Source organism: Physella acuta, unplaced genomic scaffold (genome assembly GCF_028476545.2).
Source record: "Physella acuta isolate Inbredline_101_S28 unplaced genomic scaffold, ASM2847654v3 ptg001057l, whole genome shotgun sequence".
NCBI lineage: Eukaryota > Metazoa > Mollusca > Gastropoda > Physidae > Physella > Physella acuta.
In genome coordinates, this window is record NW_026732574.1 from 294,042 (window position 1) to 547,500 (window position 253,459).

The window sequence follows — 253,459 nt, forward strand, 5'->3', positions numbered from 1 at the left end:
TTAGCAAGACACCCACGCATGCATGCGCGTTAACATAAACATGCACTCATACACACACTTGTCAATAAAGGTGAAGAACCTAGGCAGTGATCAAGTCTAAGTGAGGAAGATGTACCCCACAAATCATATCTCTTCTCTCCACACAGCCCCTGGGCCCACGGGAGGTTTACATTTACTGTCTGGCTTTAGCTGTATCGCCATTCCTACCATACTACCTGACTGATACAGTTTAACGTTTCTCATAGGGCATTTCAAAATGTTGAGATAATATCGCTGAACACAATTGTTGGTACTCTATCGTTATTAAGGACTAGGCAGTTGTACAATTTACGTTCACAAGAGAGTTGCGATTCAAACATTATCCACAAGCAACTCGTAACTTACTACTTCATTCTTGAAAACGTACCTTTATCAACTGACGGTTGTGTAAAGCCCGGTGTTACGTTCCTTACTTGTAGCGTCCCCTGATTGTGAGTTGTGTGCTCGAATCACAGGTACCTACTTTTTGTATAGAGTTGTAGCCCATGGTTAAGTGTGCTGACATGGAGCGAGAGGTGTTAACGTGAGGATAGACAGTTGACGGGTGTCAGAACGTGTGCTATGGAGTGTGGTTGTTGAGTGGATTGTGTCAATGACAGATGGCATGGACAAGTGTTTCAAGTACTGTGTATCGTAAATTGTATCCTACATTTTAATTCATTATACATTATATATATATATATATATATATATATATATATATATATATATATATATATATATATATATATATATATATATATATAACTCTTTTAGTATCATCATTCGTGTTAGCAAGTCAGTTTTATCGTGCAGTACACGTATGTTGTATGCATACCCTAGACAGAAGAACACAACACACTAAACAGTTACAACTATACAAACAAGAGTTAATGTTCTCTCCATGTCTGTACTTAGGTTTTAATTTTACGAGCCAGTGTTGCTAGCCCAGCAGCAAACCTCTCCTTTTTTCAAAAGGCCTTGCACCATAACCAATGAAATCTTATAACAGATATGACAAGTCATCATCTAAAGCACCTTAAAAAATTTTAATAGAGCTTATCTGTTTTGTTAACATTTGAAGGGATAGACGTCTTTAACTTTCCTTACACCAATAATCTACACATCACATCTTTAAGGAATACGAACCGGTCTTGGATTAGTGTTATGTTCAAGAATATATGTTCGATTATGTCTAGGGCAGGGGTCTCCAAACTACGGCCCGCGAGCCGGATGCGGCCCTCGAAGTCCCCTCATCCGGCCCGCGGAGATCTTTTTGTCCAAGGAAACAACGTTTGTTGGTGATGGCTGAGGAACTTTGCCCAGAATAATCAAAGACATGCCTGGAAGAAACTGGCCCCCGAACTGAAATGTAATAGTTAATGCGGCCCTCGGACTGAAAAGTTTGGAGACCCCTGGTCTAGGGTAATGATTAAAGCTTTGTGAGTTCGGATCTCGGTTTGGACTTGTGACTGTAGGACGTCCGTGAGTCCGACCTGATTTACATTGAGAAAGTAAAGGCGGCTGGGCATAGTGCCTTCATATGCCTAGGTTAAGAAACATGAACTTTTCTTCATCTGTCTAATGGATCGTCTAAAGAAGAACGTGACTGTCAATGGTCTAATTTATAGCTTTGGATAAGCCAATGTCTGAAGATAAAACTAGGGTTAGTTCAATCATTTGGTTTGTATGTTTATTCAACCATTGATAAAATAGCCAGGCTATATGTGAACCCTTTGAAATGATGTCTCTTTCACGTTTTAAATCTACTATGCGTTTGTGCGTTTTGTGTCGAACAGAAGCATATCGGTAGTTGTGTGAGTGGGGAGGGGAAGCGTAGGTTAGGGTATGGGGGATGGGAGAATGTGTGTAGATTTGCTCTACAAACACATCAAAATGTAGAGTGTGTGGGGGTAGGAGGGTGTAGGGTGAGATAATAGTGTTATTATTTTTGGTACACCAGCCAACTCTTTGTATGATACAACAAGTGATGGGTTGACACCATAGGCCACGAGGAAGGTCTTCTGAATTTCTTCTGCCATTTTAGAGTTTAATGGTTATGGGAGTATTGATTTGCAAAAAAACAGACGTAAGATGTTATTGTGGTGTAATCCTTTTGTATCAAGTCCAATCCCTGATGTCATCCAGCTATTCTCCTCTGATACCCCCGCCCCTACTTCTAACAATGTGTCTTGTAAGATTGTCTTAGATAAACCTCTGGATCATGTCATGTGTCCATTCCATTTTATTGTTTTTGGCCTGACAATGCAATTTTTAAAAATAGGCTTCTAGGTGCTTAGGCGTACGGTAGCAGAGATAAATATTAAATGATGTCTGTAAAAGAAAAGTTGCATTAAATTTGATGTTAAATAGAGGTGCGTATATAGTGAGAAATTAATACAAAACGTTTAATTAAAAGAGACTTGGTTTAATTTGGTAGAGATGAGTATTTAGCGGTCATCCTATAGATCATCAATTTAGACGTCTGTTATTTTCCCTTGCGTGCTGTTTTACCATTTTATATTATCAGAGTGCAATATCTGTTTGTGGTCTTCATGGTTGTAGAATTTTTTAATTTTTTGAAATTTTTTTCTTGAAGTTCTTGTCGGCCTGTGTTGTTGTTTTATAGCTGGATACTAACTTCCTAGGTGTGTGGCTAATCCATTACCATTTTCTCTGGAGGATCTCTTCTTTAGCTAGCAGCTGAATTATCCGTTGCCATGGTATCTTTTTGTGATGGTGTTAGGCCAGCGTAATCACACGGATCTTTCTGAGGCATGAGTTTATAAATAATATTATATTTTCTTTTTATTTGTGGCAGTTATTCTCCATGTCTCCGCTCCAAAGAGTAAAACAGGTTTTACTAGTATTTTGAAAACTCAGATTTTTATTCCAAAAGTTAAATCTACAGAACCCCAAACATTTTTAGTTGGTTGTAGGCTGCTTTTACCTTACCCGTCCTTATTCTTATGTCAGTTTCTGAAACTATCCACTTTTTTACTTTTAAGGTTTCTTCTGCTAATTTTATAAGGGTGCTGCTTGATGCATTGAGAATTTTACTTTTCCCTTTATATTTCAAGTAGAAGTTCTAAAACAATCACCCGACTGATCATAGAAATAATTAACAATGGATTTTTAAAGATTATCTTTAATGTATAAACACAATTAGATGTATTTGTATAAGTATATGTTGTAAAATACTAGAAACCTATGTCAGGTGTATTTAGGCAAACATATTATGTATTTGTCATTCATATAATTTAGAAAAATATACGAAACACAGTGTATTTATTCAAATATAGTAAGTATATATAGTAATTATTTACGAGGCAGACTATATTTAGTCAGATTCAAGGAACATATTTCCATAGGATGTAGCGAAACATCGCAAAACGCACTACGTTTCTAAGGTTTTCTGGATAAGAAATTATTTAATTAACAGTTTGCCTGATTTATAGCCTTCTCACAAATAATTCTTCACAATCCTTTTTTACACACATACCCATACACACAAATACACGCCGTGAAAGTGATTACTCAAAAAATATTCTTAAATTCATCAAAGAAAATTATAGGATCATAAATTATGTCCCTTTGACCGATTACATGTGTGTAGGCGCTTTAAACAGATATTTGTAACGACTATGTGTGTGGTTGTGTGTGATTGTGTGTATGCATGTGTGTATGTGTGCTTGTGTGTGCATGTAATAAAAAGAAATATATTTAAAACATGGGTTTGTGTATAGAAAGATGGTTTAAACTAGCAACAAAATAGAAAAAAATATTATCATTTCATTTTACCTAGAAATATTTCAAATTATCAGTCATAGTGAATTCATTACATTACACACCAATTAAAGCGCTCTTTATTATAGTTATGGGAACAAAACTGGAACAGCAAGCGTCGTTTCCCCAGTGGGATATTCTCGTAAAGTGCTCAGGCAGCTGGCTAATTGTTTTCTGGTTGGGCGGATCATTGTTGGGGTCGTTTCCAAAAATTATCACCTTACTTTGAATCGTTAACGCACCATACAGTTTTTTTGTGAAGTTCCAAAGTTTGGTAAGAAATTTAAATTCAATGTTTCCAGTTTCAGATGAACAAAGCACCAGTCGCAAACTCCCATTGGTCTGTAGAATGTAGCTGTGTTTGTCGTTCCTGAAACTAATCAGCTGTTCAGCTGGTCCATCAAGATTGTCTAGTCTGGTCCAAACGTTGGACAAAATGCCAAATGTATGAACCGCTGTCTTTTCTATACCGTTAAGCGATTCAGAGCTAAATAATAAAAGGAAGTTTCCCAAAGTCATTGCATGTTTAACTTCAACATTTGCTGGTAATTCTTTAATTTTTCCTAAATGGGGGTATCTCTTTTTTGGATTAATGTTATAAATAACTTTATCGTCTTGGTTTATGATGTATATAAAGTCTCCGTGTGACACTAATAACGAATTGTGACTTGGCATTTCCATAATTTCCTTCCAATCATTGTCACAGAACACAAACATTCGACAAGGTCCGTTTGGTTGGTTCTGTTGTTTTCCTGTTGCAAATAGTTCACCGTCAAAAGTGACAAGCTGAATACTCTCTTTTAAATATTTACATACTCTAATGTTAAACCTTTTCTCTAAGCATGCGGAGATTATTCCATAAGATCCACCTTTTCTAGCAGATATTCCAGCATTTATGTATTCACTACAATGTCTGTGTATAGCCGCTGATGGCCACTGGCCGTGTTTAAAATCTTGGGCTTGGTATGACAATGCATCGATCATTATTTGTCTTGAATCTTTGTTTTCTAAAACAAAATTTATCTTTAGAATTCTCGATAAAACTTCAGGACTTACAAGACATGTTCTAACTTGAATTAACAGTTCTGTAAGTTTGTCTTTCCGACATGACTTTACAAGTGAAACTGAATCAATTGATCGAACGTTATTTGCTTCATTTATAGCTATACTTTCATTTTTAAATGTTAGTATGTCATTATGAAGAGGAGGATTATCCTCTTTTTCTTCAAATGTTTTTTCATGTTCAATGGGTAAAGTAATTTCAGTTTTCAAATCGCTACTACATACTGTAAATTTATGCTTACGAATTGAAGACTCGTTTAGATCTTTTTCCGTATCCCATTCAACCCATTTGATTACAGATTCAAGAACAGCATCTTCTTTGCTGACAACAAGATCTTGGTTTTTTATCAAGTCCTGAACTTCCCGAAAGGACATCTGAAGGTACGTTGTGGACTGTCTAATATTTTCAAAGTTCTTTAACATAAATCTATTAAGGTGATCGAGTAGGCCTACACTGTCTGAGCCTAAAAGCTTTGCGTGTAGATAAATGTTTTCCCATGTGTCCAATGAACATGATCTTATAGCAAACTCCTCACAAACATTAACCATAACTTTAACCTGTAGCATATGTGCTGCTCGCCACACTTCAATAAAATTGTCTAAAGTCAACAGACTTGTTCCTGTATAAATAGTATTGATGATTAAGCGGAAAACTTCACATGAAACATCTTTTAGGACTAGACAGTTTTCTGTCACCTCTCTCATCCCAGAACGAAAACATGCCTTAAAAAATTCTGAACACGCCGCTAGGATGAGTCGATGACATTGGATGGTTTCATCCTGAACTTTCACAGCGAAGTCAAATAACATGTTTTCATTCCACACATTTTCCAGACTCTGTATGATCTGAGTACAAAAATTTTGTTTGTCCATCGTGTTTGCAAAGTTCAGATGTTGACAATGAAAGGTTTCTTCTAACTATAAAAAATAGTGCTTCATTGGTGCGACCAAAAACACAAAAAATCCAAATTCAGTGCGCAAATAATTTTTTTAAAATAACATTGGTGTAGGATAACAGTTTTGTAGTGTAATAATGATGAAGATAGCATCGATATAGGATAAAAGCAGTGTAGGGCAACAGTGATGTAGGATACAAGTAATGTAGTGTATGGTAACTGTTGTGTTGGATAACTGTGGTGTTGGATAACTGTATTTTTGAATAGCTATGTTAATAGATAACTGTGGTGTTTGATAACTAATGTGTGGATAATTGTGGTGTTGGATAACTGTGGTGTTGGATAGCTGTAGTGTTGGATAACTGTGATGTTGGATAACTGTGGTGTTTGATAACTGTGGTGTTGGATAACTGTAGTGTTGAGTAACTGTGGTGGTCGATAACTGTGGTGGTCGATAACTGTGGTGTTGGATAACTGTGGTGTTGTGTAACAATGTTGTTGGATAACTGGTGTGCATGACGTGGTGAAGAATCCGATTTTGATGTTTGTTGAGGCAGTAGTCTCATCTGATTTCCACTGAGCACAACGTGATCCCCTCGCCCCGTATATTGTCTAAACATCCTCTACTCTGCGGCTGGCCCTTAAGTAATATGGCGTTTAGGTAAGACAGAGTTAACTCCCTGTCGAGTCCAAATGTTTATGACTGTTTGCCTTTTTATTGAGTCTAACCAAATGCTTTTTGCTGACGTCTACTCTAAGGTTATTTATCTTTGTGAGGATACTAACACTTCATGATGTTTATCTTGAACCATTATGTTGCAAGAAATGTGATTTAATTTAAATAGAGTTCAATGTTCTCTTTCAAATAATCACATTTTATAATATTAAATTGCTTTTCTTTGTCAGCGGTTATTTTTGCATAACTTCCCTTTTGTTTTGAAGAAACTCCACCATTTGTCAACTGAATACAAGATCTGTATATAGCCGCTGTTGGCTACTGACGTGTATAGATTCGTGGACGCAATAAAACAACGAATTGAGAATTATATTATTGGAATCCTCGTTTGTCGAAAAAAGTTTTGTCTTTAGAACTCGAAAACAAAAGAGCAGGATTAAATATACATGTCCTGTCTTGCATTATCAGTTCTATTATTTTAACTTTACTAGACGACTACACAATTTCTTCAGAAACCATTGACTTGGCACTATCTACTTTGTGTAGTTTTGTACATTCAGTTTTAATTAAATGGTTATCATTATCGATTATATACTGGTCTCACGAGAACACATTTAACCCACCTAATCACTGAACTTCAAACTAAATCTTCATTGCTGACAAGATCTTGGCTTTTAATCACATCGTAAACTTCCTTAAAAGATAGCTGTAGAAATGTTGTTGATTGTCTAATTTCTTCAAACATTTTCAACATGAATGTGTGGAGCTTATCGAGAACATTTCCTGAACCCAAAACCTTTGCATGTAGATAAATGTTTTCCCAGGTGTCAAATGAACATGATCTGATAGCAAACTCCTCACAAACATTAACCATAACTTTAACCTGTAGCACATGCGCTCCTCGTCACACTTCAATAAAAAAAATGGTCCAAAGTCAACAGACTTGTTCCTGTGTATATATATTTTAAAAACTTCACATGAAACATCTTTCAGCACAACACAGTTTCCTGTGACTTCCTTTATACCAGAACTAAATCATGGGTTGACAAATTCTGAAAATTTGTATTTTTTACTATAGCCCTTAGGTCTTAGGTGTATTACGAATCTATTTGTCATGTGAAGTAACCGTTAATCAGCACAATTATAACATAAAATTTGACATAAAATTAAACACAAGGCTAACTGAGATAGACGTGTATAATATTAATAATAATAATTTTGTTTGGTTGTAGGATTTAAAAAATTAAACCCTTGTATACAAAGCAGGTATTTAAACAATGTGTTCTATCGTACAATGTATCGTGTATACAGACATGACACTAATGTGATTTTTTGTGCGATTAAAATAAACGGACATTACCAAGATGTCGAGAATCCTTCTACATTATTGTTGTCATGGACAAAAATCGTGTGGGTTTTTATTTTTATTTTTTTTAATTTTTAGATTTTGCAATAACAAAAATAATTCAGAAATGTATTAGGTTTATAATTAATCTTATTAAAGTTGCAAACAGAGAAATTTAAAATATTTTTTTGGGGTTAAGGCAACGTTTCTATTTATTTTCATCTAACCTAAGTTATAACCATTTTCGTAAGACAAACGTTTATTGGCTGTAGAGGAACTACGTGATCGATTTTTTGACAGTTAAATGTCATAGTTTTTTGTTTACACAAATTTGCATACAAATTTGTTAAATGAATATTTTTTTAAAACACTTATATAGTTAAACCATTTTTGTTTTAATTTTCTGTGATAAAAACTAATTGTTTTTTGGTGATTTTTCACATTTTTTTAAGTTACTAAAACTAAAATTCGACAGATTTTTATAAACCTTGTTAAGTTTGATAACATCGTGAATAAATTTTTAAATATTCGATGGATCTTTCGAATGATTTCGAAACAATTCATGATTGTGTCTATTGAAATACAAATACAATGTGCGAAAACTTAAGAAAAAATTACAAATACAAATTGTTTATCTAAGGACTAAAAAGAATAATAAGGTTGGAGCAAAATTAAACAGGAAATAGGAGAAATGGTATAGGATAACAGTGTGATAGGATACTAGTTATGTAGGATAACTGGTGTAGGATAACTGGTGTTGGATAAATGTTGTAGGATACTAGTGGTTAAGGATAACTGGTGTAGGATAACTCTGGAGTAGGATAACTGTGGTGAAGGATAACTAATGTAGGATAAGTAGCGTAGGATAACTGTTGTGTAGAATAACTGTGGTGTATAATAACTGTGGTGTAGGATAACTATTTTGTAGGATACTAGTGCTGTAGGATACAAGTAGTGTATGATATTAGTGGTGAAGGAAACCAGTCGTGTAGGATACTCGTGGTATAGGATAACTATGGTGTAGGATACTAGTGCTGTAGGATACTAGTGGTATAGGATACTAGTGGTGTAAGATACCAGTGGTGTAGGATACTAGTGTGTAGGATACCAGTGGTGTAGGAAACCAGTGGTGTAGTATAACTGTAATGTAGGATGACTGTAGTGTAGGATACCAGTGGTGTGTGATAACTGTGGTGTATAATAACTGTTGTGTAGGATTACTGTGAAGTAGGATGACTGTGGTGTAGGTTACTAGTGGTGTAGGATAACTGTGGTGTAAGATAACTGGAGTAGAATACTAGTGGTGTAGGATACCAGTGGTGTAGGATACTAGATGTGTAGCTTACTAGTAGTATAGGATACTAGTGATGTATGATATTAGTGGTGTAGGATACTAGTGGTGTATGATATTAGTGGTGTAGGATACTAGTGGTGTAGGATACTAGTGGTATTGGATACTTGTTATGTAGGATACTAGTGCTGTAGGATAATAGTGGTGTAGGATACTAGTGGTGTATGATATTAGTGGTGTAGGATACTAGTGGTGTAGGATACTAGTGGTATTGGATACTTGTTATGTAGGATACTAGTGCTGTAGGATAATAGTGGTGTAGGATACTAGTGGTTTATGATATTAGTGGAGTAGGATGCTAAAGGTGTAGGATACTAGTGGTATAGGATATTTGTGATGTAGGATACTAGTGCTGTAGGAAACTAGTGGTGTAGGATACTAGTGGTGTAACTTACCAGTGGTGTAGGATACTGGTGGTGTCGGATACCAGTGCTGTAGAATACCAGTTGTGTAGGATACCAGTGGTGTAGGAAACCAGTGGCGTAGTATAACTGTAGTGTAGGATGATTGTGGTGTAGGATAATTATGGTGTAGGATAACTGTGGTCTATACTAACTGTCGTGTAGAATTCTAGTGGTGTTGGATAACTGTGGTGTAGGTTACTATTGGTGTAGGATCCTAGTGGTGTAGGTTACTATTGGTGTAGGATACTAGAGGTGTAGGATACTAGTGGTGTAGGATACTTGTGGTGTAGGATACAAGTGATGTTTGATATTAGTGGTGTAGGATACTAGTGGTGTAGGATACTAGTGGCATAGTATACATGTCGTGTAGGATACTATTGCTGTAGGATACTTGTAATGAAGGATAACTGAATGCGTTGATAAAGACGCGAGTCTTGTGTGACTGTTATCTTCTCGTAGATGGTGGAGTTGTTCAATTGGGGTAGAGCTTGAAGAAGATAGGTAAGATGGCGTTATCCTGTTGATACATCGTTTTGCATAGGTTGATTTTTTTTATTGTTTATTATGTGTGTAACTTGAGAGAGGGAGATTCAGGCGGAATCGTAGTGTATTCTTGCGTGGTCGAGTAGGTGAAGTCGGCAAAATGGATGCTGTTGAGTTGAGTTGAGCAATGTTTCGAGAGTTGAGTAATGGTGGTGTTGATAACGAGTTGATCGTGTAACGTGGATGAGAAGAATTTAGGCCTGGTCGAGTAGTCGAATTTATAGCTTAGTAGAGTTTTTATATTCTTGCGTATTCTAGTAAATGAAACGGGTGAAATAGTGATTTTGATTAAAGTTTACTTTACGAGAGTTTAGTAATAATGAAGTTGTTGGTATCAAGTTTATTGTGTAGCGTAGATGAGTAAAGTTTTTAGTAGTTAATCTCTGAAAGATGTCGAGTAGTCGAATAGATTTGATGGTATCGTGACCGCTTAAACATACATATACCCATGAAAGCGCCACGGGTCTGTCCAATGTCCGTAACATACAGAGCAACAGAATCCATGCGAGATCCACCATCACGCTTTTATATAACATACAAAAGTTGAGGCAAAACCTCTGTCACAATTTTTTTTAAAGTTTGGATCCCGTGCCCGGAATGTTGCCCGCAATTGATTTTATGTGTATATGAAATATGTTAGGGAACATGATGCATTCTCAGCATCTAAAACGTTGACCCAACCAACCTTCTAGACTAATATCAAATTTATCTCCAACCATCCTCTATTATCCGTGACGTTTTATGAAATTTTCTAACACTTTCACACAAAATCTACACTCACTAGACAAAACATTTTAAAATATTCCTTTTTTTAATCCGGTAACTTTGATTTCTAGTTCGATTATTCAAACCAAATGTTATTGAAAATAAATAAACTAAATAAACTAAATCGGCCATTTCAGAAAGAAAAATACGTTACTCAAAATGTGACTGAATTTTATCAAAACGTTTACGTAATTCGTAAATTGTGTCAGTGGTATATAAGTGTATTTAGAGTTAGCACCAATGGCATGTAGGCAAATTAACCAGATTTTTTTAGTGACATTTACAAAATGCGTAAATTGTGTTAGTCTTGGTGTCTGTGGACATTATATTTCTGTAATAAAAATAGTTATTAAATAACTTTCTGCATAGCTGTTTTGTAATGACGCAATTTTTCTTTATGTAACTTAACGAGTTCTAAATCATTACCGTACTTCTCTAATCCACCGTGTATAGTCTACCTTACCTTCTATTTTACATAGACAACTAATTTAAACACACAAAAACAGTTTAAGTGATTTACAAACAGTAAAACCATTAATAAGCTTTGCTTTATTTATTCACTTATTTTCAGGCGGACACTGTAAATGCGTATAGGATATTCAAAATAAAATTCATAATATAGCTTTGTCTTTGCGTGTGTGTGCCGATGGAATAAAAGTGATAGAATAAACTCTTAAAGTGATGTATACAAAGATGATCCAGAAGTATGTAGACATTGAAACCTATACAAACATGTTGAACTGTGGGTCGTAGCACTAGATCTTCGTTATGGGAACTAAATCGTTCTTTGTTATAGTGATGGGAACAAAACGTGAACTGCAAGAGTCATGTCCCCAGTGGGATATTCTCTTAAAGTACTCAGGCAACTCAGTGAGTCTTTTTTCATTTCGTGGGTCATTATTGGGATTGTTTCCCAAAATTATTAGTTTATTTTGAAAGGTTAACGCACCATGCAGCTTTTTCCTAAAATTCCAAAGTTTGGCAAGAAATTTAAATCCAATACTACCGGTGCCAGAGGAGTAATCTACCTGCCACAAACTGCCATTTGTCTGTAACATGTAGTTGAGTTTGTCATTTTTAAAACTAATCAGCTGTTCAGCTGGTCCATCGAGATTGTCTAATCTGGTCCAAAATTTGGACAAGATCTCAAATTTATGAATGGCTATCTGCTCCACGCCATTCACAGATTCAGAGCAAAATAATAGAAGGAAGTTTTCCAGAACCATTACATGTTTTACTTCAACATCATTTGAAGGAAAATCTGTAATTTTTTCTAAATTTGGTTCCCTCTTTTTAGGATTCATGCTATATAAAACTTTATCGTCTTTGTTTATGAAGTAGATAAAGTCTCCGTGTGCAACCAATAACAAATTGGGACTCGGCAATTCCATTACTTCCTTCCAGCTTTTTCCGCAGAAGAGAAACATTTGATATGGAGAGTTTCCCACTTCTTTACCTGTAGCATAAAGTTCACCATCAAAAAATACGAGTTGAATGTTCTCTTTCAAATATTTACATTGTGTAATATTAAACTGTTGCTCTTTGTCAGCGGTTATTATTTCAAAAATCCCATTACTACCATAAGCATAAATTCCAGCATTTGTGTACTCACTACAAGATCTGTGTATAGCCGCTGACGACCACTGACCGTGTCTAAACTCTTGGACATGATATGACATGGCGTCCAGAATCAATTCTCTCGAATGTTCAATTTCAGAAAACAGTCTCAACTTAAGAACTCGATAGAAGGCAGCATGACTAACAAGGCAGGTTCTGACTTCCAATAACAGTTCTCTAAATTTATCTTTTCTAGAAGACTTTACAGGACCAATTGAATGAGCAGTGTGTACTTCATGCATTGCTCTATCTATTGTCTTATTAGAATTTTGTAAGCAATTATCACGATGAAGTTCATCCTCACTTTCTTTAATTTCCTTTGCTTCATCACTGGATAAGCTGATATTAGTCTTTACGTTGTTACCGCTGATTGTATGGTCCTCATTTGAATTCTGATTTAGCTGATTTCCGTCACCATATTCAACCCATTGTATCACAGATTCAAGAACTAAATCTTCTTTGCTGACAACGAGATCTTGGCTTTTAATCAAATCCTGAGTTTCCTTGAAAGAAAGTTGTAGAAATGTTGTTGAATGACTAATTTTTTCAAAGTTTTTCAACATGAATGTATGTAGCTTATCTAGTACTTTTACTGAACCCAAAACCTTTGCATGTAGATAAATGTTTTCCCAGGTGTCCAATGAACATGATCTGATAGCAAACTCCTCACAAACATTAACCATAACTTTAACCTGTAGCATATGTGCCGCTTGCCACACTTCAATAAAATTGTCTAAGGTTAACAGACTTGTTCCTGTGTACATAGTATTGATGATTAAGCGGAAAACTTCACATGAAACATCTTTTAGCACAACACAGTTTTCTGTGACTTCTTTCATACCAGATCTGAACAGCGCCTTGAAAAATTCCGAACACGCCGCTAGGATGAGACGATGACATTGGATGGTTTCATCTTGAACTTTCACAGCGAAGTCAAATAAAGTTTTCTCACTCCACACATTCTCCAGACTCTGGACGATCTGGACACAAACCTCTTGTTTGTCCATCGTGTTTACAAAGTTCAGATGTTGACAATGCAAAGTTTATTCTTACTTCCGCAAAAAAAAAGTAGTGCTTTGTTGGTGCGTCAGAAATAAATACAAATCCGATTAATTTCAGTGTGCAAAATTAAACAAACATACCAACCGCAATTCTTTTGCCCACATGTTTAAAAAGAAGCCAGGCTCCCGATTAAAGCAATCATTCCAGGAGATTTCTTTGATTTTGTGTACAGGCACCACAGAGTTAACGAAAATTCTTCCATCATATTGCTGACATGGATACAATTATTTTTTATTTTTATTTTTTGACTACGTAACGGTAGTAAAAATAATACAAAAATATAAACTTAAGCCTAAAAATGATTTAGAACTTTAATATTTTTAGAATTAATGTTATAAATGTTGCAAATCCAGAGAAATTGAAAATAATTTCGTGACATTAAGTCTACATATCTATTTATTTTCATGAAACGTATGTTATAACCGGTTGTTCCACGTTCGTAAGACAAACATTGATTAGATGTACGGGAACTCTTTAATCGCTAGTTATTTGTTTACAGTTTATTTATTTAAATAACATAACGCTATTTTAAACTACAAGACCCAGTGGCGTAGCAAGGATTTTCGGGTCCCTATGCAAAATTTATCAGTGGGCCCCTTTGTCAGATATTTATACTATGTTATTGTATAGGTTTTCAACCCCGCAGTTTTGTGAAATTGTTACAGGCTTACAGTTAATTTCTCTGTGTTTTTCAAGTAACAAAACACAGTAGGGTCACACAACGGGGACAAAGGTGCGGTCTGCATTGGCCTACGACATTTAGACGTTACACCATGACGAAACATTTTAAAATTTACTGTCAAAATTATGTATCCAGCTAAAATAATAATAGATTTAACTCACTTACTTTGACTTTCTGTCAACAGTCTAGATCGAAACAGCCGAGCGAAGTTACTGGCACTGCTAACCGACAAATACGGTTCGTAGTTGGTACGTAGGTCAAGACATGAACACAATGCAACATGACATTAAATTTGACTTAATTGGTTGCCTAATAATTTTTTTATGAATTAATTAAAATTTTGACCAAATTAGTAGCTAGTCTTACCCAACTATTTCGCACATTTATACACGCGTCATCAGGTTCATTGGGTGTGAAATGGGTTTTCATTCATGCAACTCTATTGTAATTTTTTAAAATTTAAAGTACTGAAAAAAATTTAATAAAAAACGCTTTAGTGTATTTATTTAAATATAGTAAGTATCAACCAAAGCTATATTTAGTCAGATACAAGGAATATGTGTCCGAAGCATGTGATCAAATATCGCAAAAGGCATTGCGTTCCTAAGTTTTTGGAACTCACAAACACACGTGTTAGTGATTACTCAAAAAATATTGCATAGCTCGTCCTTGTTTTTATGGCTGCCTCTGTCTCGCCCTGCTTGTCAACGATACTAAGTTTGGTGAATCTTTCCACTTCTTCTAGGGCTTCTTCTGTCAATGTTTTAGGGATTCTCCTTGATGCATTGTTTTTGATAATTTTACTTTTCCCTCAACATTTCAAGTACATGTTCCAAAAACAATTACACGACTAATTGTAAAAATCATTTTAAAAAATAGTTTTTTTTTAAAATTACCTTTAATCTTTAAACAGAATCAAATGTATTTATACAAGTATATGTTGCAAAATACTAGAAACATTTTAACAAGTATTTAACAAGAAGGCTATATTTAGTCAGATACAAAGTACATGTGTTCAAAGCATGTAGTCAAATATCACAAAAGGCACTACGCTTGTGTCTAAGGTTCTCTAGATAAGAAATTATGAGATTAACAGTTTACCTGATTTATAGCCGTACCCAAACAATGCTTCCCAATCCCCTTTTATACACAAACACACACATAAACACACACACACACACATAAACGCCGTGTCAGTGATTACTCAAAAATATTGTTGAATTCATCACAGAAAAATACAGGATCATAAATGTAACCTTATTTATTTTATTGTTTGTTTTGACCGATTACGAGTAGGCGATTCAAAAAGATATTTGTAACAGCTATGTATAAATATACGTGTGTTAGACTATGTGTGTGGTTGTGTGCATTTGTGTGTATTCATGTGTATGTGTGTGTGCATGTTTGTTTGTGTGTTGTGCATGTTATAAAAAGCAATATATTAATAACATGGAGTTGTGTATAGCAAGTTGGTTTAAACTCAAAATATAATCTTGTCATTTCACTAAGAAATAAGTGAGATTGTCAGGCCTAGCGGATTCCGTACATTACACACTACAGCATTCTATCAAAATTTACAGCACTATTCATTATGGTGATGGGAACAAAATTGGAACAGCAAGTGTCGTTTCCCCAGTGGGATATTCTCGTAAAGTGCTCTGGCAGCTCGCTAATTCTTTTCTGGTTAGGTGGGTCATTGCCAGGGTCGTTTCCAAAAATTATCAGCTGACTTTGAACCGTTAAAGCACCATACAGTTGTTTTGTAAAGTTCCAAAGTTTGGTAAGAAATTTAAATTCGATGTTTTCAGTTTCAGATGAACAAAGCACCAGACACAAACTCCCATTGGTCTGTAGAATGTAGTTGTGTTTGTCGTTTCTGAAACTAATCAGCTGTTCAGCTGGTCCATCAAGATTGTCTAATCTGGTCCAAACGTTGGACAAAATACCAAATGTATGAACCGCTGTCTTTTCTATACCGTTAAGCGATTCAGAGCTAAATAATACAAGGAAGTTTTCCAGAGTCATTGCATGTTTTACTTCAACATTTGCTGGTAATTTCTTGATTTTTTTAAAATGAGGGTATCTCCCTTTTGGATTAATGTTATAAATAAATTGATCATCTTTGTTGATGATGTAAATAAATTCTCCATGTGACACTAATAACAAATTGAGACTTGGCATTTTCATAATTTCCTTCCAATCATGGTGACAGTAAACAAACATTCGACAAGGTCCGTTTGGTTGGTTGCTTTGTTTTCCTGTTGCAAATAATTCACCGTCGAAATTGACCAGCTGAATAGTCTCTTCTAAATATTCGCATTTTATAATTTTAAATTTTCTTCCTAAGTATGCAGAGATTACTCCATAAGATCCATCTCTTCTACCATATATTCCAGCATTTATGTACTTGCTACCAGATCTGTGTATAGCCGCTGATGGCCACTGACCATGTTTGAAATCCTGGGCTTTGTATGACAATGCATCGATCATTATTTGTCTTGAATCTTTGTTTTCTAAAACATAATTTAGTTTTAGAATTCTTGATAAAACAGCAGAACTTACGAGACATGTTCTAACTTGCATTAATAGTTCCGTAAGTTTGTCTTTTCGACACGACTCTCGTTCTTTAAATGTTTTTTTATCTTCAGTTGGTAAAGCAAGTCCAGTCATCAAATCCTTACTGCCTACTGAAAATGTATGCTTTTCCGTATCCCATTCGACCCATTTCATAACAGATTCAAGAACAACATCTTCTTTGCCGACTTCAAGATATTGGACTTTTATCACATTTTTAATTTCCAGAAAGGACATCTGAAGGAACGTCGATGAATATATAATATGTTCAAAGTTTCTTGTCATAAATCTGTTAAGGTTGTCAAGTACACGGTCTGAACACAAAAGCTTTGCATGGAGATAAATATTTTCCCATGTGTCCAATGAACATGATGTGATAGCAAATTCCTCACAAACATTGATCATAACTTTTACTTGTAGCATATGTGCTGCGTGCCAAACGTCAATAAAATTGTCTAAAGTCAACAGACTTGTTCCTGTGTATATAGATTTTAATATTAAGCGGAAAACTTCACATGAAACATTTTTTATCTCAACACAGTTTTCAGTTGCCTCCTTCATACCAGACCTGAACAGCGCCTTAAAAAAATCTGAACATGCCGCTAGGATGAGACGATGACATTGGATGATTTCATCATGAACTCTCACTGCAAAGTCAAATAAAATGTTTTCAGCCCACACATTCTCCAGACTTTGGACAATCTGAGTACAAAAATCTGGTTTCCCCATTGTGTTTACAAAGTTCAGATGTTGACATTTAAGGTTTCTGCTAACGTCAATAAATAGTGCTTCGTTGGTGCGACCAAAAATTCAAGAAACTAAAATTCAGTGCGCAAATTAAAATTTTAAAATAACATTGATGTAGTATAACAGTTTTTTAGAATAACTGTGGTGAAGATAGCATTGATATAGGATAAAAGTAGTGTATGGCAACAGTGACGTAGGATACAAGTCAAGTAGTGTATGGTAACTGTGGTGAACGATACCTGTGGTGTGGATAACTATGGTGTTAGATAACTTTGGTGTTGCATAACTGTGGTGTTGGATAACTGTGGTTTTGGATAACTGTGGTGTTGGATAACTTTGATGTTGCATAACTGTGGTGTTGGATAACTGTAGTGTTGGGTAACTGTGGTGTGAGATAAATGTGGTGTTGGCTAAATGTAATGTTGGATAACTGTATTGTTGGATAACTGTGGTGTTGGATAAATGTGGTGTTGGATAACTGTAGTTTTGGATAACTGTGGTGTTGGATAACTGTGGTGTTGGATAACTGTGGTGTTGGATAACTGTGGTGTTGGATAACTGTGGTGTTGGATAACTGTGGTGTTGGGTAACTGTGGTGTAAGATAACTGGTGTTGCATAACTGTGGTGTTGGATAACTGTGGTGTTGGATAAATGTGGTGTTGGATAAATGTGGTGTTGGATAACTGTAGTTTTGGATAACTGTGGTGTTGGATAACTGTGGTGTTGGATAACTGTGGTGTTGGATAACTGTGGTGTTGGATAACTTTGATGTTGCATAACTGTGGTGTTGGATAACTGTAGTGTTGGGTAACTGTGGTGTGAGATAAATGTGGTGTTGGCTAAATGTAATGTTGGATAACTGTATTGTTGGATAACTGTGGTGTTGGATAAATGTGGTGTTGGATAACTGTAGTTTTGGATAACTGTGGTGTTGGATAACTGTGGTGTTGGATAACTGTGGTGTTGGATAACTGTGGTGTTGGATAACTGTGGTGTTGGATAACTGTGGTGTTGGGTAACTGTGGTGTAAGATAACTGGTGTTGCATAACTGTGGTGTTGGATAACTGTGGTGTTGGATAAATGTGGTGTTGGATAACTGTAGTTTTGGATAACTGTGGTGTTGGATAACTGTGTGTTGGATAACTGGTGTGCATGACGTGGTTAAGAATCCCATTTTGATGTTTGTGCAGGCAGTAGCATCATCTGATTTCCACCGAACACCACGCCCTCCAGTCACCCCCCGTATATTGTCTAAGCATCAACTACTCTGCGACTGGCCCTTTAATGTCGAGGCGTTTAGACAAAACACAGTAAACTCTATGACGAGTCCTCATGTTTTATGACTATTTGTTCATTGTGTCTAACAAAGTTCTTGTCTCCTAACGAAGACCTAGGGTCGAAACGTCTAATCCTAGTTTATTTATCTTTATGAGGATACTAACACTTCATAATTTTATTCTTGAATCATTATTTTGCAAGAAATGTGATTTAATTTAAATTGAGTTATCTTCCAAATATTCACATTTCTTAATATTAAACTGCTTTTCTTTGTCAGCGGTAATTGTTTCATAACTTTCCCATTTCGTCTTTGGAACAAAAAAAAAGCAGGATTTAGTATACATGTCTTGGCTTGCATTATCAGTTCTATTATTTTAACTTTACTAGACGACTACACCATTTCTTCAGAAGCCATTGACTTGGCAGTATCTACTTTGTGTAATTTTGTACATTCAGTTTTAATTAAATGGTTATCATTAACAATAATATTCTGGTCTCCGAAGAACACATTTAACCCACCAAATCACTGAACTTCAAACTAAATCTTCATTGCTGACAAGATCTTGGCTTTTAATCACATCCTAAACTTCCTTGAAATGATAGCCGTAGAAATGTTGTTGAATGTCTTATTACTTCAAACATTTTCAACATGAATGTGTGGAGCTTATCGAGAACATTTTCTGAGCCCAAACGTTTTGCTTGTTGATAAATGTTTTCCCAGGTGTCCAATGAACATGATCTGATAGCAAACTCCTCACAAACATTAACCATAACTTTAACCTGTAGCATATGTGCTGCTCGCCACACTTCAATAAAATTGTCTAAAGTCAAGATATTTGCTCCTGTGTATAATATAGATTTTAAAATTAAGCGGAAAAAAATCACATGAAACTTTTTCCAGCACAACACAGTTTTCTGTGACTTCGTTTATACCAGATTCCTAGATCAAAATAATGGCTTGAACAATTCAGAAAATGTGTCTGAATTTTTTACTATAGCCCTTAGTACTTAAGTGTATTACGAATCTATTTGTCATGTGTAGTAACCGTTAATTAGCATTATTATGACATAAAATTAAACACAAGGCTAACTTACAATAGAGTTGTATAATATTAATAAATGATAATTTTGTTTGGTTCTAGGATTTAAAAATTTAAACCGTGTGCACAAAACACGGATTTATACAATGTGGTGTATTCTACAATGTTTCGTGTATACAGACATGAAACATGAGCTTTTTAGGTGCGATAAAATAAACGGACATTACAGAGTTGAAAAAAATTCTTTCTGCATTATCGTTCGCATGGATACAAATCGTGTGGGTGTTGTTGTTTTTAATATTTCAATAAAAAAAAATAACTTGAAAATATTTTTGGAGTTTAAGGCTACATTTTTTTATATTTATTTTGATCAAGTCTAAGTTATAACCTGCAGTTTCATTTTCGTAAGACAAACGTAGATTGGCTGTACAGGAACTCCGTGGTCGATTTCTGACAGCCCTACGTCATAGTTTTTTTGTTTACACAAATTAGCAGATAAAAAAAAATTTAAATGAATAATTTTTTCTAAAAACCACATGACATACTTATGCGATACTAGTGGTGTAGGATAGTAGTGGTGTAGGATACTAGTGGTGTAGGATAGTAGTGGTGTAGGATACTAGTGGTGTAGAATACTAGTGGTGTAGAATACTAGAGGTATAAGATACTAGTGGTTTAGGATACTAGTTGTGTAGGATAGTAGTGGTGTAGGATACTAGTTGTGTAGGATAGTAGTGGTGTAGGATACTAGTGGTGTAGGATACTAGTGGTGTAGGATACCAATTGTGTAGGATAACAATTGTGTAGGATACTAATGTTGTTGTTAACCACTAGTGTAGGATATCACTGGCGTAGGATAAATGGTGTAGGATACCATTGGTGTGGGATAACGTTAGACTGGTATAAGATTACAGTTTTGTAGAGTAACATGTAAAATGACTGTATAACAATTAATAACAAAGAGTGAAAAATGTCCTCATTGCCTTGTGTTTCCGTGAAGTAGGGTTATATGCAGTTCAAATTTTTTTGCATGCGGATACAAAGAGTTTTATAAATAAAACATATGGTGTTAATTACTTCATAACATACTGCATGCATTACCTAATTACTTCATAACATACTGCAAACATTACCTAATTACTTCATAACACACTGCAAACATTATCTAATTACTTCATAACATACTGCAAACATTACCTAATTACTTCATAACATACTGCAAACATTGCCTAATTACTTCATAACATACTGCAAACATTGCCTAATTACTTCATAACATACTGCAAACATTGCCTAATTACTTCATAACATACTGCAAACATTGCCTAATTACTTCATAACATACTGCAAACATTACCTAATTATTTCATAACCTTTAGCAAATTACTATCCTATAATTAATTTTACCTCCAGATCTCAAGCAGGCCTTTCAACTTCTTTGATAGGTATCATAAAGCTAAGTATATACTTTATATATATATTTATATATATATATACTAGCATACCCGTCCCCGCGCGTTGCTGTGTGAATACAAGTAAGTCCGACTAAATATATAAGAAGGGTTTCATCCATGCGTTACCAATCCTATGTTCTAAGACGTCTAAGATGCGTAACCTTGTTTTCTAAAACATAGTTATTTAAATGTAAACAATGCCTACGCTTGGATCATAAATATATGGACACGGGTTTACCTACACTACCAACACTACCGCATGAAAACCTTACGTCAATCACTCACCAAAATAATAAGATAGAACACACTTCGGTGACCGCCCATGTGTGAGGGACGTAGAGTGGTGCTCTCGGGAGCCCCTGATTACACAGAGGCGTCGCATACGGCCCCTGGCTACAACTAACATAGGCACCATAGTGCTCACAGAATAACACAGAGCGCCAAATAGCATCCGAAAAACAATGAAGCAGATTGCGTCGATTAAGTGACACAAATCAACAGGATTTTTAACACGTAGAAAAAAAGAAAATTTGACTTGTTATAAACATCAGTATGGCTGATGCAATTTTTTAGCGTTACTAATGGTGTATTATTAGAAGCTCGATATCAATTTATGATTGGATCGTTTAAAAATAGATGCTAATTGCATCAATCGCAAAGTGACGAAACTGTACAGAAGGATTTCCTCGCGTAACAAAGTTATTTTTAGAAGTATGACTTTTATTTTTTATTTGATTTGCCCTTCTAAACTTAATTTTTTACGGAAATAGTTTCATTATTTTGAGAACTGTAGGTTTTGGAATTGTTTGGATTTTTTACGAAACAACCCAGTGTTAATAATGTAACCTTGGTTAATTTTCCTGATTATTAAAAAAAACCTATTACATGACCCTCAGCAGCGCACATGAGCCTTTGGGGTCCGAAACTGAATTTTTGTTTGCAGCCAGATTGCACCCTACCAGGGCGCCGGCTGACACGCCTGATTCAATTTAGTGAGCGACTGTAACGGCCCATTTTATCCATTGTCTACAGCGCTGTTTAGAATGAACGTAGGTGCAATTGCGCTCACAGGAGAGCCCAGGGCGCCAAACGGATCCCTGCAGAGGTGCCAGAGAAGCGCCTGTTTCGATATAGTCAATGCTTATTCTTGTCCATCGTGTCTTTAGTGTATAGCCTTTTTTTTAATTAACGTAGGCGCCATAGTGTTCGCAGGGGAGCCCGGGGCGCTTCAGATCGTGCAATCTATGGGGCGCCGACTGTTGCGCCTGTTGAAGTTTTAACGCTGGCTTCAATAGTACCCCTTACCCGCTAAGCAGGGCGCACGATTAAAGATGCCACGTGCTAACATAGCCGCTCTGGAACTCTTGGTGCCAAATTGTGTATTGACGAAAATCGCACCCACGCAGGCGCCACCCATATCATATTTTCATTATTTTGTTCACAGAAACCTTCTCGTGAGTATTCTCATCAACTCCCCAAAGTTTTATGATACTCGGATGATATCTGTCGAACAAAATCTGACTTTTCTTTTTATATACCGTACATAGAGAAAAATCGCGCCCTCCCGTGGCGCCGCCCTTGCGAAATTAAAAATTTTTTTTTTACAAAAGCCCTTCCCCAGAATGTTATAGTCAACTCACCAAAGTTTGATGGCGGTCGGATGAAGGGTTAAAACTGCAATCGACTTTTATTTTTTATATACCGTATATAGTGAAAAATCGCTCCCTCCCGTGACTCCGCCCTTGCGAAATTAAAAAAATGTTTTTTGCAGAACCCTTCCAGATAGTGTTCTAATCAACTCTGTGACCTACTTTGGTCTGGTAATGTTTATTTTTACATTTGGCTTTAATACCATATATGGTCTGTGGTGCAATGACCGGTTTTTTCTGCTGTCTTACTAAGAGAGTCTTAGACTCAGAAATTTTCTATCAAAATATGATTGATTGATTCAGACCAGATGACCACCCCAACCAATGGCCTTATGATTTGAAGGTGACCTTCCATGTTGCCTAAGTCTATAAATAGACTGCGCACAGGCGTCTCGAGGCAGTTCATTGATCAGACGTCGTTGAGAGACATAAGCCCTGTGTGTTGCCGTGTAGTACTAAGTTGTTTGAGTAGCATATTCTTATATTACTTGTGGTTAAGTAATTCTTTATGCTTATAGCAGTGATGTGTATACTGTGGTGATTTTTCTGAAGTGTTAAAAGCTGTGATAGTGTATCATATTATTTTTTCCCACGAATTGTAAGTTGGGTTTTGTTCATTCTGTAAATCTATTTTATTCCTGTATAAATCTAGTGTTCTGCCACGACTTTGTACACTCATTACAAGTTATATGCAGATTAAATGTATTGTTGGCATCAGTAGTTTCTCTAGTGTTTCCCCTAGACATCAATTACGAGTCCTAGCGAACTAGTGTGTTAACTTTCTTTTATTTAGGCTTGTCGCCATCTGTGTATAATCAGTTAAACGAATCCGGGAGCGTTCGCCAACTATCTGGCTGATAGATTGGTGTCCGTTACAACTCCCCAACGTCTCATGGCTATCGGAAGAACGGTGTCAAACCAAAATTGACTTTTATTTGTATATATGGTACATAGAGAAAAATCGCAATCTCCCGTGGCACTGCCCTTGCGAAATTATAAATGATTTTTTTTTACAGAACCCTTTCCTAGAGTGTTCTAATGAACTCACCAAAGTTTGATGGCGATCGGATGAATGGTGTGAAACTGCAATCGACGTTTATTTTTATATACCGTATTTAGAGAAAAATCGCACCCCCCTGTGGCGCCGCCCTTGCGAAATTAAAAATATAATTTTTGCGAGGAAACCTTCTCTTGAATATTTTCAACATCTTCCCAAAGTTTCATTGCGATCGTGTGAACGGTGTCACTGCAATTCACTTTTATTATTTTTATATACCGTATATAGAGGAAAATCGAACCCTCCCGTGGCGCCACCCTTGCGAAATTAAAAATTATTTTTTTACAGAACCCTTTCCTAGAGTGTAATAATGAATTCATAAAAGTCTCATGGCTATCGGATGAACGATGTCAAACCAAAATTGACTTTTATTTTTATAAAGCCGTACATTGAGAAAAAAACAAATTGCGCCCTGCTGGGGCGCCACCCCGGCGAATTTGAAATATTTTTTTTCCGCAGAAACCTCCCCAGGAGTATCCACAACAACTTCCTAAAGTTTCACGGCGATGTGATGAGAGGTGTAGTAATGCACAAAAGACACACACACACACACACATACATTGCTTTATATATATATATATATATATATATATATATATATATATATATATATATATATATATATATATATATATATATATATATATAATATGGTGACAGGTCAAATGATCTCAGGACAAATGATCTCAGACAAATGATTTCAGGACAAATGATCTCAAGGACAAATGATCTCACGGACAAAAGATACCAGGACAAAATATATCAGGACAAATGATATCATGGACAAATAATCTCAGACATAATATCTCAGACAAAATATCTCACAGCTAAATTTTGATAGTGTATTGGATGATTTTAGTTAATCTAAACATTGTTCCAATTGACAGTTATATGTTATTTTTTACTATATTTAATAGTGTTTATAGGCCTATATAATAATTTTAAAGGATGTTTGCCGCATAAATTTGTCAAATTACACCATACATTATAATTATAATTATCTCAGCTATATTAAATCAAACAATATATTTCAAACATGGTCAGTGGCCAACAGCAGGTATATACAGAAAGTTTAATGAGTATGGGAACTATGGAGTTTGCAGTTTGTATGGTAATGGTACATTTGAAGCTATGGACCCTTTGGATGCAAAGTGGTACAAAATGAAGAAATGCGAATCGTTGAGATAGTTAAACGACAGCGGTCATCGCGAAACTACGTTTGTCGTAATGTGCATGCAAACAAAGCAGTATTAGTGGTGATTAATCAATTATGGCCTCTTTCTTTACCTCGCAGAAAGGTTTTAGCACATTTCTTTCTGATGAATTTCTGTTTATAAAAACCATAAGTAGAGTAGCAGGCAAAGAGATTTGGAAATGTGAAGTTGGAACATATCGAGCAAGTGTTCACACAATACATGATCACATAGTATTGGAGAGGTGTGATCATAACGATGTACCTACCAGCAAAGAAACGTAAGCGTTATGATTGTGTTGATGATGCAATAAAAATAATAGTTTTACGTTACGAACCTAAAGACCTGTTCACCTTTTTAAATAATATTTTACTTGTTTTGAACATTAATCTTGTATAGCTACCGTTACAGTATTTGTTTTATATATTATAATTTATTACACTTTTCAGGAGTAAGTTTGTTTTAATTTTTACTTTTTCAAATCAAATGCTGTTAGAAAGATTACGTTTAATACATCTTTTGGTGCTTTGTTAAGTTTAAGAAATTCATTTTAATCACAATTATTATGCGTAAAAAAGTAAACAAAAACCACATTGACAGTCAAATTTAAAAAATGTTCAAATCAACTAAAATCATCTTACGTACTATTAAAATTTTGCTATGAGATATTAAGTCTGAGATATTTTGTCTGAGATATTTTGTCTGAGATAATTTGTCCATGGTATTATTTGTCCTGATAAATTTTGTCCTGGTATCTTTTGTCCGTGAGATCTTTTGTCCTTGAGATAATTTGTCCTGAGATAATTTGTCCGTGAGATATTTTGTCTGAGATATTTTGTCTGTGATCATTTGTCCTGAGATCATTTGTCATGGAACCATATATATATATATATATATATATATATATATATATATATATATATATATATATATATATATATATATATATATATATATATATATATATATATATATATATATATATATATAGATATAGATATAGATATATAGATATATATATATATTCATTCATACGTTCGTTCGTTCGTTCGTTTGTTCGTTCGTTCGTTCGATCATGCATGCATGCATGATGCATTCATTCATTCATTCATTCATTCATTCATTCATTCATTCATTCATTCATTCATTCATTCATTCATTCATTCATTCATTCATTCATTCATTCATTCATTCATTCATTCATTCATTCATTCATTCATTCATTCATTCATTCATTCATTCATTCATTCATTCATTCATTCATTCATTCATTCATTCATTCATTCATTCATTCATTCATTCATTCATTCATTCACTCACTCATTCATTCATTCATTCATTCATTTATTTATTTATCTATTTATATATTTATATATTTATTTATTTATACATTATGCGTATGCATGTAATAAAAAGCAACAGAATAAAAACATAGAATTGTGTATAGAAATGTGGTGTAAAGTGTAAACTCCCAATGGAGTAGAAAATGTGTATTTTGTTATTTTACTAAGAAATATGTGACATTGTCCGTTTTAGCGTCCTCCCTAACACTACACCATACAGCCTTCAATCGTGCGAGATAACGCATTCTTTTTTAGAATGATGGGAACAAAATTTGAAATGCACGAGTCATTTCCCCAGTAAGATATACTCGTGAAGTGCTCAGGAAGTGTTTCTAATCTCGCGTTAGGCGGGTCATTTCCCGGGTTGTTTCCAAATAGTATCAGCTTACTTTGAACCGTTAAAGCACCATACAGTTGCTTTGTAAAGTTCCAAAGTTTGGTTATAATTTTAAATTCAATGTTTCCAGTTTCAGATGAATAAAGCACCAGCCACAAACTCCCATTGGTCTGTAGAATGTAGTTGTGTTTGTCGTTCCTGAAACTAATCAGCTGTTCAGTTGGTCCATCAAGATTGTCTAGTCTGGTCCAAACGTTGGACAAAATCTCAAATTTATGGACGGCTATCTGCTCTACACCGTTTACAGATTCAGAGCAAAATAATAAAAGGAAGTTTTCCAGAGACATTGCATGTTTTACTTCAACATTTGCTGGTAATTCTTTAATTTTTTCTAAATGTGGGCATCTCCTTTTTGGATTCATATTATACATAACTTGATCATCTTTGTTGATGATGTAGATAAAGTCTCCATGTGACACCAATAACAAATTGTCACTTGGCATTTCCATCACTTCCTTCCATCTGTTGTCACAGAACACAAACATTCGACAAGGTCCGTTTGGTTGGTTTTGTCGTCTTCCCGTAGCATAAAGTTCACCGTCAAAAGTGACCAGCTGAATGTTCTCTTCTAAATCTTTACATTTTGTAATAGTAAACCTTCTTTCTTTACATGCGGAGATTATTCCATAAGATCCATTGTTTCTAGCATATATTCCAGCATTTATGTATTCACTACAATGTCTGTGTATAGCCCCTGATGGCCACTGACCGTGTCTAAAATCTTGGGCTTGGTATGACAATGCATCAATCATTATTTGTCTTGAATCTTTGTTTTCTAAAACAAATTTTTTCTTTAGAATTCTCGATAAAACTTCAGGACTTACAAGACATGTTCTAACTTGCATTAACAGTTCTGTCAGTTGGTCTTTTTGACACGAGTTTGCCGTTTTTATAGCATCCATTGGCTGAACGGTATTAACTTCATTTATTTCTCTACTTTGGGTTGGAGTTTTAAGTAACGTTGGTAAGTTCTCAAGTTGAAGTTTATTCTCTTTTTCTTTTAATTCGTTTTGACCCTCACCGGGTGGAGCAGTTCCAATCTTCAGGTCGTTACTGTTTACTGTAAACTCATGAATTAAAGACCCACTTTGCTGCTTTCCATGATCAAATTCGACCCATTTAATCACAGATTCTAGAACTGCATCTTCTGTGCTAATAACAAGGTCCTGGCTTTTTATCAAATCCTGAACTTCTTGAAAGGAAATCTGAAGGAACGTTGTGGAAGATCTAATTTCTTCAAAGTTTTTCAACATGAATGTCTGGAGCTTATCGAGAACTTTTTCTGAACCAAAAAGCTTTGCATATAGATAAATGTTTTCCCAGGTGTCCATTGAACATACTGTAATTGCAAACTCCTCACAAACATTAACCATAAATTTTATCTGCAGCATATGTGCGGCTCGCCACACTTCAATAAAATTTTCTGAAGTTAATAGATTTGTTCCTGTGTATATAGACTTTAATATAACGCAGAAAATTTCGCACTGAACATCTTTCAACACAACACAGTTTTCTGTGACTTCTTTCATACCAGACCTGAACAGCGCCTTGAAAAATTCTGAACATGCCGCTAGGATAAGACGATGACATTGGATGGTTTCATCCTGAACTTTCACTGCGAAGTCAAATAAAATGTTTTCACTCCACACATTCTCCAGACCCTTGACGATCTGGACACAAAACTCTGGTTTAAACATCTTCAACACAAAGTTGGAATGTAAACAAGGTGTGGACTGTGCTGACTTGAACAGGAAGTGCTTCATTGGTGCGGCAAAAATAAATAGAAATCGGTGCGCATAACAAAAAGTGTAGGATAACATTTTTTGTAGAATAAATATAGTGGAGAATACAAGTGGTGTTAGACACCATTTGGTGTATGTTTAAACTGACGTAAGATAACAGGAGTAAATATTGTTCACAACGTCTTTTAGAGCTGGAATTTCTTTTAGTAAGCTCATAAGCTATTTACGTTTTTTTCATCCAGTTTCAATGGACGCGAGCAAGAAAGTATTCGAGAGGGACATAAAATAATTTAAAAATCATGCACGGCGAAGTTACAACGGACACCAGCGAGAAAAGTCTCAAAGGTATTTGAGAGGTGCATAAATTAATTTAAAAATCTTGCACGGCGTAGTTACAATTAAAATGGTTATAAAATCCTGTCTGTCTGGTTTTTTTCGGACTTTACTAAAGATTGGATGTATTTTATGTTTTTAATATTTTCGGTAACTAAATAAAAATTTAAAAAAAAAGCAAAAACAATTTGGTTTTCACGTGTAATGGCGACATAAACAATGGCCGCCTTAAATTTTATTGTACACATCGTAAGCTAAAAATAGAAAAAATAGGTCATGGTGTTTAAATTTGCATAGTTATTTAAAAACTTGATCTGCAAAGTTTTGTAAAAAAATAAATATGAAGTGGGGCTGTCAGAAATCGATCACGGAGTTCCTTTACAGCCAATCAATGTTTGTCTTACGAAAGTGAAACATCGGGTTATAACTTAGGCTTGATGAAAATAAATAGAAATGTAGCCTTAAACTCAACAAATTATTTTCAAGTTCTCTGGATCTGCAACTTGTATAGCATTGATTCTAAAAATATTAAATTTCTGAATTAATTTTAGGCTTAATTTTTTAATAAAATTTTATCATTTATTATTTTTATGGTCCTAAATCTAAAAAAGCACATTTTTATTCCATGTCAACAACATTACGGAAGGGATCAATGTTTGTCTTACGAAAGTGAAACATCGGGTTATAACTTAGGCTTGATGAAAATAAATAGAAATGTAGCCTTAAACTCAACAAATTATTTTCAAGTTCTCTGGATCTGCAACTTGTATAGCATTGATTCTAAAAATATTAAATTTCTGAATTAATTTTAGGCTTAAGTTTTTAATAAAATTTTATCATTTATTATTTTTATGGTCCTAAATCTAAAAAAGGCACATTTTTATTCCATGTCAACAACATTACGGAAGGAATCTCGTCAACTCGCTGGTGTCCATTAACATGATTACAAAATCCTGTCTGTCTGTTTTTTTTCGGACTTTACGAAAGATTGGATGTATTTATTGTTGTTAATATTTTCGGTAACTAAATAAAAACTTTTTTAAAAAAGCAAAAACAATTTGGTTTTCACGTGTAATCGCGACATAAACAATGGCATCCTGCTATTCCATAGGCTGCCATAAATTTTATTGTATGTGGTTTAAATTTGCATTGTTATTTAAAAACTTTATCAGCATAGTTTTGTATACAAATAACAATCGATCACGGAGTTCCTGTACAGCCAATTAATATTTGTTTTACGAAAGTGAAACATCCGCATCGTAGCATCAGTTCTACTATACAAAACACAGTCTCCTGATAGAACCATTTCAACAGCCGACTTGGAACCACAGTATCTATTGTTACTTAACATCACATCAAATAATGTGAGAATGACTGAGTGTCAATCTACATTTCAAATCCATAAACAATAAGTTCAGTATTTTATAAAGACTCAACACAATAACGTTTCCCCCAATCGCCAGTAAATTCTTCCCTAATTGCAAAATTCGTCTGAACATGGTATTATGGCTCACATTTTATTTTGATGCTCAATAATTTTAATAAAACTTGTATTTTTATCAGATCTTAATTCACGCTACCTCCCCGTACGTTGTCCAATCCTCCTTTAACAAGCGTCTGAGTACCGTTTGACCTTTATACTAGACGAGATTTCACTGTAAGCTGTCTGGGTAGGTGAAAATATTTATCATGTTGTTTACAGGGCCGGCGCTACCTATAAGGCGAACTAGGCGGTCGCCTAGGGCGCCATCCCTATGGGTGGGAGGGGCGCAAAATATGTAATCGCTATTATCAAAAAGTACTCAATAATTAATAACATCGATTATCTTTTATAAACTATAGATGATAATATACAAAGTAGTTGCGCATGTCAAACTATCAATCTTTTGCCCCTTCCCCCAAATTAGGCCTATATACGCCAATATTTCTTCGCGAATGTGAATATGCAACCCAACCTCCCTAATTTGGAAAGGTCGGGGCGCTTTTTTGCCTTTTTTTTGCCTTTTTGCCTTTTTATTTGTATAAAACAATTAAATAAGTCCGTAATTTAAATGTCGGACTTTTCAAACGGTTATCTAGTTTTAATGTTGATTTAGTGATTACTCCAGCGCATGGCAAGGCGTTCCAAATCACGTGCAATTTTGTTTTTTAATAGGGCTTGTAATCTGACTTTGAACTAGAAATCTTTTCTGGTGTATAGAGTTTTGTAATGACGGGGTATTCAAAGTATTGTTACTTGTTTGGTAAGTTTTAATGAATCGTTTAGATTTGGGAGTAGGCCTAGCGGGGGAGGAGCTCAATTAATCAAGTTGGTTTCGTCGTTCTCGAGCATCGAGTTTAGTTATGTTAAGGTATCCAAGTTTGATATGTGTTGTGAATGAAGTAGAGTATATCGAGTAGTCGAGTTTATCGTAAGTAAGATTATTTACATTCAGGATGGAACAAGGTGAAAATTTGTGAGTTTTTTAGGAATCTACATTACCACTCCTAAAGTATTAATATATAATATTATATAGGCTAGAATTTATAACTATTAGGTTTTTTTTCAAATTGTTAATATGTAAACAATATGTATAGGACAGGGGTCGGCAACCTGCGGCTCGCGAGCCGCATGCGGCTCTTTTGATATCAAGATGCGGCTCTCCAGCTCCTTGAACAAATACTAATAATCTTAATAAAAATATAACATATTTAAAATAAAAAAAATGTTAGTGGCTCTTTAAAACCAGGGAAATTTTGAAAATTGTAACTTTAGGCTCTTCCGCTACAGAAGGTTGCCGACCCCTGGTATAGCAATATCATAATCAGTTTCCAGCAGGGGTCGGCAACCTTTTGAGACAGAAGAGCCAGAAGTTACAATTTACAAAATGTCCAAGTTTTTAAAGAGCCGCCAACATTTTTATAATATTATTAGTATTTATATTATGATCTTTAATTAGGATACGGTATATATATATATATATATATATATATATATATATATATATATATATATATATATATATATATATATATATGTATATATATATATATGTATATATATATGTATATATATGTATATATATATATATATATATATATATATATATATATATATATATATATATATATATATATATATATATATATATATATATATATATATGTATGTATATATATATATATATGTATATATATATATGTATATATATGTATATATATATATATATATATATATATATATATATATATATATATATATATATATATATATGTATATATATATATATATATATATATATATATATATGTATATATATATATATATATATATAATATATATATATATATATATATATATATATATATATATATATATATATATATATATATATATATATATATATATTAAACAATGTATGTGTGTTTGTGTGTGTGTGTGTCTGTTTTTCTTTTATGCATTACTACACCTTTCATCCGATCGCCATGAAACTTGGGAAAATTGTTAAGAATACTCCTAGGGAGGTTTGTGCATTTTTTTTTATTTCGCAATGGCGGCGCCCCAGGGGGTAGAGGTGCGATTTTTCTCCATATACGATAAAAAAAAGTACATGCGGTTCGACACAGTTTATCCGAGTGCCATGAAACTTTGGAGAGTAGATAAAAATACTCCCGAGAAGATTGTTGCAAAAAAAAATTAAAATTTCTTATGGGCGGCGCCCGGGTGGTGCATTTTTTGTCAATACACGATTTGGCGCCCAGAGTTACAGAGCGGCTATGTTAGTACTTGGCATCCGTTAATCGGGCGTTCTGCATAGCGGGTAAGGGGTACTAATATATTCCGCGGCAAAACTGCAACAGACGCAACCGCCGGCGCCTCGTCCATTGGGCGACCCTGCGAGCAATACAGCGCCTACATTGTTTTTTTAAAGGCTGCGCACTATAGACACGATGGGCAACAATACGTTCATTTTAAACAGCGCGATAGGCTATGGATACAATAGGTTGTTATAAATTGAATTAGGCGCGTCCTTCGGCGTCACTGCACGGTGCGATTTGGCGCCCAGGGCTATCCCGTGAGCACTAAGCGCCTACCTTAGTTTTAAGGAGCACCCTACAATACGACATTCGATAATTAAACCGAGCTAGGGGCTACGCGATCCCCGTCGGTAGTGAAATCGGGTTCACGAGAGCGCCACTTACCGTCGGTGAGTGATTAACGGTGATATTACGGTGAGTGATTAACTTACACTCAAGGCTTTCACGCAGCACGCCATGGTGGTGGGCGCTAGTGCCCCTATAAATATGATCTAAACACAGGCATCTATATATATAATTCTCTTCTTCGAGCCGTTAGAAAACAAGCTGCAAACGCTCTCCCTACCTCCCCACCCCTACATGGTTTTAGTGAGCTGTGTTCACTCTAAATGTTTACAAGCAGAGCCAACGATTTTAAACGTAGGGGGGGAGGAGGGGGGGGGGAGGGAAGGAAGGGGGGGGGGTTATGGTCCTTAACGAGCTACTTATAGTGTTTTAAAGAAATATTTTCAGTGTCAGCGTTGGTACTGTCGAATTCACAAATTATGAATTATTGAAAATTAGAAACAACTAAATAGCGGCGTATGTTATGCCGCGGGCCGGCTCGTTCTTTATATTTAAATAACTCAGTTTTAGGAAGTAGGTCTACATTGAAATATCGAGTCACTAAATATTCTAATAGAATAGCGAGTGTTTACTGTTTATATTTATTATTATATCGTTCATTACTGAGTGTTGCAGACTAATACTTTTATGAGTTTTAAAAATAAAATTTAAAAAATTATTTTTATTTGTTCATCGAGCTGAAGAGCCGCATCTTGACATCAAAAGAGACGCATGCGGCTCGCGAGCCGCAGGTTGCCGACCCCTGGTTTCCAGCATTTTTTTTTTAGCGCAATTTCCATTCTGGAGAATTGCGTTTATTAACTCGTCATTTCTGGGAATGGATGGATGGATGGATGAATGTGTGTCCGGGCTTTAAGTCGTATCTCCTCCTCAACGAAGCAATATCGATGAATAGTTCCAAAAGCAATTATGTTAAGCAAGTTACGAGAATGAGCATAGGCCATAAAAAATCCGGGTTTCTTTCATGTATTTCCCGGAAAAGCCAAAAAACCTCGAAAAAATTCAGTTTTTGGCCCATATCTCGGCAACCAGACCACTTAGCGACTTGAAACATGTACCAATCGATTCCTGTCATAATTTAGAACAATATTGCCGAAGAAAGTTTTCAAAAATATTCTCTCGTTCGGTCACAAATTTTAAAATTACATAAACACCTACAAACCGATTGTTCTTCTAGCTTGAACGCACCCCAACATTATACGTCAGAGCTATTTTTAGATAACATAAGGAAATTGCGCACAAATGTCACTAGACTTTTTTAATTAACTTGTTTGAAAGGTGTCCCTTTATGTTCGGGATCCAAAATTTGTGGTTTTTAGTGTTAGGATGATTCTACAACTATTGCTTATAATCGAATTCGAATATAATATATTATTATAAAGCTACCATATTTATACTTGAAAACAACACCTAAATTTAATTGATAAAATATACTGTTTTGACAAAGTTGCATTAATATAAAAGATTGGTCATAATAATTACGTAATAAAATTTAACACGTTTCATTGTGTTTTTTAAGTATGTCATAATTACACTTGGTTAATTTAGCTATTCTTGTGAAAGCTATTTCCCTTGCATAAAATTATGGCATCTGGATTTCCGAATGGGAGATAATTCGTTGCTTAACTCTACATTCATTTCAAATTCCTCGACCGCTTACTTATAAATACAACTCTAAGTTATTATTTGCTATTGTAAAAAATATAGAGCAGAAGTTATAAACAAAATAGTTTGATAGGTTCTATTTTTGGCTTTATCAAGTTGAAAAACAAATACATCAGTAGCTGTTGTGGATTACTTAATATTAGTAGACATACAGTATAATGCGTCTAAAATCATCTTAGTCGCAAATTAATAATCTAATTAATTTAGTGTCTTTGTCATATTTTCATCCTCATCTAGATCTAGGATTCATATATAACAATTATAGACTGGTATCTATAACATTTAAAGTAAATTTTTCCTTTCAAACCTGACGGTCTATGGGGCAAATGAAGAAGAGTTCACTTGTTTCTGTGACCTCGGCATATGAAGAGATAGTGTGGTCAGCACTATGCCCAGCCGCCTTTACTTTCCCTAACGTGAGTTAGGTACCCATCAGAGTTGGGTGGACTCAGGGACGGTCTACTGACTTGAACCCGGATTCGAACTCGAGACTTACGGGTTAGCAGTCCAGCTCTCTACCGCTAGACCACTTTAACATTTATTAACTTTTAACGAAATAGTCGTTACCTTATCGCACAATATCGACATTTTACATTTATATCTAAAGACAGTCAAGCCTAAAACAGGTAAGTTCCGTTCTGCACAGTAGCGTAGCGAGGGGGGGGGGCGGGGGGGACATATGTCCCCGGGCGCCGACCTTAGGGGGGGCGCCAAATTGAAAGTTTGAGGGGGGGGGGTGCAAATGAAAAGTTCGAGGGGGGGGGTGCAAATCGAAAGTTTGAGGGGGGGGGGGGGGTGCAAATCGAAAATTTGCTCCCAAGGGGGCGCCAAATTGAAAGTATGTCCCCGGGCGCCGGGAAGGGTCGCTACGCCTCTGGTTCTGCAACTCACCTTGGGAGGTCTGCAGAGAGTCCGACACCAAAAAACTGTGTGGGGGGGGGGGTTCAATATTTTTTTAGACTTTTTTCTCCCGGGGTGAGGGGGCAGGGGCTATGTCGTAAAGTAGACTCGCGGACAACAATTTCAATAGAATGTTATTACTTTTCCACACTGGAATTGAAGGAATTAGTACAAGCTTCTGCGACGCAGTAGGCAAGTAAAATTCGATTTTGATGTCTACTTACAACGTGTATGCAATTGATAATAAATTAATATGTCACTTTTAATTAATTGTGTTATTATACATATGTTTTAGTAATTAAAGTGTGTCAAAGGGGGGCGTATTAATAAGTTTTGCATAGAGCTTTGAATAAGCTGGCGCCGGCACTGGTTGTTTAGTCAGTATCTTCCTCACAAGAATTTAAAATGTTACTTTATTATAAAAAATGTCATTGAAAGTCTACTTGTAAGTAATTTAAAAATCAATTTTTGGAGGGTTTGTGTCTATTACCTCATTTCTAAAACAATTACCCAAAATTTAATTTTTATTTTACCAGAAATGCGCTATAATTTAAATTACGTTATATTCAACAAACTTGATGTTATGTCTATAGTTTTTTTTTTCACATTAGATTGAATTTAACTTTACAACATAGCACTTACAGCTTTCTACAGTTTTATTCATAAAAAGCACAACAAAATTAATAGCCAAATTTAATAGCCAAGAATTAAACAAGAACCCGATGACAAAGAGTCTATACCTATCCACACCCACCCTGTGTATTAAACATAATGAACTAAAACACCCAACCTCACTTAAACTATTTTTTAAATCTATCAACATGAAATTTAACCAAAAAAAATCAGTTATACCAGTGGTTATTTTAGGTAAAAAAAAATCAATCGTAAAAAACAAAGGGATGACTGTTTTATTTAGATTGTATTCAAAACCAATGCAAATAAATTTGATAACTATTGAATATCTCCAGACTCATAAGTAAACGATTACGCTTTTGTTAACACCAGTGATAAAATTACAACCTGTGAATGTTTTTATTAACCTGTATTTGAAAAAAACATGTACGTACCTAGATATAAACTAGTAGAATACAGTCTAACACAAAGCGTTCATACCCACAACTGCTGAAATTTGCCTTTGAGTTCAATTTGTATTTTCCCACATGTGTAAAACAAAATGGTTCTAATTTATTCAACACTGGATCAAATATTTAAGAAACAGCTATTTGGTATTACATTGTATGTACATAGAGCTGTCTTGAGCAAATGCGGTGTATTAATTTCATCGAAGTTAAAATACACTTAGAAAAAAGTTCACATAAAATCAGCCTTAGTGATTTTGCTTTCAGATGTTTGCTAAATAATAGTAAGCGAATAATAGAGTTCAGATCAGGCATGTGTGATATTAATATCCTTTTGAATGATTTAAACCGTTTATAAAATTGTGCCTAAATCCACTTCAGTGGAGTAAAAGTTTCTTTAGTATAGTGACAGGAACAACATTTGAACTGTAGCAATCAACTCCACAGTATTTGATGTCTGTAAAGTGTGGTGGAACTTCACACAATGTTTTCTCCTCTGTAGATTCGCTCTCGGATTGATTTTCAAAAATGATCAGTTTACTTTGAAAAGTTAACCCGCCGTACAATCTCTTGGCAAAGTTCCAAAGTTTGGCAAGAAATTTAAATCCAATGTTCCCATTGTCAGATGAATAAAGTATGAGCCACAGACTTCCATTTGTCTGTAAAATGTAGTTGTGCTTGTCGTTTCTGAAGGTAATCAGCTGTTCTGCTGGTCCACCGAGACCGCGTAATCTGGTCCAAATTTTGGACAAAATATCAAATTTGTACACGGATGTTTTGTTTGTACCTTTGTTAGATTCAGAGCAAAATATTAGAAGAAAATGTTCGATAATCGACGCGTGCTTACAATCCACATTTTCTGGGAATTCCGTCATTTTTTCTAGATTTGGGTCAATAGATTTTGGAGTTATCTTATAAATAACTTTATCGTCTTTGTTTAAGATGTAAATAAAGTCTCCATGTGACACCAATAACAAATTGTGACTTGGCATGTCAGCTACTCTCTTCCAGCTGTTGTCAAAGAACACAAACATTCGACAGTCTGGGTTTTGTTCTTCAGTTCCTGTAGCATAAAGTTCACCGTCAAAAGTGACGAGTTGAATGTTCTCTTGTAAATATTCGCATTGTTTCATGTAAAACAGCTCTTCTTTGTCTGCGCTTATTACACTAAAACTCCCGTCAAGTTTAGTATAAACTCCAGTATGTATGTACTCACTACAAGACCTGTGTACAGAAGCTGATGACCACTGACCGTGTTTGAACTTCTGTACATGATAGGACATGGCATCGACGATTATTTCCCTTGACTCTTTATTTTCCGTCATCAAATCCATCTTTAGGACACGAGATAGGACATCAGGACTTACAAGATATGTCCTCACTTCCTTCAACAGCTCAGCTAGTTTATCTTTTCTAGGCGATGTCTCGGTGTTTACAATATCACGTGAGCTACCAGAACGCTCTTGATATTTTTTTCGTTTAGCATTTTCAGAATTTTCCACACTTTCTTTAAGACAAAAATCTTTCACAGTGTCTTTTATTTCGTTTTCATCCACGCTGAAAATAGCTTTTTCATTTTTCAGATCACCATTTTCGAACATGTTTATCTGTCTCTTAGTCGGAGGCTCATACTCTACCCATTTGATGACTGAATCCAGAACTAAATCTTCAACGCTCACAACGAGATCTTGGCTTTTTATCAAATCCTTGACTTCTTTGAAAGACATCAGTAAAAATGTTGGTGAAAGTCGAATTTTCTCGAAGTTTTTCAACATGAACAAATGAAACTGATCAAGACATCTTTTTGAGCTTAATTCTGAAGCTGTTTCATAAATTTTCTCCCAAGTTTCCATGGTGATAGCTTCAATAGCAAACTTTTCGCATAAATCGACTAAAAACATTACTTGCAGCTTATTCGCTGCCCTCCATATGTTGGTGTAGTTCTCTGATGTTAAATCTATCTGACCACTGTACAGCGCGCTGAGAATCTTCTGGAAAACCTCGCTAGAGACATCTTGCAGCACGACACTGTTCTCTGTGGCTTCTCTCAACCCGGAACTAAAAAGTGCCTGGAAAAATTCCGAGCAGGCCGCCAGAACAAGGCGGTGGCATCTGAAGCTTGTCTCACCCACCACAACAGTGAAGTCCAAGAACAGTTTGTCTTCCTGTAAGTTCCCCAGACACTGGACTATGCTGCTGCAGGTTTTCGAATTGCTCATGGTGACAAAGAGCCTTAAAAAAATGAAAAAAAAAATGAGAAACAAAATGAGATACAAAATGAGAAAAAAAAAGAGAAAAAAAAATTATCTCGCATATACCATGTAGCTGTAAGTCCCGGATTCTTTTGAACATAATGTCTCTGATTCAACTCAGCTCTGATGGGTACCTTTACTCACGTTGGGGATTGAAGTGAAGGTGGTTGAGCATAATGCTGAACAAACATATGCAGAAAAGGGGGAAACTCTACTTCACCTGCTCCACGTACTGAAAGGGTACTGTACACAATATCCTAAAAACATTCGACTTCTCAAAATAGATATCAGGATGTATAGATTTGATTTATAGACATAAAACTCCATTTGTTCTTTTTCTTCTTAATTGAAATGTTAGAAGGGATCCCCTCCAACACAATTAAGTATACTTGTTAACTGGTTATGCGCCATTGGCAGTTGACTCCGATTTCAGCCTGCTTTTCTTTCTCGATTTGCTTCCATAGCCTTTGTCCATCCAAGAATACAATACAAGGCAGCAGTTGTTTGATTTTGGAGTTTTCTTTCCCCATCTCCCCGGGACAGAGGCGTAGCGAGGGGGGGGGGGGCGGGAGGAGGACATATGTCCCCTGGCGCCGACCTTAGGATCGCTACGCCTCTGCCCCGGGAAAACCCCATTTGAATGAAAACGAAATTCCAAAGTTGTTCAATATTGTCTATGACTTATCTTAGAACTTCTCAATTTAACAAAAGGAAACGTGTGTTAAATTTGATAAAAGGATAACATTTCAGACATAATTTTTTAACTCATTTTTAAACTCATTTTTCTGCCTGATTATTAGATGCATTTAAAGTGTGTACTATGTACACGCTACTAATTGACTAGTACAATAGATGGTCTTTGACAATATTACAAGTTGAATATGTTTATAAATAGACCTACCTTCCTTTATCTTTAGAATGATTTTTTTTATTTCATTAGAATTATAGATCTAGTAAGATAGGAGGTAGGAAAGATGTGTATATTATGCAAACTTGAATTAAATGTGTTTATTTGGTGCGATGCTAAAACACATTCTTCTAATTACAGTGCGCAAAATTAAATTAATTTTAAACTTTGTAAATGAGAAAAAAAAATGTGGAATTATTTTTAAAGATACGAATAGGTTATTACGGTACGTATGGAAGGTACTGCAGCCCTATAGTGACGAAATAAGGGATAGAGAAAAAAAAACCCGTTTTAAGATCATGATGAATTAATTTATATTGAAAAGTAAATACACAAACACTCATACATAGCCATCGTTACTATTCTTTATTCTATAAACTCCATCTATAACAATAAAAATAACATTGAGGGTATGATGTATAATAGTCAGTGGCGTATGCAGGGGGGGGGGGGGGGTTAGGGGGGTCATAACCCCCCTCCCATAGACCTCTCGGTATATATATAAAGTATGGGGGGGGGGGGTGCAAATCGAAAGTTTGAGGGGGGGGATACACATCGAAAGTTTGTCCCCGGGTAAAAATTGGAACCCCCCCCCCCCCTTGAGACGATCCTGGCTACGCCACTGACAATAGTGTGATATATAGAATGTGGATGAAACATGATTGGAAATAGGAGTATAGTAGAAAATCAACATATTTTAAAACCTGCTACTTGACAAAATAAATAGCAAGTAATTAAACTGTGTTCAATTTATAGAGGAAATAAATAAATACTACTATTTTTAATCTAGTAATGTGTTTACGAATAATAAAACTTAATAAGCCTTCAACAACAAAAAAACAATTGGTCAAAAAGATGTCTTTCATCAATCAATGTAATGATTTTATTATTGAAACCACCTTCACAATCTATTCCCTACTTGTTACAGAGCTTCTGTTCATTTTCCTTAGCTTAAAAGTCACAACATAGACAAAACTTTTTAGTTATACAAATCATGATGTAGTATTCATCATAATTAACAAATACGCCTTGTGATGAAAGGTGAATTATCTTAATTTAACAATCGAGATATTGTCATGTTTTAGTAGCAAAACTTTTTTGAAGTGATATTTAAACCATTCTTACTCCAGCACACATCTCATAACACAAACTTCAACGCTAGAACCATATGCATACATATATACATATATATATATATATATATATATATATATATATATATATATATATATATATATATATATATATATATATATATATATATATATATATTTATTTATTTATTTATTTATTTATATATAATGTAGCTATAAATAAACTACACATCCCATTAGTAAACGAATTATAAACTGGTTATTTTTATCATTTTTTAAAAACTAGTGAGTGCTTTATAAAATCTTTAAATAATGTGTTGTGTTGACCAGCATACGATCTTGTTTTCGAAAAATTCCGGGAACAGATTTACTTGTTGTGATCTAGATGACCTTGACCCCTGCCATGTGATCTAGATGACCTTGACCCCTGCCACGTACACACTGACAATATTTCGATCGTCACCTGATAATAGATCAAACAATTCGAATTAACTTGGGGCTGAAACAAAGAAAAGACTGCACAAACATTAAATAGAAGGTTGATAAAAACATTTGAATTGCACCCACATGTATGATACAAACAGTGGCGTAGCCAGGATAGTCTCAAGGGGGGGGGGGGGGGGTCCAATTTTTACCCGGGGACAAACTTTTGATTTGCACCCCCCCCCCCCTCAAACTTTCGATTTGCACCCCCCCCCCCTCAAACTTTCGATTTGCACACCCCCCCTCAAACTTTCGATTTGCACCCCCCCCCATCAAACTTTCGATTTGCAACCCCCCCCCCCCTCAAACTTTCGATTTGCACCCCCCCTCATACTTTATATATATATATATATATATATATATATATATATATATATATATATATATATATATATATATATATATATATATATATATATATATATATATATACCGAGAGGTCTATGGGGGGGGTGGGGCGGGTTATGACCCCCCCCCCCTAACCCCCCTGCCTACGCCACTGGATACAAAGTTCCACGATTTTGTACATTAGCCTTTTGACTTTTATTGTTTTACTCTCCCTGGCCATTCCGGTAGACTTCAAGGAGAGGTTGAGGGCAGTTTTAAAAAATATATGAATTGATAAAATAATTCTAAACGACTTTTCAACGACTTATATTCGATACAAAAATATAAAAATGCGTGTAATCGATGGTTTCCCCAACGGCTTTAATTTTTACAAATGTAACTATAATTTTATCGCTTGCCATATTTTTTTAAAGCTTTTTTTTTAATTTACTATGATTACATACTTTTCCTACCTATTACCTTTTACATTTAACAAGCTTTATCATCATCATAAAAGTCAACACTCACCTATAAAAATAAATTTCTGTATAATGTCTTCTAGGGAGTCGGTGTTAAAAATGTCGAATGGGGAATTATGAACTTCAGGGTCGATAACTAGAGCATCAAATTCTTTCCCGACTTCAAAGTTCCCTAGCTTGTCATCAAGGCCCATAACTGGAGTAAAATCATAAATCTATTATGTTCGTTTCAACGGTAATAACTCAATAAGAAATAACAATAAAATTAGTCGATTCATAAACGGATGCTGCAGAATTTTTTCTTATATTTGTTATCATTTATGTTTTGAAAAGTTCTGTTATTAACTATTGTAAATATTTGATTTTCAAGACCAATGGTCGTAGCTTTAAAAAAAAAAATTGTATTGACTTGAAAATGATTTAGTAACGTTAACATAAATGCCATCATAATTTGTTTCCCTACATAGAAAATGCTTCACTGTCCCATTGACCCTCTCTGAAAAATTTCCTTTCCTCTCCCCACCCGGACTCCTGACACTTTCATTTGACCTTCACCCCTTTTACTGTCATCCTTTTTAATTTTTTTTTGTTATAATCATATACATGACATCATGTAAATATTCATTATGTACATTTGCTAAAAAAAAAATAAAAAATTAGACGTTTTGTATTATATATAAGAAATCCATCTTAGATAAATGAAAGAACATGTCAGAGAGGAGTATTACTGTATCAGTCCTCACAAGCCGATGATGAAAACTTTAATAACTTCCTCCATTCAACAAAACAATAACTAACAAGATTATAACAACAAAACCTTCACTGCTGCCTAGTGTAGCCATGCGGAACAAATCCTTGTACGTGACGTCATTTGCCTCTCCCCCTGGGTCGTGGGCAGGACCAGTCAGGTTGGCGGCGCCCGTCCCCCGTCTTATGGCGTCTAACATGGAGGTACTGTGACCACCGGCAAAATCTTGGGGGACATTAGTATAGGAATGTTAGGACATTTAGAGGACATTAGTGGAGAAATGTTAGAACATTTAGAGGACATTAGTAGAGGAATGTTAGGACATTAGTAGAGGACATTAATGGAGGAATGTTAGGACATTTAGAGGACATTAGTAGAGGAATGTTAGGACATTTTAGAGGACATTAGTAGAGGAATGTTAGGACATTAGTAGAGGAAATTAATGGAGGAATGTTAGGACATTTAGAGGACATTAGTAGAGGAATGTTAGGACATTTTAGAGGACATTAGTAGAGGAATGTTAGGACATTTAGAGGACATTTGTAGAGGAATGTTAGGACATTTAGAGGACATTAGTAGAGGAATGTTAGGACATTTAGAGGACATTAGTAGAGGAATGTTAGGACATTATAGAGGACATTAGTAGAGGAATGTTAGGACATTTAGAGGACATTAATAGAGGAATGTTAGGACATTTTAGAGGACATTAGTAGAGGAATGTTAGGACATTTGGAGGATAGTATTAGAGAACTATTAGGGCATTTTAGAGGACATTATTAGAGTAATGTCAGGACATTTTAAAGGACATTAATTAAGGAATGTCAGGACATTTTAGAGGATATTAAAAAAGAAACACCAGGACATTTTAGGGACAGTAAGGACATTAATAGAATAAATATCAGGAAATTGTATAAAGAGTAGGGAAATTTATAATAGGACTTTGGACAATTTTGGGGAGAAAACAAGTACACCCTCACACATCTTGTTCAACTGATCTATATCTGCCCAGCTACCGATCTACAAATCAATCCAGTTATTTAAGTCATAACCCTGGATCAAACTGTAGAACGGACAACTTTTACCTGAAGGTTACACTTACCTGTGGAGAGTCCAATCTTGATGCCTCTTTCTGTTACTCTTCTTATGTTGAGCTGACCACTACTTAAACTGACAACATTTAACAAGATCATTGTTAGTTATATCGTTTATAACGAGATAATTGATGTTAATTCGCTAATTTGTACCCTTTCACAACGATTTAAAAAAGTTACCATTATTGCTAACAAAAATATTTTATTAGTTCTACTTCCAACCTTGTACTGCTTAACTATTTTTTTTTAAATCATCAAACTTTTCAGCTATGCCTCTCCCAACCTACATCTAGATTGAGTTATTGTGCAAGTTGCAAGCTTAATATAAATAAGTGTTAATTAAAAGAACTCTTTCTTTGCATTTTTGAAATGTCAAAAATATATATTTTACAATAAACTAGACTCTAGAGAAACAAAATAAGTGTACACCAAGTACATGAGACAGAGTTGTGACAATAGCGGGTACCTGGTGTTAGAGTTGTGACAGTGGCGGGTACCTGGTGTTAGAGTTGTGACAGTGGTGGGTACCTGGTGTTAGAGTTGTGACAGTGGCGGGTACCTGGTGTTAGAGTGGCGGGTACCTGGTGTTAGAGTTGTGACAGTGGCGGGTACCTGGTGTTAGAGTGGCGGGTACCTGGTGTTAGAGTTGAGACAGTGGCGGGTACCTAGTGTTAGAGTGGCGGATACCTGGTGTTAGAGTTGAGACAGTGGCGGGTACCTGGTGTTAGAGTGGCGGATACCTGGTGTTAGAGTTGAGACAGTGGCGGGTACCTGGTGTTAGAGTTGTGACAGTGGCGGGTACCTGGTGTAAGAGTGGCGGGTACCTGGTGTTAGAGTTGGGACAGTGGCGGGTACCTGGTGTTAGAGTTGAGACAGTGGCGGGTACCTGGTGTTAGAGTTGGGACAGTGGTGGGTGCCTGGTGTTAGAGTGGCGGGTACCTGATGTTAGAGTGGCGGGTACCTGGTGTTAGAGTTGGGACAGTGGTGGGTGCCTGGTGTTAGAGTTGTGACAGTGGCGGGTACCTGGTGTTAGAGTTGTGACAGTGGCGAGTACCTGGTGTTAGAGTGGCGGGTACCTGGTGTTAGAGTGGCGGGTACCTGGTGTTAGAGTTGGGACAGTGGCGGGTACCTGGTGTTAGAGTTGAGACAGTGGCGGGTACCTGGTGTTAGAGTTGGGACAGTGGCGGGTACCTGGTGTTAGAGTTGAGACAGTGGCGGGTACCTGGTATTAGAGTTGGGACAGTGGCGGGTACCTAGTGTTAGAGTTGGGACAGTGGCGGGTACCTGGTGTTAGAGTTGGGACAGTGGCGGGTACCTGGTGTTAGAGTTGGGACAGTGGCGGGTACCTGGTGTTACAGTGTCGGGTACCTGGTGTAAGAGTGGCGGGTACCTGGTGTTAGAGTGGCGGATACCTGGTGTTAGAGTTGAGACAGTGGCGGGTACCTGGTGTTAGAGTGGCGGATACCTGGTGTTAGAGTTGAGACAGTGGCGGGTACCTAGTGTTAGAGTTGTTACAGTCGCGGGTACCTGGTGTTAGAGTTGAGACAGTGGCGGGTACCTGGTGTTAAAGTTGGGACAGTGGCGGGTCCCTGGTGTAAGAGTGGCGGGTACCTGGTGTTAGAGTGGCGGGTACCTGGTGTTAGAGTTGGGACAGTGGTGGGTGCCTGGTGTTAGAGTGGCGGGTACCTGGTGTTAGAGTGGCGGGTACCTGGTGTTAGAGTTGGGACAGTGGTGGGTGCCTGGTGTTAGAGTTGTGACAGTGGCGGGTACCTAGTGTTAGAGTTGGGACAGTGGCGGGTACCTGGTGTTAGAGTTGTGACAGTGGCGGGTACCTGGTGTTAGATTTGTGACAGTGGCGGGTACCTGGTGTTAGAGTTGTGACAGTGGCGGGTACCTGGTGTTAGAGTTGTGACAGTGGCGGGTACCTGGTGTTAGAGTGGCGGGTACCTGGTGTTAGAGTTGAGACAGTGGCGGGTACCTGGTGTTAGAGTTGGGACAGTTGCGGGTACCTAGTGTTAGAGTGGCGGATACCTGGTGTTAGAGTTGAGACAGTGGCGGGTACCTGGTGTTAGAGTGGCGGGTACCTGGTGTTAGAGTTGAGACAATGGCGGGTACCTGGTGTTAGAGTTGGGACAGTGGCGGGTACCTAGTGTTAGAGTGGCGGGTACCTGGTGTTAGAGTTGTGACAGTGGCGGGTACCTGGTGTTAGAGTTGTGACAGTGGCGGGTACCTGGTGTTAGAGTTGAGACAGTGGCGGGTACCTAGTGTTAGAGTTGGGACAGTGGCGGGTACCTGGTGTTAGAGTGGCGGGTCCCTGGTGTAAGAGTGGCGGGTACCTGGTGTTAGAGTGGCGGGTACCTGGTGTTAGAGTTGGGACAGTGGCGGGTACCTGGTGTTAGAGTGGCGGGTACCTGATGTTAGAGTTGGGACAGTGGCTGGTACCTGGTGTTAGAGTTGGGACAGTGGCTGGTACCTGGTGTTAGAGTTGAGACAGTGGCGGGTACCTGGTGTTAGAGTTGTGATAGTGGCGGGTACCTGGTGTTAGAGTTAGGACAGTGGCGGGTACCTGGTGTTAGAGTTAGGACAGTGGCGGGTACCTGGTGTTAGAGTTGGGACAGTGGCGGGTACCTGGTGTTAGAGTTGGGAGAGTGGCGGTTACCTGGTGTTAGAGTTGGGACAGTGGCGGGTACCTGGTGTTAGAGTTGGGATAGTGGCGGGTACCTGGTGTTAGAGTTGGGACAGTGGCTGGTACCTGGTGTTAGAGTTGAGACAGTGGCGGGTACCTGGTGTTAGAGTTGTGATAGTGGCGGTTACCTGGTGTTAGAGTTAGGACAGTGGCGGGTACCTGGTGTTAGAGTTAGGACAGTGGCGGGTACCTGGTGTTACAGTGGCGGGTACCTGGTGTTAGAGTGGCGGGTACCTGGTGTTAGAGTGGCGGGTACCTGGTGTTAGAGTGGCGGGTACCTGGTGTTAGAGTGGCGGGTACCTGGTGTTAGAGTGGCGGGTACCTGGTGTTAGAGTGGTGGGTACCTGGTGTTAGAGTGGTGGGTACCTGGTGTTAGAGTGGCGGGTACCTGGTGTTAGAGTGGCGGGTACCTGGTGTTAGAGTGGCGGGTACCTGGTGTTAGAGTGGCGGGTACCTGGTGTTACAGTGGCGGGTACCTGGTGTTAGAGTGGCGGGTACCTGGTGTTAGAGTTGTGACAGTAGTGGGTACCTGGTGTTAGAGTTGGGACAGTGGCGGGTACCTGGTGTTAGAGTTGTGACAGTGGTGGGTACCTGGTGTTAGAGTTGGGACAGTGGTGGGTACCTGGTGTTAGAGTTGTGACAGTGGTGGGTACCTGGTGTTAGAGTTGTGACAGTGGTGGGTACCTGGTGTTAGAGTTGGGACAGTGGTGGGTACCTGGTGTTAGAGTTGGGACAGTGGCGGGTACCTTGTGTTAGAGTTGGGACAGTGGCGGGTACCTGGTGTTAGAGTTGTGACAGTGGCGGGTACCTGGTGTTACAGTGGCGGGTACCTGGTGTTAGAGTTGGGACAGAGGCGGGTACCTGGTGTTACAGTGGCGGGTACCTGGTGTTAGAGTGGCGGGTACCTGGTGTTAGAGTGGCGGGTACCTGGTGTTAGAGTGGCGGGTACCTGGTGTTAGAGTGGCGGGTACCTGGTGTTAGAGTGGTGGGTACCTGGTGTTAGAGTGGTGGGTACCTGGTGTTAGAGTGGCGGGTACCTGGTGTTACAGTGGCGGGTACCTGGTGTTAGAGTGGCGGGTACCTGGTGTTAGAGTTGTGACAGTAGTGGGTACCTGGTGTTAGAGTTGGGACAGTGGCGGGTACCTGGTGTTAGAGTGGTGGGTACCTGATGTTAGAGTGGCGGGAACCTAGTGTTACAGTGGCGGGTACCTGGTGTTAGAGTGGCGGGTACCTGGTGTTAGAGTTGTTACAGTTGCGGGTACCTGGTGTTAGAGTTGGGACAGTGGCAGATCCCAGAACCTGTCTGCTTGATGAGATCCAGTTCAGCGTCAGTCAGATGAATTCCATGTGCCAACAGAGTCTGAAATTATCAGGTCTGTATACAGAACATTCATGAAAGTGTCTAGTTTTGCTTATATCTAGTGTACTCTAAGGATCAATTTCTACAGAACATTTTATAGACTTATTTTAAATACGTGTCAAATTTATCTAATGTTTAATACAGGTCTATTATTTTATACTATTAACTAAAATCTCAAAAACAAATACGTTGACTATTAGTGTTAATCCTTAACTAATAAGCAACGTTCATGGTAATATTTTTTATGTGATTGAGAAAATAAGTCTTAAACCCAGCCAGTGAATACTGTAACAACATTCTAAAGCCATAACGCTCTAATATTGAGACTGTTAGAAATCTATAACTGTACGTTGAGCACTTAGTGCCGGCACATCTAACCACAGCTTCAAGAACAGCGAGTGACCACGCTGAACCCTACATCAAAGTATTCTGACGACCTGTGTCTAGAAAAGAAAATGTAAACACCTTGCGTCCTAGAAGTCCTGCGGCCTGGTACACCTGGGTGTAGGACTGGCAGTGGGGGAAAAGTTTCTTAACGAATCTTACTTCATCCAGGTTCTCGCTCACGTGAGTCTGGAAGAGATTTCAAAGTTTGGAATTATCAGGTTCAAGGTCTTGAATTTATCAGGTTTAAGGTCTGGAATTTGATCTAAAATGATTGGCACCCGATTCTGGAACTATTTAGAATCTTAAGAGTAAATTTAATTAGACGTAGTCTAAAAAAATATTGTATTAAAAAAATTAGAAATAATTATCTTAAAAAATTGAATTAAAAATCTGGAATTACTGTCATGTGTGTAAAAAGTCTCTAGCATTAAGTTTAAAATACTTAAAAGATCAAAAGTTCTAAAGCTAAAAAAAAACATTTTTACCTAAATTGATCTTAGACATTTGACTACAACTGAAATCCATGTTACCGTTCCATACCTGAATGATTGTGTTAAAAACTGTCACTCACCTGTATAGGTAGGTTGTATTGCCTGGCCAGGTGTGCTAGTGACGTCATCAGCTCCATGGAACACGACACGGCAAACCTCGGTGTAACACACGGTGTTATCAAAGGGTTCTGCAACAAAGTAGAGGGTATTTAACAAAGGGTTCTTTAACAAAGCTCAGGGTATTTAACAAAGGGTTCTTTAACATAGAACACGGCATTTACCTGAGTAGAGGACATTTATTGAATGAATCTTCAACATTTGGTTTCTAATTTTTACTACTCGTTTTAGAACCACGAGCTAAATTAGTATAATCAGTTACTATAGTAACGGTTTATTCAAAATGTTACTAGGAATTTCTTAATTTTTTACTTTTCAGTTTCAGGGCTTATGGTTTCTCAATTTGGTTTATATGGGGTGGTCTATGAAATTGTTACAAACGTTATATGGGGTGCGCTATGAAATTGTTACAAACGTTATATGGGGTGCGCTATGACATTGTTACACAGCGTTATATGGGGTGGTGTAGTAGGATAGATATTTGTGTTACACAATGTGTCCACTGAGCATAACCGAGTACAGGGCATAAAAGTACTGTTGTTAGTTGCTGAAACATCACGTGGACAACTTTCATTGTAGGGGTCTATGGGTTGAGTTTCTACCACCCTCCTACCCCCAACCCCTAACGGCCTACGCCATTGGAACTGTAAAAAAATTCAAGTTTCTAACACTTTGCTATAGATTGAACCTTACCTCAAGTGCTAACACATCTTGAATAAATCTGAAAAAATGAAAATATATCAAAACAAATTTACCTTTAAATTGTTTATGTTCGGGATTTTTTTTTCAAGCATATAACCTAACTATTATATTGATGACTTTGTATTTCGTCTTAACACAAAGCACAAAAGATATCTTATTTCTGCCTAGATTTGTAAAAAAAAAATTAGCATATCTTTGTTGAAACAAAGAAGTAAGCCTAGTAAAAATAAAGTAAAAAATAGAAAAAACAAATATTGTTTAAACAAAACAAAAAACTTTTCAACAACAAAAATTGTAATAAACTTTAAAATCGTAACAAACTTTGAAATTGTAACAAAAATTTTAATTGTAACAAATTTGGTATAAAAACAAAAAAAAGAATTTGACGCTATTGAACTCACTTCTCAGTGTCGTTTATTGATGCTTGACGCTCTTCAACATAACCCGCCCCGCCATTCTGATCCATGTTCACCTTCCCGATATAGGCTCTTTGGCCTGTACGGGCTAGAAATATTTTACACTCGTCAATAAACCATACATTTTTCTAACACAACACACTGACCTGTGTTTTTTTATATATATTTATGACGTTTCCTACCCCCCCCCCCCCCCCACCCGATGAAGCTCGAATAAAACTGCTGCAACATGTAGCAGAAAGTGTTAGAACCCCACCATATAACCAAACGTACTCGCAAAGTCAGACTTCCAAACCCTTCCACATTGCAATTTTTCTGTATTAAAAAGTGTTTTTTTTAAATGATCATTTTTAGGTAAAATTCATTTTAATAAAAAATGTAAAAAATAGCTTAAAATTCGCTTTTAAAATGATAGGTCTAATTACATTTAATGATTTTAAAAATAAAACTAAATATTTAAAAAAAAATTAAATATCGTAGCTTAATTTTTTTTTAAATAATTACTTTTTAAAATGCTAAACTGAGACGCCGCCACACTTTCCTAACCACCCCCTCCCCATCTTCACACATCACTTAAAACCACCCCACCCACCCCCGCTCACACCAGGATTATGACGTCATTAATAAACGACCCCCCCACCCCCTCAACACCTATCAGCACACTGCACCATCCACCTACCGACAGCATCAACCAGCAACATGGTAGACTCGCGGTCTATGGTGGCGTAGTAGCAGATGGTGGTGGTGCCATTCTTCAGGGTTCGAGCCTAGTCAGACAGATAGGTTTGGATTCGATTCTTTCCTATGATCATCTACGCACAAATAGAGTTAAGCGACAACGACATTACATACAAACAACACAAACTGAAGCACATAACACGTATATAACACGTATATCATAACTACTTAGCTACGGCTCCACGCACAAATCATATTACACACTCATCGCTTTATAGATTTTCATTTCATACACTGGTCACACAACACTACACTCGCCCATCACACACAAACCACACCACACACCAGCCACAACAACCACACCACACACCAGCCACAACAACCACACCACACACCAGCCACAACAACCACACCACACACCAGCCACAAAAACCACACCACACACTAGTCACACCAGAGACCCACCACATCACACACCAACCACACCACACACCAACCAACCCACACGCCACACACCAACCACACCACACACCAACCACACCACACACCAACCACACCTCACACCAACCACACCACACCACACACCAACCACACCACACACCAACCACACCAGAGACCCACCACATCACACACCAACCACACCACACACCAACCAACCCACACGCCACACACCAACCACACCACAAACCAACCACAACAAACCAAAAAACCACACACCAACCACACCACACACCAACCAACCCACACACCAACCAACACACCAACCAACCCACACACCACACACCAACCACACCACACACCAACCACACTACACACCAACCACACCACACACCAACCACACCGCACACCAACCACATACACACACGAACCACACCACACACTTACCACAACAAACCAAAAAAAACACACACCAACCACACCACACACCAACCAACCCACACACCACACACCAACCACACCACACACCAACCACACCACACACCAACCACACCTCACACCAACCACACCACACCACACACCAACCACACCAGAGACCCACCACATCACACACCAACCACACCACACACCAACCAACCCACACGCCACACACCAACCACACCACAAACCAACCACAACAAACCAAAAAACCACACACCAACCACACCACACACCACACACCAACCACACCACACACCAACCAACCCACACACCACACACCAACCACACCACACACCAACCACACCACACACCAACCACACCGCACACCAACCACATACACACACCAACCACACCACACACTTACCACAACAAACCAAAAAAAACACACACCAACCACATCACACACCAACCAACCCACACACCACACACCAACCACACCACACACTAACCACACCGCACACCAACCACATACACATACCAACCACACCGCACACCAATCACAACAAACCAAAAAAACCACACACCAACCATAATAACCATACACCAACCGTACCACACAACCACACCAACCACACCACCTACCACACAACGACTGTAGACCTGATTGGCAAACCCCTGGTCTCGACTAAAACGAGACTCCGTAGGGAAAGTGTATCTTTTTAGCCACGACATGAGGGGCTGGTCACTCCCCGTCCCCACAAAAGAATACTGGGCAGCGTGGGCGTGGCAATCCACAAACCCAGGCATGAGAAATCTGTAATGACATACTTAGACAAACAGGTAGGTGTTGGCTATAAAGTATGTTAATTATGACGGAGTAATGCAAAATTTTGTAATAGATCCATTCGCATTAACTTTGTTCAACAATGTTTTTATCGAAATTTTCTTTGAAGAAATTTTTAAAATAATCCATTAAAATAAATTTTAAGTATAGAACAATTTTGGGGGAATAGTTACAGGACATTTTATATATTTGCAGACAGATACACAGAGAGAACCACAGACATACCAGAGTTTCTTTCAGGCATCTCTTCATGGGAGCATTGCCGCCACCCCCACACCGAAGCACGTCTACCACCCCCACACCCACCCACAAACTTTTACCAGTGTCCGCCACCTCATCCCCCTCCCACCCCCACAAAAATCTTAAGTGACTCCCCCCCCCCCCCCGGAGAAAAAAAGTCTGAAAGGAACACCTTACTGCCACTTACTTGTTTCCGAGATCAACGACAGCATCACGTGGTATGCCAAACTTCTCTAAACATTCCGTCAGTTTATCTTTGGGCTCCACAAAAACAATCTGGAATGTTCGACTACTTTAATGTACGTCGTTTTCAGACACCTCATACAATTTTTCTTACAGGAAGAATACGGCCATATATGACGTCACGTGGCTAGCTCTTAGATAGTTGTTTAACGTTAATTTAGCTAATGAGCCCGTAAATGTGCTTAAAAAATGGACTAATACGTGATTTTTTTTCGTTTGTAGTTGTCCTTACTTTTTACAAGCTTTTATTTAACTCACTTCCTCGTCAGTCTGTCGTCAGTCGTCAGTCTAGATCGAAACGCAGGAGTGAAAATTCGGACAGTTCTACTTGACCGATACGATTCACAGTTGGCACGTGGGTCAAGACATGAAGACAATGCAATCTGAAACTAAATTTGACTTAATTGGATGCCTAATTAATTTTTTATGAATTAATTAAAATTTGGACCGAATTGGTAGGCATGTCTATCCAACCACACCACACGCGTCATCACGTTCAATAGCTGCGCCATCGGGTTTATAATAGCTGCGCCATCACGTTTAATAGACGCGCAATGGTTTTTAGTCATGTAACACTATTGTAAATAAAACATGTAAAGTACTGAAAAAAAATTTCATAAAAAACGTTTTAATAACAAGCTTTTATGTAATGATGCACTAAAAAGTAGAAAATAAATTATACACTACTATTTAAATTACTATAAAGAAAAGCGTGGGTCTCTTCTCAAATATTAGTAAAGGTATCCAATAGGTACTAAAGTACTAAAGTGACCCACGCTTTTCTTTATAGTAATTTAAATAGTAGTGTATAATTTATTTTCTACTTTTTAGTGCATTAGTAATAAAAGCTTGTTATTAAAACGTTTTTTAATGAATTTTTTTAACGTACTTACAGACAGGCTATTAAAACCTATGTGATATAAAAAAAACTACATGATATAAAAACCTACATGATATAAAAACCTACAGGTTGCTGTAACATCCATGTTGTAAAGACCTACAGCTTAAAGGGTTATAGAGAATTACAGGTCTAAGTGACCTACAGATGACCTACAAATGACCTATAGATGACCTACCTTGTCCTGCTTTACCCCCAGTACATGATCTTTTAATATCACCATGCTCTTCTCTCTAGTCGCATGCACCAAATTCCCATAAAACACTAGATAGGCCATTTTTGTGGGAGGTTTTTTTTACATCTATAATTTACAACACAAAAAGAATAAACTATGCTATCTCAAACCATAAACTTCAACTCAGAAACCAAGCAATAGCAATACTATTTTTCATGAACTATTTCTTACTTGCTAGGTAGGAGAAAAATTATATTATAGTATATAACAGTATAGTGATATACCACGAATAATCAATTACTCACAGAACTTGTGTACGCTCTATATGAGAACTAACCATAACACAGCCAAATGTGAAGCTACCTCGGTTGGTCCAGCTTTGGCTTTATGTCCTGACTTGGCGTTTCGTCACCAACTGATCTGGCAACAAGTGTGTTCTGACACTACTAAAAGGTTCTAAAATTTGTTTAAGTTACTACTCGTGTACAGTGGCGTAGCGAGGTCGGGTGTCACCCGGTGCGGCACTTAATGGTGTCACCCCCCCCCAGAGGCATAGAGACCCTTCCCAGGGACAAACTTTCAAACTTTCGATTTGCACCCCCCCCCCTCAAGTTTTCGATTTGCACCCCCCCCCCCCCCTCAAACTTTCGATTTGCACCCCCCCTCGAGTTTTTCTCTATATATTTTGCTATTTTTTGCCTTGGTGTCACCCCCCTAAATGGTGTCACCCAGTGCGGTCCGCACCCACCGCCCCCCCCCCCTCGCTACGCCCCTGCTCGTGTATGTATTCAAATGATCTCTAGCCTTAGGTAAATGGAATCGATGCTTCTGCTTCTAATTATTTGTTCATGTTTCTATTTTCTCCACCTAGATCTATACACGGTTTGTAATTTTTAAAATGCTTCTACGTCTAGTTAGAAACGCGTTTAGTAATGTTAGCAGGTGTATACTGGCTGTGTCCATGAGCCCCTTGAAATTTTAAAATGGGACCCACAACCCCAGATTAAAATTATAAAAGGTACCCCCAACCCCAGATTTAAATTATAAAAGGTACCCCCAACCCCAGATTTAAATTTAAAAGGTACCCCCAACCCCAGATTTAAATTATAAAAGGTACCCCCAACCCCAGATTTAAATTATAAAAGGTACCCCCAACCCCAGATTTAAATTTAAAAGGTACCCCCAACCCCAGATTTAAATTATAAAAGGTACCCCCAACCCCAGATTAAAAATTTTATTTCGAATTTTTCCCCATGATCATCCTCAGCTGAATGGGAATCCACGCGACATTTTTTAAAACATCCAACCCAAAACAGGCCTAATACAGCACTGTTCCGAGGGGCCCAAAGGGATTTTTTTTACCTAGGGGCCCACCGTGAGATTTCCTGGTACACCGTGGGTCAGTCCACACCAGAATTTTAGAACCGCTGCATGAAGTGGCATAACACCAGTTAAAAGATTACATAAGTCATTTAAAATATCTTGGCGCCTGCTAGTGGTTTTCCCAGTGGATCTTCCTCCACAAGTCTATGTAGATCTACGTAGATCATTTCTGGGAAAGTCACATTTATCTGAACGTGTAAAATGTTTTTATACCACAAGTCAGAAATAAGAATAGATTTATTGATTTGTAGATAAGTAACGGGACAGTCTTAAGTGTACTTGTTCACTGAAAATATGTTGTAACATATTTTTTTTTAAATTGTAGTAACATTTTAGTTGTCACGATGCCCTTTTTCAATATGTATAAACCTGGCTATAAACGATGAAATTTGGAAAAATCTAAATTTTTATTTCGTGAGCAGATACTGGGATCGTTAGCAGATACTGGGATCGTTAGCAGATACTGGGATCGTTAGCAGATACTGGGATCGTTAGCAGATACTGGGATCGTTAGCAGCTCATAGATACTGGGATCGTGAGCAGATACTGGGATCGTTAGCAGATACTGGGATCTTTAGCAGATACTGGGATCGTTAGCAGATACTGGGATCGTTAGCAGATACTAGGATCGTTAGCAGCTCATAGATACTGGGATCTTGAGCAGATACTGGGATCGTAGGCAGATACTGGGATCGTTAGCAGATACTGGGATCGTTAGCAGATACTGGGATCGTTAGCACACACTGGGATTGTGTGCAGATACTGGGATCGTTAGCAGATACTGGGATCGTTAGCAGATACTGGGATCGTTAGCACACACTGGCATCGTTAGCAGATACTGGGATCGTTAGCGGATACTGGGATCGTTAGCAGATACAGGGATCGTTAGCAGATACAGGGATCGTGAGCAGATACTGGGATCGTGTGCAGATTGTGGGATCGTTAGCAGATACTGGGATCGTTAGCAGATACTGGGATCGTGAGCAGATACTGGGATCGTGTGCAGATTGTGGGATCGTTAGCAGATACTTCGATCGTTAGCAGATACTGGGATCGTTAGCAGATACAGGGATCGTGAGCAGATACTGGGATCGTGTGCAGATTGTGGGATCGTTAGCAGATACTGGGATCGTTAGCAGATACTGGGATCGTCAGCACAAATTGGGATCGTGTGCAGATTGTGGGATCGTTAGCAGATACTGGGATCGTTAGCAGATACTGGGATCGTTAGCAGATACAGGGATCGTGAGCAGATACTGGGATCGTGTGCAGATTGTGGGATCGTTAGCAGATACTGGGATCGTTAGCAGATACTGGGATCGTCAGCAGATACAGGGATCGTTAGCAGATACTGGGATCGTGAACAGATACTGGGATCGTGAACAGTTCGTGAGCAGCTCTTCCTCGCTAAAACTTTGACGTTCCTGAATGATAATTTGCATTTCTCATTTAAATTATGTCACCATCAACTGCAAAACACTACTCTAATTACAGTCTACTAAAATTATTAATTAATTACAACCATGGGATTATTTTTATATATTTTAACTTTTACAACGATCGATGTTTTTATATAGACTTGATGCTCAAAGAAATACTGTGATACTGGTTATATAACACTACCTATAGTAGTGAAATTGAAAGTAAAAACATACGTTGAACATTGAATATTTTAATTAGGTTCATTTGCATAATCAATTACACAGTGAAATAAGGCTTTTAAGGTATATAAAACTGGTGTTTTTTTATAGCGCTTACCATGTGCCGTGGATCGCTTATGTCAGCAATCTAATAAGGATTTAATATAAACGATTGTAATGTGTAGGGGGAGGTGGCTTGAATGTCACTCACGTAATGTAGGTGCGTTGGTCGGGGACAAGAATGTCATTTAGTGGACATATGTGACAGTCGATAAACCGATGTGTCAGACACTTAATAGGTATGTCTGTCATTTGATAGGTATGTCCGTCATTTGATAGGTATGTCCGTCATTTGATAGGTATGTCCGTCATTTGATAGGTATGTCTGTCATTTGATAGGTATGTCTGTCATTTGATAGGTATGTCTGTCATTTGATAGGTATGTCTGTCATTTGATAGGTATGTCTGTCATTTGATAGGTATGTCTGTCATTTGATAGGTATGTCTGTCATTTGATAGGCGTGTCCGTCATTTGATAGGCGTGTCAGTCATTTGACACTATGTTAGTCACGCCATCTAATATGTCAGACATACGTCAACCAAATTGAGTTTGGGGTCCTCAAGACAAAAACAAATCCACGTTTGACGTGGTATGTACGAGATTGATGACGTCATCGATGGCTTACATTACTTATTGATCTCACATAGACGGAAGTGATTGGCAATCGAACCAGTACAGCCGACGTAATATAACAAACACACCGCCACACGCACTCATACATTGATCAGAAAACTTAATTACAATATGACTGTCTTATTAAAAAAAGTGCACGATATAATTATTTATCAACTTTACTATCTGATTAATGGGGCTTAAAGATTTTATTACAATAAAATAAAATCAGTTTCAGGTTTCGGTTAATGTATTTTAAAAGGCTAAAGATATTTTTGAAATCGCTCTTATTTTTGCTCATACAATTTCCAAAAGTGTTTTTCTGCTTCGATAGGATATTTTTGTAGCCGCGGATCATTTAGTGCAACCATGTGTGACTGCACTATTTTTGTAGGGCACAGGGATACTCCGATATTTAGATCCACACAGTAGCGTCGTTAGTTCATCACTTTTTTTGATAGACTAAGTTTTAAATTAAAAATTAGCTAACAACAAAAAGCCTTCACTTGTCGGACATCAATAAGAAAGTAAACACACAAAGATTTTAAATCTGAAAATCGTAGTTGGTTTCCCAATTCCCTTGTCACTCGTCTTTGCTTGTCCTATGTTAGATATTTCTTTAGTTATTCGTGTAATTACGTAATTATACCAAGTTACAGACAGACAGACAGACAGACAGATAGACAGACAGACAGACAGACAGATAGACAGCAGACACACAGACACAGACAGAAAGACGAACTTAGCCAATGACTAGAGAGTAATGTCCGACAGAAATGAACAACAAAGAAACTGCAATGAAACAAATTTAAAACACAATTTCATTAATTAGTGTAAATCATTTTTATCACAGAAATTAACAAGGGCGACCTGAAAATCATCAACACATTAAATAATTAATTAGAAACAAATCTAATTGACAACTTCTGGTAATATCTGGTTTACGTGATACAGAGTTAATGAGGCGACAACGGCGTCATAACGACGGCGTCATAACAACGGAGTCATCACAATGGCGTCATAATAACGGCTTCATCGCAGATTCTTGAATAAGAAAATGATTAATGAGAAAAATAAATACGATCGTTAAACTGAGAAAATTACACCAGCAGAGGCGTAGCTACCCTTCCCGGCGCCCGGGGACAAACTTTCAATATGGCGCCCTCGTCGGGAGCAACTTTTCAACTTGCACCCTCCCCCCTCAAACTTTCGATTTGCACCACCCCTCAAACTTTACATTTGCACCAATTTGGCGCCCCCTAAGGTCGGTGCCCGGGGACATATGTAGGCCTACCCCCCTCGCTACGCCTCTGTACACAGCGTCTGCAGATAACCTCTTGGTTATTAAGATAAATGAAATCGCAAAACTTAACCCTTGGCCGATCCATGATAGCCAGGTGGGCATAACAATGTGTATTTGTACATTTGTTATATGTTTCGGGATAAATTACATTGTACACCATAAAAGAATCACAATATTCGTTGTTTATTTAGTACAACATTAGCAGCTATCGATATCTAAAAGTCTCTCAATAATAAGGGGAGCTAAAAACTAGCACTGATTGTGTTCATTCAACATCTGAAGTTTTATAAGGTTTGTCTCCCTTTTATAGTAAACCAATTTTATATTGATTAGTGTATGGCTATGGGAACTGCTCTCATGTGTATATCTTTAACTCTGTTTATTTAACATTTTGCTTTTTTTATATTTTTACCGATATATGCTTCCACCTCTTCCTTGAATATTTGTAAAAACGAAAGTATATACAGATGTACAGTGATTATTTTTGTACAGGGTTAACAATAATCTTTATTTAATCACTCGGTAAGATATTTGTCTTTGGTATTAAATTTGCTACAGGTTTTGGGGCCATTGAATAATTTCGGGTCACAAGCTCATAAATATCACATAGCCTGCCTCGTTTTTTTGGGTCACCATCCCATAATTCCTGTCACACGTTTTAGTCAACATCCCATAATTCCTGGCAAAGTTTTATTCCGTGTGTGCCAGCACCTTCCTCCCAGCAACGTAAACCTCCTCAATGTTCCGATCATCCCCTTAAAGAAACAAAAAAGCACATAGTAAAATAAACTCAATTTCGACATCTTTCAGAAAAACTCTCTACTACATTTCAACAGGCTTGAAAAGTCGATGCAATCATACTATTTTTTTTAATCTTTAAAAGAATATGGCAAGCGATAAAACTATAGCCGTTTGGGAACCATCGTTTATACTCATTTTTATATAATTTTTTTAATATAAGCCGTTGAAAAGCCGTTTAGAATTATTTTATCAATTACTAATATATTAGTAATTATTTGTCTGCATATTTCTAGCCTTAATAAAACCGGATATCATTTCGTACTTAAATGTTATAAAATATTCAATTTTGGTTAAAAAATATGCTTTCTAGCAACAACCATTTGGAACCAGCTTTTCAAATATTTAGCACACACGCACCGAAATGTATACTTTTACTCACCCAAGAAAATAAATTTCTGTATGACGTCATCAATGTTGTCCGTCACAAAGACGTCAAACGGTCCGCCTTTGACGTAAGCGTTGACCACTATGGCGTCAAACTCCTTGCCCACGCTGAAGTTCCCGATGACGTCATCAAGTCCAAGTACTGAGAGGAGGAGGGGGGGGGGAATGACCACTTAAAATCAAGGCCTTATAGAGATATTCAAGTTATTACTGATTCATCATCATCATCATCTTTTCCCGTTCGTGCCCAAGAAGTAGAGTTCATCTGTTTCAGAGACTCCGGTATATAAAGGGAAAGTGTGGTCAGCACTACGTTATTAGTGTTTACTTACCTAAAATCTCGACGGGTTATAGAATAAGAAAGTAATAAGTAAGGAGTTTAAAGCTCGCAATTCTTTCATAAGCCCCGGTCAAATATCCAGACAAACTCTGCTTCATCTGTCCTATGAACAATTCTAAAACTGTACTTCACTATAATAAACTACCCGACATGTAACATATGAAATAAGTTTCACAGATTTCACTGGGGAAAATTTACTAACATAGTTACAAAGGGAGTAACCTCTCGGTATTGTACGCTGTGTTATTCCAATAGACACATTAAGGTGTAAGCCTGCTTCATTTGAATGAAACAATCACGAGCACAAATTGATACTTTGAAGTATGACCAAATCTTACCTTTGTTAATATCAAGAATAGAAAATATTACCTTTGCTTCTATCAAGAATGGCCAACTCTTACCTTTACTAACAACAAAAAATGGCCAACTCTTACCTTCACTAACAACAAAAAATGGCCAACTCTTACCTTCACTAACAACAAAAAATGGCCAAATCTTACCTTCACTAACAACAAAAATGGCCAAATCTTACCTTTACTAACAACAAAAAATGGCCAACTCACCTTTACTAACAACAAAAAAATGGCCAAATCTTACCTTTACTAACAACAAAAATTGCCAAATTATACCTTTACTAACAACAAAAATGACCAAATCTTACCTTTACTAACAACAAAAATGGCCAACTCTTACCTTTACTAACAACAAAAATGGCCAACTCACCTTTACTAACAACAAAAAATGGCCAAATCTTACCTTTACTAACAACAAAAATTGCCAAATTATACCTTTACTAACAACAAAAATGACCAAATCTTACCTTTACTAACAACAAAAATGGCCAAATCTTACCTTTACTAACAACAAAAATGGCCAACTCTTACCTTCACTAACAACAAAAATGGCCAACTCTCACCTTCACTATCAACAAAAATGGCCAACTCACCTTTACTAACAACAAAAATGGCCAAATCTTACCTTTACTCACAACAAAAATGGCCAAATCTTACCTTTACTAACAACAAAAATGGCCAAATCTTACCTTTAATAACAACAAAAACGGCCAACTCTCACCTTCGCTACTCCCCAGTGTGGCCAGACGGAACATGTCCATGTACGTGAGTGGCGTCACTGACTCCTCTTTGAGCAACGTCTGCTGTTTGAGAATGTTTGCTGACTCTGCCCCCCGCCGTATGGCGTCTAGCATGGAGGGGCTGTGGCCGCCAGCAAAGTCTGGGAGTCAGGTAAAACATGTCGACTTTAGTGGGGGGTTGTTTCGAAAGGTGTGGGATTGTTTCAACAAATGTGTGATTCTTTCCCAAAATATGTGATTGTTTAAAAAACGTGTGTGATTGAATAAAATAATGTGTGATTTTTTCAATAAATCTGTGATTGTTTTTTTTTAACATGTTATTGTTTCAAAAAATGTGTGATTGACTCAAATAATGTATGTATGTTTCAAATAATTTGTAATTGTGTTGAAAAATATGTGATTTTTTTCAAAAAAATGTGTAATCGTCTCGAAAAATGTGTGATTGTTTCAAAAATGTGTGATTTTTTTTTCAACAAATCCGTGATTGTTTTTAAAATATGAGATTGGTTTTAAAAATGTGTTATTGTTTCAAATCTAACCAAAAAAGTACGAATCTTATATTTAAAAATGTATGATAATTAGCTTTTTGTATTCGTGTTTTGTTTCGGTATATTTTACGAGCCATTTTGTAACTTTAAAAATTTCAAATTTTTAGACGGTTGGCTTACAGAGATATAATTTAACTCACTAGCTATATGAAGGAGAACATGATCACTTGTATGAAAATAACATGACTCACCCGTGCCAAGTCCGACTTTGACCCCCACGTCTAAAGCTTTCCTGACATCAAGAATTCCACTACAGAGGCTGTCATAGAATACAGATTTAAAGTTACAAGATTTTCATTTAAAGTTACAAGATTGATTTGCATTTAAAGTTACAAGATTTTCATTTAAAGTTATAAAATTTTCATTTAAAGTTACAAGATTTTCATTTAGTTACATTTTCATTTAAAGTTGCAATATTTTTATTTAAAGTTACAAGGTTTTCATATAAAGTTACAAGATTTTCATTTAAAGTTACAAGATTTTCAATTCAGTTACAAGATTTTCAATTAATGTTACAAGATTTTCATTTACGTTACAAGATTTTCATTTAAAGTTACAAGATTTTCATTTAAAGTTACAATATTTTCATTTCAGTTACAAGATATTCATTTAAAGTTACAATATTTTCATTTCAGTTACAAGATATTCATTTAAAGTTACAAGATTTTCATTTAATGTTACAAAATGTCTTATGTTTGATATTGGAGTTTTATTACTTATACCTGATAATGGAGTTGTGTGACTTATACCTGATATTTGAGTTTTATGACTTATACCTGATATTGGAGTTTTATGACTTATACCTGATATTTGAGTTTTATGACTTATACCTGATATTGGAGTTTTATGACTTATACCTGATATTGGGGTTTTATGACTGATACCTGATTTTGGAGTTTTATGACTTATACCTGATATTGGAGTTTTATGACTTATACCTGATATTGGAGTTTTTTATGACTTATACCTGATATTGGGGTTTTATGACTGATACCTGATATTGAAGTTTTATGACTTATACCGGATATTGAAGTTTTATGACTTATACCTGATATTGGAGTTTTATGACTTATACCTGATATTGGAGTTTTATGACTTATACCTGATATTGGAGTTTTATGACTTATACCTGATATTGGAGTTTTATGACTTATACTTGATATTGGAGTTGTATGACTTATACCTGATATTGGAGTTGGGACAATGACTGATGCCACTGTCTCTATCTTTGATCAACCTGAGCTCATCACGTGATAGGTGAACGCCGTGGGCAAGAATGGTCTGAAATATGTGGAGAGATGTATTGTTGTAACATAAGCATAACAAAATTTATCTTTATGTTAAACCTCATGCTATTCTCGGATTAAGAAGTCATTTGTTAACAATAATATAAAATTTCCTATTTGTGACTAACCTTTGATCCAGTCACCCACACCCCCTGATAACACACAGGGACCAAGTAACTTTCGCATCTTTGACCCAGCCAGCCACTCCTATATGACCCAGCCACCCACCCCTATATGACCCACCTATGACCCAGCCACCCCTATATGACCCACCCAGCCACCCCCACCCCTATAAGATCCACCCAGCCACCCCCACCCCTATATGACCCACCTTTGACCCAGCCACCCCTATATGACCCACCCAGCCACCCCCACCCCTATAAGATCCACCCAGCCACCCCACCCCTATATGACCCACATTTGACCCAGCCACCCCTATATGACCCACCATTGACCCAGCCACCCACCCCTATATGACCCACCTATGACCCAGCCACCCTTATATGACCCACCCAGCCACCCCCACCCCTATAAGATCCACCCAGCCACCCCACCCCTATATGACCCACCTTTGACCCAGCCACCCTACCCCTATATGACCCACCCAGCCACCCCCACCCCTATAAGATCCACCCAGCCACCCCACCCCTATATGACCCACCTTTGACCCAGCCACCCCACCCCTATATGACCCACCCAGCCACCCCCACCCCTATAAGATCCACCCAGCCACCCCCACCCCTATGTGACCCACCTTTGACCCAGCCACCCCTATATGACCCACCCAGCCACCCCCACCCCTAAAAGATCCACCCAGCCACCCCACCCCTATATGACCCACATTTGACCCAGCCACCCCTATATGACCCACCATTGACCCAGCCACCCACCCCTATATGACCCACCTATGACCCAGCCACCCTTATATGACCCACCCAGCCACCCCCACCCCTATAAGATCCACCCAGCCACCCCACCCCTATATGACCCACCTTTGACCCAGCCACCCCACCCCTATATGACCCACCCAGCCACCCCCACCCCTATAAGATCCACCCAGCCACCCCACCCCTATATGACCCACCTTTGACCCAGCCACCCCACCCCTATATGACCCACCCAGCCACCCCCACCCCTATAAGATCCACCCAGCCACCCCCACCCCTATGTGACCCACCTTTGACCCAGCCACCCCTATATGACCCACCCAGCCACCCCCACCCCTATAAGATCCACCCAGCCACCCCACCCCTATATGACCCACCTTTGACCCAGCCACCCCACCCCTATATGACCCACCCAGCCACCCCCACCCCTATAAGATCCACCCAGCCACCCCCACCCCTATAAGATCCACCCAGCCACCCCCACCCCTATGTGACCCACCTTTGACCCAGCGACCCCTATGTGACCCACCTTTGACCCAGCGACCCCTATGTGACCCACCTTTGACCCACCACCCCTATGTGACCCACCTTTGACCCACCTTTGACCCACCTACCCCTATGTGACCCACCTTTGACCCACCACCCCTATGTGACCCACCTTTGAGCCCAGAAGACCCGCCCTGTCATAGACCTCTGTGTACGAACGTGTGTCGGGGAAAAGTTGGCTCACCAGCTCAATCTCGCCCACGTTTTCACTGATGTGTGTCTGGGGATACAAACATCTGGCACTGACATATGGCACTGACACATGGCACTGACATCATTCACTGACATGTGTTACTGACATCATTAACTGACATATGTCACAGACATTATTAACTGACATATGTCACTGACACCATTCACTGACATACGTCAAAATAATCCTGCCTTTGACTATTGTAAGAAATTACAAATAGTTAGATTATTGCTCATAGAATAAGCCGACCTCAAAAACAGATAGAAACTATACACATTTCATGAATTTCAAACATTTTTAATAGGTGGGTATCAGTTCTTTTTGTGACCAGCAAGCATATGACAGTAAACGTTGATTATCTAATCGTATAACAGACTACATTAATTTGTTGTTTCTTTGTTACATATATTTTTTGCTTGCTTTTTGTGTGCTTATCTTGTAACTCAATTTCGAGCCACTTCTAATGCACCGATTTTGTTCAAACTTTTCAGATACATTTAGAAGATTAATAAATTCAATAATAAAAGTGTAGATAACAAGATTAAGTACTAAGTGATTGTCCGCAGTAAAGAGAAGACAACGAACTGGGGGTTTATTCGTCCGAACATCGACCGCGGACTAAGCAGCGGCAGATAATTGTCTATTAGAGATTGACAGCGACTGATCGCGTTTTAAAGCAGATGTTTTAGTCGCATGTGGATTCAACTTCATTTAGAAATCTAGAACTATTTACTAAAATTAAACAAATTTAAAAAAAAAAACCTTTATAATTATAAGTTTTAAACGCTCCGAATATAAGAAAATACACCGAATTTGCTTGCATTTTATTAAAGAATGAAAATTAGTTTTATTTTCTTGATTTTCATTGCACGTTAAAGCGTTTTATTTTAAAGGTTTTTTTCATATTTTATTTCTTGACAAGAGCTCACAAAACTTGTCTGCTGTAGTTTGTCCTGTTTACAAACAAATTCGCAACGGATTAAACAAATAATCTAAGAGATATAAGTGAATAATTCGCAAAAAAAAACTAAAACTGTAAATTGTTGAACTAAGGACGAAATTTATAAATAACCAAAAACGAGCCTAAGTCTTTGTCGTCGGACATAATTATTAAACAAGGCGGTCTTTAGACGAATGAAATGAAGAGATACCCTAGTCTTAAGTGATATGTCCTCAGCAAGATATATGCTAGATCCGGGCGGTTACCTGAACCGGAAGTGAAAATTCTGTCGCGAGATGGCCAAGTTGTTTCATGAGCTCCATACTGCACGTGACTGCAAATCTTGGTGTGATGCAAGGTGTGATGAGGGGGTTCTGTGGGGGAATACATGAGTACAGACCGACATAAAACTTCGTCTGATACAAGGTGACTTTTATTTCAGAAAATTAGCTTAAAAATTTCTTTTATTACCGTAATTTTTCAAAAATGGTTTACCTTTTTATCTAAAACGTCTTTGATAAATCTGAAATTGAAAGGCATTTTAAGAGAAACTAAAATCATTTGATAAATCTGACATTGAAAGGCGTTTAAAAAGAAAATAAAAACATTTGATAGATCTGAAATTGAAAGGCACTTTAACTTAAGAGAAAATAAAAACATTTGATAAATCTAAAATTGTACGGCGTTTTAAAAGAAAATAAAAACAAGTTTTCACCTTTGTACATTTTGTTATTTCCTAAAGAAAAACAGTTCAAAGATGAAGAAAAAGGAAACAAAAAAAACTGTTTCTGGCATTGAATAAAACATTTCATTCAACTCACGTTGAGTCAGCCGACTCCATCCCCACCCCTTCTTAAACCCTCCCTCTTTCACCCCACCCCCCCCCCCTCTCCTCTTCCCAGCCGTGCATTAATAAAAATATCCTGGGGCCACCAATTTTAACAGTAAACGTGACCCACATCCTCCCTCATTGTCCCTGTATTCCCGTGTTATACAAAAATGGGTTGCACAAAATTCCTGCAGAAATGACCTGTTTTCTATCACGTGACTCACCGTCTGGTATCCGACACCGACTGGTCACGTGACTCCCTGTAGCTGTCCGGTGAGTTCGTGTCCATGTTGACCTTGCCAATAAACGCCCTTTGACCTTGGCGAGCTGACGACGAAAAGAATAGCGTCTTACGTTTTTACGTGAACTTCTACAGTGTTGTGTCCAATGACTATAGCAACAACAACAACAGTAACAACAACAAAAAACAACAATTCTCAACAATTACAACAACCACAGCAGCAATATCCAAAACAACATCAGCAATAACAACCACATGAATAACCACAACAGTAGCAATAACAACCATATCAACCACAACAGCAACAACAATTGCAACAACAAAAGCCACATGAACCACCACAACAGCAACAACCACAATAGCAACACCGACAACAGCATGAACAACCACAACATTAAATATCCACAACAATAACAACAGGAACAACAACAGCAACAGCCCCAACCACATCAACAACCAACCAACTCACCAACAACCCCAACCACATCAACAACCAACCAACTCACCAACAACCCCAACCACATCAACAACCAACCAACTCACCAACAGCATCAACCACATCAACAACCTACCAACTCACCAACGGCATCAACCAGCGTCATGGTTGACCTGCGGTCTATGGTGGCGAAGTAACAAACTGTGGTCGTTCCGTTTCTCAACGTCCTGTTCTATACAACAGATTATATATTAATAACAAGTAAACTTTGTTTTGAAATAACGAAACTCAACGGGAAAGTTGCAAATAAAAGATGCGCAACAGTAGCTTACGCACATATTAGAAAATTGCACACACAGAAAAATGCGCACACAGAAAATTTAGTTAAATAAACGTTATTTCCTTGTGGAATGACTTATATTAAGTGTAGATTGACTTACAACATAATATACAACATAATATACCCGCTAACAAACTAATGCAGCCCTAAACACTGTAGTCACAAAACGCACAAACACAACACGCACAAACACAACACGCACAAACACAACACGCACAAACACAACACGCACAAACACAACACGCACAAACACAACACGCACAAACACAACACGCACAAACACAACACGCACAAACACAACACGCACAAACACAACACGCACAAACACAACACGCACAAACACAACACGCACAAACACAACACGCACAAACACAACACGCACAAACACAACACAACACGCACAAACACAACACGCACAAACACAACAAGCACAAACACAACACGCACAAATACAACACGCACAAACACGCTGAACTAGCTTTACGTCCTCACCACACATTTGTTGTAGACATCAGACGCGAACTGGTCGTCTGAGAGGAACCGGGTCTCTGTGGGGTAGGTGTACGTCTGTAACCATGGCAACAGCTCCAGGCCGCTTCCGGTGCCGACGAATGAAAACTGCGGCGCATGCGCGTGTGAGTCAACAAATCCGGGCATCAGAAATCTGCAGACAAGAGAAACTGCCTGCTGTAGCATCAGGGGAGGGGCGGAGGGGAAGAATTGTAAAGCATGGTGGGGGAGAAGGGAAGCATAGTAAAGCATGTTATGGGAGAAGGGAAGTATAGCAAAGCATGATGTTGGAGAAAGGAAGTATTGTAAGGCACGATGGAAACCTACAGTGGAGCTGATAGCTCATGCAATGACACCCCCTACACATACACACACACTTTCACACACACATACACACCCTATATCACATAGCAGGATTGGGAGCTGCTGAATTTTTGCAAAAGTAAAAATAGCTCACGACAGTGAGTCGGATCAAATAGTACAACGTCAGCAACCAAACGCCAATCACCCAACAGCTCAACAGCAACGTGTTTAATAAAAATCATAAACATCGGAACTCGTATTACTAAGTGATGGCGTGGTCGGGCGGCAGAGCACATGAATACTATCTCAAGTTCCCCTAGCTCGTACACCCGGGCAGATGAGGCTCGTTAGCTGGGGCCAGCAACCCATCTAGGAGAGAGGATTCACCCACAACCACCACTACCAACAACCATTTCGCCATCCGCAATATTACACTGCTAGTAGATTCTAGATTCCCACTAATAATTGGCGTTAAGAAAAGACAATTTTCCTCACTTTTGTTTTAAATAGATGACGTCATCTTGAGATATTTGATACTTTTCTAGCACGGTGGATAGTTGGTCTTTGCTGGTCACAAAAATTATCTGTAAAAAAATATGTAAAACAAAGCGTTTTTTAAGGTTTACAACAATACTTTGAAAATGCAAACTTGTGTGTCTATGTATGCTAAAACCGTTATGCAAAAAAGGTAAGTGTTAGGACTTTAGTTAGACTTGACATGGAGGTGGGGTTAGGGTAGATCTAACAACGTAAAAGTTTAGTTTTTAAGTCTCTGGTTAGACTTGACATGGAGGTGGGGTTAGGGTAGATCTACCAACGTAAAAGTTTAGTTTTTAAGTCTCTGGTTAGACTTGTCATGGAGGTGGGGTTAGGGTAGATCTACCAACGTAAAAGTTTAGTTTTTAAGTCTCTGGTTAGACTTGACATGGAGGTGGGGTTAGGGTAGATCTACCAACGTAAAAGTTTAGTTTTTAAGTCTCTGGTTAGACTTGTCATGGAGGTGGGGTTAGGGTAGATCTACCAACGTAAAAGTTTAGTTTTTAAGTCTCTGGTTAGACTTGATCTGAAGGTGGGGTTAGGGTAGATCTACCAACGTAAAAGTTTAGTTTTTAAGTCTCTGGTTAGACTTGGCATGGAGGTGGGGTTAGGGTAGATCTACCAACGTAAAAGTTTAGTTTTTAAGTCTCTGGTTAGACTTGTCATGGAGGTGGGGTTAGGGTAGATCTACCAACGTAAAAGTTTAGTTTTTAAGTCTCTGGTTAGACTTGTCATGGAGGTGGGGTTAGGGTAGATCTACCAACGTTGACGTGGTGATCAAGATAAGCAATGTTCGGCGTAGTTTCGCATAATGTAGTAGACAAGTGATAGTGTTTCTTTAAGACATTTTTTTTTGTCTAGGGGCACTTGAAACTTTAGGGGAGTGGAGGGGGGCCGGCGTGTATTTCCAAAAGAGTGGGGGCGGACATGTCACACACCTGTCACTGTCATGTCACACATCTGTCACTGTCATGTTATATATGGCAATGTCATGTCGCAAATGTCACTGTTATGTCACACATGTCACTCTCATGTCACCCCTGTCGCTATCATCTCACACACCTGACACTCTCATGTCACACACATCTGTCATGTCACACATATGTCACTATGATGTTACATCAGGCACTGTCATGTCACATCTGTCAATGTCCCTCACCTGCTGAAGTCATTTAAAACACCTGCATATGTCAAGTCACACATCTGTCACACACGTCTGACCCACACATCAACCACACACATCTGCTACAGTCATACCTCACACAATACGTGTGTGTCATCTTTTAAAAAGCGTGTTAACCCAGCTGTAAAAACTAGCAACTAAACCTCCACCTGAGTGAGTCATGTCGACTCGCATAATTTCAGCCCTTATCATCAAATAATTGAATAATTAAACTGAGGTGACAGCTTCATCTAATGATATTTGGTAGTATAAATATGGTGGTTGTGATGGTACAATTTTTGGTAGTATAATTCGGTGGCTGGGATGGTTACACCTTTTTGGTAATATAATTAGGGTGGTTGGGATGGTACAATACAATTTTTGGTAGCATAATTCGGTGGTTGGGATGTTACAATACAATTTTTGGTAGCATAATTAGGGTGGTTGGGATGGAACAATACAATTTTTGGTAGCATAATTCGGTGGTTGGGATGGTACAATTTTCGGTAGTATAATTAGGGTGGTTGGGATGGTACAATGTTTGGTAGTATAATTAGGTGGTTGGGATGGTTAAAAAAATTTTGTAGTATAATTAGGTGGTTGAGATGGTACAATGTTTGGTAGTATAATTAGGTGATTGGGATGGTTGACTGGCCGTACCTAAACAGACTGGTTGACTTTATTAAATCTATGACAATACCATTTTAGGCTAATCATAATGTGGAATTTAATATTTCCCATCCGAGTCATTAACTGTCATTGTTACTAGTCATCTAAGAGAGAAAACTCCGATTTCAAACAGGAGTTGAGTCCCTTATGCGATATCATCACCAACTTTGAATTCTATCCAGCAACTTCAACAACGCTAGTTGGTACCCAACGCAATAACTTATCAATTCTTTAGACTATACCAGCAAAGTTCCAGAGAGGGGTCACGATGTATGACCATCCCTTGACCTCTTCATCCAATGCCAAGTTACCCCCACCCCACTAGGATGTCACTTCTCTAGGTACCTTAAATGTCGCCTGATGTAAAAATGGAGCCATGTTTTTTTCATAATGATCTCAGCGTGCGAAAAAAAAAAATGGAAGCAGTTTCCGAAATAATGGAAATAAAAAGAAGACGCTGGGTAGGGCACGTCCTAAGAATGAATCCAGATAATATCGCGGTAATGTCACTAAACTGGACGCCTCAAGGAAAAAAGAAAGGGAAGGCAAAGGGAGACGTGGAAGCGCACTGCCAGGAAGAAGCTGGCAGAGGCAGGATTGTCATGGGGGAGTGCCAGGAAAATTGTCGGTGACCGACAAAAGTGGAGGGTGTTACGTCCCTTACTTGTCCCCTGCTTGTGTGTGTGTTGTGTGCTGGAACAACAGGTACCCTCTCTTTGGTGTATAGTTGTAGCCCTTGGTTGAGTGTGTTCAGAGGCGTAGCGAAGGGGGGTCAGGGGGTACATATGTCCCCGGGCGTCGACCTTAGGGGGCGCCAAAATGGGTTGGAAAAACCAATTAAAATTTCATTTTAGCTGCATTTTGCTTTATACATATAAAAAATATATGAGGGGGGAGGGGTGCAAATCGAAAGTTTGATGGGGGGGGGGGGTGCAAATAGAACGTTTGAGGGAAGGGGGGCTAAATTGAAAGTTTGTCCCCGGGTGCCGGGAAGGGTCGCTACGCCTCTGAGTGTGTTTACAATTACATGGAGCGAGAAGTGTTCACGTGAGGTGTGTCAGGTGACGGGTGTCAGAGCGTGTGCCAGTGTGTGAAGCAGTTAGTTGTAGTGTGGCTGTGGACGTGGAACGTGGTGTTGAGTATTGTTATTTAGGTTGTAGACCCCTTTTGATCTTTTATTATTTTATTACTGTATATATATTAAATCTATTATTATTATTATTATAGAGTGTTAGTGTTATCTACTATTGTATAGGTTGTCTTTGTCTGTTGCTATATATATACCCCTAGACATTGAAGAACCCAACAGAGGGAGCTTTCTGTACGCCCCCATGTGTTGGGCACTAAAAAGAAGAGATGATAATGAAACGGCTGGACTTACCTTCCCGTTTCTCACGGCAATGGCGGTGTCGGTGAGCACTTCAAGACTCTTTGTTTTGGTCGAGTGGACCAGGGTACCCACAAACACAAGGTCGTTCGTCTCCGGCATGGTTGTCAGTCAGGCAAGATTTGCTGGACGATGGCAGCCAGGCAAGCTATGCTGGACGATGGTAGTCAGACAAGATTTGCTGGACGATGGCAGTCAGACAAGATTTGCTGGACGATGGTAGTCAGGCAAGATTTGCTGGACGATGGTAGTCAGGCAAGATTTGCTGGACGATGGCAGTCAGGCAAGATTTGCTGGACGATGGTAGTCAGGCAAAATTTGCTGGACGGTGGCAGTCAGGCAAGATTTGCTGGACGATGGTAGTCAGACAAGATTTGCTGGACGATGGTAGTCGACAAGATTTGCTGGACGATGACAGTCAGGCAAGATTTGCAGGACGATGGTAGTCAGACAAGATTTGCTGGACGATGGTAGTCAGACAAGATTTGTTGGACGGTGGCAGTCAAACTATGCTGGACGATGATGTTCAGACAATTATGTATGATGACAGTCAGACAAGCTATGCTGGATGTTCCTTAGTTAGTCAGACAAGCTATGCTTGACGATGATGTTCAGACAAACTATGCTGGATGTGCCTTATAACAAAGTCAGACAAACTATGCTGGTCGGAATATTCCTTGACAGCCAGACACTGAACGCTGATTAGCCTGCAACACAAAGAGTAAACAAACCACTTTAAATTCACAGTGCAAAGAATAACCAAAGAAAAACCAAAATATTCCTGTTAATTTAATGACTGACGGGAACAGGTGGGTAGGGGAGGTAACTGCTGGTGTGAAGTATGTTGTACGCAAAAAATGTATTCTTTCATTATGCATTCAAAACCCTTATCACTAACCTAACAAATGTAATGACATTTGTTTTTAAAATCGATTTCACCTAGCGGGAGATATAAAATATACTGGTTATTAAAAATACGTTATATTTTTTTCTCACCAGTCTGGTATTAAAAACACTAACAAAAGTAAAACACATTTTAAAATAGAGTTCAAATACGTATTCCCATTTCGGTTACATCGAAATTCGCTAGAGTCCAGTGAACTATTTTATCGTTGTTTAAGAAGAAAACAATCCACAAATATCCCACAATTTCACCCCACCATGAAGAGATTCTAAAGATAACATAGACTGTGTTTCTCTCAGTCAGCTTTTGTCACATCGAATCGGTGATTCTCAACAGTTCTATTTTGGTATCAATACACATTTCTACTCAGGGTCTAAGCTCCCAAATATTCTATATATGTTTAAGCTCCCAAATATTCTGCCACTGACTAAGCTCCCAAATATTCTGCCACTGACTAAGCTCCCAAATATTATGCCACTGTCTAAGCTCCCAAATATTATGCCACTGTCTAAGCTCCCAAATATTCTGCCACTGCTTAAGCTCCCAAATATTATGCCACTGTCTAATCTTCCAAATATTATGCGACTGTCTAAGCTCCCAAACATTATGCCACTGTCTAAGCTCCCAAATATTCTGCCACTGTCTAAGCTCCCAAATATGCTGCCACTGTCTAAGCTCCCAAATAATCTGCCACTGTCTAAGCTCCCAAATATTCTGCCACTGTTTAAGCTCCCAAATATTATGCCACTGTCTAATCTTCCAAATATTCTGCCACTGTCTAAGCTCCCAAATATTCTGCCTCTGTCTAAGCTCCCAAATATTATGCCACTGTCTAAGCTCCCAAACATTATGCCACTGTCTAAGCTCCCAAATATTATGCCACTGTCTAATCTTCCAAATATTCTGTCACTGTTTAAGCTCCCAAATATTATGCCACTGTCTAAGCACCCAAATATTCTGCCACTGACTAAGCTCCCAAATATTCTGCCACTGTCTAAGCTCCCAAATAGTATGCCACTGTCTAAGCTCCCAAATATTATGCCACTGTCTAATGTTCCAAATATTCTGCCACTGTCTAAGCTCCCAAATATTATGCCACTGTCTAAGCTCCCAAATATTCTGCCACTGTCTAAGCTCCCAAACATTATGCCACTGTCTAAGCTCCCAAATAGTATGCCACTGTCTAAGCTCCCAAATATTCTGCCACTGTCTAAGCTCCCAAATATTATGCCACTGTTTAAGCTCCCAAACATTATGCCACTGTCTAAGCTCCCAAACATTATGCCACTGTCTAATCATCCAAATATTCTGCCACTGTTTAAGCTCCCAAATATTATGCCACTGTCTAAGCTCCCAAATATTCTGCCTCTGTCTAAGCTCCCAAATATTCTGCCACTGTCTAAGCTCCCAAATATTCTGCCACTGTAAAACTCTGTTTAAAAAACGGACCATTTTGTATTCATTTATTTGGAAATATATATATATATATATATATATATATATATATATATATATATATATATATATATATATATATATATATATATATATATATATATATATATATATATATATCGTATATGGAAATTAATACTTAGCTACATACAGGGGTTATAAAACACAACACGTTCAACTTTAGGCTTGTGAAACCTAAACATTCTGGCTCTAGTCATTTTATCTGTACCTAAATAGTTTCAATATAATTATTATTTCGCGTTAGTATTAGCAGGTCACGTGTGAGAACCGCTGTATCAGATCAATACAAGGCATCGATCGGTAATTAGCAACTGGCTAAAACACTGCTTGAACATAATTAGCCGAGACATGTTTACTGTAATTAGAAAGCTGTTAATTAAAAGAAAATTAATGACTTTAATCACAGTAAAGTCTGATGAAAACGTCCATTAATGACGTCACGGTGAGAACGGGAGGGGTTCGGACTTTGACGACGAGGGAGGGGGGTACGGCGTCAAACTTGCGCATTGTTAAAAGTATTATTCAGGTTGAATAATTCGCATTTTAAAGTATTTTTTGTAAATTATAATCCTTATGCCTTAGTTTACATCGTCCGTCCCAGCTCAATTTACAGCCTAGAAAGAAATCGCGTTCAAAAAACTCAAAACAAAATTACAGATTGGAAGGGCAGGGGTTTAGGCTAAAACTTTTCAAGGACTGTCTGACATTTTGTGACAATGTGTGATAATGTGAAAAGGGGTCATCCATAAATGAAGTCACGCTTATTAAATGATTTTTACCCCCCCCCCCTCCCTCCTTTACACATAGTCACAAAAAGCCAGACCCCCCTCCCTTAAAATGACGTCACACAACCCCCCCCCCTCCCTCAAAATTGCAGTTGACTTTCTTAAAATAGGGTATTTTTCCAAAATCTTGTCTGAACTCTGGAAACAGAGTATTTTAATCAATTCCTATTACAATGTATTAAAAAACGTTTTCTAAAACGCGAAATAACGGCTAAAACTCGTTTTCTATCATTGCTTTTTTTATAAATGCAAAAGTGTGACGTCACACCATCTGAACCCCCCCCCCCCTCCCCCTCATCACAGACCGTCACAAAATTACAGACCCCTCCCCCCTACGAGTGTGACGTCATTTATGGACGACCCTAAAGAGTTAAAATATAAAAATCGTCACAAACCTGGTTTGAACCTGATTTGGGTGCCCTAATGAACTTTTTAAATTAACAAAAACAACACGTTTCACCTTGACCTATGACCCAACTATAAAACCACGAGCTCAATTTCCAGAAGTTTCTAGGCGTGAAGAATGAAAAAGTTGATGAGTTAAGATTCAAGTCAAGAACGGTAACTGGTGTTTATGTACGGTCACGAGTTGTCTGACTTGTGTGTCATGTTAGCCCGACTAGTGTTCACGGTACAAAAAGTTTAGCTCCATAAAACATGGAAGTCACTTCAGTGCTGTGATGCTGCGTTTCTCTAAGTCGTTCTCTCAGAGTAGTGGAGCCCTAGTGTACCATAGAGCCCTTGTATACCAGAGAGCCCTAGAGTACTAAAGAGCCCTAGTGCACCAGAGAGCCCTTGTATACCAGAGAGCCCTAGAGTACCAAAGAGCCCTAGTGTACCATAGAGCCCTAGTGCACCATAGAGCCCTAGTGTACCATAGAGCCCTAGTGTACCATAGAGCCCTTGTTTACCATAGAGCCCTAGTGTACCATAGAGCCCTAGTGTACCATAGAGCCCTTGTTTACCATAGAGCCATAGTGTACCATAGAGCCCTTGTTTACCATAGAGCCATAGTGTACCATAGAGCCCTAGAATACCAGAGAGCCCTAGTGTACCATAGAGCCCTAGTGTACCATAGAGCCCTAGTGTACCATAGAGCCCTAGAGTACCAGAGAGCCATTGTGTACCAGAGAGCCCTATTGTACAAGAGAGCCCTTGTGTACCATAGAACCCTTGTATACCAGAGAGCCCTAGTGCATCAGAGAGCCCTATTTAAGCTAAGAGCCCTTGTATACCAGAGCCCTAATGCACCAAAGAACCTTGGTGTAGCAGATTCAATAATTTATCACAGAGCCCTGTTCTACCAGAGAGCCCGAGTGTACCACAGAGCCCTAGTGTATCAGAGAGCCCGAGTGTACCATAGACAATAGTGTAGCACAGTGCCCAAGTGTATCAGAGAGCCAATGTGAAATCTAACTCGAGCTGAATAACATATACCTACATTACTAACTACTTCACACTAGATATGTTACCACTGATAGTTAACGTAAGAAAACAATAACTCTTCATTGCTTGAAGCACGTTACTTCGATAACACAAATCTTGACTTCTATTGACAAATCTTTACACGAAAACACGGACAGGTACATTGATTGTAGCGGTGGCGTGTTGAGGGACAGGTATATTATGGGGTAGGGGTTCATGTATGCTGCTCTGGGGGGGGGGGGCGTTAGGGGTAACCTGGAATAAAATGATCCCATGTCTCTTGTCTTGTTTACGTTGAATTTATTTTGTTTTGCTTTTTACTTGCCATGGACTATAAATCAATGTCTAAAATAAAACCATATGAAAGCTCCTATGTTAAATAACTGGTATGTCCTTGTGATTTTAAATTAGCTTGTAGCGACGTTGTCTTTTACCACATATCTCATTTAATTAGCGATGAATTTTTTTTTTCTAAATTCGGGGAGTGGAGAGGGGGCACCTTACACCTGTGCATGTACTGCTAACGCCCATGACTCCAGCACGAAAACCTGACAGCAACATGGAGCCTGTAGTGACGTAACATGGAGCCTGTAGTGACGTAACATGGGCGGTCCCCCACGTGACCGTCCATCAAACCGTGACCGGACTAATTAGCCAGGGTCACGTGGGTGACAGACATGGAACCTTGACCTCATCGTGACCCACTGGAACAGTTGGAAGACATAAATATGCAGAGACCATAATACGGACATGACGATAGTCTAATTAGAGTAATTAGCGTCACAGCATGTGTGGTTGTCTCGCCATTTGTTTTGTCAATATTCTTTAGATTACTCAACTCCATTGCTTCAATCAGATATCAGATATTTTTGGACTTCTTAATTGATAATTCATTCACAAAAACGTATTAATGTATCATTCCATCACAAGTATTAATTAGATCAACTTATGACCGTCAGTAATAAATAATAAAAATAAAAACAAAACTCATTTTTTAAAACCTTCAAAGATCACAAACTTAAAGCTGTAATAACTATTTTTGTGGCACTGTGTGGTCGGATATTAGCGCGCACGACTGCTAACCTAGACGTGTCGAGTTCGAATCCCGGGCTTGAGTCCCTGAGCCCACCCAGCTCTTATGGGTACCTGACTCGCATAAGGGAAAGTAAAGGCGGTTTGGCATAATTTTGACCGCGGTATCACTTCTTTATACCGAGGTCACTAAAAATGATGAACTCTACTGCATCTTCCCATTGACTCCCAAGTTCTAAAGTGTAACAATTTTTTTACAATTTCATTCGTCAGCGTGAATCTAGTCTTGTGAACAAACCTTATGTAAATGTATGCACAACCGTGTGCTTTTTCTATAACAATCCATTCGGCTTCACACGTCATTAGCTGCAGTGTTTCTTCCAGACTTTTTTCTCCGGGGGAGGGGGGGGGGGGTCGGGGGGGGGGGGGGGCACTTGAAATTTTCGGGGCGGGGGGGCGGTAGACTTTCTTTCGGGGGGGGGGGGCGGACACTGTTAATATTATATATTTTCTATATAAACTATATAAATTTCATTTCGTTCGGGGGGGGTGTGGGCGGTAGAATTTTTTCGCCCCCCCCCCCCCCCGAAGAGATGCCTGGAAGAAACTCTCATTAGCTGTGGGATACAAAGGTTAAGTTGCTAGACAAGCCCTAAGTGTCGAGATGGATTCACAGAATTAAATGAACGTTTGGGAATCTGAACGGAGTTGGAATCTAGTCAAAGTAAAGATGCTAAAGTAATTGAAACAACGAAATGTATTCATATAGAGAAAAGTTACCTACCTACGTCCAAAGACATAAACAGATTAGTAAATAACTAGATGTATTCATATCAACGAGCCGGCCCGCGGCATAACATACGCCGCTATTTAGTTGTTTCTAATTTTCAGTAATTCATAATTTGTGAATTCGACAGTACCAACGCTGACAATGAAAATATTTCTTTAAAACACTATAAGTAGCTCGTTAAGGACCATAACCCCCCCCCCCCCCGCTTCCTTCCCCCCCCCCCCCCCCCCCCCCTACGTTTAAAATCGTTGGCTCTGCTTGTAAACATTTAGAGTGAACACAGCTCACTAAAACCATGTAGGGGTGGGGAGGTAGGGAGAGCGTTTGCAGCTTGTTTTCTAACGGCTCGAAGAAGAGAATTATATATATAGATTATACAAGAGAGAAAAGTAACATAACTACGTTTAATAAACCGGGAGTGATCTCCCCTAAACTTTCTCGAATATTTCTTATATAACTTGGAATATAGACATGATTTTTAATTACTTAAACTTTTAAAAATAGAATAGAATCTCATAGAACAAAATAGTATTAGTACTTTATAAATTTACATGCGTTTTTTGAGAAATCGGAAATAGCGTAAATTAGTACTTCCAGTCAACGGAAATTACTCAAAATTTGAAAGAAGGTAGAGAATTAGATCTTTTACTTACATGTGAAATTTCATTTATCTATCTGAAATAGTACTCAAGTTATAGGCTTTTGAAAAATTCAAGTAGAAAAAGTACCACTTCCGGTTATCGAAAATCGCTCAAAAGTTGATCAGGATCTACGATTTTGATAAAATACTTATATATGGAATTTCATAAACCTAGCTGTAACGATACTCAAGTTATCGTGTTTACACACACACACACACACACACACACACACACAGACAAACACAGACACACAGACATACGGACAAGATTGCAAAATTATGTTTTTCCGTATCAGTGAGGTGTAAAACGTCGAGATTTGTAAAAAAATCTCTATTTTTTTTATTTATTTTTTTGCACGATTACAAGACTTTCTCTATACTTCGTATATACGAGGAAGTAAAAATATAAGCATACGCATTTTATGATAGAAATAACTAGATGTGTTTATATAGATAAGGGGTTGTCCATAAATGACGTCACACTCGAAGGGGGGAGGGGGTCCGTAATTTTGTGACGGTGTTTGATGAGGGGGGGGGGGAAATCATAAAAAAAAAGCGGGACGTCATGTATGGATGACCCCTAATACAAGAGAGAAAATTAAACTTCCTATGTTCAAAGATTTAAACAAGCGTAGTTAACGTTAGAAATTACGAGAAAAAAATTAACCTACCTACTGTCAAAGGAAGACATACGTAGTTTTTGATAAAGAGATTGCCCTTCCAATTCTCCGTTATGTAATTCTTAAAGCCTTACAAATCTTACCGCAAGCTACCTACACTACAAAGAAAACTTGGCGTACTAGGGTGTATACTTAGACAAAAGATGTAGTATCAAACAGTATCTGACACGCTAGATTTAACTCCAAACACCTAAAATAACACTGGGTAAGTGGAAGCAGTTAAATTTTCATGGCTAGATGATAGACTACATAAAAGAGAGGAGCACCGGAGGTACAATATAGAGGGTAGTTATATTTTATAGCTTTACAGCTACATAAGCCAATGTTTACAGCGCTGTTTTGTTGGAATTAGGCCTAGGTTTGCTGGAAGCGTAAACTACATACAACAAAAGCTTAGGTACTTTACGACGGGGGGAACATTTAGAGGTAACTGACGTGTACAGAACTTTCTCAAGGTCTCAATGGAATGGGGTCAGTAACGTGCCTAGCGGGGGTCGGTGGTGTCAGTGGCGTACCTAGTGGGCGTCAGTATCGAACCTAGCGGGGGTCAGTGGGGAACCTAGCGGGGGTCAGTATCGAACCTAGGGGGGGGGGGTCAGTGGCGTACCTAGCGGGGGTCAGTATCGAACCTAGGGGGGGTCAGTGGCGTACATAGCGGGGGTCAGTATCGAACCTAGGGGGGGTCAGTGGCGTACCTAGCGGGGGTCAGTATCGAACCTAGGGGGGGTCAGTGGCGTACCTAGCGGGGGTCAGTATCGAACCTAGGGGGGTCAGTGGCGTATCTAGCGGGGGTCAGTATCGAACCTAGGGGGGGTCAGTGGCGTACCTAGCGGGGGTCAGTATCGAACCTAGGGGGGGTCAGTGGCGTACCTAGCGGGGGTCAGTATCGAACCTAGGGGGGTCAGTGGCGTATCTAGCGGGGGTCAGTATCGAACCTAGGGGGGGTCAGTGGCGTACCTAGCTGGGGTCATTAGCGTACCTAGCGGGGGTCAGTTGTGTACTAAAGGGTCAGTGGCGAACCTAACGGGGGTCAGTGGCGTACCTAGCGGGGGTCAGTGGTGTACTAAAGGGTCAGTGGCGTACCTAAGGTGGGGTCAGTGGTGTACTAAAGGGTCAGTGGCGTACCTAAGGTGGGGACAGTGTACTAAAGGGTCAGTGGCGTACCTAGGGTGGGGTCAGTAGCGTACTAAGGGTCAGTAGAGTACCTAAGGTGGTGGCCGACTGAGGTCGCACTTGTTTATCTTAGTATATCCTTAAATTAAAACAACAAACCACCCATTATCACGTGAGATCTAAACAATAGCGAGCAACAAACCACACGCTAATAATAACCACTCACGATTATTATTCCGAATTTAAGTCCATAGAACGTCCCTGAGTCCACTCAGCTCTGTTGGGTACCTGACTCACGATCGGTAACGTACAGACGGCTGGACATAGTGCTGACCACACTATTTCCTTATATGCCGAGGTAACAGAAACACTTTCCCCATGATGGACCCTCAAAGAAAACAATAACAAACACCAAAACACATAATATTAAATAAGTTTATCTAAAACAAACACCTAAACAAACATCATATCATACCTAAACAATAGCAATAACAAGAGAGAATGAGTACTTACCTATTCACTGCTGTCAGGTAAATCAAGAAAGAATGTTGCACACACGTTTTTTTTCTACCCTTAACAATAGGTTATCTTTACGATACCCTAAGCTGTTGAATAATTTAACCCTTACGATTAACAACCGACAACTACATTACGCTTTGCTTGTCAAGAAAATTTGCATATGTAAGCTTTTTTAATTCACGATTAAACCCCCGCTGAGCTAGTTTATAGACAAGCGACTAGTATTGTAAGACAGCGGTAAAGCGGTATCAAGGTTATGGCATGACGTCACGACCTGATGTAATGTGAGACAAACGAGGCTACCTACACGAGATCTGCCCGACTTCTGCGAGATGTCTGCTGGGACGTTTTCAGTTTGTCGTGTTGGATGTTTGTCGTGCTGGATGTTTGTCGTGTTGGATATTTGTCGTGCTAGATGTATGTTTGTCGTGCTGGATGTACGTTTGTCGTGTTGCATGTACGTTTGTCGTGTTGGATGTACATTTGTCGTGTTGGATGTTTGTCGTGTCGGATGTACGTTTGTCGTGTTGGATGTTTGTCGTGTTGGATGTTTGTCGTGTTGGATGTTTGTCGTGCTAGATGGACGTTTGTCGTGCTGGATGTTTGTCGTGTTGGATGTACGTTGGTCGTGTTGGATGTTTGTCGTGTTGGATGTTTGTCGTGTTGGATGTACGTTTGTCGTGTTGGATGTACGTTTGTCGTGCTGGACGTACGTTTGTCGTGTTGGATGTTTGTCGTGTTGGATGTACGTTTGTCATGTTGGATGTACGTTTGTCGTGTTGGATGTACGTTTGTCGTGTTGGATGTACGGTTGTCGTGTTGGATGTACGTTTGTCGTGTTGGATGTACGTTTGTCGTGTTGGATGTACGTTTGTCGTGTTGGATGTACGTTTGTCGTGTTGGATGTACGTTTGTCTTGTTGGATGTACGGTTGTCGTGTTGGATGTTTTTCGTGTTGGATGTACGTTTGTCGTGTTGGATGTCTTTCGTGTTGGATGTACATTTGTCGTGTTGGATGTACATTTGTCGTGTTGGATGTACGTTTGTCGTGTTGGATGTAGGTTTGTCCTGTTGGATGTACGTTTGTCCTGTTGGATGTACGTTTGTCGTGCTGGATGTTTGTCGTGTTGGATGTTTGTCGTGCTAGATCTACGTTTGTCGTGCTAGATGTACGTTTGTCGTGCTAGATGGACGTTTGTCGTGCTGGATGTTTGTCGTGTTGGATGTACGTTTGTCGTGCTGGATGTTTGTCGTGCTAGATGTACGTTTGTCCTGTTGGATGTACGTTTGTCGTGCTGGATGTACGTTTGTCGTGCTGGATGTACGTTTGTCGTGCTGGATGTTTGTCGTGTTGGATGTACGTTTGTCGTGCTAGATGTACGTTTGTCGTGCTGGACGTACGTTTGTCGTGCTGGATGTACGTTTGTCGTGTTGGATGTACGTTTGTCGTGTTGGATGTACGTTTGTCGTGTTGGATGTACGTTTGTCGTGTTGGATGTACGTTTGTCGTGCTGGATGTATGTTTGTCGTGCTGATGTATGTCGTGCTGGATGTTTGTCGTGTTGGATGTACGTTTGTCGTGTTGGATGTACGTTTGTCGTGTTGGATGTACGTTTGTCGTGTTGGATGTACGTTTGTCGTGTTGGATGTACGTTTGTCGTGCTGGATGTATGTTTGTCGTGCTGATGTATGTCGTGCTGGATGTTTGTCGTGTTGGATGTACGTTTGTCGTGCTGGATGTTTGTCGTGTTGGATGTACGTTTGTCGTGCTGGATGTATGTTTGTCGTGCTGATGTATGTCGTGCTGGATGTTTGTCGTGTTGGATGTACGTTTGTCGTGCTGGATGTATGTTTGTCGTGCTGATGTATGTCGTGCTGGATGTTTGTCGTGTTGGATGTACGTTTGTCGTGCTGGATGTTTGTCGTGTTGGATGTACGTTTGTCGTGCTGGATGTTTGTCGTGTTGGATGTACGTTTGTCGTGCTGGATGATTGTCGTGTTGGATGTACGTTTGTCGTGCTGGATGTACATTTGTCGTGCTGGACGTTTGTCGTGCTGGATGATTGTCGTGTTGGATGTACGTTTGTCGTGTTGGATGTTTGTCGTGCTAGATGTACGTTTGTCGTGCTGGATGTTTGTCGTGTTGGATGTACGTTTGTCGTGCTGGATGTTTGTCGTGTTGGATGTACGTTTGTCGTGCTGGATGTTTGTCGTGTTGGATGTACGTATGTCGTGTTGGATGTACGTTTGTCGTGTTGGATGTTTGTCGTGCTAGATGTACGTTTGTCGTGCTAGATGTACGTTTGTCGTGTTGGACGTTTGTCGTGTTGGATGTTTGTCGTGCTGGATGTTTGTCGTGTTGGATGTTTGTCGTGTTGGATGTACGTTTGCTGGATGTACGTTTGTCGTGTTGGATGTTTGTCGTGTTGGATGTACGTTTGCTGGATGTTCGTTTGTCGTGCTAGATGTACGTTTGTCGTGCTGGATGTTTGTCGTGCTGGATGATTGTCGTGTTGGATGTACGTTTGTCGTGTTGGATGTTTGTCGTGCTAGATGTACGTTTGTCGTGCTGGATGTTTGTCGTGTTGGATGTACGTTTGTCGTGCTGGATGTTTGTCGTGTTGGATGTACGTTTGTCGTGCTGGATGTTTGTCGTGTTGGATGTACGTATGTCGTGTTGGATGTACGTTTGTCGTGTTGGATGTTTGTCGTGCTAGATTGACGTTTGTCGTGCTAGATGTACGTTTGTCGTGTTGGACGTTTGTCGTGTTGGATGTTTGTCGTGCTGGATGTTTGTCGTGTTGGATGTTTGTCGTGTTGGATGTACGTTTGCTGGATGTACGTTTGTCGTGTTGGATGTTTGTCGTGTTGGATGTACGTTTGCTGGATGTTCGTTTGTCGTGCTAGATGTACGTTTGTCGTGCTGGATGTTTGTCGTGTTGGATGTTTGTCGTGCTGGATGTTTGTCGTGTTGGATGTACGTTTGTCGTGTTGGATGTGTGTCGTGTTGGATGTACGTTTGTCGTGTTGGATGTACGTTTGTCGTGTTGGATGTACATTTGTCGTGTTGGATGTACGTTTGTCGTGTTGGATGTACGTATGTCGTGCTGGATGTACGTTTGTCGTGTTGGATGTACGTTTGTCGTGTTAGATGTACGTTTGTCGTGTTGGATGTACGTTTGTCGTGTTGGATGTACGTTTGTCGTGTTGGATGTACGTTTGTCGTGTTGGATGTACGTTTGTCGTGTTGGATGTACGTTTGTCGTGTTGGATGTACGTTTGTCGTGTTGGATGTACGTTTGTCGTGTTGGATGTACGTTTGTCGTGCTGGATGTACGTTTGTCGTGTTGGATGTACGTTTGTCGTGTTGGATGTACGTTTGTCGTGTTGGATGTACGTTTGTCGTGTTGGATGTACGTTTGTCGTGTTGGATGTACGTTTGTCGTGTTGGATGTACGTTTGTCGTGTTGGATGTACGTTTGTCGTGTTGGATGTACGTTTGTCGTGCTGGATGTACGTTTGTCGTGTTGGATGTACGTTTGTCGTGTTGGATGTACGTTTGTCGTGTTGGATGTACGTTTGTCGTGTTGGATGTACGTTTGTCGTGTTGGATGTACGTTTGTCGTGTTGGATGTACGTTTGTCGTGTTGGATGTACGTTTGTCGTGTTGGATGTACGTTTGTCGTGTTGGATGTACGTTTGTCGTGCTGGATGTACGTTTGTCGTGTTGGATGTACGTTTGTCGTGCTGGACGTTTGTCGTGTTGGATGTTTGTCGTGCTGGATTTTTGTCGTGTTGGATGTACGCTTGTCGTACATAAAGTCATGTTAGTTTTGCGAACGAGTCTTCGATTGTTTCTTTTCATCTTCGTTTCTCTTGTGTGTCTGTCGTACATCAAGTCATGCCAATCTGTTATTTTTTTCTCTTCCCACCTGTAAGATAGATTGGTCAATTACCCTCCCCCCCCCCACAGACACACACATTACCCCCAACCCGGCGTCATTTCCCACCCCCCGTCAATTATCCCCGGGAATCCCCCCCCCCCCCCCACACACACACACATTACCCCACCCGAAGTCATTACCCCCTGTCAATTACCCCCTCTCCCCCTATCCTGAAGATCCCTGAATCTAACCCCAAACCCCAACCAAACACCTACATCTAACCCTAACCTATAGCTAACCATAACTTATAGCTAAACCTAACCTATAGCTAACCCTAACCTATAGCTAACCCTAACCTATAGCTAACCCTAACCTATAGCTAACCCTAACCTATAGCTAACCCGAACCTATAGCTAACCCTAACCCTAACCCTAACCTATAGCTAACCCTAACCTATAGCTAACCCTAACCCTAACCCTAACCTATAGCTAACCCTAACCTATAGCTAACCCTAACCCTAACCTATAGCTAACCCTCACCCCAACATCAATCTGAACACCAACTCTAAACCTACATCTAACCCTAACCTTGACTCGCCCTATCCCTAATTTGACGGGGAAGGGGATTGACAAGGGGGCAAATTTGCTCCCCGGGGGGGGGGGGGGTAATTTCGGGGGAAGCGTCTGCAGGGTGACGGAGGGGGTAATGTCCTGCTCCCAAGACAGACACGACTCGAATCAAGGCCGCTAACTGAAATCTACGTTGTGTACGCTATTTCCCGTTTACTCCACCTGTGTCGTTTCCTAGAGAAAAAAATTCAAAAATTCATCCCGACTAACCTTTCCACAATCACCAACCCCTCCCTACCCTGTTATATCGTTTACTTGTAGATCTTCTATTAAACCTCAGAGCTCAAGCATCTATAATTCTGTATTCTAACGACAGTGATCTTGTGATGTGTATAGTTTTAAAATATAAGGGAAATAACCGAGGTTTTTTTATCGCATTAATACTCACGTTTATCTTTCTTTGTGTAGAGTTGTTTACAAACTTACTTTATTAGGGCCTATCCCCGCTTTTTAAGGCTCGTACGTATAAATATTTTTAACAAATCTTTCTGAGTAACGTCTTGTGTAATTAAAACTAGTGAAAAACTATAATTCGGAACAGCGTGTGCGCGCGTGCGAGTGTATGTGTATATATGTGTGCGTTTATAAATATACTGCTATATGTTTAAAACCAATTACAATTTTGCTGTCAATATGCCGACAATCCGGCTAAATACTCTGTTCCGTGGTGGGGGGGGGGGGGGAGGGGGGGGCACCACGAAGTGCCGGGCCGGGAGACACCCTACCTAGCAACGCCACTAAAACAGTACTAAGTATTTTTTTCCGACCTAGCAACGCCACTAAAACAGTACTAAGTATTTTTTTCCGACCTAGCAACGCCACTAAAACAGTACTAAGTATTTTTTTCCGACCTAGCAACGCCACTAAAACAGTACTAAGTATTTTTTTCCGACCTAGCAACGCCACTAAAACAGTACTAAGTATTTTTTGTCTCCTTCCTGTTCTTTCTCAACTTTATCTGGATTATAAAAACGCTTAGCTGAGCAAATTAATTCTATATACTTGATCTATGCTGGTGAAATTCCTCAAGTGTATCCGATACACACCCATGAGTGTGTAGAATATAATGTCATAGGGGGGTACGCACCGCACCGGTTGACACCCGACCTGGCAACGCCACTGATATGCGCTTTTATTAACCAACAGGTTAATTATGACGCCGATTCTCCGACTGATGTGTCTTCATTAATCAAGAGTTTAGTAATGAAGTTGACCACAACAGAAAGGGGTACATTCTGTTGAAAGTCGGAGAGGCGTCTTAGATAACCAACCATTTAATTTTATTTATTCATTTTACTGTTCTTTTCATATTTTTTTTTCGAAAAAGACACCACTATTCTCAACAACAACAAAAATTCTTTTTGGGGTGCCGACTAGTGCCGATCCCAATAGGTTCGCTAAGACCCTCAACATAAAAAAAAAAAAAAACTTTGAAAACAATTTTGTTTTTCTTTTACAAAATTTCAAATTTCTACCACTCCCACCTCATTGCTGTAGTTGTATTCCCCCATTGAAGAGTGCACATGTTTTTTTAGAACAAGATCAGCGCGTGTTTTTTTTAAACGTCACGTGACCTTAGTGAGAAGCAGCGACCTGGCGTGGGAGTGTCCAAACGATGAAATTAGCAGCTAAACCTACATGTGGAAGGCATTTCATCATGCCATTCCTGCTTTACACACGCTTTAAATCACATTTCAAGGTTTCAAATTCAGTGCTTGTGATATTTCTTATAAAAAAAAAACCACCTTCAGAAAAAAAAAAAAAAACTAAAGAAGATAAACTTTTAACCATTATAATTAAAAGTAGCTTTAAAAAATAAGCCGAAAACTTTTAATTATTATAATTAACAGCTTAATAATTATTTAAAGGGAAAGTACCCATTTAGTACTTGATGACGATGGAAACATGTTGCAAACCAAATGAGTTATCTAACTTGATCTAATCTATATCATCCCTGTCACTCCGCATATAGTTTAACCCTCTTTTTTTTAAATGACCTACATTTTTCGCTCATTCAAATACCAAGCTCCTAATTCAAGCAATTGTCTTTGCGCATGTCAAGGCCAACCGCCGGCACGCTCTCCCAGCCTCGATTTCAACTTTCCCACCGGGCTGATTCAACTGCATGCTAAGTGTCACACTATGGGAGTTTCCGTTCAGCCACTTTTCCGTGCATAGCAGGAAGGCGGGGAGGGGGGGGAGACAGGATGGAGTAGAGCAGGAGTTCCCAACCCCGTGCCCGCGGGCGCCATGGCGCCCGCCGAACGATTCGTATGTGCCCGCCTCTCACTATTCGACAGGGACAGAATTTTTTTCATAAACATTATTGAAAGGTTGAAGGCAGTGGCGGAACTAGAAAAAAAAGGCTCCCCCGCAAAAAAATTTTTTGGGCCCCCCTATATATATATATATATATATATATATATATATATATATATATATATATATATATATATATATATATATATATACATAAGTATAAGTAGCCCGCTTCTCTAGATTTTAAATAGTCTATTACCTGAGTATTTTAATCTATTTCATTGCCATGTATAACCACTCTGAGATAACGAAACAGACAACAATAAGTCCGAACTCATTTCGAGCGCGGCAATACTCGTGTTTTACATTTTTTTTTTTTAAATACTTTTATTTGCAATTAAAGCAAGTACATCAACATCAAATTTTTTTAACATAATTTTGAACACCAAATGAAAACGAAAGGTTTTGCAAATGTACATAATGAATATTTACATGATGTCATGTATTTGATTATAAAAAAAAATTGCAAAGGATGACAGTAAAAGGGGTGAAGGTCAAATGAAAGTGTCAGAAGTCTGGGTGGGGAGAGGAAAGGAAATTTTTCAGAGAGGGTCAATGGGACAGTGAAGCATTTTCTATGTAGGGAAACAACTTAAGTTGACTAGTTAAAAGGGTGTTGTAGTGGTCGAATTGAGTTTTCAAAAGGTTGCAGTGTGAAAGATGAGGGGAAAGAGACAAGATTTAGAACTTTAAATAAGTTCTGGATATTGATGTTGCGGTGGGTGGTGGGGTCGTTGGAACAGTTAAAGGGATTGTGGGGTTATCATGTCTGGGGGTAAAGTGGATAGAGGGGGAGAGAGGAGGGGGTAGATTTTTTTTTATTTTTATTAATTCAATTGTTTTAAACATTTAAATCAGTAATAATAATATATTTAATAGATTTTACATAGCATCAAAGACATGAACAATGAACATCAATTGCACATATAATATTCAAAGGCTCGTGTTTTACAAATATTTGTATTACGTCTTTATGTGTACCGAAAATAGAAAAAAATTGCCGGCTCGTCTAAATTATATAAACACGTAAGCTTGATTTTAAAATGGTTTCTCGCGTTATGTTTATTTTTATGATTTTTTGTATTTATATTATTAGTTTTGAATACATTAATTTTTATAGCTATAGGATTCTTTAATATGCCTCATTTAAATAATAATTAAGAGAATAAATGGCTCTTTAATTTACATAGTACAAAACTATTTAAATGAGCTTTATGGGCACCCGTGTTTTGATGAAGGGCAGTAAGTCATGGAAGTATTGTGAACGTTTGCCTATCTTTCAAAGTAGAGCTCTTGTAGATTTTATATTTTTCTACGCAACAGTGTGTGTTAGTTACTGTAGAACAATCACTGCTATAGTAGACCTGTTTGTTTTTTACAAAACTACTATCAAGGTGCACGAAAAACATTATTTATGAAAGGAAAATTCATTGTTTTTTTGGTCGGAATTGGGCCCCTAAACGTCGTGGGCCCCCCCGCATTGCGGGGTCTGGCGGCACTGTAGTTCCGCCCCTGGTTGAAGGGGATGGAAATCGAAAGTTTGAGGGGGGGGTGCAAATCGAAAGTTTGAGGGGGGGGGTGCAAATAAAAAATTTGAGGGGGGGGGTGGAAATCGAAAATAGGAGGGGTGCAAATCGAAAGTTTGAGGGGGGGTGCAAATCGAAAGTTTTGTTCCCGGGTGGCGGGAAGGGTCGCTACGCCTCTGGAAGGAGTTTGTTGATTTAAAATAGGTGGTGCCCGCCACCCTACCGATATTTTAGAATGTACTCTAGAGTAAAAAAAGGTTGGGAACCCCTGGAGTAGAGAGAGCATGGGATAGTCTATAATCATGGGATAGCATATAATCCCAAATTTGCTTGTTTTAGCTAGTCTTTAGCAATAAATAAAAATACCTTCAAGCAACAAAATAATTATTTTTTTCAGCCAGTTTGTGTCTATATATGTGTGTGGGGGGCTTGAAATCGGGGTGGGGGGGGGGGGCGAACATTGGTAAAAGTATATATATTTTCTATATAAATTCTATTTCCTTTGTAGGGGCGGTAGGAGTTTTTTCAGGGGGGGGGGGGGGGCTCTGCCCCTCCGAAGAGATGCCTGGAAGAAACACTGGGTGTGAAGTGGAAGTGGGTTACTCGTATACCCTAAGGAAAACAATTATTTAAAACAAAACAACTTCAAATCGGGAACAGTTTATGTGTGCGTTGAAACAATCTTCATTGTAAACTAGAACAAATAAAGCAGGAGTGATCTCCCCTAGACTTTCTCTTATATAACGTTTTGGTGCAATCGCGCAATAGAAATGTCTTTTATTAATTTTTACTTTCTCGTATATACGTAGTATAGAGAAAGTATTGTAATCGTGCAAAAAAAAAAAATCGAGATTTTTACAAATCTCGACGTTTTACACCTCACTGATACGGAAAAACATAATTTTGCAATCTTGTACGTATGTCTGTGTGTGTGTGTGTCTGTCTGTGTGTGTGTCTGTCCGTGTGTAAACACGATAACTTGAGTACCGTTACAGCTAGGTTGATGAAATTTCATATATAAGTATTTTATCAAAATCGTAGATCCGTATCAACTTTTGAGCGATTTCCGATAACCGGAAGTGGTACTTTTCCTACTTTGAATTTTTTAAAAGCCTATAACTTGAGTACTATTTTAGATAGATAAATGAAATTTCACATGTAAGTAAAAGATCTAATTCTCTACCTTCTGTTAAATTTTGAGTAATTTCCGTTGACTGGAAGTAGTAATTTACGCTACTTCCGATTTCTCAAAAAACTAATGTAAATTTTAAAAGTACTAATAATATTGCGCACCATTATGAACATCTTTATTCGGCGTCCGGTTGGTGCGCAATACTTTTTTCTATGAGATTCTATTCTATTTTAAAAAGTTTAAGTATTTAAAATGGATTAAAAATCATAACTATATCCCCAGTTACCATCCCCTGTTGTTTTATATAAGAATATTCGAGAAAGTTTAGGGGAGATCACTACCGGTTTATTACTTTCTCGTTTACGAAGTATAGAAGTTTTGTAATCGTGACGTTTTACACGTCCCTGAGTAGGAAAAACTGGGCTTTGCAATTTTATCCGTATGTGTGTGTGTGCGTGTATGTGTGTGGTGTGTGTGTGTGTCTGTCTGTCAACACGATAACTTGAGTACCGTTAACGCTGGGTTGATGAAATTTCATATATAAGTATAATATTTCCGCTATTTCCGATTTCTCAAAAAACGCATAATATGAATTTATAAAGTACTAATAATATTCCGAACTATTATACACATATTATTTGCCGTTTACTTGGTGCGCGACTCTTTTTTTTTCTGCGAGATTCTATTCTATTTTACAAAGTTTAAGTAATTAAAAACGGATTAGAAATCATGTCTATATCCCGAGTTGCCATCCCTCGTGGTGTTAAATAAGAATATTAAAAAATAAATGCGCACCAAATTAATGTAAATAATTGAGTGGAAAATTAGTGCTTGATCAAGGAAACATTGATTAATTCTTACTTTCTCGTATATACGAAGTATAGAGAAAGTCTTGTAATCGTGCAAAAAAAAAAATCGAGATTTTTGCGAATCTCGACGTTTTACACCTCACTGATACGGAAAAACATAATTTTGCAATCTTGTCCGTATGTCTGTGTGTCTGTGTGTGTCTGTCTGTCTGTGTGTCCGTGTGTAAACACGATAACTTGAGTACCGTTACAGCTAGGTTGATGAAATTTCATATATAAGTATTTAATCAAAATCGTAGATCCGTATCAACTTTTGAGCGATTTCCGATAACCGGAAGTGGTACTTTTTCTACTTTGAATTTTTCAAAAGCCTATAACTTGAGTACTATTTCAGATAGATAAATGAAATTTGATATGTAAGTAAAAGATCAAATTATCTACCTTCTTTCAAATTTTGAGTAATTTCCGTTGACCGGAAGTACTTATTTACGCTATTTCCGATTTCTCAAAAAACGCATGTAAATTTATAAAGTACTAATAATATTGCGCACTATTATGCACATCTTTATTTAGCGTTCACTTGGTGTGCAATTCTTTTTTCTACGAGATTAAATTCTATTTTAAAAAGTTTGAGTATTTAAAATAGATTAAAAATCATGTCTAGAAGTCTATATCCCGAGTTGCCATCCCCCGTAGTGTCATATTAGATTATTCGAGAAAGTTTAGGGGAGATCACTTCCGGTTTATTTTGAAAAGTTACTTAAACATCAAATTCAGCTAAATTTTGTATGTCACAATGAATTCTCACCGAGTCTACGTGAAAAGTTTTGAAGAAATGTGTCCAGTAGAAAAGATCTTTTTTCAGAAATCGGAAATAGCGTACAATAATACTTCCGTTCACCGAATCACTCAAAATTTGATCGAATCAAGAAAATAATTTCTCATACCTACTATTAGAATTTCGTCCCCCTAATTGAAAGTGAAACTGTACTCAAGATATCGCTAGTTTAGAAACCAGAAATAGAGTAAATTACCACTTCCGGTTATTGGAGGTCACTCAAAAATTGAGAGAAATTAAAATAGATCTTATACTTATGTCTGAGATTTCGTCTACCTAAGTGAAACAGTGCTCAAGTTATGGTGTTTATATTTAAATAGAGTAAATTATTATTTTTAGAGTAAATTACCACATTCGATTTCTGAAAAGTCGTTCCAATTTTGAAAGAAGCATGCACATACAATATTGTACTTATATGTGAAATTTCGTCCACCTAAGTTGTCGTGTTCATAAGCACACATACACAGACATACATACAAACTTGCAAAACTAAGTTTTTTTTCCGGCTCAGGGAGGTGTAAAACGTCAATATTTGTGAAAATCTCGGTTTCGATTTTTTTGCACGATTACTATAGATCCTCTATACTTCGAATACAAGAAAATAATAGTAATTAAGAGCACAGTATTTAAGACAAAATATTACAAAACGATACTAATTACCCGCACTTGGGTATAAATAGTATCAATGGTGAAGCCAAAAGCACCTTGGATGTAAAGATACTATTTTTAGCACTGATGAGTTTTTTCTATACAGCTATAAGTCTCTGTATAACCTAAGTTGTTGCAAAACGTGTAGTTCTACAAACATTGTTGGGTTGAGCATGACCCCCCCCCCCCCCCACTCGTTAAAATGTTATCAAATTATATTACTATGGGTCTTTTCTGGAGTATAGACTAAAAAGGCCAGGGTATGGCTATTTGTGTGAGAAAAGGCATTTTTCATGAAAAATATTATTTTTTTTCTACTTTTGTCATGTGTAGGCCTATATCCCGACCAATTGGCCACACACCAGCAACATTTTTTTTTTCTTTTGTCACTTTTTAATAAGTACGAACAAGAAAACAGGGAAGGCCAAGGGAGACGTGGAGGCGCACGGCGGGGAAGCAGCTGGCAGAGGCAGAACTGTCATGGGGGACTGACAGGTAGCAGCTGACAGAGGCAGGACTGTTATGGGGGACTGCCAGGTAGCAGCTGACAGAGGCAGGACTGTTATGGGGGACTGCCAGGTAGCAGCTGACAGAGGCAGGACTGTTATGGGGGACTGCCAGGTAGCAGCTGACAGAGGCAGGACTGTCATGGGGGACTGCCAGGAAAATTGCCGGTGACCGACACAAGTAGAGGGAGCTTTTTTTGTGGTGGCCCTCTGTGTCTTGGGCACAAAAAAAGAAAAGATGATGATGAATAAATAAAAAATATTATGAAAAAGAATCCGTCAAAAATTGTTGTGGGGCAAGTTGACACATTTTGTGGGTTTAGAAATTACATTGTGCAGCTAGAGAATATCATGTTTTTTTTATTGACTTTTATCTTTTATTTATATGAAAATTTAAATTAAAATTATGTATATTCACTGATGGCAATAATCTGCTGGCTTTATGTTGATTATTGGTCTGATATATCGATAAATTATATTTTATCCAATTCAGTAATAAATTGGGTGTCACACTGTGCGGTAACTTAAAATATGGTGCTTCCTAATCCAAATGCACAAAGCTTTATTTGCTGTAAAAAATGTTTTTTTTTTTTACTTGGCGTCTACAGGGGCAAGAAGTAACAATCTCGACTAGTGTTTCATCCTGGCGCATCTCTTCGGGGGAAGGGGGAACGGAGCTCCCCCTTTCCCCCCCTCCCCCCCCCCCCCAAGGAAGTCTACCGCACCATCACCTCCCCCGCCCCTTCCGAACGAAATGGAATTTATATAGAAAACCAGAGTTTCTTCCAGGCATCTCTTCGGGGGGGGGGGGGGGGGGGCTTAGCCCCCACGAAAAAAATTTACCGCCCCCCCCCCCCCGAACGAAATGAAATTTGTATAATTTATATAGAAAATATATACTTTTAACAGTGTTCACCCCCTCCCCCCCCCCCCCGAAGAAAGTTTACCGCCCCCCCACCCCCCCCCCCCCGAAAATTTCAAGTGCCCCCCCCCCCCCCCCGGAGAAAAAAGTCTGGAAGAAACACTGTAGAAAACATACACTTTTAACAGTGTCCGCCCCAAAAGACAGACTTTGCAGCTAGTTCAGTAATATCTTTTTTTAAATTGCCTACAAAAAATAACTAAGACGCTCAAGTGCCCTTTTGTTTTAAACATACGATGAAAATTGAAAACTTGGTTCAGGCCTACAAAAAGAGTCACAAATATTGGAGAGAGCGTTGAGCTTATGCTGCCTCTAAATCCCGCCCATGCCGATAGCAACAGGTCAAGTTTTGCATACCCAATTTCACTGTCTGCGGGCTGCTCCGAACACAAATCGAATATTTCCTAAGGCTTCATAATGTAGTGTTTTTTTTTGTGTGTGAATTTGTTTGTTTGTTTTTTTTTTAAATCATAAAGGAATGACAAAATGCTTTCCATACTTAATAATAAGCCTATTCAAGAGGGCATTTATTGTAGGGTTTGGCTTTAAAAACTTTAAAAAAATATTTTTAAAAATCTCTGGAATTTGAAAAACAATGTTGATCTTGATCTAGAATCTAAAAAATAATGTTTTAATTTCAAGAAAATAGCGTTCGTTTATTCCTTAATACCACAGGCGACCTTGGAGCGGGGAAAAAAGAGCCCGCTGTGCAAAAGTGAGGCGATGGCTCCTTCAGCAATGAGAGCTCCCCATCGCACGGAGGTAGTAATTGTGACATAACATAACTAAAATGGCTGCCATTTTCTACCCAGTTGCCCCACATTTACCTAGTAGGAGAGAAAATATAAAATCTTTTGCGTAGCCTAAATTTATTCACATGTAAGTACATTTTTATTAACTGCATGAATTTTGCAACACTTTTCGTTTCATTACAAATGTATGTGTTGCGTAATCAAAGTGTAATCCAAAATAACTAAATGACCTAGATCTCCAGACAAGTTTTTTTTTCTTCTAATTTTATTTTTATTTGGGCGATTCGGGTCTCGCTCAACCCAATCCTTTGCTCGGACTTATTCATTATGTGTGGCCTAGAAATCGAAATCTAGAATCTAGATTTACGTATAAGTTTGCTGAGTTTAAACACCTTCGGCATGATCGTTCGCGATTATAAATAGATCTAGATCTAGACGCTCAGTTGTGTCTCTAAAATTTATAACTTTAAAAAAAATCTGTCTGCTAAGAAGCAGTGCTGCGCGCTTCAGTATTTTATGCAGGCCAAGGCCTCGCCCCGAGACCGAGACAACAGCTGAGTGTAGCGTAGATCCAAAGAAAACGAGACAGTCCGCTTGGAAGCAAGCATTTCAATTGCGTGCTTTTACAATTCCACCATGTGTTGTTAATTTCTTTAATTCAGTTTGTTATATTGATCTACCTTATTAATTGCTGTAGGCTGTTGGTTGTTATGTAATATTATTATGTAAATATGTAGGCCCCACTTTCAGAGAGCAGTAATTTTATTGCATTATGATTGTTCAATAAAGTTGAAACAGACATTTGTAAAAAAAAAATTCCTAGAATCTAGTCTTAAGTCTAGATTAGATCTAGGATCTAGATCTCGTAGATATATAGATATAGATCTAAACAGAATTCTTGAGGGTTTTGATTTCTAGTGTCCAGTTGAGTCAAGATCTATTGAATTTAACTTGTGTAACACCAGATAGTAGATAGATCTAGATCTATCTGTAATCTAGATTCCATTTATGATTAATTCCAACCAAAAATAATAAATTAATTTTGTTAGGCTAGGTCATTTTATTAGCTTAAATATAGATTCTAGATCTCTAATTCAGTAATAGTTTCATACTTAATCACCAGACCTTGCAAAAACTTTTTTCTTCTTGAACTTAGATCCTACAAAACTAAAACAAATGCTTTTACTTTTACAATAGACACGGTTTCTTTCAGACATGTTTCCCTTGTTTGGTGCGCATTGTTAAAAGTAGGCCTATACATTTTCTGTCTTGTAGGCTTATATTTTTTGGCTAAGGGGATGGGGCGGAGGAAGAGAATGTGTTGGAGAGGTGGGGGGGGGGGGTGGTGCTAGATGCCTGGAAGAAACACTGGGCGTACTTTTAATTTTACTAACAGATCGCAATATTTACTTTGAAACTTGTTAGGCCCCTTGGGACATTTTATTAGATAATTATAGGATATTGGCCTGATTACGATTTTTTTAATAAAAAAAAGCATCTAGGCCATAGGCCTATATATTTGTCTTTCATTATATTATGTGTCTTGAGAATATAAATTAATTAGGCTACAGTTATTATTTTGTATCATCACAGTTTTGAAAACTAAAGTGTCTCTTATTATTATAATATAGATTATATAGGCTTATTGAAAAAGGTGTACGTCTTGTAATTTGTTAATTGAAAATAAGTTTTAGGTTCTATTAGATAGGCTATAGGCTCTATAGATAAAAATATAGGCCCTACCAACTTCAATTTTAACTTTTAATTACTTTTTTGTGTAATTTGTCACAATTTTTTAACAGACTTTTTTGCTTGCGATATCCAAGTTATCTGAGGCTGCTTGCCTCAACTGGTGACATATTTGTATCTTAGAAATTATCTTTTATTTCAAGCAGCGCTAGAGAAAGCTTTAGTTTAGACTTCTGTGAGTTAACAGTCATGCTGGTGGTTTTAACTTGTTATTCTGAACTAAACAATTCTTTTTGACATGGATGGAAGGATATTAGATAGATGATGGATCATTTTAACATTATAAGCTTTTTCTAAATAGTACAAAGACACCTTAGTTAGGCTCACGACAAAAGATCTAGATCCAGCTCTATTTTTCCAAAGAGTGGACACAGAACACCATTATTTTCAAGTCACAAATTGATCAATAATATGTGAGCAGCAATAATTTCTTCAAAAGTTCACAGTTGCACATACACGTTTAGTTGTAAAGTGTATGTATGAATGTTTGGAGAAGCTTTAAGACTTTATATCTGAGACTGAATCTAAAACAAAAGTATACAACTTCAATTCATAGTTGCATAGATTCTAGTTGTAACATTTTTGGACAAGGTTTCAAACTTGGACGAAGGTAATTTTAATTTTATGCTAAAAAATAATACTTTTTTTTATTATAATATGTAGGCTTATTAGAAATTCTAAAGTTAAAATTTGGATTTTACTGTAGGAGCCTAAATATTGAAATTGATTTTGTCATTGAGATTTTGATTTTTTAAAAACTTTTTTATGTTTGGTCTCTAGGGAAGGTTATGGCTCTCATTTTGATTTCATTGCATTTTCTGAGGAATTGATTGAAATGTTACTTGTTACTATTTTCTACTTGTTTTATTCAATTTTTTTACACATTTATTTTTGAGATCACAAAAAAAAATATGATCAATTTGCTGTAAAAATTAAAAACCTTATAATCACAAATATTGTTATCAGTTACATTTTAATAAGCACTTACATTTCCAAAAAAATATAATTGATAACGATATATGTCATTGTAAGGTTTTTATTTTTGACAGTAAATTAATCTTTTTTTTTTGTGATGTACCAACATCGCTTAATATTCACATAAACAGCAGTACAGATAAACTACCCTAATGATAACTTGTTGAATGAAATGAATTAGTTTATTTTCAAAATTTCTATGAACCATCAGTCAAAAAGTGCAAACCACACCCTCACAAAAGTACCATGCACAATGTTTTCTTTTTAAAGTGGGAATCCCCAGCCTTGGTTTTTTTCTTTCTTTCATAATTTAACGCACAAATCTTATTAAGCATCTTACTTTAAAAACTGGATGAACAATCCTGGGTGTCTGGATGTTGTGCAGGTAATCTTCAAGTTTAATTTTGTTGAGAGGGTCAATAACCTGGTTATGTGGTGCTACATCGCAGGGCTTGCAATGACTGTTGTGTTGTTAGAAAATTTTATTTGTAATAGCTTATACAATGCGGATGACTGTTGTGTTGTTAGAAAATTTTATTTGTAATAGGTTATACAATGCAAGCCATTTTATGTTTACTAGTGCTACATCGCTTGGCTTGCAATGACTGTTGTGTTGTTAAAATTTTTAATTTGTTATAGGTTATACAAAGCATGCCCTTTTATATTTACTTGATATCATAACCAGAAATGACAAATCCAATAGTTTTTAACTACACTGCTCTGTGTGATTTTACTCACTTAACATTCAACCACTGATCATTTATATTATTGTGTACCACATTTGATGATTATTTTTAATTCTATAAAGTTGTTATGACTTTAACTTAGGTAAACTAGTATTCCTTACATATAAGTAAGTTTAATAAAGTACCTTTTAAGCTGAATGGTCCATGGGGCATATGACGGGATATTGTGTTAAACACTATGTCCAACCAGCTACTGGACATCCCCCCCTCCCCCCCCCCTCAAGTTAGAATCCTAACTCAAACTCTATACTATATATTTCCTTAATTCTAACCTTAAGAAAAAGGACAAAACCTAAGAATTCACCTCAGCCTAAAACTTAAAACAAAAAACAAAAGCCAACTCTAGACATTGGTTTATGCCTAACCTTCACCATAACACTAACCCTAATCCAAGTCCTGACACTAAGCATAAACCAGATCATAACACTAACCCTAATCCTAACCCTAAATCTAGCCATAGCCCTAACTTTAACCCTAACCCTAGCTGTACCTTAAGCTATGTCCATGGGGGGTAATGTCCTACTGTGCGGAGGGTAATTGACGGGGAGGGGGTAATGCCCCGTTCCCATCCAACCACCTTTACTTTCCCTCCCTACCTTGAGTCAGGTACCCATCAAAGCTGGGGGGACTCAGTGACTTTCTAAGGATAAGAGACTTTTGAGTTAGGAGTCACATGCTCTATCAATCCAACCTTGCTATCACATCTAATTTAGCCAAAAATTAACATCATAATAATTTGTCCACTAATTGTTGCTGTACAAGATTCTGGATAAACTTGCAAGTAACATTGGTCAGACTGTGACTGTAACATTGGTCATACTGAGACTGCAACATTGGTCATACTGAGACTGTAACATTGGTCAGACTGTGACTGTAACATTGGTCATACTGAGACTGTAACATTGGTCATACTGAGACTGTAACATTGGTCATACTGAGACTGTAACATTGGTCAGACTGTGACTGTAACATTGGTCATACTGTGACTGTAACATTGGTCATACTGTGACTGTAACATTGGTCAGACTGTGACTGTAACATTGGTCATACTGTGACTGTAACATTGGTCATACTGTGACTGTAACATTGGTCATACTGTGACTGTAACATTGGTCATACTGTGACTGTAACATTGGTCATACTGTGACTGTAACATTGGTCATACTGAGACTGTAACATTGGTCATACTGTGACTGTAACATTGGTCATACTGAGACTGTAACATTGGTCATACTGTGACTGTAACATTGGTCATACTGAGACTGTAACATTGGTCATACTGTGACTGTAACATTGGTCATACTGTGACTGTAACATTGGTCATACTGTGACTGTAACATTGGTCATACTGTGACTGTAACATTGGTCATACTGTGACTGTAACATTGGTCATACTGAGACTGTAACATTGGTCATACTGTGACTGTAACATTGGTCATACTGAGACTGTAACATTGGTCATACTGTGACTGTAACATTGGTCATACTGAGACTGTAACATTGGTCATACTGTGACTGTAACATTGGTCATAATGAGACTGTAACATTGGTCATACTGTGACTGTAACATTGGTCATACTGTGACTGTAACATTGGTCATACTGAGACTGTAACATTGGTCATACTGTGACTGTAACATTGGTCATAATGAGACTGTAACATTGGTCATACTGTGACTGTAACATTGGTCATACTAAGACTGTAACATTGGTCATACTGTGACTGTAACATTGGTCATACTGTGACTGTAACATTGGTCATACTGTGACTGTAACATTGGTCATACTGAGACTGTAACATTGGTCATACTGAGACTGTAACATTGGTCATACTGTGACTGTAACATTGGTCATACTGTGACTGTAACATTGGTCATACTGTGACTGTAACATTGGTCATACTGTGACTGTAACATTGGTCATACTGTGACTGCAAGGCCAAGGACCTGGGTTTAGGGTTGTTTCTTTTGTCAAGGTACTAGCTTTAGTGCTATTTCTTTAGGTCAATATCCTTTGTTTAGAACTATTTCTTAAGGTCAAGGATCTGGCTTTAGGGCTATTTCTTAAGGTCAAGGATCTGGCTTTAGTGCTATTTCTTTAGGTCAATATCCTTTGTTTAGAACTATTTCTTAAGGTCAAGGATCTGGCTTTAGGGCTATTTCTTAAGGTCAAGGATCTGGCTTTAGGGCTATTTCATAAGGTCAAGGATCTGGCTTTAGGGCTATTTCTTAAGGTCAAGGATCTGGCTTTAGGGCTATTTCTATAGGTCAAGGTCCTGGTTCTAGGGCTTTTACTTCAGGTCAGTTGTTCGACAGATGATAAAAGGAATTTGTTTTAGACGTATGGATGAGAACTGTTTAATGACACCACAAATAGAGGCCGTCTGTGGCTGGGAGCAGGACATTACCCACCCATTAGAGTAGTTACCCCCCCCCCCCCCCCTGCCAATTCCCCCTCCCGCCCAGTTTATAGGGCTAGCGTTAGGGTTAGCTATAGGTGTGGGTGGGGTGGACACATGTAGGACCCTAGAGCCCGTATTTCTTGAGTAACTTGTGGGGACACATGTAGGGCCCTAAAGCCCGTATTTCTTGAGTAACTTGTGGGGACACATGTAGGGCCCTAAAGCCCGTATTTCTTGAGTAACTTGTGGGGACACATGTAGGGCCCTAGAGCCCGTAATTCTTAAGTAACTTGTGGGGACACATGTAGGGCCCTAGAGCCCGTATTTCTTAAGTAACTTGTGAGGACACATGTAGGACCCTAGAGCCCGTATTTCTTAAATAACTTGTGGGGACACATGTAGGGTCCTAGAGCCCGTATTTCTTAAGTAACTTGTGAGTCCCATGTAGGACCCTAGAGCCCGTATTTCTTAAGTAACTTGTGGGGATACATGTAGGGCCCTAGAGCCCGTATTTCTTGTGTAACTTGTGGTAATACATGTAGGAACCTAGAGCCCGTATTTCTTAAGTAACTTGTGAGGACACATGTAGGGCCCTAGAGCCCGTATTTCTTGAATAACTTGTAGGGATACATGTAGGACCCTAGAGCCCGTATTTCTTAAGTAACTTGTGAGGACACATGTAGGACCCTAGAGCCCGTAATTCTTAACCCCTTAATGCCTGAATTATGTTCCAAGCGTGTAAAAAATTATTTGTGCTGATTTTCTCTCATCATACTGACACTGAATTTGAGGTATATAGTTGTTTTTAAATTTGGACTTATTTTTGATGATAATTACGGTATGTCGCGAAAACGCGACATCAGGCACTTATGGACCAAACAGTAATTTAATTTTTTTTTAGTCCGGGTCATTTTACTATTTTTACTGTCACGTGTTTCTCTAAATATCCATGCACAAACAATAAAATATCACAAACTGAACATACGGACTTGCAAGGAGATGTAGAATCACTTGCAAAACTCATGAAAACTATACTTTATTAGCTCAGGCATAGAGTTACATAACTCTGCTGCACCTGCTCACTGACTAACTCTTATGAATAGGTATTTTGATGTCTTGCTGTCGTAATTCTACTACACTACAGTAACACACTACATATGAAAGGACTTCCTTCAATGTGTAGAGTCTTAGTTGTCCACGGTTACGTAATTTTCGTGAACTCTTTTTCAAGGTCAACTATAAACACGCATATTTCTCATTTGACCTATATTTGCTATACACACAAAGCACTTGAACAAATACTGTCCTAAATGACAGTGTTCAGCCATTGTATATTCGTCCATGCTCAATGCAGCTGCAGTGGGTACTTAGTGTCACTGTTGTGGGTACTCAGTGCCACCGGTGTGGGTACTCACTGCTATTGTTGATGGTACCCTATGTTTCCGATTCGTGCTACGGCTATTGTTCTCGACTGATTCTGATATTGATTACCAATGACAATGCTGTAGCTACATATTGCCACTGGTATGGGTACTCAGTGCTGAAACAGTGGGTACTGAGTGTTGAAGCCATGTGTACTGAGTGCTGAAGCTGTGGGTACTCACTGTTGAAGCTGTGGGTACTCAGTGTTACTGCAGTGGGTTCTTGGTGTCACTGCTGTGGGTACTCAGCGCTGGAGCTGTTGGTAATCGATAACGTTGATGTGGTTACTCAGCCTTAGCAGTGGGTACTCAGTATCACCCTGTGAGTGCTTAGTGCTCAAACTGTAGTTGTCCAGTGTCACTGATGTTGGTACTCAGTGCTGAAGATGTGGGTACTCAATAACACTGCTGTCGGTACTAAATACCAGTATAATGCCACTAATGTGGGTATTCAATAGCACTGCAAAGGGTATGTTTGTCAGTACTCAACCTTACTGTATTTATTACAAGGTGTGGGTCTTTGCTCAGTGCTATTATTGTCAAGGTCACTGTGAAGACCTTTATTTGGTGGTATCCAGGATAGTGGACCACCACCTCACTTCCTGTTGTCTATTATGTTTTTTATGCTCTCCTAATATTTTACAATACTATTTCAAAGCTAAATTCGTCATATTGTACCCAGCAACATGATCACATTATTCAAGCATCGCTCTCTCTCCATATGCCAATGTCAATGAAACAGGTGAACTCTACTTCACCTACCACATGGACCGTAACGTTCTAAAGTGCACTTTTATATATAGGCGAAGACTATATTGTAAATCCTTTAACTATTTATAATCATACTTGAATGAATGACAGCTTGGCGATGCATCGTATTTCGTTATACCTGCTTGGCACCCAAGTTCCATTTGTTGTCTAATTGCCGGATGTCGCGAAAACGCGACAAACCGTAATTAGCAGATAACTTCCAAAATTATTCTCATTTGTGAATTACACTGTTTATATACATAAAAGAATGAATAATAAAGCTATTAGTATTTTTTGTAGCAAAAACGGATCACCTATTTAGTAATAATAATCAATGTAAGTAGGACGAATTCACGAAGTCAAAAAAATTACGATGCGCGTGACTCAAGAGAGTGTGACGTCATAAATTTCGACTTGACCACGTGACCGTTGGTACCGATACAACCGTCTGGATGTACCCAATACACAACGACCGGCAGCAGTAGGATAAATCTACATATGCGCAAATGCTATGCGCTAAATCGGTATGTCGCGAAAACGCGACTGTCGGCGTTAAGGGGTTAAGTAACTTGTTCTCACAGCCACTGAGGCATGAAACGTCACCAAAAGAACACCCTGCAATATTTTGAAGCGTCATCATCGACTACTTAAATCTGCGCTTTTTAATCTGAACAAAAATAATTGCGTGTATTACTTTTTGTGACAGAATAAAATGGTTTATTTTTCTCCTTTCTAGCGTGTTGAGGATTTCCATAAAAGTCTATTTGTACATACCTCAGTGCGTTTTCCTCAACCTAACACGTCTAGGCTATCATTATTATCTTGAATACAGAAGGTGGCATTGAATCCTGATATAATTAAACACTGGTATTTTGTATTCAGCGCTTTCAATCAATGTGAGCATAACGCCTTTCATGTCAAGCATTAAAGTAGTTTCAGGTTTATTTTGTTAAGTAAGCCACTTGCTCGAGTGATCGAACTTCTCGAAAACTTTATCACGGAGCCACAGTTGAAGTGTAATTAAGCGTTTCAGGTAGTTCATTAGTTGTTCTTTTTCAAACTCAGCCATTCAGTGGTACACAGCTAAGTGCTGCTTTATGAGGTGGTTATAAAATGAGTACTGCAGGCATACATGTAGGCTGTTTTACAGGACCAAAGCCCGCCCCTACCCCCTGATATACGTCTTTTAAGTATTCAATAAATTCACATGTAAAGGGTAGGACTGGACCCGGAGAAAATAGGCAAAATGGTAGCGGGCCGCAGTACCTCAGCACCAGCCTAGGCTAAATGGTAACGGGCCGCAGTACATCAGCACCAGTCTAGGCTAAATGGTAACGGGCCGCAGTACCTCAGCACCAGTCTAGGCTAAATGGTAACGGGCCGCAGTACCTCAGCACCAGTCTAGGCTAAATGGTAACGGGCCACAGTACCTCAGCACCAGTCTAGACTAAATGGTAACGGGCCACAGTACCTCAGCACCAGTCTAGGCTAAATGGTAACGGGCCACAGTACCTCAGCACCAGATAGTCTAGGCTAAATGGCACGGGACGGTAGGAAAAAAAAGAAGGAAACGTTTTATGAATTGCAATAAACATTATTTTTTCGTGCTGTTTAGATCAGCACCTTATGGGTTTTTTAGACATTAACGCAAAGATTATATTCTTTAAGTAAAGTATTTAGCTTTCCTACGGATTGATCCAATGTTAAATTGTGATGTGGATTGTGGCGGGTTTAATGTGGATATATGTGGATGTGATGTAGATATGGGAGGGTTTAATGTGGATGTAATGTAGATATGGAGAGATGTGATGTGAATATTGGTGGACTTTAATGTGGACACAAGTCAAGGGTGTGGACATGGCGGAGACGTATGAGGAAAGTTTGGTGCCTGTTGACTCAGGTCGCCCATGTACGTAAGAAAACTACATTATACCAACAGTAAGGATACGATAAAAAACGGGTGATGGCGCCGTGTATAGACAGTACACGGTTATTGAAATGTGAAACAAAACCTCACGCAGTCTCGTCAAATTAGTGTAAATTCCGTAAAATTTAGTTTCTTATAATATCCCCGATGCTTGAGTTGATGAAATACAAGTTTGTAGACTTTCATTATATGACGTTGCGTTAATACCGGGTTAGGCTTGCAGTGAATTACATATCGTTTTGTTTTTTCTTTTATAATTCATAGAGAATGTTATAATACTGATATATTTATGATACTTGTGATTAAAACGTGTATTATTTACAAGATAAGGTTTATATACTGCTGTTTGTTAGGCTGATTATTTACGATTATTGTGCGACGGAGTTAGATTTACATGCTATTTTGTATGTGAATAACCATTGTATAATTTGTTAATAATATAATTCTATCATATTTATACTTGGGTGTTATACAGTATATTATAATTGAGTTCTTTAAAACACGAGTAGTACAATATATTTTAGCGAAGCTATTCATAACATTAGAATACCAATGTAATATACCGGAGCTCTTCATTACATTAATTCACAATTTTATTACAACAGCTATTTTTAACATGAATCATACAGGCTATTGAATGATTGACCTAATTTAAACAGGACGGACACAAACTGTTGTATGATTGACCTAGTTATAGCTTGGACACTTCTGGGAGCTTGCCGTTTCTTTTTTTTTTTTTTTTAGAGTGACCCCGTGACCTAATTCTTGAGAAGCCGAGGCCACAAATCAATCTTAAATTTCCCATGGATGCTAGAGGTCCTGTGTTTGCTACATTTCTAATGCTGGCCCAATGTTTGCTACATTTCTAATGCTGGCCCAATGTTTGCTACATTTCTAATGCTGGCCCAATGTTTGCTACATTTCTAATGCTGGCCCAATGTTTGCTACATTTCTAATGCTGGCCCAATGTTTGCTACATTTCTAATGCTGGCCCAATGTTTGCTACATTTCTAATGCTGGCCCAATGTTTGCTACATTTCTAATGCTGGCCCAATGTTTGCTACATTTCTAATGCTGGCCCAATGTTTGCTACATTTCTAATGCTGGCCCAATGTTTGCTACATTTCTAATGCTGGCCCAATGTTTGCTACATTTCTAATGCTGGCCCAATGTTTGCTACATTTCTAATGCTGGCCCAATGGTTGCTACATTTCTAATGCTGGGCCAATGTTTGCTACATTTCTAATGCTGGCCCAATGGTTGCTACATTTCTAATGCTGGCAAAAATGTTTGCTACATTTCTAATGCTGGCCCAATGGTTGTTACATTTCTAATGCTGGCCCAATGTTTGCTACATTTCTAATGCTGGCCCAATGGTTGCTACATTTCTAATGCTGGCCCAATGGTTGCTACATTTCTAATGCCGGCCCAATGTTTGCTACATTTCTAATGCTGGCCCAATGTTTGCTACATTTCTAATGCTGGCCGAATGTTTGCTACATTTCTAATGCTGGCCCAATGGTTGCTACATTTCTAATGCTGGCAAAAATGTTTGCTACATTTCTAATGCTGGCCCAATGGTTGTTACATTTCTAATGCTGGCCCAATGTTTGCTACATTTCTAATGCTGGCCCAATGGTTGCTACATTTCTAATGCTGGCCCAATGGTTGCTACATTTCTAATGCCGGCCCAATGTTTGCTACATTTCTAATGCTGGCCCAATGTTTGCTACATTTCTAATGCTGGCCGAATGTTTGCTACATTTCTAATGCTGGCCCAATGGTTGTTACATTTCTAATGCTGGCAAAAATGTTTGCTACATTTCTAATGCTGGCCCAATGTTTGCTACATTTCTAATGCCGGCCCAATGTTTGCTACATTTCTAATGCTGGCCCAATGTTTGCTACATTTCTAATGCTGGCCCAATGTTTGCTACATTTCTAATGCTGGCCCAATGTTTGCTACATTTCTAATGCTGGCCCAATGTTTGCTACATTTCTAATGCTGGCCCAATGTTTGCTACATTTCTAATGCTGGCCCAATGTTTGCTACATTTCTAATGCTGGCCCAATGTTTGCTACATTTCTAATGCTGGCCCAATGTTTGCTACATTTCTAATGCTGGCCCAATGTTTGCTACATTTCTAATGCTGGCCCAATGTTTGCTACATTTCTAATGCTGGCCCAATGTTTGATACATTTCTAATGCTGGCCCAGTGTTTGCTACATTTCTAATGCTGGCCCAATGTTTGCTACATTTCTAATGCTGGCCCAATGTTTGCTACATTTCTAAAGCTGGCCCAATGTTTGCTACATTTCTAATGCTGGCCCAATGTTTGCTACATTTCTAATGCTGGCCCAATGTTTGCTACATTTCTAATGCTGGCCCAATGTTTGCTACATTTCTAATGCTGGCCCAATGTTTGCTACATTTCTAATGCTGGCCCAATGGTTGCTACATTTCTAATGCTGGCCCAATGTTTGCTACATTTCTAATGCTGGCCCAATGTTTGCTACATTTCTAATGCTGGCCCAGTGTTTGATACATTTCTAATGCTAGCCCAATGGTTGCTACATTTCTAATGCTGGCCCAATGTTTGCTACATTTCTAATGCTGGCCCAATGTTTGCTACATTTCTAATACTGGCCCAATGTTTGCTACATTTCTAATGCTGGCCCAATGTTTGCTACATTTCTAATGCTGGCCCAATGTTTGCTACATTTCTAATGCTGGCCCAATGTTTGCTACATTTCTAATGTAGCCTGCACTAGGATGGAACACGTTTAAATCGTAGTTTTCTACATGGACGAGATAATCTCCGCCATTGTGGGTGTTATGTAGCTGGTTATCCCACGTGTATGGCAGCATTTACAACTTGTTGAAACATGTATTTCTCTCGATACGTTATTACCTCGGTAGTATGAACCAGCCTTTGACGAGTTTCCAATAAAGGCAGGCTACAAGAAGATACCAATACATCACAACCACGTTATTTATACAAGTATATTTAGCATTGTGATCGTCTATTTACAATGCTGGTTACCACACCCCACACCATACAATTTAGATGCCAAATTTATTTGAACTGCCCCGGAGAAACAAAACAAACCCACTGTCGTTAAATGTATGATGAGACGACGGTGTGCATGTTTTTTTTAGCAAAAATGTTAATCCTCCCCAACACACCCTGGTTTGAGGAAAAGATGCATATTTTATGAAGGCAGCTCAATCAATATCCAGAGGCAAATTTCCCTACATAAATAGCCAGCATCAGTAGAATAGAGATTGGCAATCAGATTTAAAGCCGGCTCGGTTGCCTTTCTTCTCTAGCACGCTTTACCAAGCCATTCCACTTTCTGAGCTGCCTGCAAGTTTGGGTTTGTTTTGGATCAAATGCCAAAGGCAAACTCGCCCAACTGTTTTTTCGCTCTTCACAAAGGCGGCATTGAAAGAGGGGACTTTACTTCAACATGCCTTGTAATTTAAAGATTTAAAACGACCAGAAGTAGCATTAGTTTTCCTGTCTATAAATACTGGGCTTTTCTTTGGTTAATATAAGGTTGTTGGGACTAGCAGTTCGCACGGAGGTCGACCCTCTGTGTCGTGTCGAGATTCCCATCGTTTTAAAGCTCATTAATGTCCTTTGTCATATAGGGAACATACTCTTCTAAAGATAGACTGGATATATTTCAAACAAGGACAAATATTTATCTTATTGTGTGCTAAACATTCAGATCAGATTCATAGTTTAAAAAAAAAATCAGCGAATCGTGTTTGATGTTATGGCATTTAAATAAAATTGGGTTATCTCTTTGCGAACTTGGTAATTTTTTTTTTCATTATCTTTATAGTTTTCTTGCGTGTTTTTTTTTTAATGAAACCATTGTAAGATTTGAATGAGTTGTCCCATGTGATAAGCGTTGTTGTGGTCCCACATGCGCCTGCAGCGTAACGTAAACCCGAGCATATCTCCGGTGCTGAGATTAAACGACCCTGGTGGCAGGAGCTCAAGGCCGTGGCGTGGGCGTGAGAACATTCTCCCTGGGCTCTCCCTGCTTCTGCCAGCTCTGGCCCATGTAAACACCGCGGTCTAGGTGGCTGTCGTGGACAGGAATCTCTGCTGGATGCACCAGACAAGTGTGGACTTGCTCCACGCTACGTCTACATTAGTCTACATTGATAAACGTTTAATTGGCCTGGCTAAACGGGATGACGAAATACGCAGCGTTTACAACGACAAATTATCGGTGGATTTTTTTTTTTACGTAGCCGTACCAAGGCTATTTTTTACGTAGGCGTACCAAGTTTATTTTTTTTACGTAGGCGTAATATAACAGAGATATTCGTATTTGTGTCATAACTTATAAGCCCTCTAATCAACTGTCAGTATTATTGTTGTTCATTCGGTTGCGCTTTTTTGGTCGGTCTTTTCTTAAATTTGATTTCTTAAATGTTAATTGGAAAACCTAATTATTTCCGTTGGTGGGGTTTTTTTTTCTTTTGTGCGTGTGTGTGTGTTTTTGTCAGAATTTTTCTTTGGATATTCAAATAACTTGTAGTATATAGGCTCAGTAATTGGGATATCTCCATTAAAGTAGTTAACAGCAAGAGAGAAGTGGACATCTGGTTTTACAATAGACAATGCAGTGTGTCCTCGCCTACTTCGCGGCTGTTCGTTTATCGCTGACTGTTTCCGGGTTGATCGAAATAGAATTTAAAATATTTATCGCCTACGTTTTATACATTAAATGTGTAGAATCGAGATGAGATGAGTGTTGCATGAGAAATTGCAAAATGTATTTAAAACATAATTCTAACATTAGTTATGTCCATAACTCGCTACGGGGGGGGGGGGGGCATATGTCCCCGGGCGCCGACTTTAGGGGGCGCCAAAATGGGTTGGAAAAATAAATTGCAATGTTGAGATGGGGGGTGCAAATCGAAAGCTTGAGGGGGGTTGCAAATCGAAAGTTTGTCCCCGGGCGCCGGGAAGGGTCGCTACGCCTCTGTAACTCGCACGAAGAGATCTGTCAGCGGATGTAGTAGAAGTTATGTCCGATGACTAATCTACTGTACCGCCTCATGCAGCTTGCCTTTAACTTGAGAAAAGACGTTATGAGGGTCTTTGCATTCATGTCATCATTGCTGCACAGCTGATGCATCACAGGCCGGGTGGGCCTGGTACTGAGCACCCCGCGATAAGTGAAGGAACGCTTAATGAATGATTTCACTAAATCTGTTTCTATGTTCTCTGTTTGGTTTGCAGTATTGTACCGATAGTTTTTGCTGGTGTTATCGTGACTTTTCTTCTTCGTTTTTAATTGTAATGTTGGACGAGATTTCCTCCACCAACACAAGGAATTATTACGTGTCAACATGGTTAGGTTTTAGCAAGACTACCAACGATAACTTGGTTAGGGCATTCGGAAATGGCGCATGTACTGAGAACTATAGGCATTTACACGTGTAAACTGGAGTTAAACAATGTTTGTTGCGACTTAAGTTCTGTGCAAAAAAGTGTGGGTATATATTATTTACTGTAAAGCCTAGTCTGTGCTGACCACTCATAAAAATATCTCAGCTTAATCTGACCCACTGACCACTAAAGATATTTGGTTTGACGCAGTGTTTCTTCCAGATCTTTAGACCAATATGTACTTGACTGATATCCAATGTGTACTTGACTGATATTCAATGTGTACTTGACGGATATACAATGTGTACTTGACTGATATTCAATGTGTACTTGACGGATATACAATGTGTACTAGACTCATATTCAATGTGTACTTGACTGATATACAATGTGTACTTGACTGATGTCCAATATGTACTTGACTGATATACAATGTGTACTTGACTTGTCGTAGTCGGCTGACAAGAGTGCTTCGGACAACAAATAACATATTAACATTTTTCGCACTCTTCCTGAATTTATTTTAATGTCATTCGGTTTGGGGTTTTTATTTTCTAATTTGAGAAACAAATATTACCACGCATCTATTTTTAACTCCACTTTAAGATTTTTACAACAAGTGAACTTGTGAGTTTTTTTGTACGAGCGCGGCCAACAGCCCCGTGTACGTGGGCGCCCACATTCACGCAGCTTTTAATTTCTCGGCGTGATTTCAAATAAGACCGGACTTGATCAAATGGCTGGAAATTTGATGTCTCGCCGGCGGCTTGAAATGAAAATAATCCAATCCCCCACAGAATACACTTGTCGTGGTTGAGAGTAGCTGCTATAACAGGGTATTACTGACACCAACGTTGCTTGGGTATTGCTGACACGGCTATTTGCTGTCATGTCGCAACTAATGGTTCAAAGAGAAAATGTGTTTTAATGTCTCTGTTTTCGCAGCAATTAATAGTTGGCGGGGATATCAAGTTCTCTCGCTTTTAGCTTGAATGTATGCTTATATATATATATATATATATATATATATATATATATATATATATATATATATATATATATATATATATATATATATATATATATATATATATATATATATATATATATATATATATATATATATATATATATATATATATATATATATATATATATATATATGGATATCCAGGGTGAGACAAACTGACGCAAAGAGAAACAGAAAGATGCATAGATAGATAGATACGTACATACATACATACATACATACATACATACATACATACATACATACATACATACATACATACATACATACATACATACATACATACATACATACATGAGATATAGATGGATAGATATGTGAATAAAACAGCCGCATCTTTTCTTAACAATATGTTTTGTTATTTTTTTTTACTGTAATCCTATCTGTACATATATTATCCGGCATGTTACTATTGTTAGCCCGTACTGTAATAAAGTGTTGAAGTGAACGTTCTCCCAACTCGGCTCTGTGGATAATGTAAGGACGGCGGTAATAGAGAGGGCCAGTGTTTCATTTGCTGGAGCGCTCCAGCGCTGTTGATTCTCCAAACACGGCTAGGCTCTCTTGACCGACTGACCTACTTATTGAAAATAGCCCTGACCCATTCCCGGCCATCAATCGCCTCCTTAAAACAGATATCTCGGAGGTATTAATTGAGGCCGCGGGTCGGGCGTTGCACGGGTCCTCTGGTGTGGGGCTCGATTCTTCCAGAATAGGCTTGAAAAGCTGGTTCCTAATGGCTGTTGCCAGATAGCATATTTTTCAACCATAATTAAAATCTAATTCTTTTATAACATTTGTGAAATACTTACAAAATTACTTCCGGTTTTACAAAGGCTAGAAATTTCAAGCAAATATAAATAATTACTAGTAATATTATAGTAATTTAGCTAACACTTTTATTTTTTATTTTGGATTAGTAGTGTTAGGGTGTTGTGGTGATTGGGATGTTATATTATTTAATCAAAATAAATAGGATATAACCCATTGGCCGCTATTGTGTATTTATTCATTGAAAACATTTGCTGTGATTTTCATTGTTTTACTTTTCCTGGCTACACTGATTGACTTCAATTAGGGGTTATGGGTTTTAAATTTTTTTTATATTTGGGAGAAGGGGGGGGGGGGAGAAAAAGAAAATGGCATCAAACAAAAGTAAAAACCAGAAAAAATACCACACAATAGGTATTTTTTTTAAAAAACTTAAATAGCTGCTAAATATTTTTATCCTCTGACATTTTCTAGTTGAGCACGAAATCGGAGCCACCACAGTTGATGCAACTTTGAAAGCACTTGGTCAACTTTCTTCTGGCTGGGTTTTCCCATTTCGTGCTTGCTCAATATTTCTTTCTCGTCTTATTATTTGAAGCATTATCACACGTCTCCGTGGTGTTGACAGTCATGTTAGATTTGAGAACCGCCGTGTTAGCAATCGTGTCGTACGTAGCTTTGACAGCCCCTTTGTTGGCGGTTGTCTTACTTTGTCAGATCTGTTTACAGTTGTCTTACTTTGTGAGGTCTGCTATGTCGACAGTTTACTTTGTGAGATCTACTGTGTTTACAATCATATCTGATATTTTAAAGGGTCTCTGTATTGACCATTGTACCATATATTTTTAAGGGCCGCTTTATTGACCATTGTATCTCATATTTTTAGGGCCGCTTTATTGACCATTGTATCATATATTTCGAGAACCAGCGAACCGGATACCGCCATATATTATTCTCTAATGAATTTTGTTTTGTGTACATACTGCAGCGTTTCTCGAGCTGGTTACCATGGCATCCATAGAATCCGCCGTTGACTGGACGGGGCAGTGATTTAGTGTATTGATGTTAGCGTTGTTTGCTGGTGGAAGAAAAATGGAGGTTTTTGTAACCAGATATTTTGTAAGCCTTGTCATTTTAGTTAAAGTCAGCATTTCTCAATCGTATTTTCCCCCCTCTTTTACTTCTTCAAAATGTAGTAATCGATCAAGTTTATTGAAGACTGTCTTTATTCTTAATCCAAGTTCTAATTGTTCCAATTGAAATGTGTAAATTAGCTGCATTCCCCCTAGACATGTAGGGCCTATAATTTATCTTTCATGCTTGTATATGTTCTACTGCTAATGGTTTCTACACTATGAACGTTTATATAATTTTTATCTAATTTGTTCCAGTAGTGTTTTCAACTTTAAAAATTCGTGAACTATTAGGTAGACGGTGGGTTTCTCTAGCAAGACCTGACGTTGAAAAATATTTATTACAACATCATACCCTATTAAAATTAGATCTACTGTATTTTCTAATGCATTGAAGATAAATTATACTCGAGAAGGGCCAATAATGATAGTTAGGGGTTAAGTTACATAAACGTATTAAGTATTCTATTAATTCATTTCAGTTAGCATTGTGGGGAAAAGATATCACCTCATTTATGCGGCACATCTGTGAATATGCGCGCGTAGAGTTGTATGTCTCCTATATGTACTGGGCGTCTATAAATTGTTGTAGCTGATCAGTTTTTGTCAACACCTTTTTTCCACCCTCAGAGTGAGCAGTGTTAGCACATTCCCACGTTGTGTATGAGCTCTAGTGTTCAAGTTGTCCACAAGAAAGCCCCAAGTACCACCAGCCCGCGTGAAGGTATCTAATTTCAACATTTGTTTTACGCTATAAACGACACATGACATTGAGCATTCAAAACATGTTTCTCCTATACATACTTATACATCATGGTTGAAGGTACTTAAGTTTATTGTACTGTATCAACCAGTTAAAAAAGTTTCATGACTTGTCCGTTTTCTTAACATGACTTTAGCTCCATTAATACAAACAGTTACATTTGAAGTTCTGCTATATAAAAATGTAGTGTACACTAATTTTGTGCTGCACTTCAGTTCCCCCTTACATGCAAGATCATCTCACCTTCCTAGAAGGTATTGTTAGTTCCCAAACAACAGCAGTTATTGTTATAGTTCCCTAACACCAGCAGCCATTGTTATAGTTCCTTAACACCAGCATACATTGTTATAGTTCCCTATCAAAAGCAGCCATTGTTATAGTTCCCTAACACCAACAGATATTGTTATAGTTCCCTATCAAATGCAGCCATTGTTATAGTTCCCTAACACCAACAGATATTGTTATAGTTTCCTAACACAAACAGACAATGTTATAGTTCCCTAACACCAGCAATGTTATAGTTCCCTAACACCAGCAGCCATTGTTATAGTTCCCTAACACCAGCAGACAATGTTATAGTTCCCTAACACAAACAGACAATGTTATAGTTCCCTAACACCAGCAGCCATTGTTATAGTTCCCTAACACCAAAAGACATTGTTATAGTTCCCTATCACTATTCATCTAATCAAGTTGAAGTATTTCCTTCCGCTGTTTGCCCGCTATTCTTCTCCTATCTGACAATGCTCTTCAAAAATATCCTCAACTCTTAACTATTCCAAGGCCGTCTTAAGACACGATTTATACATTTCTATTTATACATTGTGATGTTTACTATTTCCTTCGTCCCATCTCCTAAGTGCATCTGCCTACTGTGTAAAATATGTGGATAGTAGATAGATAGATAGATAGATAGATAGAGAGAGAGATAGATAGATAGATAGATAGATAGATAGATAGATAGATAGATAGATAGATAGATAGATAGATAGATAGATAGATAGATAGATAGATAGATAGATAGATAGATAGATAGATAGATGCTATGTATAATTTATCTTGGTGATCAGATACCCCTGCCCCTCCCCTAACCTCTACCAGCACTTACGAGATGCATGTGGAATGCACAACATATTAAACCGCACTGCCTGTGAGAGTGCACAACATATACCGCCTGTGAGAGTGCACAACATATACCACCTGTGAGAGTGCACAACATATTAAACCGCACCGCCTGTGAGAGTGCACAACATATACCGCCTGTGAGAGTGCACAACATATACCACCTGTGAGAGTGCACAACATATTATACCATACTGCCTGTGAGAGTGCACAACATATTATATCATACTGCCTGTGAGAGTGCACAACATATACCGCCTGTGAGAGTGCACAACATATACCGCCTGTGAGAGTGCACAATATATTAAACCACACCGCCTGTGAGAGTGCACAACATATTAAACCACACCGCCTGTGAGAGTGCACAACATATACCGCCTGTGAGAGTGCACAACATATACCGCCTGTGAGAGTGCACAACATTAAACCACACCGCCTGTGAGAGTGCACAACATATTAAACCACACCGCCTGTTAGAGTGCACAACATATTAAACCGCACCGCCTGTGAGAGTGCACAACATATACCGCCTGTGAGAGTGCACAACATATACCACCTGTGAGAGTGCACAACATATTATACCATACTGCCTGTGAGAGTGCACAACATATTATATCATACTGCCTGTGAGAGTGCACAACATATACCGCCTGTGAGAGTGCACAACATATACCGCCTGTGAGAGTGCACAATATATTAAACCACACCGCCAGTGAGAGTGCACAACATATTAAACCACACCGCCTGTGAGAGTGCACAACATATACCACCTGTGAGAGTGCACAACATATTAAACCACACCGCCTGTGAGAGTGCACAACATACCGCCTGTGAGAGTGCACAACATATACCGCCTGTGAGAGTGCACAACATATACCGCCTGTGAGAGTGCACAACATATACCGCCTGTGAGAGTGCACAACATATACCGCCTGTGAGAGTGCACAACATATTAAACCACACCGCCTGTGAGAGTGCACAATATATTAAACCACACCGCCTGTGAGAGTGCACAACATATTAAACCACACCGCCTGTGAGAGTGCACAACATATACCACCTGTGAGAGTGCACAACGTATTAAACCACACCGTCCGTGAGAGTGCACAACATACCGCCTGTGAGAGTGCACAACATATACCGCCTGTGAGAGTGCACAACATATACCGCCTGTGAGAGTGCACAACATATACCGCCTGTGAGAGTGCACAACATATACCGCCTGTGAGAGTGCACAACATATACCGCCTGTGAGAGTGCACAACATTAAACCACACCGCCTGTGAGAGTGCACAACATATACCGCCTGTGAGAGGGCACAACATATACCGCCTGTGAGAGTGCACAACATATTAAACCACACAGCCTGTGAGAGTGCACAACATATACCGCCTTCGAGAGTGCACAACATATACCGCCTGTGAGAGTGCACAACATACACCGCCTGTGAGAGTGCACAACATATACAGCCTGTGAGAGTGCACAACATATACCGCCTGTGAGAGTGCACAACATATACCGCCTGTGAGAGTGCACAACATACACCGCCTGTGAGAGTGTACAACATATACCGCCTGTGAGAGTGCACAACATATTAAACCATACCGCCTGTGAGAGTGCACAACATATTAAACCACACCGCCTGTGAGAGTGCACAACATATACCGCCTGTGAGAGTGCACAACATATACAGCCTGTGAGAGTGCACAACATATACCACCTGTGATAGTGCACAACATATACCGCCTGTGAGAGTGCACAACATATACCGCCTGTGAGAGTGCACAACATATACCGCCTGTGAGAGTGCACAACATATACCGCCTGTGAGAGTGCACAACATATACCGCCTGTGAGAGTGCACAACATATACCGCCTGTGAGAGTGCACAACATATTAAACCACACCGCCTGTGAGAGTGCACAATATATTAAACCACACCGCCTGTGAGAGTGCACAACATATTAAACCACACCGCCTGTGAGAGTGCACAACATATACCACCTGTGAGAGTGCACAACGTATTAAACCACACCGTCCGGGAGAGTGCACAACATACCGCCTGTGAGAGTGCACAACATATACCGCCTGTGAGAGTGCACAACATATACCGCCTGTGAGAGTGCACAACATATACCGCCTGTGAGAGTGCACAACATATACCGCCTGTGAGAGTGCACAACATTAAACCACACCGCCTGTGAGAGTGCACAACATATACCGCCTGTGAGAGGGCACAACATATACTGCCTGTGAGAGTGCACAACATATTAAACCACACCGCCTGTGAGAGTGCACAACATATACCGCCTTTGAGAGTGCACAACATATACCGCCTGTAAGAGTGCACAACATACACCGCCTGTGAGAGTGCACAACATATACAGCCTGTTAGAGTGCACAACATATACCGCCTGTGAGAGTGCACAACATATACCGCCTGTGAGAGTGCACAACATATACCGCCTGTGAGAGTGCACAACATACACCGCCTGTGAGAGTGCACAACATATACCGCCTGTGAGAGTGCACAACATATTAAACCATACCGCCTGTGAGAGTGCACAACATATTAAACCACACCGCCTGTGAGAGTGCACAACATATACCGCCTGTGAGAGTGCACAACATATACCGCCTGTGAGAGTGCACAACATATACAGCCTGTGAGAGTGCACAACATATACCGCCTGTGAGAGTGCACAACATATACCGCCTGTGAGAGTGCACAACATATACCGCCTGTGAGAGTGCACAACATATACCGCCTGTGAGAGTGCACAACATATACCGCCTGTGAGAGTGCACAACATATACCGCCTGTGAGAGTGCACAACATATTAAACCACACCGCCTGTGAGAGTGCACAACATATACCACCTGTGAGAGTGCACAACATATTAAACCACACCGTCCGTGAGAGTGCACAACATACCGCCTGTGAGAGTGCACAACATATACCGCCTGTGAGAGTGCACAACATATACCGCCTGTGAGAGTGCACAACATATACCGCCTGTGAGAGTGCACAACATTAAACCACACCGCCTGTGAGAGTGCACAACATATACCGCCTGTGAGAGGGCACAACATATACCGCCTGTGAGAGTGCACAACATATTAAACCACACCGCCTGTGAGAGTGCACAACATATACCGCCTTCGAGAGTGCACAACATATACCGCCTGTGAGAGTGCACAACATACACCGCCTGTGAGAGTGCACAACATATACAGCCTGTGAGAGTGCACAACATATACCGCCTGTGAGAGTGCACAACATATACCGCCTGTGAGAGTGCACAACATATACCGCCTGTGAGAGTGCACAACATACACCGCCTGTGAGAGTGCACAACATATACCGCCTGTGAGAGTGCACAACATATTAAACCATACCGCCTGTGAGAGTGCACAACATATACCGCCTGTGAGAGTGCACAACATATACTGCCTGTGAGAGTGCACAACATATACTGCCTGTGAGAGTGCACAACATATACCGCCTTCGAGAGTGCACAACATATACTGCCTGAGAGAGTGCACAACATATTAAACCATTCCGCCTGTGAGAGTGCACAACATATTAAACCATACCGCCTGTGAGAGTGCACAACATATTAAACCATATCACCTGTGAGAGTGCACAACATATTAAACCATACCGCCTGTTAGAGTGCACAACATATACCACCTGTGAGAGTGCACAACATATACCGCCTGTGAGAGTGCACAACATATACCGCCTGTGAGTGCACAACATATACCGCCTGTGAGAGTGCACAACATATACCGCCTGTGAGAGTGTACAACATATTAAACCATACCGCCTGTGAGAGTGCACAACATATACCGCCTGTGAGAGTGTACAACATATTAAACCATACCGCCTGTGAGAGTGCACAACATATTAAACCATTCCGCCTGTGAGAGTGTACAACATATTAAACCATACCGCCTGTGAGAGTGCACAACATATTAAACAATACCACCTGTAAGAGTGCACAACATATTAAACCATACCGCCTGTGAGAGTGCACAACATATTAAACCATACCGCCTGTGAGAGTGCACAAAATATACCGCCTGTGAGAGTGCACAACATATACCGCCTGTGAGAGTGCACAACATATACCGTCTGTGAGATTGCACAACATATACCGCCCGTGAGAGTGTACAACATATTAAACCATACCGCCTGTGAGAGTGTACAACATATTAAACCATACCGCCTGTGAGAGTGCACAACATATACCGCCTGTGAGAGTGTACAACATATTAAACCATACCGCCTGTGAGAGTGCACAACATATTATACCATACCGCCTGTGAGAGTGCACAACATATTAAACCATACCGCCTGTGAGAGTGCACAACATATCAAACCATACCGCCTGTGAGAGTGCACAACATATTAAACCATACCGCCTGTGAGAGTGCACAACATATACCGCCTGTGAGAGTGCACAACATATTAAACCATACCGCCTGTGAGAGTGCACAACATATACCGCCTGTGAGAGTTGAGCGACGAGTAGAGCAGGCCAGAGATAGGGGGGCGGGAGTGGGGTGTGAACTACACTGTATTGGGGGAGGGGGGAGGTGAACGTAAATCTAAAACCGTCTCCCATTTGGGTGGCGGACTGGGGAGGTCATTCACCTGTCTGCCTGCCAGAAGGGGGTCAGGGGGAGGGGGAGGGGGGTTTATGTGGGCGACGGAAATCCGCGTCTACCTGCAGAGTTCGGTGGTCGAGGGAGTCGTGGTTTACGGTACGTCTGTGAATGTCTGGATCGTGCCTCCGTGCTGTGTTGCTGGTGATGGTGATGTAGTAGTATAAACATGTAGCAGCACCCAGCAGATAATCTTTGCCACACTGAACAACACGATCAAATGCAGACCTATATATATGAGACCCTAGTGTGTCCAAAAACTGGAACATGGGGCCTACCTGTTAAATTTGCATCTGATCCACGACTGGAATATTTTTTTTTGCTAAGTTCAGAGCTATGGCTATGTGTGCCTTATTGGCCATGTTAATGCACATTTTTGTTTAAAATACTTTGGACGGCGCTGAGTTCGCTCAGCTCTGATGGGTACCTTGCTCACGTTAGGGAAACTAAAGGCGTCTGAGCATAGTGCTGACCACACTATCCCTACATACGCCGAGGTCACAGAAACAGACTTCATGTCCCCCATAGACCACCAAGCAGGAAACTGAAATTTTACTCTATATAAAATACTGAGTGATTTACCTTTACTTAATCAACTGTAACACACCCCTAACACTGAAGCTGATAGTTTTCACAACACTCACCTGTCTAGATATATTCTATCACTCAAAGTTTATGTACTCTGTATTTATTAGATCATCGTTAAGCAAATCCCCCCCCCCCTCCCTTCCCCCTTCCTATTTAAAAAAAATGAACCGGTAGTGACCTTGATCCTACATCAATTAGTATTCCCTGTCTGTAACAGTTCAAGGTCGTCGGGTTGGAAGTGTATGGCTGAAGCATCCTAGCCGGACAGCCGTTGTCTGTGTCAGTCTAGGTCGCGCTGGTTGTAGACTAGACATACATTTTTTTTTTAAAGATGGTTGTTTGCACTGGTAGGTAAATAAAAAGTCGTGTGTGAAAAGAGAGGGGTGGGGGGCGTCTTATTTCAATTCCTGTGTGGTGAGTGCGATAGAGTTAAAGGGTTTAGGTATATGACGTGACTTTCTGAGCTTATGTTGTTAGCTGTATGCTGTTCCATGATTCGTATTTACGAACTGATGTAAATAAATATAAAAAAACCAACCTACAACCGCGGTGTAATTTGTCTCGGGTTGACTAGAGCACAGAGCTCGCTACGTCCCGCCTCACCCGTGGTTTGCGTGTGGTGCTAAGTTTAGCCGCGCGAGGTATCTGTGCCAGTAGGTTTGTGGGCTGGTGACCTCACAGCTGGCTTGCTCTTGTTGTTGCCGACGGGAAATTGCACGATTACGATTACTCTAGATTTATTACAAATATCGTATCGATATTCCTGCATTGTTTTGTTTTGTTTGTTGTTTTTTTTTTCTAAAAAAATTATTGTTAAAAAGCGAGGAGATTTTCGAATACGATTACTATATTATTTTTTTTAATATCAGGTATATATTTTCTGTTTTCTTTTCTTCATATATTTGTTGCTAAAAATATTCACTACTAAGCATTTTCTTGGTGTAATTAACCCCCTTTTTAATAAAATATATTAATGAAGACTATTGAAGACTAAGGCAATGTATTCTATTGTGGTGCTCTGGAATACATGAAAACAAATTGTGTAGAGCGGTGCCGTGGTGTTGGGATATAGGGACCAGAGTACACGGAGAATATGACTTTATGGCTTCTGTCTTGATTCTATGCCAGTTGTTTTTTTTTTCAACATCGACACGTAGAGCTGGTCATTTGAGAACAGGTGTCTGGTTGGACATTTGATGTAGGTGTCTGGTCATTCAGGTGAGGTAGGTGTCTGGTCATTTAGGTGAGGTAGGTGTCTGGTCATTTAGGTGAGGTAGGTGTCTGGTCATTCAGGTGAGGTAGGTGTCTAGTCATTCAGGTGAGGTAGGTGTCTGGTCATTTAGGTGAGGTAGGTGTCTGGTCATTTAGGTGAGGTAGGTGTCTGGTCATTCAGGTGAGGTAGGTGTCTAGTCATTCAGGTGAGGTAGGTGTCTGGTCATTCAGGTGAGGTAGGTGTCTGGTCATTCAGGTGAGGTAGGTGTCTGGTCATTTAGGTGTTTGGTCATTTAGTTGAGGTAGGTGTATGGTCATTTAGGTGAGGTAGGTGTCTGGTCATTTAGGTGAGGTAGGTGTATGGTCATTTAGGTGTTTGGTCATTTAGTTGAGGTAGGTGTATGGTCATTTAGGTGAGGTAGGTGTCTGGTCATTTAGGTGAGGTAGGTGTCTGGTCATTTAGGTGAGGTAGGTGTCTGGTCATTCAGGTGAGGTAGGTGTCTGGTCATTCAGGTGAGGTAGGTGTCTAGTCATTCAGGTGACGGTGTCTGGTCATTCAGATGACGTAGGTTTCTAGTCCTTAAGTAAACCTACACGTTTGGTCGTTTAGCTGGCATAATTAAACATGGTACCGACTGTAGTGCGGATTCCATGTAAACATTTAACACAGTGTACCAGGTAAACTAATTGGACCCACTGTGACCCGGGTACCATGTAAACAACACTATATCAACTGCGGTGAGGGTACCATGTAAACAATACAGTACCATATAAACAACACGGCACCCTGTAAACAAAACGGTACCCCTGTGATGAGGGTAACATGTAAACAACACGGTACCCACTGTGCTGCGGGTTCCATGTAAACAACACGGTACCCACTGATGCGGGAACCATGTAAACAACACGGTACCCACTGTTAAGCGAGCACCATGTGAACAACACGGTACCCATTGTGCTGCGGGTAACATGTAAACAACACGGTACCCACTGATGCGGGAACCATGTAAACAACACGGTACCCACTGATGCAGGTACCATGTAAACAACACGGTACCCACTTTGCTACGGGTAAGATGTAAACAACACGATACCCACTTATGCGGGAACCATGTAAACAACACGGTACCCACTGTGCTACGGGTTCCATGTAAACACGCTATCACAGCGATGCGCATACCACGTAAAACCACACTGTGCTTGCCTCCCATCACTAAAGGTCAAGTGGTCATATGAATGAAGACATCACCATTGTTTTCTTTTGTTTTTAATTAAACCACCCCACTATGATCAACTTATCTTGGCCAAACCTACATTCAAACATTTCGTCCGCTGCCTCCTAGCTAACCCGGCCAGCTAGTTGGTCGCTTTCCAACAGTTGGTATTTGATGACCTACTGACCTATTTTCCCATTTTTTTTCTTGACTTCCTTCTTTCCACCCCGCCTCTCCGGGTTTTTTTTTTTATTTGCTTTTCCCCTTGTCTCTTTTAAAGCTCTTTGCAAGACTGTGTAGTACTATATCAGTAGCGGGCTCTAGTAGTTTCTATTCTTGGACACGCAACTCTGTTCACGGCTTTGACCGCTATCATCTCGACTAAGCTACCAAAACCCTAGTAGTTGATACGGACAAGAAACGTATAGTCATTGCTTTCATTATTTCAACTCAGCCTTTTGTAAGGATTCGTTTTCATCAGTAACTGTAGCTTAATTTCTCGGTTTTTTTTTTGTATTTACATTTCAAAGGAACTATTCAGTGGTTTTATTCTGACTAGGAATAATATTCCCCGTTCGTGTTTGGAGAGTAAGTAGTAATCTACTTTTCTTATCAAGTTATCTCATTAATTAGTCTAATTTAAGTGTTGATTAAGAAAAGAAATGGACTAAATGATTGGATAACTTCACACATTATAACTGTACTGTGGGGTAGCGGGATTGTGTACTTGACACTTGTGTTTATTGATTTTACACCATGCTTTTGTTAATGCTACATATATCATAGTATGACCAGTCAAATTACTAACGGCCTTTAAACTTTTTAAATAGCTCACAGTTGCATACATCTACCGTGCTGAAATATATGTAATCTACAGAGTAGTGTATAACATACACTGGCTAGTCTATAATAACTAATAACATACACTAGCTGATCGGTAATACACTATCTAACCTGTAACATATACTGGCTGATTGGTAATATACTAGCTAATCTGTAACATACACTAGACAGTCTATAGTTTACTCTCGCTATTCAATAACATACATTGGCCACGCTATAACATACACTACCTAGTTGATAACATACACTAGCTAGTCTATAACATGACTGTCTAGCTGCGCTAGCATGTAACATAACATAACTAATCTATAACAAAACTGTCTAGTCTATAACAGTATTGTCTAGTCTATAACAAAACTGTCTAGTCCCTAACAGTATTGTCTAGTCTATAACAAAACTGTCTAGTCTTGAACAAAACTGTAACTGTAACCTACTGTAACATACACTATGACCTCACTCAGTGCAACGTTTTACGCAGTAGTTGATTAAGTTTCTGTAACGGCTGCATAAAAAAGTCGTTAATAAAGTTCAAGAACTTTGAATCAGCTTTCTCTTATCTATGAAGGAGATTTTTATAAAATACTTTTTACGAGTTGATAGATCATGACGTTAGTTTGTTTATGAAGTGATAAATCATAGGATTAGTCTGTTTCTATAAAATGATTTATTATACCAATTGTCTTTTATTTGTTTATAAATCCTATCATTAGTCTTAGAATATTATCCTATCATAATTGAGTTGACATGAAGTTCTAAATCCTAACGTTAGTCAAACATCAGTCATTGATCAGCCTTGCTCCACTTAACCTGTGGACCTCAGGATAGTTTCACCTATGAAAGAGGCCACTGGCCAGTGGTCGAGTTCGCGTGTACTCTATGGCTCGCGCTAGGGAGTCGTATTTTGTCCCCCGTATGCAACAGCGAGCTCCAGATATTGGACACCCCCCCCCACCTCCCCCCCCCCCTTCTCCGTCCACACGTTCGTTTAAATCACCAGCCCAGCCTACCTGCCCTCGGCCACCAAACTAGGCCTTTTTTTCTCAGGGAAGGCAAGGAGAATCTATTGCCCGTTTGAAGCTTCGTTTGATTTGTTCTACTTTTTACAGGCTCATTAGGTTTGTTCTATTTTTTTCCAGGCTCGTTTGATTTGTTCTACTTTTTACAGGCTCATTAGGTTTGTTCTACTTTTTACAGGCTCATTAGGTTTGTTCTACTTTTTACAGGCTCATTAGGTTTGTTCTACTTTTTAAAGGCTCGTTAGGTTTGTTCTATTTTTTTCCAGGCTCGTTTGATTTTTTCTACTTTTTACAGGCTCATTAGGTTTGTTCTACTTTTTACAGGCTCGTTAGGTTTGTTCTATTTTTTACAGGCTCGTTAGGTTTGTTCTACTTCTTTTAACCCACGTTTAATTTGTTCTACTTTTCAAATTTACTTTCGAAACGTGTTAGACAGGTAAAATTTAATTTCATTAAGAGATAACACTTTAAAGATAGTGACACCCTCCATACCCACTTTACAAAATAAATACAATCGTGTCGTAAAAAAACGATAGCCGTTTTTATTTCTGATATTTAGTCGTTGTTTGAACCTTGCAGTTCGGTGTTGTTTTTAAATCAATTGACCTATCGGTCTGATAGATGACTGTGTGGTCAAGAAACATCAACTCTACTTCATCTGCCATATGGATCATAAGTTTGTAAAGGGAGGTTTACTTAATTAATATGCCGGATAGTCCGAGGTATGCCTTCACTCCATATCCTGATGTTTGGTGCGAATCACTTTGTTCCCTATCCCGACGTTTGGTGCTAATCACTTTGTGCCCTATCCTGATGTTTGGTGCTAATCTTTTAGTTCCTTATCATGATGATAGTTCTAATTACAGTTTTCTATGAGTTAGATATGACCGTACGGGTAGACCAACCCCGCAACAAGGAGTGCGATAATTATTTCTTTACAAACTTTGACGGCACGAATGAGCATCTGTAACAGATATTTCACATAGTGCAGGGGTCTCCAAACTACGGCCCGCGGGCCGGATGCGGCCCGCGATGTCCTCTCATCCGGCCCGCGGAGATCTTTTTGTCCACGGAAAAAAACGTTTGTTGGTGATAGCTGAGGAACTTTGCCCAGAAAAATTAAAGATATGCCTGGGAGAAACTGGCCCCCGAACTGAAATTTGATAGTTAGTGCGGCCCTCGGACTGAAAAGTTTGGAGACCCCTGACATAGTGCGTCGCGCCCATAATGTACAACTTGAACAACCTGACACAAAAAATAGTATGCCTCGCTGCATGTCTATTGAATGGTATTGATAGCAGGTATTTCCTGTATGCCACACACATACCCACTCTCTCTCTCTCTCTCACTCACACACACTCTCTCTCACACACACACTGTGTGGGCCCCAACCACTCCTCGTGTGGACTATGTTGTAGGGCGACTCCCATAAGCGGCTTTTACCTTGCTGTCAGCTGATGATTTCATGACCCACCCTACGGTCGCTTGTCTTAGGGTTGGTAGTCTAGGAGGTATGTGGCGATGTTATACATTGGTCGCTTGTCTTAGGGTTGGTAGTCTAGGAGATATGTGGCGATGTTATACATTGGTCGCTTGTGTTAGGGTTGGTAGTCCTATAGGAGATATGTGGCGATGTTACACATTGGTCGCTTGTGTTAGGGTTGGTAGTCTAGGAGATATGTGACGATATTCTACTAGGTAGTCCAAACTGAAATTAATTATTGATTGCAGACTTCTGGAGTGAGTATGTCATGAAAGAACTTTTAATTGTAAGGTCTATGCCACAAATTTTATAAAAATATCTCAATAAATAAAAAAGTTATGCGATTTTTAAAAAAGCAAAATTTGGTAAAAAACTGATTTTCAAAAAGTGCCATTTTTGAGAACCCATATTTTTTAAACTAAATAACATAGAAGTGTAGAAATTGGTAAAGTTGCTGCAAAGTTTGTAATATATATGCCCAATTTTTTTCAGTCATCTAAAATGAGTCTTTCTAAGGTAAAAAAATAATTGAAAATGACAAAAATGCGTTTTGGTCACTTTTATTTTCATAAAAAAAAGAAAAATTCAATTTTTTTTTTTTTTTTTTTTTTGCTTTGGAATAACTCTAAAACTATTGTGTTGGTAACATCAACGTGGAAAAATGTGTTAATTATTTTAAAAAATCACATGAGTTAAAATATTATTTTAAAAAATACCACAGTTATCTAGTGCAGGAGAAACAGAATCAAAATTTAGTAGAGTAAATGTAATGTAATGTAGTTTAATAAAGACGTGATGCCTACAAGTGATGCAGCAGTTGATGCCACATGCTTTGGTTTCTTTTCAAACCTATACGGTTGATAACTGCTTTGGGGGAACAGTTTTTAAAACTACAACTCCACATCTTTGTACGTCTTGTTTCCCTCAACCTTGATCTTGTGGAGCATCAAGAGTAAGTAATATGTTTTGGGAATTGTAGGGGGGAGTGGGGTCTTGGCCTTCTTCCCTTCCCTTGTAAGGAAAGTTCTGGATAGGCCACTGTAAATGTCTCCAGCTATGGAATAAACAATTGATTTAGTGATTAATAAAATAGAATTAAATTTACTACCAGCCTATTGTGTAGGCCTACTATTTGTCCTATGACTATAACTGGAAACATAAGAAAAAGCCTGAAAACACCTTTTTGTTAAAAGTAATTTATACTTTATATATATTTTTAAGAGTAATTCTACTGAATGAAATTTGAAATATTCGTTGCTTGTGCCACACTGGTTGAGATATCCAATAATGAAGATGCCATACTGTGGTTCTCAACATCCTATAGGACAACTTAACTGTCCTTCATTGTTACTATTATATGCATATAAAATAAATAAATAATGAGAAATACTACTAGTACTACTTACACTTACAACTAATATAACATTTAAAACTAAGTCACAACATGTAGAATCTTAATAAATTGCACCACCATCTAAAAATTGATCTGGTACATTTTATTACGGAGACTGGCGCAGACCATTTCACATTATTTAGCAGGGGAATCAGAATCAGAGCACACAACGGAAAATAAAAAAAATTAATCACATTAGTCCTTAAAATTTAGTGTCTTTTGTTTTAAATAAATCGATAAAAATGTATAGTTATTATAATTATACATTTCTTTTGTGTTTCATTAATATTTTATAAGTATTTAACCTTCGTTCCCTGTAAATAATTGAGTTCGTCCACATAGTAACCAAGATAGTCTGGTGGCCATTTTGAATTTGTCGATTCATAATTTTGACGTGATAGTCCAGATAAACTGTAGTAATACGACCCAATCATTGATCCCAGTCAATAGATTTTAAAGAATTAGTAAACACTAGCATCTAATAGTTAAGTGCATCCATATTTTAAGTCCCTAGAATGTCCTGAATTAAATAGCTTCACGTCTAAACACACCCTGTGTACAAGCGTAGTTCACACGCTAAAACCGTGGACTTGAAGCGTTCAAATTTACATTAATAACGTGTACTAATTAAACCAAACTGACATTCAAACTTAAAATTCATTTATTAAAATGGAAATGAAACTTTAAAAATGATACTTACAACTTGTTTGAAGGCTCTAGCAAGGGTAAAATCCGTTTAGCATCATCGGTCGTCAACCTTTAAAACCGTTCGGCGAGCAACTTACTCGGGGCTGAAAGTCGACTCGAGGGTTATATGTTTATTGGGGGTACGGCTTCGCGACCGTAAATCAGAAATACTTGAATTTACAACACAAAGTAGTTATAAAACTGAACTTTACATCGGTGTAAAAATTGAAACAGAATTAGTTTGTTTCCGTGTATATATCGTCATTTAAAGTTTAAAATCTGTATTTTTTAAATGAAATAAACAAGTTATTTTTTCAATTTATACATCAAATGATAGCCTAGAATTCGATCTTTAAAATGACATTAAGATTATGCTTCTACGATGCTTCGTCGCGAAGCCGCGACCAAATAAAACAGTGTGGGGTCGATCGGTACACGCAAAACGGTGAAATTTGTTGACGTAACTGATACTTTTCAAACAAATATAAAACACATTCAGACATGTGTTACAGATATAAAAATACCAGAATACGACAGATAAAGATTTAAACTTTATTGACATATAATTTTTATTCTTATAGGACAACTAGAAGTAGTGAAATTTTTTTTTTGAAAACCGCAAAAACTGACCCTAAAACGCACTTTTTCGCCAGTTTGGACTACCTAATTATACATTGGTCGCTAGTCTTAGGGTTGGTAGTCTAGAAGATATGTGGCGATATTATACATTGGTCGCTTGGGTTGGTAGTCTAGGAGATATTTGACTATATTATACATTGGTTGCTTGTCTTAGGGTTGGTAGTCTAGGAGATATATGGCGATAGTACACATTGGTCGCTTGTCTTATGGTTGGTAGTCTAGGAGATATGTGGCGATGTTATACATTGGTCGCTTGTCTTAGGGTTGGTAGTCTAGGAGATATATGACGATATTACACATTGGTCGCTTGTCTTAGGGTTGGTAGTCGGGAACAAGGGTTCCCAATTTATGAGTCTCGACCCCCCTTTTTTGATGTGTGTGTGTGTGTGGTAGGGGGGGGTACCGTTTTGTTGACTAAACCAAAAAAAATGTGCAATGGTTTGGGGGTCGCGGGTAACTTGGCTTTTATAAAAAGGGGTCGCCATTCTAAAAAGTTTTGGAACCTGTGGTCTAGTACACAAGTGCCGACATTACACATGTACTGTCTCTCCCACCGCCTTGTTCAATACACATGGTTGGTGACGGTGAAGTAAGTCCAACAAATTAATAACATTCAGACCATTCTTTACAAGTCCGATTGTTTAATGTCCAAATGAAATTGAAATGGCTACAGTGTAAATCTCACACTGGATACCGCCTCAGCCAGCATATTAACACCCTCCATGTTGTTCCCTGTCTCAATGTACAGATCTGATCATCTCAATCGCCCACACTAAATATTTGTATCGGCCACTGAATACCTACTTCATCAGTCAGTCTGTCACTGTCTAGACGCCACCATTCTCCTATTTTTTGAACCCAACTGATCACCAACAGTATGTCATCATGTCACAGACAGTATATTATTATTCTTACATTTATTGCCTACATTACACTTTTTGCGTATGCTAAACATAAAAAAATACTCTAAATTACATTTCGATATTTAAAGTTATTCACTAGTTTTAAAATGTCTAATTCCTTTTTTTTTAACTTATAATTTTTTAGGAGAAGGTCATAGTGACATTAATTTAACTGATATTTTAGCACAAAGAGGTTCGTTAAGAACAACTACAAAAATGTATATTTGACTGAAACTTTAGACTTCATGAATAACCTGTGTGATTATCTCGTGTTTATTTTCTAACAAATCAGAGTTCAGCCCCTGGGGCTTACCTGTTTTCTGAAATGGAGGATCGCCTTGTCGGGCTATAGCACAGTAAAAGCTATGATATTTAGTATAGTTCTTACGTGGTAAGTAGTAGTAAAGTCCCTTTTTAAAGCTAACGGTCTATAGGGCAAGTGAAATAAAGTTCACCTGTTTCTGTGACCACGGTATATGAAGATTGTTTGGTCAGCACTATGCCCAGACGCCTTTACTTTCCAAAACGTGAGTTAGGTACCCATCAGAGTTGGGTGGACTCAGGGACGGTATACTGTCTTGGGATTCGAACTCGAGACTTACGGGTTAGCAGTCCAGCTCTCTACCGCTAGACTACATCCAGTTTATTTCTTTGTCATTTCGTCTTATACTTAGTGCGAGTCAAAAGTCAATATATACTAGCGATGGGTATCCGTTTCACGTGAATTATAGGCCTATATAATTTTAATGTTATATTTGTTTGGAAAGTAATTTATAAAATAGTTATTGGTTAAAACGCAACGTGCTTTACTACACGTTGAACAATATTAGTGGCAAAGCAAATAATAACTCAATAGCTAAAAATCCGACACATTTAAAATGGCATCGCCTATCAATACCAATACCTTATCACAACCGTAAACACTTTTCCGGTTGCACAATTAAAAATGTGTTTCTGCATTCGAATATGCCTTTATTTTTATTTTTCTTCTTTAAAAAAAAATTAAGTTTATACATTTAATACACCCTACATATCATTTTCAACAAAAGTCCGTATCACAAAGTTCTTCATATATCGCTGAACATACTGATCTCATAGCCTCGGGAAATATGTTGCGGGCAGAGAGAGAGAGAGAGAGAAGTGAGAACATGGGCCTTTATATATTAGGATTATTCACGTCAATCAAAGGAGGCGGCTGTTGTTGCTGGTGACCAGAAAAATGTGCAACGGAAAACTGCGCACATAAAAAGTGCGCAAGCAAATTAATTTTATTTACATCGATCATTTATAGACGTTGTCAAAGAATGACAACATTTACATTGTTGTTATGGCATAATGAAACTTTTCTTTAAATATATGACAGAATTAAGGTGTATTAATATAGTTTGTGTTTGCGCAATTTTTATTTGCGCTGTTTTCCTTTTGCGCATGTTTCACAAGACAGGAGATAGTTCCATTACTGTCGTGAGGCGGCGCGGTGCTCTCTTCTGTGATGTTCTACGTCTGATCGGGACAATGACCTACATTCCAGAACGAGTTTGGGAGAGTGCGTGCGCTGACTTCCCATAGTGCAAATAGTTGACTCCCCTCCTCATGCTCGTACTGTTTCATTTTCCAAATCTCCCTTCTAACTACTTAACCAATAGGCATCACTTCACAATACAGTTGACGTATCATTTACAATTCGTATAGTCCGCTTATAAAACCTGTTGGTGCAGATATTTTGTTATCTTGCTGCATGCCAGATTTCTGGTGCCTGGGCTTGTAAAACTCGACAGTTTTTTATACATATATTTTAGTGGCCTCTTTTTACGTCACGCTAAAAGTGGGTTGTGTAAGAAATCTCGGCGGAACAAAGTGATCGATAACTCACCGTTAGAGCGCTTGACTGGGGGCCGGGGTTTACATTGAAGCACGGACATATAGATTGATATTTACAGGAAAACCTCAAGTCCGTAATTGGCTAGTGTGCCTTGTGTTGGGGGTTTCTTTCAAATGTATATTTTCCCACTGGTTGTTCAAAGAATGAGAAGAGCCTCGCGTTTACTTTAAAGAGGGACAAGCCATAGTTTCAGACATTCAAACTGGCATTTGTGGAGGCTGAACGCTGAACATGGCTTGTACCTCTTGAAACGTCAGGATATTCTCTTTAGATGTAATCACGCGCCGAACACTGATCTTTACGATACAATTACAATCTATTGTCACACTCATTTCTCTCATAAGCTGTACGCGTTAACCTTACAACTGTCGTGATTTGTAAATTGTCCGACCCTTGCTTGCATCGGATCTCCATATATGTTTACATTTAGTTATATTGGCTATGTAATATGTGTTGTTGTTTATGCGGTGGTTTTATGTGATATTAGTATGTTATGTGCATGCAGGGGACGACGGAGAAATTGAAGCCTATGTTGTGGATGACAATGTCTTTACACATACAATCATTTCATTGCGTTTTTTATACACTATTGTGATGCTCACTCATGTCCTGGTCCTGTGGTGATGGTCACTCATGTCCTGGTCCTGTGGTGAAGGTCACTCATGTCCTGGTCCTATGGTGGTGGTCACTCATGTCCTGGTCCTGTGGTGATGGTCACTCATGTCCTGGTCCTGTGGTGATGGTCACTCATGTCCTGGTCCTGTGATGATGGTCACTCATGTCCTGGTCCTGTGGTGATGGTCACTCATGTCCTGGTCCTGTGGTGAAGGTCACTCATGTCCTGGTCCTGTGGTGATGGTCACTCATGTCCTGGTCCTGTAGTGATGGTCACTCATGTCCTGGTCCGGTTATGATCACTCATGTCCTGGTCCTGTGGTGATGGTCACTCATGTCCTGGTCCTGTTATGGTCACTCATGTCCTGGTCCTGTGGTGATGGTCACTCATGTACTGGTCCTGTGGCGGTCACTCATGTCCTGGTCCTGTGGTGATGGTCACTCATGTCCTGGTCCTGTGGTGATGGTCACTCATGTCCTGGTCCTGTGGTGATGGTCACTCATGTCCTGGTCCTGTGGTGATGGTCACTCATGTCCTGGTCTTGTGGTGATGGTCACTCATGTCCTGGTCCTGTGGTGATGGTCACTCATGTCCTGGTCTTGTGGTGATGGTCACTCATGTCCTGGTCCTGTTATGGTCACTCATGTCCTGGTCCTGTGGTGATGGTCACTCATGTCCTGGTCCTATGGTGGTGGTCACTCATGTCCTGGTCCTATGCTGATGGTTACTCATGTCCTGGTCCTGTGGCGGTCACTCATGTCCTGGTGCTGTTATGGTCACTCATGTCCTGGTCCTGTGGTGATGGTCACTCATGTCCTGGTTCTGTGGTGATGGTCACTCATGTCCTGGTCCTGTGGTGATGGTCACTCATGTCCTGGTCCTGTGGTGATGGTCACTCATGTCCTGGTCCTGTTATGGTCACTCATGTCCTGGTCCTGTGGTGATGGTCACTCATGTACTGGTCCTGTGGTGATGGTTACTCATGTCCTGGTCCTGTGATGATGGTCACTCATGTCCTGGTCCTGTTATGGTCACTCATGTCCTGGTCCTGTGGTGATGGTCACTCATGTACTGGTCCTGTGGTGATGGTTACTCATGTCCTGGTCCTGTGATGATGGTCACTCATGTCCTGGTCCTGTGATGATGGTCACTCATGTCCTGGTCCTGTGATGATGGTCACTCATGTCCTGGTCCTGTGGTGATGGTCACTCATGTCCTGGTCCTGTGGTGATGGTCACTCATGTCCTGGTCCTGTGGTGATGGTCACTCATGCCCTGGTCCTGTGGTGATGCTCACTCATGTCCTGGTCCTGTGGTGATGGTTACTCATGTCCTGGTCCTGTGATGATGGTCACTCATGTCCTGGTCCTGTGATGATGGTCACTCATGTCCTGGTCCTGTGATGATGGTCACTCATGTCCTGGTCCTGTGGTGATGGTCACTCATGTCCTGGTCCTGTGGTGATGGTCACTCATGTCCTGGTCCTGTGGTGATGGTCACTCATGTCCTGGTCCCCTGTCCTGGTCCTGTGGTGATGGTCACTCATGTCCTGGTCCTGTGGTGATGGTCACTCATGCCCTGGTCCTGTGGTGATGGTCACTCATGTCCTGGTCCTGTGGTGATGGTCACTCATGTCCTGGTCCTGTGGTGATGGTCACTCATGTCCTGATGTCCTGGTCCTGTGGTGATGGTCACTCATGTCCTGGTCCTGTGGTGATAGTCCCTCATATCGGCGTGACGCCAGTTTTACCAACCGTCCGCTAACTTCTACCGTGTCTAGATGTCGTGGTCCATCAAATAACGTCTCTACCATTACTACCAAGTACAAAAGTACACGACTTGATTTATGTGATCGTGTTTAGTCTCAATGACTAAGACACGTGAAATGTAACCACAAGCTTAAGTATATCATTAACTAACGGGTGTGTCCTTGAGCCTTGCTTGTTTACTACAAACATAGTGTTGACATGAAAGTCTGAGATTGTTTTATATTTCTTCTATTTTTTAGCGCTTTACTAGTTTTAGATTTCTCTGTATTCTGAAACTCACTTTTATAAATTCCTGACAAAACTGAATACATTTCGCTCACTCAAAATGGCTTGACAAAAATTGACTAGGCTCACCAATGTATATTTAGAAAAATTGACACGGTTCGCTGATGTATATTTAGAAAAATTGCCGACGTTGTAACTATTTATCCAGATTAAAATAATTCATCACGTAGACTAAAGCACATTGGCCATACTTGATCCGTGTGTGTATGGGTTGAGGGTGTTATAAAACCTCCATGTTTGATTCAAATAGCTGAAGGTGTCACATGGAGCGTTTCACCTTCTAGTGCACTTGTAGCAGGTCAGCGAGATAACTCGACAGAGGGCGCTGGTCTAACTGATTACGTCTTATCTACCACTGCTACCCACGCTGTCACCTCGTCTTATCTCTCATTGCCACCCACACAATCATCTAGTATTTATATATCGAGAACTAACTTTCTTCGCTACCAAAGGAATCGTCTTGGCCACCCATCATCTAGGTTGGCCACCCATCATCTTGGTTGGCCACCCATCATCTTGGTTGGCCACCCATCATCTTGGCCACCCATCATCTTGGCCACCCATCATCTTGGCCACCCATCATCTTGGCCACCCATCATCTTTGTTGGCCACCCATCATCTTGACCACTCATCATCTTGACCACTCATCATCTAGGTTGGCCACCCATCATCTAGGTTGGCCACCCATCATCTTGGCCACCCATCATCTTTGTTGGCCACCCATCATCTTGGCCACCCATCATCTTGGCCACCCATCATCTTTGTTGGCCACCCATCATCTTGGCCACCCATCATCTTGACCACTCATCATCTTGACCACTCATCATCTTGGTTGGCTACCCATCATCTTGGTTGGCTACCCATCATCTTGGCCACCCATCATCTTGGCTACCCATCATCTTGGCCACACATCATCTTGGTTGGCTACCCATCATCTTGGCCACCCATCATCCTGGCCACCCATCATCTTGGCTACCCATCATCTTGGCCACCCACCATCTTGGTAGGCTACCCATCATCTTGGCCACCCATCATCCTGGCCACCCATCATCTTGGCTACCCATCATCTTGGCCACCCACCATCTTGGTTGACTAACCATCATCTTGGCTACCCATCATCTTGGCCACCCATCATCTTGGCCACTCATCATCTTGACCACTCATCATCTTGGCCACCCATCATCTTGGTTGGCCATCATCTTGGTTTGCTACCCATCATCTTGGCCACCCATCATCTTGGTTGGCCACCCATCATCTTGGTTGGCTACCCACCATCTTGGCCACCCATCATCTTGGTTGGCTACCCATCATCTTGGCCACCCATCATCTTGGTTGGCCACCCATCATCTTGGTTGGCTACCCATCATCTTGGTTGGCTACCCACCATCTTGGCCACCCATCATCTTGGTTGGCTACCCATCATCTTGGCCACCCATCATCTTGGTTGGCTACCCATCATCTTGATTGGTTACCCATCATCTTGGTTGGCCACCCATCATCTTGGCCACCCATCATCTTGGTTGGCCACCCATCATCTTGGCTGGCTACCCATCATCTTGGTTGGCCACCCATCATCTTGGCCTCCCACCATCTTGGCTACCCACCATCTTGGCCACCCACCATCTTGGCCACCCATCATCTTGGCCACCCACCATCATGGCCACCCACCATCTTGACCTCCCATCATCTTGGCCACCCATCATGTTGGCCACCCATCATCTTAGCCACCCATCATCTTGGCCACCCATCATCTTGGCTACCCGCCATCTTGGCCTCCCATCATCTTGGCCTCCCATCATCTTGGCCACCCATCATCTTGGCTGGCTACCCATCATCTTGGCCACCCATCATCTTAGCTGGCCACCCATCATCTTGGCCACCAATCAACTTGGCCACCCATCATCTTGGCTGGCCACCCATCATCTTGGCCACCCATCAACTTGGCCACCCATCATCTTTGCCACCCATCATCTTGGCCACCCATCATCTTGGCTGGCTACCCATCATCTTGGCCACCCATCATCTTGGCCACCCATCATCTTGGCTGGCTACCCAGAGGCGTAGCGAGGGGGTGCAGAACGCACCGGTCGACACCATTTAGGGGGGGGGGGTGACACCAAGGCAAAAAAATAGCAAAATATATAGAGAAAAATGATAATTCCACTTAAGTGATTAGTTCGAGTGGTAAATAGTCTTTTAAGAGGTGAAAATCGCAAGTTTGAGGGGGGGGTGCAAATCGAACATTGAAAGTTTGTCCCCGGGAAGGGTGGCTACGCCTCTGGGGGGGGGGTGACACCATCAAGTGCCGCACCGGGTTACACCCGACCTCGCTACGCCACTGTGGCTACCCATACACTCAGTACCAAATGACATTTCTTTTAACTTGTTTTTCTACCAGCCTGTTCAGTACTTATACATATCACTCACTTCTAAAAAAAATTCGCCATACCGTTATCTTGGCTGTTGTTTTTTAATTCCACAATGCACTTTCAAATCAACTTAACCTAATCAAAATACTGATTTTTAAAAATCTTTAAACTTTTGAAATTTTCTCATAAATTTACTTCCCGTTGTTTGCACTATATTTTATCCCCCCCCCCCCTACTCCCACATATTTACCTGCCCCGTCCATGATGATATAGGTCGCCCCTGAATAAAACCCTCTAAAATTCAGGTCACGGCTGTCATTCCTAGCCATTAAACCCGGGAGCGGGGATAGACAGAAAAATTCGCCCCGGGGTCTAAAAATGTCGGTTTACCATAAGAGCTGTTTTTAGACTTGGGCGAGGCACATTCCTTGTGATAATAGAGTAGACTACTAACTCATGACGTCAGCGAAATGGAGGAATAATCGCCGCCTAGACAATAGTATTTCATCGGTGGTTGTTAAGCTATTGTTGTTTTTTGTTTCCGGTATACAAACATATATTGTTGTTGTTATCACAAGACTATTTAAGTTTAGATCATTTCGTAAGTGCTTCTTTACTTTTGAACTTTAGTTAGATTGAGTGACACATTTTCTTGTTCATATTACTCATAACCTCGAAGTTGACCATACTTACGTAGATACTCTATGTTCGTCTTTCGGGGGTAGCGAGTGTTGATATATCTCGATGTTGGCCATTGTAAGGTAGCCATTGTTGGTATATCTCGATGTTGGCCATTGTAAGGTAGCCATTGTTGGTACATCTCGATGTTGGCCATTGTGGAGTAGCCAGTGTTGATATATCTCGGCTTATCGATCATGTCTAAAAACTGACCCAATGAATTATTGCCTATGGGTCATGTCTAAAAACTGACCCAATGAAGTATTGCCTACGGGTCATGTCTAAAAACTGAGCCAATGAAGTATTGCCTATGGTTCATGTCTAAAAACTGACCCAGCGAAATATTGCCTATGGGTCATGTCTAAAAACTGACCCAGCGAAATATTGCCTATGGGTCATGTCTAAAAACTGAGCCAATGAAGTATTGCCTATGGTTCATGTCTAAAAACTGACCCAGCGAAATATTGCCTATGGGTCATGTCTACAAACTGACCCAATGAAGTATAACGTGTGGGTGCTGCCTACAAATACCGGATACAGAGATGAGTCCTGACAGTCTCCGCCAACCGGTCTGTCTTAGGGTCCCTAGCCCGCCCAGCTGCTCCATCATTGAGTCCACCATTACCAACATGGGCGGGGCTGGGTAAACTGGATCACCGGAAGTCGCTGTTTTAGCTCGTCTCGGCTCAGCCTCGCTCTGTAATTTTCGCCGTAGCTGGGGAGAGGGGGGGGGGGGAGAGGAAAAAAAAACCTTGTCTCTAAAACCCTTTTTATTCTTGCTTTGTCTGCAGAAACCTAATAATGTGTTCCGACATTAAGCCATCACCGCCTCGGTTTTTTTCCATCAAAAACGCCGTTGCGTGCTGTGTTTAGTTATTATAAAAGCCTATTTAAGAGAATTTGATTCCAACTAGAAGCCTAGGGTTATCAGGGAAACTGTACTTTAAAACAACCTCCAGTTTAAAAAAAAAAATACCTCGACGTGGCGGAAGCACGCGAGCTAGGTCCTGATCGGGAAACGCCAATTAAACTCTCTGAAATCTACAATTATTTTTAGAATGCGGCAAATGGCGAGGCGGGCTATACTAGGCAGACGGAGTGCAAACTTCCGGTCGGCTGGCTGGAGGGCGACGTCGTCGGCCTAGACTGGACGCATACGGAGACGTGTTTATTTTAACCATTAATGTCCCATTCATTCTACCAAAACTCCACCCATGACGGCCCAATATAAGGAGCATAACTCTGTATGATCAAGTGAATAGTTTCACAAAATATTTGTTTTTGTCTAAATGAAATTGAAAATTAAGATAAAAAGTACTGCTTAATGTTGGGAATAAACCTGGCTTTCCAACAGTATTAAATAGAATATATTATATTCGGTAAAAGTACAGTATAAAAATAAAAAATGTCTGAGAAAATTCAAAACAGGTCATTTTCGGTAGTCAACTTTATTTATTTTTGTCTTAACAACTATGCATCGAATTCAACAGTTAAATATCAATTTGGTTATGTTTAACATATATAATTCATAAAATACATGCCTAGATACGTTTAGAGGCATTAATTTTTTTTATTTTTAATATTAAATCTACTAAAAATACGACAGATGAGTCGAAAATTTCGAGATAGAAAGAAACTATTATTTTTTATCTTTCAAAAGCGCCATTGAAATTACAAGACCGGAAAAGGATGCTGAAACCATCCGACTTCCTGTTTAGTTAAAAATTAGGATTTGTAGGCCAAATTTTAATGAAACAAATTTAATTTTTCTATGCTTATTGTAAGCGGGCGGCAGCGGGCGTTACGGGACATTAACGGTGTCGGGCGGCAGCGGGCGTTACGGGACATTAATGTGCGTCACCTATAGCGGTGAGCGGGCAGAAACCGTATGTTCGTGTTACTGGCGTGACATATGGGGGGGGGGGGGGGGCAAGTCACGTCCATTTATAAAGCTGACATTTCCTACAAATAGTTTGTTTCACGTATTACCTTTATGCTGAGTAATCATTACTAAAAATATTTTAAAATTTTTGTTCAACTTAAATTATTTGAAAGGAAATTTAAAAATATTGAACCAGGGATAGCCTGCGTCCTAAAAGCCAGGGAAATATCAAACAGGACCCCAAATCCCTGATGTCATTTTTATTGTGTTTTTAGCGCAATTTCCTTACAGGAATTACGATTATTAACTCGTCGTTTCTGGATGGATGGATGTGTGTCCGGATGGATGTGTGTCCGCAGCTTTAAGTCGTATCTCCTCTCCAACGAAGCAATATCGAGGACTAGTTCCAAAAGCAAATATGTTAAGCAAGCTCCGAGGATGATTGTGGGCCAAAAAAATTCCCGTAATTCTTTCCTGGATTTCCCGGAAAAGCCAAAAAAAAAAACTCGAAAAAATGCAGTTTTTGGTCCATATCTCGGCAACCAGACCACTTAGCGACTTGAAACATTTACCAATCGATTCCTGCCATAATTTAGAACAATATTGCCGAAGAAAGTTTTCAAAAATATCCTTCGTTCGGTCACAAAAAATTAATTAAGGAAATTGCGCTTAAATTGTCACTAGACTTTTTATTTTTTCCTCCATCACATTGCGTCTTGACATGAAGGAAGGGAAATTGTTAAATGAAGAAATACCATTTTTTTAATCAAAGCACTAATAGAACTATTAGTATTACAGTACCGATCCTTGTGGTCCTCTGGGATTAGTGCCCGTAGACCGGCGAGCCAGTCCATCATTGAAATATTACTCGGGATTTGATTCAATCAGAAAGCAACAAAATTATTCAAAGCTGCACAAGTCAGCAGTATTTAATTAACGTGAATCTTCTGCGATGGTTGAGTACTATTGCCTGCAGATTCATCGTGGAAAGCTAGAGAACTTGTCATCGTAGCCATACAACGTAAAAACTAAAAAAATTAAAACTATATAGAATCTACAACTACACTCAACACACGTATAGATCCATCTTAAGGCCGGTTTTGGAATGTCAGCTTTGCGTTTGTCAAGGTACAGCCTGTTGTACTGGCTTGGCACTTGTATTAATCTATTGGATGATTTAGTATACACAAAGTAAACTGTACTTCTTATTTCCACATCTCTGCTGGTAGTCCCAATAGGAAATGGGAGGAGTGGTTTAGTTACCCGCACACAGACAACTGTGTGTAGAAAATCTTGTCCAGATAAGCCCCGCTATAAGTTAACCTCCGGCACCAAAAAAAAATGTTATAAAAAGAGGATATGAAACTTGTACTTTTAGATTTTATCGAAGAATGTGAATTGGGGCATATCATTAAGAATGTGCTTGTAAAGGTATGTAGTTCGGTACCTTTAACCATTTTAAGAGGCGTGCGTTTAAATATTCGAAACTCTAGAGTAGGAACAGGTCACAGAAACATTCCTCACTACCCAACCTCCACCACTTACCCAACCTCCACCACTTACCCAACCACCATCTACCCAACATCCCCCACCACCCAACCCACTGATGGTAGGTGGTAGATACCATGACCAGCTGGGAACCTGCAATAGACACGGACGTCTTTGATTGGTCCGCGGGAAAGCATGAATGGCAAATGGGATTGGCGCATGAATGAGCGGGAGAATGAATGCGTTCCGTGTGTATACGTGTACTGTGTGTACACTACACGGGCGTATATGTGTACAATACAAGGCGTTTACTATGTACCATACACAGACGTCTATTATGTACAAAACCCGACTATGCTATGTATAATACATACAGGCGTATCACATGAACGACTATTTACAATACACGGACGTATGCTATCTACAATATACAGGAGTATGCTATTCTATAATACACAGACGTATCATATCTACCAAAACAGGAGTATGCTATCTACCATATACACGAGTATGCTATTCAAAAATACACAGACGTTAAATACAGACGTACAATACAGTGACATATGGGCCAACTGTGCAGCATAAACCACCCGTCCGTGGAGCAACAGTTGCTGGTGAATGGCAGGTCAGGCGTTAAGCTGGGGGGTGGGGGGGTCTAGCCATGCTAGTTTCTCATGAGTCACTACCAACCTTTCATTCATAATTACAGCCGCTGCTGTTTGTGTATACCCTCGCCCCCTGCACACTTGATTCGTTCATTCATGGCTCTACGGCACATTGGACTGTCGCTTACTGCAATATTTCCAGTCCCACTTTTTATAAAAAAATTACATTTAACTTCAATCTTGCTGTTTTATAATGAACTTAATTGTAGTATTTATTTATTGTAACTACATTTTATTTTCAGAGGTCTTTTTATTTTTAGTCCAACTAGGATAAAAACAAACCGTGTAAGCCATATAACTCTGGGGGGAAGGGGTTTTACCTCGTGCAGAACAAAACACGTTTTAGCACTAAGAAAATGAATTCTTGGTTTGCTCAAACGTGTGCTGGTGTCGAGTGAAATTCTTGAGCTCTTTAGTTCTAAGCTACACCAACAACATGTCATTCGATTAGGGTATTAGTTCAAACCAGAGACCGGCATTTTCCGGCTTTTTTTTTATTTCATTAAAACTGTTCTTATATGCCAGCCATAAGGAGTTTTATAGAATGTTGCCAGTATAGTTTTTATTTCAACTATAGTTAGCCAGTTTAGTTTTTATTTAAATTGTAAAGCATTCCTGTACAACTGGAGGTTTATCTTTGTTGTAAGTGACACACTTCCACCCCCACCCCCAATATCCTCTCTCCAGACCCACACCACCACCTCACCCCCACCATAAATCTACGCCACTCTGTAGCCTATCTGAACAAGAGGAGTGTAAGCCCTAAATGTATTGAGCTAATGAAACATGCACCCCCACCCCATCTTTCCAGTTGGTTAAATACAGGATGTAGCTGGCGTTTGGTATTGAGTTGTTACAATCAGGCAGTTGGTTAAATACAGGATGTTGCTGGCATTTGGTATTGAGTTGTTACAATCAGGCTCTAACCTGTGGCAAATAGCCCCATTATTCTCATTTCATTTCTTAGTAAGGTATCAGGGGCTTCCTTGACAAAACGTTTACAACACACTTCTAAGAATAGAGGGGAATAGATCTAGTTTTAGTAATTAGAAAAACATGTAAAGGATTTGTAGTGAAAGCAGCTATTGTCAGTCAAGCGACCCTGTACCCATCCATTTTGAGTCAGATTAGATGATTACAAGACCACATATTTCACCTGGACAATCACATTTCACCAACTGGTATGCATAAATTAACATCTCACCTATTGATAGTCACAAAGTCACATCTCACCTTTTGATAGTCACAAAGTCACATCTCACCCATTGACAGTCACAAAGTCACATCTCACCTTTTGACAGTCACAAAGTCACATCTCACCTTTTGATAGTCACAAAGTCACATCTCACCTTTTGACAGTCACAAAGTCACATCTCACCCATTGACAGTCACAAAGTCACATCTCACCTTTTGATAGTCACAAAGTCACATCTCACCTTTTGATAGTCACAAAGTCACATCTCACCTTTTGATAGTCACAAAGTCACATCTCACCTTTTGATAGTCACAAAGTCACATCTCACCTTTTGATAGTCACAAAGTCACATCTCACCCATTGACAGTCACAAAGTCACATCTCACCTTTTGATAGTCACAAAGTCACATCTCACCTTTTGATAGTCACAAAGTCACATCTCACCTTTTGATAGTCACAAAGTCACATCTCACCTTTTGATAGTCACAAAGTCACATCTCACCTTTTGATAGTCACAAAGTCACATCTCACCTTTTGACAGTCACAAAGTACACACTAAACCTGTACACACTAGACCTACAGCTAATTTAGACATCTACACACTAGACCTATACCTAACCTATCCCCATTTAACCTGGACTTTGAACTCACCAAAACCTCCCCTCTCCCTATTTAACCAGGACTTTAAACCAACCAAAACCTCCCCTCTCCCCAGTAACCATGCTGAGTAGACCCTAACACAATGAGCAGCGAGCCACACAAAGTCAAGGCAGATGGCTATGGAGACAGCGTCATCAAACATTTTCAGAACCTGCGCACCGAGAATGAGTTGTGTGACTTCAAGGTCTTGGCCCAGGGAAGGGTTTTTGAGGTAGGAACTTCTTCAACAACGATTCCTCCTAGAACATTGATTTACCTTGTGTACCACTTGAAAAATTTTGTCAAGTTATTATCAGATCTTAGGTTTGATGGGCTCATCATTCAAAGATCTAATTAATTAAATTTTATGATAAAAGGGTGCAGTTAATTAAAATTTCTTGTCCTTGCTATAAAAAGATGACCTTTTACTAAGAATAGACCTTAGAATCTGTATGCCATTTCTAGTATCCTCCAAAAAATCAGCAACACTGAATAGTGATTCCAAAATATTGACTCCTAAATGCTGACTCTAAAATATTGACTCCTAAAGGCTGACTCCAAAATATTGACTCCAAAATGTTTATTTCTAAATGCTGACTCTAAAATATTGACTCTTAAATGTTAATTCCTAAATGCTGACTCTAAAGTATTGACTCCTAAATTAATTTATAAATGCTGACTCTAAAATATTGACTCTTACAGATTAATTCCTAAATGCTGACACCTAAATGTGGACTCCTTAATATGTCATCTCATGCTTTATATCAAAGATTTATTATGTTCTGTCATGGTTTATTTTAGCATCATGTGTCATGTCAATAATCTATTATGTTATGTCAATACTCTATTATGTCATGTCATTACTCTATTATGTCATGTCATGGGTCATGTCAATAATCTATTATGTCATGTCAGGTCCACCGGGCACTACTGGCTGCCACCAGTGATTACTTCCGGGTCATGTTCAAAGGTGTCATGGCAGAGAGCAGACAGGACACCGTGGACCTTAAAGGTGTTTCTGCTGATGGTCTGCAACAGGTGTGTACATGGTGTTTCTGTCATGATGGCATTGTTACTCTATGTCAGGATTTGTTTTACCTTAGACCTGATGTCATTGTTACTCTATGACAGGATTGGTTTTACCTTAGACCTGATGGCATTGTTACTTTATGTCAGGATTTGTTTTACCTTAGTCCTGATGGCATTGCTACTTGATGTCAGGATTTGTTTTACCTTAGACCTGATGTCATTGTTACTATATGACAGGATTGGTTTTACCTTAGACCTGATGGCATTGTTACTTTATGTCAGGATTTGTTTTACCTTAGTCCTGATGGCATTGCTACTCTATGTCATGATTTGTTTTACCTTAGACCTGATGTCATTGTTACTTTATGTCAGGATTTGTTTTACCTTAGACCTGATGGCATTGCTACTTTATGTCAGGATTTGTTTTACCTTAGACCTGATGGCATTGCTACTTTATGTCAGGATTTGTTTTAACTTAGACCTGATGTCATAGTTACTCTATGTCAGGATTTGTTTTACCTTAGACCTGATGTCATTGCTAGTTTTACCTTATTCCTGATGACATTGCTAGTTTTACCTTATTCATGATGACATTGCTAGTTTTACCTTATACCTGTTGACATTTATACCTGTTGACATTGCTAGGTGTTATCAGATACTGATGTTATGAAAAAAACATGAACAAAAATGTCACTAGACTATCTGTTGTAACTGATATATTTAAAAGTATTTCTCCACTACAAAATAATGAAGGCTTTATATGAACACTATGTGTAGGATCAAATAATTTGAAGCAAAGTCAACTGATTTAACCTTTATATCCCTTCAACACTGTGTGTTTTTATACATTAAATTTTTATCATTTTAAGTGCACTTATTTCTTGCTTTGACTATATCTAAAGAAAAATCTGTCAACCGTATTTAAAGCTTACATTATTATGTTCACTCAAAATCTTTTTATGTAAAATTTATTATAGTCTTGCGAAATTTTAGCTGTTTAAAATTATTGATTGAATATGAAACTACTAGTGCATTTGTGTTATCCTGATACAGATAGTCCCTGGGTTTTTCCAATGTTTTTCTCTAGGTTTTATTTTTAGGTGGGTTTAAATTAGTTGTAAACCATTTGGTTTTCCTCAGTGGAATTTGATATTTAAAGTTAGTGACACTGAACAGTTTCCGTTTTTTCCTAGTGAAAGTTAAAATTAAAAATTAGTTACAATGAACTTTTATAGTGTGATGGCGTGGCCTAGCTGTAGAGCACTAGACTGCTACCCAAAAGTCATGAGTTTGAATCCGGGTTCAAGTCACTAGAATGTATCTGAGTCCACCCATCTCTGATAAGTACCTAATTCACATTAAGGAAAGTATAGGCAGCTGGGCATAGTGCTGACGACACTATCCCTACATATGCAGACATCACAGAATCAGGTGAACTCTACTTCACTTTCCCCATGGACCATCAGGTTCCTTTTTTTTTTACACTGTAAAGATTTAAGCTTTTCTTAGTGAAAGTAACATAGGAACATCCACATTGTCCCAGTTGATATTGCTAGGTTAGTGTTGGACTGTAGACCTGGAAGTCCCACTGTCTCCAGGACTTGTATAGTTTACATTAGAGCCATGTCTCTGTTCTCAAATGTGGTGGTCAGCTCTCCAGTACTCTCTAAACATTGTGTAGGTTTGGTCTACACTTATGTAAGGGACACATAGCCCTGATTATATTTGAACTTATAGTTTTAGAGTAGTCAAAACTAAATATTGTCTAGGTTTGGTCTACCCTTATGTAGTGCTCTCATAGCCGTCCTGATTTTAAAACTTATAGTTTTAGAGTAGTCAAAACTATTGCTTTATTTTTAAACAAATTTCAGCTATTTAAGAGCTCAGTTATCCCCTCCAACCAACATATATTTCTGGGGACTATTCAAGAAGCAACCAGTAACTACAGTTGAATCATAACATTTCACCAACCAGTTACTACAGTTGAATCATAACATTTCACCAACCAGTATCTACAGTTGAATCATAACATTTCACCAACCAGTAACTAAAGTTGAATCATAACATTTCACCAACCAGTAACTATAGTTGAATCATAACATTTCACCAACCAGTATCTAAAGTTGAATCATAACATTTCACCAACCAGTAACTAAAGTTCAATCATAACATTTCACCAACCAGTATCTATAGTTTCAATCATGAGCTTGACATTTACTTGAATGTCTAGTCTTGTTGACTCCATTGTACTGTGTTATTTGTTTGAATTCAGTGCTGGGACATGATTTCTATAAATTAGTAGAGGGGATGGAAGCAGGCGTTCTTACTGAAATAGCAATGTAAACAGAAACTTTAAATTGCTATTTCTATAAACTAGAAGGTCACACCTTTTAGACACTAAAATCTTGCAGTTAGGACTGATGGTTTGACTAAGTAGCTCAATAGTTTCAGATCATTCTAACTCTCTTGTATTACTTTAAATGCCTTTTATTGATGTAGCTATAGACAGATGTTAGTTAAGAAGTGAATTGGTCTTAATACTTGAATGTTTATTTATGAAACTGTGTACAAGAGTTAAACTTTATCTACAGAAGAGGATGTGACTTAGTCCTAATGTTTTTTATTCACCAAACTGTACGCAGGTGATAGACTTTATCTACAGTGGGGAAATGAGTTTATCAGATGAGAATTTGACTGAGGTTATCAAAATGTTTTTTTTTTATTCACACAACTGTACCCAGGTGATAGACTTTATCTACAGTGGGGAAATGAGTTTATCAGATGAGAATTTGACTGAGGTCATCAAAATGTTTTTTTTATTCACACAACTGTACGCAGGTGATAGACTTTATCTACAGTGGGGAAATGAGTTTATCAGATGAGAATTTGACTGAAATCATCAAAATGTTTTTTTTATTCACACAACTGTACGCAGGTGATAGACTCTATCTACAGTGGGGAAATGAGTTTATCTGATGAGAATTTGACTGAAATCATCAAAATGTTTTTTTTTATTCACACAACTGTACACAGGTGATAGACTTTATCTACAGTGGGGAAATGAGTTTATCTGATGAGAATTTGACTGAAATCATCAAAATGTTTTTTTTTATTCACACAACTGTACACAGGTGATAGACTTTATCTACAGTGGGGAAATGAGTTTATCAGATGAGAATTTGACTGAGGTCATCAAAATGTTTTTTTTTATTCACACAACTGTACGCAGGTGATAGACTTTTTCTACAGTGGGGAAATGAGTTTATCAGATGAGAATTTGACTGAGGTCATCAAAATGGTTTTTTTATTCACACAACTGTACCTAGGTGATAGACTTTATCTACAGTGGAGAAATGAGTTTATCAGATGAGAATTTGACTGAAATCATCAAAATGTTTTTTTATTTTTTTTTTATTCACACAACTGTACCTAGGTGATAGACTACAGTGGGGAAATGAGTTTATCAGATGAGAATTTGACTGAAATCATCAAAATGTTTTTTTATTTTTTTTTTATTCACACAACTGTACCTAGGTGATAGACTACAGTGGGGAAATGAGTTTATCAGATGAGAATTTGACTGAAGTCATCAAAATGTTTTTTTTTATTCACACAACTGTACCTAGGTGATAGACTTTATCTACAGTGGGGAAATGAGTTTATCAGATGAGAATTTGACTGAGGTCATCAACACAGCCAGTCACCTGCAAGTTGCCAGTGCTATAGACGTCTGCAGCTCCTACATAAAGGTCAGCTCACTATCAAAGACATTGTGACCTTTGACATTTGCAGGCTTTAAAAGAACATGGTTGCCTCAAATAAGATTGGGTCTATTGTATTGCTCTAAGCAACCCATCATTTCTAGACTAATTATTCTGATATAGCAGTACATGCTAAAAAACATCCCATCATTTCTAGACCAATTATTCTGATATAGCACTACATGCTAAAAAACATCCCATCATTTCTAGACTAATTATTCTGATATAGCACTACATGCTAAAAAACATCCCATCATTTCTAGACCAATTATTCTGATATAGCACTACATGCTAAAAAACATCCCATCATTTCTAGACCAATTATTCTGATATAGCACTACATGCTAAAAAATATCCCATCATTTCTAGACCAATTATTCTGATATAGCACTACATGCTAAAAAACATCCCATCATTTCTAGACCAATTATTCTGATATAGCACTACATGCTAAAAACATATTTAGACCAATTATTCTGATATAGCACTACATGCTAAAAACATTTTTAGACCAATTATTCTGATATAGCACTGCATGCTAAAAACATTTTAGACCAATTATTCTGATATAGCACTACATGCTAAAAACATTTTTAGACCAATTATTCTGATATAGCACTACATGCTAAAAACATTTTCGACCAATTATTCTGATATAGCACTACATGCTAAAAAAACATCCCATCATTTTAGACCAATTATTCTAATACAGCACTAGATTCTACAAGCTAAAAAAAAACATTTTTAGATTATTCTGATAAATCACTCCATTACATACCGTTAATGCTTTGTGTTGTAATTAATATTTTTGTCTTTAAATTGTTGACCAGTCGCTGTTGACCTTTGAGAACTACGAAGAGCTGTTGTCTATAGCTGACACGTACTCTCTGGAGTCTGTGGTTGTCCACTGGGAGAACATGATACATGAGAGGTTCATGGAGTTCACTGGGACACAGGTCAGTCAGACACATGTGTGTTGTAGGCACTAACAACCTGGTGTAAGGTGGGGCAGGGGTCAGTCTGACACATGTGTGTTGTAGGGACTAACACACTGGTGTAAGGTGAGGCAGGGGTCAGTCTGACACATGTGTGTTGTAGGGACTAACACACTGGTGTAAGGTGGGGCAGGGGTCAGTCTGATACACATGTGTGTTGTAGGGACTGACCCACTGGTGTAATGTGGGACAGGGGTCAGTCTGACACACGTGTGTTGTAGGGACTGACCCACTGGAGTAGTGTGGGGCAGTAGATTTATGGGTTGGGAGGGGCCGGGGGGGGGCATGGTTGGGTCTGATGCTGGTTTTGTAGGCACTGACTCTCAGGTGTAATGTGGGTCAGTAGATTGGAGGGTTGGGAGGGTCTGACATGGGTCAGTTAGACTGAGGTGTTAAACACACTGAACCTCAAGTGTATAACTATGGGTCAGTATAATTGTGGGTTGGGAGGGGTGATATGGGTCAGTCTGACAAAGATATCGTATGCACTGACCCTTGGGTATAATTATGGATCACTAGAATTGTAGTAGTCAAATGACCTACATGTATAATGAGGGTCTTCATACCTGTAACATTCTCTGAGAATTTCTAATCAACAATTAATATCCAAGTCTAAGTTAGCTAAAGCTTTCATGTTCAACAACTGACAGGACTACTGTTGATAGTTGAGCACTTCTCCCATCATACATCTGGACACACTGAATAAGGTGTGCAAATGTATGGTGTATCATGTATCAGAAATACAAGATTCAATAGATTATCAGCAAGCCTCATCAAACATATTCATAAACTGTCATTGAAACAAAACATTTTAATTACAGGCTTTCTTGAAGATGGACGGTGATAAGTTAGCCAGGCATTTGTTACAGAACAGCCTGCGTGTGCCATCTGAATATCAGCTGTTTGTCAGTCTGGACAAGTGGTTTCGGTAAGTTGCAAGTTACAGCATTTCCCCACTAACTCTTTTTATCAGTACATTAACTAGTTAATATCATCCCATTGACCAGTCCACTCTATTACATTGACCAGTCCACACCTATCCCATTGACCACCAGCCCACACCATCCCATTGACCACCAGTCCACACCATCCCATTGACCAATCCACACCATCCCATTGACCATCAGTCACCACCATCCCATTGACCACCAGCCCACACCATCTCATTGACCAGTCCACACCATCCCATTGACCAGCCCACACCATCCCATTGACCACCAGCCCACACCATCCCATTGACCATCAGTCACCACCATCCCATTGACCACCAGCCCAAACCATCCCATTGACCACCAGCCCACACCATCCCATTGACCAGCCCACACCATCCCATTGACCACCAGCCCACACCATCCCATTGACCACCAGTCCACACCATCCCATTGACCACCAGTCCACACCATCCCATTGACCACCAGTCACCACCATCCCATTGACCAGCCCACACCATCCCATTGACCACCAGCCCACACCATCCCATTGACCACCAGTCCATACCATCCTATTGACCGCCAGTCACCACCATCCCATTGACCAGTGTTCTAATGGACAGGTTTCAAGCCACTCGACTGGCCCAAGACTCAGCTAAGCTGCTCAGCAACATCCGCTTTGGTCTGATGTCAGAACAAGAACTGACTGCAATCCGTGATACAGATTCTATCAAACGCTGTCCAGTTGGTCAACAGCTGATAGCTAAAGGCTACCATTACCACATGGACAGCAAGAAGGGTATGTCTCATTGTATGGATATTAGTCTATGCAGTCTTCATGATTGAGCTATCTTTATGAGTTGTGCTGTCTTCGTGTGTGTACTGTCTAAACTGTTGTGCCATCTTCTTAAAGTTCCCTTTTCATACCTGACGGTCCATGGGGCTAGTGAAGTAGAGTTCACCTGTTTCTATGACCTCGGCATTTAAAAGGATAGTGTTGTCAGCCTTTTCTTTAGAGTCCATCTGTGTCTTTGACCACTGTGTGGTCTGTCTTTTGCCCAGCCCCTGATCTGACCAGGTTAGAGCTGGGTGGACTTAAGGATGTTGTACAGACACAGCTAAGTAGGAAGTGAACTCAGAACATTGAGATAACTAGTTGTGTGTTTGACCACACTGTCCTATTTGTTCCATCTTCTCAAGTTCTGAACGATGACACTTATGTTCTTTGCTTAGTGGCCTAACTGCCAATCCACTATTGTTTTCTCTATCTGTAATCTTTCCCAACTGAACCTGACCTTTGTGTTTGCAGGCCACCCCAGCATAGACGAACACTGCAAGGTGCGTGCAGATGAAGCAGCCATCGTCATGGTTCACCTGGGTACCTCCCACATGCCCTTCCAAATCACAGCATTCAACCCCACCACCAAACTCTTCTACTGCCTCTTCAGTGACGTCAACGGCATCAGGGACTGTCGGGTGGCCTCTGTTGACAACTTCGCTTACATTTGCCGCGTTGTAGACTTTGGGGGCGGGACATTAATGAGCTCGTTGTTCAGGTTTGACCCCCGGCATCTGATTGGTCAAGAGCTTCGACCAATGAGACGACTTCGGCTGGAATTCGCCTGTGTTTCCCACACCAGGTGTCTGTACGCGTTTGGTGGCACAACGGAACAGTTCACCATCCTGGACTCTGTCGAGTGCTACAACGTCCAGTCCAACACCTGGGACGAGCTGCAACCCCTGCCGGCGCCCACACACTCTCTAGCCGCCGTGTCGCATGGCTCCAAAATCTACCTCTCTGGTGGCATCTCTGGTCAGGACCGCACCATAGTGGCCAGTTTTTTCAGCTACGACCCCGTGACCAGACGCTACGAGCCAAAGCCCAGCATGTTCTATGCCCGGCGGCTTCATGACATGATAGCCTTTAAAAACCAAATCTTCGCCCTTGGGGGCATCTCCAGGCAGGGGATCCCCCTCTACGGGCAAATTCCAATTGAACGTTTTGACATGGTGACCAACCAGTGGACCATGTTATCCTCCACGCTAGGCGGCAGGTCAGTGGGTCATTATATGTTCCTGGACGAAGGTCAGATCCTCTCCCTGGGGCATGAGCACCACAGTGCAACCGAAGAGGAAATGTGGCTGTACATGCCGGACAGTGACTCCTGGTCCAAGTACTCTAAGGCCCCCCACAGGATGAGTCTCAACTCGGCGCTATGCATGCAACTGTACATCAACTTTTTCCAGGAGAAGGTCTCCAGCAAGGTGATGAAGGACAAATGATCTGAAACCCAGGGGCCATCTTGTTTTATTTTCCCAACATGAGCATTCTGCACTTGTTACCTCAGAAGAATTGAACTCTCCTGTAAAGGAAATTATGTTCATTCAATGTCGGCAGGGATCTGCAATGTACTATTTTCATCTTTATATACATATATATATATATTACTGATACACATGTACAAAGTGGTGTCTTTGACACCAGACTGATGAGATCTAATGTCATGTCGTCAAGGCAACCAGTTTGAGGAGCTGTATTCTGATGTCAGGAACACAGGGTTGATAAAATCATGTCTATTATCATGTTGTCAGGAAATCAGGTTGATGAGATCTCATGCCCATCAAGATGTTGTCAAGGACCCAATGAAGTTTCACAAGCTTCCACTACCAAAGTATTCAAATCTGGACAGGACTCACTGATAACTATGGAGAGTCTAGCCACCCATGGGCAGTTCCCTCCCAGTTTTAGCTACACTGTGCTATTATTTGCAATATGGATCTGCAGTGATGGGTACTGGCTAGCTTCAGTTTGGTATTTCCTGGAACTTATAAATTGATGAAATGTTGGCCGATGTTATAAGTAAGAATACCAATCACAACAAGCCAACATTTTTACAAATGTGATTTCTGAAGGAAAGTTGCTAGAGCTACTATCCTTAATTTTTATGCATGTTATTTCTGAAGAAATATGTTTGAGCTACCATCTACGTTTTTTACGGATGTGATTTCTGAAGGAAAGATGCTAGAGCTACCATCCATAATTTTTACGCATGTTATTTCTGAAGAAATATGTTTAAGCTACCATCTGTGGTTTTTAAAGATGTTATTTCTGAAGACATAAGTTTGAGCTACCATCTGTGGTTTTTACGCATGTTATTTCTGAAGAAATACGTTTGAGCTACCATCTGTGGTTTTTACTGATGTTATTTCTGAAGAAATAAGTTTGAGCTACCATCTACAGTTTTTACTGATGTGATTTCTGAAGGGAATATGAGAGTGCTCCCAGGCAAAGTTTACATTGTGAAAAAAGAAATCTGTAACAGATGGACTTGTAGGAGCTAAACCCATCTCTTGACATGAACTGTTTTTTATCTTATTGTTTGACCCTAAAGTTCCACAGGTTTTGCATGTGATATTGTTCAACAACCAGACCTTTATAGGGATAAACATTCAGGAACAAAAAGTTGCATTAATTAGAACCATATTTTCACTTTTATCATGATATACATTTCTTTATGTATATACATTTGTCTGTGTTACTGTGTGTAGTATAACTTCTAAACAGACATTTCATAGCTGTAATACTTGTCTTTGTAGAATATTTCACTTTTATGGTAACAGTTTATGCTGTTACTCTTGCATATTTTATTTTTGTTAAATGTAAAAAAAAAATTTTATGGTTTTTTAGATTAATTTATTTCTGTTTTGACCTACTGTATGGCTCACTGGAATTATAAATTCCACTAGCCTAATTATATTAATGAATTATTAATTCCTCTAGCTTAGTGCTATTCAATTATATATTCTTGGCTAAGTTGGGTTTCTTTGTTATAAAATGAATTTTAAGAATGTTACAGAAATATCAAATAGTATTATATGTTACTTACAAAGGAAATTTCATCTATTATTATGGGAGGCTTTTAATTTTAAATTTTCCCCAAATTTTATTAAGCTGTCTAAAAATAAGCAAGGACTGTCCAACTACTTATTTACATGTTAAAATCGTGAAAACAAATACTTGGGTTTAGATGGTAACTAAAGCAATATTTCTTTCATTCTGACTGATCCAAATCTCCCTTTTATATTTAGACTACCTTTTATTTAAAAACTAATTTCTTTTGCTTGGGTTTATTGATCATGTTTCTAAACCAGCTTTTTTAAACATTGCATATTGTCATTTTGAAAAAAAAAGAATTATTTTTGTGCTTTTTTTTTTGTAAATATTAGAACATTCAAATGTGGCCAACAGCTCTAATTGAACATCACAGAATGTGTGGCCAAAATTGTCAACAGCACATGACAGCAAGTGTAGTCACCAGCACCTCACAGAAAATATGGCCAATAGCAACTCACAGAAAATTTGGCCAACAGCACCTCACAGAAAATTTAGCCAACTTCCAACATGCCACTTGGCAACACTGCTTGCCAAAAAAAAAAAAATCTGAAACAGTTTTAAGCTAAATCTGGCTCTAACAATTATTAAAGAGGAAACAGTTCAATAAGATATAAAAAAAATGTTTTAATTAAATAGATTTTATGTCCTTGTTCTTTGAGTGTCTCAATTGTATGACTACACAATAAATGAAATAGCCATTCTGTAGTAACCTTGGCTCATGTTATAGTTCTACCACTGCAGCCATATGCTGGTACTGAGGCTGCCACTTAGATAATTCAATGACAGCTCCAAGATTTAGCTCACGAAGAAAAAAAAACTGGCCATATGTTGGTACTAACATAATTCAATGACCGCACCAAGATTTAGCTCACAAGAAGAAAAAAAATACTGGTCACATGTTGGCACTGACATAATTCAATTCGGCACAAGATTGAGCTCACAAGAAGAAAAAAAATACTGGTCACATGTTGGCACTGACATAATTCAATTCGGCACAAGATTGAGCTCACAAGAAGAAAAAAAATACTGGCCATATGTTGGTACTGACATAATTCAATGACGGCACCCAGATTTAGCTCCAAAAAAAAACAAACTGGCCATATGTTGGTACTTAGGCTGCCATAATTGAATGACTGCATCTTTTACTTGTTTCATCTCTGCATCAGGGTTAGTCTTTTGCCTGCTGTTACCCACCAGACCTAACTATGCCACACAACCTAGGCAGACAACTTGAGTGCCACCTAAGAATTGAGTGTCTATGTGTTGTAACATTTCTACAGCTGTTTATAGTTAGCTACTGTTATGTTTCCTCCTTCAAACCAAAGAACTTTTTCTCTTATTGAGCGAGTCCACTTGTTTGTAGTGAATTAGATAAACTTATGTGTAACCTGTTTCTAATTGTAATTACTGATGTGATGAGGGTGGAGTCATTAACAAAGGTTTCAAATTATTGTGTACATATCAGCTCCAGGTCATAATGTAAATCACGCCAAAATCTCTTTGGTTTTTTTTTTATTCACTGTAATACAAATAGTAGCATTATATTTTTACTTTATTTTCATTCAAAAAATATTGTATCTTTAATTTAATTACATTTTTTGGGAAGGGTTTTTTCATACATTTTTTGGCATTATTATTTTTTTCATTTTATAATTTGCTTCAAAAAAAATTTCTTTCAAGCATTAGGTTAGAATACTTTCTCAATATTTTTATTTGCTTTAGAATTACTGCTTTGAAATACAATACAACAAATGATTTAAATATGTTGCTGTAGTTTTTAAAGAATGTTGAATTTTATTTTTCTCGGGTTGACTTTTTATACATTTTTATGATTATTTTTACTGGTGAAAAAAAAAATGTAATATTTAATGTATCAGTTTCATGTAACCTAAATTTAGAACATCAATCAGAAAAAAAATTTTACTTTGGATTTTTTAACTAGTTCAAGAAATGTTTTACCCTTTTCTTGGTTCAAATGGTAGTTATCCCCCTTCTAGGTTCAAATGATAGTTATCTCCCTTATGATGTTGTTTGTTGACTTGTATTCTATCACTGAAAAAAAAAAAGCATTGTCTCTTGCTGTGATGACCAATCATGTCAATGAGGGCTAACCTTTGCTTGTATGTTTTACAGTAAATTTCATGTACATAACATGCATGGCCTTATTGCCACTCTATAACAAGGAAAATATTCCTCATGGTTTTGTTTTTTTCTAAAGCCACTGTTCATTTTATGTGTCAACCTCGCAAATCAGAGACAGGAAATGTAATTATTTACTTTTTCATTTATTTTTATACAGTTTATATGACATACAGGAACATTTAGATTTAATCAAATAAATGAAGCCTTAAAGATTAAACTACCTCTAATGCTTTAAACTACAGGACAGTTTTCAACCATATAGCTACCTCTAATTTTACACTATTCACATCACTACCACTAGCATATCACTACACACATCATAACATTACCTCAATCATATCACTACACACATAACACTACCTCAATCATATCACTACACACACCACTACCTCAATCATATCACTACACACACATAACACTATCTCAATCATATCACTACACACATCATAACACTACCTCAATCATATCACTACCTCAATCATATCACTACACACATCATAACACTACCACAATCATATCACTACACCTATCATAACACTGCCTCTATTATATCACTACCTCATTACCAGCATCATCTGATAACCTCAATCATATCACTAACTACCTACATCATAACAGAACCTACAGTATATTACTTCCTCCAACAAAACACTACCTCCAACAAAACACCATCTTAAGTACAAAACTCTAATGAAAACACTACCTCGTACAAAATACCACCTCCAACAAGACACTACCTAAAATGAAACACCTCCAACAAAGCACCACCTGAAACAACACTTCTTCCATTGTAATACTAACAAACTAGCCATTAAGTTAAAAGAATTTTTTTTAGAAGTCCCTCCTTTAACAATCACTAAAAATTACTTTTGTAAGAACACAATTTATTGTAAGGACTACAAATAATTTATCTGCTGAGCATCATGTTTAGTTCTCAAAGCAGTGTTAACACTATCAGATCTTTAACATTTTATAGTTTCACATTACTAACAAAAGATAACATACAATTTATAGTTACAAGATATAATATATATTTTATAGTTTTGACATAACTATAATAGATTAAATATTTTAAACATAACTATAATACCTCTTAATTTAACATAACAATCAGATAATATCAAAGATTTATCTTATTTATAAGATAAATACCACATTATAGTCAGTATGATAATTACCACATCTAATAAAGATTGAATGTACTAGCAGGCTACAGTCAATAAGATTAAGTACCATCAGACATAGTAAAGTGATATGGTTTATTATAATTTTCCTGTTGCTTTCTGTTTCAGACCTCGACTTGAGAAAGAGTATAAGAAACATTACATTCTTCATTTTTTAATCAAATTGTTTTAAAATTTAATTTTTTAATCAACTTAAATTAATTTTAATAAACTTATGTCAGAAGCTCTACTTTTAAATAATTTAAATCGTTTTGAATATAGATCTATATTAATTTTTTTTAAAAGCCTTATGAAAAATATTGATTGAAAAGTTTATTTACCTGCAAAGTTTTTTTTTCTGGTATACTGAAATTTTTATAAGGGCAGCTGAGCCGTTATTTTATTTGTGGATCACTTTTAAGTGCTAGATTAAAGTAAGTTAGCAGTGTGTCTGCTTTATTATGACTTGGTCTATTTGATTTTTGAACATGCCATAAACTTCAAAGGCTACTTATTTCAAATGTTATATTTTTTTATTAATGCCTTGCATGCTCTCCCTTTGTTTTCCATGTTTTTGTACATTTTGAGTTACCTTCCCTTGCCCATTATAGTATAGCTTTGCCCGGTGTTCTAAATAAATCTGCGATATTAGCTTTAGACATTATTATATTTTATTTCTTTGCTATGTCAATTATAAGTGTATTGATATGAGCGTACAGAAGAGTGCAGTATAATGTCAGGTTGTGTACAGGAAAAAATGTGTACTAAAATGTGCACCCAGTATGTTGTTGTGGCTCTGAAATATTGGGTTATGTGAAGAACTGTATGTTAGTTGTGTATGTTTAGCTTGTATGTTGTTGGGGCTCTGAAATATTGGGTTATGTGAAGAACTGTATGTTAGTTGTGTATGTTTAGCTTGTATGTTGTTGGGGCTCTGAAATATTGGGTTATGTGAAGAACTGTATGTTAGTTGTGTATGTTTAGCTTGTATGTTGTTGGGGCTCTGAAATATTGGGTTATGTGAAGAACTGTATGTTAGTTGTGTATGTTTAGCTTGTATGTTGTTGGGGCTCTGAAATATTGGGTTATGTGAAGAACTGTATGTTAGTTGTGTATGTTTAGCTTGTATGTTGTTTGATTGTATCAGTGTTGTTGGGGCTCTGAAATATTGGGTTATGTAAAGAACTGTATGTTAGTTATGTATGTTTAGCTTGTATGTTGTTTGATTATATCAATGTTGTTGTGGCTCTGAAATATTGGGTTATGTGAAGAACTGTACGTTAGTTGTGTATGTTTAGCTTGTATGTTGTTTGATTATATCAGTGTTGTTGTGGCTCTGAAATATGGGGTTATGTGAAGAACTGTACGTTAGTTGTGTATGCTTAGCTTGTACAAGGTCATGAGTGTTGTTGATTTTTTTTTTTACCTCAACACACAACAAGTTGTCTCCCCTAGCTAGTCTCTATACCTTTTATTTGCAACTATTAGGTCAATTTTATACCTTGTCTGTAGAAGTCAATTTGTACCTTGTCTGTAGAAGTCAATTTTGTACCTTGTCTGTACAAGTCAATTTTATACCTTGTCTGCAGAAGTCAATTTGTACCTTGTCTGTAGAAGTCAATTGTGTACCTTACTTTATTTCTGTAGAAATCAATTTTGTACTTGTACCATATGTTTGTAATTCAAATTTGTACCTGTACCTTATGTCTGTCACCAATTGAAGTCATTTCTCTGTGAGGTAATTTTCTACATTACACCACAGAGTCAAGTTGATTAGTCGCTTTTCTTTTTTTTCAACAAGTTAGAAATTCATTTTTTCCATCCAACTACTAAAGCAGAATGTTAAATGGTTAGGTTCTCATTCATGTGAATTGCTCCAACTACTAAAGCAGAATGTTAAATGGTTAGGTTCTCATTCATGTGAATTGCTCCAACTACTAAAGCAGAATGTTAAATGGTTAGGTTCTCATTCATGTGAATTGCTCCTTATTTTGGTGAGAACTTGAAAGCTCTAAAAAAAAAAGCTTCACTTTCTGTTGAACAAAATAAATATTTAACAATATTTTTTTTTTGCTTGTCAGAGTTTGGTAAGACAATAAATGGATAACGGTAAATCTAGGACCATTGCAGGACAACCATATAGCTACCACATCACTACCATCAGCATTTAACTACACAACATCATAGCAATACTTCCATTACATCACTACCACCAGCATATAACTTACACACATCATAGCAATACTTCCATTACATCACCAGCATATAACTATACACATCATAGCAATACTTCCATTACATCACTACCACCAGCATTTAACTACACACATCATAGCAATACTTCCATTACATCACTACCACCAGCATATAACTACACACATCATAGCAATACTTCCATTACATTACTACCACCAGCATTTAACTACACACATCATAGCAATACTTCCATTACATCACTACCACCAGCATATAACTACACACATCATAGCAATACTTCCATTACATTACTACCACCAGCATTTAACTACACACATCATAGCAATACTTCCATTACATCACTACCACCAGCATTTAACTACACACATCATAGCAATACTTCCATTACATCACTACCACCAGCATATAACTACACACATCATAGCAATACTTCCATTACATTACTACCACCAGCATTTAACTACACACATCATAGCAATACTTCCATTACATCACTACCACCAGCATATAACTACACACATCATAGCAATACTTCCATTACATTACTACCACAAGCATTTAACTACACACATCATAGCAATACTTCCATTACATCACTACCACCAGCATATAACTACACACATCATAGCAATACTTCCATTACATCACTACCACCAGCATATAACTACACACATCATAGCAATACTTACATCACTACCACCAGCATTTAACTACACACATCATAGCAATACTTACATCACTACCACCAGCATTTAACTACACACATCATAGCAATACTTCCATTACATCACCAGCATATAACTACACACATAGTAATATTTCCAATACATACTACCACCAGCATATAACTAAACACATCATAGCAATACTTCCATTACATTACTATACTCATCAACACAGTCATCGAACACACAACCCACATATAAGACCTGCACATATAAAACCTTCACATCCCGAGTCCCCCACATAAAAATTCAACATACTCATAACATATATAATACACTCACATCTTACAAACATGCATACCATTCACAAATTCGACCAACGCAAACATTAAATATACATAAAATTTACTCAAAACAACCAACAACAAAAAACAAACTTCACCCAGAATTGACCCACGCGAACACATAAACAACATGCACTCTACACGCAAACATAAATCACTAGCTTACTAACAAACCAATCGCCTATAGTTTGATGGGGAAACACCAAGTAAACACAGAAACAAACTACACACATAAACACAACACATACCGTACCAATACACCGTACACACGCATCTAACACTCTAAACACATACACACACCACTAAACAACAAATACTAGCTATAAAACCCAGCTAACACAATACAGGCGCATACATAAAACACATACTACACTAAAATAAGCAAAACATACACCATACCGTACTTTTCATACACATTCACACACAGCTCTCATGCACAACATTCAAATCACACACAAAAAACAGGTAAACATACGCACAACATATAAAACACACGAAAATAAACTCCCAAATTAAAAAACACCCACGCTCTCATCATGCGCACATCACATGCATACCATGCACACACAACTCACATGCAAGCATAAAACACATTCTCAGACCAACATAAACACCATCCACCACAAATCACATACACTCCACACACAAACAACTCATAAACGATAAACATTATCTATACACATACATAACTCTCCATAGGCCCTACATACACATTTCAGACACACAGTGCATACAGATAGCTTTCAAAAGTATAAAAACAATCATAATAAATCTATTATAGTTATTTGGTTGTTGGTAATGTTTATTTTGCTGCCAAAAACAAAACAACAGCAATGCTCTCATTAATAACAAAGCGAAGTCAATATAATATTCATTGATAATTTTATACAACTTTTTCCTAAAAAAAATGTAAATTAAACGCAAAAATTACAAATTGTAATGTCGCACTTTAACACATACCTTTCCAACGTCACAGTCGTCAAAAGTGCCAAGCTCTCGGATAGACAGTCCTTATTCGCTTGTTTCTGTTGTGTGGCAGTCTGTAGGCTACACACAGTAAATCCTTCAAAATTATAGACACTATTTAGCAGAATGTAAAGAGTGTCACCCCATCAATTTAGCAGTTTCGTTTTGATACCACTCTAACCCTTTATGTCCTATTATTTCGACTGAATAAAACGTTATTTTTACTGCCCGTTTTGCAATGTGTAGTCACTCCTAAATGGTGGTTAATGAAAAATACATACCACTAACGCTGTTAGATTTGTGTGAGATGGTCGTGCTGGGCCTGACACGATCCATTACCATTTAAAGAGTACCACTACCATTTAAAGAGTACCACTACCATGATCAGTCACATCACAACGATACAGTAGATAATCACCTGACACAATGCCTAACATTTTCTACCAGCCGTCGGTACCCGTTACACGTGAATTATAGGCCTATATATTTTAATATTATTGTTATACTTGTTTCAGAAAAAATATTTTATAAAATAGTTAGGGTTTTGCGAAATGGCGAGGCGGTAAACTGGGAGAAAATGCGAGACATGCGGAAACATGGGTAAACAACGAGATACAGTTTGCGAAAAAAAAATGTGTTTCGTGGTGTTTTTACTTTCTCATATTGTAATCGTGCAAAAAATAAACCGGGAGTGATCTCCCCTAAACTTTCTTCAATATTCATATATATGAAACAACAGGGGATGGCAACTCGGGATATAGACATAATTTTTAATCCATTTTAAATACTTGAATTTTTTTAAAACAGAATAAAATCTCGTAGAAAAAGAATTGCAAACCAAGTGAACGCCAAATAAAATGTGCATAATAGTGCGGAATATTATAAGTACTTTATAAATTCACATGCGTTTTTTGAGAAATCGGAAATAGCGAAAATTACTACTTCCGGTCAACAGAAATTACTCAAAATTTGATAGAAAGCAGAGAATTAGATCTTTTACTTACATGTGCAATTTCATTTATCTATCTGTAATAGTACTCAAGTTATAGGCTTTTGAAAAATTGAAAGTAGAAAAAGTTCCACTTCCGGTTATCGGGAATCGCTCAAAAGTTGATACGGATCTACGATTTTGATATAATACTTATATTATATATGAAATTTCATCAACCTAGCTGTAATGGTATTCAAGTTATATATGTGTGTGTGTCTGTAAATTATATATTAGGATTTCAATATATATTCAACTACTGTTCTCATTAAAATTCACTTCCTTCGTCTGTCGTCAGTCTAGACCGAAACGCCCGAGCGAAATTTCGGACACTTCTAACTGACAGATACGGTTCGTAGTTGGTACGTGGGTCAAGACATAAAGACAGTGCATCATGACTTTAAATTTGACTTAATTGGATGCCTAATTAATATTTTATGAATTAATTTAAAAATTTGACCAAATTAGTAGGCAGTCTTATCCAACTACTTTGCACTATTAGACACGCGTCATCACGTACAATAGGTGCGCAGTGGTTTTTAGTCATGTAACTCTAGTGTACATAAAACATGTAAAGTACTAAAACATTTCATAAAAAAACGTTTTAGTAACAAGCTGTTATGTAATAATGCACTAAAAAGGAGAAAATAAACTATACACTACAATATTTAAATTACTATTACGTTTTGACCAATTACTATTATAAAATATATCATAAAATATATACCTCAAACAAGTATATATTTTTAAAAATTATCATTATATTTTACCGTTTGTGTACAAGACATATGAGGCAGATGAAGTAAAGTTTATGCGTTTAATCCACACCATATACGTAAGGGACGTACTACCGCCATCACATTGCGGGTAAGAGGGAGGGGGGGGGGGGGAGAGCATTGTGACATATTTTTTAACCGTATCGGATCACGGGTAGCAGGTAGTATGTTTATGTTTCAGGTTGTTGTTAGGGTTAGGGTATAAGTTGGTGCTGGTGTTGATTTTCCTGCTTATATTCATGTTCATCATCGCTTTTGTGTTATTGTTTTGGTTGGTAAGGTTTTCGCTGCTTAGTAAACACAGACGCCACGGTCCTTTACAGATACGTTTTTCACAAAGGCTAGTGCAGGGCCTGGTCGGACGGCTAGTGTAGATAGGAAATTCCCCAACAGCGATCACAAATTATGAAGGTTGGCAATCGTATTTTATTAAATAATCTCGCGTATAGCTTTCATGGGCGTCCGTGCAGAATTTTCCTAGGTTCTGTTATAAACCGCCATGAGCATGTCTCCCGAACGTCCTCGCGTAGATCTTTTGTCTTGAAATTAATGCACCCGACCTACTCCAATGAAGCGACTGACACACTACCTGGCGGCTAATGAAATAACGTTTTGTCTTTTCATTCACTTGTCGGTAATTGTGTTGCGCTGTCATAGTGTATGTATGTGTGTGTACGTGTACTTGCCAGAGAAATCACTGCCTATTAACAAGAAAGCGCCCCATAAGTGGCAGAGTCCTGAAGTCTGCTGCTAGTGGCACCCTGTAAGTGCAGTATAGGGTGTTGCGAGCTTTCGGCAAATATGGGTTGTGATTTTTGAAGTGTTGAAACTGCCAGAAAATCTCTGCTCCTTGATGGCCTGCCTAAGGTACCTGGGGTAGGGACTGTTCAAGATTTTTGGAGTCTACCAAGACACTGCCGAAGAGCGGAAGGCACGGAGACAGTGTTATTCAAGAGTCTTGAAATATGGCCAAACAGAAACTGGGCCACACGCGGAATGTGTGTGGGGCGGGGGTTTGTTCAAAACGTAAAATCTGGTAAAAAACCAAACCACTATCCGCGTGAGAGTGTGCGCCCTTGATGTGGCAGAAGTCTGCCGCTGGGGGTCTTCAGATCGTCTGCAGTTCACGTGAGAGAGTGAGCGCCCTTTCGAAGCAGTTTGAGCCCTGAAGTCGGCTGCTAGGGCTGCTGGTGCCGGTCCTAAAAGGCTGTCACACTGCGTGTGTGTGTGTGTACTTGCCAAGAAATCTCTGCCCGTCAGCGAGAATTCTCCTTATCAGTGGCAGAGTCCTGAAGTCTGCTGCTGATAGTCGTAATCCAATTTGGGAACACCATTAAGAATTAATGCGGTAAGCAAGAAGAAAAAAATAATGCAACTAAATCTAGGACTGAAAATGCGCCCACAAATAAAAGAGGAGGACTTTCTACAGCGCGACGTAAAGAAAATAATGTAAGGCGTGAATCCAATGTGGGGACATCATTAAGAATTAATGCGGTAAGCAAGAAGAAAAAATTATGCAACTAAATCTAGGACTGAAAATGCGCCCACTGCCCACAAATAAAAGAGGAGGACTTTCTACAGCGCGACGTAAAGAAAATAATGTAAGGCGTGAATCCAATGTGGGGACATCATTAAGAATTAATGCGGTAAGCAAGAAGAAAAAATTATGCAACTAAATCTAGGACTGAATATGCGCCCACAAATAAAAGAGGAGGACTTTCTACTGCGCGACGTAAAGAAAATAATGTAAGGCGTGAATCCAATGTGGAGACATCATTAAGAATTAATGCGGTAAGCAAGAAGAAAAAATTATGCAACTAAATCTAGGACTGAAAATGCGCCCACAAATAAAAGAGAAGGAGTACTTTCTACAGAGCGACGTAAAGAAAATAATGTAAGGCGTGAATCCAATGTGGGGACATCATTAAGAATTAATGCGGTAAGCAAGAAGAAAAAATTATGCAACTAAATCTAGGAGTGAAAATGCGCCCACTGCCCACAAATAAAAGAGGAGGACTTTCTACAGCGCGACCTAAAGAAAATAATGTAAGGCGTGAATCCAATGTGGGAACACCAGTAAGAAGAATTAAGGCGGTAAGCAAGAAGAAAAAATTATGCAACTAAATCTATGAATGAAAATGCACCCATAAATAAAAGAGAAAGAGGGCTTTCTACAACGTGGTGTAAAGAAAATAATGTAAGGCGTGAATCCAATGTGGGAACACCATTAAGAACAATTAAGGGGAGTGAGCAAGAAGAAAAATGCACCCACAAATAAAAGAAAAAGAGGACTTTCTACAGCGCCCTAGAGGCTTTAATCGACTAATCACCAAAAAGTAATGTAAAGAAAATAACGGAAGGCGTGAATCAAATTGAGAATAGAAAAAAAGTAATACGGCGGTAAGCCATGAAGAAAATATGCAACAATAGTCATGACTGAAACTGAACCACCCTTGTCACGATATATCAACTTTCTTCAATGCGCTCACGAATGCTGCTACAAAGAAAGAGAGAGGATTTCTACGGCGTTTTTATATTGGCTTTAACCGATCAACAACCAAAAAGAGATGCAAATAGAGGAATAGAAGGCATGGGCGCATTTGTTAAAACAGAAAATAATGGGGGTAAATGAATAGGCGTAATAATTGAAAATTAGTACATTTTGCTTATTTTGGTTGGTTTCAGTTAAGAGAAAACAGACAGCACTATCAACCTAGCGACCGTTGTATCTTTCCGCAACGGGCGATTTTTCTCGTTTTATTAAATAATCTATCGTATAGCTTTCATGGGCGTCCGTCCAGAATTTTCCTAGGTTCTGTTATGAGCCGCCATGAGCATGTCTTCCGAACGTCCTTGCATAGATCTTTTGTCTTGAAGTTAATGCACCGGCCGATTCCAATGAAGCGACTGACACACTATCTGGCTGCTAATGAAATAACGTTTTGTCGTTTCATTCACTCGTCGGTAATTGTGTTGCGCTGTCATAGTGTATGTATGTGTGTACGTGTACTTGCCAGAGAAATCACTGCCTATTAACAAGAAGGCGCCCCATAAGTGGCAGAGTCCTGAAGTCTGCTGCTAGTAGCACCCTGTAAGTGCAGTATAGGGTGTTGCGAGCTTTCGGCAAATATGGGTTGTGATTTTTGAAGTGTTGAAATTGCCAGAAAATCATGCCACTTGATGGCCTCGCGGTACCTGGGGTAGTGACTGTTCAAGATTTTTGGAGTCTACCAAGACACTGCCGAAGAGCGGAAGGCACGGAGACAGTGTTATTCAAGAGTCTTGAAATATGGCCAAACAGAAACTGGGCCACACGCGGAATGTGTGTGGGGCGGGGGTTTGTTCAAAACGTAAAATCTGGTAAAAAACCAAACCACTATCCGCGTGAGAGTGTGCGCCCTTGATGTGGCAGAAGTCTGCCGCTGGGGGTCTTCAGATCGTCTGCAGTTCACGTGAGAGAGTGAGCGCCCTTTTGAAGCAGTTTGAGCCCTGAAGTCGGCTGCTAGGGCTGCTGGTGCCGGTCCTAAAAGGCTGTCACACTGCGTGTGTGTGTGTGTACTTGCCAAGAAATCTCTGCCCGTCAGCGAGAATGCTCCTTATAAGTGGCAGAGTCCTGAAGTCTGCTGCGAACGAATTCAAGTTGTAACACTAATTATGTCTCCAGTGGCAACTAAATCTACAGCGCGATGTAAAGAAAATAATGTTAGGCGTGAATCCAATATGAGAACACCAGTAAGAAGAATTAAGGTGGTAAGCAAGAAGAAAAAAATTATGCAACTAAATCTATGACTGAAAATGCACCCACAAATAAAAGAGAAGGAGGACTTTCTACAGCGCCCTAGAGTCTTTATTCGACTAATCACCAAAAACTAATGTGAAGAAAATAATGTAAGGCGTGAATCCAAAGTGGGAACACCATTCAGAATTAATGCGGTAAGCAAGAAGAAAAAATTATGCAACTAAATCTAGGACTGAAAATGCGCCCACAAATAAACGAGGAGGACTTTCTACAGCGCGACGTAAAGAAAATAATGTAAGGCGTGAATCCAATTTGGGAACACCATTAAGAATTAAGGCGGTAAGCAAGAAGAAACAAGTAATTTAAAAAGTCTAGTGACAATTTTAGCGCAATTTCCTTATGTTATCTAAAAATAGCTCTGTCGTAGCGTAAATCAAGAGCAGGGTTAGTAAAACCATTGGTTAGTTATTAAAACGTTTTTTATTTTAAAAAATTCAGTATTTTACATGTTTTATTTACAATAGAGTAACATGACTAAAAACCAATGCGCGCCTAGCTACCGAACGTGATGACAGTGATGTCGCAGCCATTGAACGTGATGACGCGTGTGGTGTGGTTGGATGAAATGCCTACTAATTCGGTCCAAATTTTAATTAATTCAAAAAAAAATTTGTGACCGAACGAAAGGATATTTTTGAAAACTTTCTTCGGCAATATTGTTCTAAATTATGGCAGGAATCGATTGGTACATGTTTCAAGTCACTAAGTGGTCTGGTTGCCGAGATATGGGCCAAAAACTGCATTTTTTTCGAGTTTTTTTTGGCTTTTCCGGGAAATCCATGAAAGAAACCCGGAATTTTTTTGGCCTATGTTCATCCTGGTAACTTGCTTAACATATTTGCTTTTGGAACTAGTCCTCGATATTGCTTCGTTGAGGAGGAGATACGACTTAAAGCTGCGGACACACATCCATCCATCCATCCATTCATCCATTCCCAGAAAAGACGAGTTAATAAACGCAATTCTCCAGAATGGAAATTGCGCTAAAAAGTATGCAACTAAATCTAGGACTGAAAATGCGCCCACAAATTAAAGAGGATGACTTTCTACAGCGCGACGTAAAGAAAATAATGTAAGGCGTGAATCCAATGTGGGAACACCATTAAGAATTAATGCGGTAAGCCAAGCAGAAAAAATTATGCAACTAAATCTAGGACTGAAAATGCGCCCACTGCCCACAAATAAAAGAGGAGGACTTTCTACAGCGCGACGTAAAGAAAATAATGTAAGGCAGGAATCCAATGTGGGAACTAGTAAGAATTAAGGCGGTAAGCAAGAAGAAAAATTATGCAACTAAATCTATGAATGAAAATGCACCCACAAATAAAAGAGAAAGAGGGCATTCTACAACGTGATGTAAAGAAAATAATGGAAGGCGTGAATCCAATGTGGGAACACTAGTAAGAAGAATTAAGGCAGTAAGCAGGAAGAAAAAATGCACCCACAAATAAAAGAGAAGGAGGACTTTCTACAGCGCCCTAGAGGCTTTAATCGACTAATCACCAAAAAGTAATGTTAAGAAAATAATGTAAGGCGTGAATCCAATTGAGAACAGAAAAAGAAGAAAATAATGTAAGGCGTGAATCCAATTGTCAACAGAAAAAAAAGTAATACGGCGGTAAGCATGAAGAAAATATGCAACAATAGTCATGACTGAAACTAAATCAACCTTGTCACGATATATCAACTTTCTTCAATGCGCTCACGAATGCTGCTACAATGAAAGAGAGGATTTCTACGGCGTTTTTATATTGGCTTTAACCGATCAACAACCAAAAAGAGATGCAAATAGAGGAATAGAAGGCATGGGCGCATTTGTTAAAACAGAAAATAATGGGGGTAAATGAATAGGCGTAATAATTGAAAATTAGTACATTTTGCTTATTTTTGTGCATTGATTGTTTTAATTATAGGTCGCGGAGAAGGGGGTGAGGCAATATTTTTTCTCATTAAATATTTATAAGACTACTTATGGTATAACTCATTAGTGGCGTACTTTATTCGCCGTTTCACTTTAACACTCGGTTGAGCGTATTATATTCTAAACACAACCAAAACACAAAAACGTTAGAAAAACACTAGATCTAATCCTACTTTTTTATGAATGTGTAAAAAACGTTATAAATAAGCATTAAAGTTCCAATTAAATAGCGTGTGATCGTCAGCGGGAGAAAAATCCCCACAACGTCAAAGGTTCACCGTGAGTTCAATTGTCTTTAATTACTACAAAGTTCAGTGCACGTCATAAAACCTTTTTTTTTTTGTGGCCTCAGTTTTGGGGTCATTGTGAGTTCATATAAGTTTATTTATAGCGCGAGATTCTTGTAAAAATACAAAGTTAACCGCCTTGCAATTATGAGTTTCGTACTTTACCCATTGTTACGAAGATATTTTCAAGAGTAAAAGAAAAGCTAACTCTAGATTAAATAGTGTTCATTCAATATTCCAATTTTTTTTTCAAGGTTTGACAAAAGTAAATTATCAAAAATTAAAACCAAAATTCAATTTAAAAAAAACAGGCCTAGTGTTTTCCTAACGTTTTCTGGTGATATGAGATAATTGTTGTACTTAATATTTTAATTTTCATAATTTTAAATAGTTGTGTAAATTTAATGTTGATTTAGAGAGCGCACAAGATCATGCACGGTGTTCTAAAACACGTGCAATTTTTATTCTGAAAAGGGTTTGTAAGTATCGTTTTCTCTAACTTTGAATCAGAAATCTCGTTAGACGAGAGAAATTTAGATTTTCAAACTGAATTGTTCGCACCACAAAATCCTAAACAGCATGGTAAAGTAATCCACTACACTATCTTGGATATGGGTATACAGCAGTGGCGTCGCTAGGACGGTGTCACCCGGTGCGGCACCTAATGGTGTCCCCCCCCCCCCCCCCCACGCGAATGAAAATCTATTTATATATATATATATATATATATATATATATATATATATATATATATATATATATATATATATATATATATATATATATATACTAGCTTTGCCGCGGGGTTAGAAGAAATTCTGAGTATAGCCCGGAACATGTATCCTGATTAAATTTAGTTAACGACTTTAATACTTTTTCTTATCCATATTCTATCACACTTTTTTAAGCGCCATAGCTCACGGGATAGCACGGGGCGCCAAATTGTACCCTACCAGGGCGCCGGCGAACGCACCTGATTCTACTTTTTTAAATTTGGCACATGCGGAGCCCCGGGATGGTGCGATTTTTCTCTACGTACGGCTTATATAAAAGAAAAATCGGATGCAGTTCGACACCGTTCATCCGAGTGCCATGAAACTTTGGGCAGTTGATGAGAATACTCCTGAGAAGGTTTTTGCGGGGAAAAAATTCAACTTCGCGATTTGGCGCCCCGGCCTTTCCCGTGAGCGCTGTGACAACTACGTTCGTTTTAAACAGTGCTCTACATTAGCCTAAAGTCTAAAGATATTAAGAAGCCAATAACAGTGTGGCCATTATATTTTTTTCTTCTTGTGAGCCTCTAGTTTTTCACAGTCTGTATCTCCATGTTGTATACTAATTATTTCACAAGGAAAAAAATTTATAAGACTGTTCATTACACAATGCTTTATGTTTACTAAGCACTAGCAAATCAGCTAGTTCTTGCACATTTGTACATCAAGTTCTGGTACATTTGTCTATCAATTTCTAGTACATTTGTACATCAAGATCGTGTACATTTGTACATCAATTTCTGATACATTGGTACATCGAGATCTAGTACATTTCTTTCATATTCATGCATTAAGTTCTAGTACATTTGTATATCAAGTTCTTGCTCAATTATACATAAAGTAATTGCACATGTGTATACTAAATTATTGTACATTTATACATCAAGTTATGACACATTTGTACATCAAGTTCTTGTACATGTATACAGTAAAGCATGCTACGTGTATACATCAATTGATTGTACTTAAAATATCAAGTTACGTTACATTTGTACAAAATATTTGGACAAGGACGACTTTGCTGAAGTAAAACATCTTTTATTTCCTGAATGAAACTCCAGTATTGTTTACACCGTGGCTGTCACATTGAGAACAGCAAAGTTAGACGTGTACTTGGTTGACCCTGAGGCACATCTGACCTTGGCCCCATTTAAACTGGCATTGAAGGTGGTCACAACGAGGCTGGTAGATCTACAACACACAACAAAATTTGGTGGATTTGAAATATACAACAAATGTTGCTAGATATGGAATATAACAACAAAAGTTGGTGGTTTTGAAATATACAACAAATGTTGCTAGACATGGAATATAACAACAAAAGTTGGTGGTTTTGAAATATACAACAAATGTTGCTAGATATGGAATATAACAACAAAATTTGGTGGATTTGAAATTTACAATAAATGTTGCTAGATATGGAATATAACAACAAAAGTAGGTACATTTATAATATACAGCTTAAGTTTGTAGGTTTGAAACATATCACTAAATTTTTGAGCATTGAAACATACACCAGTCTTGCAATGCTGTAGTTCTACATTTCTTTAAATGACCCAAACTTGAAGAAGAAAAAAACAATTATTTTGTTACAAACCTATACATGCCACAGTTGAGCTCAGCTGAAATATTTAGTGCAGCACCCATCAGTCTTTGACCAGGAAATGTAAACGGTACAAAACTTGTCTGGCTAGGTGGCATCAACTCCCAGGAAACGAATTTCTAAATTATTAAAAAAATATAGACATGTAAAATAACATTTATATATATATACTAGATTACCCGGTCATCCCTTGGATAACTGTGGGTTTCGGGGGTCTCCCATAAATGACATCACGTCTGTCACTTATCATCATAAAATAACCAGACCTCACATTCAAAAAGACGTTGTTTATCTTTTAAAAACACCGATTTCGGCTGAGCATAGGTCTGACCACACTATCCCTTCATATAATGACGTCACAGATGACCTACTCAACTCTACTTCACCTGCCCAGTGTTCCGCCAAGTGTCAAACAACCAGTTTTTATAGTTTAAAAAAAAACGAGTCCGGTCTAGCATGTCTCTGACCACACTATCCCTTCATATGCTTAGGACAAAGAAGCAGATGAACTCTACTTCACCTGCCCTGTATCCCGCCAAGTTCAGATAGGCAACTTTATCATTCACATCTAAAAAAAAATGATTTTTTTTAACATTGACGTGATGTGTCTAGAACCCGTGCCACCCGTATGAAAGCCTATTATACTAACAGCTTAGATATCTAGACTAGTGACGTCACTGATGTTTTTTGTGCTGTATAATAATACTTTGAGTCTCCTTATGCAACTTGATTTACGCGCATAGGTCCTATCTAGATCTAGATCTAAGTCTACTAACTGTCAAATTAAATGTTATCTTAAATTAGCCAATTCCATAGCTAAACAAACATTATATAAAATAATAAAGGTCTGAAAAAGTTTAGTTTATGGAAACTCATTATTATCTAAATCTAGATAGATCTAGAATTATCTATATTCTACGACTGCTTAAGTCTAGTTTTTGCGAAGATATAGCTCTTGCTAAATTCTAGATATAGATTAGACCTATTCTAGATCTAGATTCTAGATAGATAAATCACAAAGATTTATATCAAGTATTTTAGGACTAAAGTAGTTTAATAAAGAAACTCAAAAATGTATTATGATTTCAAAATGGATTGTATTTTTAACTAATTAATCTTTGGTTTGACCTAGATTCTAGATCTAGATCTATAAATAACTTTCTTGGACAGATTGTAGAGCTAGAGAAATTTATTGTAAAACTAAATGAAAAAGAGAGTGGAAAATTGATAAAAGTGTTGGAACGTAATAAAAAAGGCAAACGGACGTATTGTTAAAGTTATAGCCGACAGAAAATTAGCTTTATAACGCGTTAAAGATCTGAATAAGATACGAAATCTTGTATTTGAGACGCCATTTATTGTACTAAAAAGTAAACAAATCATGTGACGTCACTATTCACTCAAAGTAAAGTCGTTTTTCTAAACTTTTAAAATTAATGTGGTTAATCTACCAAAGAATAAATTAATTAATTAACGTCTTTAAATAAATTTGTGATTAACACTCTGTCTGAAAACAAAAATTGTTCTCTACCTACATACTATTTTACAGCTCTATACATATAGCAGATTCTCTCCATTAGCCAACCAGACAAACAAAAAAACAAATATTCAAACATGTAAACAAACTTGAGTTTTAGTAGTATACGAGCCGGCCCGCGGCATAACATACGCCGCTATTTAGTTGTTTCTAATTTTCAATAATTCATAATTTGTGAATTCGACAGTACCAACGCTGACACTGAAAATATTTCTTTAAAACACTATAAGTAGCTCGTTAAGGACCATAACCCCCCCCCCCCCCCCTTCCTTCCCCCCCCCCCCCTCCCCCCCCCCCCCCCTACGTTTAAAATCGTTGGCTCTGCTTGTAAACATTTAGAGTGAACACAGCTCACTAAAACCATGTAGGGGTGGGGAGGTAGGGAGAGCGTTTGCAGCTTGTTTTCTAACGGCTCGAAGAGGAGAATTATATATATAGATGTATAAAGTGGAGGACATGATTACAAACACAAAAGTTACGAGCTTGAATATAGGGCTTGAGACTAAAGCTATTTCCTTTCTATCCATTTCTGATGGCACCAGATTTGAATTAGGTACGGTAAACATCGCCTGACATAGTGCTGACCAGATTACACCTACGTATCCTGAGGTCAAGGAAACAGGTGAACTCTACTTGCCCAACAGTAAGTCCTGGCTGAAGGAGTATTTAAGGCAGGTAGTTTTCTGTGGTTCTTTTTGTTGTGTAATCAGTAATTATAAATTAAGTGTACATCATGACTATTACATTGAAGGTACGCGATAGGTGTATTAATTACAAAGTTTTAAGGTTTAAAGTGAAAGGAGATTATTGCCAAAATAATTTTCATTTGTTCGAGGAAAAAAAAGGGTCGCCCTTTTCTCGACTCAGATCTGACCTGTGTCTTCATGCGACTTCTACACGCTAGTGGCGCCACTACATAAACGTATCGAGTTATACTTCTACACGCTAGTGGCGCCACTACATAAACGTACCGAGTTATACTTCTACACGCTAGTGGCGCCACTACATAAACGTATCGAGTTATACTTCTACACGCTAGTGGCGCCACTACATAAACGTATCGAGTTATACTTCTACACGCTAGTGGCGCCACTACATAAACGTACCGAGTTATACTTCTACACGCTAGTGGCGCCACTACATAAACGTACCGAGTTATACTTCTACACGCTAGTGGCGCCACTACATAAACGTATCGAGTTATACTTCTACACGCTAGTGGCGCCACTACATAAACGTACCGAGTTATACTTCTACACGCTAGTGGCGCCACTACATAAACGTATCGAGTTATACTTCTACACGCTAGTGGCGCCACTACATAAACGTATCGAGTTATACTTCTACACGCTAGTGGCGCCACTACATAAACGTACCGAGTTATACTTCTACACGCTAGTGGCGCCACTACATAAACGTACCGAGTTAAACTTATACACGCTAGTGGCGCCACTACATAAACGTACCGAGTTATACAGTATACTTCTACACGCTAGTGGCGCCACTACATAAACGTACCGAGTTATACTGTATACTTCTGCACGCTAGTGGCGCCACTACATAAACGTACCGAGTTAAACTTCTACACGTTAGTGGCGCCACTACATAAACGTACCGAGTTAAACTCCACTGAAGAGCAGCTCATTGTTGTATTCTGACCAATCACAATCTTGGCTGGCACTACAGGGTTCTGGACATTAGGTGGCACTGTGAGAATCAAGTAGGAAACATTAGGTGGCACTGTGAGAATCAAGTAGGAAACATTAGGTGGCACTGTGAGAATCAAGTAGGAAACATTAGGTGGCACTGTGAGAATCAAGTAGGAAACATTAGGTGGCACTGTGAGAATCAAGTAGGAAACATTAGGTGGCACTGTGAGAATCAAGTAGGAAACATTAGGTGGCACTGTGAGAATCAAGTAGGAAACATTAGGTGGCACTGTGAGAATCAAGTAGGAAACATTAGGTGACACTGTGAGAATCAAGTAGGAAACATTAGGTGGCACTGTGAGAATCAAGTAGGAAACATTAGGTGGCACTGTGAGAATCAAGTAGGAAACATTAGGTGGCACTGTGAGAATCAAGTAGGAAACATTAGGTAGCACGTCAAGTATCAAATAGGAAACATTAGGTGACACTGTGAGAATCAAGTAGGAAACATTAGGTGACACTGTGAGAATCAAGTAGGAAACATTAGGTGACACTGTGAGAATCAAGTAGGAAACATTAGGTAGCACGTCAAGATTCAAGTAGGAAACATTAGGTAGCACGTCAAATATCAAATAGGAAACACAAGTTATACGTAGCTTTTAGTTATTAATTAAAACATAATCAATATCCTCCTCTATCAGCAGGTCCAATCCACCCCTCCCCCTACTTACAAGTGAGGGTGCTGTTAGCCTCAGCCACCATCATGGGGGCGTCAGGGGGTGTGGGCACAAAGCAGCTGTAGGGTTTGGCGTCCACACAGCGAACCCGGCGTATCTGTAAGGCGTAAATCTTGACGGCACTGTTCAAGTTCCTGGTAGGGGGGGGGGGGGAGATTTGAGGTACATGATGTTTATCTATAGTCGGTTGTTAATACACCTGGGTCTAGCATTGTTTTCTCTATAGTTTGCATGTTTATATAATGGTGTGTGTGCGCCCCCCCCCCCCCCCCCCCCCCTTTGTCGCGATTGTCATTATGTACTTAAAATATTTTTCACGCTAATTAACCATTCATTGAACTGGGAAAAAACATGTTTATTCTACATATCTTGCAATTATTCGTCTTTGTTTCACCCCTTTTAAATGGTGTCACCCAGTGCGGTCCGCACCCCTCGCCCTCGCGTCGCCTCTGCCTCACCCAACACAGGAGAGAGACAGAGCTATTTTTCGACTTACTGGTTGGCTGCGTAGTACAGCGGCTCCAGCGTTTCGTTGAGAACTGGCGGCGAATTCTTGGCGAAGATCGCCATGGGTTTGGGGTTGTCCAGGCTGTCCAGTCGTAATATAAACAGCACGTCGGGGGGTTCAGTGTCGTTGTACAAGCAGCCAATCACAGAGGTGTTGCTGAGAACGAGTGGTCGAACCTGAATCTTTAATTCTGGGAGGAAAAATTATCTTAGTTGCTTCCCTTTCTTAATGGTACTCCAATAAAAAAATGAGTGGAATTATTAATTCGAGTACGTTTTTAACTTTATGAATTAACATTGAAGTAAAATTGTATTTCTCTCAAAAACATTTTTCTGTAAAATATTTTGTATGTCACTGTCTCACAGCCTTTAAAAGACACTACAAGTGTTTAGTTTCTTTGGTCTGGTGTGGGTTTTTTTTTTTTTTGCATTCTATCATTTAATCCAGGGGTCTCCAAACTACGGCCCGCGGGCCGGCTGCGGCCCGCGATGTCCTCTCATCCGGCCCGCAGAAATATTTTTGTCCACGGAAAAAACGGTTGATGGTGATGGCTGAAGAACTTTGCCCAGAGAAATCAAAGACATTCCTGGAAGTAACTGGCCCCCGAACTGAAATGTGATAGTTAATGCGGCCCTCGGACTGAAAAGTTTGGAGACCCCTGATTTAATCAAATTGGTCAGACTCTTTAGATAATTGGATAATGAAGAATTAAACCTGACTTTCCTGTCTATGTTTTTATGTGGTCATGAATTTTTTCCATCAATTTAGATACAGATTAAAGCTTGGTTGAGTGATGTTAAGTGTGAGTGTAATCTTTGTTTTTAAGACTTACTGTTGCTAGTTGGCGCAAGAGGTGGTGGCTGGTTGATGGTGGGGGTTGGTGGTGGTGGTGGGTTGATGGTGGGGGTTGGTGGTGGTGGTGGTTGGTTGACTGTAGGGGCGGGTGTGGGCTGGAGCTTGGGGGTAGTAGTTGAAATTGTGGTTTGGATCGGGGAGGGGAGGGGAGGAGGTGCTTGTGTTGTTGGCTGAAGTGTGGGGGGTGTTGAGGTGATTGTGGGTTGGGTTGTCGATGAAGTGGGCTGAGGTGCTGGTGCAAGGGGTGGGGGTGGGGGTTTCGATGTGTTAGATGGGGTTATGGACGTAGGAGGCGTTAACTGAACTACAGGGGGTGTTGGTTGTGCCACAGGGGGCGTAGGTGGGACAACAGGGGGTGGAGTTTGCACTACAGGGGGTGTTGGTTGTGCCGCAGGGGACGTAGGTGGGACCACAGGGGGTGGAGTTTGCACTACAGTGGGTGTTGGTTGTGCCACAGGGGGCGTAGGTGGGACCACAGGGGAGGTAGGTGGGACCACAGGGGAGGTAGGTGGGACCACAGTGGGCGGGGTTTGTACTACAGGAGGCGTAGGTTGAACCACCGGAGGCGGAGTTTGTACTATAGGGGGTGGTGGTTGAACTACAGAGGGCGGGGTTGGTCGTACAGGAGGCGGAGTTTGCACTATAGGGGGCGGTGATTGAACCACAGGAGGCGGATTTTGTACTACAGGGGGTGGAGATTGAACAACAGGAGTAGGTGGCTGGACCAATGGCAGCGGTGGTTGAATGACAGAGGGTGGTGTTTGGACTATAGGGGGCGGAGACTGGACCACAGTGGGCGGGGATTGTCTGATTGATGCAGGTGGTTGTGTCACTACAGAAGGCTGTGGCTGGGTTGCTGGGAGAGACGGTGGTTGCGTCTCTAGCGGTGCAGGTGTCGCCTGGTGTTGTACTGGCACCAAAGAGTATCCAGGCTCTGCCTCTGAAAAGTTCCTGACAGCCAAGCCGCGTGACGCCAAAACTTTAGCCAGCTCCTCCGTGGAGATCTCAGCGGCCGCCGTCGCTGCCACGCCCCCTGTTCAGTTGGGTCGAAATTGAGAAAATAATTTATTTAAAAAATTTTACAGTACTATTGCAAAGATAATGTGATATATTCATGCAATGAGTCCAAGTGTATTTTTTAGACAGATCAAATAAATGGACTTGGTAAAGATTCCTCTTTAGACCTAGCGATTTATTGGGCAGATAAAGTACAGCATATGAAGGGATAATGTGGTCAGCACTATGTCCAGCGGCCTTTACTTTCCCTACCGTGAGTCAGGTACCCATCAGAGGGGTAGACCTGAGTAGGCCACGTGAAATTTTGGGGAGGGGGGGGGAGCGGACACTGGTAAAAGTTTATATTTTTTTATATTTAGGTTAACTGAACTGCAAAATTTAAATATAAATTTCATAATAAAACCTCACCTTCTCTTTTATCTAAAACATGTTTCATGTCACATTTCAAAGAATACTAAAACTACTCCGGAGATTATATTTTTTTTAAACCACGGAGTCGTCTATAAATGACGTCACACTCGTAAGGGGGAGGGAGGGTCTAATTTTGTGACAGTGTGTGATGAGCGTTTTAGAAAACAGTTTTAATAAATTGTAATAGGAATTGATTAATATACTCTATGTTGACAGAGTTTACACAAGATTTTGAAAAAATATCTTCTTTTAAGAAAGATTCAACTGCAATTTTGAGGGGGGGGGGGGTTAGGTGTGACGTCATTTTATGGCCGGGGTCAAGCTTTTTGTGACGATGTGACTGAGGGAGAGGGGGGGGGGGGTAAAAATCATCAAAAAAGCGTGATGTCATTTATCGATGATCCCCTACTGAGATTACTGACTGTTTGAATTTCTATCCGCCGCGAGGAAGCCTATGGCGACGATACATCCGGCTAGACCCATGAGCAGTAGACCAATCACCGCGTTTCTCGCCAGTTTGTGTCTGCGCTCTTTCCTCCGTCCGTTCAGAGGCTGGTTGGAGCCCGCCATCGACTGGTTGTCAAAGTCGTATCCAGGGTTGAAAGTTTGTGGGAATCGGTCAAAGTTCAGCGGGCCCTGAAAAAATAAACGGGTATCGGTATATTTTGGGGAATCGTAGGGGCTAAAAATCAGTGTTTCTTCCAGACTTTTTTCTCCGGGGGGGGGCACTTGAAATTTTCGGGGGGGCGGTAGACTTTCTTCGGGGGGGCGGACACTGTTAAAAGTATATATTTTCTATATAAATTATATAAATTTCATTTCGTTCGGGGGGGCGGTAAAAAATTTTCGGGGGGGCTTTGCCCCCCCCCCCCCCCCCCCCCCCCCCCCCCCGAAGAGATGCCTGGAAGAAACTCTGCTAAAAATCTTAGAAACTGTTAAACAAGCCGATGTTCATCGAAAACTAGGTTTATGTACACCAATGGAGGCCCTAGTCATGAAAATGTAGTCTACTACCAGACCTACGCTAGCAGGGTAGAAAAGAAAATAATTCTACAACAGTAAAATAGTGTTTACCTACTCTACATACAATACATGATTATATTTAAATACAAGATGATAGAGGTTATCCAGTATATGTGTGGAGCACGAGGGTTTTGTGGGGTAGGTTGTAGGACCGTTCTATTAACTTGAGCTTTTGTACTTTGATAGTTTCTTGTTTTGTTAGAATCTGCTTATCAATTACGTAATTTTTATTTTTCGTTTTATATTAAAATGTTATTTATTTAATTCACCCTCCCACAGTTTAACACCACCCGTATGTTTAACCCACACTCCCATATATTTAACTGAACTCACCCTTCCATATGGTGTCAAACCCAGCATGTTCATGAATTCAGGTGACGTCATCAATCGGGGGTCAATGTCCTCTGGGTGTAAAGACGGCTCGACATGCCTGTCGTGGTCTCTCTTCTTGCCTGTGACCTTTGAACCCACCATCTCCAGGCGAGGAATCAGCTCCATGCTGAAAGTTAGAATATGGCCGTTAATTCAGTTACTCTTTATCTGATGGCGGTCCTAGGACCGTTGACCACAGGTGCTTTGACCATAGGGCTTTTGACCATAGGGGGTTTGACCACAGCGGAGCTTTGACCATAGGGGCTTTGACCATAGGGGGTTTGACCACAGCGGGGCTTTGACCATAGCGGTGCTTTGACCATAGGGGGTTTGATCATAGGGGGTTTGACCATAGGGGATTTGACCACAGGTGTTTTCTCAGCAGAGGGTCTTTGATCACAGGTGGTCTATCAACTGGTGATTGATAACAAGCGCTGTGTCCGGCTTTGATCATAGGTGTTTTGTCCACATAGGGTCTTTGATCTCAGGTGGTTTGTCCAATGCTGTCCATATATGGTAAGGATTTATTTTAAAAGTTGCTAAATTATATTTTAAATTTCGACATGATGTAATAATATGGTCAAACAGATATACTGACATATTTGCGTGCTATAGCACATCTGTCATTTAGTTAACCATTTTATGATTTACATCTTTGACTATATTGTTGGCAAGTTTTGTATCATTTTTTATCCTTCATATATGCTATGTATTTTCAAGTACTTCTACATTATTTATTTGTGAAACTTGTTATAAGTCGCATTATTTGTGTTTCATTTATATTTAAAATAAATCTATGAGGTCTAGCACCAGCCCTTATGTGTAGACTAAAATATAGTTCTTGGCTTTTTTAAAATACATGTTAATTTCTTTTAACGTACTCTCAGGAAACATGTATAAAATCGTGTTAATTGTATCACACCTATGATCAAAGCGCTTGTGATCAAACACCAGTTGATAGACCACCTGTGATCAAAGACCCTCTGCTGAGAAAACACCTGTGGTCAAACCCCCTATGATCAAACCCCCTATGATCAAACCCCCTATGGTCAAAGCACCGCTATGGTCAAAGCCCCGCTGTGGTCAAACCCCCTATGGTCAAAGCCCCTATGGTCAAAGCTCCGCTGTGGTCAAACCCCCTATGGTCAAACCCCCTATGGTCAAACCCCCTATGGTCAAACCCCCTATGGTCAAAGCACCTGTGGTCAAAGGTCCGCGCACCCTGATGGCAGGTTTACGCGAGAGAAAGTACAGTTTGCACGGAATGTCTGTATATATATATATATATATATATATATATATATATATATATATATATATATATATATATATATATATATATATATATATATATATATATATATATATATATATATATCGAATAGCCTAAATGTGTAGCCTGGGTTTAGTGATTCCATTTAGTGTCATGTCATGTTATGTTCTGCGTATATGTCACAAAATGCTACGTTCATTATCATCATTTCCCGTTCGTGCCCAAGACATGATGGGCAGATGAAGTAGAGTTCATCTGTTTCAGAGATACATTAGCATATGAATGGATAGTGAGGTCATCACTATGCCTAGCCGTCTTTGTTTTCCCTACCGTGTGTTAAGGACATTCTGCTGATTTGAACCCGGATTCGAACTCAAGACTTTCGGGTTAGCAGTCTAGCTCTCTACTGCTAGGCCACACCGTTTCATAATGCTGCGTTAAAAAATGCCAAATTGTTTTTCATCTGATGTAGGCATGGTTCCTCAAACAGCACAGTGATGAAGATGTAAACGGCTAATGACAAATAGCCTACAACAATGGAGGGAATATCTCGCATTTAACGACGTCTTACATTAGGTTTCTTTCAGGCATCTCTCGTTGGGCATCTGTCCTCCTATCCCCCCCCCTGGAAGGAATAGAGAAAAAAAATAACATTCTTATAATTGCCCGACCCCCCCCCAATCCCCTAAGTTTTGAATACCCCCCCCCCCGCCCCCAGAGAGAGCAAAAGAATCCTGGTTAGGTATAGGGAAGGGAATACAATCAGATAAATTTGTGTGACTCTCTATGAGCCTTAAGGCGGCCATTATCACACAATGGTTGCACGAGTCGAGTGGTGTCAGTTCTGCTCGGACATGAATAAATTTTATAATGGCTAGTTTGGCTAGAGAAATGGGTGTACTGTGATTACATCGGAAAGTAATCTTTATTACATATTAGTTTTATTGTTTCATAAAATTCGTATAACATACTTGTCATTTTGTTGTTGTTGTTTTTTTTAAATTATCACTAATAAATACAAATCCCTTTTTAATTATTTTTTTTTAAACTGGTAGGAATATTTCTATCGTTGTAGTGAATAAAATATATCATTTTTTAAAGATTTTTGTTTTGTTTTATCTTTAATCTTATTTAATCTATCTCTACGGACTAGCAAAGAATTTTTTTTTCAAATGAATATTAAATTCTAAGATCTAACAGCATCTTTCACAAAGATTTACACCATCTAAGCTTGCGTCTAATGCTGTTTAAAAAAACTCCCAAAACAAAACAGATTGCGGTTTTAACAGAGGCGTAGCGAGGGGGCGGGGCGGGGGGGGGGGGAACATAAGTCCCCGGGCGCCAACCTTAGGGGGCGCCAAATGGGTTGTAAAAACAAATTAAAATCTTATTTTAGCTGCAGTTTTGCATTATAAATATTAAAAATATATGGGAAGGAGGGGTGCAAATTAAAAGTTGTATGGGGGGAGGGGTGCAAATTGAAAGTTTGAGGGGGTGGGGCGCCAAATTGAAAGTTTGTCCCCTGGCGTCGGGAAGGGTCGCTACGCCTCTGGGTTTTAAACAAGAGTTTTGTGGTATAGTAGTGGTGAACCATTCTAATGAAGCAGAGTTCACCTGTTCCTGTGCAGAGGCGTAGATATGATAGGGTGGTGGGGGCACCCGCCCCGGGCGCCGAATATAATGGGGCGCCAAACGGGGTAAAAAAATATTTAGAAATTATTGACAACTAACTAAACTATTTTCAATTTTGTGACGACATAATAACTGCCAAGGGATATTGATTTGTAAAATGGGTTGGGGGGGGGGGCTTTTTCGCCCATGTGACGCATATTTGACAGTTCGCCCCGGGCGCCGTAATGAGTCTGTACGCCTCTATTCTTGTGACTTCATCACATGAAGGGATAGTGTGGTCAGCACTATGTTCTGCCGCCATTACTTTCCCTAGCATGAATCATGTACCCGTCAGGGAAAAACTAAGTACTCAATTCCGGGATCCGAACTCGAAATTTTCGTGTTAACAGCCGTACGCTCTACAATCCGACCACGCTGTCCCCAAACAATGAACACAAGGTGGTGATAAAAATATCTTGTATGATGAGCTTTATTTCTACAACAAAATATGGATGCAAAGAAAGCCTTATGTGTATGTAACTCCAGCGAAAAGTTAAACCTACCTACTAAAAGCTTTGTGTGAATGTTACTGCAGTAAAAAGTTAAACCTACCTGTTAAAAGCTTTATATGAATGTTATTGCAGTAAAAAGTTAAACCTACCAGTTAAAAGCTTTAGATGAATGTTATTGCAGTAAAAAGCTAAACCTACCTGTTAAAAGCTACAACAAAATATGGATGCAAAGAAAGCCTTATGTGTATGTAACTCCAGCGAAAAGTTAAACCTACCTACTAAAAGCTTTGTGTGAATGTTACTGCAGTAAAAAGTTAAACCTACCTGTTAAAAGCTTTATATGAATGTTATTGCAGTAAAAAGTTAAACCTACCAGTTAAAAGCTTTAGATGAATGTTATTGCAGTAAAAAGCTAAACCTACCTGTTAAAAGCTACAACAAAATATGGATGCAAAGAAAGCCTTATGTGTATGTAACTCCAGCGAAAAGTTAAACCTACCTACTAAAAGCTTTGTGTGAATGTTACTGCAGTAAAAAGTTAAACCTACCTGTTAAAAGCTTTATATGAATGTTATTGCAGTAAAAAGTTAAACCTACCTGTTAAAAGCTTTAGATGAATGTTATTGCAGTAAAAAGCTAAACCTACCTGCACTTTAAAACTAGAGTGGCTGATCACGTGTCTAACTCCTACAAAGCGTAGCGGAATTTTTATCGACGACCATTTGTCGCCGAACATGTGTTAAGATATCCAAGTTCTGCGCTAAGTACACAAATTTTACAACCTGTCCTAAGAGAGATCGACAGGTGATCATGTGACCCGTATACTTAAAAATAACCCAACCATCCAAACACCAATTTTCTAAACATTTTATGCGACTTCTTACTGGACAGTACCGTAGTTATATACAAAAATATTTGTTTTGCACGCTCAAAATATTGCATATATTTCCTAATGATTTTCCTTTAAGTATCTTGATTTTGCAATATTATCTCACACTCATATTATTAAACTTTTTATTTAAATTTAATATGTTAAAATGGTTAATTGTAGCTAATTGATACTAGGCATTTTTAAGGACACAGCTTTCTGTTGCTTGCATAAGCTAGATCAATCGTTTTTCTATATACGTCTTGGCAGTGAAGTATACGAACATCATGGATCTGGATTTTGAAACTAAATTGTGTAGAATTTAATTTAGCCTACTAATTTTAATTTAATTTACCAAAACCTGGTAAATTAAATAAATGTCATATTGTCGATTACAAGTGTATATATCTGTTTGTAATATTTCTCCGTTCTTTGTTAATTCTAGAAAAAAAAACGTCAAGTGAATTCAGTTCCTGAAAAACAAATAATTGTGTTTTAAGGTCTACATCTATCTGTAAGTAAATTTCTCATCTAGAGCCTACAGAAACAACACTCAGCCGGTCGGTTTACTTGAGGATATACGGTAGGGAGATCTAGGCGGGAGCACATTAAAATAATGGACATGGAGATCGTATCTTCCATCTCCCCTCGGCCATATGTATCTTAGCCCTGGCGGATCTTGTAGCAACAGATCGCGTCGTGACTTAAGATACTATTTATACAACCATTGTAAGTAATAGCCGCCAATCTTTACTCTTTATACAACCATTGTAAATAATAGCCCGCAAGTTGTGTGTTATTGTGATGTCAGACACGTTGAGAAAAAACAGTATATATGTGTATATATATATATATATATATATATATATATATATATATATATAGGCATATATATATATGTTGCGTAGCTTACCACCGACACCTTGTGTGTGGTGGAGGGGGGGGGGGGGGAGGCTGGTTCGGGAATCAAACTGTTCTTCGTTGACGCCTACTACAAGCTGAAAATGAAACGCTGACACACAAAAAAACAGGCCAAATAGGATAATGCAACACATTTTTCGCAAAATAGTCGGTCCCATTGAAACACGCCCATGCGGTATCGCTTCGGAAAACGCTTTAAAAGACTGTAGTTTGTAAAGACGATGCCGCGGTCTAGACCATGCCCCCCCCCCCCCCCCCCACACACACATACACAAAACTCACTCAGAGCAAAGTTGTGAAGCCTTATTTTGTGTATAAAATTTTTATAAAATATGTAGATCACGCTAGATGTGTCCACAACCACCACACATTAATACAACCGTTCATAAACTATTTTGTAAAATTAAGGATAAATTCAAATCAAAGGCAGGTTTATTTATAAGTAAACATATGCAGATTCTAGTCGTGACGTCAACAGCATAAATTATTAAATATTATGTTATTAATTGTCTTACTCTAATTTTATTCTTAGCCTATACTATACTATAAGGCCAACATTTATTTTTTAAACTGTTATTATAATGAGTTGTTGGCCTTACTTTAGAGTCTTCAAAAGCGAACAATTTTTTTACTGCCAAGGATCACAATACAACGGAATACCATTAATTCATGGAAGAAACAAAGTACACTGCTAGGTTTTTTACTTTATAAATAAATATTATAAAATAACTTAGTCCTAATATATTATATAAATAGATATAATATATTAAATTAATGTTATGCCGTTATGCTAGGCTAGTTTAATTTTAATAACACTTGACATGACTCTACACTAGTCTACACTGCACTACACTCATCTACCTACTCTACTTCTACACTCTACACTCTACACATTATAAATGAAAAAAACCATCCCCCCCCCTAAATGACAATTTAAAAAGTAAAGAGTAAAGTCTACCCAGCTCTAAGTCTAATCTGATGAGTAACTCCTACTGACACACAAGACAATATCATTCATTCATAATCATTACCCTGCCCTGGCCCTGATTACTGATTACTTACTGATTAGTATTACTATAGTATTAGTATTAACTGGGGGATTTTTTATACCAGTGTCTGATAATAGAATCTTCTTTAAAAAGGGATGTTAGGCAGTGGCGTAGCGACCCCTCCAGGCGCCCGGGGGGAACATTCAGTTTGGCGCCCCCCCCCCATATATATATATATATATATATATATATATATGTGTGTGTGTGTATGTGTGTGCGACAGTATTGAAAAAAAAGAATTACGCTGTATGATTGTCGTTCGCTAAAACTTTACTCGACGATAATTAAATTCCCCTTAAGATGCATTTTCCTTTAAAGATGATGATTAGTAATGTCAGAGAAAAAAATTGTAGCGGTGCTAAATCGTTTAGGACAGACTTTTTATGTTTTATCTTTGGAACAGTCTCTGTTATGATATAATATATATTTGGATTATAAGTTTGTTAGATTAAGGTCATACAAATTATTGTTCTCATTGGAATACGATATGAGTATTTCGTTGACTGGTTGATTGTATAATGAAACACATTTCTTTTCTAAGTGTTAAAAGAGTTATCTAGTAACCGATCCAGTACAAATCCTGCGATTTTTGTTGGTGAAAAAGCACCCCCCACCCCTCACCACCATCATGGACAAAAATGGTAGAGCAGATTTTATGTTACACAATCGTAAAATACGCTTTAGTTCCAAGGTTCTTTTCTGAATGATATGGGTTATTTATTCCTTAATTTTTTCCGATTTTAGTCTTCGAAAAAGCGCCCCTCCACATCTAGGAAAGCTGGAAAGCAGTTTTTCCGGTCACTGTTTCTTAAGGATATACCTTTTACAGTTACTTAATCAAGGTAGAAAACAGTTAAATTAATATGCAAAGGCTCTCAGCTGTTAAATTTCTTTACTTTGACTGTTTAAATTTCTTTACTTTGACTGTTTATAATTAAAAAATGCAGCTTAAAATGAGCTTGTAAATTATTTTTTCTACCCCTTTTGGCGCCCCCCTAGGGTCGGCGCCCGGGGTGGCCGGCCTCCCCTAGCTACGCCTCTGATGTTAGGTTACTGGTAGTTAACTAAAACACACACATGGCTTTCTAATGTCAATGCTTAACCCTAACTGTAGTCCTGCCATATGCCTACTACACTACTAACCCTAATTTCTAACCATAAAACTTGTGATTACAACACTACTAACAACCTAACACACCTATTTTATGGGGTCTATTTTTTAACATCAGTATCTTCAATCATCAAATTTTTTTAAAGAGTTTGGAAATAATATTAATTAGTTTAATAATTCAATATGGCAGTTGACTTCCTAGTACTAGAACCCTGTAACACTCTATAACAAAAAAAAATTAGCCAGAGTTCTATTATCTTTTTATCAAATATATATTTAATGATTTCAGAATGATGATCAAATACAAACAATTGAAAGTTTGGCAATGGGTACAGGAGAAGATTGTTTAGAAGTGCATACAGAACATTCTTACAGTGTCATTTCAGGTGATAATTCATCTATCATATTTTGCACTTTCTGTTTTCTCTTCTTCAGTCTTTAATTAAAAAAAAAATTCTGTACATTTTTGTTTTATTAGATTGCTCCAAAAGATGGCTTGTCATGCTCAAAGGCATTTGATTACTTTGTCTGGCAAAGTCTTCATTTTTTATTTCATGAGGAATTACCCATTAACTGTACAGTGCTAATATAACATTTTCATTTCAGTGGACAGAATTCAATAACTATCTGTTCAATTATAGTATTTTTTTTTAATATAGCTACCACTCAACCTAACAACCAGGTTTTTACAAGATGGAAGGAGTTTGATAACATTATAGAACAATTTTTACTTGAACAAAACATACCAGGATCTAGCATTGCTGTTTCCTATGATGGGGAAATTCTTTACCAACAGGGTATGATTTTCTTAAAGTTTTATTAGACTTGACTGCAAAATCTGGTTTGGGGTAGGGTAATGTGCTGCTTGGGGAAGGAATACAAAATGAATCTTGGCATCCATTTAACATTTCCTTAAAAAACATAAGTACAGAGAAGCATATTAATATTAAAGTTATGATTATTTTATAGGAAGGTGGGTCTTTGCTTTTTTATTGGGGGGAGGGGGAGGAGTGATGAGATCTGCTAAGTATAGACAATTCAGTAAAAATTAAAGATTAATTTCAAGAATTGCTGAATAAAAAGTCACATTAGATTATAGTGTAGCTTTATTTTTAACTTATACCACCATATCATACTTAGAATTTTTTCAAAAATTTGTTATATAAATTTTTTTTTCAGGATATGGTACAGCAGGTGGTGGTCGACGTGTACAGCCAAGCTCTCTGTTTAAGATAGCTAGCATTAGCAAGCCTATTACAGCAACCATTGTTATGAAACTGATAGAGCAGCAAAAATTATCCTTGGCTTCCAGAGTTTTTGGCAGGAATGGTAAAATTAAAAGACTACATGATTTTACATGTTCTAAATTTATATTATACTTACTTTATGAAAGTATTTTGTGTATGCTGTTCCTACTTTATTAAAGTAAATTTTCTTTCCAAAATAACCACAAATAAATTAAATTACTTGAAATTTGATATAAATTGATTTATCTTGAGAATAAGCATATTTAAACTTACTTTATTTTTTTTTAAATTTCTATTGTACATTTTAGGAATTTTAAAGAAATACAAAACTCGAGACAAAAGAATGAAAAATATCACAGTCCAACACTTGCTGCAGCATTCAGCTGGATGGGACCGCGACAAGGTTGGTGATGCTGTGTTCGTCAGACCTCAGTGTGTCATACAAGAACACCCTGACACACCTGAATACAACTCAGCCTTGTTGTCTCATGCCCTGAGGAGAAAACTTCAGTTCACTCCAGGTATTCAAATCTGTGCACTCCAGGTACTCAAATCTGTACACTCCAGGTACTCAAATCTGTGCACTCTAGCTACTCACTCCAGCTAATCAAATCTCTTCACTCCAACTACTCAAATCTGTGCACTCCAGCAATTCAAATCTGTGCACTCAAGCAATTCAAATCTGTGCACTCAAGCAATTCAAATCTGTGCACTCCAGCTAATCAAACCTGTGCACGCCAGGTACTCACATCTGTGCACTCCAGGTACTCAAATATCTTCACTCCAGCTATTCAAATCTATTCACTCCAGCTAATCAAATCTCTTCACTCCAGTTAATCAAATCTCTTCACTCCAGCAATTCAAATCTATGCACTCCAGCTAATCAAATCTGTGCACTCCAGCTAATCTCTTCACTCCAGCTAATCAAATCTCTTCACTCCAGCTACTCAAATCTCTTCATTCCAGTTAATCAAATCTCTTCACTCCAGCAATTCAAATCTATGCACTCCAGCTAATCAAATCTGTGCACTCCAGCTAATCTCTTCACTCCAGCTATTCAAATCTCTTCACTCCAGCTATTCAAATCTCTTCACGCCAGCCAATCAAATCTGTGCACTCCAGGTACATGTTTTGTTTAATTTAAATACATTTTAAATCTTCTGTACAGAATTTGCCCTATATTATTTAGGTACTCATGTGCTGTACAGAATTTGCCCTATATTATTTAGGTACTCATTTCTCCAGCTGGGTCATATCAAAATTATTTTAAGCTGTTACTGTAACAATCACCATATCCACCAGCAGGAAATAAAAAGCTTGGCTTTGACCCAAACAGTCACCCCCAGAATTATTTTAATTATTTACCAAAAGAACCGTTTTTCTTCAATGAATTTTTGATACTTTTCAGGCACTTGGCATTCCTACTCCAACCTTGGCTACCTAGCGCTTGGTGAAATAATCGAGGCAGTAACCAATCAGCCATTTTACAATTCTGTGCTTAACCTTATACACTCTGTCCACATTGACAACATACTTCTTGGGCATAGAAAAAGGGCATGCTGGTTGAGTAAAGAGGTGACTTTACACTATCCTGTCTTTATGTTCTCAATCTTAGTTGTTTGTAAACTTAAATGCAGTTATTATATGGGACAAAAATAAGAACTTGTAAATGATGCTAGCATGCTGACTCTCACTCAAACTTGATGACTCTAAAATAAATCACTATAACATGTTAAATATAGTTAGCCTCTCTTTTGATATATGGGAGTTTTGTGCTATTTTAAAGGTTTAAATGAGGTTTTATAAAGTATTTATTTACATATTAAATTGGAAAAGAAAAAGAAAGAAATTGAAAAAGAAATATTACTAGAAAATAGTTCTGGTTTTTACATATGATGTTTTTTTTTTAAAATCAATGCAAATTTACTAATAGAAATATAATCTTTGATGAACTAAAAAAAAATATTTAGGAAAATAATTAATTTTATTCAAATCCAGGTTGAGTACTTCAACAACAAAGAGCCTCAAGTTGTTGACTCTCTCTACCCTAACGAAGGAGAGGTTCTCCCACAGTATGGAGGCATGGCCATGGAGAGCTCAGCATCGTATGGGGGTCTGGTCAGTGACACCACGTCTCTATTACAGTTTGTTCACTGCTGGGAGCAAGCTTTAAAGGATGGGGGTGTTTGTGATAGGACACGGTCAACACTGGACAGGACATGGTCAACAATGGACACACTAAACATTGCCGGTCCTAACTACAAGGAAGATAACAAAAGTGCATTATGGGAAGATTATAATCACCCTGTCAATATTTCACCACCATTTTGTAGCTGTGGCCATGTGAGTTCAAGCCATTTTGCCATGCACCATCTCATGAATAGTCTTTCTACAGAACCTGAACTACACCTCAATGAAAACATAACACAGACTAATGTTAATTTGTTACCTAAACTTACTACTTTGATAAATGAAAAAAGTGAAATGGAAGTTTCCTGTTTTGTTGAACTTCCAAATGAAAAATTTGAACCAAATAGTGAAATTAATGTGTGTCTTGGACATCAGTTTTCTCAATGTGGGCATTGTTTACACCAGTTACATAACTCATAACAACTAGAGCTCTTTGTGAGAAATGTTTAATAAAATTACACAACTTGCCTGAAGTAAAAACTCATGCTGGTGCTGGGTGTAGCTGTCAACACCCAGCTCTGTTAAAACATCACCTGGCTGTGGAATGTATGGGCAAGCCAGCCTATGAGAATGGTCAAGACTGGTATGGACTGGGCTGGGATGTTCAAGATGGTGGGCACTCCTGGGGTCACACTGGCGGCATGGAGGGGACCTCTGGGACTTTATTCCACCACAGGAGTGGACACAACTGGTGTTTGCTTTTGAATTCCTGGGCGTCAGATTCAGATTTGAATGGTGTTGTTAAGTGTGCTTTAAGTTCCGTGGCAGGTGTGTCAATGTACAACTGTGATGTAGCCAGGTTAGCTGACAATGGAGGAACTAGAATCATGACCCGTGATTTGTCTCAGGTTATTTTACTTGGTGTTTCAGAGACCTGGCTTCTGAAAGAAATATTACAGCTTCAAAACCAAAGCCACGTTTTAAAACAAATTACAGCAATTTCAGAAAATCTTACGACTACTACAAAAATTCATAAAGTTAGATTTTATCCTAGGCAACCTAATGCAGCAAATGAAGAAACAAAGTACTGTGCTATATTTTGTAAGTCTACCAGTCCCTTTAACTACTTTGTTCTCTTTAATAAATCAACCACAGAATTAGAAAAGGCCATAGAAATATATAAAACAGAAAACAAATTTGTTTACTACCTCGATTCTTATTCAGACTGCAACCGCGAACTGAAATTCACAGCAGTTTTTAAAAACATGAAAAATGGTTTCAATGATGAAAATTTCACTGTATATTTAGCAATTAATGCAGTTGATTATATTAAAAAAGCCAAAGAATTAATAAATAGTTATGATATATTAGTGCAATCTGTAACCAGTATAGGTGTGAATTTATATGTTAGTGTGGTGCTTTCTGCAAAATCTCAACTTAATAAAGAATGTAATGTGCAGGTCTGCACCGATACTAACACTCTGTCATTTAGTCACAAAACTAATGGTCAATTCAAGTCTAAGAAATCTAAAACAAGATTAACAACTAAGGTAAATAACTCAAAAACTCTCTACTGGGTTCAAATTAGCCCAGAAAGCTTTCTCACAGAGTTAAACAGGCAAATTGCCAGGGAAATGAGTTTGGTGTATGCCAAGTTTTACAGTGCTGATAGTAAACCTTATGTTAGTGCATGCTGGAGTTCAGGGCAGCCTGGCAATAGATACCAGAGAACAGCCATATCAAAGTATGGGTTAGTTCCAGAGTTAGCAGAGGCCGCAGCTGAGGATGTGGCACTGCAGTCCTTGTCAGAATACACAGAAGAAGATGGCTCCATTTATTTTGCTGCTATTTGGTATGCAAAATAGTAACCCTGAGCCCCCTTTGCATGACACCCAATCAGTGGATTCCAGGTGCTAAGATGGCAGTGAGGTTCTTAGGGGGTCACAACTGCACGGTACTGCAAGCACCATGCCTTATATTTTTTTAAATTTTAACCGGCTACAACCTTAGCTAATTGTACTCAACAACTTCACAAAGTTTCATGGCGATCTGATGAATGTTGTACTAATGCATTATATATATATATATATATATATATATATATATATATATATATATATATATATATATATATATATATATATATATATATATATATATATATATATATATATATTGATTATCAAACATTAGCTTTAAGTTAAATAGTTTAAGTTTTCTTTCAGCAAAATGAATAAAGATTTTAAAAGTGATGAATGTAATTATATTGTTATGTGTAAGACTGTTCTTTTGCAAAAAAAAAAAAAAAAATTATATATTTCTACCAAATAAACTGGCATTATTTGTTTCAAACTTATCTTCTGGTGATTCTGTTAGTTTGTTGTTTTTATTGACATAGTAAAAGACCTTGAGGCTTGTCATCATTCATGATAACTGCATCATTTCTCTGTTGTTAAATGGATCACAAGTATTAGATTCTTAGTTCATTTATTTTATTTATTAAAACAGTTAGGCCTATTAGAGAATAATTAGTATATATTTAATATTTATATCTAGCCATGCATCACACAGGAAATAAATAGACTATAATAGGATAATTTATAATTAATAGGCTATAGGCCTAGGCTTATTTTAAAAAATATATAAATATTAATATAATAAAAACTATAAATCACAACAATTTTAGGCGTATTACTCTTCAAGATACAAACAAGTGGATTCAGTACTTATTTCAAGGTAAAAAAATATTTTGATAACAAGGCTTATTTTTTTTTACTTAGGGCCTAATCTACTTTAAATTAATAAAAAAAAATTTACTTATTGAAAAGCGAAACTAATTGAGTTCATTTCACCCGGAAGTAGACCTTTGGCTTTCAAGTTGTTCTGTTTACGTACGCCTCAGAATTTAGTGAGCACTCATTATTTTATGTTTTAGTTTTAGTAGATCTAGATTTCTAGGTAGGCTATAGTCTAGCTAGGCCCTACGGCAATTTCTGTGGGTTTTTTTAACACCGTAACTATTTTCAAATAGCTCTAGATTAGGATAAGAATCTGGATCATGTGTGGTGTGCTTAGTTAACTGAAGTTAACTCACTCAGGGAACTTGAGAGATAATACTATACTTACTATACTTATACTTAACTTACTAGATTTCTAGTACTAGTATACTAATAATACACATATATTTACACTACAGTAATTTACACTCATTCAGTACCTACAGTCTACACTACACACACTAGAAATGACTTAGATCTAGATTAATCTAGAAGAGCTGTGGTGTCTGTTGTAAAAAAAATGTTAATGAAAGGCCCCGAAAGTGAGAGTAAAAACGCTGACAGTAAATGCCAATAATAACTAAAAATTAAAATGGAAATCTAGATCCTTCATCATAGGCCTAGACTAGATCTCTAAACAAACTCAGTTAAACTGCTAGACAGTAATCTAGTTTGTAGCATTGTTGTAGACTAGTGTACTAGAATTAATTAATAATTAGATGGGTGTGGGGAAATTGCAAGACGCGAAATGGCGAGGCGGGAAAATGCGAGAAGGGCGCGAAAACGGTCGGTCACGTGACTTTTTGTCTCGCATTTTACCACAACCTGATACTTACGCTGGGTGGTGTTGAAATGCGAAGATTTCTGCGAAAAATTTACCGCACCCGATGAGGGGGAGGAGGGGGGTTAGATGTTGTGAAGTCACACTATAAAAAAGCAATGTTCGAAAAAGAATTTTAGACGTTTTTTCGCGTTTTAGAAAACTGTTTTAATAAATTGTAATAGGAATTGATTAAAATACTCTATTTTGACCGAAATTAGACAAGATTTTGGGAAAATATCGATGTTTTAAAAACTGCAATTTTGAGAGGGGTTGTCGGCTGAGGTGTCATTTTAGTGGGGGGGGGAGAGAGGGGATTATCGACAGTAACAAGAAATCAATAAATCTAACACAATTAAGAAAAGCTGCAAGGAAGCGACAGGATAAAACTTCAGGGCGTAAACGTCCACGCCCCGCTGACGTAGATCCGGCTGGTGACCACAATGAGTAAGACATTGCCAAAATTACAGAAATGATAGGGGGTCGGCGTGGTCGAGTCGGTAAAGCTCATGGCTGCTAAACCGAAAAGTCTCGAGTTCGAACCCTCGGGCAGATGAGGCTCGTTAGCTGGGACAGCCACTCTTCTAGGAGAGACAACTCCAAAATTAAACAACTGCTGCCTTGTAGTTTGTTCTTGGTTGGACAAAGGCTATGGAAGCAAATCCAAAAAGAAAAGCAGGCTGAAATCGGAGTCAATGGCCTCAATGGCTCATAACCAGTTGACACGTAACGCTTAATTGTGTTGGAGGCGTGGTCGAGTCGGCAAAAAGCTCATGTTTGATAAATTCGAACAAAGTCTCGAGTTCAAACCCACTGGCTGATAAATCTCGATCCCCTTCAACACTAATAATTAAGAACGAAGAAGAAGAAAAGAAGAAAGACAGAAATGATAAAAAATACAAATTATAAAAAACGGAAAACAGATGTTGAGCGTGCGGATGATGATGATGAGAACATGGGTGCCAGTGTTGTTTGTGGGATGAACGAGGAGGTCAACTGTGATGAGAATGTGACATGTTGTGAATGTGAATTGGAAGAAGTAGCCAAAGAAAAATGTATAAATGGGAGTCTAATTAACTGGGTTAGATGTACTATGTGTGAAAGATGGTGTCACGAGGTGTGTTAGAGTAGTGCTAGGACTGTTTCAGAAGATTTTGTTTGTAAATTTTGTTTGTAATTAAAATTACTTAATAAAAAAATAAATTGCACTTTTTAGAATTGTTTATACTTTTACACTTTTTGCAAGTACAAAAATCCATAAATACATGTTGCAGAATATCTCTCCTGCTGACAAGATTATACCAATTCACAATGACACAGCTCACATTTGTATAAACATGAGCGGGCTAGATTTTTAAAATCAGTGCCGACTGAGACGGGATTTTCCTCTCGCTAACGAGAGTGGCCGATGACAGTAGCACAGCAACGATGTTAGGATTTTTAAATAGATAGATCTACATATAGATCTATCTATTTTCTTAGTATCTATCTATCTATATAATAAAATCTAGATAAAAAATAACAACATACAACACTCGTGTTAAAGGGTATGGCTAAATGCTTAATTATTTTAAAACAAAAAAATAAAATAATTTAAATAAATAAAGATGAAAAAAGCATGAATAAAACTTTTTCGCAAAAAGTGTCTCGCTATTTACCCTTAATTCCGCAGGTATGTCTCGCATTATCTTCTTGCATTTTCCCGCCTTGCCATTTCCCTTTTCGCGTCTCGCAATCTCCCAACACCCTAATTAGATAGTAGGCCTAGGCCAACTAGATTTATAGAATTAGAATTGAATAGGCCTAGATCTATCGGACTAACTATTTTTACTATCTAGTTAGATTTAGATCTAGACTCTCGCCCAAAATGTAGATTCTAGAAGAGGGCATATTTAATTATTTATTAAATAGTATTGAGACCTAAAAGTAATATAGGCCTATTTAATTACTAATTACACTCAACAGGCCCACTTCTCATTTTTAAATAATAGTTAAATAATAGTAGATCTATCTAGATCTAGTACCATTTTATTGGGTCTTATTTTTTGTGTTGAATTTATATTTATTAAAATCATTTTTCTTTTCAGCCCAAAAACCTCAATGAGTAGCGTTTTATAAAATGCCTCAGCATAGCTCTAGTTCTAGCTCATCTGATTCTGACAGTTCAAGTGCAGATGACAAGAGTCCTATTAGAAATGGGCATAGGCATTCTTCTGAAGAAGCTAACAACAAAAGAAAAATGTATAGACAACATTCACCACCCAGTATAAAAAGGAGATCGAATTCACCTAGCAGTAGAAAGTATACTAAACAACGCAATCGTTCTTTGTCAAAGTCTCCGCCCTTAAAAAGACGCCACTCGCGATCCACTTCACCTTACACTAAAAAGTCTAGAAAACAGCTAAATAGATCAAGGTCAAAATCCCCCATAAAGAAACAAAGAAAATCATCGTCATCTCCTTCTCCTAAGAATATCAGATCTAGCAGACATCAACACAGATCAAGGTCAAATTCAAAATCGTTGTCTCCAAAATTCAAATCATCTAGCAGAAGTCACTATAGATCAAGGTCGAAATCACCAACAGTTAGGCAGCGATCCTTATCATCAGACTCGTCCAGATCTAATTCTCCCAAAATCAGACACAGATCTCCTGAACAACAGAATGCAAGACACAAATATACTAAGCATTCACCTGTCAGGAATAATGTAAATCATCATAGGAAGAACTCACCAGATGTCAAGACATACCACTCTACCAACCACAGAGGACATGGTGCTAGAGGTGCCAGAGATAATGAAAGGTATGCAGGGTTCGTGCACAGTGTTTCTTCCAGACTTTTTTTCTGGGGGGGGGGGGGGAACTTTTTTCGGGGGGGGGGGGGGGCGGACACTGTTAAAAGTATATATTTTTTATATAAATTTCGTTCGGGGGGGGGGGGTGGCTTTGCCGAAGAGATGCCTGGAAGAAACGCTTTTCGTGCGGCCTCCTGAAATTCCAGGAGGTCCTGGAAAACTCCTGGAATCTTAAAAAACGTAAAATTCTCCTGGAATTTAAAACAATATAAAAACCTCCTGCAGAGACGTAGCGACCCTTCCCGGCGCCTGGGGACAAACTTTTCGATTTGCACCCCCCCCGTCCCTCAAACTTTCGATTTGCAACCCCCCCCCCCCCCTTGATATTTCGATTTGCACCCCCCCTCCTCAAACTTTCAATTTGCACCGCCCTCGAGATTTCGATTTGCACCCCCACCCCTCAAACTTTTGATTTGCACCCCTCTCAACCTTTCAATTTATTTTTCCAACCCATTTTGGCGCCCCCTAAGGTCGGCGCCCTGGGACATATGTCCCCCCCGCCCCCCTCCCCCCTCGCTACGCTACTGACCTCCTGGAATTCTGAAATTTTAAAAATTCTTATGAAATCTCATGAAATTTCATTAACTCGCGGCGCAAAAATAATCAAAATTATTTGATTTTGTTCCGCCAATAATTGAATAGTAGTTTTTAAATGGGACGAAAATAAAAATAAACGCATCGCCGTCGTCCGACTGAATCGCACTGCCGCGATCTACACATCGTGTGGCACAGTCTAGTGTGTGGTCACGTGACGCTAGGCGATTGACCCGATTGGATGATACTATAAACAATTTCTAAAGATAGATAGGCCTACATGTGTTCCCGTGTTTGACTTGTCGGCTATTGTATTTTTAAAGTAGACAGGCATGTTTCATAACTTTTCTTAAACTATTGAAACGGCAAAAAAAAAGTTGTAGTAGTATTTACGGCTCAGGACTAATCGTCAAAATTAATCTTCTTTAGAAATTAACCCGGATAGCTGCGATCCGATCAAACTATGCTGATTCGCGTAACGTTTCATTATTTTATTTTATAGGCCTACATAGAAAATAAATTTTTCCAGCGGCTCTTTTTTTCGGTTGACTAAAAATTGTTAATAAGCTTAATACTAGCTTGCCAAATCGACCAAAATGGGCTGGGGTGGGTGGGGGAAGACACCTAATATGTAACTAATATATTGTTTTACTTTTACTGAAATTAAATGTTTGCATTGGCTTAGCTAATTATTAGTAATTAAATTTATTATTAAGTACGCTTTTTTTTTAAATGTACAAATTGGGTTTCTTTTTTGTTTTTAAAATCTCCTTAAATTTTTCTTAAACTCCTGGAAAACTCCTGGAATTTTATTTGAACTTTTGAGCATGAACATGCCACTATAGAAGTGATATCTGAATGTGAACATACTGAATTTTATTTACTTTGATAATGATAACACAAATGTAAATAATTGATTTATTATTCTTTTACTAATAAAATGTCACTTTTATTATTGCTAAACATTTAATTTGAAATCCTGCTTTTATAATTAGGGAAAAATATCGTCTAGCCTGGGACAAAGAGATGAACACTGATGATGGTCATCATTTTAAAAAACCAAGGGATAGGGGGGGACATCAAGGGGAGGATACTGCTGTGATGGACAGGTAAGTTTTTTTTTCAATAGAAAAATAGAGTTCTGTGATTGTTTTAGTTTCCTGTTTACTTAAAAGGTTTGTTTTATTGACATTTCTTGGGTCTGCGTGGTCGAGTCAGTAAAGCTCATGGTTGCTAAACCGAAAAGTCTCGAGTTAGAACCCTCGGGCAGATGAGGCTCGTTAGCTGGGGACAGCCACTCTTCTAGGAGAGACACCTCCAAAATCAAACAACTGCTGCCTTGTAGTTTGTTCTTGGTTGGACAAAGGCTATGGAAGCAAATCCAAAAAGAAAAGCAGTCTGAAATCGGAGTCAGTGGCCTCAATGGCGCATAACCAGTTGACACGTAATCCTTAATTGTGATGGAAGCATGGTCGAGTAGGCAAAGCTCATGGTTGATAAATTCGAAAAAAAGTCTCAAGTTCAAACCCTCTGGCAGATAAGGCTCGATACCTCCCAACACTAAAAATTAAGAACGAAGAAGAAGAAGAAGATTGACATTTCTTGACAAAATTTCAAATGGGGCATTTGAAAGAAAAACACTCATTCACCCAATCAGCTATTATTTTAAATACCGCTATAGGCATATGACATTTAATAGTGGTACATTAGACAAAGTGGCAAATGTTTGACGGAGTTTGAATCTTTAATATTGCCATAATTTTAATTTAACAACTTGACTTAATAAAGAAACATGACTCATATTACACATTGGCATTTCAGCATAGGATATTTTTCATCTAATACACACGCACACCCCCCCCCCCCCCCAACCCCCCCGCCCAAAAAAAGGCGGTAGAAGTGTAGTGTTCTCTATCTTGATAATTTGGTCATTTGACAAGATGTGTTACCAGAATTGTGTCACTGTTTTGTTTTGTCTTTAATCAAAGTGTTGTGTGGTGTCAATAGTACTTGTGATTGTTCTTAATTTGTAAATGTAAAGTTCCAAAACTGACTTCATATACATCACAGTAGCTACCATTTTCATTGTTTTTATGTAGGAGAAGAGAAGAAAGGGAGAGAATTGGTGCTTGTGGGCTACCAGAATTGTGGGCCAAGTCACCTTCTCCTGATCAGGGGCAAGTTACACATTTCTAATATTATTTATCAGCTGGAGTAGTCCCAGTTGTCACTTGAGAAACTGCCATTAAAACACTTGTAGTTTTAAATGATGTGTGATTGTTTTGTAAAACATGGTATATAATTTAACAGGTCCGAGTCAGACGATGAACATAAGAAGAAGAAAAAAGGGAAGAAGAAGAGAAAGACTAATGATAATAGCGATGAAGGTAGAAATAATTTTTAATTTGTGTGCTTAGAATAGGATTATACACTTAGCTGGAAAAATTTGTTTTGTCTTATTAGGCTTAAGGATATTTTCATTAATGTCAGCTGTATTTCATATGCTCAATGTTATGTAAATTTTTAACATTATTGTTACAAGAACAATTTTAAAGGGTTGGCTTTTTCTACCAAACAGAAATTGAACTGAAAAAGAAAAAAAAGAAGGCCAAGAAAGGAAAAAAGAAAAAGTAAGTTATTTTTTTTCGCAGTCATGTAAGGAAATCTGACAAGGTCGGTGTTTAAATTTATTATCATGTCTACTGTTAATGTACTGATGCTTATTAAACTTATTTGCTTTAGGGGTTTTTTGCTGGGCAAAAAAAAACTATTTAAGTATACTACTATTAAAATATCTGTTTAAAATTTTTTTAAATACTTTTTTTAAGGAAGTCAAAGAAATCTCGTAAAAGGAAGAAGAAGGAGAGTGAGACAGAGTCGTCGGAAGAATCCGAACAAGAGGATGTGTGGCTAGAAAAAACCAAAAGTAAGTGCATGTGGTATCTGGATAAAAACCTTGTGTATATTAATCTGTAGCTAAAAGTTTTCCTAATGTGTTTGCTACTCTATGTGCAGAGCCAGATAAACAAGTGAATGATGAAGATGATGTGGGACCAACACCATTTGTTGAAACAAACACACTGACTGAGAGAGAGTAAGATCACTATTTTCTTTAGTGTATTAACTCAGTTTATTATCAAAACAATAGGCCCACCGAACAATGGGCAAATATTCCACCAAGCGTGATTTAAATTTTGCTATAGAGTGAGTGGCTATTACTTTCTTAAGCACATGGTATATATACAAGACAAGTGTCATACCCAATAAAACAATTTTAAATTGTAATAAATTTAAGTATCTAATCTAATCACAATCTCCACTTGCATGCTGAGGGCAGGGACTGGAAAAGTTGATGATCTGAACTAATATTAAAACCTGAAGATATTGCTGTATGTTTTCTATTGTAATGAAATATCCTGTACATCTGACAGCTTTGGTCGCGCTCTGCTGCCTGGTGAGGGTGCAGCTATGGCCGCCTACATAGCTGAGGGCAAGCGTATCCCCCGTCGTGGTGAGATTGGTCTTACCTCTGATGAGATAGAGTCCTTTGAAACTGTTGGATATGTTATGAGTGGCAGCAGGTCAGTTATTTTCTCAAATATTTTTAATACGCCTCATGAACAATTTTTTACTATATTGAGACTTACTACAGGACATTAGCACCTGTAGCAATTCCCCCCCCCCCCCCCCCCCCATCCACCAAGATAGTGATACCCATATATTACCATAATCCTAACATGAAGACAAAGATGAAAAACCTAAGAGTTCACCTAGCCCTAAAATAAACCCAAAACCAAACCCAACTCTAGACATTGATTTAAGCCTAACCCTAGCCTTAACCCTAACTTAAAAGATAGACCTAGCCCAAACTCAAACCATGGCTCTTACCCTAGCTGAACCTTAAGCTATGACCGGGGGGTAATGTCCTACTGGGTGGGTGGTAATTGACAGGGGGTAAATTTTCTGGGGGGGGGGGGGGGGGGGGGGGGGGGGTGTATTGATGGGGGAGGGTAATGCCCTGTTCCCATTGAGACCATGACAAAGTATATCATGACCTCTCTTCTCCATGCTAGCTACCACCTTATTTGTATACATTTTGTCTTAAATTTATTGTATAACCATTATTTTTCAAATTTGTTTATGTTTGGCTCTAAATTTAAATAAATTTTGTAGGATCTAGCTCAATGAGAGCCGATCACACTCTTTCAAAAATCAATTCATTAATCTGGTTATTAATAATGTGTCTTGGACATTTAATCTGACATGTTGAATGAAAAATTTCCTATTTGAACAGACATCGTCGTATGGAGGCTGTACGTTTGAGGAAGGAAAACCAGATTTACAGTGCTGATGAGAAGAGGGCCCTGGCAACATTCAACCATGAGGAGAGGAGTAAACGCGAGGCTAAAATTCTCTCACAGTTCCGGAGTATGGTGCATGAGAAGTTGAAACACTGATTTGTTTTTAACAAGTCTTTGTGTTGGTGCATTAAGGTTTCAGATGTTGAGCTCTAATTGGTTGCTGATGTTGAGCTCTAGCTGATATTGAGCTCTAGTTTATAGCTGATGTTTGTTGATGTTAAGCTCTAGTTTTATAGCTGATGTTAAACTCTAGTTGATAGCTGATGTTGAGCTCTTGTTGATAGCTTATATTGAGCTCTTGTTGATAGCTGATGTTGAGCTCTTATTGATAGCTGATGTTGAGCTCTAGTTGATAGCTTATATTGAGCTCTTGTTGATAGCTGATGTTAAGCTCTAGTTTGATAGCTGATATTGAGCTCTGGTTGATAGCTGATGTTAAGCTTTAGTTTGATAGCTGATGTTAAGCTCTAGTTGATAGCTGATGTTGAGCTCTTGTTGATAGCTGATATTGAGCTCTTGTTGATAGCTGATGTTAAGCTCTAGTTGATAGCTGATATTGAGCTCTTGTTGATAGCTGATGTTAAGCTCTAGTTTGATAGCTGATATTGAGCTCTAGTTGATAGCTGATATTGAGCTCTAATTAATGTTGAGCTCCTGTTGATTGATTGTACACAGTAAAAATCTTTGTGTGTGAGTATTGTTAGATATTTTGCATTCAATGGTCTGTAATAATACTTTTCATTGCTAAACGGAATTTTCTTAAACTTGAGGCTTTGTTCTTATCATACAAAGTCAAAAATACTTACTGGCTTCTTAAAAAAAATGTGTAATTACATCAATTGATCAATGAAATGTATTATTGGCTAGAGAACTGATTGATTTACATTATTGTTTGTACAGTGTTTCTTCTTACATAAAAACCTGTAACTAAATTTTTAAAATCATTTGAAAATTATTTTGTGAGAAATAAATGTTGTGTTAATGTTTTGTTTACATATTATGTATTGAGTTTGAAAATGGGTTTCCAAGAGATAAACATCAAGTTTTACTCAGTATCCTGAAACTTGACATAATGGGTCGATACAGAACTTCGATTAGTTTTACAGACAACTGTCAGAATGGGTTTGGAAGCTATGCAGATTGCGAGTAAAAAAAAAAAAGGCTATAATTTTTATAGAAATAGGCTTCTAAAACATTTTTAAAATTAAAAGACAAAATATTGAGCACACCTGAATATATTGATATATAATGAACATGTATAAAGTCTGTGTGGCTAATTCATGAAGATAAGTATCTGTATTTATTGTTAGAGAAATGGAGCTATCTGTAACATTTCATTTACAGAACAGTCTCTAACATTACAAAAAACTTCAGGAAAGTATTTTTGTCTTTGACTAATAGTTTTGAAATGTGTATATTGCCTAGTTTCTTGTGTGTCAGTATTTCAACATATGAACATACATTTGTTAATTTCATGTCAAGAGGTAGGCCTAGGTCTACTTTTCAAGCACTTTATTCTTTTCTAATTTGAATAAATTGTAAATGACAATTTTTTTTAAAATGTGGTTTGAATAAAGACCTTTACCTTCAGAATATATATTTTTTATAAATAGTAATGTCTGTTGGGGTTGATGAAGCAAGAGGCATCAGATGAACTCTAACAGTGGCGTAATAAAGGGGGGGGGGTATAACCCCTACATATGGAAAAATGTTTGAACCCCTCCCATGACCAATTCCTAGCTACGCCACTGGACTCAAAACATTACAACTATCAAAGAGGACCTTAAAAAGACATGCAAGAAAAACTTGGGGGGGGGGGGGTTATATTAATGTCCGATAATAGAATCTTCTTTATAAAAGAGGTGTTAGGTTTCTGGTAGTTAACTAAATAGACAATTGGCTGCTGGCTAATTTCAATGCTAACCCCAACCCTGGTCTTACCTTACGCCTAACCCTATTTTCTAACCATAAAAAATTAGTCGAGATTACAATACTACTAACAATAACAACCCAACAAACCTATTTTATGGAAGAGTCTATTATCTAAAATCATCCGAAAAACTAAACAGTCTTAGTTCTTTTGCAAACGGAGTTGAGCACGAATTAAACAACATTAAACAGACTAAACAAAAAATAAGCCCTAGGAATGTGACGTCAGGATTAAAAAAAAACTCATGACTTCAATATGCATCCAACAGTATATTTAAAAATATGGTGTCGGAAAACCTCGAGTTTGAATCCGGGTTCAAGTGCTGACCACACTATCCTTTCATATTCCGAGGTCAAGAACATATGAATACTTCATCTGCCTAATGGATCGCTCGGTCTAAAGAGGAATCTATGTTGTAAAATGGTCTAGGTAATTACCCCCCCCCCTGATCCTAGCCCTAGTGCGCAAATTCTAGCCCTAACTGTAGCTTTAAGCTAAGACGCTAAACCGGAGGGTAATGTCCTACTGGGCAGGGGGTAATTGACGTGTTGGTGGTGGGGGGTAATGTCCTGTTTCCATTGTAAATAGGCAACACTTTACTATACACACCGATGTCATGATAGGCGCCTTTATTAAACAACACTGAGTTACAAGCGCCGACAACAAAATAGGTGTCTAATCCAGTGGCGTAGGCGGGGGGGGGGTTAGGGGGGTCATAACCCCCCCCCCCCCCATAGACCCCTCGGTATATAGAAAAAGCATGAGGGAGGGTGCAATTCGAAAGTTTGAGACGATCCTGGTTACGCCACTGGTCTATTCAATAGAGAGGTACAGTCACGAAGGCCTCTTTCACTAAGCAACAGTACCACTGTAGTACCCACAACGTCCAAGAGATAAACGCATCTATTTTATTTTCATTAATTTTAGTTATTCACGACTGTCCCTCGAACATGCTCGGTTTATTTTTTTTAAATAGAGATCTGTATCGATGATGCTTTCAAGTTTTATTCTTTTCTATTTCCTTTATTTTCTGCAGTTATAAACTTTAAATACCACGTATTTTGGTTGTTGTCTTTAACAATTGAACAATTTCTTTCTTTTCAATTTTTTCAGAGCTTTTGTGTTTCTCAGTTTTGTCTTTTTAAATTAGAATATCTTTGAGGCTTGGTTGACAAGGACCAAAATTCGAGTAATGCACTACCAGTTACTAGATATGTTGATACTGGTGCAGAGGCGTAGCGACCCTTCCCGGCGCCCGGGGACAAACTTTCAATTTGGCATCCCCTTCTTGAGCAACCTTTCAATTTTCAATTTGCACCCCTCCTCAAACTTTCAATTTGCACCTCCCCCCCCCCCCTCAAACTTTCAATTTGCACCCTCCCCCCCCCCCCCCCCCCCATATTTTAAAAAATATTTATAATGCAAACTGCAGCTAAAATGATATTTTAATTTGTTTTTCCAACCCATTTTGGCGCCCCCTAAGGTCGGCGCCCGGGGACATGTGTACCCCCCTCGCCCCCGCCCCCTCTCTACGCCTCTGTACTGGTGTATCACAAAACAAATGTTTGTATCAATTATTGCAGTAAATTTGACTGGCATTGTGCTGTCAAATGTGTCTTCTAAATGGCAGTGTTCTAAAATATCTATGGACAAATTTATTCTGTGTATCAGTTGATGTGGTCGCTTGAATATTTTGCACGTGGGTATTTTTTTTTTTACGGTTTGTGTCCGTAGACGTTTTTGGGTCAACCCAGCTCTGATGGGTATCTGACACAAGCTTGGGAAAGTAAAGGCGGTTGCGTCAGTGCTGACTACACTGTCCCTTTATGTGGCGAGGTCACTGAATCAGGTGAACTCTACTTCACTGCCCCATGGATCGTCACTGTCAGGTTCCAAAGAGGTACTTAACTACCTACTCGAAGATGTAGGCGTACAGTTAGAACAATATGTCTCCAGTTTAGCATATATTTATATGGATGATATTGTTGGCTATCTAAAATATATTCCCCCCCCCCCCCCTAAATATTTCTTCTTTACTAGTTTTCTTTCCATCTCATAACTAACAAATTTTAAGCAACGCTGTTGTCTTGTTCGCAATATAGACTACTAGTCTTATATACCTAAGTCTTGAAATGCAGCGATTACCCTTAAATAATTGCTAACTAGCCGATACCAACCCAACTGCACAATACTTGACTTATTATTAAGTCCCCGATGAGCAAATGGTTACACCTGCACCTATCCACTGGACCCTGTTTAGGGCAGTTCTCTTTAGTTGAGCCCACGTAAGCCCAACAGCCCTTGCTTCTCCTTCCGAAGTCCTTATTCAGCATTGCTTATAACCGCGTTTACACTTGCGACATGTATAAAAGTCTAGAAAAAAAACCCAACTCACAGCAAGTTCGTATAGGCCTACATGTCCCGCGGGAAAAATGTTTTTATGTAACAATAACTCGCTGCGAATTATTTTTTCGTAAGACTTGTATGTACAGTTAATATACATGTCAGAAGAGTGAACGTGGTGTCAGGGACGATACATTACAACAACTCGGCGGATAAGCTATGCGATCAGTGTGGGTTCAAGCTGAGATTTTTTAGAATACCAAATTTAATGTGGATCTAGATCTGGTAAATCAAAGTAGTGAGTAGTATGAAGTTTCTGCTCTTGATTTTTTTTGTAGTCTAGTCACTAACGCCCAACTGTCATAATACTACGTCGTTGTGATAACGAATGTTTACCTTGTGAAACATTACCAGTCATGTCTGGGTAGTAAATTTAAATAGAGGTGTCACAATAATAATTAATTAGGCCTATACAGTGGCGTAGCGAGGTCGGGTGTCACCCGGTGCGGCACTTAATGGTGTCACCCCCCCCCCCCCCCCCCCCCAGAGGCGCAGCGACCCTTCCCAGGGACAAACTTTCAATTTTCGATTTGCACCCCCCCCCCCTCAAAGTTTTCTCTATATATTTTACTATTTTTTTTGCCTTGGTGTCAATCCCTAAATGGTGTCACCCGGTGCGGTCCGCACCCCCCGCCCCGCCCCTCGCTTCGCCTCTGGGCCTATATAATTCAAACTTTATAGGCCTACATAATGTTTATTTTAAAATCGAGTCTATGTGTACTATTTTCTTATTCAATTAACATACACAAATAGACTTACAGTGGACTTTGACTCAACATGCTTATTTTTAAATGACTAACCAATATACAGCTGTTTAATGTGTATGCCATAATTTACCAATAGTCTATCTATTAGACTATTATGCTGCATTAAAAGAAATCGTGTAAGGGATTTACATCGACGTGTCGACCAAAACTAAATTTCTGGCCAATAGAGTCCTTTCATATGACGTCACGTCCGTTCGTGATACCTACGCCCGCCGCCACAGTGGTGTACACAAGATGTAAACACAATCAGCTGTTCGCCAGCGCTGGACGTGTTCACCAGCGCTGGACGCGTTCACTGTATGTAAAGAACCGCACCCGCGGAAAAGGAAAAATACGTTAAAAAACTTGAACTCTTAGGAATTGAAGATCCTTATACTGTTATTGACAGTTTCGTATAAATAAATATGTGGACAAAATTTCTAAATAAAAATACTGTTAGTAATACTGTTTGCGTTTAGAGTTAAAGTAGCCGAATCTGATCAAATGCAGTTCTCGATACTTTGTTTCATGTAAGGACAGTAAAATAATGAACTTCATTTTAATTATAAAAGATAACTATTAATAAAACAAATATGCTCGACCTTCACAAATACTAATAGTAAAAGACAAAGTCAAAAGTAATAATAAGAATAATAAGATCTAATAGTAGGCCTAATACCTGGCTCCGCTGGGTAGACATAGAATCTAGAATCTACTTCTTTACTTAAATTTAATTACTTTAGATCTACATTCGATTCAAAATACACCCATAATAAATCAAAAGTAGTCATAATAGGCCTAATAAAGCATTTAATTGTCTCTAAGATCTAAAATCTCGCTCTATTATCTAATCATTTTTTTAGCAAACGAAATTTTCTGAAATTGAAATAGATTATATGACTAGACTTAGATCTAGAATCTGCTACTTAAATTAAATTGTAAAACTTTATACAAGCATGTAGTTGATATTATTGTAGTAGAAGGCTTTAATAAATTACTAAGGCCTACCTACTTTGTTGTCTTTTTACAGCAATATGTATCTGATACTGGACTGAGTTTAATTAAATTCAAATTCATATCTAGTAATTGGTCTACTAAGTTTTTGTAGCCTAGTAGATTAGTACAATCTAGATCATACCAGCCAACAACAAATAACCACATTATTATTATTTGGTTAATGATTAGGCTAATTTTTTTTTAAATTCACTGTTTATAAAAGAAACAAATCAAGCTAGAAACATTATAAGTGAGATGGTTTAGAATAATAACAATGGACCCAGTCTACAATTGATACAATTGCAGGTCTACATAGGGCCTACAGTCTAGTAGTTTACAGTAGGCACCTAGTGTGTAGCTAGTATACTAGTGTGTAGCTGTCCAGAGTTAAGATTCTTAATGCCTTAATTAGGTAGTCCAAACTGGCGAAAAAGTGCGTTTTAGGGTCAGTTTTTGCGGTTTTCAAAAAAAAAATTTAACTACTTCTGGTTGTCCTATAAGAATAAAAATTATATGTCAATAAAGTTTAAGTCTTTATCTGTCGTAATCTGGTATTTTTATATCTGTAACACATGTCTGAATGTGTTTTATATTTGTTTGAAAAGTATCAGTTACGTCAACAAATTTCACCGTTTTGCGTGTACCGATCGACCCCACACTGTTTTATTTGGTCGCGGCTTCGCGACGAAGCATCGTAGAAGCATAATCTTAATGTCATTTTAAAGATCAAATTCTAGGCTATCGTTTGATGTATAAATTGAAAAAATAACTTGTTTATTTCATTTAAAAAATACAGATTTTAAACTTTAAATGACGATATATACACGGAAACAAACTAATTCTGTTTCAATTTTTACACCGATGTAAAGTTCAGTTTTATAACTACTTTGTGTTGTAAATTCAAGTATTTCTGATTTACGGTCGCGAAGCCGTACCCCCAATAAACATATAACCCTCGAGTCGACTTTCAGCCCCGAGTAAGTTGCTCGCCGAACGGTTTTAAAGGTTGACGACCGATGATGCTAAACGGATTTTACCCTTGCTAGAGCCTTCAAACAAGTTGTAAGTATCATTTTTAAAGTTTCATTTCCATTTTAATAAATGAATTTTAAGTTTGAATGTCAGTTTGGTTTAATTAGTACACGTTATTAATGTAAATTTGAACGCTTCAAGTCCACGGTTTTAGCGTGTGAACTACGCTTGTACACAGGGTGTGTTTAGACGTGAAGCTATTTAATTCAGGACATTCTAGGGACTTAAAATATGGATGCACTTAACTATTAGATGCTAGTGTTTACTAATTCTTTAAAATCTATTGACTGGGATCAATGATAGGGTCGTATTACTACAGTTTATCTGGACTATCACGTCAAAATTATGAATCGACAAATTCAAAATGGCCACCAGACTATCCTGGTTACTATGTGGACGAACTCAATTATTTACAGGGAACGAAGGTTAAATACTTATAAAATATTAATGAAACACAAAAGAAATGTATAATTATAATAACTATACATTTTTATCAATTTATTTAAAACAAAAGACACTAAATTTTAAGGACTAATGTGATTAATTTTTTTTATTTTCTGTTGTGTGCTCTGATTCTGATTCCCCTGCTAAATAATGTGAAATGGTCTGCGCCAGTCTCCGTAATAAAATGTACCAGATCAATTTTTAGATGGTGGTGCAATTTATTAAGATTCTACATGTTGTGACTTAGTTTTAAATGTTATATTAGTTGTAAGTGTAAGTAGTACTAGTAGTATTTCTCATTATTTATTTATTTTATATGCATATAATAGTAACAATGAAGGACAGTTAAGTTGTCCTATAGGATGTTGAGAACCACAGTATGGCATCTTCATTATTGGATATCTCAACCAGTGTGGCACAAGCAACGAATATTTCAAATTTCATTCAGTAGAATTACTCTTAAAAATATATATAAAGTATAAATTACTTTTAACAAAAAGGTGTTTTCAGGCTTTTTCATATGTTTCCAGTTATAGTCATAGGACAAATAGTAGGCCTACACAATAGGCTGGTGTAACAACATGTATTCTTTGTTGTTGTGGGTTAGCTTTCATACAGGAACCCGAGCAACAGTGGCAACTTGAAATGACAACTTTATTTACACTATGTACAGATAAATCCGTGGTACATCCATATTTGAAGATCAACTGATATAGGTACAAATAATAATCACGACTCCAAGTCATGGAGACATCTTACATTCACTGCCATCGTTCCAGTCCCAAGTCCTAGCACACAACACCCGTTCACCTTTCGCTCTACCTTTTATTCACAACTTTTTCTCCCCTTACGTCAATGAGCGATCTCACCCAAAAACATGAAAAAACACATGACGATCGCTCAGACAGTCCTTCCGCTAGCCAGGTACTCTTCATTCATGCAAAACACAATATAATAAAGATACATAATTATACAGTCTGTGACAGCTGGTAGTAAATTTAATTCTATTTTATTAATCACTAAATCAATTGTTTATTCCATAGCTGGAGACATTTACAGTGGCCTATCCAGAACTTTCCTTACAAGGGAAGGGAAGAAGGCCAAGACCCCACTCCCCCCTACAATTCCCAAAACATATTACTTACTCTTGATGCTCCACAAGATCAAGGTTGAGGGAAACAAGACGTACAAAGATGTGGAGTTGTAGTTTTAAAAACTGTTCCCCCAAAGCAGTTATCAACCGTATAGGTTTGAAAAGAAACCAAAGCATGTGGCATCAACTGCTGCATCACTTGTAGGCATCACGTCTTTATTAAACTATATTACATTACATTTACTCTACTAAATTTTGATTCTGTTTCTCCTGCACTAGATAACTGTGGTATTTTTTAAAATAATATTTTAACTCATGTGATTTTTGAAAATAATTAACACATTTTTCCACGTTGATGTTACCAACACAATAGTTTTAGAGTTATTCCAAAGCAAAAAAAAAAAAAAAAAATTGAATTTTTTTTTTTTTATGAAAATAAAAGTGACCAATACGCATTTTTGTCATTTTCAATTATTTTTTTTACCTTAGAAAGACTCATTTTAGATGACTGAAAAAAATGGGCATATATATTACAAGCTTTGCAGCAACTTTACCAATTTCTACACTTCTATGTTATTTAGTTTAAAAAATATGGGTTCTCAAAAATGGCACTTTTTGAAAATCAGTTTTTTACCAAATTTTGCTTTTTTAAAAATCGCATAACTTTTTTATTTATTGAGATATTTTTATAAAATTTGTGGCATAGACCTTACAATTAAAAGTTCTTTCATGACATACTCACTCCAGAAGTCTGCAATCAATAGTTAATTTCAGTTTGGACTACCTACCTTAATGCTTTCCCCTGATAAGCCGTGTGTGCTATAAATGACATAACATGACACCGAGGTGAGAAGTGTTGAGGGGAGAGCAGTGGGACTTTCCCCTTTGTTCTCCCTGCTGGGCCCTGAGGGTCAAAATTATATAAGAAATACTATCTCTGTGGGGCTGGGTATCACAGAGGTGAGACATTTTCAGGGGAGGGCAGGGCAGACTCCTCTTTGGTTTTATTGTGGGCTAGATACAGGTGGGGGCAGCCATTATGAGGGTTGAACGTCAGTATTAATGTGTCTGATTACTTCCCTGCTGGATTATAAGGTCTTAAATTGTATAACATGCTACCCAGATTGGTTATTACCCATGGATTATATTAGCCGTTGTAGTGTGGGTTTTGTAGGAGTTAAGTGGTCTCACGTTTGCTACAGTAGATAACCTCTAATATATTACTGCATTTGATCAGCTTCGTCTACTTAAACTCTAAACGCAAACGGTATTACTAACAGTATTTTTATTTAGAAATTTCGGCCACATATTTATATTATCCACGAAACTGTCAATAACTGTATAAGGATCTTCAATTCCTAAGAGTTCAAGTTTTTTAACATATTTTTCCTTTTCCGCGGGCGCGATTCTTTACATACGGTGAACACGTCCAGCGCTGGCGAACAGCTGATTGTGTTTACGTCTGATGTACACCACTGTGGCGGCGGGCGTAGGTATCACGTGATTTAGGTCACGTGTTTGCAAGGACTCTATATAATATATTGTTTAAAATATTTAGTGAAATGAGTTTCCAAAAAGGTGCTTTTCAGAGTCCTCTGTCCTGTGGTGTTTTCTCAACCTGACTCCAGGTGTAACCCATCTTTTCGGATGCTGTCTTTCAGAGTTTCTTCAAGGCATCTCTTCGGGGGGCGGAGATCCTCCGAAAAAAGTCTACCCCCCCCCACAACGAAATGGAATTTATTTAGAAAAAATATACTTTAAACAGTGTCCGCCCCCCGTTCCCCCCCCCCCCCCCCCGAAAATTTCAAGTGCCCCCCTCGCAGAAAAAAGTCTAGAAGAAACACTGCTGTCTTTCCTGCTTCGTACATGTTCCGTACGTCGCAGGTACCGATGTTAATTTTCCTGGTCGCACCGGACGGTTGTGGGCGCAGTGTTTCTTCAAGACTTTTTTCTCACTTGAAATTTTCAGGGGGGGGGGCGGTAGACTTTCTTCGGGGGGCGGACACTGTTAAAAGTATATATTTTCTATATAAATTATACAAATTTCATTTCGTTCGGGGGGGGGGGGCGGTAGAATTTTTTCGGGGGGCGAAGCCCCCCCCCCCCGAAGAGATGCCTGGAAGAAACTCTGTGTGGGCGGCGATGTGGCTTCCTCTCAGCGTTCACCACTCCGCGTCATGCCTTTTGGCGATCCTTCTACTTCCAGGACAGAATTTTCTAAACTCTGGTCTTTCTGTAACGGGATTTGTTGCACAGGTCCGGGTTGTTAGCCCAGAGCCCAACCATCTGGGAATCACCTTTCAGCCCTCAGGATAGTTGCCTATTTTGGTCCGCCCCGGGTATTTGATTTCTCCGGGTACTGCCATTTATGGTGGACTTTCCCCCATACGCCACACGGGGAGGCGCTCCATTGAAGATACATGCATGGCGCAACGAAAATATTTTGCAAATACAAACTAATTATACTAATACACTTTAATTTTGTCAAATTTCGTTGAAAATGTTTTATTGTGCTACGTTGACATTCTTTCCGGTCACCGATATACATAATAATATATAGCATAGGGGGCCTTAATAATTTTCGTTGGTATAGCACCAGGTGTCACCCGACCTAGTGACGCCACTATTTTTACACAATGCTTACGTTTCTCATTGTGTTGAGGGCAGTTTTTAGCAATATAGTTAACGTAAATAAAACATACTAATAGGCCGAATGACCATAGCTGCGAGGAAATGGCAGAAAGAAACCATATATTTTGCCTCACTGACGAGGACTGATAAAATAGGTGTTTAAATTAAATCATTTTCTTCCTTCTTATCCAACATATTATCAACCAACAACAGCCATAAACGGCTGTTTAAAAGTAAGTGTTGTGTTTAAGTGTTGTGTTGTTATGAGTTGTCACATGAGTCCTCAGTGTAAATATGTGACTTGTTAAGATTGGTGGATTGGAGAAAGAAGGGGAAGGTGGGGCTAAAAATCGATGTTGGTCTTTTTTTTATTTTATTGTTTGACCACTTTAGAGTTAATCAATACTGAACAAGATGCAACACATACAAGTAAACAACAAACTGAAAAAGTAAATTAACTTTATCTTTATTATTTGAGATATGAATGAGATAGAATCTATATGCTCTAGTTCAGTGGCGTAGCGAGGTCGGGTGTCACCCGGTGCGGCACTTAATGGTGTCACCCCCCCCCCCCCCAGAGGCATAGCGACCCTTCCCGGGGACAAACTTTCAAATTTTCGATTTGCACCCCCCCTCAAACTTTCGATTTGCACCCCCCTCAAGTTTTCAATTTGCACCCCCCCCCTCTAACTTTCGATTTGCACCCCCTCAAGTTTTTCTCTATATATTTTGCTATTTTTTGCCTTGGTGTCACCCCCCTAAATGGTGTCACCCGGTGCGGTCCGCACCCCCCCCCTCGCTACGCCCCTGCTCTGGTTATGGTTGTGTCGACTTGCCCGATGCTGGGATGTGGAAAGAGGTGGACTTGTTTCTTGTTTCGGGGGAGGGGGGGGGGAGTTAAGGTATCTGTGACAGAGCTTGAGTTTTATCTTTAATGCAAAGTAAATGTATTATAAATGCTATTCAACGTACGTTTACAGCCATTTTATCCAGGATCATACTGACGCAGGCCATTTAGAAGGGAGCGGTAACGATGGAATAGGGAGATGGAAGTCATGTATTTAAAATATATAGTATAGCCTATCCCTATTGTCAAATTTCTCAACCGTCTGATAACCTCCCCTCTTCCGCGATGTGTTAGACGTGATTTTTGGGTGATTACATCCCTTCCCCCGTCAGATGCAAGTGTTGAACAAAGTTTTTAAAAATTCTGACAAGTTTCAAGAACACATCTTTAGGATCGAAACTAGATCTAATCTAGATCTAGATCTTAACATTTTAACTCTAATTTTCGTGTACTTTCGTTAATTATGTTTTACAAGAAAAGAAAAAAATTAAGTAGTCAGCATTTATAGTACAACCGCAGTTTCGAATAATTGTCATAAATACATTTTGAAAAAAAAAAACATACATTATTTTAATAATATGATTGATAAAAACTTATAAAATTAAAACTCATCTTCTATAAAAAAAATTCTGTTTAGTTACCAGTTATTTTGATTAATTTACTTTAGACAGTAGAAGTCTCGGACTACGAGACTTATTTTCATTACCATAATACTACACTGAATCAGTGTATTTTTAGCAGATTGTGTGCGATAACTTGTTTTGAGGAAATCTGATTGTAAATAATCTGTTTTGCGTCTCTTCCCTTCACTAGCGACAAGAAGAACTAATGTACTCACACTCTCATTATCTCACACACTGCACGAGCTAGGTACGTGTCTGTAACCTTTAATTTAACCAATTTATCCTCTTCTGAAAAGAGGGAAGCTAACGTTCAGTTTGTTCTCTATCATCATTGTCGGCCATTTTAAATAAAGCATTGTGGGTTTTCCGCTTTCGCTTATTTATCTTGTTTCAACAAGCAAAAATTAAACAAATTTAATCTGATAATGTATTGTTCTGCCTATTAGAAGAATCATAACGTAAGATATTAACTTCCACTGATTATGATATGACATTTGATTGAAACAGGGTCAGTAGGTTGCTTTCATTTCATTCATAGTCTGGGTACAAACATTCACTTTTTCACAACATCAGAGCCAACAAAAAATAAACAGTCAACTCAAAGTCAAAAGACTCAAACAAAACTATCTTTCTTAGAATCTAACCTAGACCTACATCTTATATAGATCTAGATCTAAGTTAGATCTAGAATCTAGTGTATGTTATTCTAAACTATTTAAATTAGGGCCTACTATATTTCTGTATTTACATTGAACTTTAAAGTGAGGTACTACAGTAGAGTGACAGACAGTAGATCTAGTAGTACTGTTACACTCAGCACTGTTACACTCTACAACATATAATCTAGGTCTAGAATCTAGATCTAAAAAATTGTTACTAAGCCTCTTTATTATTGTTTTTAGGTTTAGACCTATAATTTAAATTAGGCTTTTGGGACGCTTTTATAAGAATAGGAAAAGCAAGTTGAGGTGATTTTGTTACCACCATTGTAATTGTTGTCAGCTGAATTTGGGCTACTGGCTAGACCAAATTAAATTTAAAATCCAACAGAGAACTAGTCTAGTTGGCAATACACTCTTTTTTCTCTCTCTCTTGCTCTTTTGACAATACACTCAATAAAATTAGACTTGTGTGGTTAATTAGGCCTACAATTTATAAATTGCCTGTGTTTTAATTTTTATGTCAGTTAAAATACTGACTGTTTATAAACTAAAAATGAACTTTGAAATAGCAGCAAAATGCTCTTAGCTTCAGGCTTAAACCCGACAAAATTATATTCCTACATTGAAATTTTTTTTATGTGGTTGATGTTTGTTATAAGGTTAAGTTTTAAGAATAATTACCACAAAAGGCCTACCAGTTTAATTATTTATAGTATGGATGCGTTGTAATTATACAGCTGTGGCTAAGCTGCTAATGGCTAATAGCTTTACATTCTAAATGTAGGGTTGGTGTATTCTTTTAGTATCCAGTTAACTTCATTTTTTTTCTATAATGTGCAATCAGTACATTAATTATTGATGCAAATGTTTTTGAGTAGAAATTAGAAAGAGTAATTTAAGTAATTATAAAAAAGTAGGTTTTTGAAAAACACATGTTACTTATTATTTATATAGTCATGGTTAGTTAATAAAGTATTGCTTGATTAAGAATGTTTATTTGGTTTATTCTTCTGAAGTATACACCTACTAACTTTGTATCTTATAAAAAATACATTTTTTAGTTTTAATTGGCTTTTCAATTTAGACTTCTTTTTTTTAAACAAAGAAATATTTGTTGAGTCTGTCTCTAGTGGGCATTGGTATTGCAACACATATTTTTTTTCATTTTAGTTTTAATCAGCAACTATTAGGATCAAGGACTATAGATTAAAGTTTCATTTAATAATTCTAGTGCTTTGATTATATTTAGTGTGTTCTAGTGTTTAAATATTTGAGGTAACATGCATTTGCTAATAAAATATTTTACTTTTTTTAAACAGCCCATAACATTTAGTGGACTTAATGTTTATTTTTGTTGAATTTTTTTATAACAGTATCAAAAGGTCATAAACCATGACCAAAGTAATGCGCCCAGGCTCGGCAGGTGGGGATACTCCTCAAGACAACGTCACTAACCCTGCCCAGCCTCCAACACAGCAGACTGGAACACCTGTCCTTCCAAATCCACCCTCAGTTTCTGCTCCTGCATGCAGCGGAACAACGGCACCTACAGATTCGACAGTTACAGACACAAATACAACAGTTTCATCTTCTTTGATTGAAGATAATGGAACATCTGTCTCGCCTGTTACTGTACAAGCTGGAGGTGAGCCCTCAGGTTTGTCAACTTTGTAAGATATTCAAGATATCAACTTAAAATCACTTAGATATACTGCTACTTATTCCAATCTTTTGTTTGTAGCACAAGTGCAAGGTGCTGGTGATGCAGAGCCAGAGTTTCCATTATTAGAACTGAGTAGGCTTGATGAAATGATAAATAGACCACGGTGGGTTGTACCTGTCTTGCCAAAGGGAGAATTAGAAGTACTTTTGGAAGCAGCCATTAAGCTTAGTAAAGAAGGTGTGTTTGTTTATTAAATAAATAGCAATTAACTAAAAAAGAATTAAAATATTTCTAATTTTGAAAATTACTAACCGTGTGGTGTTCTGTTTTCTTTAGGTTTAGACACTAGAAGTGAGGCCTGCCAACGATTTTTCAGAGAAGGCTTGACAATTTCTTTTACAAAAATCTTGACTGATGAAGCAGTGAGTGGTTGGAAATATGAAATCCATGTAAGCATATAATTTCTTTGGGCCGAAGTCGGATTTTAATCTTTTGTTGACTAAATTGCATTTTAGATAAGATTGTTTTTACTTCATTATTTGATTTTTAATGATTCGTGTATTTCTTTGAAGATATATTTTACAAAAAAAAAAAATGTTCATTTTTTTCAGAGATGTATTTTAAAAAATGCAGACAAATTGATTGAATTATGTGTTCACAAGTTATCTCAAGACTGGTTTCCACTTTTGGAACTGTTATCAATGGTTCTAAATCCTACTTGCAAGTTAGTACTATTATTACATTACTAATGTTCCTAAAATAAGAAACGCTTATGACCAGACTCACAGTTTAATTAACTGTTATTCTTAAGTTTTAATGCTTATTTTATTTTAAAGGTCAGTGACCTTGTGCTGCTATAAGTTATTTAATTAAAAAATTAATAATATAAAACTTTTCAGATTCCACACTTACAATGCCACTCGGCAGTCAGATAATGTTCAGTCAGGTGCACAGCTAGCAGATGATGCTCTATTTGCTCGACCACCAGATCATAGAACTCCAAAGGTTTGAATAACTTTCCTTCAATTAGTGAAATTATGAACTGTACTATTTCTTAACAAAGTTTTTATGCAATTTAGAAAGAAATATTTTTGAACTAGACTTTGTCATATTATAATATTGAAACGTTGCTTTATTTTAAAATATTACAGGGTTGGCTTGTAGATCTTGTGAATAGGTTTGGTCAGTTAGATGGCTTCACTATTTTGTTAGACAGATTTCTCAATGGTCCACCACTATCAGTTCCTGTTGTTGCAAGTCTTATCAAGTTAGTATTGGGATAATATAGCTTGTTTGACTGTTTAGCTAATAAGATAACCATTCAAAATGTTAATTAAAATTATAACTTGATGTACTAAACTGATTCCTGTCTTGCAATGATTTTGATTCAACCTCTTGAATAATTTTCTTGTTTATTTAAGACCTTTTGGAATGTGCAGTGAAGTTCTAACGCCCCACACAGTAGAGAAATACTTTATGCCAATAGTGGTAAGTTTAAGTTCATCATTGTTAAAAAGAATGACAAACTATTTTTATTTGATAGACCTAAATTTCTTATTAAATGTCATCAGTAAGATCTTTCTGTTATGTTGGTAGCCTTGGCATAATTGATTGTATTTGAAAATCTGTTTTATTCATATTTTAAAATAATATAACTCCAAGACATACTTAAAATTGTTGATCTCTCTTGTTATAGGAAATAGTACCAAAATTTTTAGACAAACTGACTGATGAAGAATTGAAGAAAGAGTCAAAGAATGAAGCAAAAAATGATGCTCTATCATCTATCATTAAAGCCCTCAAACAGCTTGTCAACAGGTTGCCCAATCAAGAAGAAAAAACAAAAAATTTGGAAATATTCAGATTAAAAATGATTCTAAGGTTTGTTTGTTTTTAATTATTTTTTTTTATTTTTAAAAAACATTTTAAACTTTTAAAAAGTCAATTGAAAAATTCCATTTTTATTCTTAGATTGCTTCAGATCTCTTCTTTTAATGGCAAAATGAATGCTTTAAATGAAGTGAACAAAGTTATCACAAATGTTAGTTTCCAGTCTAGTAGTAGGCACTCAAGTGTTGATGAAGATGAATGGCTAACAGCAGATAAAATGGCTGTGAGTAGCATTTCATTACATACAAGTTATTTTTTTTAATAGAGGTAGGCCTATTTCCTGATTATTTTCTATGATTAATATTAAAAATTTATTGTAGGAATGGATCCAGCAAAATAATGTGTTGAGTATTGTCCTGAGAGACAGTTTACATCAGCCTCAGTATGTTGAGAAGTTGGAAAAAATCCTCAGATTTATGATAAAAGAAAGAGCTCTGACAATGGAAGATCTTGATAGACTTTGGGATGCACAGGTTAGTATGTTAATAGAGGTTTATTAATTCCTTGCTGCAGTGTTTCATCTCTCTTATTCTAGGTTTTCATTTAAACTTGTATTTAATTGTTCTCTTTCAGTCAGGAAAGCACGATGCTATTGTTAAGAATGTTCATGATTTGTTGGCTAAATTAGCTTGGGACTTTGCACCAGAGCAACTAGACCATCTGTTTGAGTGTTTTCAGGTTAGTTCATCAGTAATGTTTTTTATGTTTAAAATGTTAGTTTAAAAAGTAAATTTAGTCATTTAATCCTAATATTTTCTTGCTATTTTACAGGGATCATGGCATCATGCAAGCAAAAAGCAGAGAGAAAAGTTGTTAGAACTAATCAGAAGACTAGCAGAAGATGACAAAGAAGGTGTAATGGCCCATAAGGTCAGTTAACATTTTATATAAATATATATTTAATACTTGAAAGCAGTCTTAAAAGAGGTAATATCTTAATCATCATCATCATTCCTTTGTGGCCCCTGGGGAGCAAAGAGCTGCAACCACACATCTCCATCAGACTCGGTTTTGGGCTGCCCTCTTTATCTGTGCCCATGTGTGACCAGCTGCTTTAGCCTCTTCTTCAACCGTTCTTCCCCATGTCTTCCTTGGCCGGCCCACCCTCCTTTTTCCCTGGGGATTCCATTCTAAATATCTTAATAACAGGGATATATTATTAATGTTTTAACTAGGTACTAACCCTGTTGTGGAATCTAGCCCATAGTGATGATGTCCCAACTGACATCATGGATCAAGCTCTTAGTGCACACTATAAAATCTTAGACTACAGCTGCTCGCAGGTACCGGTGAGAATATCTTTTTCACTATAATTGTCTTTTTTTTTTAATCACAATCACGTTGATTCATTTTAAGTCATTTTTTTACATTGATTGTTGGATTGTTTAGGATCCTTGTAACTTTTTTGACACAAGTAAATTATAATTTTTTTACCTGAGCAATTTATTAGCTTAACTAATTCATATTATTTTGATTATTGCAGGATAGGGATGCACAAAAGCTTCAGTGGATCTCAAAATTTGTTGAAGAATTAAAAAATGATCAGTGGGTTCTTCCAGCATTAAAGCAGATCAAAGAAATATGCACTTTGTTTCCTGAGGTATTTAAAACACCTTGAGACAGTTTTAAATTGATAAAACTAGTTCTTAAGTTACAATAATATAAATAGCTAATTAGTAGTGTATGTTTTTAGAAAACAGTTTCATTTATTTCCAGAAATAATTTAATTAGCTAAGATCAAATAGTACAATGTTATTGTATTAATGTATGTTATTGTTTTTTAGTTCTCCTTCTAGGAATATTATTGTTGTCTGTTTCTAGAATCCCTCTCATACAGTGTTGATCTGGACTGTGATATTTTTAGAGCTTTTTAAACTCTTTGTTGTTTATCTAACTGTATTGTTTTCATTAAACACTTAATTACATTTTAATTTTATGTAATGAAACATAATTATACTAGACACATTAGTTCTTTTCAATAATAATTCACTGAAATTTAAGATTAAAATGTAGGGACTCTGTTAGACATTAGAATCTAGGGATCAACACATTTGCTCCTCATTCCCACCATTTATACTATGCCTCTAGTTTAAACTGAACCAGAGTGCAAAATCATCTGAACAGGCCCCACAGAACTTTCCTCACACCCAGCGAGGGGCTCAAATGTATTACCGCAATGGCGTGATTGGCCAACTTCAAAGTCAACATTCCATTGTTATGTTAGTATCACAGAATCTATCTGCATATATGAATAAGCAGAGGGCTTATGCAGAAGGTAAAAAAACTTTTTTTGTTTTTTTATTTAAATATAACACAAACCCAGATTAACTTTAAGCTGCCATTTGTATTTTTATAATTAAAAAGCTTGAGAAATATATTGTACAAACTTTAATTAATTTTCAGCTCATCCAAATGAAGACCCTACTACTATTCTACCCGATGGGCGTTTTAATCACAACATGCAAGTGTCTGAACGGCTTAGGTTTCTCAGGTAATGCTCTGCTCACTATGACATTGCTTTTAAAATTGTTTTTAAAAGAAATTGAAACTTGTTACTTACATTTGTCTGTTCTCCACCTTGCTCTAGGTTCCTGCTCAAAGATGGGCAGTTGTGGCTATGCGAACCTCAAGCTAGACAGGTTTGTATTTTTATTCACTATGTCTCTACCTATTTTAAAGCAGACATATTTAACTTAAGTTAATCTTTATAATATGTCTTCTTTATTTTCTCAACATTGAGAATATCTAACCATTATACATTTTTATATGTCCTTTACATTTAAGATCTGGAATTGCTTGGCAGAAAATGCTATTTATTTCTCTGACAGAGAGGCTTGCTTTAAATGGTTTGCCAAGGTAATACATTTTTAAACATTGAAAATATTACTTAATTCAATAAACTGTACAACTATGCTTGCTATGATGATAGTAGGTAACATTACATGTAGTATTAGTTACATTTCAAAGGTATTAATTTTATTATTCGTATGGTTAAAGCTAATGGGAGAAGAACCTGATCTAGATCCAGAAATAACAAGAGACTTCTTTGAAAGGAACATTCTTCAGCTGAACCCAGACCTTCTCACTGAAAATGGCATGAAGTGAGTTTTTAAAATTAAGAAGCTTTAGAAAAAAATTCTTGCAATTTCCCCATGTAAACTACAGTAAGATTTTCTATAAATCTGCACATTATATAGATAAATAATTGAATGCCCTATTGGTGTTTAAAATATTTTTAAACTGCTGGGAGAGTCTTAAAGAGTGAAAAAAAGTTATCACAACTTTAATTTCATTGTGTTTAAGTACAGTAGAACTAAACTTTCAAATTTTCTTAACTGTTTATAGACTAGGATGTTTTCTTTTTTTAAAGAATGGCTCAATATTTAAAATTTTTAAGTCTTCTAAACATGTTTAAGGAAAAAGACTGTAATAAGCTCTATGATTACATATTATTTACAAATTTTGAATAATGGACTAAAAGATTTAAAAATTTCGAGATAAATATATATTAACTCTGTTATGTTTGTTTACTATACTAGCTGCTTTGAGCGCTTTTTCAAACAAGTGAACTTGAAGGAGAATAAGCTCATAGCTAAAAGACGTGGTGGATATCTGATGGATGATATAGAGCTGATTGGCTTGGATTATTTATGGAAGGTTTGTTTATTTTAAAACATTTCTAGATTTATTGTTTTGAAAAATAGTATAACTTAGTGTAACCCTTTACTGTCTGCATTAAAAACCTGTTCACTTTCTTTCCAACCAAGCAAAATAAAGATATTCTTTAACAATGATTGTAAAAAGTCTTACATTAATAAATTGGACATTACCACATTCAATAATATCTAGCATATCTGGTCGCCTAGGTCATCAAAGAGTTATGGATACAAACCTTAACTATGAGTTGCAAAACTTGTCTTTAGGTTACCTTGGTAGAATAGTGATTCATTTGACATGCTGTCTGCATGCCAATGTTAACCTATTTTTCATCTTTTATTAATTTCTTTTAGGCAAAACAAAATCAGTTCTGTCCCATTATGTTTGGTATGCCTATTTTAGCTAGAAATTAAATTGTTACTTCTACTTCTCACAATAAAACAGGTTGTACCTTGTAGCCCAGACGATGTGGCAGAGAAAGCTGTAGCGCTTTTAAAGGATATTTTTACCAACCTGGGACCCAGACTACAACAGAAGCAAGTTGCAATTCATGAAGACCTCATAACATCATGTATTGATAGATTGAAAGCTGCATATGATACTGTCAGTGTTCTGGGACAAGATACAGACACTGAAAGCAAGCAGCGTGTACTGCAGGAGACTGCTCGTATGGTTAGAGTGTTAACTGTGCTGAAAGAATATTTGGCAGAGTGTGATGAAGCACATAGAGAAGAAAGAACTATTTTGCCTCTTAGTAGGTAAGACACAAAACACATGAGAAAACTTGCTCTAAAAAGCTGTTCCCATCTTAAATATTAGAATTATATTTGAACTTAGTCGATAGTTTGTTAAAAACAAAATGTGTCTCTAACTTTATTTTGCTAATGTTTCATCATATTAATTTGTAATTTATGCTGTCCATAAAATAATTTTCATAGGGCCTGTCGTGGTAAATTAATGCTACTCAAGGTTCGATTCCCAAGTCAAAACAGACAAGGGGATGATGTAGAAATTTGGTCACATTCAAATGAAACAGTTGGGCAAGTGAGAAGACATATACTGCAGAGAGTGAAGGCAGGCCCTAATATTAAAGTAGAATTGTATGTCAATGCAGAACAGATTGATCCAAGTGAGGATAAGAAACTCATATCACAGATCAATTTAAGGGATAAGATGGTAAGTATTTATTTACACCCAAAGATTTAAATGAGGTTTTAGAACCATATCTAGGTGGCAACATTTTTCCAGTAACACATTTATTTATTATTGACATAAAAATTCAATGAATTATATTTTTCTCTCTTTTGTATATTAATCATGTCTTTTTTTATTTTTAAAGACCTTGACAGGTAAACTAGTCCAAGTAGGAGGGAATATGCCATCTAGTCCAGATAGTAGTAGTGATAGCTCAGTAGGATCCCCACACAATCAGTATGATGGACCAAACCTGGAGGCTGAAAGTGCTTTACCTGGAGTTGTAAGTCATTTGATACAGAATTATTTAGAGTGAAAGGTTGCATTCAGAAACTTGTTGAAATGAAAATGTGAAAAATAAATATTTCCATTTTTTCCCTTTCCCTACAGCTGATGTCTCAAAAGTCCAAGTATAGTCAGTTCCTCTTTCAGTTGTCAGATTTAGGTTGTCAGCTACAGGAACCAAAACTACGTGATACAGCTAGAGCAGTTCTCAAAATCATGCCAGCTGGTAATTAGTCTAATATCTCTAGATATTCTGATGATAACATCCTTATTAGTATTCCTATATTTAACCATTAAACATTGTAGATACATGCTGCTAACTACTTTAACATTTTAAATTTCATTTATGGCCGAAGAAATAATTGTGCAAAAAAAAATCTGGTTAGTATATATTTGTATATATTTGTATTTTCAGATGTACATACAGTAAAAACATTTACCACAATATGCTGTGAAGGTGCTAGTTCAGATCAGCCTGTGTCTGCAGCATTGGAGAACATGTTTTTTAATAGCTCCACAACTCAAGCACTCTACAATATTGAGGTACTTTCATTGTTTTAGTGCCCCAAACCAAGAAATATGTAACTACAAAAGCACAGTATCAAGCATTCACAGTTTTGACTAACTTTGATTTGTTGTTGCTTTTAATTAGGTGTGTTATGCACTGCTCATGCCAAGTTTAGATCCTCTGTGTGAAGAAGCATTTGACTTTCAATATAGTTTTGTCCTAAGTGGTGGGATTCAACTTGCCATCAACATGTTAACAAAAAACAACTTTATGCCTAATGCAGACTTGCCCTCTAAAAGGTACCTGTTCAATGTTTGTTTGAACTGTATATAAAGTCTTTTTAATGTTTTAAAAGTATCATTGTAAATTTCTCGTTTCCATTAGTATTTACTGTGTATGGTTAATGATTAAAATACTTTGTCTGTGGCAGATCTGCTTATCAAACAGTTTTAAAGATCAGTAAGATGATGCTGACAGTACTCGGACATGCTCGTGTTCAAGTTGTTGTGGAGGCCTGCAGTTCCGAGGCTCGTTTAGCTACAGTAACACATAAAGCTCATGATGAAGCTGTAGCACTTCAACAAGCTCTGCTACATATTCCAAGTCCTGACTCAGAGTACAGTATGAGAAATGTAGCTTCAAGATTAGGTTCACAACTGGCAGAGCAGGTAAGGACAATTTAAATTACCTTTTACTTGAGATCTTATATCTTACTTGCTACACAATTTTAAAAAAAAATTTAATATAAAATTGTCAATAAAATCGGAATGATAATGCATCTAAATTATGTTATCATTGTCCTTATTTTCACATCAGGCGGTTACTGTAAGTCCAGATCTAAACACAGTTAAAGCCATAATGAAGATTGCTTGGTCTTCAAGTGCTTGCAGCTTTAATCTTGTGCTGTCATCCTATGAAGAAATTCATGCAGCCTTTGACAAGGTAGTAACATTTTGCAAGTGTTGCAAAGCTCTAATTTCTTCACATTATTTCTTTAAAAGATTTAGTTGTCGCTAATGTCTTTTAAATGTCTTCCAGCCCAAAGAAGCTGGTGTTTCTGACAGTGAAGACATATTAGTAGCTAGGGAAGGCCTTGAGAACTTGACTGTGTGCATTGCCTTAAGTCCACCAACATTGGATCAGCTTGAGAAAGAAAATGCTTGGAAAGATTTTATTATTGATCTCTTGTTGTTGTGTAAAACAAGGTAAGATTGTCTCCCATTATTCTTTTTTGCTGAGTCAGTGCTTTTTTATTGCATTAAGTCTTTGAATTAACTTTTATGGTATTTGTTTTACCATATTCAATTGTTATTCCCATTTATAGTGAGATAAAAAACAATATGCTGAATCTTCAAAAATTAAAATTCCAAACTAAATAGCAAACATTATTCAATAATATTTTTAGCAATTAAGTTGTTATTTAATCTTTAGCAGAAGCATCAGAACATGTGCAGCAGAACAATTTTTTCAAATGTTTTCGCGATGTAGTGTCAATCCCAGGAATCTTAAGTGGCTGGTAACACTTCTGTTCACAAAACTTGAGGTAAGAGATGTTTTATAGTTACTCTCCTCTTAAAATTATTATATTTTATAGTTGTAAATTTGCATTTTATATTTTAAAATCACTAGGACTGCTTATTAATTGTAATAATTTGAACATCTGTTTTAGACAACTGTAAAGGATAATGCCCGGCAATCAAATGAATATTTTACTTTGTTATGCAAGTAAGTTGGCGATTTGTAAAAGATTTTTTCAAATTTTGTACACTTTCACGTTTGACTTATTCTCTTTTAATATTTAGTTAAATATTATTTGTTGTTATGTATTTATTCGTTTGGTAGGTAGCTTGAATTATAAAAACGACCACAATTTTGGATCAATTATTTTTTTTCAAGCAGAGTATCTAGGTTTTAATATTTGTAACTGTTTCTATTATTCTTTTCTTATATTTTGTTTATAGGCTGCTAAATCATGCATCAAAAGAAGGATCAATATCAGTTGATCCTCAGTTAAATAATGAAATTACCTGGTTGATGGAAGTCAGGGTAAATATTTTTTAAGCATTTTACTACAAACATAACTAATGGCTGAATATATTTTATAAATTATAACCATTCCTTGAAGCATACTAAAATCTTCTGAAATTTGTCAACAGAAACAATGTTTAAAGCATGGAGAGATTCAGGTGGATGATGCTTTGCTAGAAGGTCGAATTTGTATTACAAAAGAGTTGCTTTCATTCCAATCATCAGAGAAAAAATATCATATAGGTTGTAAGAGTGGGGGTTCAGATCTCATTAAGGTAAGATATTTCAATCATTATATTAAGTTATAATAGTTGTTTTATGTTTTTGATAGAAATCTTTTTTTAAATGCGCTTTTTCTTAAAACCAAATGTTGGGTTTCCTTTCAGACTGTGGTTGAAGATTTTATCTTTCCTGCATCCAAACTGGTGACTCAGTGCAGGAAAAATGAAGCAGAATTTCCAGCAGAGCATGCTGTTCCTGTGTGTTCCAGCCCACATACTGTAGTGGCTGCTTATGATCTCTTAGTCGCCTTGTGTATGGAATGTGTTGAGAATCTACAGTACCTGGCTAACATGATTATTGAAATGTATTACACAGGTAGATCAAGACCCTCTGTTAATGTTGATTGTAAATACTACATTTAACCTGAAGTATCATGTTCATGAAAATGCATTGTAAATAATTAAACTGGATGTTATCCTAATTTAGTATTTATACTTCTGAAAGATAGAACTAAATGCTAACTTTGTTTGTAGATAACCAACCTGTAATGGACTGGGAGTATGTACCATTGGTTGGCCCAAGACCACCAAGAGGTTTTGTGGGTCTAAAGAATGCTGGTGCTACGTGTTACATGAACAGTGTGTTACAACAGTTATTTATGATTGAACCTATTCGAAATGGCATTTTGGCTGTTGAAGGTGCTGCTGACAACGTTGAGGAAGAAATGCTCATCATTGAAAAAGAAAACATGGGAAACAATGATAAAGAAAATCCAGCAGTGAGTATATTTATCTGGCCTACTGATTTTTACCAGTTATTTAAACAAAATAAATATGTTATGAATGTATGTAAGGAAAAGGAATAGAATTTCTAAAAATGTTTTGACAAGAACTGAAGTTCACATGTGTTGATCCTGTTAGGTCTTTGAAGTTACTTACCCGCTGGCGGGTCAGAATAAGGATGAAGAAAGTGGTGATGGGCAAACACAAACAAAAGATGATGAAAGAAAGTCATATAACCTAGGTGTTCTCAGACAAATTCAAGTGATATTTGGCCATTTAGCAGCCAGTAAACTGCAGTATTTTGTACCTCGGGGCTTTTGGAAACATTTCAAGTGAGTTTTAATTATTTTTTTATCAGCTTAAGATATAAAAGTAGGATGAAATAGGATACTATAGTGACTATGTACCTTAATTTTTCACAGACTTTAATGGTAATTTTGATCAATTTCCAGACTTTGGGGTGAACCGGTGAATCTAAGAGAACAACATGATGCTTTGGAGTTTTTCAACAGTTTAGTGGACAGCTTAGATGAGGCTTTAAAAGCCCTGAATCAGCCTAGTATTCTTTCCCAAGTCATGGGAGGTTCATTTGCTGACCAAAAGATATGCAAAGACTGCCCTCACAGGTAACTTAATTTAAAATTAAAAATACGTCCAGCATGTCACAGGATGAAACAGGTGTATCAATGTTATCTGTTGGTACCATTGCAGGTATCAGAGGGAAGAAGCATTTACTACTCTGAATGTAGACATACGCAACCATGCCAATTTGTTTGAGTCACTGGAACAGTATGTTAAAGGAGATTTGCTGGAAGGGGAAAATGCTTACCATTGTGAGAAATGCAACAAAAAGGTTTGTTCTTTTATTTGAATTATTTGTTCAGCCTTCCTCATGATATCATATTCATCACAATTGACCCAGTTAAACTGGGCCAACCATGTTTTTTACCAACATAATTAGTGCTATAATATTTATAATATACTTGTGGTAATTACAGGTTGATACTGTAAAGCGACTTGTGATAAGAAAACTGCCAAAAATTCTCGCCATTCAGTTGAAGAGATTTGATTATGACTGGGAACGGTAAGTTTTACTATAGTTTTTTTTAAGGAATTTATAAAATATGGAAAAAATCAGCCCTTAGCTCAAGTCACATGATTTTTAAATGTTATATATTTGATGTTTTAATTATTTATTCAATCCTAAACATGAACTTTTAATTTTCTTTGCTTAGGGAATGTGCAATCAAATTTAATGATTACTTTGAGTTTCCTAAAGAATTAAATATGGAACCATACACAGTTCAGGGACTTGCAAAGATAGAAGGTAAACCATTTGAAAATAAGTTTACACCTTGTAACTATCAATATCTCTAGATCTTGAAAAAACAATTCAATTGAATTTTTTTAATTCTAGGTGAGATTATAGATGAATTTGATGCAGCACAAAGTACAAAATACAGACTTGTGGGTGTGTTAGTACATAGTGGACAGGCCAGTGGTGGTCACTACTATTCATACATTTTACACAGGTAAGGTGTTTTTTTTTAAAAAAAAGTTAGTCTGAAAATGTAACAAATACGAATTTTATAACTTTCTTAGTGATTGAAGTTTGATGTATTATAATTTAAAACGTTTTTATAAAATAGAGGGCCTAATGAGCCGACACCAAAATGGTACAAGTTTGATGATGGTGATGTAACAGAATGCAAGATGGATGATGAAGAGGAAATGAAAAATCAGTGCTTTGGTGGAGAGTATCTGGGGGAGGTTTATGACCATATGCTGAAACGGTAAGAGTCACCTGATAATACATTTAAAATTTGATTAAATTTGCAATGCAAGTTTTAAAAGAAATTCTAGCAATCGTCTTATTTTCCTATTTAGATAAGAATAATATTGTTAATGATATATTTTTTTGAGTGGCCTATTACTTATCAAAAATTAAGTTAGATTCACCATCTGCTTGTTTATAGCTCTGCATTCCGACGCCAGAAAAGATGGTGGAACGCATACATTCTATTTTATGAAAGAATTGATGAAATTAAAGAGGAGGAGATCAGTAAAGAAATGAGCAGTCTTTCAATAGGTATATTTTTGTATTTAATTCATCTTTTGTGTAAAATAATCTATTAGGGGAGGTACTAAACTGTTACTTATATTTAGTTAACTCACTGAAGTCATTTTAAAATTAATCTTTTAATCTCTATTTTTATTGCAGTAGCCAATTCAATACCCCCTATCAAAATGCCCCAAGCCATAGAAAAAGTTGTAAGACGAGGAAATATTCGTTTTATGCATGAAAAGAGCCAGTTTTCTGCAGAGTACTTTAATTTCATGAAAAAACTGGTTGTTTGTAACCAATTTCTGATAAACCAGAGCATTGTTGAAGGCAAAGTGGTAAGTTTGTGTTATTACTCAACATTATCTTAACATTTAATTTGCCCATCTCAGATGTTAAACACAAAAACTAATCATGTGCTTTAATAAATACAAAAATATCACTATTTACATAATTTTTTGTCTTTAGACTCAAGAAATTGAACATATCTCAATGATCAGCACTGAGCTTGCATCAAAATTTCTTTTTAATGTTGGGTTTAAAACAAAGAAGTCTCTAAGGTAAATACAGGCAGTTTAAGACTCGATTGCTTTGTGTGAGGTAGTTCTACAAATGAATCAAAGCGCCTAAAATTTTAAGTCTTCTTGCTTGTGACAGGGGTCCAGCTGGGGATTGGTCTGATGCACTACACATTCACCTGAGAACAAGCAAGAATGTCAGATCTTGGTTTGCCCTCCATGTCTTGTTCAAAAATTCAAACATTCTAACAGAGTATCTCCTTGAGTGTCCTTCCTCAGAGGTAACTATTTACTTATTTCCTTCAATAGTTAATTTAGCAAGTATTAGCATATTGCAATATATCTCTTACAATGATACTTTTGTTTCCAGGTACGAGTAACATTTGTAAAGGTATTTGTGATATTGACAAATCTTACGCTGAATGACGGCCCATGTCCACCCGCTATTGCATCGCTTTCAGGTGGTTACAAATCTTTTAGACCATGATCTATACATCATATTCTTTAAACCTAACATATCCCACACTTCCACCGTTACCTCAACTATGTTAAATATTTCTAGCAGCAAATACTCAGCTTGATCCCAGTGCTACGTTGAGTGATCACTTATTGGTGGCTGCTCTTTCTTTGTTGAAGAAAGATATCTCAGAGCATGGTCGACATCTGCAGCAGTACTTTCATCTTTTCTTGATGTATCTCAACATGAACCCAAATAACCCAGAGCTCAATTTGAAAATTGTAAGTAGTTTGTGAGAAATATTATTTTTTCTAATTTTAGACTAAGTTTGCAAGTGCTGTTTTATTTTATGAATTAGTTGTGCCAGATGTATGTGTCATTTTAAAAATATTTTGACAGTGAAGTTTGTTGGTTCATAATAGTTTGAATGATATTTTTTTCAGAAACTGCAACTCTTAAAACTGCGAGTGCCTCAGCAGTTTATGCTGGTAGCCTTAGATGAGGGACCTGGACCCCCTATCAAGTATCAATATGCTGAGCTTAGCAAGCTGTATTCTGTGGTTTCTCAATTAGTCAGATGCTGTGATGTTTCTCAAAGATGCCAATCTTCTATTACTGTATGTTTATATTCATTTATAAAAATAACAAATGCTTTAAGACTTAGAAGATATTGTTTATGTCATCTTTACAAAATGTTACTAAAATGTATAACTATTGAACAGGGTCAGCCACCAATACCAAATCCTCACGGTGATCCATTATGCCCCAAACCTCTGATGATAATACAACACCCAGTTGCTGAAGTTTTGTATGGAAGAAGCCTGTATGTCAAAAAAATAATCGAAGAAGCCAATGCTGTGGATGAAACTGCAAAGTTGTTAAAGGTAGGCTACTTTTAGCTTGCAAAAGTTGAGATAAGTTTCTATACAGCTTATAAAAAGTTAGACATTTAAGGTTAGTTTAGTTAATTTCTTTGTAAAGCCATTTTTTCCCTTAAACCAAATGCTGATAAAAAATAATCCATAGTGCTCAAAATTAGTCACCATTTAATGGAGTACATAGGCCTATATCTTAATATAATTTTAGACATACCCTCATTTAATTTGTTTTTCATTTTCAGTATTGTTCATGGGAAAATCCACATTTTTCATCAGTAGTACTCAGTGAGTTATTATGGCAGGTAAGGTTTACAATTCCTTTTTAGTGTTATTGTTTGTTATTGTTTATATGTTTTGAGAATTTTTTGTGTATTTTAACTTCATTTATTTTTATACTTCAGGTGGCGTATTCTTACACTTATGAGCTGCGTCCCTACATGGATCTCTTGCTTCAGATGTTACTGCTAGAAGACTCTTGGCAAACTCATCGCATTCACAATGCCTTGAAGGGTATTCCTGATGACCGTGACGGCCTCTTTGATACAATCCAAAGGTCAAAGAATCACTACCAGAAGAGGGCCTATCAGTGTATTAAATTGATGGTGTCTCTGTTCACTCAGTAGGTTTTCCAATTGCACTAACATATATAAGTAATTACTGTAAGACGATTTAGAGGTTTTTAGAACAATATGACTACTCTCTATGAACTAGCTTAATAAACCTAATATACACTATAATATTATTTTATAACTAGCTGTGCACCAGCTGCTGCAATGCTGCAGACCAATGGAGAAATTAAACGCAAGTGGACATGGGCAATCGACTGGCTGAATGATGAAATGGAAAGGGTAAAGTGGAATCTTACTTTTTTAAAAGATTTTTTAATATTTAATTTTTCAAGCTGTTACAAAATCGTTTACAATTTTTTAATTGCTAATTTGATAAGTTTCTATTTGATAAGTTCTTAATTTTTAAAAATTATTTTATTGCTTATTCTAGCGTCCATATCCTGGAAACACTCAGTACCAGACATACAACAATTGGTCACCACCAGCACAGTCAAATGAAACTAGCAATGGGTAGGAATTTGTTTACTGTGAATTCATTATTAAATACAATTGTCAAACAAAATTAATTATTCCCATTATGAACCAGAACACGTTATACTTATTTACATATGAAAAATATTGAATATACTTTTTTCTATTCTTCAGCTACTTCCTTGAAAGATCACAAAGTGCAAGGGTGACTTTAGCAAAAGCATTTGAGTTATGCCCAGATGATGTAAGTATTTTCATTAATTAGCTGGCTGCGTTTTGTTTAAATGTAAAGGTTGGTTTTCTCACTGCATTAACATGATTCTTTCCTCTTTCAGGAACAAGAAGAAACAGAAATGGTTGATGATCAAGAAATTCACCCACCTGAAGAAGGTGGGGTTGCACCTTCATACACAGGAATCCAGCCTTCACATATGGAATACCCAGCAGGTCAGCCATCCCAGGTAGCACCCACAGGTTCTGTCTCTGCTCCAGCTCAAATCTCACCATCACCTGTGCCAGCTGTCACCCAACAACCACAGATGCAATCAAATCTTCACGGAGGTGTCTCCCCTCCTGACATCGCCAATGATATAGCTCTCAGCTCTGGTCCTGTTGGTGGCGTCCCTCCAGCACAAACTTCCCCTCCCATCAATGTCAACATCAAGCAACATCTGCCTACACAGCGCCTGCCAAACCAGACACCAAGCTCCTCCCCAGCACCTTCCCCATCACACGCCCCCACTTCTAGCAATGATAACCAGGAAACTGGGGAAGTGGAGGGATGAAACTGATGTTTGGACAACTTGAATAGTGTTAACCTACTAGATTTTCACAGTAAATACTGTAGTCTGACGTTGGAAACTTGATCCTTATCAGGTTTATTTTGTGATCAGAAGGAATGTGTCAAGGAAACATAAGAATTCCAAACATTGAAAGTAGTAGTCTTAGATGTAGATGTTAAAAATTAAATGGGAGGATCTGCAGAAATGGAATGTTTAGAAGATTTGCTATGTATTTTATGCCACTTTTGAAATTTCATTACACTTGAAGGTTTTGATAGTTACATGAAATTATTTTCAATGAGTTTATTTTTTTGTTGTATTCTAGGGCATAAAATAGCCATGCTTTTTTTACAACTGTCCTACATCAAATAAATGTTAAGCAAGCATGGCAAGAGGAAGTGTTTTCACTTAACATCATAGTAACAAATTTCTCCTTCCATTAGATGTGGTAGGGAAACTTCACTTTTTGTGTCATGCATTCTATTTTTGTACCTAATCATTTCATACCAAAAGTGGAAGAAAATAATTGATGTCATCATCCAAACAAATCAGAAGGTATGCTCTGAGCTTTGGTTTGGTTATTGCTTCGCTTATGACATTTTTTCATTTTGCGTTCCAAAAGTAATAAGAAAATGTGTATTGTTTACATAATGAAAATGTAAAGTTACTGCCAAGGGTGTACAATTGAGGTTGTAAGTACAGAATAATTTATTCAAATGTATACTCACCAACTTAGATATCATGTTGATGAAACTGCTCTCCTCAAAAGACTTAATAATTTATTTACTGTTTGGCCATTCTTTTTTTTTTTTCGCTAATCGATGATGTATTGTTCTGTTTATTGCTCTTTGAACAATATTGTATTCATCTCCATTCCTTACACATTTATATAGAAAGAGTTTATGGTTGAATTAGAAATCGTTTATCTCCTACATGTAGTAGATTTCTACATATTAAAATGGAATTAGTAGTTTATTTTTCATATGGTTCACAAGTTTTGATCCACACAATTTTTGGTTGATACTTTTTCCAACATGTTGGCTTTACATCATAAACTTTAGAAAGAAAAATACCCCAGACTGAACTACTTAATTGCAAGAGTTGATTGTAGGATTAGTTGTGCCAAGTTTTGTCTCTGGATATTATCTTGGTATCTCCATCTCTATGATGTACAGCTTGTGTGTGCAGATGGACCTGCTGTTGTAGTAGAATGTTTTTGGTTGAATCCACTCACATTTTCTGTACACTGGCCATCATTTGAAATGTGATCTTTTGTTAACATTTTTCTTATCAGATATTGCAGTTTTTGCTCTTTTTTTTTTTTTTATTATTTATTAAAATGATCATAGATAGAAAAAAATTAAGCACATCAGTTTTATTACAATCACATAATTTAATGAGTTCTCATTTTCATAATAAATACAGTGTACAGATTGATATGTTTTATATATACATATATATGTATATTCTACGTCTTGCTTTATAAATTGTTCTTTTGTGTATCTTGAGTGTTCTGTAATTGTTTTCTCTTGTTTCTGAATGTCTGACATTTATGTGCTGTATAGCTTGAACAATTGAACCCACTATTCTTTGTTGCTAATTTAGTATTTTGGTGGCTGAAAGTTGATATGTTGGACCAAAATAGCAACTTGCTAGGTGTGTATTTTAATGTACAAGTATTTTGCAGTTGAGCTCACTGTGACATAAGAGATGAACAAAAGCTCTTTAATGTTAGCATAATATTTGTCACCTGTGTGAAGGAGCCTTAAGACTGGTTACATGCGCTACATCCCAAAAAAGAATTGTTAAGTCTTTCATACAATGGGTTCAGGATGCTACATCCATCATTACAGGACTATTGATTAGACATTAAAATTCACACCACAAGAGAAGTTGAATGTTTGGCCTCACATTGTAAAAAGTAAACTTTGCCTTGCTTAACAAAAGACAGAATGTTGGATTCCTTATGTGTTGCCAATGATCATGTGATGATTGTTTCTCAAATAAAGTTTGCTAATGCAAAAAAAATTAATTGGATTACTACATGTAGGTTTTATTTTATTTTGCACAATTACGGTCTAGTCTGAAACAATTAGGGCAAAATATGAAACCAGTGCATTAGTTCAGTTATTACTATGTCAAGTGTTGGCTACTGTTCTTTTTAAAATAAAACTATTAGCTAACCAGTTTTGTTTTTAATGGTTCATCAGTCTCTTAGGGAACAGTAGCATCAAAATGTATTGCTCATGGTGGCAATCTATTGAATCATGTTAAAGAAACAACCAAAAGGTATAAAGAGCCTTGAAATTCAAGCATTTTGTTATCCATAATTCATCTTTTATTCTCCATTCCATTTTGTCATGCTACAGAAAGTGGTTAAAACAAAACTTGATGCATAAGTTGAAGAAATTTACCATAGAGTTAAAGATTTCCATTTTTTAACTGTAGATGTTGAAGAAGAATTATTTTTAAAAAAAGTAAACTAAGTTGTTCGATAAAACACTTGAAAATTCAGTGCAAAAAATACAAAACATGCAACAAGAGATGAAACCACAGATCTGTCATTTATTTCATAATTTAAACTAAACTATACTTTTTACATCACTTAAAGCAGATTAACTATATAGTAAATAAAAAACTGAGTATTAAATACTTATTTAATTATGTAGTACAGGTCAAAACTATATTTGTGTTTACATTGTACCCTTAAGGATCTCTAGATATAAGAGATACAAGATCAGGTATTATAACATGGAAGGCTACAGAAAACATGTCTTGAATGATGTGTAAGGCAGGCAGGACGGTATTATCACCAATGAGACATTTGCATTTTTATCAACAACTAGAGCCTGATGACATTAATACCATTTATCGTTAAAATGGTGTGTTTTGGATGTAGTTTACAAACATTTCTAAAGCCTGTCTTGGACGATCTGTTGGTACCATATGTCCTGCTCCCTGTAAGAAGGTAAATTAAAAGATTTTTTAAAGTTAAAGTAAATTTGAAAAAAAAATTTTTTTTAACAGTTACTACTTATGGGAATGGGATTAGAATTTTATGACAATCTTAACTAAAACCTTGAGCTGGCGAAACTTAAAATGTTTTAAGAATTACTTGTGTGCAGAGCCATATTTAGACTTGATAAGGCCCTAATCTATTTTCAATAAGAGGCCCTTTCATAAGTCCAGATGTCAGTGTCAAATATTTGCAAAGTTTACAGCCAAAAAGAAAAGAGTTTTTTAATAACAGTTGTGGAAAGAGTTAATGTAGAGAAAAATTCCACCGCAGATGTAAAAATTATTCTGGGTTGCCTTCAAGAAAGTGGGGGCCCTAAGCTATATCTTGTTTAGCTTAGACATAAATGCAGCTCTGCCTGAATGCAAGGATGAAATCTTAATCTTGTGTGCAGTAAGAATTGGAGCAAAATTTTATCACCAGTTTAAAAACAAGATTCTTATCAATGTAGGCCACATAACCAAAGAGCCCTGATAGTGTGACACATTTAGGTCAACAAACTGATGCATCATCCAGGCCGTGACAAACAAAAATCTGGCTACAGCACATGACTAATAAAGAGTTTACCTGACTGATGGAACAATATCACAAAAAAAATATCTCACCCTAACAGTAAGGAATGCAACTCTGTCAAATACTTTAACAAAACCCCCAACTTGTTTTGTTCCATCCTGTGCTTTGTAATACCACTTTCTCCTCTCTTGTGGATTCTGAAATGTTTCATTTTTACAAATGTTAATTCCATAAAATCTACAGTCCCTCAAGTAAAATTTTAAAAAATAACACAAAATCTTTATGATTGGTGTGATGCCTTTTTAGCAACAGTTGCATAACAACAATCACCATAATTTAGTAGTCTTAGTAAGATTAATTTCAGTTATTGCAAAAATGTAGAGCAGTGAAAAAATTGTTGAGTTAAAACCAAATAAAATCACTTAAACAGAGGGAATCCACAAACCATTCATAAATCATTTACTGAGACATGGAGGGAATCCACAAACCATTCATAAATCACTTACTGATACATGGGGGGAATCCACAAACCATTCATAAATCACTTACTGAGACATGGAGGGAATCCACAAACCATTCATCACCAAGGAAGTTGCATGCCATATCAACATCCCCATTGTACACTAAGATGCGCATCTGTTTGATAAGGAAATTAAATTTTAAAGTTTCGCCATAATAAATAATATGCGCTGATACATAGATGTGTAGAAAAAATTTTGCAGCTCACCTTCCTACTGATAGCTTTTTGATACTGGGGGCCCATTGTGTTATAATTTCTTTGATATCCTGCTCCTACAATAGAACTGAAATAATAATTGTCATATTAGCAAACAGTAGTTGAGGGTTAGATTTAGTCAGTATAGGGTTAGGATTATTAGGATTAAGTAATTTAGTCAGTATAGGGTTAGGATTATTAGGATTAAGTAATTTAGTAGGTATAGGGTTAGGATTATTAGGATTAAGTAATTTAGTCAGTAAAGGTTTAGATTATTAGGATTAAGTAATTTAGTCAGTATAGGGTTAGGATTATTAGGATTAAGTAATTTAGTCAGTAAAGGGTTAGGATTATTAGGATTAAGTAAGTAATTTAGTCAGTATAGGGTTAGGATTATTAGGATTAAGTAATTTAGTCAGTAAAGGGTTAGGTGTTGACCCACCTGCATACATCCCAGTCTCCAGCATCATTAGAAATGTGCAGCGCACTCTTTACTGGTGCAGAGTTCAAATACTTGACTACATAGGAGTCATTGACACAAGGAGGTGTTGATTCCAATTTACTTAGAGGAATCTCACTAAGTTTCTAAAATAAATTGCCAAAAAAAAAATGATTTAAATATAAACATCAAAACACTCAATCAAATGTCAATCCATTAAGTAGGAACCACAAGTTTACCTCGTAATTTTTGTTTTTCAAAAACATGAACAGCCATCCAAAGTTACTAGTGACAAATTTATTTCTGTCCTCATCGTAGTGGAGCATAAGATCTCTGACGCCCCCAGCACAATCAGCATAAAGGTTGTACACATTCAGCCCAGAACTCCAAACTAAAATTTGAACCTGACTCAGCTGTGAGGTTAAAAAATGTAAAAATTGGTTCAATAACACACATTAATGTAGAGACCACCCCAAATTACAATTTATCTTCTTTAAAAAAAGAAGTTTTTAGTTTTATTTATTTGAATACAGAAATTCCAATTTTGAGAAATTCCTTTTGTAAAAAAAAATGACATAAGCTTTTTAAAATTGTTAATATATATTTATATTTTAAATAAAAGTGACTACCTCAGAGGCACATTTAGAAGACTTTGCACTTCCAGCTACAAAGTCACAGTAACCCTTTGAAGTATTGCCAGAACAGCATGAAGTATAAATATTGTTCCAGTCTCTAGAAAAAATAAATTTGTTGATTTTTGAAAACTACAAAAACTGAAAAGATATGAGCATGACATGAGTGTAAATTTTCTAATAACTTGAGGCAAGTCAAATTTCTCCAATGGAAAAAAACATTAAAAATTGTATATACTGTTTTTTTTTTTCAAAATAGAACTTCAGTCAATGCATTAATTTCAATTCAAAGGCCTAGATAGGAATCATAAAATGTACACATTTTTTATGTTAAATTATCCTAATTAATACTTACTCATCTCCAATCAGACCATGAAAATAAGCGAAGTATACAATGGAGTTGTCATTCATGTTGTCATCAGACAAGCCATTCCCAACAACAAAACCCTAAGCAAAGAAAGGAAAATAAAAATAGATATTAAAGAATATTAGCTGTGATTCATAGATTATTTTACAATACAATACATAAGAGAAATGTAAAAAGTTTAAAAAGTATATAAAATTCTACCTTAAGTTTGATTGAATGATCATCTAGAACCAATGAAGCTAGAGTTGGAACATAAATCCCTCCATAGCTCTCCCCTGAGATATAAAAGTCATTACTGGAATATTCTGGAAACTTTTTAAAGAAATCCTGCAGGGCCAGGTGATTGTTTCTGGCAACCTGCAAATGATAAAAACATATCAGCTTGTGTTTTTATTTGCTGTACTTAGATCAAGTTTTAAAGTAATAAATTTTGATAACTTTTAGAAATATACTTTTCATTAAGATATTTACTCTTAATTTCAGATTAAGACTTTGTTAAGAAGATGTGTTGGTGTGGAAATTGCGTTGATTGCAAAAAAGTAATTAGAATTTTGCCTTACATCATCATCGTCTGTTGAGTAATTTCTGTCTTGGGAATAAGAGAAGCCAACACCAGCTGGTGCTTCAAGGTAGATCATGTTGGCCACCTTGATAGATACATACAGGTAAAAATATAGTGCAATTTTATAACCTTCATGGAGTTTTATGATAAAAAAAATATTTTGTTTCATTTATTATTTTTTTAAAGCAGTATGTTTGCATTAATTGCAATGCGGTAGCAATAACATTATTTTCAGCAGTCAAATGTTTTAGTTTACAAAACACAACAAACTATGAAGCTCTAAACTCTAACACAGGTGTTTAAATTTTGAAATATATATTTTTTTAAAAATAAATTAAAAAGTTTAGCCAACGTACCTGGTTCCAAGCAAAAGGATTTGGAAGTAAAGATTCTCCATCAGGTTGAGCCTAAAAAATAATGAAAAAATAATTCACATATCATTCACATATCATTAACCATATGTCAGCACCAGAATACAAGGTACAAAGTAGCTTAAGAAATTTTTTTAATATTTAAAACCAATTTCTGTCTGTAATTTACTACCAACCCTAAATGGGCCATGTTCTGTAAGAAAGCCATGCAATGAGCTGCAACCTGGTCCACCATTCATCCACAGAACAACAGGGTCAGTTTTTGGGTTGCTGGAGGATTGTACAAACCTACAACAAAAATTTATTTTTTAGCTTTCAAACATCATACATGGAATGTAGCATTTTAAATACTTACATTTCCATCCACTGCATTTTAGATCTACATACAATTGAAATCAAGATATAAAAATTAATAAAGCAACTGACAAAAGACCTACCAGTAATGAAGCCTCTTTGTACCAACACCATTTAAATATCCAGAATATTGTTCAAAGTTTGGCTTCCATGTTAAACCTGGCAAATCAGTGATTAAATCTTCTGATGGTGCAGACAGTACGACAGTTACAGCAGATAAAGCTGCCAAACACAGGGCAAGAGTTACAGCCATTCCGTAGGTTTGTTAATGGGGATCTAGATTAGAAATAGAAACAAATGATTGTGCTACGAGTTTACTGTGCTGTTGGTATTATGGGACCATATTGGATTATTGCAGAATGCTAGTTGTTTGAGATTAGGTGCTTGTGTAGGGGGGGGGGAATTCTAACACACTAACAAGCATTAACTATCAACATAACTAAATCCATCAAATGTCTAGCAGCTAGTCTTAAAAAATGCTTTTTAAATTGTACACCTACCTAGATCTAGATTATTTTAGTCTAGTCTAGGTGATCTAGATTATTCTAGTCTAGTCTAGGTCTACCTGTTCTTTTTCTTCTTCTTCATTCTTAATTTTAGTGTTGGAAGGGATCCCCTCCAACACAATTAAGTATTCGTGTCAGCTGGTTATGCGCAATTGAGGCCATTGACTCCGATTTCAGCCTGCTTTCTTTTTGGATTTGCTTCCATAGCCTTTATCCAACTAGAGTTTCTTCCAGGCATCTCTTGGGGGGCCTCTGCCCCGCCCCCCCCCCCCCCCAAATGAAATGGAATTCGGTAATCTATCGTTTTAGGTACGTAAAATCACCCACTGCTAGTAATGTACGAAAAAGTTACCTCATTATCAAGGCTTTAATAGAAGTATATTGAGGTATATTTGTGTCAAATAATATAGATAAATGAATAATAAACCTAAATCAATGGCTAAATAATAGTAAATATATCAATATAGGCCAGAAATTAACTTTAAACAGCAGTGTTTGCGAGCAAGATTTGCTATTTAAACAGCAGCCATTTGTAAAATAGAGTGGCTTTCCCTGGATCTCGCGCTGTAAGTTTACAAAAAAAAATTTCATCAAGATGGCTGCTATAGTAAATGAGCATGGTTGCATCTGTTGGAAACATCGCTAGTCTTCATTTATTACTGAAAAGTTTAATTCAATTGTTTGAAAACAGGTACATAAATGAAACAAGGAAACATTTTTGTATTTTTCAAAACATAAATCGTCCTCAAAATGTGAAATAATTATTAAAATTTAAGGAGTCAACTGTTTTTCACATTACTAGTCGCGGGTGATTTTATGTACCTAAAACGATAGATTACCTGGAATTTATATAGAAAATATATAACTTTAATATTAAATAAAATAATATTATTAAATAATAGGCTACGGCTAAGCAAATAAAACTAATTTAAAATGTATCTACTTTCTTTAATAAAAGCTTTTGTCGCTAATAGACTAATTAATACTATTAATAGTCACTAAATTTAGTAAATAGACTAATACTCTAGTAACGATCCTAACTACAATCTAGAATGTTAGATCTAGAAATCTAGAAACTTCAATTAAAATTACTAACTAACGTAACTAACTAGCCGTAGACCCGTAGTACGTTAGTAACTACCGTCTACTCTACGGGTCTACGGCTAGATCTAGACTAAATCTAGTACTAGATTTAAATCTAGATCTAGTGGCTTACTCAACCTTACTGCACTTTTGTGACTTTATTGTACTCAACTTACTCGTCTTACTGGACCTTACAGTTTGTGAGTTTACACAGGCCTTACCGTATCTGAATTTTATAATCTTGAAAAAGACCGCTAGTTTTATAATTACTATATCTATATATTAAAATAAATATAAATTCTGATAGCTTAGACTAGAAGCTCTAAGTCAAAGTCCTAGACTACCTTGATTTACTCTGATTTAGCCTAGATAAATAATCTCAATCTGTATTTATTTATTTTCAATACAAACGTTGTCCTAGTGATCACGTGATAAATTAAAAGCAATCACATGATCTAAATCACGTGGCTTCATGCTCAGAAGTGACAAATTGATTAAAATATACATGATAGGTCGGCTAGTTATGAAATTATACGGTGCACGGTCAAACTGCATGGGACAAATCGGCCCCGTCAAAATGGCCCCGTTAATATGGGGGGGGGGGGGTTCTTCGGCCCCTCAGAGTTTTTCCAGGCATCTCTTCGGAGGGGGGCGAACCCCCCCCCCCCCCGAAATTTTTTACCGCTCCCCCCGAACGAAATGAAATTTATATAATTTATATAGAAAATATATACTTTTACCAGTGTCCGCCCCCCCCCCCCGAAGAAGGTCTACCGCCCCCCCCCCCCCGAAAATTTCAAAATTTTCTCCCCCCCGGAGAAAAATGTCTGGAAAAACACTGGGCCCCCTCCCCGGAGAGATGCCTGGATAAAACTGTCAGTCATATTGACTCGCGACATAGGTTCCCGTCATATTGACTCGCGACATAATGGCTCCCGACAAATAGGCTCAGAACATATTGGCTCGCGACAAAAGGCTCACGACAAATGGGTCTCAACATATGGCCTCCCGACATATTGGCTCCAGACAAATGAATAGTATGACCACTATTGGCATAAAAGTAACCATTTTGTCCTACATCCACTACCACTATAGCATCTTTTAAATGCACGAAGGAAATTGTTTTTCATGATCCAGCATCGATTCACAAACAAATCTAGCCCTTAACAGCTAAATTCCACCAATTCTAAAATTTTTGATAGTGTTTAATTTACAACAGTAAAGATCTGTTGCTTAAAAGCGAGCACATAAGTGTAAATATATGATATAAACGATTTTTACAAGATAACGACATTTTGTTATGATAACTTACAAGCATACAGCTGGTAGGAATGTAAAGCGTGGACCCCTCTCCCCACACACTGAGTTGGAACAGCCTATAACCGACTCATTTATGGAAGTCATTATATAGGTTACCCTTAAATTAAAACATACTATTTCTTATAATAGATAAACTATTATAAAAATAAGGCCTGCCAAAAAGAGATGCATACGTTGTATTACTTAAGAGTGTTGGATAAGCTAACTCTAAAGGATATTGATGAAGGGGTCCCACTGGCAGGTGTCATTATCAATGAGACCGTTTTGCATGGAGACTTAGTCTCTATGGAAACCGTATTGTCAGTAGTCCTTTTTTTTTCGGCAGCCTAAATGACGGGAGCCCTTTTGTCGGGAGTCTAAATGTCTCTGGCCCTTTTGACGGGGTCGATTTGACGGTGCTCTTATGTCGGGGCCGATTTGTCGGGGCCGTTTTGACGAATTATACGTGTAGGTCCTAAATATTTTATTAATACTTAATATTGTAAGTTATCTTGATAATATGTGTCACTTATGACACTGTATTGATTATTTAAAAACTATAGGCGTAGATCTACATAATACTAGATCAGTGTTTATTTTAGACTTCTCTCCGAAGAGGGTGGGGGTGGGGGAGGACGGGGCACGGGAAGGACGGACGAAGCACTATTTTCCGGGGGCGGGGGTAGAGAAGAGGGACCAGCAAGAGGGGCATTTATTTGTGACATTTGTGAGACACAAATTTAGTGTTTCATTATATATATATATATATATATATATATATATATATATATATATATATATATATATATATATATATAATATATATATATATATATACTGCTCTTTTCACTTCCTCTAAACCAATGGGTCAAAATTATTTACCGATATTTTCAACAGTCTTGTTTGCAGCGACATAATCAAAATTCTTTAGCCTAACTAAACAATCAAGGATAACATCTGATATATGAATCTAATGCAATTTAATGCAGTTTTTACAAAATAAATTAGTTTAAAATAAGATGTTTACTTGGTAGGGTAACTGATAATGAAATGATGTTTCAGATTTATATTTTGGTTTTTCTCCTTGTTATGCCTGTCATCCAGTGGCGTTTCTAGGTAGGGTGTAACCGGTGCTGCACCTCATGGTGTCACCCCCACCCCTAAATGGTGTCACCTGGTGCGGTCCGCACCCCCTGCCCCGCGACGCCTCTGCTGTCATTTGCCAGGCTTTGCTGCTAGTTGTTAAATGATTTTGTTTGGCATACAAGTTTTATTAAAATGGGTATTATTTAACTATAGTGCTACTGAAAAAACCCATTAAAAAGTCAACAATGAAATTTTATCTTTCATATTATTTTTATTATTGTATTTTTTTTTTCCAAATGCACATACATTATTTTCACAATTATCATAAGCAAGTGTAATGTCAAATTATACTAAAAAATAATATATTTTGCGTTGTGCAATAAAATATGTAAAACAACATTGTATTGGTTTTCTGTTATAAAACTTAATGTAATAAAACATTCACTGAGAAGATAGCTATAGAATACAATTATAACAAAAACATTTATCAATGTAGGCCCTATTTATTTTAAGCCATCATAGAAAACATTACATTCTTAGTCTTAAATGACCACACTCAAAAGTGTGTCAATAAGAGTAGCGGATTTAGACTTTGTGATAGACAATCTGTATATGAAAGTTTACTGTAAAAGTAAAACCATTAAAAAAATGTACAAGTAACAATTATAAGAAACACTTTTAATCAGCTATGATCAAATTCTAAAATGTCTTCTAAAATTTTTTAAAATGCATGAAATGGGACACATATAATATAATTCAGAAATTAAGCTAACAGTTGGCTACTAAATAAGTATGTTTTCCTTGCATTAAGACAACCTTAAAATCTACAGCAGACAAGCAGTAATGAGTAATGACTTGGTTGGCAGAATATTCATCTTCACTTCTTCATTAACATTCAAAACGTGAAAACGGTTGAGAATTATAATTAAGAAACCCCAAATAAATGCACTTAAATTTTTTTAAAAACACATCTAATAATTAGTTTCAATGCCCCATAAACTGAAACAGGTCTCTTAAACCTGTTCACAATACAAGCCTATACAATATCCTAACATGGATTGACCCAAATTAGCACTCATAAGATGATCCGCTCGTTTTACAGTTCTAACTGAAAGTTTTTTGTTGTACAGTTGCTGGGTCTCTAAGATAGCCTAGTGATATAAGAAGCAGACACCCATACAATTAAAACAAAAGCTCCAGAATTTTAATTGCTGCATTGATTTCTTCAGATAAAAATATGTATTTTTTTGTGAGATAAAATTAAAAAGTTGAATTAAAACTTCTGGAATGTAGGATTTAATTCCTGAGATTTTTATTAATCAATTCCCAAAGAATTCTCCCATCATTCCATGGCTCTAGTTTTTTAGTGTTATAATTGTTCCGCTTTTTGAAAAACTAAAGTCTGTATTCGGCAAGATAAACATGAATGATGAGTTATCATTCAATGAGTAAAATAACACAAAGACTAGTTTTGTATGAACATGTATAGTTTGATATAATAATGATGTTTTTGTTCTAGAATTTATAAAGTATTTTCTATAGGAAATTAGTAGTAGTTAATAAGTGCCCCCCCCCCCCCCCCCCCACTACACCCCACCTTATGTATGTTTTTTAAAATTTATTTTGATGGTTAGTTTAAAAACAAATTCTTTCAAACTTACCATCTTAAGAAACTTCTCAGAAATAAATTCAACCTGTCACAAAGTCCTGTACTAGCCATCACTAAAAGTAAAGATTTGTGCATCTTGTCCATTTACACATTTTTTGAAAAGTGTAAACCATTTTAAAAATGAATAAATTGAATGACAGACTTATAAAACTGTACTGATACAAAATTTAATTTCTATAGGCATTAATATAAATTTCACAAATATGACTGAGCAAATTCCCATAAAATACTAAATGACACAATGAGGCAACAGAATTACATTGACAATGGACATGTTTTTTTTCATACTGAACCATACATATTTATACCATTATAAAAATTGTAAATTATTTCGTGAGATAAAAACAGAACAAACCTCTCATAATGTAGATATTTTAAAAAAGAACATTTAATAAGACTGCGTTTTAAAACCATATAAAGCTACTTTTATTAAAAACTGATATTTTAAAATGTAAAGAAAGATAATTTTGTGTGTATTTGATTATATGCATATAATAAATCAATATATTTTAAACCGGAAGTCTGTTTATTAAAAATGGTGATGAAGATGCTTGACTAGTTGTTTTACTTGTATGGTAATTTTTGCTAAAACAGTTGAGTTGATCAATTAACAATAGTTCCATACATAATTATTTGAACATAATGCTTACAAGTTGTAAAAATTGTGTTCTTTTAATGTTTGTTCCAGCAAAATATCAAAAATGTAAAAGTAAAATACACTTGATTAAAAAGGCAGTAAAATCATGTCTCCATATTATTATAAAGAAAATCTTGGCAAAAATTATTTCAACCAATAGAGTTTTTGGTTAAAGTAATTCAGCAAATAAAAAAGGTTAAGATATTCTAACCAACGAAAATCTGGCTAAACTTAATTAACTTATTTTTTCCCCAAATAAATCAATACTATTTCAAATAGGTTGTAAATGCATTATGAATGCAAGGGATCTCGGGATAAAACTCAGGACAAATGAACTTAGTGATCTTTATACATTTTAAAACAAAATAATATGCCATGTTTAAAACAGGACTACTCAGGTTTTTATTTTAAGGTAATAAAAAATCATTAAATTAAAATAAAACTACTACTAAAATGCTTTTTCTGCTCTAGTAAAATAATTGTGAAATTGTAATAGTGAATTATTATCTGCTTGTATGATAATATAGATGAATCAAAGCAGGAAGTAGTTGTATTTTTAGAAAATATCAAAAGTAAAGGTCACTTTACATAAGGCATTATAATAAACAATATTCCCTGTTTGATTTAGGTTTTTTTTTGCTAACACTCATAGAGGTAAACAAAAAAATAACTTTATTTTAATATTATTAGTAGCTTTGTTTAATTTTTTTTGTTAGCTATATCAGCAAATAATAAAGGGAAAGCAAATATCAGTAGTAACACTAAGGTCCATGTTTTTTAACACCAGAACAGAAGAGTGATATTTAACATGTGTAGCATGGCTGCTTCTCTCCCCTTTAACTTTGTTTCATGATAACCTGGTAAAATACTAAATGCTTAATATTACTCAGACTAATGCCCACTTCCATCCCTCATATAACAACAGTACAAGTCCTTTCATTGCGTTTAAAAAGTAACAACATTGACTACTCTCACTTTATTGACCATAACTGCATATGATTATACTTTCAGTAATCTAAGACAGTTTAATATAATTGGACATGAAACATTTAAAGACAAAAAAAAAATCCTCATAGTATTTTTAGTTTTTGCAAAAACTTGATGCAAAAAAAATAAAAATGTATATAACCTAGAAGTATCTTTACTTAAGTAACTATTAATAATCTTTTTGTTTTCAACTTTCAGAATTAGAAGTCATTTCTATACCAATCATTGTCTCTTTGTCTGTAACAGGATGTTTGCCCATCTCTACGTCATGTGCGAGACGATCTTTTGTAATTTTATTTTCACAGTGGCGCTGGACCAGGGGCAAGAGATACAGCATACATCCACTGAGTGCTATCAGGATCCCCATCACAATAAAAGAAATATCATAACTTCCTGTCCAGTCACACAGCCAACCTGAAGAGAAAATTATTTTTTAATAAATACATACATAAAACTTCACTTACAATTGATTAAGAATAAGATATACAAAACTAATAGCTCATAACTTTGTAGATTGCAAGTCCTTAAATAAAATCTAAATTACTAATCACCGATGACGCTTGGGTTAGAATTAAAATTAAAATCTAATTTTTTTTTTGCTTTTAGTAATAAAGTGGGGAAAAAAAATCTGGAAAAAAGCAGGGTAGATAATTTCTATTTACCTGCAATAGGTGGGCCAATAAAAGTTGCTGCCCCTTGGAAAAGCAGCAAAAGACCAAATGAGTTGGTCAAGAAATCCAGGCCTAACAAGTCAACCAACACAACTGATGTCAGAGACACATACACACCTGGAAGATGAGTTTAAAAAATATGGTCCAAATTTTAAATCAAACAGCATTGAGTTATTACATTTCTGATTTTATGTTGTTAGTTGATTCAAAATTTATTAATAATGAAAACAGTATTTATAATAGTATGGTTTGAATAGAATTAATTTATAGATAGATTTTACATAATTTAAATTATATTGTGTACCAATTTTCAAGTAATTTAAGAATATTTTTGTTAAACTAACGTAAACACGAGACATAAAAATAACAAGTTGTCCTATCAGGTAGTATCATTAGTAGAAATCTATTGTACATGTACTATTGATCAGAGAGCTAGTCTCTTGCCTGTTGTTAGCACTGCTCTAACAGAATACCAACATCCTATAGTACTCACCAATAAAGACACCAAACACTGCTGCATAGGCCACTAGAAGCCCATAGGTACCACCCAGGACCGGGCTCAGGGCCGTAGCGGCGCCACAGATGGTCAAGGCCGTGTTGTAGAGGAACAGACGATTGACCCAAGGTCGGTCGGAAAGGAAACCAAAGATGACCCTGCCAGCTGTGTTAGCTATGCCAATCACAGACAACAACAGAGCGGCTTTATCTGCATCGATTCCAGCCAACTTTGCTCTGTGGAAAGCAAAAGTTTCTGGAGTTTCCTTAGAGCTTCTTATAAAGGTTGGCAAAAAATAATGGCTGACATGTTTTAAGGGATAACTTTGAATGAAAAAAGAACAACTGTGCATGCCAAAACAGACAATGAAATGGTAATCCGTTAAAGGAATAATGGTAATGTATTTATTTTTAAATTAAGTTTCAATATTTTAGTTGTTATGGTAATTTATTATTTAGTTATGAAACCTTTGCTCTTAGCTTTTGTTTTTGATTACTGTAACATAAATAAGCAGTAGTTTCAATATTTAAGCCTGCATATTTTCCATGTTGAATTAAATATTGCTATTTTAAAAAATAAATTCAGCTTTAACCTAAAATAACAGGTGAACTCTACTTCACTTCTCTCTTGGATAGTCAGGTTCAAAAAGGGAACTTCACTTTTAAAAATTTTTTGAACCTAAAGTAACACAAATTCAAAAGCCACACAGTAGCCTAAAGAGAACAATGTTAAAAAATTTAACTGTCCTCAATAAAGTAAAAGTGAATGGTTAAATGAGTATTTATTTTATTGAACACAGCTCACCTGTCAGGGAGAAAAATAAAAGGCATATTGAATCCTATGCTAGTGAAGAAGTTGGAGACAGCAAACATGAGAAAGACAGGGTTTTTCAACAAAGACAGTGACAACATGTCCTTCATTGTGCGTCTGAATTCACTGAGGACGGCAAAGCCCCCTTTTTCTTTGGAACTGTCCAGCTCAGTCTCTTGTTTCTCTGAGGTTGAGGTGACTGTGGTTTTGTAGACATCAGGGTGGGACCTGTACATGGGGATGTTCTGCAGGCTGCCACTGTAGAAGATGTCCTTGCGGCTGAGAGGCGCCAGGTGTGATGATGTGGATGATTCGCTAAGCCGTTTGGATCGTCGTTTGACTGCCGTACCTTCGCTGTCGTGTGACGGCAGCTGTCGGTTTAAGGCACTGTCGGAACAAGCCATGGCCGCAGGGTTGTCAGCGAAGTCACTGTTACCTGTGATGCACTGACTGACACTCAGGTAGACAATGTTATTCCCTTCTTTTGTCCCTCTGTTCTTGGAGACTCCGTTGACCTCGGTGTATATTTTTACTTTGGAAGAGTCTGTTGGTTGGGAAGTATTTAAAGAGCTTGTGACATCTGTTGATGTGGTCTCTGGCTGGCTCTCACTGTCACTGACTGGCTCGTCTTTTGTGTTGTTGGTTGAAATATTACGGGCTAAACTATTGTTCAGGGCGTTCTTGTTGGGTAAGCTTAACGAAAGAGAATGTTCTTTAGCTTGGTTTGTTTTTGTGTTATTTATAAACTTAGGCGTCCCACTTGGCAGGGCATTTTTCTTCTGCAAGTTGGCAATCAGCTGCAAGCCTTCATCAGCTGAGAGTTGTCCATCCTTCTCTTTAAATTCTCCGTCCCCAGCTTGTTGAGCTGTGCTAAAGTTTTTATCCACTATCAGCTCTATCTCCTCAACAGCCACACTGTTCTTGGTAGTGTCATTCAAACTATCTGAAATATCCGGAATTAACGCCTCGCTTTCACTCCCAGGTAAATTCTTCCCAGTTTCAGGGAACGGGGCCTCAAGCGGGCGGAATATGATTCCACAGGCTATAACATTGAGAATAATGCCACCAAGGATCAACATAGCCCCACTCCACTGGTACTCATGCACTAATATTTCTGTGACGGGGGCGAGGATGAAGGTTCCGAACCCTGACCCACACACTGCCAGGCCAGTGGCGAACGAGCGCCTCTTTTCAAAGTACTGGGCCACACACACAATAGCGGGCAGGTAGATCAGACCGAAGCCAACACCTGTGTAAGGATGAAGAAAATCACAGACTAGATTGATGCCAGTAACAAGAGAGAAATACCTTCAAACACTCCATTGTCTGGTTCTTAGGGATATAGGACATTTGATGGTTGGTGTATTAATGATTGGGTATTGAATGGTTGGTGTATTAGAGATTTGGAATTTAATGTTTGGTGTATTAATGATTGGGCATTTGATGGTTGGTGTATTGAGCATTGAATGGTTGGTGTATTAATGATTGAGCATTGAATGGTTGGAGTATTAATGATTGGGCATTGAATGGTTGGTGTATTAGTGATTGGACATTGAATGGTTGGTATATTAATGATTGGGCATTGAATGGTTGGTGTATTAATGATTGGGCATGAATGGTTGGTGCATTAATGATTGGACATTGAATGGTTAGTGTATTAATGATTGGGTATTGAATGGTTGGTGTATTAATGATTGGGCATTGAATGGTTGGTGTATTAATGATTGGGCATTGCATGGTTGGTGTATTAATGATTGGGCATTGAATGGTTGGTGTATTAATGATTGGGCATTGAATGGTTGGTGTATTAGTGATTGGGCATTGACTGGTTGGTGAATTAGTGATTGGGCACTGAATGGTTGGTGTATTAGTGATTGGGCATTGACTGGTTGGTGTATTAATGATTGGGCATTGAATGGTTGGTGTATTAATGATTGGGCATTGCATGGTTGGTGTATTAATGATTGGGCATGGATGGTTGGTGTAGTAATGATTGGGCATTGAATGGTTGGTGTATTAATGATTGGGCATGAATGGTTGGTGCATTAATGATTGGACATTGAATGGTTAGTGTATTAATGATTGGGTATTGAATGGTTGGTGTATTAATGATTGGGCATTGAATGGTTGGTGTATTAATGATTGGGCATTGCATGGTTGGTGTATTAATGATTGGGCATTGCATGGTTGGTGTATTAATGATTGGGCATGAATGGTTGGTGCATTAATGATTGGGCATTGAATGGTTGGTGTATTAATGATTGGGCATGAATGGTTGGTGCATTAATGATTGGACATTGAATGGTTAGTGTATTAATGATTGGGCATGGATGGTTGGTGTATTAATGATTGGACATTGAATGGTTAGTGTATTAATGATTGGGCATTGAATGGTTGGTGTATTAATGATTGGGCATTGAATGGTTGGTGTATTAACGATTGGGCATTGAATGGTTGGTGTATTAATGATTGGGCATTGAATGGTTGGTGTATTAATGATTGGGCATTGAATGGTTGGTGTATTAATGAATAAAGAATGTGACTCTTAGCTTCACTTATCTATAACAATGTCACACTTACTTTGTTAAATAGGTTTTTGAATAATAAATTGATAATAAAAAAATTAATAATTAATAAGGTTTACTTTGTAATTTCTAGTACAATGAATTATATCTATCATTAAATATATAAAGTAAGCTTTGTAATCATTTTGAAATTTATTTAAATTTAGACTTAGATCTAGATCTAGTTGTAGTAGCGTCTTCAAGCTAACTAAGACTATCTTAGTATTTTTTCTTTCGAAACTTTCACAAAATGTAATTAGCATAAATATATAAAAAAAAACATTGTTATAAAATACAAAAACAAAAACAACTAAATAAGTTCCAACTCTGAACTGAGAAACTAATTTCAAACTATTAAAAAATAATTTAGATAACAGATTTTTTGTGTGCATGTTATTTAAAAAAAACCTTTTTAAAAATTAATTTTTCAAATAGTTTCAACTTACTAGATCTATGTTGATAGTTAAGAATAAATGAATGCAAGATGTAAAACTAGAATCTAAAAGTAACGAAACAAAAGA

The 253,459-nt window shown here is 37.7% G+C and overlaps 11 protein-coding genes and 2 long non-coding RNA genes across 30 annotated transcripts in view; 5 read left to right on the forward strand and 8 right to left on the reverse strand.

Annotated features, from left to right (window-relative positions):
* Positions 1-15,761: 15,761 nt before the first annotated feature.
* Positions 15,762-17,510, reverse strand: LOC131955153 (kelch-like protein 8). The gene has a single exon (XM_059319142.1). It carries the CDS (start codon positions 17,508-17,510, stop codon positions 15,762-15,764), a length of 1,749 nt encoding a protein of 582 aa, XP_059175125.1.
* A 19,129-nt stretch (positions 17,511-36,639) lies between these two features.
* Positions 36,640-39,030, reverse strand: LOC131955139 (kelch-like protein 41b). Its single transcript, XM_059319125.1, has one exon. It carries the CDS (start codon positions 39,020-39,022, stop codon positions 37,181-37,183), a length of 1,842 nt encoding a protein of 613 aa, XP_059175108.1. The 5' UTR covers positions 39,023-39,030; the 3' UTR covers positions 36,640-37,180.
* A 2,264-nt stretch (positions 39,031-41,294) lies between these two features.
* LOC131955154 (guanine deaminase-like) lies at positions 41,295-52,695 on the reverse strand. The gene is made up of 11 exons (XM_059319143.1): positions 52,522-52,695; positions 51,023-51,110; positions 50,329-50,431; positions 49,919-49,946; positions 49,189-49,296; positions 48,696-48,803; positions 48,133-48,230; positions 44,193-44,260; positions 43,163-43,318; positions 42,395-42,541; positions 41,295-41,519 (listed from the first exon to the last, which is right to left on the reverse strand). The coding sequence occupies exons 1-11, from the start codon at positions 52,684-52,686 to the stop codon at positions 41,467-41,469; spliced, it is 1,122 nt and encodes a 373-aa protein (XP_059175126.1). The 5' UTR covers positions 52,687-52,695; the 3' UTR covers positions 41,295-41,466.
* Positions 52,696-59,400: 6,705 nt separating this feature from the next.
* On the reverse strand, positions 59,401-80,617 carry LOC131955136 (guanine deaminase-like). The gene is made up of 14 exons (XM_059319119.1): positions 80,434-80,617; positions 72,705-73,417; positions 69,451-69,539; positions 68,635-68,806; positions 67,947-68,034; positions 67,350-67,452; positions 66,792-66,819; positions 66,563-66,670; positions 65,276-65,383; positions 63,628-63,725; positions 62,636-62,703; positions 61,878-62,036; positions 60,459-60,605; positions 59,401-60,033 (listed from the first exon to the last, which is right to left on the reverse strand). The coding sequence occupies exons 2-14, from the start codon at positions 72,810-72,812 to the stop codon at positions 59,969-59,971; spliced, it is 1,341 nt and encodes a 446-aa protein (XP_059175102.1). The 5' UTR covers positions 72,813-73,417; positions 80,434-80,617; the 3' UTR covers positions 59,401-59,968.
* Positions 80,618-96,089: 15,472 nt separating this feature from the next.
* LOC131955160 (kelch-like protein 36) lies at positions 96,090-155,551 on the forward strand. Its single transcript, XM_059319150.1, has 9 exons — positions 96,090-96,166; positions 114,989-115,082; positions 144,435-144,590; positions 145,274-145,396; positions 149,014-149,136; positions 149,979-150,104; positions 150,965-151,071; positions 151,696-151,871; positions 152,382-155,551. Exons 3-9 carry the CDS (start codon positions 144,462-144,464, stop codon positions 153,353-153,355), a joined length of 1,758 nt encoding a protein of 585 aa, XP_059175133.1. The 5' UTR covers positions 96,090-96,166; positions 114,989-115,082; positions 144,435-144,461; the 3' UTR covers positions 153,356-155,551.
* LOC131955161 (uncharacterized) lies at positions 128,069-129,871 on the reverse strand. The gene is made up of 2 exons (XR_009388822.1): positions 129,364-129,871; positions 128,069-128,324 (listed from the first exon to the last, which is right to left on the reverse strand). It is a non-coding gene; the product is annotated as an uncharacterized LOC131955161 (long non-coding RNA).
* Positions 155,552-172,071: 16,520 nt separating the features above from the next.
* LOC131955169 (mucin-2) lies at positions 172,072-184,923 on the reverse strand. Its single transcript, XM_059319174.1, has 9 exons — positions 184,763-184,923; positions 180,682-180,847; positions 179,748-179,961; positions 177,875-178,930; positions 177,031-177,232; positions 176,529-176,668; positions 175,764-175,855; positions 172,606-172,730; positions 172,072-172,199 (listed from the first exon to the last, which is right to left on the reverse strand). The coding sequence occupies exons 2-9, from the start codon at positions 180,844-180,846 to the stop codon at positions 172,076-172,078; spliced, it is 2,118 nt and encodes a 705-aa protein (XP_059175157.1). The 5' UTR covers position 180,847; positions 184,763-184,923; the 3' UTR covers positions 172,072-172,075.
* Positions 184,924-188,248: 3,325 nt separating this feature from the next.
* LOC131955155 (uncharacterized) lies at positions 188,249-193,501 on the forward strand. Its single transcript, XM_059319144.1, has 7 exons — positions 188,249-188,279; positions 188,725-188,862; positions 189,245-189,394; positions 189,621-189,833; positions 190,721-190,887; positions 191,311-191,655; positions 191,928-193,501. Exons 1-7 carry the CDS (start codon positions 188,249-188,251, stop codon positions 193,305-193,307), a joined length of 2,424 nt encoding a protein of 807 aa, XP_059175127.1. The 3' UTR covers positions 193,308-193,501.
* Positions 193,502-194,331: 830 nt separating this feature from the next.
* Positions 194,332-203,062, forward strand: LOC131955166 (NKAP family protein CG6066). Of its 3 annotated transcripts, none has more exons than XM_059319157.1 (10): positions 194,332-194,350; positions 197,127-197,841; positions 199,423-199,536; positions 200,527-200,604; positions 200,738-200,814; positions 201,006-201,057; positions 201,256-201,353; positions 201,443-201,521; positions 201,859-202,008; positions 202,722-203,062. In XM_059319157.1, exons 2-10 carry the CDS (start codon positions 197,159-197,161, stop codon positions 202,882-202,884), a joined length of 1,494 nt encoding a protein of 497 aa, XP_059175140.1. In that variant the 5' UTR covers positions 194,332-194,350; positions 197,127-197,158; the 3' UTR covers positions 202,885-203,062. The 3 variants fall into 3 exon arrangements, with proteins under 3 accessions (XP_059175140.1, XP_059175137.1, XP_059175139.1); XM_059319154.1 differs by having other exon boundaries at positions 194,334-194,400; XM_059319156.1 differs by lacking the exon at positions 194,332-194,350 and adding an exon at positions 194,351-194,437.
* A 6,536-nt stretch (positions 203,063-209,598) lies between these two features.
* LOC131955170 (uncharacterized) lies at positions 209,599-211,638 on the forward strand. Its single transcript, XR_009388824.1, has 2 exons — positions 209,599-209,925; positions 211,383-211,638. It is a non-coding gene; the product is annotated as an uncharacterized LOC131955170 (long non-coding RNA).
* A 3,952-nt stretch (positions 211,639-215,590) lies between these two features.
* LOC131955167 (putative ubiquitin carboxyl-terminal hydrolase FAF-X) lies at positions 215,591-236,482 on the forward strand. Of its 12 annotated transcripts, none has more exons than XM_059319158.1 (57): positions 215,591-215,780; positions 217,569-217,852; positions 217,937-218,095; positions 218,195-218,307; positions 218,470-218,582; positions 218,758-218,863; positions 219,010-219,125; positions 219,280-219,346; positions 219,555-219,739; positions 219,830-219,971; positions 220,069-220,221; positions 220,322-220,426; positions 220,520-220,618; positions 220,924-221,037; positions 221,232-221,348; positions 221,837-222,023; positions 222,152-222,239; positions 222,336-222,387; positions 222,533-222,604; positions 222,746-222,849; positions 223,288-223,405; positions 223,850-224,163; positions 224,344-224,581; positions 224,745-224,882; positions 224,990-225,110; positions 225,300-225,427; positions 225,537-225,691; positions 225,823-226,060; positions 226,209-226,334; positions 226,431-226,597; positions 226,824-226,935; positions 227,062-227,117; positions 227,354-227,438; positions 227,549-227,695; positions 227,807-228,017; positions 228,176-228,420; positions 228,563-228,756; positions 228,877-229,050; positions 229,136-229,277; positions 229,423-229,508; positions 229,660-229,751; positions 229,842-229,956; positions 230,074-230,217; positions 230,401-230,513; positions 230,646-230,824; positions 230,955-231,046; positions 231,126-231,285; positions 231,375-231,465; positions 231,567-231,742; positions 231,905-232,078; positions 232,184-232,345; positions 232,582-232,641; positions 232,741-232,958; positions 233,094-233,187; positions 233,339-233,418; positions 233,554-233,623; positions 233,715-236,482. In XM_059319158.1, exons 2-57 carry the CDS (start codon positions 217,588-217,590, stop codon positions 234,162-234,164), a joined length of 8,022 nt encoding a protein of 2,673 aa, XP_059175141.1. In that variant the 5' UTR covers positions 215,591-215,780; positions 217,569-217,587; the 3' UTR covers positions 234,165-236,482. The 12 variants fall into 12 exon arrangements, with proteins under 12 accessions (XP_059175141.1, XP_059175143.1, XP_059175146.1 ...); XM_059319160.1 differs by having other exon boundaries at positions 231,570-231,742; XM_059319163.1 differs by having other exon boundaries at positions 231,144-231,285.
* Positions 236,483-236,712: 230 nt separating this feature from the next.
* On the reverse strand, positions 236,713-243,194 carry LOC131955168 (lysosomal protective protein). Of its 3 annotated transcripts, none has more exons than XM_059319172.1 (14): positions 243,064-243,194; positions 241,214-241,406; positions 240,953-241,064; positions 240,762-240,812; positions 240,404-240,490; positions 240,045-240,200; positions 239,832-239,923; positions 239,474-239,576; positions 239,084-239,257; positions 238,848-238,990; positions 238,418-238,493; positions 238,240-238,326; positions 237,783-237,887; positions 236,713-237,119 (listed from the first exon to the last, which is right to left on the reverse strand). In XM_059319172.1, the coding sequence occupies exons 2-14, from the start codon at positions 241,381-241,383 to the stop codon at positions 237,036-237,038; spliced, it is 1,440 nt and encodes a 479-aa protein (XP_059175155.1). In that variant the 5' UTR covers positions 241,384-241,406; positions 243,064-243,194; the 3' UTR covers positions 236,713-237,035. The 3 variants fall into 3 exon arrangements, with proteins under 3 accessions (XP_059175155.1, XP_059175154.1, XP_059175156.1); XM_059319171.1 differs by having other exon boundaries at positions 242,941-243,150; XM_059319173.1 differs by lacking the exon at positions 243,064-243,194 and adding an exon at positions 242,420-242,438.
* Positions 243,195-246,681: 3,487 nt separating this feature from the next.
* The window catches only part of LOC131955142 (monocarboxylate transporter 12-B), a 59,961-nt gene continuing 53,183 nt past the window's right edge, over positions 246,682-253,459 (reverse strand). For all 3 annotated transcript variants that reach the window (XM_059319130.1, XM_059319132.1, XM_059319131.1), the window contains exons 5-8: positions 250,369-251,623; positions 249,562-249,800; positions 249,060-249,185; positions 246,682-248,811 (exon numbers count right to left, since the gene is read on the reverse strand). In XM_059319130.1, the coding sequence (XP_059175113.1) occupies positions 248,585-248,811; positions 249,060-249,185; positions 249,562-249,800; positions 250,369-251,623 (1,847 nt within the window). In that variant the 3' untranslated portion in view covers positions 246,682-248,584. The remainder of the gene's footprint in view (positions 248,812-249,059; positions 249,186-249,561; positions 249,801-250,368; positions 251,624-253,459) is intronic.

Coding starts and splice junctions, on each gene's coding strand:
- LOC131955153 (XM_059319142.1), bottom strand. CDS start 17,510: ATGGGGAAACCAGATTTTTGTACTCAGATTGTCCAAAGTCTGGAGAAT.
- LOC131955139 (XM_059319125.1), bottom strand. CDS start 39,022: ATGAGCAATTCGAAAACCTGCAGCAGCATAGTCCAGTGTCTGGGGAAC.
- LOC131955154 (XM_059319143.1), bottom strand. CDS start 52,686: ATGCCTGGGTTTGTGGATTGCCACGCCCACGCTGCCCAGTATTCTTTT. Junction 43,319..44,192: donor CAAGATTGGACTCTCCACAG/GTAAGTGTAACC, acceptor ATGTCCCCCAAG/ATTTTGCCGGTGGTCACAGT. Junction 41,520..42,394: donor ACAGAAATTTATTTTTATAG/GTGAGTGTTGAC, acceptor ATCTATTATCAG/GTGACGATCGAAATATTGTC.
- LOC131955136 (XM_059319119.1), bottom strand. CDS start 72,812: ATGCCGGAGACGAACGACCTTGTGTTTGTGGGTACCCTGGTCCACTCG. Junction 68,035..68,634: donor ATGTCTACAACAAATGTGTG/GTGAGGACGTAA, acceptor TCTGTTGTATAG/AACAGGACGTTGAGAAACGG. Junction 65,384..66,562: donor AATTTTCACTTCCGGTTCAG/GTAACCGCCCGG, acceptor TTGTATCCCCAG/ACACACATCAGTGAAAACGT.
- LOC131955160 (XM_059319150.1), top strand. CDS start 144,462: ATGAGCAGCGAGCCACACAAAGTCAAGGCAGATGGCTATGGAGACAGC. Junction 144,591..145,273: donor CCCAGGGAAGGGTTTTTGAG/GTAGGAACTTCT, acceptor ATGTCATGTCAG/GTCCACCGGGCACTACTGGC. Junction 151,072..151,695: donor AGTCTGGACAAGTGGTTTCG/GTAAGTTGCAAG, acceptor TCTAATGGACAG/GTTTCAAGCCACTCGACTGG.
- LOC131955169 (XM_059319174.1), bottom strand. CDS start 180,846: ATGGAGCTGATTCCTCGCCTGGAGATGGTGGGTTCAAAGGTCACAGGC. Junction 178,931..179,747: donor GGCGGATAGAAATTCAAACA/GTCAGTAATCTC, acceptor CCAACTGAACAG/GGGGCGTGGCAGCGACGGCG. Junction 175,856..176,528: donor GGCTAACAGCACCCTCACTT/GTAAGTAGGGGG, acceptor TGATTCTCACAG/TGCCACCTAATGTCCAGAAC.
- LOC131955155 (XM_059319144.1), top strand. CDS start 188,249: ATGGCAGTTGACTTCCTAGTACTAGAACCCT. Junction 188,280..188,724: donor CTTCCTAGTACTAGAACCCT/GTAACACTCTAT, acceptor TTTTTAATATAG/CTACCACTCAACCTAACAAC. Junction 189,834..190,720: donor AAAACTTCAGTTCACTCCAG/GTATTCAAATCT, acceptor GATACTTTTCAG/GCACTTGGCATTCCTACTCC.
- LOC131955166 (XM_059319157.1), top strand. CDS start 197,159: ATGCCTCAGCATAGCTCTAGTTCTAGCTCATCTGATTCTGACAGTTCA. Junction 200,605..200,737: donor TCACCTTCTCCTGATCAGGG/GCAAGTTACACA, acceptor ATAATTTAACAG/GTCCGAGTCAGACGATGAAC. Junction 201,522..201,858: donor AACACACTGACTGAGAGAGA/GTAAGATCACTA, acceptor TACATCTGACAG/CTTTGGTCGCGCTCTGCTGC.
- LOC131955167 (XM_059319158.1), top strand. CDS start 217,588: ATGACCAAAGTAATGCGCCCAGGCTCGGCAGGTGGGGATACTCCTCAA. Junction 219,972..220,068: donor TAACAGCAGATAAAATGGCT/GTGAGTAGCATT, acceptor AATTTATTGTAG/GAATGGATCCAGCAAAATAA. Junction 222,605..222,745: donor GCTTTAAATGGTTTGCCAAG/GTAATACATTTT, acceptor GTATGGTTAAAG/CTAATGGGAGAAGAACCTGA.
- LOC131955168 (XM_059319172.1), bottom strand. CDS start 241,383: ATGGCTGTAACTCTTGCCCTGTGTTTGGCAGCTTTATCTGCTGTAACT. Junction 240,491..240,761: donor ATCCTTTTGCTTGGAACCAG/GTACGTTGGCTA, acceptor GTATCTATCAAG/GTGGCCAACATGATCTACCT. Junction 237,120..237,782: donor TTGCATTCCTTACTGTTAGG/GTGAGATATTTT, acceptor ACCTTCTTACAG/GGAGCAGGACATATGGTACC.